The 206,361-nt window shown below is 32.8% G+C and overlaps 4 protein-coding genes across 8 annotated transcripts; 1 reads left to right on the top strand and 3 right to left on the bottom strand.

The window, feature by feature from the left end:
- Positions 1-38,655: 38,655 nt before the first annotated feature.
- Positions 38,656-87,314, bottom strand: RhoGAP100F (Rho GTPase activating protein at 100F). 4 transcript variants are annotated; one of them, XM_085196812.1, is made up of 23 exons: positions 87,142-87,314; positions 60,902-61,021; positions 59,943-60,026; positions 59,602-59,700; positions 58,436-58,594; positions 58,122-58,239; positions 52,093-52,222; positions 51,631-51,795; positions 51,197-51,337; positions 50,814-50,947; positions 49,909-50,365; positions 49,744-49,829; positions 48,576-48,703; positions 48,134-48,374; positions 47,697-47,950; positions 47,365-47,550; positions 47,033-47,255; positions 46,630-46,830; positions 46,187-46,468; positions 45,072-45,149; positions 44,008-44,120; positions 43,402-43,522; positions 38,656-43,267 (listed from the first exon to the last, which is right to left on the bottom strand). In XM_085196812.1, exons 1-23 carry the CDS (start codon positions 87,226-87,228, stop codon positions 42,792-42,794), a joined length of 4,083 nt encoding a protein of 1,360 aa, XP_085052938.1. In that variant the 5' UTR covers positions 87,229-87,314; the 3' UTR covers positions 38,656-42,791. The 4 variants fall into 4 exon arrangements, with proteins under 4 accessions (XP_085052938.1, XP_085052937.1, XP_085052939.1 ...); XM_085196811.1 differs by having other exon boundaries at positions 48,576-48,718; XM_085196814.1 differs by having other exon boundaries at positions 43,133-43,267; positions 45,072-45,153; positions 48,576-48,718.
- Positions 87,315-91,674: 4,360 nt separating this feature from the next.
- LOC146532478 (uncharacterized) lies at positions 91,675-92,351 on the bottom strand. Its single transcript, XM_085196578.1, has 2 exons — positions 92,029-92,351; positions 91,675-91,951 (listed from the first exon to the last, which is right to left on the bottom strand). Exons 1-2 carry the CDS (start codon positions 92,206-92,208, stop codon positions 91,844-91,846), a joined length of 288 nt encoding a protein of 95 aa, XP_085052704.1. The 5' UTR covers positions 92,209-92,351; the 3' UTR covers positions 91,675-91,843.
- A 615-nt stretch (positions 92,352-92,966) lies between these two features.
- Positions 92,967-142,614, top strand: spg (dedicator of cytokinesis spg). 2 transcript variants are annotated; one of them, XM_085196815.1, is made up of 36 exons: positions 92,967-93,171; positions 93,664-93,747; positions 94,745-94,938; positions 98,562-98,710; positions 118,539-118,653; positions 120,472-120,756; positions 121,555-121,758; positions 122,606-122,705; positions 122,914-123,149; positions 124,944-125,103; positions 125,660-125,783; positions 126,129-126,280; positions 126,443-126,611; positions 126,922-127,056; positions 127,579-127,825; positions 128,343-128,529; positions 128,776-129,023; positions 129,446-129,607; positions 129,856-129,984; positions 130,624-130,765; positions 131,143-131,371; positions 131,995-132,012; positions 132,211-132,367; positions 132,714-132,827; positions 133,028-133,156; positions 133,630-133,824; positions 133,934-134,075; positions 134,472-134,632; positions 134,995-135,102; positions 135,432-135,745; positions 135,833-135,922; positions 136,084-136,183; positions 136,296-136,477; positions 136,800-136,894; positions 137,016-137,144; positions 137,603-142,614. In XM_085196815.1, the coding sequence occupies exons 1-36, from the start codon at positions 93,135-93,137 to the stop codon at positions 137,767-137,769; spliced, it is 5,589 nt and encodes a 1,862-aa protein (XP_085052941.1). In that variant the 5' UTR covers positions 92,967-93,134; the 3' UTR covers positions 137,770-142,614. The 2 variants fall into 2 exon arrangements, with proteins under 2 accessions (XP_085052941.1, XP_085052942.1); XM_085196816.1 differs by lacking the exon at positions 131,995-132,012.
- On the bottom strand, positions 100,210-113,365 carry Inx3 (innexin 3). The gene is made up of 9 exons (XM_085196817.1): positions 113,098-113,365; positions 108,123-108,305; positions 104,062-104,258; positions 103,764-103,886; positions 102,985-103,080; positions 102,791-102,901; positions 102,435-102,571; positions 102,061-102,208; positions 100,210-101,921 (listed from the first exon to the last, which is right to left on the bottom strand). The coding sequence occupies exons 2-9, from the start codon at positions 108,283-108,285 to the stop codon at positions 101,736-101,738; spliced, it is 1,161 nt and encodes a 386-aa protein (XP_085052943.1). The 5' UTR covers positions 108,286-108,305; positions 113,098-113,365; the 3' UTR covers positions 100,210-101,735.
- Positions 142,615-206,361: the final 63,747 nt, after the last annotated feature.

Genomic DNA, 206,361 nt, shown 5'->3' on the forward strand with positions numbered 1-206,361 from the left:
CACCGCACTTTGCCTTGAATATATCATAAAACAACAATATTTGGTGTTTAATATTCTAGTGACATGTCAATACAAATGCTATATAAGTATATATACGTGATTAGATTTATGAAATTAAAATTTGTTTTGGTAAAATGAGTTTGTGTTTATTTATGTGTGATTAATGTATAGACATTCATCATTGTCAATATGAAATACGGTTCTATTCTTTTGTTATCTATTGTTAGAATTTCCAATCACAGCCGCAAAATATGTTTTTTATTCACATAAAGGCTTTATTGTCATTTTTCCGGCATAATAACAATTTATATGGTGAAGTAAACGAGATGAAAATCTGTGTACGGAAGGAAGAATTCAAATTTTGATTATAGCTTGAGGCTTTATGAAGTAAGTATTTTCTAAAGATTAATTTATACATTTATAAAAGAAAATAATTACTCAATTATTTTATAGTTTATTGTAAAATTAACAAAATTCCTTTATAAAATAACTAAATGTAATATTCTGTATCTATTAAAAATAATATAAATATTAGAGATATTATTCCAATTTCTTAATAAATCTTTAAAATTCATAATGCCAACCAAGACGTATTTTTCAAACAATTTTCTACGTCGCGTATCAAATCGCTTAAAGCGGCGCGGCGTGACTACCGAAGCAAATATGAAACGATAAGAATACTTCAGGGCCGCACAAACACATTCGTGTACTATCGCACCAACAATACTTTACCAACGGCAAAGGGATAAACAGGTTATAAATACTTAAGTCAATTGTCCTTGTTTATCATAAAAAAATCTGTCAAGTGCGAGTCGGATACCGTCCGAGGGTTTGTACTGTACAAATTTCAGGATTGTATAATGAAAATTATAACTAATAAAAATTGTCGAACTTAAGTATGCACTCAGTTTTTGATTATGCGGCTAATTTCATATACGACTTTCAGCAAAAACCTGACCTGACCTGGATATTTGATACTAATTTCAGCTTGATATCTTCAAGTAATCTCGATATAAATGGTCTTGATAAACGGATGACAAAATAGAAATTTTCTTTAAAGTATGAAACCCTAAAAAAGATAATTTCGACCTGTGTGTTAAGAACAGGAGACAAGGAAATATGTTTAATAAAGATAGTTGATAGAATGTTACGTAATTACGTTTAATATGATATTTGTATCATAATTCACTAGTAATTACTAAATAAAAGATGAATTAGTTTCAATCTCACCTGTAAAGAATGATTATAACTTAAATAATTTAATTTCCCCGCTAAGCTAGACGAAACGCAGCCTTATCAGTATTCACTTTAAATGAAGCGCACAGACGTAAATATGAACAACATATTAATGTGACAACCGTAGTATAATTTGTAAGAGCTATGCATAATTCATTTTAAATATTTTGAATAACAATATGTGATACTTCTAGTTTAAATCTTTCAACATTCAACACACATTGACTCTAGAATTCAGAGGTAAGTGGAGACGTCTTTACACTAGGTTCACAGGTACCCTCTGCCTATACTGCTATAGTGAGGGTACAGCGTGATCTTAAAAATTACCTTATAGTTCCGTAATAAACATAATTATGATATGTGACGTAAGTCATTATTATATTCAATGAAATACTATATATTAATAAGAGAAGTAAATATGCTATAAGCACTTATAAAAATAACTATCTAAATTTTACCTGAGCATAAATTCATAGTTTTTTAAAGCTAATAACTTCAAAGTCAAATTAAGAATAAAATCTATTCTAATCTACATTTTAGTAAGTATACTAGTAAATATTTAATAATAGAAAATCTTATAGCTATATATTTAACTCTGTGTGAACATTTAACACAATCAATAAGTAATAATAGTTTGACAGACAATGCCCGTAAAACAAACTCGTGGCTAGTTTATTATGTATATTAAAATACGCTAAGAATTATAATGCATGGTATATTAAAAATAAATCTAAACAATTTATATACACGTTTTCTTAATTGATTTCTACATATTTATAGACGCGGTCGTGTCGAAGTTGTTAAGCCTGCTTGTTAACTGACTATGGTCGTTGCAAATTGGAATTCTGATCGGGGAAATGTTTATTTGTAAATATGTTTTCCCTTTTGTAATCTTAAAGCAGATTAGGCTGAAGCAGTTCTCAACACCGACCAGGTAACAGAGAAAACAATGTGGAATTAGTATAACAACACTCTATAACCACCTCGAATACATATAAAAAGGCACTTCATTGACTTAACGGTTTTAAATTTTTACTTATAGGTAAAATACTGAAACAGAAATTTGCAATGTTTTTGTCGCTCTTTTAAACCCCTAATAAATATAGTTTTAATTTATTTTTTAAAATTTATGCGTTTTTGAGCGTATGTAATCGAGAACTATCCTTGTTAGTAGTTCAAAACAGCAATAAAAAGATTCTTATATTTTTCACTTTCGATTCTTTACCTAGGAACCGTCGACATAACCATAAAATGTTAAAGCTAAAAGCTCATCCAAAAACATTCCCTGGTTCATAGTAGATAGCTCTGTGATCAGCACTAGATGCTCTTCTTACTTACCTTACAAAAGCGTATCACACACACACACACAAACAGAAACACATACACACACACACACGCACACACACTCACACACGCACGCACAACACACATGCTATGTGCATGCAGAGCACACAAAACATTTACTAAGTACATTTTTTTTATTTCAGTTTGTTACTTTTCCCGTTTTTTTATACTTTTATTAATTAGTATTGTATTACTCTTACTAAACAACGCTCACCAAATATATGAATGAAACACGAATTTCCCTTTGCCTAAAGGAAAAAAATATAATGTTTAATATTCAAAACATTACTAAGGAAAAACGTCGCAGCGGTTATCATTTACATCATAATTCTTGTCTTTGAATGAAATTTCGGCTCATTTTTAATTAGACCCAAACTTAATTGAAGACTTGTCTTTGACCAGTTAACGGTTATTAGCAGGAAAATACAGAGAAGAAATCTTCTTTTTAATCTTAATCTAAGCTAATCTACGCTTTTGTTGGGCGACATTATTCCAGTCCCTAGACAGTCATTAATTGCATTTCATTATCATAAAAAACGCCTTCAAGTAGAAACTTTGGCTTTCCTTGGCACCTCTTGAATTATTTAACAGAATAAACCTTTTTAAGTTTGTCGCGAAAGAAGTGATCGTATTTGCGATTCAAATACGCCTACGCGTTGTTTCTCTATACGACTCTACAAAAATTAATTATTTTCGACTTTCGTTCTTATGTAAAATTAAAATTATAATTTTGCCCTAATCTACTCGTAATAAAGAATTAGATTATTAATTTAAAACAAGAATATTATGATTTTTTATACTTAACTCTAAGCCCTTAAGGCGCACGCGGACATCTTAGATTAGTGGGACGGTATCTAACTGCAAACGTAGTGGTTATGAATTCGATTCTCACTAAGGAGAATGAATTATTTTCATTTTCTAGCTCTGACATGACTCCAAGTGCGAGGTTGAGTTATGCCAACAACTCAAACTAATATCCTGAAGTGATGTGAATAGTGGAAAACGGAATGTCTTGACACTAAGTCTCCTCTGTTTCGACATAAACAAGCAGACCCTTATACGAGTATAAGCATTTTCTAAACAAGATTAACTTTAAGTGATAGATGTTTTTTTTTTTCATATTATTTATATGTTAGCTAACTTTTTTTACATCTACGTATCTTTCACATAAATAATTCAATGGTAACTGATCTTATTAAACGTGTTCCCGATTTTTGGCGAATTCTGGAGGCACTGGTTGAGTGGCGGAACTCAACGCCGCGCTTGCGTTCGACACCAGAGCTAAGAAATATTAAATATTTGATTCGCCGCTCGAGGGGGAATCGAACCCACAACCGAGCCAGTGGAAGGATTATGCTTATTCCGTGATATTTTAATTTGGATTTGAATTTCGATGGCCCCTATCGCAAGGTTTATTTTGCCTTTTTGAACTAGGTACTAAGAATAATTTTAATGAGATTTTTTCAAAAGTTTACAAAAATCGTTGTTTGTGCGTATTTTAAACGCGTATGTAATTAAAACCACCCTTATTAGTAGTTCAAACCAATAAAATAACTTATTCCTTATAAGCCATTATTCCACTAGAGATCGTCGAATTGCTGCAAATGTCAGCAATACCTACATAGATTTAAGATGTAAATGAACAATTTTGAATGACATGTAAATTGATAAACAATTCGCCGTCAAATGAGCGACGAATCATCAAAATCTTATTTACGTAGCGCCTGTCATGAATATCAAGCGAGAAATTCACATTAGAGTTTCATAAAACTTTTCCTTTCCCGCTGTGGCATTAGTATACGGAGTTGACGAAAACTTCGTACTTTTGCTATTGTTTTATAACTCGTTTACTTTCCTTTAATACTTAATTACTCTGAAAAGTTAAATATTAACTGTATATTTGGTAGGAGAATCAGAAAATCTGATATACTTAGAAACTATATTATATGACAGCATAAATAAATATAATAATAACTATTTTTCTTAACATATTGAGAAGGAGTTTCATGGGAAACTTACAAAGTAGTAATAAGCGTTATATTCTCCATATTCTTCACGCAAAACATTCGGGAGATGTATTTTATTATTTCTATTACTAATAGTCCAGGTACAGCTAGTTCGTACATGCTACCAGTGGGTATTAGATGTGCATATTGCAAGCATTGGAACTGCTAGCGTTTGTGTAATTTATATTGTACCTTAACAAATATATTTATAATATATAATAATATAATATATAATACATATAATAATAAGCAAGATATAGCAATCGATTCTGTTCTGAAAACTTATGGCTATAAAACAGAAGTGACAAACCCTTCATCTTTCACGCATTCTGGTCGCTTCAAAAGTTGGTATAACTACTATATAAATTCTTTTGTTCCTTAAAACTGCCCGAAAGCCTTTGTGGTTAAGTATTTCCGTGAAACCTCACTCACTCTGACCATTTCCACTTGACTGAACACTTTCATCTTGTGTTGTTATATATGGATTCGCACTTTACGATCCCTAAGGGAGGTTTTTTTAAGCGTTAATATAAATAAAACTGCAATTAGGAAAGCAAGTTATATTATTACATATATTTCTTGTTAATTAGTTCTTTTAATTTGTCTTAAAGAATATTTTGATTTTTTTACTATTGCTTATCACCCGTCAGACCTTCATACTAAAAAAAAGGAAATGGTATGCCATTAGTAAAAAAGACATGGGTAAGTGGAAAAGTTACAAGATCGCTTAAAACTTCATCGTGTTGAAAAAGACTGGTGACTTGTGTCATTGCATATTCTTTTGCAATTTGCACTAAATTGACGTAAAGCTTATGAAAATATTGAATTTCCATTTTATTACAAGGAAAAATGGTGACGCGCCCGCTTTTGACGGCCAATCATGATAAACGATGTATTTACAAACAAATAATATGATTGACACTCGCTCATCGCAGCCTAGCCTGTAAAGTAGGGTTCATCTGAAACTAATTTCTTATAAGTGCTCCATTTAATAATTATTGTATTGAGACATATCGTAAATAATAAAACTAGAGAATATTGAAGTAAGTAATTTTATAAACAATGAATCTTTAGAAACAACGATTACATAATTTTACAATAAAAGAAAATTAAAAATAAAAGATACAAGTTTAAAATTACAAATACAGTTAATAATGCTTAAAATATTTGTCACATTAGTTGCTTTAAAGTAGAATATGATTTTTTTAACTTTATATTTGAAACGTTAGCAAAAAATTGTAAGTAAATATATTATAAATGTTCACTATTTCATAACATCTCTAAATAGTGGGTTCGTTTTGTTTATCCTTTATAAGTAAAAAAGCTGCTTCAGCATTCACTGGAATTTCATCAGTTTCACACTGTATCCCGCACACAGAAGGGTAGGCAAAGGGAACCTATTGTTAAGACATTTCGTTCCCCACTTTCTGTCGAATTCTGGAAGCATTGCGCGTTGGTAGGGGCAGGTTTATTTTACTCATATATTAAAGATTTACTTTGAAATTGTCTATATTTAACTAATTGGGGGAATGACTTAATGCTAGAATCTATTACCTACTCTACAAAATAAGAAATCAATTAATTCAATATTCTTTAAAATATTAAATATACGACGTATTTACGATATACGAGATAACAATTCTTTAAAACTTATTTTCATTTTCCCCACAATTCAACTTTCCTACAAAGAAAGATATCTGATCAAAGTGAATCGAGGTCTATAGACATATGTTTCTTATGACATCTCTATATTTCATCTTCCAATTCATTACTTTCCACTGAACCGACTAACGTTCTTTGACACGGAATCTATAAAACTTTGTAGCAAATGACCCGATTCAGGATATCGAATTATTTTTATGAAAATGTGTTTATTTATAAAAGTTTATATAAATATTATCAAATATATAGAAGTTAGACAGAATGTAGGAAAAAGACTTTGTCTGCCTACTTTGCTATGTGCAGGAAATAGATATCAAGGTGAAAAAAAAATATTTCGATTTTTTTCCTTTATTTGTACTGTAAGTTCGTACTTCTTGCCAAATTTCATAACTCTAGGTCCATGGAAAATACCCTATAGGTTTTGATTACGCTGTGAATTTCTGGAAACTTTTGCCTCGTTACCACAGCGAGGAAATGGAACCTATAACCTGTCACGTTTACAGTAGTACGCGTGTCCCCCTAATACTTCCCGTTATGTCACACCGTTCTATCTGTCTAATTTCTGTGTTGAGTAAAATTACCAAAATTATGTTTTTATTAGATAACTTTTTACGTATAGTGACAGTCGTTGTCACATTTGAATTTAATATTAAAATTATACTTAAAAGTGGTTAGCAAGACTTACGAGCACTTTAAGTTTCAGGTTTTAGAAGCAGAAACAAATTTCCCAGGGGCATTTTCGGCACCACAAAGCAACTTAAACGGCGAAGCTTGCTTTGTGCACTGAAATTTTGTAAAATAATTGTGTTAACCTACTAGTAAAGAACTATGTCGCATTTTTTAAATAAAAGTTGTGTACGAGTGGAAATGTTATCTTTGTTTTTATATCTGTAGATGTAGGATAAAATATGTTTTTCTTTTTAAGAAACATTTCTAGATGATGACATTTCTAGACATTTCTAGATGATTATAGATAGATGTGTTAAGTTTTAAAAGTATAATAAAAAATAATTATATGTATAATAATAATAATACTCTTTATTGTACACCCATAAGGAAAATAACAATAAAATAGACAACAACAAAAAAAAAAAAAAAGACGGAAATGTACAAGAGGCGACCTTATCGCTAAAACAGCGATCTCTTCCAGGCAACCTTAAGGCATAGGATAAAAAAAGGGAGGAAAAGGGTTGAGGTGTAAACAATAATTATAATAAATTTATAAAGCAAACAGCATACATATATTAAATATATACAAATATAAATACCTAATTAAACGTACACATTACACATATATACTTACATACATAAATATATACATACTTACATACATACAAACATACATACATACATACCTACATACACTTTCATATTTTATAAGTATAGGTGGCAATACAAAAAGGCAGTTTAGAGGGCATGGTAGTGTAGTTTTAGGAGTCGCTTAAATGTTTTTAAAGATTTTGCCCGTCTGATATTCAGAGGTAAGGCATTCCAAAGTCGGGAGGATGTGACAGTAAAAGAATTGCTGAGGAAGGAAGAGGAGTGTGAAGGTATTTTTAGAATTAAATTTTGTTCAGAGCGAAGATGTCGGGAATGAGAGTGCCCCAAAAACTCGAAACGCTCTTTAAGATATGGTGGTGTTAGTGGATCAAATAGTACACAGTAAAGAAGACGGAGAATATGAGTATTCCTGCGAAGACGGATTGGGAGCCACTTGAGCTTTTTGCGGAAGTCAGAGACATGGTCGTACTTTTTTAATCCAAAAATAAACCGAATAGCAAGATTTTGTAATCGCTCAAGCTTGTTTAACTGCTCCTCTTTCAAATCAAGATAACAAGAGTCAGCATAATCAAGAATTGGTAAAAGTAGAGACTGTGCTAACACAATTTTTGTCGGAATAGGAAGGAAATTACGTAGCCTGAAAAGATATCCTACTGATGCAAACATCTTTCTGCTCACCTCACTCACCTGCGGATTCCAGGACATATTGTGATCGATGATGATACCAAGATTTTTAACTGATTTACTATACGGTATAATTTGGCCATTTAAAATTATATCAGGTAAGGCGGGTATGCTAATTTTAGATATAAGCTTTGGACTACCAACAACAATGGCTTGAGACTTGCTAGGATTCAATTGTACTCCAAAGCACCTACTCCATGCGGATATTTTCGTTAAATTATTGTTTATCGTATTGATAGCCGCTGGTAGCTCAGAGGTTTTAGACTTACAATAAATTTGGAGATCATCTGCGTATAGGTGGTAGAGAGAAGTGATATGTTGGGAAATATTATTAATAAAAAGTGAAAACAGCAGAGGAGACAACACGCCACCCTGCGGGACGCCAGCATTGACTGAGGACCAGTCCGAATAAGAATCAAAAATTCGTATACGTTGACGGCGTCCATGCAGGTAATTATGAAACCAGTCGATTACATTAGGAGATATGTTAAGAGAACCTAAAGTGGCAAGCATTATGTCAAAATCTACGGTGCCAAAAGCATTACTAAAATCCAGCAACACTAATACCGTGACCTCTTGACTGTCCATACCCATTCGGATATCATCGGTTATTTTGACAAGTGCTGTTATCGTGCTATGACCAGGGCGGAAACCGGATTGCAAAGGATTTAGAAGGTTATTTTTAGAAAGGAAATAAGTGAGTTGGCTTTGCACCATGCGTTCTAGGACTTTGGATAAGAAAGGAAGTATGGAAATTGGACGGTAATCGTTATCACAAGTGGGATTGTTCTTTTTAGGTAAGGGAATGATTTGTGCTTCCTTCCATGCTGAAGGGAAATCACAGGAATCAATGGAAAAATTAAGCATGGAAGTTAGGATGGGACAAATGATATCAAGTATGGGGATGATCATTTTACGGCTGACGCAGTCAGCACCAACAGCATCGGAGCTAATAGCCATAATATTTTTCTTAACATCACTTTCCGTAAATCGACTAAAGAAAAAATTTGGAATATTAGGAGAGGCGAAAGTGGCGATTTGATTAAGTGTATTCTGTTTGGTAGTATCATTAATGTTACTCGAAGAAGAGAAATGCTTATTTAGCTTGTTTAGATTTATATTCTGAGGATTAAGGTTTTGACGTGCTTTACCTACTCCTATGGATTCAAGAAATTTCCATACTCTAGAAGAATCATCTTCATCAAGTATAGATTTATGGATATGGCGTCGTTGATGATCTCTACACACTCTATTGCAATGATTCCGAGCTTTGTTGTATTTAAGTTTATTTTTGTCACTAGGCTTTAAAATATAACGTACTTTTGCCATATTTTTCTTTCTTTGCAGCATTTTTATATCCTCAGTTAGCCAGGGAGCAGGAAGATGTCTCACCCGAATAGGACGCAATGGAGCGTGATGATCATAAAGTTGCAATATTAAGGAGTTGAAGGCAGCAACTTGCTCGTTAATTGTTGCATAATTTGAAATTTCGTGCCAGTTTGTTGCAGCTGCGTCTTCCCGCAGTTGATTCCAGTCTATTCCACCAAAATTGCGTCGCAGAAGAATTCTTGATTTAGCTTTTGGGGGTTTAATTTTATACGATAAGTAAATAAGGTCATGATAAGAAAAGGCCAGAGCAGGGTATTGACCGTGTTTTTCAACGTGATCAACAGAAGAGACAAGAGCTAAGTCCAGAAGTGAGGGTAAACAATTTGGAAAGTTATGCGTTGCAGTGAGAGGAAGAACATGCAAATTAGCACCAGTAACCAAGGACCTCAGGCGAGAGGCACGATGGTCATCTTTTAACAGACATGTGTTAAAATCACCCATTAAAATTGTATGAGGGTATAAAGGCTTCAGTCGCTCCAACAGGGTTTCAAAAGATGAAAAGTAGTCGATCGTAAGGTTCGGACTGTAATAAACTCCCAGTAAGACCCTTGTATGTGAAAGAACTACTTCAATAAACAGGTGTTCGGGGCCACCATCTGTTTGGTACTGCGATTGGTCCACTATACTAAAAGCAATATGCGAACGTAGATATATAGCAACACCACCCCCAGAGCGGCCAATACGATCATTACGAATCAGATGAAACCCTGGAAGCGAGTAAGAAGTCGATGGCAGACATGGCTTTAGCCAAGTTTCTGACACCAATATTGCATGAATATTTTTACTATCGAAGGAAGCAAGAAGATCTGAATAATGTGCAGGAACACTTTGCGCGTTGATATGAATAACATTGAAATTTTTCAGAGTGTCTGAGAAGTTGACGTCAATGATTTCGCCTAATGTGGGAATACTGAGAGAACTGTCTGTACTACTTGCCCCATTAGAAAAGGAAGAGAAGGACAGGAATGAATCATAGTCATCATTACTATTTGCCATAATGAATAAATACTATTTATGTTTTATAAATAAATATATAAATATAAAATATATAAAATAATATATATAAAATAAATATGTGTAGAAATAAATAAATAATAATAATAAATTAAATAAATTAAATTACTTAAATAACTTAGTACCCGCCAGTTGCAAGGAGAGATTATACATATGTACACTGAAGAGAAATACAAAAAGAAAAACCAAATGAATTAATTAATGTATAAAATCTGGCTTAAAACTACAAATAATAATAATAATAGATAATAATATAAAGACAAGCAAAGCAAAACATCAAAAGAGAAAAAAAAAATAATGAATATATACATATAGAAGCATAGCAATAAAAGTGAATATTACAATGATTCTGTCAAACCAAAAAAGAGAAAAAAAAAAAATCTTATAGTTACTTATTTACATAAGAATAATAATTATAAAATTACAGAATATATGAAAAACAAAAAAAAAAAAAAAAGAAATTACACAGTCATTAATATAAATAAGTAACTGCTTGATAATAATGAAGCGAAAATTTTAATCACATCACAATTATAATATGTGTAGTGATATGAAAAATTAAATTTCTAAAAAAAATAATAAAATAATCAAAATAAAAAAATAAACAAAAACAAGTGAAAAGTTTAACACATGACTAAATACAGAGACTGATCTAATAAAATAAATAACTTTTATTGTAATGTAATAATAATAATAAAAAATGTAATAAAACAATTCAAAAGGCTAACCACCTAACTAATGCAATGAAAGCTATACAAAAAAATATGTGTCAACGCTTCATTAAGTGTTGGAGAACATAATAGGATTATTTTTGACAGTTCATAAAGTAAAACAAAATAAAGATAATATTCACAAAAACAAAGCATAAAAAAAAAACAGATATACAATTAGAAACATACTGATTGTACAGAGATAAAAAAAAAAAAATGCATATACAAAATATATATATATCTAATAAAGTTGTTTTTATTTACAAAAAGTTAATCAGAAGAAGAAATTTATAAATATTAACAAGTTATTTTTTAGTTATCCGCTTGCATCTCTGAATAACTACCTTATCATTGTTTACGGAGTTCTTAGGAGCAGCTACAGTCTCATGCACCACCGGCGGTGATTTAGTTGGAGCAACGGGCACACCCTGAAGATCTGACATACACTGCACTCGGTAACGCAAGCCGTTTGGAGCAATTATGTTAATGGAGCCGTCCCGTGTCCAGCACTTCCCCACACCAAAACGCTGCCTAGCGGCCATGAATACATCATGACGGGTTTTTGTCAAAAATTCAGACAATGTAACACCCGAACCTTTTAGTTTCGATTTGGAAACCCATATATTGTGACGCACCTGAGGAGTTGTAAACTTTACGACGATTGGCCGCGGCTTCTCTTCATGCAAACGACCAAGTCGATAAACCGAAGTGATACATGAGCTCGAAAAATTTGTAAGGCCAAGGTCATCGGTCACAATACTTGTTACCAGTGCACCAATATCTTCCGACTTGTTCTCACGTACACCATGAAATAGCAGGATTTTACGTCTTTTAGACATCTCCATTCGGTCGACTTCCAGTGTCAGCAGTTCGACTTGTTTTTGCAACGAACTTAGTGCAACGTGAATAAAATTTTTAAATAATTTAAAATCAGTAGCTAATGTTGTCACTGTAGTCGACGGTGATGTTTTGTTCAAGTCTTCTTGAAATTCATTCATCCTGGTGTTGAACATGTCCGCCATTGCAGTGATGGACTCCTTGATAGTATCCATGGTTGAATATATTGTTAAATATATTATTAATTGTAGGAATTCAATAAAGGAAAACACTAGCGGTAGGTACTTAATATCACAAGCACATATGTATCTTTAAAACACTAATAAATAAAATTAAATATCAAATAAAATAAAGAGCGTTTCAAAACAGCTGTTCACTTATTGACGCCTACCCTCGTTTTTATATATTTTATATTTATAGATTTAACCTGAGGTAAAAGGCTATAAACTATTAGAAATTATGACCATTGTGAAGTAAAATCAGGAACCATATACCAATTTGCTATACTAACACTGTAGAAGCCACAAAAAACAATTAGCTTTGTCCCCCTACTTTATATTGAGGCTAAGGAATATAAATTTCCATCGTCTTTGTGGTCAAACCACTTATTACTGCGTCAGTACAATAGAGTAGAGCTTAAGGAACAAAGGCTCCAGTACAATAGATGGATGGCATCAGTTATTAGTGATTACATGTTTCATGGCCCTTGACTTAGAAGACTTGGCTTGAAATCAGTTTTAAGTTTAGAAACATTGCTTTTTTTTTTGCTTCACGCTGTATCCCGCATGTACAGGAGTAGGCGGAGGGAGCCTAGTTAAGACATCCCGCTTCCTACTTTTCGAGGAATTCTGGACGCATTGCGTATTGAGTACTGGATCTCAACGCCGCGCTTTACCTCGACACCAGAGCGACGAAATGAAAATATTATAATTAATATTAATTACTTCAAGTGAGAATCGAACCTTGAACTTGTCACCACGCACCTGCACCACGACTGACCTGAAGATTTTAATTCGTTAAGCAAAATAAAATAAAACACTATTAAGAATTTGCAATAGATAAATGGAAAGTTGGAATATTAAAAACATTAGTAAAAAAATATATGGCCATATTGCTTAGTATATGTATGTACTTGTATATAAATAATAACCATTATTAAGCTAAAAAAAATTGTAATCATTGTCGTATTGTCTATTAATCTAACTGAATAATTAATGAACCCTGTTGAGTGTAAAATGAAAATCATTTTCGACGCTATGAATATCTTGAAATGAGTGTATTACGCCGCCGGCGTGTTGATATACTCGTATTGCTATACTTTATATAGAACGTGACAGGAGAAAAGTTCTGACGTGCCAAAATAACATCCGGTATCCAGACGACTGGTATTTTTCTTCTAGTACAATAAATCAAATTACTATTATATTTTTTTAACTGTGTCCCGCACATAACAGGGTACGCTGAGTTAACCTGGGAACCTAGTGTTAAGACACTCCATTCTCATTAAGACACTTCCGCCCCCCACGTTCCACAGAATTCTGGATGCATTGCTTGTTAAGTGGTGGAATCGTCAGGTTTTGCAGCGCCGCGATAATATTCAATTATTTAATATTTCATTTCTCCGAGTGGGAATCGAACCCATAATCTGTCATGCTTACAATCGCATGCTTGTTAAAAATGTTAATGGTATTTACCATGAATACAAAGAGCGTTAAATACATATATTCTCGTGATATACATAAAGGTATAAGAATATTTCATTATAAGTTTCAGTTAGGTAAGTCTCGTTCTTGGGGAGTCGGCTCAACGCGAGTTCCCGAGCGCGCCGTAAATATAATTTTATGATGCTTATAAACGTACTAGTATATATGAAGTATTTACGTTATTTGTAGTCCATATACTCGTGTGAAGATATCATAGAGAAATAAAATATATATAACGAATTAGATTGATTTGAGAAGTCATATATTTTTTTAATCCGCATATAGATAGGTAAGCAGAGGGATCTGGTAATATCGTGTTTTCTTTCTGAAAAATTCTTGAGGCGTTGCGTGTTGATTTGCGGAACTCAACGCCGCCATTTGCCCCTTTACCTGAGCGAGGACTTGAAAATATTCATTATTTTATTCCCCCGTGTAGGTACCGAATCCACAATGGTCGCGTTAACAGTCGCACGTTTGTGCCCCTGTACCATATTCGATCAGCCTATTTCGATCTTCGTTCTGAAGAATATTTATTTAAAAACAATATTGACAGACAATATACGGGGCAAATTGTCCAATTGAAATAATAAACTAAAAAATATTTTCTAAACTTCTAAAACTTCTACCCTATATTATATTAACTTTATACCTTATTCTTCATATATTAATGTAACAACAACAAATCCTGAAACAATAAATAAATACCACGGAAAAAATTGTCTCAATAAATTATGACAAGATTAATACATAACATTTTTACGTAATTTCTCTCCTCGCTCGACGTACCGTAATCCGAAGCTAGCCCAGTGTAAATAACGAATAAGGCAGCTATCATCGTAAGTGGAGAATGCCAATCGTAAACTCGGAGCTAGGGCTGATATCCGAGGCATTTCAATTTCGTGTTATTGAGCTTCTCCACGGCTTCTTTATATTTTCCTTTGTTTTGTCTCGTAAAACTCTCGAAAAGCTCATATAAGGTTCTAATATATTAGCCTACTGAAACTCCTATTGTAGGAAAGGATAACAGATAACTCGTGAAATACGAGTATATGAATGTTAAAACATTTTTTTGTTATTTTTACGGATATCGTTATTTAACAAAGTGATTACAGTATGTTATTCATCAAAAATAACTGCGGGCACTTACGCTACGCAATATATAAGTTACATACCTTCTGAATCTTCTCCATTTTTATGATATTTTTCACTATTATTTCATTCCTATCGGTCGTAGAGTAGTAGCCTATTATAGCCTTTCCTAAAATAAATCTGCTATCCTATTTATATATTTTTTCTTTTTTAATTTGTATCAGTAGTTCCTGAGATAAGAGCATTCAACCAAACAAACAATTCAGCTGTATATAATATATTCTGTGCTTAGAACATACGTATAATGAAAAAAAATATATTACTTATTTTTATAAAATAAAACTCTACAAATAAACACAGTACAAAAAATATACCTCCTCCTTACCCTAACCTTAAAAAGATCTGAAAGGAGGCAAAATTACACGCGAGGTGAACTTATCGCTCGCGTGTCAAAATGTTATTTCACCCTTTACAGGAGACAATTTAATTTCGAAAAAAGCGCCTGACAATTTATTGAAAAATAAAAACCGGTTAAGAGCGAGTTGGATTCGCCCAGCGAGGGCGTCCGTACCAATTTCAGGATTTTAGATCAACAGGAAGTACCTACAATTTATAAAAGTTGATAGGTTTAACAGTTGCAAACAGTTTGCATGTGCATATATTTTGTATGAAATAAACATACATTTGTAATATTGTTTTTATGATAATAATACCATAAAATTTTCCTGTTTCGGATATTTTTCCTTATTTTCGGGTTCACGGGAAGTACTTTGAAGTAAGAATAGCGTTTAATTACGCGTCAATTTTCGTAAAGAATGCAGCAAAATCGATGCATAAATGTATCTTATCTTTTGATAAGATTGACTTGATTGACTTTTCCTCTTATATACAGGATATATATGTTGTATATAGGACCATAAACTTAAATGTGTTATATTAATTTCAACTTGATACCTTTACGCGATCTTGAGATAAATGGGTCGGACGGATACACGGATAACAGTGTTTTAGTGGTTCCGTTTTTACTTTTGAGGTATGGAACCCTAAAAACGATGTAACACGTTTAATTTTAAATAGATTTTGATACTATTTATTTATTTTTACTTATAGATACCTCACGTTTTTGGATAACATAGTAATAGATAAAAAAATGTAAAGGACCATATTACTAACGCTTTACAAGTTACCTAATAATTAAAGTATAAAAAATATAAAAATGCTCCAATAACATTTATTTCTTTGGTAAAGACTGAAACAAGTAAACTTCAATTAAAATGACGTTGAAAATAACAAAAGAAGTAGCGTCTTTCAAGATTTCTTCTTAACTCATAAAAATCGATTCAGCGGTTTAGTCGTAAAAGAACAATGGATAATTAATTAGAGCTATTTGATTATGTTTTATTATACTATAAAATCAGTATGGAATTTAAGAAGTATTTTTATGGATAGGCAGAAGGAATCTAGTGTTAACACACTCCATTCTCCCTTTGCGCCAATTTCTGGAGGCATTACGTGTTGAGTGGCGGAACTCAACGTCGCGCTTTGCCTGGACCCATAGCGAAGAAATCAAAATATTAAGCCACAGTTTCTGCTTAATTTTAATTTATTTTATTTATAATATCCATAAACTTTTAGTCCCTACTAGAAATCAAAATAAAATTTCATGCTCTTCCTTATGGATCTAATTTGACTTGCAGGAAAGAAATCATATCTACGTGAACGTATAAAAAAGCAATAGACTTCTATTTAATTTGACGTATTACGTTACTGCTTCACGCTCGCGAAGTTGAATTACCACGAGCAGGGGTGTATCGTAAAATATTATGCTTATGAATGTTTATTATATATAATTTAAATGTACAATTGAGCAGAGGCAAGTCGTCGGCGCAGGGTCACAAGTGTGCGACTATAAACGCGACGGGATGTGGGTTCGATTCCCAGTAGAGGAAATGAAATATTTAATATTTTCATTTTCTTGTTCTGGTACCTAATGAGGCAAAGCACGGTGTTGGTTTCCTCCACACACACTTCAGCAAAGACCAATCTTAATGTGTTAATCAAAACAAAAATCTGGGGTTTAGTGATCTAATTATTTTTTTTAGTGTACGCCAGTGGTATTATTTAATTTTTATCTTTAGATTTTTATACCTCTAATGGAAAAATGGAATCCTCATGAGAGCACTTTATTGTCCATCTGTATGTCTGCCAAGACCATTAATCTCAAGTTCGCGTGGAAGTATTAAGTTGAAATTAATATCAAATATCACTTGGAGCACAGAAAAAATAATGTATATGCATTGTCTGTCCATTTTGTTTGAGGTCCGGTGCGTAATCAAATCTGTTATGAAAATTGGCAAGAAAAAATAAATTATAATACAAATAAATAAAGGAAAGATTCGGAAAATGGAAATTTATAGTTATTTTACAAAAAAAAAGTATTACAAACTTATACTTGTAGTTTTACGAACTTTTATAAGTTGCAATTGTCGTTGAACTATAATCTTGAAACTGATACGGAGCCCTCAATGTGACTTAATATCATGTACTTACTGCCTAGCCTATGTAAGCAATATACATTATATACAAGGCAAAGTTAAAATAGGAAATATATAAATATATGTTATATTATAATATATATGGACCTTTTACGGCGCATGTCCTATAAAAAACATACAAATAAGGTTCTGTTTTAGCACTTAGCTAAACCTTTTTGCCAGCACGTTCTATCTAAATTATATGTATTCATCACAGCCCGCCCGCCCGGTCTACTTCACCCATTTCCACACGCTTTGTGAAAAAGATTTCGTACAAACCTCAATGTGCTATTTTATTCTTGACCCTCAAACAGTTGGGAACAAAAGGCTGGAATTTTAAATTATACATTCATTATATTGAATTAATAATGACAGACATTTCTTTGAATTATTTTTAATTATTTATTTATCATTTTGTTATTATTATGATAGAATATTAATTAGAGTAAATAATGTTTGTAATAAGAGTCAATGTTAATTTTGTTAACACTGTTAAAACTAAATTTAAAATATTTTCATTAGCTATTCTTAAAGCATAATAAAAAAGGTAGTCTTCACTTGACTTAAAAAAATTTGCTTGACCACAACTGAGCGATAGATTTTCTTATTAGTCCACCACGATCAATATTTTTTTTTTTATTTTATCATCCGTGGTCTCCAGTATCTTCAAAATATTCTCAAAATCAACCAAAATCTCTAAAGCCCAAGGTGCCTTTCTTACCAATACCTACTAAACAAGGATTTGTATTGGCAACACAAAAACAATTAATAAACATTCGTTAGTTTAATAATAAACATTAATTTATTTTGTTAAAATTTTATTTTGTTATTAAACCACAGTACAAATGCATGCATGGAATTTAAGCAGAAACCTCTGTTTTTAAAAGTTGTTTGACATTCACAAACCCATATTATTGGATATCGCCGCAATATTTTATGTTGAAAAACTGAACCGATAAACTGACTGGATTTTGCTATATTGTCACGGAATGTTGTAATTTGCTGTTTTTATATTGTGCAATTCCTTTAAACTCCATAGAATGTTTTTGTTTTTAAAATAAAACAATTTTCATGTTTTATTTATAGATAGACTAGTGGGCCCGGACGCGGCTACGCCCGCGAAAATATAAGCCTAAATCATTAAAATAAGTTAAAAAATAATAATAAGTGGAGATTTATTATTAGAAAAAATATCTGAGTAACCGAAATGAACAAACCAAAGAAGTAAAAGTAACTAAAGGAAATTCTTAATATTAGAAAAAAAAACCTAAAGTTTGCTGTGCGCGAGTACTAAACATTTTTCTATATTAAATAATTATTAATTTTTGCGAACAATATTAAATAAAATCTCAAATGATTAAAATTACGATATTTTAAGTGTATAACATCGGTATAGATAACCAAACTGAGATAAATTAATTATAAGCAGCAAATAATTACATAAAAAATAATAGTAATTCGAAAATCTATAAAAATTTACAAAACCATCAAAGTCATCTGCCCGTTCGCGTCGGTCATACTCATACTATGCCGCCCGAAGGCTAGGTCATTTGGAATCAGTCACATCTTAATTATTTATTAGAATGTTATACAGTAAACTATAATTTCCATCTAGATGAAATGCTAAAAGTGACTATTATATTTATTTTCACAAGGATGAATATCAAATTATAGAAATCATCTAATTTTTGTTAATGATTTGTATAAAGAGATTTGTATAAATCTATATCGGCGCGCGCCATGTATGCATTAAGCAAACTCACTTTGGGTGACGTTTTCTTAAAACAGCAAACTTTGCAAGCCGTTGCTTAGCAACGCGTAGCGACGATTGTTATTAACATGGCGGAATAAATTCCTTGTCAAATTAATTATTTTAATATATTGGTATATAACGAAAATATTACAAATATGAGAAAAAAAAGTATCCTATGTTCATCCCGGGACCCTCAAGTATCTCTACATGAGTATTTTATCACAATTAAATTAGCGGTTTGGCCCTGATTGCGGAAAAGACAGACAGACAGACAGACAGACAGACAGACAGACAGACAGACAGACAGACAGACAGACAGACAGACAGACAGACAGACAGACAGACAGAGTTACTTTCGAATTTATAATATAGGTATGGATAGCGGTAGCCTATTGATAAGACAATCCGCTCCCCACTAAGTACAGTCATGGCACAGGGGTACGGGTGTGTGACTGTGAGCGCGACAGGTATGTAGTTCGATTCTCACTCAAATTTAATATTTTCATTTCTTCGCTCTGATGTAAATAAACATTCAGAATAGTCGAAGATTCGAGCGAAGAAATGAATCGAAATTAGATCGGTTATTAAATAATGAATATCAATGAGTAGCCCTCAGTAGCGTCACCCTCATTTATTTGATCGAATACATATTCGGGTGAACGCAGACAAGCGATTTTTAAAAGTAGGTATATACAAGTTATATTTATGGTACATAGAAAAAATTTTTTGGTTAAGTTTAGAAATTCCAAATAAACATTTTTTTTCATTCTATTTCAAAGCTCAACTTCCACGCAATTTATCTACCTACCTCCAAGACATATAGCGTCTCCTGTAGAAATAGATGAAAATTAAGATATCCCATCGAAATGAAAAATAGACTGGTCCATAAATATCACATTTATGGACCAGCCCAGCCAACAACATCTAGATGAAAAAGCTGTATAAAGAAAAAATATTCGGATTTTCTTTTATCAAAGTTCCACCTAACTCGTTAAGTTACACTGTGTGTCACTTAAGCTTTTTGCTTAACGCTTTTAGGAGACCCGTTAGAGTGGTTTTTTGTTAATATGTTTGGGTAGCTCTAGGATTAGGAACCTTCACAACGTATATTATCGCATTTGTAACGTAATTGGTAGCTGTTTACAATCCGTTCGTAAGTTCCTAGGTTCCCTCTACCTATCCTGCTAAGTGCGGGATACAATGTAATGGTATGAAAAAAAGAACTAATTTATAAAAATTATGATTACTTAGAAAAAAATAATGTATATGGCTTGTTTATATATACATAGATTGTGTGCTGAATTTACTTTGTCATTACAATTTTAAGCAGCATTTACCCAGTCACTGGACCTCGGAACAAATCTCTCCCGAGGGACTTCTTGTGAGGGACATCAATCAGAGGGTTGTGGCCCTCCTTTGTTTCAGGGGAAAGTACCACTTCAATGCTAAGGACAAAGGGAATTAAGTAAAATAAATTAATTTGAATAATAATGAACCATCAAGTACTGTGTACATTGTGTTATACAAACGTTACTGTTAATGTTAAATGGCGAAACCTAATGCCTCGCCTTTTTGGTTCAAAACGAGGACACCATAATAGTTCAATTATTAATTTTCCCTAAAATTAATTTCGAACTCACTACCTTGTTAAGTGTACAATCAGAGGATTCTAAACTGGACCATAAAAGCGTCCATCTTGTGATAGACTCTATCAATTATATAAATTTTAATTAATATAAACAACACGAATGCATTCCTCACTTATTGGAACTTTATTATGCAAATATTATTCTGTTTATATAATAGCTTCTAAGACTATATTGAATGAAATGAAAAGACGTTATTTTCTCATCTTCTTGTCAACAGTCGACTGGGCCTTGGGCAGTGTTTAGTATGCGTCTTATATAGCTACCCCGTGTGTGATGATATCCTCCAATAGATTAAACACGGATGTAAAAATATTTTTCTATGTTAGATTTCGGTTAAATGAATAAAGGCGTATAGTATAGGCGTATTTTTGATTGACTAAAATATACTTGTTGTGACAAAGATAACAGTTACAAATACTAATAGTCACCGCCGCGCTTTGCCTCGACACTAGAGAGATTTTTTTCCTTTTTTTCCTTGAATAGGAATCGAACCCACAACCAGCCCCCTTAACACTAACACGCTTGTGCCCCAGCACCACGAATGCTCTCTTAATATTGATAAATGTACAAAGAAATCACACACTATCATTTTTAATAAAGTTATTTGTCTTATCCAGTATTTCCACGTTGGTGTAGGGTCTCCTTGACTTTCCGATTAACTCGTTCTCGAAAGCAGTTCATGATTTTCGAAAGGTCGGGGACTAAGAATGACGGTTGAATGCAAATCTTTTCGTATTGCGGTTTCGATGTGGAGTTTGACCTTTTTACAACACATTGGTACGTAAATAGTTACGTTTATAGGGAACTAGCGGCCCGCTCGCGGTTTCACCCGCGTGAACTATGTTATTATTAATTTCTGTCTCCATGGCTACGTCCTAGTGACGTCTGTGCAAAATTTGAGACTCCTAGCATTTAGTAACGAATGACAAAGACAAATGTCATTAGTAACGAAGTTTCATACAAACTTTCAACCCCAAAAATAACCCCTTAGAAGTCGAATATTACAAATTCCCGTCTTAGCGAGCACCTACGTCCTATAAGTAACTCCTATGCAAAATTTGAGATTCCTAGCACATGTAGTTTCTGAGATTTCGTGATGAGTGAGTGACCTTTCGATTTTATATATATAGATAAGTTCTATATATGCGACACAATTTAATGATAAAATCTTATTAATTTATTTAATTCAATATATTAATAAACGAGGCTGTCCTTAATCCGCAGGATAACAGTCGTGTAATTGTAACCCTAGCTCTGGTACCAAGGCAAAGTGAGGCGTTGAGTTACGCGAGTCAATGCGCAATTCCTCAAAAAATCAGAGGAAGTGGAGAATTCAGTGTTGTAACATTAGGTTCCCACTGTCTGTTCTGCTATATGCGGGTTACAGTGCGAATCTAAAAAAAATTGAAAAAATAATTTTAAATATATAATCTGAATAATCAATTTCTTCTATCATCCGAAGCAATTTTATTGCTACGTAAGTAATTCATGATGAAATTTGCACCGTATCTTTTATTGCTTCTTGTACTTACGTGCTACTACGAGTGCCTGTACTGTATCTATCAAAAGTAAATGATCGATGAGAACTGATATATCACAACGAGAGTGGAAATGGTTCGGAATATATCGGCAAGTAAGACTATATATGTGTATAGCGCTCGATATAACAGCAACGATCAATCGGTTTGTGGGTGAGCGACACTTTTAAAAGCAATCAATCAACGCAATCTTCAAATTAATCGAGGTAACTTGCTTTATATTCTATACTAGCGAATTTCTCGCGGCGTCGCTCGCTTGAACTACACAATTATTTATTTATTTATCGGAAATCTATAATTAATAAGTACAGCTAAAAACATAATGTATAGTAAAAATGTATAGCAAAATAATATACTGCAGCGTTGAAACCCGCTTCGCTTGGTAATAGGATTCTTTTGTATTGGCAAAGTATAAAACGATTAAGGCCGGAGGAAATAAATACTACCTATATTATATGGAATATAGAGTACGTTAAACATCCGCTCTAAGAATTATCTATCTTTACGGGTAAGTGACACTATAGTGGTGCACTTGTATGCACTCATTTTGTATAAAATGAATTATAAATATAAGTTTATAATTATTATTTTCTATGTAATTCCTATAACGAAACGATGCATAAACCTTCTTATCTTTTGATTGCGTTGACTTAAAAGTTTATTTTTTTTACACTCTAAGGGTAACTATATCCCTGAATATTTGATATATATTAAATAATTTCAGGTTGCTACCTCCGAGCAATCTCGAGATTACTGGTCTTGACAGGCGGACAACAAACTTATCCTCTAAGGGTTCTTTTAGAAAAACGGAAGCCTAAAAATAGACAGAGAATGAAGTATCTTAACTTCCTTATAATTTGATATTAATAACACAATTGTTGCTGATTGTTTATCTATCTAAGGAAACCATTTCAAAGATCGAGAAAATCTACATTCTACTATATTTTTGTATTATTTTCCAAATTTCCTGCCAATAAAACTGTGAGGTAAAAAAATTAACAAGACATGTAAATTTGGACGATTGGGTTTTTATACAGCAATTTTGCGAGCTTTTTAAGCTTCACTTGACATATTTTCCTTTAAGCCATTAACTCATTCATTGAACCGATCATCGACGTTAGTAGACACGAATATGCGAATATCATAAAATTATAGAGAGTTTAATATCTTTATATAAAGTTTTTCTTTAAGAAAACATATCTTTTGTTTTTTTACCTCCACGCTGTATCTTGCATCTGTAGAGCGAATATATGAACCTATTGTTAAGATAATCCATTCCCCATTAGGACAACTTCCTTTCCCCAAATTCCACCTTTTTGTGGCATTGTGTGTTGAGTGGTGGAACTCAACACCGCGCTTTGCCAGAGCAAGGAAAGAAAATATTAAACACATCATTCCTCTGAGTGGGAATCGAACGACGGCCTCAGCTTTATTATGTTTTACTATATTACCTAAAAGCCATCTAGGCATACTAACATGTAGCATAAAAATATAATACTCCAAGTATTATCATCCACAGTTCATAATACGTAGTAGGTACGGTAGTCGTTATATATAATGAAGTGTCGCTGTTAGCATCTGATTTCCCTCGAAGGCGCAGGTTAATGAGGGTACGCTCCCGTCCTACTTTCCATGCCATGATTTCTTTTTACTGAGCCAAGCACAAAGACCGAGAGACCTACTGTTGATATGTTTGTATAGACAGAGAGAGTTCTATCATTGCCGTATAAACGATGTTGCTGATTATAAATATATATATATATATATATATATCAGTGGTTTTTTGTATGTATTTATATATAGGATCAAGTAAATAAAGGTTATTCGTCACAGTCTGGGGAAAAAAATATCTCAACTTTGGAAGCTAGTCTAGTTTCACTTCAACTTAGTTTAGTTGTTTAGTCAAAATGAAAATGAACATAAACGATAAACAATTTTCTATATAATATAATTATTCCCTATTAATAAAGATAATTAATATATTAATGAACTTAATTAATTGTACGGCGCGGCGGAAAGAACAAGCAATAATTGCTTCGCTCCCTGTTTTATTATTAAAAGTAGAAATACCTACTCGCTTAAAACAATTAATATATAGTTATATAAAAATTATATCTGAACTTAGGATCAGTGATAGCTAAGTGTGCGTTACATTTATGTTTTTTTCATTGAATTGTTTTTGTCTAATACAAAATATTTTAATATCAAGAGGAAAATTGTGACCATAGGGGCAGGTTAGGGTATTAGTACAAAATTTGACTATTTAGACAATGGTAGTAGATTCAGTTCTCTAGAAGTAAAAAATTATGTTCATTTAACTGCTCTGATAAGTCAAAGCGCGACGTTGCGTTGTCTAACACTTATTGTCTAGAAATTCAGGCGAAAAGTGGAAAATGGAGAGCTTTTACATAATGTTTTCTCCGCCTATCCAGTTATCTATACTTATAATAAATCTGTAGAAAAGTCATTTCTGTACATTGAAAATATTTAAAAATAAAATAGCTAGGGTGTTAAAGGACAATTAACAGAATCCATTTCCAGCATTTTTGGAATTTTTGTCTGTTTGTCTGTTGGTCTGTTTGTCTGTTTGTCTGTTTATGTGAACACGTATCACGTAAAAAGTACACAACAAATTTAAGCAACGTTTACATATAAAAATTACAAATAAATCAGAGTAGGTTTTAGTTTTTATTTCATTGTAATCGCTTCAGTCTATCAAAAGATATAAGTATTTAACGTTTTCAAGAAGTTAATATTGGAGATCTATTGACAACAAATAGTAAGTATTAACGAATCTTGATAACGAATAAAACATCTCAACAAGTTATTATTTGTTAAGCATTAATTACTTCGGGAGAAATATTATTAATTTTGAAACTTTAGCAAAATATACTTTTTGATTATTTATACTGAGAAAACGGTATGTTTTAACTATGATCGAACGATTACAGTTTAACTATTAGCACAATAGATGGCGCTCTGGCATGATTCTCTGGAAGAAAAGAATTTGAAAACGTTTTAATTACATGACTGTGGATAAAAATATAAATAAAATTAAATAGTCTGTAAAGTGTAGTAAAATATGTTTTTTGATTACTTATACTGAGAAAACGGTATGTTTTAACTATGATCGAACGGTGACAGTTTAACTATTAGCACAATAGATAGCGCTCTGGCAAGATTCTCTGGAAAAAAAAGAATTAGGGAATGTTGTGTTTTTATCAGTGTATGTATGTTTATAAGATAACTTATTTATATCTATTAATATCATATTTATTATTACTATTTACACCTTTCTGCTATCTTCTTTTCTTTCAAACGGTTGCATGTAAGAAAGCGCTTTTAGTGATAAGGCCCCCCATTGCACTTTTTTATTGTCTTTTTGTAAATATTGTTACTGTATTGTTTCTTTGTTTTTAGTGCAATAAAAATAAAAGCCGACCTGCTGTCCCGAATAGCAGAATAAGTATTAAAAACACAAAATAAAGAATGACTGTTAGGCGGTACGAAGTTCGCCAGGTCAGCTAGTACGAAATAAAGCATTACAAAGACGAAACAAAAGGTAAAACAACGTTAATTGAACAGCTATTACAAAATTAAATCATAATTACCTTTAATTTGACGATATTTTGTAATTGAAATTAAGATTTTTCGATTAATAGGAGAAATTAGAAAAATCCACCTGAGAACTTAATGGCTATGCTAAAAGCTTTCCCCTGTACACCGTCACTAATAATGCTTCTCGGACGCTCCGCTACGTCCATTATTAGAACACCCTATTTAGCGTTTCTTTGAAATATTATACATTTTGTTAGTATTAAATGTCTTTTAATGTTCATTAACTTTAAGTGTATAACTTGGAGGATGATATTGTAATAACTTTCTTAGATATTTTAAGTTTATATTTCTTTTCTTTTAATAGTACAGCTAGTAACAGTCTTAAATAGATTATAATAAAATAAATGTACGCATTTATTATTTGTTTATTATTATTTATTATATTGATTACGTTTTTTTAAAGAAGAATATATTACCATAAGATCCTAAATTATTTTAAATATTTTTTCATTTATTATTTCTGTATTAACAATGCCATAATTAAGATACTATAAATAAATATTTCTGAGAGGACATTATTGTTTTTGTACTGTTACAAGCAGTTAAAAATTTGTATGTACTACATTGTATTACTTTTAATATACATTTATACCTAGTCCACAGACAATTACAGTAAGTAATATAGTATATCACGTTTATATAGGAAAGTAGTAATATATAGAGATCAAAAGATATTTTAAAACTTAGTAACATTAAAAATATCCTATTCGAAGCTAATAAACTGTGGGAAATGGAAAAATGAAACGCAATCAAGAACAGAATTGTGTACGCGCGGATGCGGAAAAGCAACGGAAATCCTCGATTTTTCACAAAATAAAGATATATTATATTCCACTTCTTTTGTTAGCGGCGCTGTTATTGTACGAGCACCTTATAAATCTCAAGATTTCCGGACAAGATTACCTAGCAACTCTAGAAGACTTGCTTTTGTAGTGTATCATATTTTTTTATGCAGTTATATATTAGTAATCTTTTATTAGGTTTAAGCATTTAATTACTTAGAGGCGCAAAGGCATAAGCGACTGACTAAACGCGATAGGTTGTAGGTTCGATTCCCTAATTTTCGATTCCTAAATGAAATTACTTACTTTCATTTCTTCGCTCTGGTTTCGAGGCAGCTCAGCTACCTAAGCTGTTATCATCCTTCACTCAGGAACCAAACCTACTACCTAACGAGAAATAAAGGTCATAACATTTTTGTCACTAATTTAAAAAATCGTATAATTAATTTGCGGCTGTGAAAGTAATATCGTTTATCAGCATATTTTAGAAACATGAAGCAATATTTCATGATAGCAACGATCGTAAATCACGACAGTGACAAACCAGACCATTATTTTTTTAATATACCTACGAAATCCCTGACAGCATAAATTGCTAAGTGATCTCCTTCCGCGTTTTCTACTTTAAATTTTCTCTTTTAAATTAATTTATTTTTGAAAATATTTTTCAGGTTCACGCTGTATCCCCCACACAGCAGGGTAGACAGAGGGAACCAAGTTTAAAACACTCCGTTCTCCACTTTCCACCGAATTCTGGAGGCATCTCCACACGATAAATGGCCAGAGACATCTCTAGATAAATGGCCAGAGACATCTCTAGATAAATAGCCAGAGACAAATAGATGGATAATAAAGTGATCCGTTCCTTCCTCTTAAAGTACGGAACCCTACGACTTAAAGATGCAGCAGAATAACTCACAATTTTTAGAATACGTCCAAGTATTTTAGCCAACTCACCTATACGCGTTAAGAGTAAATTATAAAGCAACATCGACGCATTTATATACACTAAATACAACTATTATTAGGAATTATTGTTACAAAACATAGTAGGTAGAAAAATTGTGATATTGAAAATCAAATAAAATATGAAAAAGTGGTTCACTTTAATTATTGCATGTATATGTTCGCTTAACTCTATAATTTGCTTAAATTCGATATGAAATAAATCCAAAAATACTAAGGTAATTGCGCTTAACATCGGTCTTTATACCATCCTCACGATTTAAACACGAACGGAAGGTAAATTATACCAGCTACGAAAGGTAAGGTTTATTAAAATAAAGAAAATGAACAACGAAAGCAACAAATTCAACAGAGAAGACTTTGAATTGTTCCTTCGTGCAATATTAACATAATATAAAATCAAAGCTTGCGTTATCGCTATCGTTATCGTTGATTATTTCAAATATTTATATAATTCAGTTTCATCGTTTTATTAAATTTAACAGATGGAAATTAATTTTATGACATTATAACAAAGTTGCTTTTTTAAATAATAAAGGAAGCTTATAGCTAGAAGTAAATAAATTATCATGGTATCTTATTTTTTTTGAGGCCGCCGTAGCTCAGTGGTGCGCACATGCTTATGACTGTAAACGTGACGTTTGTGGGTTTGTTGAAAACATTTTACGCAATTTTTATTGTTCATAAAAACAAACATTAAATTTCAATTTGACAGACTGACAGAAAATTACTTTTTACAGTCATTTTAAAATATGAATAAATTATTTATCCAATAAAAACTTATGATCCTATAAAATATCACTTATTATAGACGAAGGAAGTGGTATTTCATTTTACTTCTTTAACCTTATATCATTCTAGAGAGTCTTATCATATAAATTACTTTAGAAAACTGCGACGTACCTAATTTAAAATTTCTCTGTGGAATAACTGGACTTTGAAATTTTCTGAACATATTTTAATAATATTTCCATTACTGTAGGTTCGATTAAGACAATACGAGGTTTTGTCGATAAAGTTAGATAACTAAAAAAATTGATAAATAAATAGTAAAAGTTAAACATTTTTTTATTTTTACATGCTAAAATCTGAATTAGGTAGGTACATAATTTTTATAGTTTAAAAAAATACATTCATATCAAATTTCGAACTTATTTTCTTTCTTATTTTCTTTGATTTGCATATTACATTGACAAAGGCCAGAAAAAAGCGTTATGGAAGTTCAGTGGCCTAATGAAGAAAATTTTAATTATTGAATATCTTAAATTATAAATTGTATTTTCTACAAATTTTTTGATTTGAACCCACAATCATCGCGGCCAATTTTCTAAGTGTTATAAACAATTCACAAGGCAAATATTAAAAGCCTCGCCCCGCAGCAGACGCGAGCCTAAACACGTAAATAATTAAAAAATGAGGAGCGCGTTTTAAATTTCAGTCTGAATGTTTAAAAGGTACTGTATTAAATATTCTCTTTTCCTGCTATTTAAATATTGTAATATTTTTTGGTAAAAATTCTTTCCTGAAAGAATTAAATAGACTCAACCGTTTTTCCTGTTATACTAACCAAAACTAGTACTATGTCGTAAAACATATTATATTTCACGATGTACTATAAGCTTGTATTATGATAAAATATTTCTAATAACACTGCCAGTTAAATAACTATACCTACATATTCGAAATACATTATATAAATATCTGTTTTTGACCCCTAAATATGGTTGACCCCTAATATATATACCCCCCTAACCCTTAATATATATTCTTTATAGAATTTAGAATGACAAATGTGTGCCGAACGTTGTTGGCGGCGAATTTTGCTCATGTTTACCAAACACTGGCTAGTGCGCTTTGTGATGAGTTCAAATTCAACTTCGGGTAATATTTGACTGAAAACACAAATGTACCCCTGGGTCTAATTTGAACTAAACTATAGTGTTAAACTCCACTAACTACTACTATCTTACAGTTTGTAGATGTTTGTGAAATCTAATGTAATCGAGGTCATCGTGGTGCAAGATCACAATCATGCGACTATAAAAGCGACGATTGTGGGTTCAATTGTCATTTGGGGGAATGAAATATTTTTTCTCTTCGCTCTGGTATAAATGTAAAGCGCAGCGCTGAGTTCCGCCACTCAACTTGCAATACCTCGAGAATCTACGGAAAGCGGAGAACGAAAGCGTCTTAATGGGAACGGAGTGTCTTTACATTAGGTTTCCATGTTCTATCTGCCTACTCTGCTTTGAGCAGGATACAGCGTGAAAAAAAAATCAAAAGAACGAAATCATTTCGCACTCACACAGGAATGTCTCATTTCTTATAGATAAAGTTTAAATAATTTCTGTTTTCTGATTTGATCATTCTAAATACAGGTTTTCAGTATATTAAGCCCATTTTACATCCCTCAAAAAACTCTTAATACAAAACTATTCATATCATATTTTTTGACTTCAATATCCAAAGGTAAGTCAAAAGCATATGTAAAATAAAAGCTAGACGTATGATAGTAAATTAATTTCCCACCTAAGAGCCGTCCAGAGACGACAGGTTAAAAGCTTTCCTTTGTTCTGCCTAGATAATGTAGAATCTCGGACACGGTTCCCATTAATATTCATGAAAGATTTAAAATAACTGCATAACACTTTTTATCATACTAGGTTTATAATTTATGTTAAAATAGTTACTAAAAAAATGTCTGTGCCTGTCGCTTTTTACAGACGTGTACTCACGACTGGCCTCAATTTTTTTATACCTATTATATATATTAAAACAATAAGTTGATAAATAAAACCCCATTTCTTATAGTACAAGTTCACATGTCTATTCATACGATTGGACTCAGTCGTTTTCTACTATCTTATTAAAATTTCTACTATCTTATTAAAAATATGAGATCTACACCGTAGCGATACCTACAACATTTTGTACTACTATTATGAAAAACTGTAGTCATTTTCTAAATCTCAGTGTGTCATTCATCTCACCCGTACTCTTTTTTTTTTTTTATGGAAAAAGGACAAGGCAATCGAGCGTTCGGGTCATCTGATGATGATCACCGCCGCCCACGACCCCGTGCAGCACCAGAGGAGCTACAGGTGCGTTGCCGGCCTTTGAGGTGGAGATAGACGCGCTTTTTGAAGGTACCCATATCGTACCGACCTGGAAACACTGCCGCGGGTAGGCTATTCCACAGTTCGGTGGCGCGTGGAAGGAAATAGCACTTTAAGGAAACTCGTATAGCACTTTATTACAGATATGTTCTTTATTAAGTGTTTTGCAATGAACATATTACAATACATCCAAAATTTACTATATTTTTCCTATATCGCTTATTTAATGCATATTTGCACTTTTTTAAAAAAATCAGAAGATAAAGTATATTAGTACTCTTTAATTAATTTATTTATTGACATATTTTACTTGTTTCTAAGTATGTCATTACGTCATTGTAGCCTCAAGTCGACGATATCCATAACAAAGTTTTCAGAAAAGAAACAATATAAAAAGTGTTCTCGTGTAGCTTATATTATTATTATTTTTTTAATATTTTAATTATAATCATGAAATATCACAAATTTAATTTATTTTTCTTTACAAAAATATATTTCCTGCATTATTTTCAGCATCACGTCTAATATAAATTATGAAGATTTAATAAAGCGAGCTCAGAAACGTTTAAGTTTAAATAAAGGGAGCATCTCGTATTTTTGTAATTTATGACTGGTTTCGCAAAAGTCAAGGAAAGTTTGACTTTCATTTATGATGGTAAGCTTAAGTCTTTTCATATTATTTTACTTGTATTTTTTTTTCTTCTGCTTCACGCTGTATCCCGCATACAACAGGTTAGGCAGAGTTAAGACACTCCGTACTCCACTTCACCGAACTCTGGAGGCATAGCGGGTTTACGATATCCACACAGAGTAATATTTATATTTAAATTATAACTAATATCTTCGTTCTGATAAAACAGGGTGCGGCGACTCATTTTTAAGTTGATTAGCAAATGGAGAAAAGAGTGACTGATTTCTTCATTTTTCTATCTAGCCCACAACAACGGGAGACAATAAAATCACATAACTAATTCAATTGAAGTTTATTTTTATATTTCATTCAAAACGATTAATAATAATTAATATGATTTCAAATAAATAAATTAGTTTTTATAAAGCTCGATGTAAAGCTTGAATTCAAATAAAATTATAGAAACTCGCCTGTAAAGTGCTTGCATAAAGTAATTAGATCAATAATTTAGTAGCACTAATTGAATTTACCATTGAAATGAAAATACAGAATGGAGTACACACTCTCTTACAAATTTTATGAATTATTTATCAACTATGAGTAAGGCCTGAGCAAATTACATTTTGTTTGTTTTTTAAACTCTTACGTTTTTCATACCAACATTGTGGCTCAGCTAAAAATTATGTGACGTCATCTGTGCTTGTGAGTTCGATCCCCACGGGAGGAAATTTTTATTAAATTATATAAAGGACAGTAATAAAATGAATACTTCTCTTAAAGACTTCTCTTTTTTAGACAAATATACAATTAAATTTATTATTTACAATAAACAAAATAATAGTTTTTTTAACATTGGTGAAACCTCAAAGTATATCGCGGCTGATGCAATGCAATTATTGGAGAGCTTTCATGACATTCGCTTTTAATCTACAACTCAATGTAAATATATGAAAATTAAGTATTGATGAATGAAGATTTCTCTTCATTTCCAATATTCATTAATTAATTATATAATAATATAGAGTATGCTATTATTGATAAATTATATAGTAACTTAAATATAATAAAGCTGTTATATGACTTCATTTTACTATGGTAGATGCTGAATAAAAATTCAACGTTAAGACGTGTTTTTTTTCAACTACAGCTGTATCCCGCATGAAGCAGGATAGGAAACCGTGGCAAATGTTAAAACCCTCGGCTTCCCACTTTCCGCCGAATTCTGGAGGCATTATATGTTGAATGGCGGAACACAAGGCCGCGTTTCGTCTCGACACCAGAGCAAAGAAATGAAAATAATAAACATCTCATTTCTTTGGAAGGAAATCGAACCCACAACCTGTCGCGTTTACATACCCTTGTGCCTCTACACCTGGTCTCATTGTGTTTTCTTACATTTTTTTCACATTCATAAATATAATCCATATACATACATATATATTGCATATATAAAGCGTCTTGGCATAAATACAGTCATCTACATAAATTTGCATATTCCTGGCTGAGTGCGTCAAACGCAGTACAGCTCGTGACCCGTATACATCGCGGGTCGAGTGTACTTCGTTAGCGGGGGATGACAATGGGAACTCTCTCAGTCGACTCTCGCAAATACTACCTGCACTATATGATATTGATTTATTTTTTATGTTCTGTAATTTAATAATATATAGGTCGCCATATAGAATATTTCACAAAATATTTGACCTTATATAATCTTACGCTTTGAGGCGTTAAGCTCCGCCACTCAACACACAATGCCTTTGCAAGACATACGTTATAATTATTTAATATGGGAGAGATATTAGAAAATAATAAATATATTGAATGATAGAATAAGATAAACATCAGTTCATTACATACGAACGAAAACTAAAACTATTAAGAAGTCCAAACTACACAACCTAGACTTATCTACTACAGTACTTGAAGTGCTTCAATATTTCACAAAACTATAGCAACAGCAGTAATTTATAGGCTTTATTTCTGTAGCAATAGAAACCATATTGGGTTGTACAGCATTTGATTCATTACAGACATTTGTAAGGACTTTGAAACTCAGCTCTTACGAGATGTTCCTCGTTGGATTTGAATATTGGAGTACTCTTGACCACTTGAATTTAGAACTTCGACTTTGATGGTGGTATTTTCATAATTTAGAAGGTTCAGGCACTTAGGTTAATTAATATTAATTATTACATTAAGGGATACAAAGTGAATTAATTTAACTAATTTTGTTGAAGAATTACGTATACAGCTTCACGCTGTATCACGCGGGAGCCTAGTGATAAGACACAATGCTCGCTAAAAGTTGGAGATATTGCGTGTTTAGTAACGGAACTCAACGCCGCGCTTTGCCTCGGCACCAGAGCGAAGAAATTAAAATATAAAACATTTAATTTCTTCTTAAGCCCTCTGCGCCATGACTGGCCTCCGTCTTCTAGAAGAATTAATTATTATATAAATAATTAAATATTAATAGATAACTTTAAAATAACTGCATTTTACGTAGTAAAGAACTACTGACATATTATGCATATAAATTTATGCAATATTTCTTATAAAATAATTTAGAGAATGTTCTAGCCTGGAACTTGAGGCATTTATCAATTCTACCGCTATTCCGCTCGTATTGACTTTATAAAATGTTATTTTAATACAAAAGCCTTGATGTTATGGAATAAGAATTTATGCTGATATGAACTTTGTATTCACTTTAATGGTATCTATTAACTGCAAGAAGACGATGTTTGTTATTTAATTTCTTTAGATTTTCTAAAGCCCAAATGAGTGTTACCGTGTCGGCTAGAATAATCTAAGTTCACAAAAATTTAGTTTCCCTGAATAGTCCGCTCCATATTGCTAGGAGATTTATTATAAAAATTATTTAACCTCCAATTTAACTTAAAAAAAAAAAACAATTATAATTATCCAACTTTAATTTCAACGTCTTTCAGCTTATTTACTTACGAGTCGTACATTTCGGTATATAATATATTTTTAATGAAACCCTGACCATTTTACATTTGTTCATAATTGTAAATACCTATATGTACGTCGTAAGGTTCAGAATGTACCATCAAATTTCAATTTCCAATTACCTATTGAGATTGAAGACCACTTTAAGCCTTACCCAAATACAGTATAGCGAAAATTGCACGTGCCATGGATATATACTCGTAGATATATGAACGACGACATAGGTGAAGAGCACTCAGTGAGCGAGCGACGGGCGCCTGGGGACCGCCATTGTAGCCCCTAATTTTAATTAACAAGATTATTTCGAAAATTCGAAATGACTACGCAAAATACAATGTGAATTGAAAATTTCAGTTAAGTTGGTAAATTATTAAATTTTCTGGAATTTGGTTGTGAATTCATTTTCGTTTCGTTGATAACGAAGGGAATTTAAATAAATATATATTTGGTCTCGCTTTTTCCCTTTTTAAAAAATACAATAATTTGTATTGTTTCAATAACAACGCATAAATATTCTTCCCAGTTGCGTAATGTCTAATTTTAAATGTATGTGGATTTGATTCCCAACCGAGGTAATATTTTGTAGATATTTAAAGATATTTTTATTTTTTCGGTCTTGATTACGGTGTACAATTCAGCCATAGGATAAAAAAAGTTCACTTATGTACACAGTGAGTGTGTTTTATCTTAAAAATGATACTTAAAGAGAACGAGGCGATATGGTCACAAAAGAACTCTTTGGATCCATCCATCACCATACACTCCTTTATAAAGTTCTTATATATATTAACCTAATGACAAAACTAAAACCTCGGGGACACTAGCCATCTACGTATCCCCGAGAGGTCCTCACGTTTTTTACGCGATCTTAGTAAAAATTTCATCCATATTTTGTTTTTGTAGGTCAACAAAGGTTTGACATTTGTTCTTTTATCCCCTACTACAATATAATGGCATCATTCTTATTTTACCTACTTTTAGCAGTCATTCGTTTGAGATTAGACTTGATTAGACCACTGTGGCATAAGGGCACAAGCATGTGACTAAACGCGACGGTTGTAGGTTCGATTCTCATTTGGGAAATTTAATATTTTCATTTCTTCGCTCATTGTTATTGATTCGATAGTCGATACTGAAAGTAAAATTAGCGAGACTATCTAAAGAGATGGGCGATACTGCACAGAGATAGATCTAAGAGAGATGTTTGTTGTTTTCTTAGGTGTTTACATACTTCTATTGAAAATAAAACACGTCGTTCAAAGAAATACAAAAACAAAGAAATGATGTAAATAAAATTGATTTCTAACGACAAATTCAAAGAAATCTTCCAAAGGTAAAAGTTAACATTGACAGTACCCTGTAACTAACATAAAATGTCACTCAATATACCATGAAAAGAATAAACATGAAAATAAAATTAGTGTAATGTTGAAATATTGTCACTGCTTGAAGCTTCACTCCGTCAAGTTTGAGATGCACATTGTATAGAAATCCTATTTTCCACTAACATGTCTTGAATGGAACTCAATTTAAAAGTTGAGCTCGTATGCCTTGAAAATATGTAGCCGTCACGAGGGAATCGTGCTACTTTTATTATATACTTGTGGTTGTTAGAATAGATACACTATTATGTCACCTTATGTATAGTAAACATAATCGAGGTATCGTTATGTGATTGTGAATTTGAATCCTACTCAGGTCATATGTAACTCGGTATATATTTTTTTCAACTTTAGGCTATATATAGCGAAATAGGCTGAGGTAACCTAGTGTTAGGACACTCCGTCTCAATTCTGGAGGCTTTGTGTGTTGAGTGGTGGAACTCTAATATTAAATATTTCATTTCCTCGAGTGGGAATTGAACCCATAACCCGTCGCATCTACAGTCACACACTTATGCCCCAGCGCAACGATTGTACGCAAATATGTATTTATTTTTTAAAAATTTATAATTTAATTAAAGCAGCAAGTAGAACTTAATATGAAAAGTACGAAACAGTTTGGGTGAAATAGGAAATGAAATTACGTTTTAGCACATTCAAGTTAGCAAATTTAACTATATATTATAATTTTTTTAAATAAATACATTTTTATTATTATTGGTACTATTAAATTGACTTTAGTATCGCGTTAAATTTGTTGAAAGTTGCAAATGAAATTGTCACAAAGTTCCTTTATCAAAAAACGTCAACACTAAAATTGATATAGAAATAAAGGTATTATTATTTTATTATGAATACAAGGAATTATTGTAATTATTTATTGTATTTCTAAGACATTTTATAAATAAATAAATGAATTCTAAATAAAGTATTTGAAGTATGAACGAATACCAGCCGCGTGAGAACTTGAAGCATTTCTTAATACATATGCTTACTTCGTTTTCCATTTGAGTCAAGGTAATAAAATTATATTTTATGTTATAATATTATATTTTATTCTATTACTTTTGTATTTTAAATATACAGCTACCCGGCGTATTTCACATATAGCTGGATAGTCAGAGGTAGAAAGAACCTCGAGTAGAACTCTAGATCTAGAACCTAGTGTTAAGAAACAATGTGTTTAATAAATAATTAATTAGGTCGAAGATAAGGTCTAGCAAAAGTTTTATTATCTAAATTTTTTAATCGAACCAGCTGACAGGATGGGGAAAATTGTTGTATAACGGCTATTATCAAACAAAATTCTTCTAATAACAATTTGTGGTATTCCAAAGTAATTCGAACGGAAGACGAGAACTTTGAATCAGATTATGATAAACTTTTTGGGGTAAGCCTAAATATGCTAAATATTTAAATTTTAAATTATAAACGTAGGGTTGTGGTAAGTTTGGAAAGTTTTAGTCAAGTCACAGATTTAAATATTGATGATATACATAAATCAATTCTTTACCCTAACTTAGTTAATAGTTTAATACTTTTGTACTTTAGTTAATAGTTTAAAACAATATTTAGTTTAATATATTTTAACCAAGTTTTATCAGGACGTACATAAATGTGTATTTGAATAAACCGAATACGAAATGAAGGATTTATTTAGGAGTTAGGAAATTTCATTTAGCAGTTATTTTAGGGTATCCCATGAAATGCTCATAAACTCATAATCGGGACTTTCAATGAATGCACTGCTCATGCTTGGGTGGTCCATTATGACATTACATTTTCAATATTTTTTATAGCACGTTAATATTCGGGATCCCTAATTTTGAGACACCTCGTGTTGATAATTATGATTATTTATTAATATTTTACAATGTTATTTACGCTCTTAATATGGAACTGTTCGAATGTTTATAAAAAATACCTAAATCTGTATCCACATAAACTGGCCATATTAGTTCGATGTCCTAGGGTTTTACGGGGCTTTAGAAAGTAATCATTTTGTTATAAAAACAAAGTTGACATTTTTCATTTTACTATATTTATAGATTGAAACAAAAATTAAATTAGTATCGTAGCATTTCTTTGACGGTTCTTTCGATTAAATTTTATTTTCTCGACTCGACCCATCAAAAACAACAGGTTAATAAATACTGCATATTTTATAGAGCTTTCCTCAAAGAAAGGCTTCAAGCACTCAATATCAAATTGCCTTTGAAGCTTCCTGTATTGCTATCTCAACATAAATATTTAATTTATTTTTACGTCACTATGTCAATTTATTTTTAAACAATTTTCATCACATTTAACGATATAGCAATAAAAGCCTTACACACAATAGTTCTTTTCTACTTCGTGGTCATTTAATTAGTTTTTTTATAAATTATATAAAACTGTATATAGTATACAGCCTATTCTTTTCTTCAAATACTTATTTGTCTCACTCGTGATTTAGTGTTTCAACCGTACCCATCAAAAATGTTTCATCTGTCCCTAAGCCCGTTTTAGGCTTAAAAACGTTTATAATAAAAAACACACTGGAATCTCAAAAATATTCATTTATCACATTGTCCTACTTTTCATTCCTCTTTTGAACCCACTATCATCTGCCACGGTTATTGAGATATTTGCTTTGTTTCAACAGTCCAACTTTTCAACCGTACCCCGTCTACTCATAGTGCTTTTCATATTCTAACAAAATAATAGTTAATCTGTAGAATCTGTAGAAGGTATAAAAAAATAATAAAAGCCATAATCAACGTTGTATTATTTATTTTCGTCTGTGTTCCAGCCGCTCGTACAGCGAGCGGCGTTTACTCGTTACGTTAAGTACACGTAGTAACGCTACTTTACCAAATTTTTGAAATACTGATATTATTTGTGGGACGACGTCCCGCAACATAAACAGACCGCGAGGGCGACATCAAGAGACCTAAATGTGAACTATATTATACTGAACATTGATTACCATACAAACATACAAGACAAATTATAAAACCAACTATATGTATATATATACACTATGCGACAAGACATATAAGTACATTATACATTGGTTATTGCTATTGAAGTCCGAATTAATTATTCGATATCAAACATTCGTATAAAGCGATGTGAAGTTAATTTACCTAAATGAACACTGAAGGTAAAGGAAGGAATGCTTTGGCACCATCTGTCAATACTATTGTGTTGGATGATGAGCGTAGAAGTGAGGAGTTAGGAGGAGAAGAATTCCTTAGCTGATCATTTAATTTTTATGGTTTTTCTTTTATTTTAATTTTTATTAATTATTTTGATTCAATTCTGTTTATATTTCAATACATTTTTGCTAGGATTTTTAATATTTCAGCAATTTTATTCCAATGAACTAAAGTTGTCTATACTAGTCAATTTAACATATAAGGATATTTGCCCTTGACATTTATATGAATTTTCGAAATATAATAGTAGCAGTTTGTTCTCCACTCTCCACTTCTACACTCCACGGTCTAAGATTTCATAGGAATCTAATTAGTTCATTCAATTTAGTGCTACCCTAAACCCATATAACCTAAATATTCGCTAGATCCGGAATGCTTTAATGAAATCGCCTTTTATTATATTAAAAATTTATATTTAATATACATTTATTAGGCTGATACGTATATAAGTACGCATAATAACCAATCTTACATTAAATATATTTCCAAAGAAATATAATTTTCAATTAGAAATAATTAAGCTAACTCGCATAATATTACCTCTAGACACGCTCCGTTCCTTATAATATAACAGCGTACAATATTAGAACTATGTTCTAACATAAAATATGAAACGAATATGTTTAACAACTAATATATAATTATATAATATATAATAATAATACAAACTCCATTAAAGCATCCGGATGTATTTACATAGCCACAACATATAATTATCTACAAATACAATACAAGTGGTCTCTCAGTGCCGCGGCCGCGGGAAGCCAACGGAAGCCGTGCGCCGTAGTCACTACACACTACTGCCGCTACGCCGGCATCTGTCGAGCGACACTTCAAGTCATATTTACAATGCACGGATCGTACTATTGAATATATTAATACTAGTTACCAGAGCCCGTAATGGATTTATTGTATTAAATATTTACGATTATGAAACAAGGTGATGAACTAATCTTTTCAAAATATATTTGGAAAAGGTAGAGTATGAAGTTGAAGGTGATTTATCAATAAATGGAGTAAATATTGTGTTTTAAATTAATAAATGTATTTTTAATATTAATTACTTAACAATATTCTTTCGTTAATCATAATTATAATTTATTTATTTCTTCATTGATGGAGAAATCTCTTAGTGATGTCATCAATTAATAGACCGTTAATGCTTTAATATCGTTTCCAATATACTTGTTAAAATAAAATTATTCTTAAGTATACAATAAATACACTACCGACTCCATATATAATTTCATGACTTGAGGAATAGCGTAATATTCTTATTGGAATTAAACTATAAAATTTCAGATTAATTAAAATCAGTATATTACTTTCTGCATAATGACATGACTGAGTCATTAATTATAATTATAGTTTATAATAAGTTAAAGTCAACTTCATATATAGCTTAAGTATTCATATAATTTATAGCCGAACCTATTTAATAAGTTCCAATCAAATGAAATGTAAAGCGATGAAGATATCTATATAAACTTTTAATATTCTTCTGAAATATCGAGTAATAACTTTGCATAGTAAAATGCTATTTTAACGTCATTTAAATATAAAAATCGTTGTGGCAGCCATATGCTTCAGTTTCATCGTACGTTGGTTTTCCAATAATACGACCCGAAAGTTCCATTCGTGGCGAATAAAACTAGCGTACCGAGTGGTATCGGCGTTGAATGATGAGCGAATGACATTTAGTATCTACTTTATGAGGACGACATCGGATGTGGATGACTTCGAGGCGATACGCTCGCTCCATTCGCGGACGTCCGAGCGATTTGAAGACGACATCGTTCTAAAATGCATTAGATTTTATAAATTCATTTCTAAAATCATATTGTCATCGATTTTCAACCTTCAGAAAAGATTTATCGTTAAGAAATATCCGTGCATGAATTCTCTACCACAATCTACTCAAGTCCGCATACAATTGCGATCTAACTAACTACGAATAAATTCTCTTTTTTCCATATAATTATTATTATGTTTAATTAATTTCATATCAATATATAAGCACAATAACATGTCAATACAGTAAAGTCCAACTTTAATTATTTAGAGAGTACGTTAAGAATAGTATTTATAAGCACGCGGGCGCGCCGTGCGCAGTAGGCTAGTAGGGTAGAACAAGAATTCATGATCGAACATTTAGTTTATATAAAAGGCGAGGTTCCAAACACAAGTCCTAGAATTATCACAAACGAGAAACAGGTAAAACGGTAAAGTATCAAAAATGTTGTGTCCCATATCAGTCGTGTTCTTTGTGCAATGCTATCATAATAAACATTTATAACAAAACTTCTCTTGAAGTGTTGCTCAAAAGCCGTTTTATAATTAAACAGCCCCCGACAGACATATAAACAAGGGTAACTATTATACTCGTAGTACGCAATACGCTATGCAAAATGGACCAATCATGGCAGTGAGGTGTTCATCAGTGCTGTCATTGGTCGATTTCTACCATTCTTATATGTCTAGCAGACGCTCGTTATAAGAACCGGGGTATTATTTGCGAATTTCAATGTACGAATGAAGGAACAGCTTAGAAGATCAGCTTTTATTTAAAATGTCCTGTTAGTTAATTATATTAATATAATATATTTACTTATCACATGCCACTCCATCAGTGATATTTAAAGATATTTTTGCAATACAATTTTATAATGAATTATATTGAATACACGTACGGTACGCCTAAGTTTTGTGGTAAACGAAAGTTATATTATAAGACAGTTCTCCGGCTATGTTTCAGAAGTTGAAATTCGAAAATAATAGCTCTGATCTTGAGAATGCGACCGACTTTCAAAAAAAAACCATTCCCTCATAGAATTAGCGATACGTAGCTTCACTAAAATCTAATTGTTAATATAAGTACCAATTTATTTATAATTAAGTAAACAAACAGATATTGTTCAGAATTAAATTAAAAAATATTGAAATATTAACGTAATCGCTCGTTCTACGACGGATGTCCATCGATTTGCGAGCTGATATGGCCTCAGTCTCAAGAACGTCCGTCTGTTCAACGATACTCCCTAATCGACCTACTGACTTGTGTCCACCGTCGACACTGACTGATGACAGTCAGGAGTCATGCTCGATGACTTAAAGAAGCAGGACGGTATTTTGGGATGAAGCTCTTAGGGGATAATTGAAATTTGCCTATTTACGGCTCCAAATATCAAAAAGTCAAAAAGACTTGACTGGAATAGCCTCGTTATAATAAATTCACAAATAGACCTGTATTAATATTCTAATAAGTTCCACGATCCCCTAACAACCCTACCTCAAGTAGCGACCCTGTATAGTAGTGATGATCAAGAATGGAATGTTTCGCATTGTACGTCTAACACCGTGTCGAACGTGCACGCAAGCCTCTGATATGTGGGGTGATGTGTGTAGCGCCTCGGGCCGCCGCCGGGCCCCGCCGGGGTGCCCTGGCGTACTCAACTATATACAATGTACGACGCGATACGTCAGCTGCGGCCACGGGCGGAGCGCCGGCGCGGGGCGGTCATTAAACATTCTCACAATATACATCAACGCTCTATATATAACAAAGGTCGCGAGCGCGCACCACGCTCGCCGAACAACATAATATACAGCGGTATCGTAGCACTCTTTCGATTCGATACAATACAATACAATACAAAAAAATTGACTAGAAAATCTCAATTCGCTATGAGCACTATGTGTGCGCGGTAGATGAGAATATGTCGGAGGTGCGCCACGCCTCGGCCTCCTCCTCCGCGTCGTACTGCTGCAGGAACGGGTTGGTACTCGTGTAGCGCGGGCTGAGCGCGCCGCTGGCTCCTCCGGGGCCCGTGTTCAGCGTGACGGCCAGCCCAGCCGACGTGCCGGGGATGGCGGAGCCAGGCGTGCCGCGTGGGGAATCCCGCGAGCCCGGCGTGCCACGAGGCGTGACGTCACGCGGGGACGCGCGTGGGGAGTCCCGCGAGCCCGGCGTTATGTCACGCGGAGACGCGCGGGAGAAGTCCCTCGAGCCGGGGATAACGTCACGCGGGGAGCCACGCGGGGAGTCCCGTGGCGAGGCGCGGGGGGAAGCCCGCGGTGACATGCGCGGCGAGCTCGCGCGCTCCGGCTGCCTTATGATGGACGATGCCGACCCGCAAGGCTTTATTGTTTCCGCAGGACTGTGGCTCTCTGTAAAATATGAAAATTATAAAATTGTAATTATCTTGAACACTTAAATAATGCTTGTGATGTTGCTACATATACAATGTTCAATATTCAATACAATAAATAATAGTTAATTAATGAGCGATGTTTACAGGTACCTGAGCTGCTAGTGGGTGAACCGGGAGACGACACTGTCACCTGCCGGGAGCGAGGAGGAGCGGGCAGCGGGCCGCGCGGCGACTGCGGACGATATTGGCCGCCCCTGACTGATGAGAGAACCTGTAATATGAACATTAATAAGTATGGGAAAGAATATAAAGGAAAATTTAATGAAAGCCTATTTAATACACTGTTCATTAATGTCTATTGAAACTCTTGCAGGATAGCATTCAATTTGCGTTCAATTAATAACAATTTAAATTAAACATTGACATGGAAAAGAGCAACTGTTGAGTTTCTTGCCGGCTTTTAGTAGAACTGTCTTCCGAGCCGGTAGTAGCGATAAGTACATTCAACGATACAAAAGTACTAGAAAAAGTCTTTTTAAATATAGATTTTTTAATTTGGATATTTACACGAATAAAAAGCTCAAACACACATTATTTACTTATTACAGTGGTGGTCGTTCTGAAGTTAGGCTTTATGAACTTTTGCGCATTGTTTTCTCGGAAAGAAAATAACCAAAAGTAAGAAAAATCTAATTTGCGCAGTCATTTACAGCTAACTTCAGGGTGGCCGCGACTCGTCAACAGCACTGTACGTACATGTGCGGGCGGCGAGCGGTCGGCCCCGGCCCGAGCCGAGAGAGCTGGCGGCGGAGATGCTGCTGATGCTGCCGCTTGATGCCGATATGGACTGACTGAGGGCGGAACTCGGCCTGTCACAGGTAGTAAATATACAATGCATTATTAGAAAAGTAATCACTTATAAAAATAAGCGCATATTAAAATAAAATTATATTTTGTTAACTCTACGCTGTATAGAACAGTGTTTCCAGAGCGAGGAAATTAATTCCCCCGAGAAGGAATCGAACACATGACCATTGCGCTTACAGTGAAACTAATATAAAATCACAAGTAACTAATCGTTTAAAAGAAACAATTAACTTAATTGGACTTGTTGAAATTAATTAAATAATTTAATTTAAATAAAATATATAATTCAATCAAAATTCAATTATAAAGACATATATGGATTATTTTAATTTTCATATTTTTTGCTATTAGCTATATTTTTTTATAAATGATAATAGCAGGAAATAAAGAAAAAACATTGTCAGTGTCGTGGTGTACATTTGTGAATGCTGCGATGATAGATATTTAAAAAGCTTTTTCACAAATAACTGCATCTAAACGACAACATTCGTTTTAATCTAAACCAAAAAAAGAAATAATAAAAAATATTTTAGAAAAAGCGAGGAAATTTTCAACAGTTCGACACGGCATACACTACATGACGTACTCTCTACGTACATATCATGAGAGATTTGATGAATAAACAAATATTTCAGGTAATTCGTTTTCTTCGGGAGTTAGTGAGACAAAATTATAAAATTATAGTATGAGAGTTCCAACTTTACTAATCTTAAATTTTTGTAACAACTATCTTAATCATATTTTGAGCCACACCTGTACAGCAACGATTTAATTAACGCCTAAATCAATCAACAACAAAAACTAAAAAAAAACAACACTAACTCCCGCTGCATCGATCCTAACTTCGAAAGAATACAGCACAACAGCATAATTTGGACTTAATTTCCTCCACCAACCAATAATAACAAAACAACAAAAAAAACAACACTAACTCCCGCTACAACAATCCTAACCTTGGAGCGTGGCTGAGGCCACTGGCGACGCACTGACTCTGTTTCCACGCGGCCCGGTTGCTGGCTCGCCGCGCCGAACTGTCTACAAACATACATGCGTTAAGGTTCCGCTTAGTTTAATCACAACAACAACAACAACAATCATGCAACATGGTTTTGTTGTACGAGTGATAATATTTATGTGCGTGCTTCATATATTTATAATATATGATGAATGGTATTATGAATTATAAAATTACAGCAACAATATAAATCAACAGAGAATATATAAGAAAGTGGGATAAGTATTACAAATAAAATAATTTATTTATTCTTTTTCGTTCATTTTTTTCACTTGTAATAAAGTAAATTTGCACATAAGAAGTTTATCAAACGTAACTAAAAAAGCAGAGCTAGAAGAAATGTAAGATATGAGTAGTTAGTGATAAATGTAGATATAAAAATATGTATTTTCTCTACAATAGTTTTAAAATATAATTACTAATTAAATGTAATTTTTATGTAATATTTAATTATCTTTTACTATAGATAGAATAAGCATATGTCATTTATCCTTGTTAATTAAGTATTAAATTCATTGTAAATTCATGTGTGGTAATTTTAGTGTAAAAAGTTAAATTAACGAGTAGTAAATAAAAACCGTAATACATATTTGTAAAAAATGCTATTTAATGTATTTTTTTAGTTTAAATCGTTAAATTGGAAAATACCATTGTAGAGATTTTTTTGAGTATATAGTATAGTGAGACACTGAAAACAAATATTATGACTAAGAAATGACAGATTGTAAATAAGTGGAATATGGACTTGATTTTCCATATTATATATTAAATACAATAAATGTTAAAAAAACCAAGCAGCGTCGTTATCGAAACACTGTGTTTGAATATGATGATAAACTTAAAATTTCAATAAGATTGTGAATAGTTTTAATTGTAAAAGTATTAGTCAAAGCATGTTTCCAATTCTAGAATAATAAAGGCGAAGTGAATCCCACATTTAAAGCTGATAAATAGCTTAAGATTGAAAATTGAAAACCTTAAATAATATAGATTGTGAAATTCGCCTCTACAATTCTACAAAAACATCAAAAGCGACACAGACGACGACATTACCTGAACGCTTGGGCGGCGGCCATATTTGAAGAAGACATTGTAACACATGAATCGGCCGATGATAATCCAAGTCTGTTGGTGGCTGAGAGTGGAGCATTAATGGAGGTGCCATAGCCACTGCTAAATGTTGTGGCGACATTTTATTTCTGTCTTGAGCTGCCACGACTAAAGCTAAATGGTCGAGAAGGAAAACCAAAGTAGACCGTGCTGCTCGAGGTAAGCATTCTACTATGGAGGCCATTAGACGAGCGTTCCCTTCTTTGTCATCCGGCAGACATACACCTGTAAAAAATATTAGTGTTATACTTATTTACAGTTTAGACAGCGGTTCTGGTAGAGGACTTACAATAAAATGAAGTGATAATTCGACTACAGTCAAAAGCAAAAGATTCGTAGGAATATACTTTAGGAATTATGAACGGTATTGATTGGATCCAACTTACCTAAAGCATCCAAAGTCATCTGGAATAAGCAGCGGCTGAACAATGGCTGAGGTAATTCTGTCAAATAATCCTTTAACACTCCAGTAATAACGTTTATATCAGGAACCGAATCTGGAGTGAGTTCAACGCCACGCGCGTTTCGTTCAAACGCCTCTCGCAATATACGTTTCTTGTTTGCCGATCCACATAAACGGTAGAGACCTTAAATTAAAGTATTTTAGTTCAGAAAAGGAAATTAAATTTAAAAAACATAATAATAGTATTTATTTTACTGTTACAATTAAACCAAAAAGTTAACCAAAGTGTATTTTATTTAAAAAATGGAAAAGCAATATATGTATGTTTTTCTCAATATCAATACTTAATACATACCACATTATTTACAAAAAACAAACAAGTATACCTATAATATCCAAGCCTCGTCTTTCAATTTCCTCTACACATCGTCTAACAACCAGTGGAACAGGTGGTGCATGTGGGGGTCTCAGCTCTCTTGCCACTACTGCTTCTAATTCTGCACCAAATAGAGGCGGTGGCGCCAATCGTGGGGCTGTTGTCCGACGACGGAAGAGCTCATGGGGCTCTGTGTGTCGAACTCGCATGTAGAGTGTTCCACGTGGTTCCATCTGAATGAAAATATTGTATAAATTATTCTTTGCTTCTAAGAGATCTAAATAAGATATATAATTATAATTTTATGTAAGATATATAATTATAAGTATATTTTTACGTTACCTTTATAGCAAGTTGATGGGAAGGCGAGCGTGTAAGCAGATCAGGTAATGTAACTACGCCTCGGAAGCACAACTTGTGTCTGTGCTGAGGATCCCAAGAGTAGACGAGAACGTCAAGCTGGCGGTTGTCCACAAGTTCTAATTCGAAGGATTCGTCCCAATCGAACTGAAGCTCCCCTGTACGTACCTGTACGGGATAGGAACGGATACTTGTTTTAAGATTAAGTAAGTCATAGAATAATAATACATATGCCTTATGCTTACATAAAACATAATAAAATAGAAAAACTATACAAAATTAAGAAATGTTAGCAAATAGTAATATTATCTTACCACAGTCCTAGCTTTATGAACACGATCACATTCCAACACACAGTACAAATCTCTCGGTGCAACTGAAGGCTGTGTCAATGTCCCTGATGGTGGAGATCCAGGGGAAGATCCACTTTGAGCTGGACGCAACCCTCGACCGGCGAGGAGATGGACCCATAGCATCCCAGATACACCACCAGATATGCGAGATAAACCAGTCATTGATGAAGATAAGCCTCCTGTGCCTGGTTTCTCTACTTTATATTTTAGGAACTCTGAAAACAATAAATAAATTTGATGTTATAATCTTTCTTCATACGTTGTCCATGCAGTACTTTATTTACAACTAATATATAATTTTTAATTTTCTTAGATATGAGAAAATTTATTAAAAAAATTTCATTACAATATAATTTGGATCTAAAACAAAATCTAACGATATATAAATATAAACTTACCATTAGGATTAATATCAAGATGACGCTGATGTCTAGACCCAGGAGTGGGTACGGGGCTAGGATTAGGACAAGTAAACTTTGATCCTAGTTCCAGTAACTGTCGGACTCGTCTTGCTGATGGAGAACCACTAGGTCCTAACTGCTGTGATGACAGAGATCTTGCTGGAAGATGACGAGGCCGTTCCAAACGACTTCTGCTGGCCAAGCCTAAAGATGAGCCGAAGCGACTGCCACTTTCCATCTACAAATTATTTAATATTTTATGTATTGTGCACGATGAAATTTACATTCAATGAGATATTATTAGGAAGGAAGGAATAAATGAAAAAAATAATTATGGTAACTAAATTTAGTATAGATAATATGAAACTAATAAGAAATTACTTTAGTTCACATTATAGTACATGCAGTATTATTTAAAAAAAATAACTTGAAAACTCACATTCTTCAAAGCATCGTGTATATTTTCAGCGGAGTAATGCGTGGGCAGGCGCGGGCGGAGAGTCTCGTACAAGGCGCTGGTTGAAGGCGCGCGGGAGAGCCACGCGCGGTACTCGTCCGACGTGAACACTGACGGGGAGGGCCCTGTAGTTAGTGCTCGTTTACCAAGTTGGTAAATATAAACTTATTTTGAAAAAATCAACAAATCAAATTTTATAATGCCTAAATGAGCTCAAATAACAACTTGTTTTCTTTTTTGTGTTGAATTAAAATGAATATACTATTCTAATTATCAGGGACGATAAAATAATCAAATATATCAAGAATATAACATAACAACTATTATTTATCTTATAATGAAAAATTTTGTGAGGTTATTCATTTCACAAAATATATAGAATATTGTTTAATGGTTTATTTATTTTAAAGGCAAGGAATAACCAACTCGTACAACTTAAACACTGGTGCCCTAACGAGAAGGGAACCCTTCGATTAGTTGTGCAAAACTATGGTATGTAAAAACGAAAAAAAAAAAATTATAAAAATAAAAACATTCCTAAAAAAAATCTTAAAGTTATCTTTTTATTTTTTAACTATTCAAAATGTTTCAGCCGACTCCAATAACCTAGAAAGTACACCTTTACGAATTATAATACACGAGTATAACCATCGCGTTAATTAAAAATTTAACCGCTCGGCCTTTATTTATACATATATACATACATTTATCTCCAAACATTGTACAATGTCTGTAAAATCAGATATTTTGAATGTCACCCCAAAGTTGAGTGATTGCTTATATGGTCGTAAATCAAAATGATTGATATCTGAGCTCGTGAAGGGGAGTTCTGATGAAAATTATCACTTCATGCAATATAGTACATTCAGATAATACTCGATATATATCGTTTTATATAATTGAAATTGCAATTGAAATTTTAAAAATTTAATTATAAACAAATATACACATATATATACACACACATAGATATACAAATCTGTATATATATATATATATATATATATATATATATATATATATATATATATATATATACAGATTTTTACCAGCTTATTCGATCCTAGTCAATAATACACACATAAGAATTATTATTTTATGTTTTCAAATAGCTATTTGTTATAGTATAAGACTTATGCAATATACATACCTCTGGAAGAACGTAGATCCAATCTCGAAGACAAAGGTTCAGGCTCATCTTGTAATACACTTCCAGCACGCCGAGACAATCCCAGTCTAAACAAACGTACATATGTAACGTAAATTTGTCAAGTGAATTAATTAATAATGGTTTAAAATATGCTTGTTATCTCACCTTTGACCAGTACCTCTCACATCTCTTGGTAAAGAATTAAATTTTGATCCGATATCTCTCCCGAGGGTACTACTTCTGTAACCACTAAGTCCAGAATAGTACGGGGTCCTTGTAGGAGCAGTTGCTTCAGTGTCTGACGAATAGTCTAGGCTTCGATTTCGTCTCGTAGTGGTACCAAATTTACTGTAAGACGGTAACCCTAGGCCTGTAGTTCCATATCCAGCACCAAGTGTGGAGCTAAGACCAGTTCCAGTCAGGCCACTTCCAATTCCAGAACTTAGTCCAGAACCAACCAAGCTGGAACCAGTTAGTCCACTTAGGCCAGTAGATGATAGCCCTGATGGAAGACCTCCAAGACCACTGCCTAGACCTGTTCCTGTAAGAGTGCTACTGGGAAGACCAGATCCAGGCATACCTACTCCTCCATATCTTTGTCCATATCTTGTTAGGCTGGAGGCTGTAGAGAAGAAAAACAATGTGAAGAAATAAGATAATAAGTGTTAAATTATAAAACGACTGCTTTATTTTAAATTCATACCAAAACTCACATATCAAATAATAAATAATTTCACTAATATATTAAATATACAATTACTTACTCTGGCCATAAATACTGTTACAATTTTAAAAAGACGATATTACTTTTGAATTTGAGATCTGTCATTATTATACAATTATTTTATACAGCGTATAAAAGACTTATTGAAGCTAATGGAGATCACTTTGAATAAGCGTTATATATTTGATTGGTTTTATAATAATCTAGTAAACTAACATACTGTAACAGTAATAAATGTTATGTACAATAAAAAAAAACAATTTCTTTGTAACAAAATTTATGAAAAGACTAAGTACATATTCAAAATATTATTCACATATTTAAAACGCATAAATACTATACGTACCACCACCAGGACCAGCGGCAGAAGCTTTCAAACTGGACCGTAATAAGGAATGACGTCCAAAGTCAGAATGGGTTTCAGCTCGTGGAAGTTGCTGTTCAGAGCCAGAACGGGGTACTCTTCCACTAAATCGCATACTGAAATGATATCTTATATTACATTATACTAGCGGGCCCTCGCGACTAATGTCAAGACTCTCCGTTCTCCCCTGTTCCGCCGAAACCAACTCAATACAAAATTCTACGTCGCACTTTATCTTACCAGATACCTTAAATAAAAATTATTCGTTCCCTTACGGAATTCGAACACACAACACTTACACTTACTACTAGCCACTGTACCATAATGTTCTCTAATAATAAAAATACATATTTTGTGTTACTCACCTCCCACTTTCAGAGGGATAGAAAGAATGCACTTTCTCTGCAAGACTTTCAAGGGTATTAGGGTACGAACGTTCGTATGGCACGAAGTGAGTCGCTGTGGACTTCGGCTGTTCTGTTATTACCGGAGGTGGTGGTCGGTAGCTAGGATAGAAAATAAATTGTTTTGTATTTTCATATAATACTAGCTTTTACATGCGGCTTCGCCTTCATGGTTGAATGTAAACTAGGAGTTGTGTATGACTCATGTAAGGCCCGAGAGACTGACTTAACTCTTCAGAAACTCTAGGAACATAGTATAAATTTACTAATCTACTTATAGGAATATTCTTTTAATAATCTTAAGTATTGTTTCTCTTTTTTTGATTGAAATGACTTTATTATTCAAACACTTTCAAAATTGCTAAAAGCTTAAAAGCTCTTAATTTTAAACTAACCTCCAAGTAGAATGATCAGAAGGAGGTCTCGAATTGTAATACAGGTCTAATGGCGTTGTGTCCGGTGACAAAGCCCCTAGCTGCATACGACTCCTTTCTTCTCTTCCGTCGCCTACTGGCCGCACCGTGCCACCGGGGCCACCCGCAGAACGGAGGGTTCCGTGTCTAGAAGAGTTGGGAAATTTATTTGAAGTCATAAAAAATGTTCGCCTAGTGCCCACACCGTACCAACTGGTCCACCTATGGAACAGAAACTACCAAGTCTAAAAGAGTTCGGAAATATATTTAAAATCAGAGAAGATAATGGAAATCATCACGTTGTCATGAAGTTTATGTTATTTGTGTTGATAATTAGGCAAAATGTAACCTTTAAGATGTAGGTTCGAGTTTTGCATACATTAATATTTAAACATACCATATTTTTCAAAAAACTATTCAATTAAAGTAATCCTAGTCACTCACTGTGAATATAACCCATCCACCCGGTCGCGGTCGCGGTCGTCGTCGTCCCGACAGTCGCGCTTCAGGACGACGACGGGCGGCGGCTTGTGTTCCGCGCGAGGTATTGACGGCGAGCCGGGGCCTGATTTACCTGATTGTAAAAAAGTATAATCAATTAAAGAATTTCATGTTTTTTCCCGTATATAACAGAGACAGAGGGAACCTAGTGCTAAGATACACCATTCCCCAATGGCAGAACTCAACGCCTTAATGGTGGGGTGGGAAAGTGGGAATGGAACCCACAACCGTTGCGTTTACAATCAAACGTTATCCCACTTCGCTACAATGGTCTCGATTTCATAACGTATAATCTATATATATTAAAGGACTTGTCCTCACTGACTGAGGTAAGACGCACGCACAGCCGTAACCGCTGTACGTAGAAACGTGAAATTTGGACAGATGTTTACTTTCGTAATCTGGACATCCACTAAGAAGGGATTTCTCCTCTCGCTTGTGGATATTCACGGAGATCGGACGTGTGTTTTGTTAAATACAAATATATTTTTATAAATAACTTTAATAAATGAGCCGACCAGACTACCAGGCGCCCATATCAAGCAGAAGATTGTCTATACAAGGCGTGAGTAGTACATAAACTATTTAGAAAGGAACAAACATATGTACGCTTATTGCTGCTGTGCTTCTAAACCAATCACTGATTAAGACGCAGCAAACAGCTGCGTTGATGCACCAGCTGACCTTTGGTCACAGCGATCTTATAACGGACTGTCGCTTTGCATATTTTGCTTTGTAATAGTTTTAAATCGGCATTAAATATTATTCGAAATCATTAAATATTATTTATCTAAATTGAAAATGGCTTTACAACGTACTCCACCGAATTCAAACATTTCAAAAAGCAATCCACAGCTACACGAATCAACAATGAGTGAGTTGGAGAATCTGGAAAGTAATATTAACATTAGCAAAAGATATAAACGCTCCTTTGAAGACTTAATAGACAGTTCAGCCTCCTTTAACTCAGATATAAAGTCGATGATACATGACTTTATAACCAAACAGGATAAGAAACTAGAAGGTATCACTCAAACGCTGAACTCCATTAAAGATCAGAATTGTGAAATTCAGAAGTCATTAGATTTCATGTCAGAAAAATATGATGAGGTAATTACTCAAGTAGCATTTTTGGAGTCTGAAAATCACAGTTCCAAAACTCGAATAAAAGAACTTGAGGGTAAATTAGAGGCTCAGGAAAGACTATCTCGATCTACAACGCTTGAGATAAGAAACATCCCAAAACTAGAAAGAGAGAGTAAGGATAGTTTAATTGAAATTATAAGTAAGGTGGGTTCCGTAGTGAAGCAACCCGCGTTTCATGAAAAACTCGAAATAAGAGACATTTACCGTACCAAATCGAAAAATGACTTTATTATAGTTGACTTCACAACCACGGCAAGAAAATCATCATTTATTAAACATGTAATTGCCTACAATAAATCTCAAAAAATACAAAAAAAACCAGCTCTTAATACATCTAACCTCAACATTCGAGGCCCTCCCAAATCTATCTTTATATCGGATTACTTAACTAGCAAAGCTCGTCGGCTATATTTTTTAGCCAGACAGCAAGCACGAGAGCAGAGTTATTACAAATGTTGGACGTCTTTTGGCAGAGTGTTACTTCAAAAATTAGAGGGATCTCCTATATTACGTATCGAAGAGCAAGAAGACCTGAAAAAGTTGCTGTGATCTTTCAGTATATTTTTAAAACACACGTGGTTTTTGGCTTTTTAATTTTATTATGCTTATTCTTTTGTTTAGAAAACACTATCTTTATTAAAAATATGTTTAAATTAGGATTAGTTCATAATAAATATTATAATCATCACATTATACACAAAACACAAAACATAATTTATTACACTAATACAATAATCTTTAATATATACGAGTACACAACTAAAACACTTTTTTTATTTTATTTGCTTTATTACACTATCGTCAAGGGTTCTATTCTGAATAAAAAGAGCACCTATATAAACCAAGTACTACTTTATAGTAAGGAGTGTCGACTGTATTTTACATATTTTTCCCCTAGCATGTGGCCCCCTTCCTCAAATAAAATTCGATAACTGCAAAGATGACCTGGAAGTAATCAATAGAAACCTAGACGAATTATCAATAGCATACTCCTCTCTCTGCGACATTGAAAATTTTATAACATTACTTCCTACTGCTCACAAATGTCTTAAGGTTCTAACCCAAAATATTCGTAGTATAAATTGTAATATGTCTAACTTTTCCACTCTGCTTACTAGAAGTCGGGTCCAGTGGGATATCATTATTTTAACTGAATGCTGGCTGCGGTCTACATCCCATATCCCATCTCTTGAAGGCTATAGTTTCGCTTCTACTACTCGTAACTTCACTCAAAATGAAGGCGTTGTTGTTTATTATCTTGACAATATTACCATAGATATTGAAGAAGCTGACCTAACCAACGCCAATTCTGTAGTACTAACCATAAATAAAGATATAATTATTTTATGTATTTATCGGCCACCTGGGCACAAGGACATCACTGGTTTTTTAGAAAGTATAGATAAGCTCTTACGGAAATATTCAAAAACTAAAAATTTAATAGTTACGGGTGACATTAATATTGATATTGTAGAAAAGACGTCTGATCCGAGAAGTTCTAGTTATTTAGATATTTTAGCCGGGCATGGCTTATTAGCAGGACATACTCTTCCCACACACGGACGTACTTGTTTAGATCACGTGATGATTAAGACCAAATTAAATGCATACTGTTATGTCGCCCAAACATCAATCACTGATCATGAAAGTGTCTTCTTCTTTTTAGCCTTAGATAAAACCAACAGCAACATTAATATTAAGCGAACCTACGAGCGTATTAATTTTGAAAACTTAGATTCAGACCTGAAAAATGTTGATTTTGCGGAAATTTATAGCTATAGTAAAGTAGATAAAGCTACGGATTATTTGATTTCAGTCCTAAGTAAAGCTATACTAAGAAATACCCGAATAATTCATATACCAAGCAGAAAATAACAAAAAAACCATGGATTACCACAGGGATTCTTAGATGCATGCGCAACAGAGATAAAATGCACCTGAAACTGAAACAAAACCCAGACGATGATATTCTGAAAGTAACTTATAAAAGATATAGAAACTTTTGCAATGGACTAGTAAAGAAACTGAAAAGAGAGTATGAGAAAAATGACATCAAAAAAGCCGGTACTAACAAAAAGAAATTATGGGATTCTCTGAAAAAAACGACCTTTCCAGTTAAAAAACAAGTGCCAGCTACAAGTTTACTTTCTGAAATAGAGCCCTAAAATAGTGTTAATGTAGTAAATTATTATTTTGCTCACGTTGGAAAAAATCTAGCAGAAAGAATTATGCCTTACTCGTGTCCAAATGCTGCTTCCAACAAGACTGTCTCTGGATCCTTTATGCTCTTTCCTACTGACGAACTAGAATTGAATAAAATCATACTTAACCTAAAAACAGATTGTTCAATGGGCATAGACAAAATACCAAACAAAGTAATTAAAAGGTATAAGAACATACTAATTCCTCCTATAAAGTATATATGTAATCTTGCTTTTTCTTCAGGAGTGTTTCCCGCAGCTTTTAAGACAGCCTTGATTATACCGATTTACAAGAGCGGAAAAAAGGACTGCGTCGAAAACTATAGACCCATATCTATCTTACCCTCACTGTCGAAGCTGCTCGAAAAGCTAATAAATATACGTTTGGTTAACTTTCTGGAATCGGCAAAGCTACTATCATCTAATCAATTCGGTTTTCGATCAAAGAGATCAACTTCAGATGCAGTACATTCCCTAACTGATTATGTAGCAACAGGCCTAGATGACAAGAAAAAATGTATCGGTGTCTTCCTAGATTTAGCGAAGGCTTTTGACACTGTCTCTATTCCGACACTTTTAACCAAATTAGAATGCTTGGGAGTCAGAGGGCTGGCGCTGGAGCTTTTTAAATCTTATTTAAGTGAACGTTCACAGAGGGTCAAAATTGGAGAGTGGATAAGTAAACCGCTTTCTATGGTATACGGAGTTCCTCAAGGCAGTATAATCGGTCCAACCCTATTTATAATCTATATAAATGATTTGTGTCAGCTCCCTATGGTCAATGGTAAAATCGTTACGTTTGCTGATGATACAGCACTTATCTTCAAGGCTAACTCATGGGCTGAAGTCTTTTATCATGCTCAAGAGGGTATCAATAAGGTCAAAAAGTGGCTTTGCGATCATCTCCTAACACTAAACTTTGAAAAAACTAAATATCTTACCTTCTCCATTCATAAGTCACCGATTCCATCAAATCTTCATCTATTAGCACATACCTGTAACATCCCGATAAATTCTCTTTGTTCTTGTAGCCCACTCCAGCGGGCTGAGGTGGTCAAATATTTGGGAGTAGATATTGACAACAATTTAAGTTTTGAAACGCATACCAATAACCTCTCAACTAATTTACGCAAGCTTATTGTAATTTTCAAGAACTTGCGCCACATTGCTGACCGTGATATAATTAGAACTGTATATTTCGCTATTTGTCAATCCGTTATTGCTTATTGTATTACTTCATGGGGTGGATCATACAAGTCCCAAATGATAAAAGTAGAAAGAGCTCAAAGAGCCATTTTAAAAGTGAGTGCATTTCTCCCGAGTCTATATCCAACAAAAAATCTTTATAATTTATGGGAGGTGCTAACTGTGAGGCAAATTTTTATCTTGCATACAATATTAAAAAAGCATAGCGAATTGACATATAGTCCGAGTCTAGTTGCAACAAAACGTAGAAAAGGTACAGTGTGCCCTATACCTACCTATAGAACCCAATTTGCTCGTAAATTCTTTTGTTATCTCGGTAATTTCCTATATAATAAATTAAACACTAAATTATTATTTTACGGCCTCACTAAATCGAAAATAAAAAAAGTACTCTTCAAATGGCTTCAAGCTATGTCGTATAGTTCCACAGAAAAAATATTAAATCCTTGAGAATTATAATATATATAAATATATAATAAATAAAGCTCAATTTAAATTCTTCTCCTAGTCTATGTCGTACAATAAATGTCAGCACACACACACGAACACACTCGCACACACACACAAACACACACACCCACACACACGCGCAACATAGCACACACTTATTCTCCACACCTTCCTCAATATTCGCTAGCAATAACTTTTTAGTAATTTTTAGCAAATAGTTATTGTACCTCCAAATTGTCATGTATTTTCTATATGTATCTATTTTCTCCTATGAATACAGTTGCTATCCTGTAATCCTCCTTGAACTATGGGTATACATCAATTTTTTAATCCCCTACCACAAGTGAGAACCTGGCGACTAGTAACACAGGCCTAGCTTAGTACAAGCGTCAGTCTCACATAATTGTAAGTTGTATTATATGTACCTACAGATAAATGTAACTTTTTGTAAATTTGTATTGTGTGAGAAATAAAGATATTATTATTATTATTATTATATTATTATTTTCAAAAATTTTAACCCTAAAGGGGTGAAATCGGGGTTCAAAGTTTGTATGGAAAAAAAAATTAAACCGGCACCGATTTTTATAAAAGTATTTAATTGAACACGTGTTTCATCGTTTTCTAGAATTCTCCCCCTAAGGGTGCAAATAAGGGGTTGAAAGTTTGTATGGAAAAATTCTTTAATCGACACCGATTTTTTTAAAATTTGAAATTTAGACTCTTAAAAATATTTAATTGAACATGTGTTTCATGATTTTCTAGAATTCATCCCCTAAGGATGCAAATAAGGGGTTGAAAGTTTGTAGGGAAAAATCTTTAAATCGCCACCGATTTTTATAACATTTTAAATATAGACTCTTAAAAATATTTCATTGAACACATGTTTCGTGGTTTGTTAGAATTCACCCCTAAATAAGCAAGCGAAGCTGCGCGCGTCCGCTAGTTTAATAATATTAATATAATTACCTTTTCTTTGTCTAGTACACAGCAACAACCGGCGTGGTATTGACATAATTATAACGACGTCGTCCAGTGACATGCGCCTGACATCCACCAGGTTCACGGCCAAAATCTCATCTCCCACCTAAACCATGAAATGTTAGTACATTTTAAGGCTTAACATATGAAATTGTTATTTATATAAAAATATATTTTATATAAAAACGCAGCAGCTGAATTTTTAGAGGGGAGGAATATATATAAAGGCACTTATTAAAAATTATTAATTCATAACTGTCAATAAATGTGAATTATTATGTTTTTTTCAAATATTTTTTTACCTTCAAGCATCCACTATTATAAACTGCAGATTCCAGTGCTATCCGTGATATGAATACTCCATCTGTCCTCGCACCACCGTCCCCCTCCCTTATGTATAGGCCCAAAGTTTGTCCGGGACGTTTGACAATCTCCACTAGTTGTACTATGTGGCGTGCGTCCTAGTAAAATTAAAAATACATATTAGTATTTTTTATTACATTATCCGAGAATGAAACGTTGCCATTATTCCTCAATATTTTCTTAATTTTAAAAGTCAAATAATTTACTTGTGGAATGTTTTATTATTTATTGATATTTTTAAAAGTAAGTACATAATGTTCATAGTTGAATATAATTTTTCTCAAAATTTATAAAAACAATCCCTCAATATCCCTGGGTGCGGCTTCAAGAAGGATTTAATTTTGTGAGTATTGAAGCTTTATTAACTAGCAAAGCAAGTTATATACTCGTATTGAAGAAAATAGCCTGAAAATCTTTTATCATATTAATTAGTTTTTTTGTAGAATATTTAATTTTAAGCGGTTAAAACACAGTCGATTAAGTTAATTTCGCTTAAATTCGCTTAAACGCTTAAATTCTAGGGTCTTTAGAAAATTTATGACAGAGGTACTCCTATGTATGTACCTATAGTCAAATATGAATACGAATGCAGCAGTTCGCTACTTTGTACAAAAAAAATAATGTCAAAAGTAACTCAAGAACAAAAGATGCTATCGGATAAACTGTCACCACGGTCCACAACGTGAACGCGAACCGCAAATATACGCAATACTTGAATTAACCGCAGAATGCGACAGGACGGGAACTGAGAGTGCACATCCCAACAATAGTCTAGATTGTGCTCGCATTCCCCACGATCTAGGCCGGGAACAATGGCTGTCTGGAGTGAGCTTTCAGCACTGCGGGTTACGTAACGGGGTCAACGGGACGGCAGAAATTACCTGTTTTAAAACTAAATTAAATGCTAATCGTTAATACGAAAGCATATCGATGAGCTCGTACAGTCGAGGACTACGTGTGAGCTATTTCCCTGCATTTTTTTTCCCTATAAAACTTTTGACGAATGTTAAATATTCAACGGCGTAATAAAAAAGCGTCCTGCTGTAGGGTCTAAACGCGAACATTGAAGAGGAATTGATTTTTAGTAGCTACTTTAAACACATACCTGAAGTGAAAAAAACTTCTTGGCAGCTTCCACGTTATTCCTTCCGACTTGTCTCAGTTCAAGAATTCGTACTATCATCTCACCACGTCTCTCAACCGCCTATAAAATAATTAAGAACTGGTAAGTTGAAAAAAAATACTCAGCTTAAATAATGTAAGAAACAGTAAGAGAAGTCAATACAAGAACAAGAGTATTTTTTTTTAGCTTCACGCTAGCAAGGTAGGCAGAGGGAACCTGGGAAATACAATCCGTTACCATTAAGACACTTCTGTTCTCCACTTTCCGCTCAATTCTAATGGTAAGATAATTCAAGCCCCGTTTGAATAACGATGGGTACTTACCTCGAGCGCTGCGGCGGTGGTGGCGTCGTGGTCATTTTCCACCATTTCAATTTGCCTGAATATTTCATTGCTGACACCCGATACCTGAAAAAATTATTGCTTAATAATCTGTTTTTCTTAAATCGTTTATTCTTTTAATTTTATTAACACTAAATAATCACCATTAACGATTAAATATATGTATAAGATATAGTTAAATTTATTTCATTAGTTTCTTGCCTTAAATTCTAGATAACATTTTTTAAATTGACAAGAAGATATTATGCTGATATGCCGTAATACTATAACACTGCCTACACTTTTCATATTCACAGACATAAGTGCATTTTTTATTGTTTCAGTCTTCATACGCCGATGAAAACGACAGGTCGGCGTGATGGAAAACTCGTCGACAGATTGGTTTTGCATGGGGGCGTGTAAAACGAATTTGACACTGTTATTTTCCGAATACGATTTTAAAAGAATTTTATAATACTGTATATAAGAAGAGAACTGCACTCTAAAGGTTTTATATACTTGCTTCAACTATATTTTACTTTAGAAATCAATACTTTTGAATAATAACTATTAAATATTCTAGTTATGTAAATTAGTTAAAAAAGTAACCACGTTAAGTCTAGCCTTTCAGTTGAGGTTATTTCTAAATATACTTTTTTTTCCATATTTCCTCTGTCTTCCAAATGGCAGAGTAGGCAGAAAAAATCTAATATAAAAACAGTTCATTCTCCGCCATCCACTTGATTTGATTTGAGGCATTGCATATTGAGAAATATAACTCAACATAAATTTGGGGAAATGAAAATTATTTAAATTATAATCTTTTCACTAATTTCCATTTAGATTAAGGCACCACGTTTACCGTTAGACCTCATTGTGCCCTGAATGTCTCATTATAATATTATAAGCTAGATATAAACGCAGGTAATTTTCAATTAATCTTAATCAATATTGACGTTCACCTTCCTAAAATCCGGCTGCAAGACGCAGGGCGGCGCATGGTTTGCGCGAGGAGGCTGGGGCAGGCCGGGCGGCGCGCGCCCCGGCGAGGCCGTCAGGTCCGGCGCCGCGCGGCCATTTTCCTACACAAAAGGAAAATAATAAGTTTTCATTTGATACCATTAATATTGAAAAATAATATTTAATTATGTTTTCTTTTACAAGATTACCAGAACAATAAAGCTTTATGTTTAAGCGACAATGCTATACAAGAATGATAGCAAACGTCTTAAGTTCCTCTTATACAAAGGCATGAGTAATAAGAAAAATTCCTTCATTTACATATATATCAAAAGTGCTCGTATATGGTGATATTTATGAAGATAGGGGTACAGTAATAGAATTGAGCTCACTTATTAGTCAAAGTCAAAAATGATGTAATTTAATTTAAATATTAGAGTGGTATATTAACCCTACCCACTGTATTATTTTTCAAATGATAAATGTAAAATATAATGTTGTTTGAAATATATATGAATAATAAAGTAGTAGAAAATGGCGTAATTTTTTTATTGTATTTTTTTTTTATTTTAATGTATAGACAACATTTTTTCAAATTCGTGGTGTATCCGCTCACTTCGCCGAATTCTGGAGGGATTACGTGTTGAGTGCCGGAACTAACTGCCGTGCTTTCCCTCGACACCACGGCGAGAAAATGAAAATACTTAATTTCCTCGAGTAGGAATCGAATCAATAACCTACCGCGTTTACACTCACTCGCATATACCCTTGCGTTAATTTAAATTAAAATTAGTTTTGACATATAACCACTGGACACGAATGGCTTATTCATATAAAATATGAAAATATTCCAAAAGGAACAATAAAAAAAACAGGACAACTAGACAAAACAAACAGTCTGGTAAAAACAACTGGCCAAACAAAAAAAATAACAGCGCTACAGCCATATGGGAACCGTTTGTGATTTTTATTTTTTTCCCTTTGTACAGTTTGTATGCAAAATTAGAAACACTACATAAAAAGAATAATATTTAGTAAACCTTTTTTATTGCAATGAAATCTTGTTGAAGTAAACATCCTGACATACTCGTATATTTTCATCATAGTTTTTATAAAGTTAACAGAATTAGAGATAATCCTTTGAAATAAATATAAATTTACTATAAAAATTCATCTACATCTATCTCACTTTACTACAGTCTCTGCATCTGAAAGAAAATACATAAAACGATCGTTTTCCTTACTCGTAACCAGAAACTAGGTTAAAGTTCAGAGATAAATGTCCGTGTGTAGTCTACTATCCGAAACCCCTATTCATTAGAGATCTCCAAATAATTACAAAGACCGATTGCTATCTAAAAAAGCAATTCCATAGATTAAAAGGGAATAAAATAATTAAAATTTTATTAAGTACCATCTATTATTTAACTGTAAAATTGGTTTACTTTTATAGCTACTTGAATAAAGGAGAAATTTGTAAGAACCCTGTGAAAAGTCGCTGCCATTTCTGTAATCCGGTCATTTAAAAATATTGTTCTGGTCTGTATAAAGGCATCGAATGCCGAATATATAATTTCCTAATAAGAAATCTGACCTAACAATTTTCGTAATAAGGCTTATATAAATATGTGTAGGGTAAAACCGGGATAGATGCCCTACTTTTTGAAATGTCCACCTAATTAGATAAAATATATTTTTTATAGGAATCATTTTTATTTATTTAGCTAGCTCAATCCTTTGTGATGAATTACTTATATTTTTTTTTAACAAATCAAATATAGATTTTGCAAAAAATAGCTTTTCGTGAAACACTAATTTTGAGGATAGATGCCCACCTATATGGATAGTTGCCCCACTATGAAAATGCTGGGGAGGATAGATGCCTGCAGAGTAAGGTAGGTGCACTTTATACCGATTAAATGAAAAAACCAAACCAATTGTTAAATAATTCTAATTTTAAAACAGCAATTTTGTTTCCAACAAACATAATCATAATAATGAAAAGTTATATAGTGTTTTTTAAAATCTTATTAAAATTTTAAAACATTTGTGTAACTAAAATATTAATTCTTTCAACATCCATTATCATATTTTTTAAGTTAAATTTTACAACAAAATTACAATTCTTAATATTTTTTCTTGTAAACACTAATATTATAAATTAAAATATTATAATATCACAAATACTAACATCCACATTGCACAATTATACATTTTTATATTAAAAAAAACAAAATATAATTTTTAGTTATCTATTCTAATCATCTATTCTAATTCTCTAATTATCTCAAATAATAATTATTCGTTATTCCAATTTAATTAAAATTTAGCCAGATAGCGTTTTTATTTTTCCACATCTTGCGCAATAATTTCTGAAAAGTGTACAGGTTTCATGTAGCCAGTTCTGGCACATTATACATTGAATCCAGTCGGATTGCGACTTCGTATTTTTATAGTTTTCAAAACATTCTAAACATTCTAATGAAACAGTCTAACTTAGTTTTCAATTGCTTTTGCTTTCTCTTAGCTATATCTTTCTTGTGTTTAAAAAATGCTAATTTAATAAATACTTTAAAAAATATTTTAAAAATATATACCTAACTCCATATACTGAGTAGAAAGGGATAGATGCCCCTAAGGGCACCTATACCTCGAAAAATCAGGGCAACTATCCTTTTTGATAGGGATAGATGCCAAGGAATTTTTTTAGTAAATTATAAACAAAATAGAATCTATAAGCACCTAGATACAGTCTTAATGAACCAGTACATCGACGTAATAAAAAATATAGCGTAATTGATTACAAATTACAAAGTTATACAACGCAAAATATTAACCTTTAAATCTTTGACGCGTTCGCGACTTTCGACGCGGAGATATTTACTAAAATGTGCTAAACGCGTCCTCATTGCACGAATGTCCGTGAATAACTTTGGTGCGGGAAGACTGTGGCTCCTGCTTGTACAATTATTTTTTTGTCGCGAGTTCGGGAAGTTAGGTATTTTGAAAATGGGGCATCTATCCCACTGCGGCATCTATCCCGGTTTTACCCTATATATAGTAAATTATTATATCACAGGCCAGTCGAAGCCCAGGGGCACAAATGTGTGATTATAAATGCTACAAGTTGTGAGTTCGAATCCCACTCGTGAATATAAAATATTTAATATTTTGCTCTGGTATAGAAATCAATTGAGTTTCGTCACAACACGCAAAGCCTCTAGAATTTTGCGGAAAGTGGAGAGCGGAGTGTTTTAACACTAGGCTTCTACTGCGTACGCTGTCACATGCGGTAAACAATGAGAAGCTAAAAAAGCAGCAAAAACAAAATGTCTTAAAAAAAATTAAATTATACATGAAAAAATTTAAATATAAGCATAAATCAAAATTTTTCCACAATCCCATACAACCCGTTAAGATCGTATACACATATATACGTACATACATACACAAGTACTCGTATCTGGTACGGTCGATTGAGGGAGGGCGGTCCCTGACCTACTTGCCGTACGCACGGGTCACTGTACTGCAGCTGCAAGATCCCGAATGCCGCAGAGAGCTGGACGAGACTCGTCTATTTTAATAATCGATTTAGTGTAAGCTATTTTTAATATTTTTTCTTGTTTTTTAAAGTTAATGTGGAGTTTTGTAAATGATTTTACATTGAAAATTAATGGTAAATTATATATTTTTTATAATCTTTCTTAAAATATGATTAATTATACGATTTCGAAATACAATAGTAATTCGGCAGTTTTGTTCCATAGAGATGTATTTTACATATAAATATTGCACCAAAGTGGAATATGAACCCCCAACCATCTTATCTTGTAATATACTAAATATAAAAAAAATCTGTTGTTACTTAAAATACTATCTGATATTTTATACTATAGTATAGAACAGAAACTTGAAATTTATTCCGATTGTTCAATTTCCCGTAGCGCTGCGATACCGAATTTATCTAATATTCGCTTCCGGAATCCCAAATAAGGCAATATTTTACAAACACCCTTTTAAATCACTTCCGGATTATTTTACGCAGTAACAATAAACTTCGTGTTAATTCCGTGCGACATTTCAGTGTCGGATATTTATATTTTAGGTCATTTTACAACTAAATATAGGAATTGGGTCAGACCACTAAATGTACATCCAAAAATATTACAGCTTCAATGGCGTTATGATAAAAGTCTACTATATTTAAAAATTTTAAGTCAGTGAATGCTCTTTTGGCAGAACGGTAAAATATTTCACAGAACCCATTTTTTACGTATTTAACTCTTTTCAAGAACATGTCAGACATTTTTAAATAATGATATTTTAAATAACATTAATTCTATTTAGCAGAAAGGAAATGATACAATAAAATCGTTTTAAAATAAAACAAACAAAAATACAAAAGTAAACCAAACAGGTCATGATTCATACAAATACTGTTGATTCATCCAGCTCACCCTAAGGCGCGAAGTAAAAAATGCGATTACACTGTGCCCCATCAGACGTGACTTTTCACCCATTTACCTAACAATCATATGCACGAAAGAACCCTACGTTCTACACTTAATGCATTTCCAATACTTTTTTAGTAACTGTAGAACGCGTACTAGAAAACAGGTTGGATTTCTTAATACAATAGCAGAGATTTATATATATGTAGATTTAGGTATTTACATGATTTGTTGCTTACTACTGTGTAATACTACACTGTAGGTGGATTATTACATTTTAAGTGAAATACCATATTTTTTTCTGTTGTAATCAATAATCTTTGGTAAAAAGACAAAAGCATATAATAAATTAAAAGATATTCTTAAAATAGAGCATTGAAATTATATGAGAACAAAAACAAAAGATATATAATTATTTTTAATGAAAGTTGTACTATAATTATCCATAATATTTTATCTCGGAAGCACGCGATTCCAGTTCATAAAGCTAAACACATATAAATCAAATTCCAAATTACCTGCGAGTCAACACGGCGATATCATTTGTCAGCATAATTTATGCACAGTAAAACAAAGCCGTGCTATTTGCAGAGTTTCAAAGAAATCTATGTCATTATATGCTGACATAATTCATATTTGTTGGTCGATTTAGTCAGTTTAGTTATAGTTTAGTTTATTTTATTTAGTTTTATTCGTTCTGACAATTCCGATAGAATTTATTCAAATCAGTATATAGTAGCATGTCATAATACGTTTCAAGGTAAAATTAGAACTACATTTGAAGAAGTAGTTACTTTTAAAAGAATTTTCATAGTATACTATTACAAAATACCTCAAAAAATGACTATTACAAAAGTTTAGATTAAAATAAACGAAAAGAAATAAAAAAATACAATTAAATCGTAGTCGAGGCAGTTAAAAAGACGCTCAACCGAGAACGTTGGGCGTCGTACGCCTAATCGATAGCGTACTACATCCCTGAATGGGGTGCGCGCGCCGCCTTACGTAACGCGCAGGCACCTGTTGCACTACTATAACCCAGCTATACTAAAAAACCCCGCCCATCCACTATCGCGTTTGTTTAACGCTTACTCCGAATTTAGGCGGGTAACCAGTGTCAATGCACCGCGGCAACCTTCGGCGCTGCACTCAAGGGTGCATAGTAGTGGCTAGAAGCATGATAATGATCTTCGTTACCGGTATTGGAAGGTATAATCATTTATTTTTATGTTTTATTATAATACAATACATGTAATTTATGCTTATTTTATATGAAACATATGTACGAGTATATGATATTTTGTAGTATACATTTTTTAATTAACCCTTGCAGTTGTTGCTAATGCTATAGAAAATTAAACCTTACAGGTTGTTTTTAAACATTATTATACATAGCAACATTTCGACGAATATAAGTGAAAATTTATACTTTTACCGTAAATTGAAATAATACAAAAGCGAAACTCTGAGAGACATAACCTCAATTGACTTAGAGATGATCTCCACTCCAATACCAATTTTCTTTTTTCATACTTCAAGAAAAACGCTACGAGCTCATAAATTGTTTAAGCCTCATACAGCCATTTTCAAATTTGAGTATGTAATTACAAAACATGTTTTTTTTTTTATTGAAAAAAGGACAAGGCAAACGAGCGTTCGGGTCACCTGGTGGTGATCACCGCTGCCCACGACCCCGTGCAGCACCAGAGGAGTTACAGGTGCATTGCCGGCCGTTCTATTTATTATGTATTGAGAGACGGAAATCTACACCAGGCTTTGCCTCGACACTAGAGCGAAGAAATGAAAATATTAAATCTTGAATTTTCTAGATTGATCGAACCTACAACCACTGCGCCACGACTGGCCTGGCATTCAAAAAGAAAGTAAAAACTCTCTCAAGATATTTTATTCCATTCAAACCGCTACCCTAGTCTATACAGCTTACAGAACCGTAGTTGTATAGTGTGTATGAAATTATACGGTGGGAGACGAAGCCTCGTCAAGGCTACGCTGTCTAGACGTGTGGCTGGTTCAAGTCATTATTACTAGATCTGCCTTCTCATACATTCCATATTGGTTGACAAATTGAAAACCGCAAAGATAAATAAGCCGTAGAGTATTTGATAGAAAGAGAGAGAGAGAGAGAGATTACTCAAAAGTTATTTTGTCGCTATCAAAGGAATTCTAAATGTTGACTAACGTATGAAGTCTTTTGATCTACAATTACGGAGATGTGTGTTCATATGTTACGGGTGGTATATGTTGGTTTTAGCTTTGGTAAATTGATTTTCTTAACAGTTTATTTATATAGCATTTAAATATGTCGATTAAATATAATTTGTTATTTATTGCTTTATAAGTATTTTTACAAAAATATGATACAGACGTAACAAGCATAGTGTTTGTCCTAGTTCCAGATATAACTATATTATTGATTGAAATATTTTTAAACCAATAAAAATATACGAACTAAATAATATTATAATTTATTATTTTCTGAACCCTCCTAAAAATCAAAATTTCATATTATATTGATACGTCCTGTTTTTTTACTCGAAAACACCCAATCAGCCACTTAGCCATTTTAGTAAAAAATATGGAAATTAATATGTTAAAGACGTACCTAACATGAATATTAAAAATCTAAGCATTATGTTATATTTATCTCACTTGACCTATGCCACGATGAAGAAGGCTCAACGTATACTACACTACGGTGCGGCCATTGACCGTATTCAGCTTACGGCGGAGAGTCAACCACTAGCGATTACACCATCATTATTATTGCAATAACTCTGAAATACCGAAGTAAGGAGGAATTTAATAAACTTGATCTATTAATAAAATAGCTTGAAATAGCTGGACTAGACAAGCTATTTTATTAAAGCATTTTAATTAAACTATAATTATGAAATTGGAACCTTATATGATTAATGGGGTTCTGTGAGAACAGATGGTTTGTGCTGGTACATGTAATGGTTATAAATTAAAAATCCCCCCCAGGGAAGTAGTCAAAAAATTCAATATGGTTTTTTTTTGTTTGTAAGTGACAAGATCGCAATTATCATAACTAAATATGGCTTATATAGTCCCCTTTATAATCTCTAAACCATATTAAGTTATTATTTTCATAATATATAAATAACAATATAATGAATGAAAGTTCCCTGACATAATATAAAAGATTTTAGTCGTCTAGACAGGCGCCGGCACCGACCATTAGGTGGCATCTGACGCGCTGACGTAATACGAGATCGTCCTTCAATAAACTGTAGAGACTAGTTCTTTGGGCGACCTTTTCAACTGTGACACACTTACTATGTATTTTATGAGCTTCACGCTGTTTCCCGCACACAGCAGGGTGGACGGAGGGAACACAGTGCTAAAACACTCAGTTCCCCACTTTAACCATTATTCTATGAATGTTATTAATTCGATTGCCACTCAGATGATGAATTATTTTTATTTTCTCTCTCGTTAGCGTGGCGTTGAGTTTCGCCATTCAACTTGCAATGTATAAGATTGGTGGAAAATATAGAACAGAGTGTTTTCTCTGCCCGCTGCATGAAAAAGTGTAAAGATCTTTCTTAGTAAATAACTAAATATGGGCATTTTTGTTTTTTATTGTTTGATTAAAGAATAACAAACTCAAGCTCATACTTTCAAAAATCACCAAAACATAAAAAATAAATTTAACTCTATTTATACATAGAAATAAATAGCACTTTTTTTTGTTTAACCTTCACTCTGTATTCCCGTATATAGCAAGGTGGACAAAGGGAACCTAGTGCTAAACTTGCCACCAGAGCAAATAAATGAACCCATAACCATCACGCCTGAACGCTTGTGCCACTTCACCACGACGACCTCACTACAATTTAAAATTAAATCACTTTTTTTCTGTACGTAGGACTAAATTTACATTTTATTTACTTCTACGAATATATGCGAAAATTGATACTTTTATCGTATTAAAATTAAATATTATTAAAATTAAATATTACTATTATTAAAATTAAAGTTAGTATCAAAATATTAACCACCAACCCGCCGTACTTGTGAAACATGTAACAGAAACAAGCGGAACGCGTTATGGCTAGAACAATTTCACAAATATGTAACTGTTGTGCTACGAGTATAGTGTAATTTTTATGGGCCATTATCAAGGTTAAATTGTTAAGCTGAGATTTAAAATAATTTCTGGGGAAAGAGCTTTTGTACTACTATGTGTTATTATTATAACCAAATGCTTACATTTAGCAGTAAGCTGAAAATGTAGATATATCATAGTTTCGATTCTTTAGTATAGTTTTTTAAAATAATATATCTTTATAATCAATATCGTTTTAAATTTTTTAGTATAATATAGGTATTTGTCATAATTTTTAACACTTTTTTTAAAAGTTTTATTCCACATTTATTAAAGAAAAATATTTATTTCGAAAATATACAAAAATTAACGTAGCGGGATATGAACCCGCGATTTAACTGCAATTATCCCAACAATCACTTGTCCTCCTTTATTAACTATGAAAAATATTTGATTAATTGTTTTAGGTCAATTTTACAGCTGACATTAAATTTATTACGTAAATCTAGCTCAGACACCATAAACTATATGTAACTAGAGACTGTTTTTTTAAAGTGGAGAAGGTAATGTAGGTTACATTAGACCCGAGATAAGCTTTTGCTTTACTACTCATTAGAGAGAATGCTTTGCAACGCAATGAGAACTTTTTGTTAGTTCGTTTTGAATTTAAAAAAAAATAATGAGTATATAAGTTAGTTGACAAGTAAGACTATTCATGGATTCCACTCAGCCATGTAGATATATATGGAAATACCATAATTAATTTTAAATAATAATACAACTATAAAAGAAACGGGTCAAGTACGAGTTTAACTCTTGAAAAGGAATGTTTATTAAGGTTTTTATTTAACTTGCTTTTATTGTTTCTACGCTCGGTACAAAGGCCGCATATTCATTTTAAATCCGCTATATGGGAAGTATGCATTCAGTATTGCAATAGAACAAGAGTTGCAAATACTTCGTTATTTGACATACGATTCATATGTATTGGGATATATGTAGATTTATATTTAAAATGCATTTTTTATATGACTATTGTATAACTACTATATTTGGTATCTCATAAATAGATTTCTATATTTAGCCGTACTTTCCTACTTTTTCTTTTTTGAAAGTGTAAAATTACACTAGATAAATTCTACTAACATAATATAAAAAGATATAATATAGAGCTATTAATATTTATATTTTTAATAAAACATAACTATAGTGAAATGCTAAAAATAAGCTGCTATGTAAAATGCATTTCTTTTAGTGAATTAGTCACTAAAAGAAATTTATGTCTAACCGAACAAAATAAAATTTTATACTGGAAATACCACATATTCATACTAAATGAGTCACCCGCACTGCAATCGTTTTGACTATACTTTTATTTCCAAAGATGACTCATGTGCTCACTTGTAAATCTTCATAATATAGATACATTCTTATTGACCTAAAATAATACTTTCTTATATCATATCATTGAGGCCCTCGTGGCGCCGTTTGTCAACGTGACAGTTTTGGGTTTGATTCTCAGTCGGAGGAATAAATTATTCCCAGTTTCTCACTCTGGGAACAAGATAAGGTGCGCCATTGTCGCCACTTAACAAATATTGTTACGAAAAACTATTTCCTCTGCTTACTCTGCCTAAATGCGGGATTAAGCGAGAAGCTTATCATATCAATGGACAACTCTCTTGTTATAGAGAGATATCACTTCTTTATTTGTCTTACGATTATTACACCCTAATGAAATGAGAAATGCAACGAAAACAAGTAAGTTGACTACATTGTTTAAATTATTAGATTTATAATATTGATATAGTACTCGATTGCACTATTGCAGAGTGTAAAAATTATCTTTCATCATAAAAAAGTCACAACATATAAAAATAAAACATGAATGGGCTATTTATATATGGTATAAGACCTATACTTGTATGTAGCGTGGACAGTCTTTTACAGATGAGTAGGTTCATTAACTAAAATTTAACTTAACTTAACTTCACGCTGTATCCCTAGCGGGGTAGTCAGGAAGAACGGAGTCTACTGTCTTCAACCCCTTCATACATCCCCTTTTGCGGGTTGTGTGTTCGTCATGCTTTTTACGTGACCTTCCTCCAGTATCTTCGACACCGTGATTTCGAAGGTCAACCGAGGTCTCTCCTTACTTCTCTTACCGCTCTTACTACAAGATTATTAAAAGTTTAATAAATATCTTTTAAAGACAGACATATGTGTGACAAATGCAATATTTATGGGTCTAACTCTAAAGTTGAGAACATACTATCTTAATACTATGTTCTTTATGCCTATTATGCCTTATCTATATATATAAAATCGAAAGGTCACTCACTCATCACGAAATCTCAGGAACTACATGTGCTAGGAATCTCAAATTTTGCATAGGAGTTACTTATAGGACGTAGGTGCTCGCTAAGACGGGAATTTGCAATATTCGACTTCTAAGGGGTTGTTTTTGGGATTGAAAGTTTGTATGAAACTTCGTTACTACAAATGCTAGGAGTCTCAAATTTTGCATGAACGTCACAGAAATTAATAATAACGTAATTCACGCAGGTGAAGCCGCGGGCGGGCCGCTAGTATAATAATATGGATATAGAGGATACAGTATAAAGCTATAAAAAAACAAATTTTTCAAGCCACTGTTCGCCGTAAAAGAGCAGAAAGTGAATAAAGATACAAAAAAATATATATTTTAGCATCTTATTTAAGGAAAGAGTTATCAAATAAAAAATGATAAATTGTAAGCGTAGATCAGTTACCCTGATTTCAAGAAATAGCTCCAACGCTAAATGTTGGTACTGAGTGGTACGTTACACCGGACCGATTTATGAGGCAGTTACAACAGAATACTCTTTTTATTTAAAATTCATTTATCTAAATCTAAATCTCCTTTATTTTAATTGAAGTTTCTATCACAGTAATGTTACAGGGGATGCAAGGGGGTCATAATACCTAAGTGCCCTCAAACAGTCAACCTCACCTGCCCGTGGTGCATCCTGCTGATCTACGAACGAGGCTCTGACGACCGAACGGTGGCGGTATAACCATCCAATCAGCCAGGCTTCAAATTAGGCTGGTGACGGGCAGCAGCGTCACCAGTGCAAGGGGGCCCGACCCTGCGCTCGCCAACACGCCCTTGCCTAGCGTGGCGAGTATGGGCAACACTTCCCATGTCAGCACACCGAAAGAAACGGCCCTCAGTTCCCGGTAGCCCTGCTATTCCCGACCATCGTGGTGACGGTCGTGGTCACGGCGGGGCAGAGGGTGCGAAGAATCTCCGGGTAGGATCCGGTCACCACACATACCACCAACTACATTTGGCTACATATAATGTTCGTTCGTTGAAGGAAGATGTCTATCTAGCTGAGCTCGAGTCGGAGTTAGGACACATAAACTGGCACATTCTAGGGCTGTCAGAAGTCCGAAGACAGGGAGAGGACACGATAACCCTGAAATCGGGCCACCTACTCTACCATCGAGAGGGCGATAAGACGTCACAAGGCGGAGTTGGCATATTGGTTAACAAAGTTCTCTCTGGCAATGTGATGGAAGTCAGCAGTGTGTCCACTCGGGTAGCATACCTCATACTCAAATTAACTAGGAGGTATTCTCTGAAAGTGATTCAGGTTTATGCTCCCACGTCGACACACTCTGACGACGAGGTCGAGGCCGTCTATGACGACATAACAAGGGCCTTACACGACACCACCAAGACCCACTTCACTGTTGTTATGGGGGACTTCAATGCCAAAGTAGGAGCACAAGAACGCGGTGAATCGGTTATTGGATCGCACGGTATTGGTAGCAGAAACCGTAGGGGCCAAATGCTAGTTAACTTTCTCGAATCCCAGAGGCTCTCTCTGATGAATTCTTTCTTCCAGAAAAAGCCTCAGAGGAAGTGGACATGGCGAAGCCCAGATAATGTGACTAAAAATGAGATCGACTTTATCATGACGAATAGGAGGTATATATTCAAAGACGTCTCAGTGATCAACAGGTTTAATACCGGAAGTGATCACCGACTTGTACGAGGGACTTTGAATATAAACTTCCGACTCGAAAGAAATCGTCTGATAAAGTCTACGCTCCGACCGTCACAACGCCATATCGTTGCTAAATCCGATGAGTTCCAGCTGGAACTCCAAAACCGATTCCAATTGCTGGAAACTACGGAGGATGTTGACCAATGTGCCAATCAGTTTGCGAAGGTCATCCGAGAAGTGGGAGAGGCCAACAAAGTCAGAGGAGTAAATCATCTAAGTTCTCGGCCGAAACAGTGGATCTGATGAGACAGAGACGGGAGACGTCTACGGATTCGCCAAATTTCCGCCTTCTCAATAAGCGTGTAAAAAATCATATACGATTCGACCTCCGCCAAAGCAATCTAAGAGCAATCGAAGATGCTATAGAACGAAATAGAGGCTCGAAAGTATTCGCTAAACAATTGGGAAGGAGTCATTTTGCGAAGCTGACGACATCTGATGGTCGAGTCATTACATCCAAACCAGATCTACTCCTAGAAGCCGAAACTTTTTATGGAGGACTGTACTCCTCTCATGCACCTAAACCCACCATTGAAAACGCGAATGACAAACGTGCCAAGCTGACCCGTCACTTCACGGACGAGCTACCGGACATAGAGATTGCCGAAATTGGGATGGCTCTTGAGCAGCTCAAAAACAACAAGGCACCTGGGGAAGACGGTATTACCACGGAACTCTTAAGAGCTGGTGGGCGTATTGTCTTGGAGGAGCTCCGAAAGATATTTAATACCGTCTTAAACAAGGGCACAACGCCAGAAGCATGGTCTAGAAGTGTGGTCATATTGTTCTTCAAAAAAGGAGATAAAACGCGCCTCAAGAACTACAGACCGATAGCACTTCTAAGCCATGTCTATAAGCTTTTCTCAAGAGTCATATCAAACCGGCTTGCCCGAAGATTTGACGATTTCCAACCTCCTGAACAGGCCGGGTTTCGAAAAGGCTACAGTACCGTAGACCACATCCACACACTAAGACAGGTTATACAAAAGACCGAGGAATATAATCGCCCTCTGTGTCTCGCATTTGTGGACTACGAAAAAGCCTTCGACTCCATCGAAACCTGGGCTGTTCTCGATTCTCTGCAGCGATGTCAAGTCGATTGGCGGTATATCGAGGTGCTGAAATGTATATATACATCCGCTTCGATGACTGTCCAAATTCAGGATGTCCAGACAAGACCAATCCCTCTGAAGCGCGGAGTAAGACAGGGAGATGTAATATCTCCGAAACTGTTTACTAACGCTTTAGAGGATGTCTTCAAAACACTGGACTGGAGTGGGCAGGGTATTAATATCAACGGAGAATACATTTCACACCTTCGATTTGCTGACGACATAGTTGTAATGGCCGAATCGCTGCATGAGTTAACGGAGATGCTGCAAAGCCTGAGTGTTTCTTGCAGACGGGTGGGTCTGGGAATGAACTTGGATAAGACTAAGGTCATGTTCAATTCATTTGCAGATCCAAGGCCAGTTATCGTCGATAATGTTAGCATCGAAGTTGTCCAGGAATACGTCTACCTAGGCCAAACTATACAACTTGGTAGGAACAACTTCGACAAAGAGGCTGACAGAAGAATACGTTTGGGCTGGGCAGCGTACGGAAAACTTCGCCAAATCTTCGACTCGCCACTACCTCAATGCCTGAAATCTCGGGCATTCGACCAGTGCATTCTTCCGGTCATGACGTACGGGGCGGAGACATGGACTCTAACGAAAGGCCTCGTCCACAAATTTCAAGTCGCTCAGCGCGCCATGGAGCGGGCTATGCTCGGTGTATCTCTTAAAGATAGAATCCGAAACGAGGAAATCCGGAGGAGAACCAGGGTTACCGACATAGCCCAAAGAATTGGTAAGCTGAAGTGGCAATGGGCGGGGCATATCTGTCGTAGAGCCGACGGCCGCTGGGGCAGACGTGTCGTAGAGTGGAGACCCCGTACAAAACGACCGGTGGGACGACCCCCTGCCAGATGGGCTGACGATATGAAGAGATTGGCGGGAAGCGGATGGGTCCGAAAAGCTGAAGATCGAGTGTGGTGGCGAGAATTGGGGAAGGCCTATGTCCAACAGTGGACAATAGATGGCTGTTGATGATGATGAATGTTACAGTACCAGTTGCCACAGAGAGTAGAAGTTGCAGGTTCAATACATATATTACTTGTAGTAATACAACTTGCTGGTAGATCGCGAGAATAGAGAGAGAATAGAGCGAGAATAGATCTTGCATATACCATACTATTTATATAAATAATGGCAATAAATAATAATATAAATAGCAAGCGTAGAAGAATTTCTACGTAGCTGGATGAGATATGGCTTAGTGGTACGAGAGCTTGGACTGTTTCTATGAGGGGCGAGTTCATCCAGCTACGTTCAATATATTATATTCTAAAGTTATTATTTATTATTTTTTAAACAAGAGAATTTAATCAAATACATAACGCCATACATTGTTATAAAGAAAGTATACATGTATTACAAGTTCGGAACTAAAGTCATCCCGCACTTAACGTGGTCGAGAGCTACTTTGGGCGTAACGTGACTGCCATTACCAACTTCATACATTAATATTGGACTTAAGGTATTTCCGACAAACGTGAAGGTTGCCTTCTTAAAAGGGTTAATTATAACATGATCGATGGAGAAGCTATATGAAATATATTACTTGTTTTATTTAAATATTAATATTTTATCAGAAATACAGCCTTTATATAGAAAACTTTACCATCGCATGTTATGCTACGTAGAGCTTTATTTAACAAGATTCCAAAACAATTTCGAACCTACGACTACCGTTTATAGTAAGTTAACAATATGCCCACTGCCCACACCCTCATTAAAATGGTTCGTTAGTACAAATTCAAAAATTGTAAAATTAGAAGTAATAATTAAAAGCTCTTGCCTATAATTATGGCTTGAATATGCAAATAGGTATACAATATATTTGTTTTAATGTATGTACATACTTTGAAATATACTCCAAAATGTTGAGTGCTTTTTAAAAGGCCGTATTTTAAAGGATAATAGCGTGAAATGCATCCTTGCAAAATACTATTAGCATAGTAACAGCTGTGTTCCACATATTTCAAATGTACTTGCATTTTTATGACAAGTTGGGTTTGTTTGGATTTGGCTTTAAAAATAAATTATAAATCTTTTTTTTAAATTTCACGCTGTATCCGGGAGTTTAGCGTTAAGACGCTCCATTCTCCACTTTCCGACAAACTCTGGAGGCCATACGGGTTGAGTGGGGGAACTCTGTGCCCCGCTGGGCCTCGATACAAGAGCTAAAAAAATAAAACTACTAAATACTTATTACATTTTCTTATATGTATTGTACTATTTATTAAAAGATCCATTTGAACAAATTAAACATTAAAACATCCTCACAGTCAAACAAAATATATATTTGAATCTAAAATGAAATTTTTCTAACTTCGATCTTCTAATAACTTCCTGTCAATCTCTGACGTCCTCTCAGAAAATGGTTGTTGAATTAGATTTACATAACGAAACCAGCTTAACAGCATTGCAAATAAGGTTCTATTTTCGTTGATACGTCCTTAGCTCATTAGAGACGCCTACAGCGTCGGCTCGAGACATCAGCCACGCCTCCTTAAAGTTTCCTCGCTTTAATGAAAATCGCTGGTCCACGTCCAACACACTTTTAATCGATTTTAAATTGACAGCGACGAAAATATTCTCTTATTACCTAAGAGATGTCTGCTCCATCATAAAACTTTGCTAGATTACAGCAAGTCTGGCCCGACGTCAATTGTGTAGTATTTTTAGCTTTTAAGCTAAAACATCAAATTCATCAATTTTAAAATATTGCATTAGTATTATATTTTTTTTATTAAAATGCCATCGCTGAGCAAGTATTTGATCAGACGGCGGAGGGCGGAGGAATCGGAGCGCAAGATATTTTGAAAAATACATATATACTCGTAGCTTAACGTTCTTCTTGCTAATCTATAATTCAATGTCTTCGAACACGTTTTATAATTGACATAATTATTATTATTAATCATATAAACGTGAGGAGACTATAAAATTACGTTATAACTATGGGATAAGTGAATTTCTGACGCTTTTCCTATAATTTTTTATAACAACGAGTAAATCTGTGAACTTAATTTTATAATTTTTTATAGAAAATTTAAATTTAGATCAAATTTATTCCCAAAGCTTATATAAACTAACCTTAAAGACAAAGACAATCGGCTGTTTAAAATGTAGATTTAATTTGTTTGAAGCTGACAAACAGCCTTGTAGCATATTTTTACTATCTTATGCAACTCAGAATAATTAATATTGTCTAGACATATTTAGATCAGAGGCAAAGGTTGCTTTAATCTAACCCGGCTTGATGACAGGCTAACCACAAAGCCTTGGAAAAGTTAATTAGTTCTAGCGTATACAAACAACTATTTATCCTGTATTCATATATTATGCTAATACAATGTTACTAGGTATATGTATCTGTAAATACTTCTTATTTAATAATAATTTTTAAGGCCTTTCGTATATTATCTGCTATATTTTAAAAATAAAAATTGCTCTAAAATACTCTGTCTTCTTAAATAAAGAGAGTCTTAGAGTCATTAGATATTCTTCTTAGTCTTAGCTGGCCATCATGCATAAATATTTTTAGCTAGAATAGTTTTCTTATTGTCTTTTAATACAATATAGAGTGATTTGCTATGGTTACATTCCAAAATGAATTCATGTACAATTTTTTTTACTAGTGGAATATTATATCTTAATCAATGAGAGATGAAAGATATGGTGAATATTATTCAACAGCTATACAAAGGTAATATAGTGTACTTATTGGATGAAACCACCTATATTATTATACCATTTTTTAAAACCCTATATAGAGATTTAATATGAAATTAGAAAATTTTATTAATTTAAAGATAATTGTAAGTTCGATTTTTTTTTCAGTTATTTTTCATTTTGTTGTTGTTGGGTTCGATTTCCACTCGAGAAAATGAAATATATTTATTTTCATTCACATGAGATCCACCACTCAACATAATGCTACCAGAACTCGACAAGTGGGGAGCGGAGTGTATTTATACTCCCTCTGTCTACCCTGCTACATGCGGTATATTGTGTGAAACTGAAATAAAAAATATAATTTTACAAGATATGCAGAATTTCATGAGTGTAAAGTGGAGATAAATTCTAGCGAAAACTTACAAAAGGATCGAATTGTTTTGAATAGTTTATGTAATGTAAGTTACGGTGGCTTTGTGACAAGTACTCGTGTACTCCGGTACTAATGAGTTAAAACTTCGAAGTTCATCAAATAGTTTTCCTTATATGGGATATGAGATAAAATCCACCACTTTAGATAATTTTTTTATATAGACTAACCCCCTACATTACGGCCTGTATATCCTTTTAGGTTAGTATACTGTATAGTTGTTCTAAATTATGCAAAACTTCTACTATATTATTTACAGAGTTACATTGTATAATAAAAAATAATTCAAAGATTTGAAAAAGATAAGCAACATTTTCTTCATAAAATTTTTACTTACTGAAGCGAAATATTAAGAGAAATTTCCGACTTAAATATTTATTTTTTGTTTAGGATGAGCGGGAAACGATAGACATCTTTTTGAATTTTTAAATACCAAAGCTTCTATTCCGAGTTCCCATTACTCGGATTGAGGCGAAAATGCATTAGTAAAGACTCAAAAATAACATTAAATATTTTCAGTTTTTGTTGTCACAAATATTTTAATATAGTATAAATTTTTGGTTCGAAAGCTACCTTTACTTACTTCACTAAAAGACACACCCAGCCTCTTAACGGATACCTACGTATAAAGATGAGACAATACGCTCCTTTTAGTACAATAGTCTTATCCCCCTCACCCTTCGCGCCTCACTCCCCCGATCTCCACCTTTTTCGTCTTCTACGAAATGCCTAATGAGAAGCATGAACCTAAAATTCGGCGCCAACTCGAACTCTAAAGAGCACTAGAGAGAAGAGCAAACGATTCAAATCTGGAACACCAAAACCTTCAGAACGAAACTCTATCATCGAAACGATAAAGCTGACATAAATGTATGCACATACATTTCATACAGCTTAAAGCTCTGGACGACGAATCGATTTAAGGACACCATTTTTTAAAACAAATTTTCTTTATCGGCAATTCCCTTTATAACCTTTATCGTTACATTTTTGTTAGAGCTAAATCAAAAATGTTTTTAAGGTAATTTTAAACCTTATTAATCTTTCGCCTCATATAGGATCAGTTGGAAGTTAGACAATTATTGTATAACAATTTTATGATACTAGAATATAAATAATTTTAAATAAGATTAACCACCGTAATATAGTAAATTAAAATCGTTTCAGCCGTAATCTAAAAATCGATTTATTCGTTTTTAAATATGAACACACATTCAAATTCCGTGCAATTATTAATCCATTAGTTTTTCTTGTAATAGGTGAGTCGAAGTGGTCGTTTGAATGAGTTCTCATGAATTTTTTATTGAGGTCGATGAGGATGAGGATGATGAGGATTTTGTGTAATTTACTACTGGTGAATTTAAAAAATCTCATCGATCTTTTGAAATTAAATTAAAATATATTTTTAGAACCATTTCTAATAAAAACAATTTAAACTGGTGTGTGTGTTACTAGGTTTCCTATTTTAAGACACTCCGTTACCCTCTTTTCGCCGAGAAAGCATTGCGTGTTAAGTGGCGGAACTGAACGCCGCAAATGAAATCGATAATAAATATAAAATTCATTTCTCAAAACATTATATATGATACAATAACTGTCTTATTATTTTAACACAATTTATATTTGTTATTGTGTAAGTAATTTTTATATGTTAATAACATTTATTTAAATTAAGATATAACAAGTAGTTTCCATTTTAATTATACTATTACACAGCTCGCAATCAGTACCCGTAGCCGAGCTGCTACGCTACGCTACGAGATTCTCGTAGCTGTCAACGGAGATTGCTACAATCCAATAACAATGAAGTTTGCTGCAATTAAAATAATTGCATTATTCTTTACATTTAATAAAAATATCATATTGATTGTTTTAAGAATTTTGTAATATACAAAGTAATTAAAGAATGTAAGAAAAAACTAGCTGTCAAGCGGTGACCACCACTTGTTTTTTTTGTTATAAATATTAAGGTCTTCCTTATTAAGATCCATTCAATTTAATGATTTTTTTTATTTTTTTTTTTAAATATATTACAATACTACAGTTTTAGTAGTTATGATACTCAAAAATATATTATATTTTAATGTAACAGACTTAATATTCACTTTCTTCATCTATACTAATATAATAAAGTGGAAGAGTTTGTTTGTTTGTTTGTTTGTTTGTTTGTTTGTTTGAACGCTAAGATCTTTGGATCTACTGGTCCGATTTACTATGTTTTTGATTTGTATGAAAGCTGCATTCTTCAGAAGTGCTATAGGCTATATAATATTACATTACACATATGTACTAATAAATTAAAATACTTTCTAATTTGACATGCAATTTATTCTGCCATGTTAATAACAACCGTCGTTGCTAAGCACCGGTTTGCAAAGTTTCTTTGTTGTTCTAAGAAAACGTCACCCAAAATGAACTTATATTTTGATATTCATCCTTATAAAAATAAATTTATTAAAATAATATTTCATAAATATTCTTATAGTTCAAGCAGGCGTAGCCGCGTCCGGGTCCGCTAGTCCCACATATATATACATAGCATGGCACATGGTTTCCTATTTTCTGCCGGTACAGGCATTGCGTGCTAAGTTGCTGCGCTTTGCCTTATTACCATAGATAATTTAATTAAATATTGCACTGCCCCAAGTGGGAATCGAACCCAGTGCCGTTATATCTATAATCACACGCTTGTACTTAAGTAGAACTTAAGTAAAATAGAAATTTGCCTTCAAAAAGGAATTAAGATGTGTTTACATAAACTGTGCACACAAGAACATACAAACTTATAATGAGAATAGAAGTACGTCTCAGCGGTTACGCGACATGTCTATAAACTTAGCTGCGTAGTTTTCATCAAGTAAGGCTAACCACTAAACAAGTAATAAACTTTTATTACGAGATCTTCGTTGACTAGTTCATGTGAAGGGTGTGGGGTTCAAATCTCACAGATATTTTAGGATATTTTTACGAATATATTATTACTTTTTTTATAAGTAATAATATTCGTAAAATAAAGACGTATTAGTTGAAATTTATATACATTAGTTTTTCTCATCAATAATTATAATAATAGTTATTATTCTCCCTGAAAGAGGACTGGTCTCGTTGATATATAACTGTATAATTAAAAAAAGAAATTGTAATTTCTTAACCTTAAAATTCTAAGGTAAGCACCTTTAACCATTAGGTTAATAGATATTACCATAGATATTAATCTATTCAATGATATTCCGTTCAAGATTTTTCTGTAAAAGATTTTTTTATATATATTTTTTTCAACAAACCCAGCCCTTAGCCGAATATTGTTGGACAAGTCCCTTTTATCTTTTGTAAAGAACAAACAACTTTACCTCCTTTGTTGTTTTAGTTGTAAGGCATATGAAACGAAGAATAATGAATACATTTTTAAATAACGTTCTATAATAAATAATTACAATAAAACATTGTTATTTTAATTCGATTAAAATTCGAATACTTAGAAAAGAAGAAAGAAAAGCTTGAGCCCAATTATGGCGTAGGGGCACAAGCGTTGGACTATAAACGCTACAGGTTATGGGTTCGATTCCCACTTGAGGAAATGAATGAATATTTACTATTTTCATTTTCTCGTTTTGTTAACGAGGCAAAAGCGCAGCGTTGAGTTCGACCACTCAACATACAATGCCTGCAAAACGTAGCAGAAAATGGAGAACGGAAATGTCTTAATGGGAACGGCGTGTTACTTTGTTCCCAGGTTCCCTGATATATATGGGATACGGCGTAAAGCTACAAAAAAAAACAAAAAAAGCGGAAGACAAATTAAAATTATGACATTGACAACAAAGGTACTTGGTATTGATAATATAAATTCTACTAATAAATATGTATGTATGTTATTTTAATAGTAGGTTACGGGTTCAAGCAATACACAAAAAATTATGTAAATTGCTTAGAATATTTCATTAATGTCAATGCAACAATTTTATAACAATTTTTAAATAAATAATTTAAAAATCACATAATATAGAGTAAAAGTATAAATGGTCGAGCTCAGGTTGTCGGAGTCAGCGGAACGTTGCGCACCACTTAGAATTTTAAGCGTCTCACTAGCCTCCCTACATGTTCCAACATGTAAATTGTCACTTAGGACACAATTTAGGGCAAACTGGCACTAATAATGTGTTATACGATAAATAACAATATAATGCATAAAATATAATCATTTAACCAGCTTCGTGCTGTATTCCGCACTCAGCAGGGTAAGCAGAGGGAACCTAGTGCTAAGATACTCTGTTCTCCATTTTCCACCGAATCCTGGAGGCATTGCATGTGGAGTGGTGAAACTCAACGCTTAGCCTCGATCCCAGAGCGAAAAAATGAAAATATATATTTAAATAAATATTTCATTTCCTGAAATGGGGATAGAACCCTCAACTAGTCGCCTTTACAATCACACACTTGTGCCCTGCGCCACTGACTTCCAGTCGTAAAAAAAAGTTTTTAAAGTAATTTTGTAAATCAAAATGAGGAAGACGTTTTATTATCCTATGTATGTATGCAAAATATCTTAATGAAAAAATATGTGGATATTATAGTCGACTTGTCTACCCCGTAAGATATAAACATAAGTTATTATAATACAACCCTCACGTGCTCTACCCTTACATTGTAAACATATTGAGCTCTTACACCCTTCACTCTAGATATATTCTATAGTGGTAAGTCAAAATGTGAATATATAATTTATGTATGCTAAAAGCTGTTGACTTCTATACAAAACTAAATATATTATATCTAAAGGCAATTATATAAAGTATTAACTGAAATAAACTGCTGAAGACCACTTAAGAATAACCCAAGCTATTCTGACAATAGTCTTTTCGTGCAGTTTATCACATTTCAAAGTGTCTATATCTGAGAATAGTATATAACGGTTGTTAAAGAGGCTATACAGTGACGTCACACGTAGGCGGACGCTCGAAACCTTTTAATGGCGTGTGGAGTACGGACGATATATGATTTATTTCTAAGACAAGTTCGACAGTAAAAGATACATAAATAATTTAAGAAGCATATAAGAAATAAGTAATGATAGCTATCAATTTTTTTATATATATATTTGGGAATCACCTAAAAAATAGTTACGTAAATTTCAAAAATATTTTATCGATGTAACAAAATCGATACTTGAATTATTTATTCGTTTTAGATACGCATAAGTTCAAACTAATCAAAGCAATTTTAAAATTACACTAAAAAGCACATTTGGCAACACTATCCAACGTAAGCGTATTACACAATTACTGTAATAAGTGCTTTCTTCCAGTAAACAGTGAAGCCGTAGAGCCTAATCGCGAGTTAATCAGCTTACTGAGACAAACTTACTCAGGTTTGTGTTAAACCCTTTGAATTTTTAAGTATATATCACGTGAAATACTATATTTCACTCATTATTTGCTTAGTTTACATGGAATATATAAATCAAAGAAGATTTTGCTTACAGTAGGACAAGAGATTATATTCTTAGTTCTATTATAAATATTCTTTTTTAAGTATGTACTATCATTTATCATTGAAATAAGGCAACAATAAAGTAGGCAGAGGAGTACTTTTTTTTATATTAAGTCTTTACTACTCCTGACTATATATAATAAAGAAGTTCAAACGATTTACTAAATTGACAAGCTACAATATGGTGTAATTGAAATGATATACAATGAAAGTAAAAAAATAAAAATCTAAAAAACAATTGAACATGTCTTTGTGAAAAAATAAACTAACGAGTGAAAACAATTTTTTACACTGTCCGTTCAAAGTCAAAAACACGTTCAAAATTTCCTGTAACAACCACACAAACAACCAAGCTAACCCTTCCTTAGCAGTCGGGAAAAAGCGTGTTAAAAAGATTAGCAGTAAGTTTAAGTGATAGGTGTACGAATAAAATTATTATCAATTTAAAATACACAAGAAGATAAAACATTGATTACGATAAAGCTAAGTAAACCAAGCAAACATTTTAAATAAGCTTTTGCGTTCTAATATTTATCTAACAGTAACTACATTTAAAGAAAAGCGATTAAAATTTTGGAACGTTTACGATTGGCCCAAAGTTTTCTAATTTCATGGGGACGTAAGACGTCTATGCCATCGACAGTTATTTATCTTTGCTAGCTATTTCTTGAGAAACTGAAATAATTTATTTATCTATTTTGTGTATATTCTACTGAATGAATAAAAATCTAATTAAATCTAATTGTGTACTTAATGTTTTCCAAATATATTGCTACTTTTATACTAAAAAATAAAGGTACACTAAAAATGTTTCGATTAGGTTCTCACACACAAAAGGTGTTCAACATTTTGATACCGTACAAAAGCAAAAGTTTTATTCATTCTTTTCATAAGAGTTGAATCGATTCAGTTTTTTCATCTTTTGTTGATAGAAGAGAAATGAGGGCATATAATAGTCATTTAACCATGACCTACTTAAGTATTAAATGTAAAATTCAAATGTTTTTCCAATATACGTACATTTGTTTAAGTTTTTTATTCTACAGTCCAGAGATAAATTAATAAAATTGCTGAGTTTTCATTTTATATTAAACTGTTGCCAGAGAAAGAACAAAAAATAACTGGCATTGTGAAATTTGTTATCTTAATAGACTTGAATGACAACGATATTATGTGTAATCTTTTTCCCTATATTTACATATAGATGTAAATATAGGGAAGGAGGGAAGGTAATATGTGGTCAACAATTCATAATAAAACAACCAAATTGCCCAAATATCAACTAGCCAAGAAAACTTTTAATAAATATCATAAAAAAAAATATATATTTTTTTATATAATTATATATGAATACCGATACATTAAAACATATTAAAGTTTACTCGTTCAAAAATGAGTAACAAATGAGGCATACGAGATACAAAGACAATAATTTTAATTTTAATGCTCTTTTAATAAAGAAAATGAAAACTCGTTGTGCATTAACGTAATGCAACGACATTATTATACAACAAAAGTATTATTTAAAGTAGCGGGCAGACTGGTTTGTACGTAAATAGGTAAATGTTACGATTCCCCCCCTTATACGATACGATTGACCTACATCAGTGCGGTGAACTTATTAAAAATGAAATACTTCCAACTTAACCCCAAAATGTTAGTCAAATCTTGTATTCGTAGTACGTTGTGATTTGTTACAGTTGTAAAATATCTTCACATAATTTTTTCTATGAAAGAATTTATTATATATTATTAAAATGTAAATTATTAATTGATATGTTATTTAAAATTTAATAATAATGACTAAGCTAATTACTATCTACTATAAAAATATTTATGTTATATATTATGTTATATTCTACATACTGTATTAACATATAAAGTAAAAAATGTGAACCAATATGCATATGACAATTTATTATCTGCATTATTCGACGTTCGACGCCCCCACACGAAAAGATAAAACGAATTACTCTGTACGCTATTATGTTACAAAATTATATTATCATGGCAATACCACGTTGGAGATATGGTAACACACGGCTGAGCGAATATGGACCGTGTCGGGACATAAATAGGCTTCTAATGCGATTCCCTCCTTATACATTGTAGGTGAAATCAAATTTTCCACACTTTAAGAGCCGTTTCCTTGGCGCATGATAAAACATCGACAAGATGGCGAGAGATAGGGACTTTTTGATAACTAACCTCCTTTAATGATAAGTATTGAAATCGCTTTTATTAAGCTTAAGCACTAAATTGTAATTAGTATACTAAATTGTCATTGATTACAAGACCAAATACATAAGTTAACGTTTAGAGTAATTTATTTAATGGCATGTAGCTGTTAAAATAAAAAAAAACACCTTTTATATAGTAGGTTTTCGCAATCGCTTAGGGTGTTAAGCTCGTAAGGAAATTTAACACGCTTGGAAATTTATACCATGAAGATTGGAAGAATTCCTAGGTTTTCCGACTTTGGTAGTCGGAAAACCTTGAGATTAAAACTAGGATACCTTATCGAATCACAAATGGAATATAGTTTACTGCTCCCTAGATGTAATTAAGACAATAAAATTCAAGTTCCAAAATTGGCGCCTCTGGCAGAGCATAGAATTTGATAACATAAAATTATCACAATAACTGATAAGAAGTGATAGTGGAATAATACACATATTTTTTAACACAATTATACACATTCCGTGTTCAATTGTTGAGAAAATGGAACACATAGAGTAATAACGGTAAAATTAAATACATAACTGAATATACGATAGTGATATGCACTATACTCGTACATTAAAAACGGGATATTGAGGAGTGGAATCCAGAAAAATTGACAGGGTATATCGCGAGGCCCTAGCAAGCGGGGTCGTCGAACGGCGTCGGCGTCCGGGCCGGGAGGGGCGCCGGTTTCGGCGCGGTATCGATCGGGGGCATACCTTCCTGCGGCCGCAGCAGAGCATCCTCCGAGCGCGCGACTGTCCGCCCGGCGAAGACTTCAACCTGGCCAGCTTGCGCCACTGCATGAGGACCGGCTACGGCACGGGCTGGGGCGGCCGCGGCGCCGCCTGCTCGCGCATGCTGCTGCTCGGACGCGGCCGGAGCGCGCGAGCCTTCCTCGCCGAGTGCCGCCGCCCGCCCCGCGCCTGCGCCCTGCGCCCACGCCCACACCCCACACCCCCACACCCCCACGCGATTAATAATTCCGGCTACGCTGCCAGTGCGTATGTGGGTTAGTTTTTTGGCGATCGATGCGATTATTCGGTGCGAGTTTCCTAGACCGATGCAACCAGACGACCTATTAATCGGTTTTCTGGATGCACATGGGGAAAGGTCAATGAAACGTCTGCTAACGATATTTGGATTTTACTTGTTGGTATATGAGATGAAATGGGATTGTTTTAACGAAATCTGGTATATGGATATTAACCGATTAAGAAACTTATTTGAGGCCAGTCGTGACGTAGAGTCACAACTGTATGACTGTTAACGTATGTAAACAATAAGTTGTAGGTTCGATTCCCACACAAGAAAGTGCAATATTTAATATTTTTATTACGTCGCTCTGGTGAGTTCTCGACGTTAAGTTACACCTAGTGGAGCAATTACACGTAATGCCTCCAGAATTCGACTAATTTTATTAACAATAAAAAACTTATCCAAATACAGATTAACAAAATTTCTTAAATATAACCAACAATACTATATTAAACACATACAAATTTTAATACGAACATATGTAATTTAAAGGGCCACAAGTTAAATACTTTGTTAGGATAATAATAAGCCATAGCGATGTAGATATAACTTCCGGCTGCCATAGAAAGAGCCGACAAAACCACATGAGGCCCGAAACTACCTACTTGCCGCCCGTTTCCCGGTTTCCTAAATTAATGGAATTTCAACGACCCTTCTGGACGTACTTGCACGCGTCAAAATTGACACATCAGGCAATTACGTCAATTAAAGGGGGAATACATAATGCAAGTGGAGTGGACGTAGGACAATTATTGTGATTACCGCCAGCTACCCACACCGGAGCTCAGGAAACAAGATAATGAGAATCTAATTATCATATAATTGAAATTTTATTTTTTGTTATACTGGGTATTGGTTTAATTAATTAAATCCAAGTAGAGGCCAGCAGAGAGTTCGACTTAAGCTTAAGGAAAAGAATATTTATTATTTTCATTACTTCATTGTGGTGTCGAGGCATACCTCAGCGTTGAGTTCCGCCACTCAACACACAATGCATAACAACAGAATGCAATGCTTAACACTAGATTTTCTCTGCTTACCTGGCTGTGTATATGGGATACAGCGCGAAGCCAAAATAAATCCTGTTATAGGATGACCCGTGTAAATCTTCTCTTATTTCTTAAGTTCCTACTCACTTGTATAATATCTGTGAAGTAAGAACCACCCATATAAAATATCTTTAATTTTTCAGAAGGCCTTTTATATGTAAATTTCCAGGCGGAAAGTTCTTAATTTCGAAATAGCGTGGTGTCCCCTACCAGAATTGATTAAGGCAATTTGGTAAATTATTTTTATTTTAGTTCCTTTGGCAGTGAAGACTAGCTGAAAGCCTTTTGTGATACCATACTTAATGCTTAATTTTACACTTGGGTTTAAGAATCATACTTAAATCTAAAAATAACAAATATATATTATGTTTAATTACTATCACTAGACAGTTTTTTTATGTAGTAAGAAATTATGCTGTTTTACAACATATTTAATCGCGAATCTAAGAAACGTCGTACAGTTATCGTTTTGCAGTAACTAGACGGACAGAAACATATCTATACAACTTACATTTTAAACTTACGAGATGTGTCTAATATATATCTTAAAAATATTTTATAGTAAATACGTAATATAAGTATTTACAGTACATTTTGAAGAGGATAATAGCGACTCTGAGCATCGCTGATTATAACATTTAAAAAAGAAAATTTAATCGTTGATTTTCCAATTGAAAAATAAAATTAAAGTGATCAGAAATATAAATCAAACTGTACAAAACATGTTTGTCACTAAATTACATTTACTTAATACTGTGTATTCACATAAAAAAATAATCATTAACTAAGGAGTGCCTTTAAACACAATCTGTTCACGACATCTAGCCTGCGTTATGATTTCCCCGTTAATGTAAGCTCAGGCAACCCGTCAAATTGGAGGGATGAAGTTTGAAAGGGGATAAAAAACGCGCGATTACGTGAATGATCAAAAGAACCTACTTGTGATTTACAACGTTTCGGCTAAGTTAACTTTTTCCAATAAAGGCAGAAATGATTTTTAACGTTCGATGAAATAAAGTAGCGTCTTATTTTATATAAATATTAGTGAGCCCTGCGCGGCTTCGCCCGTTTATTTTTAATTTAATGTTAGTTAGGTGTGTGTAAAAAATGGCTGGTTTTTTAATATGGTCATCTCTAGTGTTGTAATACTCTTAATAAATCATAATTTTAATCTTTTTTTTGGTTCTATGTCTAGTGTGTAAAAAATAGATATAATTTTGTGAATTGAGTTCAAATTGACTTGAGATATAAATTCGGGAAAACAAAATAAATTCCCCGGATCTGGATCGAACCCACAATCAAAGCGTGTACAGTCTGACACTATTTTATTGAGTTCTGATGGCTTATTTAAATTATATTAAATTCAAGATCTAGTAAAATACGGTCTAAACGTATAATATATTAATAAAAAGAAATCATTGACCGAGTATAATCCGTAGTAGGCTTATCTTTAACTTAAATAACTCTTGCACATAAAGTGATGTCCTTATAAATTCGGTCACTGGAACGTATCCAAGTCTTTACTGAAGAAAAGAAATCCTTGAAAATGTCTTTTGACGGGTGATAGCATCGAATAACGGAAGTAGTATTTTTAGTGCACCTGTAAAATTAAAATTAAAAGCTTACATATTTACATTTTTGGGAGTAACCAGAGAGATATAGAAACAGGTAAGTAAATTAAATTATCCTCCATTTAAAGCCAAATTTAAAATCGTCGTATTGTACCTAACTCCTTATTAACATTAAAAGAAAGAAAATCAGGCAGTACAACCGAAAACTGCAATTTATATATTAAAATGCATGCATCGGTTAAAAATGTATAATTATTAATAATTATTAAAAAAATAATATTACCGGTATTAGGGAAATCCACAAGCAACGTGAATATTACAAGTGTGCTGCGATCCTATAGTGGTTTAAGTTTGTTCCATTAATAATATAATGTAAATCAATGAAATAAATGTGTCTAATACTTTACCCACTGTTTTTCTAAATAAATAATCATCTTTGGTAAAGAATATATATAGAATATAATTTAAAAAATATTTACCATTGATTTTTTGTCGTTTCGCTCTTGACAAGGTAGTCGTGGTCGTCATTTTAAAGGTTGGTGGACCTACGTCGTTTAATGCCGAATTCTCGGAGGATGGATTCGTTGGTTCTGAATTCAATCCAAGACACTCCAAGCAACCTTCTCCAACATAATATCTCGAGAGCTCTATCTTCTCAATTTTCCGACGATCAACAATCATTACTTTCGTCCTACTACAGTCAATCTTGAGTACCATTGGGGTCATTTGATTTACTTAATGCAGAAATATGCTGTCTATCTTTGATTGTGTTGTCTGTCGCTTAATTACTAAGTACTGAATCTTTAAATTCAATTAAAAATGCAAGTAATTAAAACACAGCTGGTCACAAAACTTATTTATTGTAATTAAAAAGAAATATATACAATTATGACTAGTAAAATAAAAAAAAGCAATATGGTAAACAACTAAAGTCCAGGTAAAGTATACCTGGACTTCTTTAGTATTGTAAAATTTTTTTCATTGAAGCAATATGCTGTCAATTTTGTTAAAAATGGGAGAAATTTAAACTAAGACTCACAAATTCACATAAGGATTTTTTTAAATGTATGTATATACACAATAAATTTGTTATTAATTTTTAAAATTCATACATGGAAAATGTAAACTTTTAAACAATAAAAAAATCATATCAGCTTCATGGTGTATCACACACAACAAGGTAGGCAGACGGAACCGCCTCCGGTCTCCCACTCAACTGAGGCAGAGTGACTTAACTTTTAAAAATATGAATAAAAATTACAATTCTTAACAAAAAAATACCAACTTCCACAAGAGCTTATAATCAAAGCCTAACAAAACTTATATCAAACAACCTTGAAGTATATTTTTTCCAATATCAAGACCAAGAATCATCAAAATTGATTTGTGTGATTGAGTTATTCGTCCATTTGTCCCACATACCTAATGTGAATTTACAACTTATGCAAGTTTCTAATGGATAACATTGTCAGATATGGGCCAGATTAACATGGGACCACATGGAAAGCACTACCTTTCAAATAAAAAGTCATCAAAATTGGTTCATCCAGTCAAAAGTCAGAGGTAACAAAAAAAATACATTCACATTGATGACTTTCTTCTTATGGAAGTTAGTTTATTAAAATTTACACACTTCATTAAATATTAATATATACTAAAGCAATAGAAAGTTCATTAGATATTGAATATAAATGTAATTACTAGAATATATTTGTCATGTTTTTAGTTCAAAATATAGACCGTCTAAATATTTTATAAAAAGTTTATTGTTTTTCCTTCCTTAAATGTGCCCATGGATCTTTTAACATAGAAGGATGAAGATAAGCATCAATGTTTGTGTTTTCACGGCCATAACTGCTATTGTAGTCACTCTGGAATATAAAAAAACATGCTATTAAATATTCTTTGCAACAGAATATTAATATTTAGGTAAATTAGCTTTACTAACTCCGAAGCTATTGCTGTGTTGAGAATTATTGTGCCAATTGTTTTGATAATGCCCACGCCGCTGTTGATTTTTTTTAGGCCAATTGTTTCTGTAAGAGTTGTGTTGATTTCCATTTGTCCTGTTTTGCCATTTACCTTGCACTGGAGTACTCTGGTTTAAAGGAATAAAATCGTCAGACATAATTTTGGCTGAGTATACCCCCAATACTGTTTAAAAAATTACAGAATAACTGTTTTAAGAAAACAGAAAATAGCAAAAGGCCAATAACCAGATAATAAACAAATTGAAATAACTTAAAACTGTAAACGTCAAGCTATTAATATGACATAAGTAATGTCACTGGATACAGATACACAATGTGACAAAGTTAAAATTAAAATTTGCTGTGACACTTATATATTTCAAGTGTCGATTTCAAAAAATCGATATTACGTATTAAAGTGTAAAGTGGTATTTGGTTATACTATGAAGTATAACCAAATACCGTAGACACAATAAATCTTTTAATTTATTCCAATTAGGACGTTTACGTTACGACAATTATTTAACAATATATAAAAATAATTTAAACATTGAAGTATAATAAAAGTCAAATAAGCATAATTATTAATTTATGTTTATTCACACTGCGATTTCTATACGGGGTGTATAGAGTTTAGTGGCAATTAAAAATAGTGATATAACTTTAAATTTGAAGTTCATACGCACAATAAAATTAAATCGATTAAATCGTTAACATTTCTTAATAACGAAAAATATAGTTTTAGATGAAAATATATAGATTTTTGACATAAAATCATTATGTAAAGGCCTCGTAAAAATTTACTCAGATATTTAATCATGTAAAAAAAATAGGATACATATAAAAATAACTCGTGATAATATTAAAGAATGTATTTCTATTTCTAAGTTATCTATATTACTTACCTATCCTTTGGCCAATGAGCGCGATTCTAGCGCAGTGTAATTTTTTATGTAGGCAAAAAAACAAGATATTTGGGCCCAGATTCATACTTCAGTGTTTTATTTTTTGTAAATCTGAAACAATGGTTTAGTGACTTACTTTACAATCGTCAATACATTATTTGGAAGCTGGATATTGTAAAATGTGGATTCCGTCGAAATCTCCAAAATTAGCCGTCGGTAAGATTGACGTTTGGATTCAATCAGCAATACATCCTGCACAATTACAGGAAGCGTAAATACATGTTATGAATTTTTAATTAATTATTTCCGACATTATTTTTTCTATAAATAGAAGTTTTATTACAATTATAACATTTGCTTAATTAATTTTTCTCTATTGTGAGAATATAATTTAAATTATATGTAACTAACATGCAAACTTAATTACATTGTTTATATTTGTATAATTTTATATATTTTTAATAACAACTACATTTATTTAAATTACTGGATAAACTTATTAAACATTTTTATTAAAATTTGCTTTGATGTAATAAAATAATAATTGATAATTGTATTTTCAATAAAAAAAAATAAACTCTCATATATAATTTTCTTGTTAAGAGAAATATTCTATTTATAATTCATTAAATATAATTGTACTTATTTGTTAGTTTGCTTTATTAAGAGTTAAATTTATTTATTTTTAAATAGAAAACTTTGTTTAAGCTGTGTATAACTGGAAGGGAGATGTTCGATCAGGATTACCACTTGAAATTGGAGAAACAGTACAAATTCTTGAGGAAAATGGAGGTAATATTTTTATAATATATTATATTGTAGTTTAAGCAATATTTTTTATACAGAAATAGTTCCATAAATCTGTATGTCTCGGACTCATATAAGATTTTTTTATTTATATTTAATATATTCAATGTATCTAAATTATTTTATCTTTTAAATACACTAAGAACATAATTATTGTCGTGGTTTTCTATCTATAAATATTTTGTTTTTCATTTTCTATACATGTAATTTGTTTATAAATAAATAATTTAAAACATAGTTTTGACTATAGATTTCATTATTATATATTGTACCAATTGTACATATTAATTAAAAGTAATAATGTAATTATGTTTTGCTTATCAATTCAGCGGAAGATACATATAAACATATGTATAGAACATTGGTACTTCATGTCTATTTATATTAAGTGGTAATGATTGTAATTACCAAAATGATTATCTTTTCCTAACATTTGTTTTAAGCAGAGTAGGCAAAACGAAGTAAGCTTAGGGCACTGTCTCTATTTTCCACTCTTATAAGTGATATTGCCTGTTGAATGGTAGAATTTAACACCTAACTATATTTTACCAAGCAAATTATATTTTTTTCAGGTTTACACATTGACAGATAACGTACAGATTTTCTTGTTTGAAATAACTATAAATTTATTCTTTTAAGTGGAGTTTAAACTTCACAGCCATTGTCTATGTAATCAGATACTTCATATTTGATTCAAGCGTTTGTTTAGATTTACACTATTTTACATATAGCATGGCAGATAGAGGAAATCTAGAGTTAAAACACTGTTATTCATTAAATTTTTGAGACATTTCCACATATAGCATGGCAGATAGAGGGAATCTAGAGTTAAAACACTGTTATTCATTAAATTTTTGAGACATTTCCACCATGTTGAATGGTGGAAGTCAATGCAGTGTTTTGTTTTGCTACTAGAACAATAAACAAAAATTGGTAAAAGTGCTTTAAGCAAAATACAAAAAACTGTCCAAATTAATTTCAGGTTGGTTTCGTGGATTCAGTACAAAGAACAGATCAGCATGGGGTATATTTCCAGCTTGTGTGGTATCTATCAGGCCATGTACCGTGAAAGGTACAGGGGCCTCGGCTATCGCGGAGCTAAAGGATGACCCGTTGGTACGCGAAATTGCATGTGTTTTAAGAGAATGGGCCAGATTGTGGAAGAAACTTTATGTGGTAAGTTTTACTTAAATGGACTATCCAACACAAAAATATTTTTTCAATACATTATCATCATCTCTTCTGAGATAAACATATTCAACCAAACAAACCAAATCTAGGCCTACATTTGGTTACAGTCACAGCCCCTGTGCTACGAGTGGCCTCATCACTCAACTTCGAAAAATATATTTTATAAAAAAAAATTAGTCATGTTATAGTGCTAAGTTATGATTAACTATGTGAAGTGGATTATGGTGGCAATTACGTAAATTTATAAGAATTTAACATTTATTACACTTTTCTATATTTTTCTAGTTATATTACTAAGCTAAGCTAATATAAAATAACAATACATCTAACCTATAGATGTATTGTTATTTTATTAAGAGTTCAGTTATCTGTAAATTATATGTATTTTGCAATTATATTTACGAATCTGGCTTAGACAAGATGTGACTACAGGTTTTGCTATACAATATTTTTTTATTATGTAGTTTGTTTAGTGGATCCATTACCGAATGGAAGATAAAATTTTCTTGTTTTTTGACCACTCTACATAATTTATAAGAAATCCATCTTTTGCAAGTAAATGTACTAATTTTATAATGTACAGTAGTGAAAACTGCATTTTAATCAGTAAAGCCGTTTCTGAGGTTAGCTAGCACAAACGTAAAGACAAACTGACAAAAATGAAAACATAATTGATTTGAGTTTTACTACATTGATAAATGCCCCAATAATAGTTTTTCTTATATATCTTTTTTAATTTTATAAACAGCATTCAGGTACAATAATTGTTGATAAGATGTAGCTAAAGATTCATTTATTTACTTACTTACATGGCCAAATCCGAAGATATACTACGAAGAAGTAACTATTTATTTAAGTAGTCATCATGTTTTTAAGAAGATCATTAAAACTAAAAAAAAAATACATTATTAGAAATCAAAGAAAATGGTTAGTTTCTTTGTTTTAATACATTCTGAATCATACATCGTTAAGCTACTAATGGATGTAGATATATCATATACCTATTTGTTCTTACGGACTTCGTCGTTTACGCTATCTCAGCTCGGTGTATAATGTGAACGAGGAAGAAACCATTGAATATTTCCGTCTGAGAAGGTCAAGTGGGGGCTAACCGCAGAAGGGCTAGAATACATCGATTTGCACCGATTATACCATGTCTATTATGGTGGTGTTTTATTTGATAGTATATAAATAACCATACTGTTGATGAGATGTGCCCAATACAGATAGAATTTTCGATGATTATAGGGTTATGTTATTTTTTATTTATTGAAGTCTGTTTAAATACAGTATCAGTATATAAGTCCTAGTATTATCTTCTACAATATTTTGTGCTTGCTGAATTGCTAATAAATAATCTTTAATTTACCATTTACGGCTTAAATTTGTCTTCGAAGCCATTCGTGGCGCCAGGAGCACGAGCTCCTTGCACCACGACGTTAACGGAATAGGTTGTGGATTCAATCTCCACTCGAGGAATTGAAATATTTATTTAAATTTATATTTTCATATCATCGCTCTGGTATCTGGTGTAAAAGTAGACCAACGGTGAGGTTTATCAAGACGTAAAATGTATCTTTTCTTCGAATCCGAAAAAATAATTGCAAAAATGTTTACTTGACTTGCAAAATAAATATATTTTTATACTAATTACCATGAAATATACACGGCTTTTAATTCCCTAAGTGGTGATTAGTCTCGTCTGCGATTAATCGCGACAGCTTTAAACAATACTATAAATACTTTTCTAAGTCTTTCCCCAGTTCAAATTTCAATGTATTTGAAACATAATAGCTAGCAAATCTATATAAAATTAAATAAATCAGTCTTTACGCCGTTTTTTTTCGAGGCATTGCGTGTTCATTGGCGGAACTCAACGCCGGGATTTTGCCTTGATGCCAGAGCGAAGAAATAAAAATTTTAAGAAATAATAATTGAAATAACATTGTTAAAAATATTTGAATTTTCCCCAAATTCTAGTAGGTAGTTTTACAGCTCTAACAAATGTACATACATTAAAATGAGGTCATATCTGCTTAGCATAAATTAAAACATCTTTACACAAACCTGTCTAACAGGAAATTATAGAGTGTTGTAAATTTCTCTGTAACATATTTAGCACTAAGTAAATCAGGTAAACATTTTTATCTCAGAAATAATGTTATATTTATTTCGTCTATAATCTTTTTAAGAAAATTAGTACAAATTATTGTTAGAATTTCTGCAAAAAAAATTACGTCGCAGTATTTAACATTAAAGAAACAACATTAAATTATTGAATTTTGGATATTTATATATTACTAGCGGCCCGCTCGCAGTTTTACCTGCGTGAACTATGTTATTATTAATTTCTGTCTCTATGGCTACGTCCTAGTGACGTCTATGTAAAATTTGAGACTCCTGGCATTTGTAGTAACGAAGTTTCATACAAAATTTCGACCCCAAAAACAACCCCTTAGAAGTCGACTATTACAAATTCCCGTCTTAGCGAGCACCTACGTCCTATAAATAACTCCTATGCAAAATTTCAGATTTCTAGCACATGTAGTTTCTGAGATTTCGTGATGAGTGAGTGAGTGACCTTTCGATTTTATATATATAGATTTTCGTACATATGTAAATATTTCAATAACAATGTTACCAGAGCAAGGAAATAAAAATATTAATAAACAATAATTTTCCCCTGAGTAGGACTCGAACCCACAACCGTAGAGTTTACATCCATACGCGTGTGCCATTGCGCCATAACGGTCTCTATTTTATGATACAATTAATAGAAATAATAAAATATTTGACCCTTTGTGCTCTGATACTCACCTACTTGTAAGACAGTTAGTTGACTTTATATCAAGGCTTAATATCTCAATTACGTATAATTGTCTTGAAACCTGAGTAGGCACTCTTGTAGTTAGTAATTCCTGTTCTTCATTTACAATAGTTATTTTCTAATAATTATTACAAATAATCTAAAGAGGTTTTGTTTTATATGAACTATATTGATGCATTATGTGCCTAACATAAAACGATATCTCTCTTTTTTATTGTAAATAAATGTATGTTTATATGTGGATATAAGAACTTGGTCATTTTTTTTATAATACTAAAATAAGGTAACAAAATTACCTTTAAACTTTCAATTTTTTCAATCAAGTTTCATCTGTATAAAACTTTTTTGTCTAGGAACATCTCTAAAGAGTGAGAGTGAAAGACGTAGTGATTTTAGATTTATAAAATGCAACGACATGCGAGTCAATCAATCTATTGTTGGTTTATTTAGAAACTAACTAGAGTAAAAATATTTCTACGAATAAAAATTGATCCCAAAAGACAAATATCCATGAAGCCCTACTCACTACTGGAGGTACTATTACCTCAGTCCTATCTTTAAAGGGAAATTAAAGAAAATTATACCTGAAAACTATCAAGACAAAGTGCGGGCTTGAGTTCCTACTTCCGCCACTCAACACGTACTATTAAGATATTTGTAATAAAATAAGTTTCTTTTGCAAAATACATATAAGTGACATGTTGAATACATTGTCTCTTATTTTGAATTGAAGAAATTTTAATTAAAATTATGTTTGTAATATTTTTTTTTCCTATTTTAGGAACATGAAGAGTACAGATTCGGTGCAGTAGCGAAGGTTATGCGTGAACTTCTTAGCGGTCGACGCGCCCTTCTAACTGGAACGTTAACTCAGGATCAGACGAGAGCCCTACGTTTGAAACTTGTTGCGAAATTGGATTGGGGTAACAGGTATGTCATTTTCATTTTATTTATTCGTTATGTATATAATTAAAATAATAAGTAGATAATGAGGCCAGTCGTGGCGCAGGGGCACAAGAGTGAAAACACGACAGATTGCGGGTGGGTTCGATTTCTACTCCAGGAAATTAAATATTTAAAATTACCATTTCCTCGCTCTGGTAAGGTAAAGCGCGGCGTTGAGTTCCCCTACTCAATATGCAGTGCTTTCAGAATTCAGCGGAAAGTAGGGAACGGAGAGTTTGGTACTAGGACTCCTCTTCTTCCATGCTGTGTCCGAAATACAGCATGACGGTAAATATATAGAAGTAGATATTAATGGTTTCCATGAATAGAAAACGTTTGAGAATGGAGTCTTTGATATGCCCTCATATAGTAGGTGTTTTTACTATTGGTGATAAAAATAAAGGAAAAGGAAATATTGAAAAAAGACTTTATTATCACTACACTGACCTTCACTGTTCTAAAGTACAATAAATGTAAATTTCAGTTAATTAAAACAGGAGGAAATCATTTATTAACACAATTAAATCTATAAATAAATTATATTTTTTTATATTTTGCGTAATAATATAATATTATAAAATGAAAATTTTAAAGACACTGCGTAATACACTGGATTTTCAGAAACTTTGCAAGTTAAATTGCCAATTTTATGATTTACTCGAGATAAGTAATAAAAAAATTGGCTACAACATTTCTTTGTTCTAATAGCTACTTGTTTTTGAATAAAAATTGTCCTTGTAATAATGTGAAGATCCACATAAAAGAGAAATAGAGTAACTTTATGTTATGTAAGTTATTTAATTTTATTTAAACATTTTTTAATTAATTGGACGACTAAAGTGTGACTCCAGTGGTGACGCAAGTGCACAAGTGTGTCCGAGGAGATGAAATATTTATTTAAATTTTTATTTTTTATTCGTTGCTCTGGTGTCGAATCCAACCGCAGCGTTGAGTTCTGGCACTCAACACGCAATGCCTCCAGAACTCGGGGAGTAAATAAATTACTCATATTAATCATATTACATAATACTTACTTAAATTGTACCTATATCATGGTAATTGATGGTCCCAATATAAATACAACTATTACCTATAGTGTAAATCTATAATATGACAAAAACGTATAGAAAATATCAAGATTAAAACTTGCTCACTTAAAACTGTAGCTATTGTAATTCTGATAAATACAGTCAAATCTTTACGATAGCCTCACGCAATTTCTGAATTTAGTGAGCTTTAAAAATCTCATGGTTTGTTGCCTTCAGATCATATTCGACAGATTTCTTAACAACTAGTCTTATTAATTATACATAAATAATCGTATGTCTTTTGTGCCACTGAAATGACAGAATGACATACTCTTAATACTCCTTAAATTAAATATGCATTAAGTTATTTTTCACAATATTACTTACTACCTTGAGCATTGTTATGTTAGTTGAAAAAAAAAACATTAGTTCAAAAAATTGTTTATAAATAAAACATTTATTTTTATTTTTCATTCGTTTAATTTGAAGATAAAATAACCAAAATTACAATGAAGAAAATATTTGTAAAAGATGATGTACTTTAGTGTCACTTAACAGAGACCGTTCTCTAACCGTTCATTTTCCTTAAATTATAAACGAACGAACCAACCAACCTACAATGTTAAAAGTATATATAAAATTAATTATTACATTCGGGCAATACATTTTACGATGTACATATATCGTCATGCAAAATAGAAACTATCGTCCTATAATTATAATACTTAAAAATTATCAGTTATATATCCATCGTACTGGGGCTTATTATGCTTATGGAAGATGATCGAGATTCATGGAAGTCCAGTAATATTTAAAATCTTAACTATCTTAAGGAATATGGCTAAAATTGACTCAAATAACCACTCTATACATCTAAACACATATATCTAAAACGTTAATTTGACATTCGCAAATTATAATAATCAATGTGAATAATTTTGCCACAAATGCAATTCTGGCGAGGAAAAACCGAAATACCTGTTAAATGGCACAACAATTTGAGTAAATTACATGAGTATAAAAATATTTTCTACAGAATAAACAGCTTGTCTTTTGCACCAAATTTCTTAACCTAACATACTAAAAACTATTATAGAGCAAACCGGAACTAGTCTTTTACGAGAAAATCGTTTTTGTACTTTTTCTCCTCTCCCCATCGTCCTTACTATAATAGGAGTATAATATCATAATTGTAAACGTATTATGTTTCAATAAACAAGCATTGAAAGTACATGATTTTTTAGCAGTATACCATTTGCCTGTGGGTATTCCTCGTACAAAGAATAAAACCATTCAAGACAAAATGATAGTCAATGGATGATATGTATGCGATTCTTTTTATATTGAAAAAATATCATTTTATTCTTATCACAATATGTAACTTATACATTATAATATATGTAAAATGTTGGTCATAATATAGTATACATAGAATTTTCATATATCTACACTATACAGTAGAATTTGTGAGACCCTAGTTTCAACCAATTATAACTACCCAAGCAGTCTTAAACGTTTAGAACAACAGTAAATCCCGTTTAAACCTATCAAATTATTCACCTTATAAAACAAATTATTTTTAACTAAATTTCGATCATTCACATTGTCTTAAAATTAGGTAAAGGCTTTATTGTCAAAGGCCTCATAGAGTAAACAGATGAGTTTATTGTGTAGGTAAAACTTCATCTCCTATCTAAAAAAAGGAATGTCATGAACTTGAAATTCGCATACTGGAACCTAACTAACATACTCTGCCACGCTATATTTAAACTAATAATATTGAATAACTTCTAATTCAGAGCACATATTTTTTAAAAATTAAAACAATATTAGGTCAAACACAAATTTTAAGAAACAGCCATGAATGAAAGTTTTAACTAGTGTAAAAATTCTTAAAAAATGTGTTTGAGCTATTTTGAAATTTATTAAAGAGTTAATGCGTATGCACTAGCGCTGCTTATATACTGCTTATATTTTTCAATTTACGTCTCAGTTTCCTTGGAGAACTTGTCGATGTCGGGGTAAATAGGTGCCATTTCTAGAGTAGACGGTGCTGATGGTGGGTTAGAACCAAGGTGAAGGCGACGTCCTAGCTCATCCAATACTTCGCCGAACACACGAAGGGAAATGTTTTGGCCAAGCAAGTGCAAAAGAAGGAAATCCCCAACCTGTAAATGATATTAGGATTTTATAATTAAACATTTGTTATTAAAAATGGTGAAATGTTCGTACATAAGTATAGATTAAAATATTATTTTAGCATAAAATGCTACTTGGTGAGTTAAAATATAATAAAAAATATCAAACCTGAGTTTTTCTAACGAGAGCTTCAACTCCATTGGGAGATCCAAAGCGGAATCGCCTTTTAAGTATAGTCTCGCGAGTGCTCGGCAAGAGTATGACGGCAGCCGAGTACACGATAGCCAGGCCAGAAACAACAGATAGGATGATGAACCTAAAAAAATGTTAATAAAATCTATGAGAATTGCGATTTCAATAATCTTTTGATTACAATGAAATAAGAATTTTGTTTAACGAAGTTCATTCACCGAATCAAGGCTGTATATAATTACGATTAGGCGAAATAAGCGTGTTAAATAAAATCTTTAAAATTTATACGAAGGTTAAAGAATTACTAAAAACAGATAATAAATATTTTTTGTTATAATTTGTTCACTCACCAGAACCAGAGGAAGATGAAAATCTTCTCGTTAAGAATATTCAAAGCAAGAACACATAGGGCGTCGTGTTTCTGGATCGTACCAGAAGCTCCGAATTTGTGGAATGTACACTTGGTCATTCGAGGGAATACCTCAATCTATAAAAATTTCCTCAACTTTAAAAAAGTAATACATGTAAATAATAACCGTTTTAATAATTTATTCCATTTATGTGAATAAATAAATCAACTTCACGCTGTATCCCGCACACAGCAGGGTGGACAGAGGGAACCTCGTGTTAAGACACTCCGTTCTCCACTTTCCATTTATGTAATATCGAATAATGTCTAAAAGCTTTATTATAGTATTATATTTACCATGGGATCAGTACGTTGCTCTTGATTCATGTTTGAGAACCTAACCACATCCGTTCCATAGGTCAGGAACGCACCTCCGAGGAACGTGTCCAAAAAGAATATGTTGCCGACCTGGACAGAACAGCATGAATAGAATTTCGTATTTTTAATTTATAACAAAATTAAATATTCATTTTAAACCTTACGATACTCACCACATTAATAAAATTGAGAACTTCGCAGAAGAAATATCCAAAGGAATAGGTGTTGTGCATATGGAGTGTATCAAGCAGATATTGAACCAAGCGATTCTGTAACGATATATTATATTTTTAAAAATCAGAAGTGAAATGTATTTAAAAAAACGTTACTAAGGTAGTAAACACTTGAGGTGGGGCATGGAGCAGTGGCTGGGGCAAGTCCCAGAGAACACAGATGTACATCTGTGTTCTTAAGCCTACCCTTTAGAGTACCCTTTCCGATATATCAACACTCGCCTTGACTGCTCCAGCCCAGTGTAATTATAAATAGGCGTTAACTACATTTATAATTTAAATAACAAATTAATTAATCAAATAAATAACTGTCCAAATAATCGAGTCCGCCGACAATATTAATAACGTAAGCATTTAATAAAATCTTGAGGAATGCAAAGAAGCGTTCGATTTCATTCTGCAACGAGCTGAGGTCAATTATTAGGGACATCAGGTTTTATTAGTACGCCTTATCTTAATTGCACCAATTGATGGTAGGCACTGGCCAGTATGCTTATGATGGAAGAATGTATTAACACGAAAAAATATTTTTGCGTTTATAATGATATTGTAAACCTTCAATAATTTATAATGCTAAGGAATTAATACTTAAACTTCGTGACGCTCACCTGTTATTCGTGGAATTGTAAGACAATATTAGCAACAATATTGAAATGTGTAAGGTTTTTGTTAATATTATTTTTAAAATCATTATAAAGTTTAAAATGTTTATGGTTTACCTGACGGTTAGTTTTGTCATCGGCAATTATGGCTGTAGTTCCACGCATACCGTCGGAGATCATGCGAACCTTGCCTTCTTCCCAATTCTTCCAGATCCAGTGAGGGACGTAGAAGAGTACGCCCTGGAAAATAATATCGATATTATATGATACACAGTTTTATCTCGAAAAGTATTATTGTCCTTAATATTTCGAAGATTATGCAAACAAAAAATGATAAAAAATAAACTAGTTAATTGTAAAACAAATGACATGATAAGGGCTAGCAATGATATTTGCGTACAATAGTGGTATTCACCTGAAAGAACAACATGAAAGGCACCCATTGATAGTATGAATGAATGCGTTTCTCTTCTTCGTAATCGTTGCCGAGACCCGGGTGGGCGATGCCTTTGGCTCCGCTGTAGGGGAGCGTGAAGGTGTACGTGATCCAGCAATATGTGTTCAATATATGTGCAGGTACAGCTCCATCGCTGATGCATGAGATCGGGTCACCTGTAAAAATAATTTTAGATGAAAATAAAAACGTATTTTCTATATAATATACGTCTGTAAAGATTTAGAATACATAATTTAAAGATATTTCATAATATTTATGGTACCAAATCTTTATATGGAGTCTACAATTAAATGATGTATCAGTTATTACTTCTCTCACGCGTCCTCGACATTGTATCATGTATTGCGGATGGCACTGTTGAGTTTAATAGTGCAGTCGCCCCACCTGCCGTAATTGTATCGACCGTGACTTAAACACCTTGCTAGTTTTGACTGTAGATTTCTATACATATTTAGAATTTTTTTAATTAATTTAAAATTACTAACATAGCGATTTTATTTCTTCGAAATGTAATAATGAAATCACGTACACGCAAATTCTTAGTAATAATGCAATAATAATGCTAAATTTCAAGTAAATTGATATTCAAGAATACTGGGATTTTAATATTATAGATGAGTTTGCATAAAATACTATATACCATATACATATATATTATAAATTTCGTCATTGTCAACTAACCTACCAATCCTATCTTACTTATTGTTGGTAAATGACATTGAACCAAATGTGTTTTGTCATCGGATACACTACCCGTATACATACGATAAATATACGAGTCTAGTATTATCTCGTCTTCTGGTCGGATATTCTAATTTGGAAAGCAATTACTACAAAATATCTCTAAGGTTAAACGCTTCAAAATATATCAAGAAATTTCTAAATATTTAAGTCTACGTAAAATGTCAGAAGTGAAATTTAGCAAGATGTAAGAAATATTTGTGAGAATTAAATGCATACTCCGAAGATTAGCACCAATTGAAACCGTCGTCGTCGCCCTGTTGCTAATTGCCCTATAACGAGCACTTAGAACAGTTAGAGCATTTATCATCATATTATTATGAACATGACCCGGCAGCTTGAAAGCAAAAGGTATATATTACTTGAAGATTTCATTATTAATAAAATATAATAATTTAAAAGGCCGTTGTGTGCAGCGGCACAAGGGTGTGACTATAACGCGACGGTTGTGGGTTCGATTCCCACTCGAGGAAGTGTAATATTTGTTTACATTTATATTTCCATTTCGTCGCTCTGGTGACGCGGCAAAGCGCGGCGTTGAGTTCTGCAACTCGACACGCATTACCTCCAGAATTCGGTAGAAAGTGGGGAACGGAGTGTCTTAACACTAGGTTACCTCTGCTTACTCTGCTGTGTGCGGGATACAATGTCAAGCTGATTATTTATTAATAATACAAAAGTTTTTTATTCAAATGTATTTGACATACAGAAGATATGTTAATTTCGATGATAATTTATGTTTGTGGATACTACGAATACGGGCGATTTGTAGTGAATTGACAATCTTTGCTTATTGCGAAAAAGTAAATAATTTAATAAATGACAAATAGGTTTCAATTTCTATGTATATTTATTTGTATTTAGCAGTTGGTTTATAGTTATTAATTCTAGGTCACGGCAAACATCGATCGGCTTACGATTTTATAAGCGACACCTGTTGCTCCCTAACGTTAATGTATATAAAATAACATACCATAAAAGCGATTTGTTTCACATACAACATGGACAGATGTGAGTTTTCAAATATCATACTAATAAATATATAATAATATATTTTTTTGTACCAAATAACTAAATAATATTTATATGTTTTATAATCTGTGCTGAAGTTGTCATTCTTGTTATTTTATTTCTCTTTAAATTCTAATCGTGCTGTTATATAAAACAGCATCGAAAGTTATCGCAAACGTATGCATTTATGATTGCGCACACCTGCTGGCCTGCAGATGTGGATATAGGTATAGCGTCAGGCTTAACGATTTGCTATGTTACGTCGATAGTAAACTGATGATTATATAAACATGGGACATATTGATGTTAACATCGATTTTAATTATACCTCCTATATGTTTCAGTTATGGAAAAATGTCTGTCCTTACGGGACACAGACATATGTTAATCGATGCTAGATTTTTATATAAATCTTCATAAAATGATTAAAAACAAGATTGTAATAGATGAAGTTGTTGTGTAATAATACTTAGAAATTTAGTTTAAAAGCTATTTTCCTTAATGACTAAGCTCTCTAAATAATATATATACACTAATATGTAAAGAAGAAATTCAATGAAGTTTTTAGTATAAAATGATTAGCACATTTCAAACAGGTGTGACCACAAAATACTGAATACAGTTATCTTACTTAGTCAACTTTAGTAACGCGTCAGGTTTGTAGTAAATATTCAAACATTATTTCTATAACGATGACGTTATTATGTAAATATATTTTATATCACTACACATTTGAAAAGACTCTCTGTGCTCTCTGTCCGTTTTAGAGAATGAATATTCCCCTGGTTGTATTCCTATTATTGCATCATGATTGATTCAATCATATCTTGCTGGCTACTTTGTGTATTTTAAAACCCACACTATGTGCTCTATGCCTTTTACAGTACTAAATCTCGCCATAATGTTTATGATTAGAAACGTGACCTAGTAGGTATAACCTGCTTAAGCATTTTATGTTATGCAGGTAACTAACAAAATATAGATAAGGTAGTTTCAATTGTTTAATTTTAAATAAAACATTAAGCAAAACACTACTTAGTAAGAAGTAAGCTTAAATTTTGATTCTTCTTAGTAAAGAACGATGTATAAAAAAGAAATTTTAAAAAATATAATGGTATATCTTTTGAAATACCTACCCGAATATAATGAAATATTTTTTTGTACTTTTTAACAACAAACAGCTTTCACTTAGAAATTATTTCTGAAGTGTGTAAAATAAGTATATTTATTTGTTACGTTTTAATTCATAACAGTAACCTAAGTAACCTGTAGTTAATTGTTTCTTAAATTGACAGTTTGTATAGAATTCACGCGATAATACGATCTTTTATAGAGTCTAATGTTCGTGATTATTGCTATTGTTACTTAACACTGCATCTACTTTGTGTAGATAAAAAATATCAATAGTCGTCATTATCATCTCCAGTTTCATTAATCGAATATTAAAAATATTAACTTAAATAGCATCTTTACTAGCACTATTGTTATCTTTATTGCGTAGTTAAATCATTAATTGTTCATAAAAATGCATCTATATAATGATTCATATTTTCCGTTTTGCAAATTGCAAGTAATGCATTAGCTAGCAGTTTCAATGCATATATGCTTATTCTTAGTTTAATATTTATACATATATTTATACTAAATGAATATTATCCGATGACATATTTAGCATTTACATAATTATGTTCTTTCGTTAGTGGAGAATGTCAATTTTTTTACACTTATATCAAATAGTTCATTGGCCCAATTCGTTGCAATGATTTTAACCTTATCACGTTCGCACACGCCTCTCAGCAATTTGCTAGTGACGTCTCAATTTAGGTAACTGTTACAATACCTACATATGTCTCATTCAACAACACATTGAAAATGAATCATTTTTAACCGCTTTTGTCTGTATCTGCTAGACTTACTGTTATTTTCACATATCTACGTCACTAGGTCTTCGGAGCTTTGGGTCGAAACATGGTTAATTAACACTAATAATGTTATTAAATAGTAATGTTATGGTACACCGATTAGAGATTTACTTTCTCTTGGCGGTCTATTATTCTTAAACTTTCACAGTGGTTCTTAACCACTCAAACACCCAATTTAAATGAGTGCAGTATTTGTTATTATTCATTATGTTAAATTATGTTAATTTATTTAAGTTATTTTTGAGCAGATGATTCATGATATATTAACGATCCGTAACGTAATTCAAAATAAATTAAAGTAGGTATAATATAATATTACAATAAAAATATAATGTTAAAACTTACCAATTAGGTTGTTAGCAGTAACGAGGATGCAGCACAGGAACATAATGGCAGCAGTAATTCTGTAGTGCATCCTAAAAACCATGTTGTCGATGACAGCTTTGTCGATCAGGTAGCGGACTTTGACGAAGCCCGCCACCGCGGAGGCCATTCCGAACACCGCCATTTTTAATTAGTTTTTCTCTTCTGAAACAAAAAAATATTTTTTAGTCATTATGAATATTAGAATTTAGTCTTTTATAGTAACTTCCATAAATACTTTTACTACGCTACCATAAGGGTATGCTATAAATAAAATATTTACAGACGCTACGCGTTGTCCATGTAGGATATGCTTATTAGCCTCAGTATTATGGTAAAATTTACTATTATTCCACATTTACAAATATATTTTTTTGGTGCATACGACTGTATCTATATATACTATATGTTAGTACAATTATATTAATTATAATTATAATCATTTCGTGTAATCAACTTAGTTACAATATATTTCTAAGTACTTAGTTAAAATATGTTTTCAATGACAATGACCTCTCGATTCCTCGAAAAACCTTAAGCCCACGCCTTCAAACCACATGTTGGTATGTATATTCAGTTTTTGACCCACTTGTCGTACTCAATAATTTCGGCATGTGAAAGACTTGGATATATTCTACGGCCTACCTCATAAATGGTTACCAACTCTCATAAGTGGCAATTCATCACAAATGGATCCAACCTTGACGACTTCTTGATCTCGTTCCTACGCGGCGTCGTATGTCTAAGATAAATTATTTAAGGCGTTGTGGGGGACAGAATTAATAACTATTAAAGTGTCTTCTTCAATTGTTATGTAAATGGTGTATTTTGTTATATCTAAATATTATCGGTTTGTTTACTTTTAACTTTAATGTTATTTACATTGGGAATTTCATTTGTACTTCTACACTATTTGGTAATGTTTTTCTAATAACAAGGTCATAGCTTGTTGGATTGGTTCTGGTTTAACCGAAGACGATTGGTACGCTGGCACAGGGTCTGTGGCGGGTCGTCGACCGCTGTTCGCCTCCTGCGTTTTTAACCTCCCCCTCCTCTCCTCTCCTCTAACTGCTTTACTTGCCTCGGTCCAGACTGATGCATCGCGTGGCAACGCAAATTTTACGCGGAAACCAGTTTTCCAGTCCGGGTAGCGACAACCTTTGGCCGTTTCTCACGTCGTTTCCATATCGCCGTTGCAGCTACACTTATCTTGATGATTTTTATATACATGTAATATGTAGATATCTGTATTTCTTTGTCTTTATATTATATCTAGAAATTTCTCAGCGTGACTTTCCACATTTAAATTAATTCTATTATGCGAAACAGTTATACAGTAGAAATATATGTCATTAGATATTCCTTAAGTTATTAGAGAGAGTTAGTCAAAGGATATTTATTCCACGCTTCATGACAAGCGCTGGCGCATAGACGGTTGGTCACGTCTATGAATAAACTTAGTAAATTTGAACAAAAGAATACCCTGTTTTTACAGTATAAACACAAAAATAGACAACAAAGTAGTATATCACCGCGATCGCTTTGTGTTGTTGACAAGGGAAAGCTAATAATAAATATGTAATTTTTATTTTCTAAAATTGAAATTACTTTTGAAGTTATTCTACTTTATAATAATTAGTTATCATAGTCGATTGTTGTTGTATATAGTTTCATTCATTTTATTCTATTGTGTTTTCATACTTTACTAAAAATATATTTTGTTAAATTTGTTTAAAAATTATCATATTCCTTAATTAAAGCAAGCGGTATAAGTTAAGTGGTGTCGATGGCACGCGACAAGTCGACAACTATTATAGTTATAATAATGACGGCAGACGGACGCGGTCGCCTGTACGAGCATCTCTCATAATGAAGCCAATCAATTCGTGGGAAAAAATCGCTGCTAGTACATTCTCGGTCGTCATAGGTATATAAAAATTTAATATAAATGTTCGGTTATGTTATAAAATTTCATTTATATTAGTAGCTTATGTTGTTTCGATTTATTTTATGCGTTTCTATTAAATTTTATATATTTTTTTATAATGGTTACATATAAAAAAATTAAGTTTTATATTATGAAATAGATATGCAAGTAATAGTTGGTTTGTCTGGTGTAGTCTTCGTAACGCCACGCGGCCAGTTTGCCGGACGATGACGTCTCCAGTATAATTAACTCCATTGACTATAGCGTTCCACGTTGTTTACCTCGTACAAATTATGGGAAAAGCACGTGATTAGTGACAGCTACTCTATTAGTCCCATCACTAAACGTTGATTCTAAAGATTTTTGATACTGGTAATAATTTTATAGTACCTACTTATTTATTGGTATGGCAATAATTATGTATCTAAATTGGAAAAGCGATTTAAATAGATATGGTGTTATTTAACTAATCTTAAATACGCATTTGTATGTATATAAATATTTGTTATGAATGATATAAAGATAACCCTCGATAGTAACTAAAGCCCTGATCCCATAGGTTTATCAAAGATTTTAAAATAGATATCACAACAAGGAAATGCGCTTTAAACCTACATTGTGGTTTAACTGTCAGGGTTAAATTTCATGAGGTGATAAATTAACATTAAACGTGTCCTCGTATATACGTTACTTTATAACGAGATATCAATTCATATTGCGGTTTTCATATTAACCGTTATAAGATACTTAAGTTTTAAAAAAAGTAAATAAAATGCAGAGGGAACCTAGTGTTAACGTTAAGATACTCAGTTCCACATTTTTCGCCGAATACTGGAGGCACTGCGTGTTGAGTGGCGGAACTAAACGTCGCGATTTGAATCTACCCCAGAGCGAAGATATTTAAATATAAATTTAAATCAATATTTCAAAAGTCTTCAGATTCATATCTTGTCGATTAAGAAATTAACGCATCGCCTAATTTAATACACGTAATGGATCGAGATGTTATAAAAATAAATGAATTATCGTCCAGATGTGTCGTTTTACTTGCAAAGGTCAAAGTTGCACGATCAAGACACAAGGCGCGTATTGAAGAACTTGTCAGGCTAATTGTTATCGCCTGTGCGGAATACGTAATACAATAGTCTTTTTTTTAAACGATGTAAGCATTAATGTGTCATTAAAATTTACAGTTAATAATAAATTATTCAAGTAAATTAATCTTCCTTAACCATTTAGTTAGTTTTCACGTCACATTGTAAGAAAATGAAGCTTAAAAGCAGCCATTTGATGTACACGTGTTGTTTTTTCTCTCTGGTGTCGAGACAAGCGCGGCGTTTAGTTCCGCCACATAACATGTAATGCCTCCAAAATTCGTCGAAAAGTGCAGAACTCTTGGTTCCCGCTGTCTACACTGTTGTGTGCGGGATACAGCGTGAAGCTGATTTAATTTAATTTTATTGATTCGACGTTATAATTTTGTATCAGAAATAATGCATATATAAATAATATCTAATATAATTATGTTAAAATTAAATAGATCCGCTTATAATGTATGGAGGTTATCGTGTATTCCAGATCACTATGCAGGTGGCGGGCACGGTCCGTGACAAGAATCCCTTGTTTGTGACCTGCTAAAGATATGCCCATCGACCCGTGCGATGAACTGAACTTACATTTCATATTTATATGAAGTTAAACGTTGTTAAAGTATGTTATTGCTGCAGATACATAAAAATATTACAAGTATAGAAAAGATAACGATGAATTCTTATCAATCCTTCCCTATTTGAATGCAAATAAAAGATAAGTTTAAAAGCATTACGTTGTAACTCTCAACTGTATGTTTTTTTGTATATTACAATTCTTTATCTGTTTCTGCGTAAAAGCTTGTCGTATTTAGACTTAAAAAGTCCACATAACATTGGGTACTATTAGCATGGGAAAGGGTTTCCAAACAACCGCATTATTCCTCTGGTCGCGTCTTGCGCATTGTAATTCATTATTTAAATATGTTTTGGGAATTCGTCTTTTATACTTGAACGGAATTTGAATACGATCTCTAACCGGACTGGTGGTGTGACAGCTTTGCCTAATATGTTTTTTTTTTAACTTATATTTTTACAAGTATAAGAATATGGCGTTCTTTAATGAATTAATAAACAAAATATAGATGATATTTTAATTCAATTTAATTTACCACACACTGCTTCATTCTTTATCTTAATATATCGATATTTATAAATTAAGGTTAAGAAAACATCGATGTACCCAATATTTACGTCGTCATTGTAGACTTCTATACACAAAACTAAAGGTCTTAATCATATTGTACAAATAAAAGAATTCAGTATATCCGGGTCGACTATTTTTTTTCATAGTAAATTAAACTAGCACTGGCCTTTGTTAGTTAATGATCTTGTAACTCGTTTAATTTAAATTTTCTATGATTGTAAATTTCGTAATGCATTTTCTTTGTAACTATTTATATGAATAATATTTAATAGCTTATTAATTAACCTAATTACAGAACTGTTGACGTGTTTTTTTTTATTTTTTCTTCAAAAGTTAAGTTAGGTAATCTGAAATTTAAATAATAATAATAATAATTACCTGCATCGATAAACACTGATTGTTATTAAAGGCAATAAACAAACTTTTCATAAAATAGAATTTGGCTTGTACCTCGTTCCGTTCATTCTATTCATAAAATTCTCGGTAAAGGGCATAGCGTCCCTTCCCCTACATCTCCAGGTAAATGAGAGCACAGTCGCTACCTGAGGGTGGCTTGACACTTGTAACTGGTTTGATTCATAACCAGCACACTGTACGTCATCTTTATCTGTCATATTTAACCAACCGCCCTGGTCGTGAGAGCGTAACAAATAGAAAAAAAAAAGGAAACCTCGACGGCTATGCACGAGGCTTTTGTTCCTGCACATGCTCGCATGCCGTCAAACTGCATTCCTGGCTCGTCGATAGCCGCCAAGCGTGTCTCAATACGTCGTGAGCTTTTGTAACATAGCTTACCTTTTCAAAAGTAACTGTAATTTCTTTCACCCGCTTCGAGATTTCGTAAATCGCGCACGTCTATCAGTCCACAACACAAACACAGCCGCGCGTTCTCCAGCTCCTGGTCACGTAAGTTTTACGTCATATTATTCGGGATACGTAAGTTAGTGATGTTTAATTGTTTGGAGTAAAACGAGTGGCATCAGCAGCGACAGTCGGCCGCACTGCACACCAGCTGCGCGCGCGTCGGGAACACGGACTGGAAAGCGCACTCGATCTCGATCCGCTCGAGCGTCGGCCTGCGCGTACAACTACCGAACGGCAGCGTGTGCGCACGAGCCGCCGTCTCCCTCTAACTACAATCTGTGCCCGTTCTGTGTCTCTCTCGCCCCCCAGCCCAGAGTGAATGCACAGTAGTCGCTAGTCAGCCTCTAGAGTCAAATGGAGAACGGGTTCTGTCCATCTCGACTTCTTGCGTTTTCTCAATCGCGCATGCTTGGAAGTTTAGTACGCTGATTTATAGTTGTTAAGACCGTGATTGCTGATTGCATCGGGTGGATTGTTCACGGCTTTTTTTAATTATGGCGACATCTATTTATTTGTAATATTATCTTATGTTATTATTATTTTGAAATTATATTAAACTAGCGGCCCGCTCGCGGTTTCACCCGCGTGAACTATGTTATTATTAATTTCTGTCTCCATGGCTACGTCCTAGTGACGTCTATGCAAAATTTGTGACTTCTAGCATTTGTAGTAACGAAGTTTCATACAAACTTTCGACCCCAAAAACAACCCCTTATAAATTGAATATTGCAAATTCCCGTCTTAGCGAGCACCTACGTCCTATAAGTGACTCCTATGCAAAATTTGAGATTCCTAGCACTTGTAGTTTGTGAGATTTCGTGATGAGTGAGTGACCTTTCGATTTTATAGATATAGATTGTTTTGAATTTTTATGTTTAAAACAATTAATATACGGCAGACTACTTTTTTTAATAAATTATATTTTAATGTATAAGTTCACTTATTAATTCATATTTTTTTATTACTCAGAACGTCCTCTTGGTATATACATTACGTTTTTTTATGCCACATCACATCCAAGTATAATTAAGTAAAAACTTAATATACATTTATAACGACTTTACATAAAGTCGTTGTAAATGTATATTAACCTTTAAGTATGGACGTCGGGTCTCACAGACCCATATAGGTCTACGAATTCTACAAATCGGCCACTTCTCGGTGACCTCCGCCACTGAGTCGCTCAGTACCTTTCGTATTAATGACAAAATGAATGTAGATAGCAATGGTTGTGTCTCTGGGTTCAAAACACGTGAGTATTTAACTTTCTAAACGGGACCTGGGTCTGTCAGACCCGACGTCCATGTTTTCCATACATAATGATTTCAAAATCCCATATATTTTTATAATATTACAAAATATACTTTAATATTTTAATTGTATTATTTGTATTCAAATGTTTTTATTGTTATATATCATATATTATTTTGCATTATTTGTTATATATTTTAGTAATATAAATATTATTTACCTAAAAAAGATTCAATTTTTTTAGTTTTTATGATAAAATAGAAAAAAATGATCGACCAAGCACGTCAGGGACAAATATATCGGTACTTTATAATCAACATCAAACAAAAGAATTGGACGACGACATTTTATAAAGAAAATAGCACTTTATCAAATAAAAAGACGCGTTTCGTATACTAAACTACTCTAAGAATTGAGAATGACTTTAACTCGCGTTTCGCGATCTGATCTATCATTTATTGAACATGAAGCTGAAAAAATAGTTTTGGGCTCTTGAAAAACATGTATACTTTGCCCCCATAAGATATATAGAAAGACAACACATACTTATGTTGACTGCAATCGTCCTGTTAGCCAACAATGTTGAAAGCCATTGTGTATCGATGTTCAATAATACCTTATCTTGAGGTGTTGTCAAAATTTTTATTTTATACCATAAGATGTTACTTCTTTATTTTTTTTAATTGTTAGACTTTATATTTTGTTAAAACAATATTTATTTTATTATCTGTCTTTTTTTTATAGTATTATTTTCTTAAGAGTCATCCCATGTGGCCAAAGACTGAAATTGTGACTTTAAGTTACTTAAATCGTTGTGATGCGTAAAGTTTAATAAAAAGCGATTTTATTTATATTGATTTTGTTTGATTAGAGGCTATTCATGTAAACTAAAACATAAAATTCTCTTCTTCCTTTAAAAAACAGACGGAATATGACCAATAAATACACTGGTCTGACAGACCCGACGTCCATATTTGTGTTATAAAAAAACCACGTCCATAGTTAAAGGTTAAGGTTAAGTGGTTTTAAGTAGAATCAACTTTACGCTGTATTCCGCACTCAACAGGGTAGACAGAGGGAAGGGTAGAAAGAATTCTGCAGGTATTGCAATCGCCTTGCCTTGGCACCAGAGCGAAGAAATAAAAATATTAATTTAAACAAATGTTTCATTTCCTCGAGTAAGGATCGAACCCACAACCAGTAGCTTTTACAGTCACGCTCGGAGCCTCTGCGTCATAGCTGGCCTCAAGTTTTTAAGTAAAATCATGGAACTTAATAAATATAAAGAGCCACTTGGCACCAATGTGAGCGGGCCATCACAATTAATAATAATCTATCGTTCAAAGTCTTGTCTGGAGCTGAGGTCAGCCGCCCCGTCATTGGCTAGGCATTTCGACCGCTCTACCTGTGCTTCCATTTTTTTTTTCGCTTTTTAAATAAAATCGCGTAGGTCGTGATTCAGAATTAATCGCTTTATTTTATGCGTATATTACGAAATAATTATGCTTTGCTATGTAATATATAAATATTAATTATTTTATATATTAGTATTCAATTTTTTTCTATAAAATTGTAATTTTGTGTGGACTATATTTAGTACAGATATCCTGTATTTATTTTTAAATGTGTACTTAGACATTTTTAGTTTAGTTTTATAGTTTAGATCTTTTCAAGTAATTGTTTGTACCAATTTAAAAATATTGCATAAGTTTCGTATAATGAAAATTACGTATGTCGAAGTCGTGATTGTCAATAGGTTTAATCATCTAAAGTTCAATGATCTAAAAGACCACCAAAACTTGAAATACCAGTTTTGCGACACGACTCCAAGTGAGATCTAGACATCTTTAAATTATTATATTCGAATATTATATAAGGATTGATCTATTAACTGAACTTAATCTCTATAGATCTTTATGTACTTATAAGGCTATGTCTAGTTTTATGTTGTACGATTCAGGTCAAAAGACTGATTAAATAACATATTCGTTACTTTTACAAATTTAAACAAGTTTTTTTATAATGGCGAATGCTCAAATTGTACACGTTTCATTGCATTGGCGATTATTATAATATTGCATAACCAAGCGTCGCTCAGAGCTGTATAAAAATAAAAAAACCAAGTAATTTAATAAGTAAATTGATGCATAATTTTTTATTTAAATATAAACATCTATTGATGTACCATTTCAAAAATCGTTGATTTGGATTACACGGTTCTTACGTCTTTTTTAATCCCTTCTAACTTGCGAGTCATCAATCTCAACAGGGCTTTGACTGTTTGATTTTTAAAAACTCGTATAAGATCGATATCGACCGTTTAAATTAGATTATATTTTTAAACCTTATTTTTTAACTTAAGTTTATATTTTAATTTTAGAATTGAAACAGTAGCAGCAGTCTTGTCAATTTGAAATAATAATAACTATTTAAATTGAATTGTACCTAAATCGTATTTTTTAAAAATATTTAATCTACATTAATTTTCATGTCATGTACCTACTAATTGAGAAACCCCGGGATTACTAGTACGGTATCACTCAGTCTCTCGAATAACTGGTTTGGCGACCTTTCTGCGGCATGTGAAACGAAATTTGTCAGTTAAAGCTTTTGACTTTAAAATTTTTAAGCTTTCGAAATTTATAGATAAAATATTACTTAAGAATTTTCCTGCATATTACTGAGGTAAAAATCACAGATTATATATTAAAGATCTCACGCTTGAATAATGTGTAAAATATTACAGCTCGTATTGATAATTGCTACGAATTAAAAATCTACTAACATGATTTTTCCGTCATTTAACACAATTTCTCTTTGTAAAAAGGTGGGAAATACTATGGTTTGAAATAACTTATTCCTATATTGTATTCTTGTTTCCTATAGTCTACAGTGCGAGTAAATTTCATTAAATATTATATTAATCAACAGGAAATGACTAATATATCTGAAATAGTGTATGAAAACAATTTCACCGCATTTTTTCTTGAATGGGAATTTCATATCCTCTCTTCTTCGCCACGACTGGCCTCTACTCGCTATATATTTATTGTATATAATAAATATATCTATAAGCCTTAAAATTGTACATCAATCCCTTAAAAGGAAATTCAACAAAATGAATCGCTATATCATTATTGCAACAGATAACTTGGCTTGCGAAAAGAACTTAGCTCGCCTTTTACGTTTTGCCTTATAGAGGAGATTTATAATAATTGATTAAAGTTTCAAATAAAAATGTGTCATTTGAACATATGTTATAAGTACCTTTTTGGGTTGCATTTATTAAAAATGCGTAAATTTGCTTCACGTCGTGATTGAAGCCTGATTAGTAGCTTTTAAAGTTGTATCTGTGGACTTGAGTTGAGTTAAGTTTTATTCCTTAGTATGTATTCCGACACCGTGACGTATTTGGACGGGTTTTCATCAATCAATCAATCAATCAAATCAGCCTTTTCGGGTCCACTGCTGGACATAGGCCTCTCCCAGGGTGCGCCAAAGCTCCCGATCCCCCGCTTTTCGCACCCAGTCAAAGCCAGCAACCTTCTTCAGGTCATCGGTCCATCGAGCTGGAGGGCGCCCTACGCTACGGGTTTTCATATATCTATTTATTTATAATCTTGGATCCCAGAACCGTCTATTCGTCGGACCATGAAAGGCTGCTGATGAAGTAGTGCCAGTCCAACGATATTATGGTATCACCTGAAAAAGCATATTATTTTCTTTAAATATTTTTTTGCCGAAATTGATTGTTTATCATATATAATGTTTCACAGTATATTAGGTATGTACCTACATAATAAATTCTTAGTATTTGCTGATTCACATTATACATTCACCGTTGCAGGACACTGTTTTTACTGGGAATCGTGTATAGGCAAAACCTTTATGCGAAATATACGAAACCTGTTTATTTTAGGTATATGTGCATAATGACGTTGCAAATGTTATTCGGTTTTCCTTAATTTTATTTATATTTTTTGAATACGTGTATTGTAACACATATCACAAAACTTAAATTTCTTTTAACACAATAATTAACACATATAAAACTTATAATTTTCATCTAGTTATATTACTAGAGTATTTAAACTGTAATAACATATAATTTCTTGTTGCAGAAAGCTCGGCTTGGAATTGGTGCCTCGCAGAGGCGCTGAAGCCGTTGACCCGGAGGACATAAGTCTAGTCGACTTGTATAGAGTACACGCGGAAAGTGCGGAACGTGCTGCAGCAGTATGTATCTTATGTCTTTGGTAACTTTTTTGTATAGATAGATAGATAGATAGGTAGGTAGGTAGGTAGGTAGGTAGGGACCTGTGTAACGTAGGAGGATATCGTTTACCTTTTCAAATGTATAGGTAGCGTATATTCACTTGGCAACCGAATAGAAACAAGTTGTGAGATTAATTTACTAACAAAGCTTAATTTTTTTTTGGCTTTATTATGTAAATTATTAAAATTTAGGAATATTAACTTACCCATTTTTATCATCATTGTATTTGTGTTGCATTTTGGAGTAGTTTTGACGATACTTATTATGTACATAATTGTGTCCCTATAGTTGCAAATCAGAAAAACACCCACGACTTGTACATCTTTGTTATTTTCTGTTATCGCTACTTCGAAATAAGAACAAATCAAAGTCTAGATAATCGTCAACCATCTCTAGAATATCAGTTTTACTATGCAAAATCTCATCAAGGTCGATTACAAAAATGTTTTATAATTTAGTTGGTAACAATAAATTTATTTCATTTTGGATTTCAAATAATAATTAGAAGGATTTTAATATACAATTCTATACGTATAATATATATCTACTTATATTATAAAAAATATTCTATACCTACGTTAATTTATATTTTAAAGTTTTGTATTATATCATAGACAAAACAATACCTAGATAGATAACAGAATGTCATATTTTACGTAATTTGATTTTGTAACGTTTTAGAACTAATTTGTATGACCAATTAGTAATTAGTCATACAAATTACGTTACAGCATTTTATTTACATTTTGTTTACGAACATAAGAAGCCATTTTAAATATTCCCTATTTATATTTAACTATTTTAAATTAATCAAAATCTCATTATAAGCAACAACTCCGTCGACCCTCCCCCAAACCGAATATAGTGAGCAGATGTTTCTTTGAATGAGAAATATAAGCCACATGAATTAAATAAAGAGTGTGGGTAAATCTTAAATAAAATATGTTTAACTTGGCGACTCGAATCGACGTTAAATGACGGAATTTCATCTTGTAATTATGTACGCTGTATATTTTTTGCTGATATCGATAGTTTTATATGCCTTAGCTACTAAACTCAGTGCTGAGTCACTCAGTGATAGGTTAATCGCAAGTGAACTCTACACTTTATGCTTTTGTGCCAGCACGATTGACCATATCCTCTTACATTGACGGCGCATATCTTGCGCACGCGCAGCATTGCGCCTTTTATACATATTTTATGTCGCTCATGAGATCCGATAGGTCATATTTCTCATATCACATTAAGTATGTCATCCGCTATTGTATGATATTGTTGTCTTTTATATGCCCCAGTTTATTTTCTTATATGACGTTAGTATAATATCACATATATAAAAATATTTAATTAATTAATTTGTATATAGACATATCTAAAAAAATTTTGCTGTATGGAAATTCCCTCAACGTTCCAAGAATGACAAACAAAGTTTAGTAAAACCGGGGAAGAATTTCGCACTGTAATCATGTTGAAGTAGGTATATACGAACTTAAATTGAATAAGCATTATTGGTTGGCATTAAAATTTTAAATCATGGCTGCCATTACAATTTCTAAGTATAATTTTTTGATGACATCGTAGTGTACCTGACTGTACGTATCGGTTGCGAATCCAATCCTCAATCGTTGTAATTATAATTACTATAACTGTTGCAATTAAATTAAAATCTCCAAAATTACTATTACGAAGTAGCTTGATAAATATGGAAATGCGTGAAGCTAAATAATAATCAAATCCAGTGCTCCCTCAAATAGAAAGACAATTTTTCCAATTTTCAGTGGCGTGGTACACTACGCCGCGCTGGCGGCTCCGGGAGCAGCTTCAATTCTGGCACGCTAACGAACAGTTCCACTGCTACCACCACTACCACTGTGCAGTCACATCTGATGTGCAGTATGCGGGACTTTGGCCACACTGCGGGAGGAGACGAGGCTGAACTTTTACTATGGCTCCATGATGCGAGACGCGCTCAGCCGTTATCCGAAAGATTTAGAGTTCGAATAGCGAGAGATGGGTTTTCCAACTATGTGGATAGATTGCACGCTAATAGTACACTTTTTGCTGTAAGTATTTGATGTCTTGATTTTATTGTATTATAAATTTTAATGAGCGCTAACTGGTAAAAGGAGTCTCTTGAGACTAGTCTCTGTTTACCCCAAAAAAGGGGAATGAGTGAATCATAAAACTTACATAATATAAATGTGTATTCCTTTATACGATAGTAGCTTGAAGAACAATATAAATAGGTAAATTTTTACTCTGGCTCACGGTCTACGTGTCTGATGGCGTTAAGTATGCTATTCGTGATATTTCGTGGTTCAATGCTAATAACATTTTGCGGTGAGCTATAATGATGCAACATAATTGCAATTTTACACAAATGTAAGGACATAAGTACATAATTGTCTTATAAGTGTATTTTTATTATTTTAACAAAAAAAAAACATTTAAAACGTTGTCATTTTCGAGATTTTTTAAAGAATTTGTACTCTAAATTCAATTAAAATAGGACAGATAGCGTTCTTATTTATTATTTATTTTTCATCATACGGGAAAACTTATTAAAAACAGTTACAGATTCATTAAATCTTAGTAGGGAGATTGTTTAATCAACATCATCTACTGCAACAAATAATTCCAACACGAACAAATGTTTTTGTTTATGTTTAAACATATCAGAGTAATCAATGCATTTATTATATAAATAATTACTTAAATGTCATGTTCGTATATTTCGAAGTCTTTATTATTTATTTTTATGATTTCTGCGGCTATAAACTCCTTTATCAATACGTAATGTTTAAAATATGATTCGAAAATTGAAAACTCATAACAAGTGAGAATATACACATTTCCCCCAGGACCTCTCCAGCACGGACCTGTCGCGCGAGCTGTGGCTGGTGGCGTGGGTGGTGCGCGTGGGGCGCTGGTCGGGCGGCGGCGGTGGCACGGCGGAGCGCCGAGGGCCTGTGGCGCGCCGCCCGCTCGGCGCCGGCGTGCTGCCGCTGGCTGAGTTCCTGAGGCAGGCTGAGCCGCAGAGCGTTGAGAAGGAGTATACTTTTAAGGTATGAGTACACCTTGATTTTACAAACTTTTTATATGTTGTCGTCATTGATCGTTAGATCTCTGAGATTTGGGACAAAGCTTTTGAAGTTGTCAATAATTTATGTAGTACAAAAGACCAATATATAGCATTAGCCTGATATAATCAATACGCCGGCGTGCTGCCGCTGGCTGAGTTCCTGAGGTGCCTTGTGTGTAGTCCCTGGGTTTTGTGTATGTATATATGTATGTTTAATCTCATAGACAAATGCCAATTTAGTCTACTTGTGACTATTGATTGTAAAGTGCCCTGTGTGTCAAGGAGAAATATGCATAACTCAATTATCAAAGTATTACTTAATAAATATATTTTTCGTTTAAGATTTATAAAAATAATGACACCGAAAAATTTTGTACATATTTATTTCTATCAAGTAAAAAAAATGTTTACAACACAAATTTTATTTACTTTATTCATTTGAGTCACTGCATGAATGGCGATTGCTTAAACCGCAACGGGGCTTAAACGTGTGTGATTAATAAAAACATTTACCTTTACATATGGCATCGTATTACAAAAATATGCCTATACAACAAAATTATATTATAAAAGATTTTTATGAAATTTATAATAGCTAGTTCTAAAAACTATAGTCATGATTCCAATTACCACCTGGAGGTATTGGGACGAATGATGACTTTGAATTCCGCTTCCCAACGATGCGTGGAGAACAAAGTGTCTAAATGCTAGGCTTCCTTCTGTCAACCATGTTATATGCAGCGTAAAGTTAGAAAAACCTATTTCAGATTATTTGGTTATTTTTAATATAACTCACAAATACTTGTTGATTTATTGTTATATATTTTCAGGTTTATCAATGCGAAGAAAAAGACTTTCACCAACTTCATGACATGCTTATTCGTAAGCAAACGAACAAGTGCAATATTCTACCTGGTCAACCGAATTATGGTAACTATTTTTTTTTTTACTGTATTGGCTCAGTCGTAACATGGAAAACTATAAATTCAAATTTCTTTTAGAGAACTTTTATTTGTTATCTATTTTTTATTTATTTTCAATGTAATTAGCAGTTTCTGATATTAGTGCATTCAACAAATAAACTTGAACTTCAGCTTTATAATATTAAAAAACATATTAATTTATTTTTTCTTTTTAGGTATCGTAGTAGCACTGAGACTGTTAACTAACTCTGGTAGTATCTCGGAAGCGGTGGCGTCCGGTGCTACGGTGACAGCTAAAAGGGGTTTCCCCGACGTCATAATGCCGGGTGATGTTAGGAATGATCTCTATTTAACATTAGAGAGGGCCGAATTCGAAAGAGGTGGTAAAAGTACCGCTAAGAATGTTCTGGCAACTGTCAGCGTGCATGATAGTTCAGGACAAGTTATTAACGTAAGTGTATTCTTTTCTTTTTTATTGACATTTGTATGAAAATGGATAAATACTTTTTAAATATTTGTCATTTTAAATGTAAGCGGAGAACGTAGTGTTTTATCACTAGGCTTACTCTACCTACCTTGCTATACGCAAGATACAGCGTGATTTTAATTTAATTTTATTTTCTATAAAATAATATACACATAAAAAATACCAATGTCACGCTCAACGCACGATGATCTTTCAACCTCACAATACCGTTGTGATAATACCCGCTTTATATACATTTGACCCGTATTAAAGACGTCATTAGCATTTAGCATTATTGATTTATTTTTACTCGTGTTTCTTAATTAAGAACAAAGTAATTATCAATAAGAGGAAAAGAACAAGAATTTTCTAGTGAATCTATTATTATTTATTAATTTTGTTTGCAGTATGGCGACTGATAGTAATACTATATTTGTCTTTTTGGTTGTTTTTAACAAGGTTATCGCATAAATTGGTTCGAATGAATATATAAATAATAAACTTATTTAAATTATAATTTGTAAATATGAGACAATATTTATAGTGGGTCATTATAAAATGGTTTGTTGGTTCGATCTCTCGGGGGAAATGATTATATTTATGTTCTTTTCTTTTGTTTTTGGCAAGACAAAACACAGCGTGAGTTCCGCCACTCAATACTTGGCACTATGTTATCAGTTTACAGAGTGAAAAACGCGCGGAGTTAAAAAACAAATAAAAAATAAATATACGATAGATACATCTTCTTCTATGTGAAAGACATTAATATGCTACCGCTAAACTGTATAATCGACTTATTTATGTATAAATTACACGTTGTAATTGTTGTTTTAATAAATATTACTTATTAACGCCATCCTTATACTCTTTTTGGATTTTCCCTTATTTTAATTTAGATAGCTTATATCACATATATTATTAATGACTAGGCATTTGTAATGTGAGAGTTATATACTGTAAAGTGACCATTAAAATATTTTGGTAAAACCTTTATGATTAATTGTTTAATATAGGAGTCATAACATATTTCATACATATTTCTATTTTATTATGAGTAATTACGTAAATTACGATATTGCCTTTCAGGTATAATAATATCAATAGTGATATAATACCTTCCTTTCTCTTCAATAACTTTCTAGTATATCGATGTTGCAATGTTGCGTAGGTTTTAGATTCCAATCCAAGACACTAGAAGTTTTGACTATTCTACTTATCTATGATATTTTTTTATGTTATAATCAATTTTCTCCCATCAATCTTAAATATAACTTATGAAGTACTAAAATCTCGTACAGAATAACTTAACTACATTTTTCACCTGCTAATTTACTCTAAATAATAGGTATTTCTAAAAAAATACCATATATATATATATATATATATATATATATATATATATATATATGTATATGTATATATAGAAATTTATTATAAAGATTTCGAACATAAAAAAAGTTGAGTAATTTAAATCGTAATTTTTAGTAATCTAAAATTATAAGTGCATAATAGAAAGCTACTATTACAATGATTCACCTATATTTTAATACTGTTGAATTATGATTCAAGTTTGTAGTCTTTGGTATTTCCGGTAACATATTGTATACCTGTTATTTATATAACATACCTTCTAGTCCTGTAGTATTAAACAAATGGTGTATTTTATAATTAGTGTCCTAGTTTAACTTTAGTATAGTGTCGATATCAATCAATGTTTTTGGAGATACCTTGTCTCTAAATTATAATATAATTCATCTCGTAAATCTTTTTTTTTTTCAGGAATGTGTATGGGGTGCTAGCGGTATAGGTTCGACCTCATATGAGTCATTAGTGTTATATCATAACAACAGTCCGGCGTGGGGAGAACAATTACGTTTGACGGTGCCCCTAGAAACGTTTACACATGCACACGTCAGGATTGAGTTTAGACATTGTTCAAGTAAGTATTATAAGTATTATTGGGGATTTGAATGCAGGCTAGGACTGTAGGTTCGACCTCATCAATCGCTAGTATTATATAAACAATGACATTGTGTGTGTGGACACAGTGGACTGTTATTGTTGTGTTATTACGGCCACAACATTTGACCTTGTCCCTTCCTGAAACCTTCACTCATGTTCACTTTTGACTCAGATTGAGTGTAGACATGTTTCCAGAAAGTATTATAAGTATCTATGGGAACTTCTATGAGGGCTAGTGGTTTATATTCGATCTCATGTGAGTCGCTAGTATTATATCACGATAACAGTCTGGGGAGACCAAATCTTTATCGAGTTAGAATTTAAGAAAAACACGTAAGAAAAAGTATAAAAATTCCGACGTAGCTTGATGAGAACATAATAGCTTAGAGGTCAGAGCGCTTAGATAGCTTTCAAAAGGCGTGTGTTCAAATTCACTACCAATTTTTTATATGATTCTAAAAAAGTATTTTTCTTTCATAAGTATGGAATAACACTAAAAATGTAACATTTTTGGTCATTGAAATTTTTTTTAGCTCGAGATAAAAATGAGAGGAAGTTATTTGGATTTTCGTTTGCCCGTCTTATGGAAGCGAGTGGTGCGACGTTACGTGACGGCGCGCACGACCTATACGTGTACAAGTGTGACGATCCTTCTAAGTTAGTATGGGGCTTTGAATTATTTTTCCAAATAATTAATATTAAATCGAACCATGATGGATGTATTTTAGCATATCATTGGCTTGAGTATATAAATGCATTATAGAATAAAGCACTAAATAATTTCGGCGTTAAGCTCTGCAATTTAAAACGTAATGCGTCAGTAAATGAGTGGTGCATGTGTGCACTCGTCAACCTACACTCGCACAACGTCTAACCTAGTGGTAATAACTCTGTTCATCAAGCATTTTATAGAACTTAAACAAACTTTTATAAGTGAAAAAAGAATTTTCGCAGATATATTTTCTAAAAAGTTACGTATTATTTAATATTTACGATTTGCAGACTCATATCAGCCAGCTATCTCTCTCTACCATCTTGTGCAAACGACACAGGACGTACACTCACAAATGGAGTACTCGCGACCTTCCAAAGAAGTACTAAAGAAAATTGTGTTATAAGCACACTGCTGTGTTCTACTAAATTGACGCAAAATGGTAAGTGTTTATATAATATTCTTTTTTATCTTCACGCTTAATCCTACCTATAACAGAACCCACAACAGTTGCGTATGTAATTAAACGATGTACCGCTGCGCAATGATGGCCACAAAAAGAAATCAATTAAACAAGAAAAACATATATATATTTTATTTACAGAGGATCTATTGGCACTTTTGCAATGGCGCGCTCGACCTGAGAAGGTACAAGAGACGCTATTACGAGTATTGCGTTTGGGAGACGGCTTGAGTTGCGAAGAACTGATCAAGTTTCTGAGAGATGTTTTAGATGCTTTGTTCGCTTTGTTTTCCACTGAAGATGGTAATAGGTAAATTTTTTTTTGTAATAATTAATTTGTATATTAATAATTTTCAATATTTATATGATAAAACCAAAAAGAAAAATAGATTTTTAATATAATATTGTTTGATCAATCATTGCTGAGCCCACCAAGAATCAGTAACTCAGTTAGTCAACCGATTAGTTCAGTCTTTGGCAAAAAAAGTCGCAAGACTTATTCACGCTTGCTGTTTTATAATGCAAAATAATGACTTAATCATAATATAATATTTTTCAGAAGTCAATACTTAAATTTATATCTTAATACATAACTAAAAATAATTAAATTTATTTTTCAGTACACCACACTCCGGTACAGTTTTTCTGGTGCTAGTCTCGATTTGCAGTTTACTAGACGAAACTAGATTTCAACATTTTCGACCGGTTCTTGATGTTTATATTGAAGAACATTTCTCTGCTGCTCTTGTGTACAAGTAAGTTTTGATGTACAATAATGTTTTTGCATTAAATGTGTTAATTTATGTAAAATTTCTTTATCTTTTACATATTACGGTGAAACAGGTATAAACAAATTAACATAATACTATATTGTTTTTTTCTTTGTTTTCTTCGACTCCTGTTTGTGCAGCGAATCATCTTTATTTTCTAGCCCTGCGTTGACTCAAAACGCAGTCTTGAAAATCGATTTGAAAGTTGGGAACAGATTGTGTTAGTACTAGGCCAGTCCACTCGTCTATCCAAAGGCGAAAAGAGTAAAGCCAACCATTGCATATGTACATTTACATTTATAGACCCTTGTTTGTATAACGATATAATTAGTGCAATGGACAGTACCAATGCTGCCAGACGCTTCACATTCCAATAATTAATAGAAGGACTGTAATATCAACGTTTCGATTAATTTCCGTTACAAATAATTATTCTTCTATATAGGCGTATCATCAGTACATTAATTATATGACTAATTTCCATAAAATTTAATTATTGTCCCATAGAGGTCTCCTATCATCGGTACAACACTGCGCCGAATGGGCAGCCGGAGCAGAAGGCCAGGAGCCGATCCGCAAGTGCCTGCGGTCGCTGGGCGCAGTGTTCCGGCTGGCGGTGCGCTCGCGCTGCCTGTTCGCGCGCGCTACCGGCGGACAGTATGAAGACAGCTTCAGGCGCGACGTGCGCGCAGCGCTGCACGCGCTTAAAGCGCTCGCGCAGTATCCGCATAGGGAACACTTGGCGCCCGCTCAGGTGGAGACATCTGTTGGTTTTTTATTTAGATTTTAAATTCGTTTTATTTTGCTTTAGTTTTGTTTTCTCCTTGATACTCTTATTACCATCAAAATATACCTATAGTCTCGCATGTGCATGCTAAAGGTTTTATATACTACATTTATGAACGTGAAAAATATTTTTAATTTACTTTTTTTTGCATTTTATTTTTATTGTTTTATTTCCTTTATGTATGCATCTAAGTTGTTTATATATCTATTTACAGTACGGTTGACGAATCGTGGCCGCTCGTAAATTAGACCTTTGCGTATTTTAGTACGAAAAAATCTGATTACAAATCTGCGTAGCCATCTACGGCTAATATAAGTGTGGTCTCGACTCGTTGACCGTTCTATAATCTATAATATAATATCTATTTATCTTTAAAATTTATTGATCGGAAACTTAGTATAATTACCAAATTTTTACAATGTTATTTTTAGATGAACTAAAACAAATCTATACAATGTCAAATTAAAATAAAATAATTTTCTAGGTAGCCCTAATGACGTCGTGGGCGAGCGTGGCCAGGGAAGTAGCGTCGGCATTGGGCCCAGTGGAAGCCGGGCGCATCACCGCGGCCATGTTGGACGCGCCCGCCGCAAACGCACCCCCCACGCTGGCCAAGGCCAGGCTGGCGGCCGCGCAGGAAGTGTTGCAAGGACCCCTTGGACAGGACCCTGGTACTTATATAAATTAGGAATATTTTAATTTAATAAATAAATATTGAATGAATGTTAGATTTTAAGGAAATAACGTAATGCGAAACAGAAACGAAGCTAAATAAAAAAATATTGTATATAAACCTCTAATGCATGCAAAATGGGTCACTCTAAATTGTTCCTTAATCTATATATCCCATAAAAAAAATAAAGGGTAAAAAGCTTAAAGAAATGTAACACTATACCAACAATAATCGAAAATTCCAGAAGCCCGCAACATAGTACTAACAACAGCATGCCATCATCTACGTGTACATCTAGCTAGACGAGATGAGCTGTCCCAATGTGCGGACATACTAGGAGAATTAGTTACATTACTGTGGAAGAAGGAAGACCCTGACCAGATCGTGGATGATGATGAACTGGATCCTGATGTGGATGTATTATGTTTGAATACATTGGACGTGTTAGTGGAGACAGTCTTACATTTGATTGGTGGGAAGTCGCCTGTGTTGGTAAGTATGATTTTGATGTTTATTGGCCTTTTCTTTCCTTTTACGCAACTCACAGGCTACCTAAGAGTTTGTTTACATTGAGCGGACCTGTCATGTCTCGCATTTTATATGGATTTTTCAATATATTTAACATTACAAAATTTATTTTAATATTTAAATCATAGACCGTAGTGACGTAGCGTCTTAAGTGTAAACGCTACAGTTGTAGGTTCACTCACTCGGAGAAATATTTCATTTCCTTGCTCTGGTAACATAACGCTTTGAAACAAGTGTCTTAGCACGAGGTTCAAGTGGGGGTTGACGCGCAATGCATCCAGAATTGGGCTCAAAATGGCGAACTGAGTGTGCTTACACTAGGTTCCCTCTGCTTACCCTGCTGTGTGTGACATACAGTGTGAATTAATTTCATTATTTATTTCTAGGGTCCAATGGTGGCGGGTCTGTTAGGGGTTATGGAGTTACTAAGGCCAGCGCATTACCAACGTCTATGGAGTCACCTCGCACCGCACCCAAACGATCGCAAGCCTTTGAAGGATTTCTTAATGAGAGCATTTTTGGTGTTTCGTCATTTGATTGAGCAGGATGTGTGTATTTAATTTTTTGTTGTATAAAAAAAGTAAAAAAAGTACCGCCATTTTAAGCTTTATTAGACAATATTTGGCTAAATATATAAATAAAACAAAAAGTCTATAATATGCTAAATAAATTAATATATTAATAAATTTCTAACTTGATTGACCTCATTACATAATATATATGTGCAAAAAATGCACATCTTCATAAAATCGAATTGAAATGTTATATGTATATATTACAAACATCGTATTTCCAGGTGTTTCCACCAGACTGGATGGTGCTCAGAGTTCAAAGCTGTAAAGTATTATTGTCAGCATTACAAGACCTAGCGAAACCTTTATTGGAAAGGTTCTTGGGTGATGAACCACCACAGTTTGACTCTCAGGTAACTTTTGATATTTGATTGATATAGATTTAAAATATAACTTAAACAAGATTAAAGTTTTAAATTTACAAGAAAATATTTTCATGTATCATTACAGATGTTCTTCTGATCTAGTCGAACAAAATACAAATAAGTTCTTACTTATTTGTACTTACTGCAAAATTTTAGAAATGATTAATAAAAGTAGAGAAATGACTGACTTGGCATATAGGTATCATATGATACATACAATTTATTTATTTTATCTCGTTAAATACCCGAGAAAAATTGAAAGTAATAATATTTACACCTATAATCCGGCTAGAATTAAGTGTGGCATTTGTCATAGCGAATGTGCTCCTAGCTGTAAAATGGGTGCGGGTGCTTAACTAACCTTATCTAAACTAATATTGAATAACTAAAAAGGTGTTAGTTTGAACGGAGTAATTTCAGGAACTACTGGTTAGATTTGAATAATATTTTTTGTGTTGCATAGTCCAGCTATCCAAGAAGACTAAAAAGGAATACAATATTAATTGTTCCGACGTAACGCACTAAAATTACGGTCAAAACTATCTGGAACACTTGTGTATATGTGACAAATGTGTAAATAAGTATTTTTAAAATACCTAAAAACTAAAATAATAATATTTCCCACAGCTATGGTCCGGTTACCTAGAACTGGGCGTTGCATTAGTGACAGCGAATGCGCTTCAAGCTGAACAATGGGCTCGAGGACCACAGCGCGCTGCGATGAGGGCGGCCGCTGCGCTACATTTACTTGCCGTTTGGACTAGATTGGGTATGAATTTATTATTTGATGTTATTATACTGAGGCCGTCATGGTGCATTGAAACAGCCACTGTCTATGAATGTGATGATTGTGGATTCGATCCCCACTCATATAAATTATTTTTATCACCGTCTGTGGTAGACATATCGCGGCACTAAGTTACGCCACTCCATTTGCAATTCGTAAGCAAAATACAATGGAGTGTTTTACAACGTGTTGTACAACGTCCTGTTTACCCTGCTATATGGTAAAAACTAAAACTTGACTAATGTACGAATATATGATTAGTTAATTTATGATTAAATAAATAGTTAATTTAAAATAGAAATATATTTGCTTTCAATTTCTTGATTCTGTACTTATCACAGAAAAAAATTACTACCCAGGTGTTGCCCAGCTCCAACTAATAGGGCCAGCCGTGGGCGCCCTTCTAGAAGTTACTTTAGTACCAGAATTACGCCGAGCAGCTTTAGGAGCGCTCGTAACTTTAATGGCGGCTGAACGAGCTGCTACGGGATCTGCGAGAAAAACTGAAGCTGCTTTAGTAGATAAATTGGATTCCCTAGTTGCGGATAATAAAGCGGATGATCATTATAGACGGTTGTTTGATACTGTGTAAGTTGTGTTTAGTTTTGTAGTCTTTGTTATATTACTTATATTGATTGTATAAGTGGTCGAAGAGTCGTTGCCGTCCTAAAGTTAGTTGTAGATGACTGTGCAATTTTAAGATTTTTTCTTACATTTCATTTTGTTCTTCAAGATAGAAAATCTAACTTCACGGCGACCTCAAATCGTCGACCGTACAAGTTCTGAACGACTTTATCACATAACCTGGAGTTGTCAGTTACTCATCATGAAGCAGATGAGAGCAGCACTCATAATATAGCTGTTTATACGACTGTTTGATAGTCTAGGTTTTTATTTAAGTCAATGACTACTTAAAAGTTGCTCAAAATATAGTGCAAGTAAGCTGTAAGTTTACCAAAGTCTATTACTAGTTTATCTAATATGGTGAATAAGTGAGATAAAAAGAATGAGCTAAATAAATAATTTCCGTGAAATTAAACTGACGAATTAAAAAATTACTTTAGTTCTATGAAATTTCCAAAGCGTAATACATTTATTCATAAAAATATGTCAAATCATTTTAATCAAGTAACAAAAATTACATTCACCTTCTGTATATTGTTATCTTCCATTAAATTTTTAATTATTATGTTAACGCTAACTTACTTCAGGGAGCATTTGAGTTCAGTGTAAGTATAATTATTAATTTTAGTACCTTATTGCACTATGTATAATAATAAAATTTAGTAAATATATTTTTTGATCACTAAAATTTATTAAAAAAATAATAATAATTCGACAATTAAAACATGATGATTCATCATAATGACATATTTTATTTAGGAAATGTAATAAAATAATAATTAACATAATAATACATTTTCCAGTCTAATGGAACGAGTTTCAACCGAGGGCTGGCGTGAAGCGGGAACCGCGTTCGTGGGATGTGTGACTCGTCTCTTAGAAAGGTTATTGGACTACCGAGCGGTGATGCAAGGCGCCGAACACAGGGATAAACGGATGGCGGCCACTGTTAATTTACTTGTTAGTTTTGTTTTTTTTTAGTTGTGTGTAAAAGGACAAGTATGAACCGAAAAATGGTATTAAAAGGAACTGTTACGTACTCTTTATCCCGCATACATCAGTCCCTCACACACTTCCTCCGATTGGGTTCGAAACCCCAATTATAGCCTTTTTTAGTGGAATGCCATTCTTCGCTCTGGTATCGATGCAAAGCGCGGCGCGGAGTTCCGCCACTCAACACACAATGTCTCGGCAGAATGTGGGGAACGGACTGTCTTAGCACCAGGTTCCCTCTGTCTACCCTGCCGTGTGCGGAATACAGCGTGAAGCTGATTTTTTTAATTTTAATTATTTTTTTTTTTTTCAGAACTTCTACAAAAATGAAATCGACCGTAAAGAGATGTACTTGCGCTACGTTTACAAGTTGCACGACTTACATATCGCATCTGACAACTGGATAGAAGCTGGATGTACACTTTTGGTGAGATATAGTATACTTATTTATATAAAAGGACCATATTTATATATATTTATAACTAACATAATAAAAAATAGTAGTTTTTATGTAACAGAAATATTTCAGATTGCTATTTTTTTATATACACAAAAACAGATAAAAATTGATACTATATGGGTTACTTTAATTCTTTTGATAAAAAAAATATATATTTTTATTTAAAGCTCTACGCTGAAACATTGAGTTGGGACAGTGATCAAATAGGCGTGGACCCAGAACATCCTGAAACACCAGAATGGAAACGTAAAGAGGCTCTCTATAACCAAGTGTTGCAGTACTTTGACCGTGGGAAGGTACATATTTTTTATTATTTGTACTTAGAATCATATACAATAATCAACTTAAATAGTTTTGTTTTCTTTCTTGTTTTTGTATAAAAAAAAATTGTATTGAAAGTAAAAATCAACAGCTTTTCTTTTGAATTAATAAAGTCGGATTGTTTCATATAAGTTCTACTTCCTTACTTGTTGTTAGGAAGTAGTGTAGTATTGAAAAGGAAAATAGACTTAATGTACTTAAATATTATTTAATTCATATTAATTTCCTCATTGTAATTTTTTTTCCTTGTACTATTTTGATTCACCTACAAATAGAAAAAAAAAATTTAACATTACATTCTCTATTATCCGCCTAATAAGTAAGACATTAAATATTGAATGGTAGAACTCAACGATTAGGACGCTGTCTCTTTACGTCAAAACGGCGTCAAAGAGGGTTAACAGCTTACTTCCTACTTGATTTATTCTACAATATTTTTCCATTCCAGTGCTGGGAGAAAGGTCTACCATTGCTACGCGAATTGGCAACCCTGTACGAAGTGAAGCTATGTGACTACGCGCGCCTCGCGCACTGTCTACGCACTCACGCGACCTTCCTGGACTCAGTACTGGAGCAACTGAGACCCGAGCCCGAGTATTTTAGGGTTGGCTTCTATGGGAAAGGATGTCCGCTGTTTGTTAGGGTAGGTGCTCCTAATAAGAAATGTTTATGTAGACCCTAGCTGCGGGCCATAAATAACATGCCTTACATTTTGATAGTAAGTTTAATATTCCTATTTTTTATTTTCACAGAATAAACAATTCGTATACCGTGGCCAAGACTACGAACGTATCGGCGCTTTCACGCAACGCCTGCAATCGGAATATGTATCTGCACATATTTTAATGAGAAACACACCGCCAGATGATTCTATAATTGCTGCTGATGGACAATGTGAGCTTAATTGTTTTAGTATATCTTAAAATGTGTAATAATTTATTATTATTAGCAGAAGAGTTTGTCTATGGTAATTAAAAGAAATTTCATTGCAATATTAATAGTATAACGTAATTATTATTTTTTTAGCTTCACTCTATATTCCCCATATAGCAATGTGGGCAGAGGGTGCTTAATGTTAAAACACTCTGTTCCCCACTTTCGGCCGTGAGTTGTGAAACTAAACACGAATTACAAGAACACTAGAAACGAAGAAATGAAAATAATTCATTCTCACGACTGGGAATCGAACCCAAAACTCTTGCGTGTGATATTTTGACACTGTGTCTATATATATGTGTGTATATATATGTGTGTATATATGTGTGTATATATATATAATTCCTATCATAGATATACAAATATGCAACGTGAAGCCGGTGGCGTCGCGCCGCTCGTGGCCCAACGGCGCGCCGGACCCTGTTAAACGCTTCTACGCCTGCAACGACGTTGACACCTTTTTGTGTGACAGACCGTTACACAAACCACCTATCGATAAGGAGAATGAGTTTAAGGTATTAACAATACCTTTATATGTATGTATAATGAAATGGATTTAGTGTCGTTATTACTACTTTTAAAGAATTATTTAAGTTTATGTATAGTTAGTTGTTTCGATAATGTACAAGATTTATAAAGCTTTTCATGAGACCATATAAACATTCAGTCTTTAGAGGTTACTCTCGAAAGTGCTTCGATTGCAGCGGAACTCTCCCTGTATTTAAAATCTCTGATATCTTTTAAAGTATTGCTTAATTTATATTAGCTTCACGCTGTATTCAGCAGGGTATTTCCGTTGCCAATTTTATTATAATTTGCACTATTTTGAAAAATACAATGGCTGAATTAGATTAATTTTTAAAACTATTTTTTACAGAGTTTGTGGATTGAGCGGACGACGCTTGTGACGGAAACGACGCTGCCAGGCATATTGAGATGGTCTGAAGTCATATCGAGATCTGTAGAAGAAATACCGCCGGTGGAAGTAAGTTTTATTATTATTAAGTATATATGTTTATAACTATATATTAAGTATTTCTATTATTAAATAATAGAAATTTAATATAGTAATGATTCGGTATGTAGAAGAAGCATCTGTTGCATTTCATGAAAGTTCCATTTTTTTATGATAACCTTCTAATAAATCATTTCTTTATTATTATAGATTAAAATATTTTAAGACTTTTATTGTTCTTTTTTAAAGTCAAAGTATAAATTTACCAAGGTGAGGAAATGTAATTATTACCCTGAGTGGGCATCGGACCCATAAAAATTGCACGTATAATACATTTACAAACAAAAAATTAATTCTAGTTCGCCTGCGAAACAATGGAGGCCACAGAACGTGAGCTTCGTAGTCTCATATCCCAATACACGGCGGACCCCACACAGAATATAAACCCATTTTCAATGAGATTGCAAGGCACAATAGACGCTAACGTGCAAGGAGGTATAACTAAATACGAACAAGCCTTCTTAACAGCGGAATTCAGTAGAAATGCAACCCCCAGAGAGGCGGCCGCCGCGGCCAAATTGAGAAGGCTCATTGCGTCTCAGTTGGCTGTAGTGGAGGCGGGACTTACTCTACATGGTCGTTTAGCACCTGAGGAGGTTAAGCCGTTGCATAGGTAAGGAGTTTATTGTTTATTTATTGTAGCTTTTTTTGTTAAGTTAACTTAAGTTTTAAAACTACTACTATTTGTTATAATTTACAGGCGTCTAGTGGAACGTTTCAGTCAACTGAGACAAAATCTAGGACCAGGCTTAGCTCGCGCAAGACGTCAATTGTCAGAAAGCATCGTTAAGTAAGTAAATTAATACTTTTTAACTATATTAGTGCTATAAAATTTATGTTATGTTTATACCTATGCCTATTTGTAACCTAAAGTAAATAAAAAATATTATATTTGTTGCAATTTTGTAAGAACATGAGATTCGTTATTTTATTTTTGATATATTTTTGCAGTACACCATTACCACCAGTGCCAGCCTTGGATAAGAGATCGCACAGCATCCAACAAAGCGATACGTATTATGAAGATGGACATCTCTATAATAAACCCATAGTAAGCTTAATACATATAAAGTTTTACATTAAAAATTAAGTAAAGAAAAAATTATTATGAAAAGAACAATAAACATTGGTATAGTTAATTATACATTTTTCATTAATTCCAGTACTCTCTAGAAGATTCTTTGGACCAACAAAGCGGTATAATGAGTAACAGTCTTCCCGTGACAGACAATAGAGACTGTGAGGATAATTGTAATTCCATGATAAAATCAGCGCCGCCGTTACCAACACGGCCGAAGTCAGGTGACCCGCGCAGTCCCACTAGACCAGCCTTGGAGAAGTACAAGTGAGATATATTAATTATTTATTTTTTATTTTAGACAACGTATAATATGAATATAACGGCACTCGAAACTTGAAATGCTCTGATCATTAAGGCTCTTATTTATAAATTGCTCGGTCTTTTCTATTTCCATTTATGGATATACAATTTATGAATGAGAACGACATCTCAAAATCGGCTTTAAAAACAGTTTATATATACGGACCTAAGTCATATGAGTCTTTATCGAGCTACATCGAAACTTATAGGTTTATTCCAAGTTATTTCCGCTACCCAATAACTATCATTTGTCTAGACATTATTTTTTTTTCTCCTAACGTTATAGAGACGCTGTAGAAGAAGAAGTTGAAACGCGTCGTCACAGCCGCGCGTCGTGGAGCGAGCCCGGGGATGCCCCGCCCTTACCGCCGAGAGTATCGGGTATGCTATAATTATTTTTATCCTATTTACTATAGAATACAAATTATAAATTTTGACTATTGATAGAATACTTACAAAAACATATGCATTATAATATTAATGTTTCTACCTTCATGTGTAGGTGATAAACGCACATGGGGCGATGCACCCGCAGTACCGCGACGTGCCCGAGGAACCTGTGAGGAACGTGATTCAGGTGTAAGCGTTGATGCCCACCACTATACTAATGCGCCTGATCGACATAATCATGGTAAATTATGATTTATTTATAAAAAAAAACTTCATGCTTAAGACTTCGAATAGGGTAAGCATAGGAAACCTAGTGCTAAGCCACACTTTTCCATTTTCCGCATTTTTTTAGACATTTAAAGACATGTAGAGTGACGAACCTGAACGACGCGTTCTGTCTATCTAGGCGGGGTTAATAGAAACCCCCCCGAGTAGAGACTGAACCCGTGAAAACAATTTTTAACGCGATGCAATGGTTCAAGATTTGAAACGATAGAAAGAAAGGAATACCTGGTGTCACTGAATTCTCTCTGCTTACCCTGCGATATGAGTGAAGTTAAAAAATTAAATAAAATTGTATATGTATGTTTTTATGCCATTACACAATACTAAGAAGTGAAAATAAGTGACCCCTTTTGTTGGCGCCGTTGAATACATTTAATATCATATATTAACTATAATTTATACAATTATTAACAGATATCGACATCATAGAATCACTCCGCTATGAAGAAATTATATCGATGATGTCTGAACCGCTCCACGTTGACGAAGGGGAAACCCCGCCCCCCATACCCCCTAAAGGATTAGGCCATTTAAGCAGCTTCGACTCGGGTCACCATGAAAATGGGGAATCCCATTGCTAACGTTTAACACGTAAGTATGGAAGTAATATGATGGCGTACTTCGTTTTGGATTTGTAATAAAACGAGCAAAATATATATAGCATATTGTAAAAGTTATGATTAAGTACATTTAGGTTGTTATTCTATTTTTTTTATGTCAAAATTATTTATGCTATGTCAAAAACATTTATGTTGTGATATCTAAACTTGACACATATTATACTTCTTTTATCATAATTCCACACAATAAAATACAACTTCGCATTCTTAAATTGAAAATAATTAATCACAATAATAATATTTTTTTTTATTTTCAAAATCGAAAAGGAATTAAATACCCTGTTATAAATAAAAATAAGAAATCTCTTTTATTCTGAGGCTTCGAATTGTATGAAATGTAACTAAAATAATATCACGAATATTTTTACGAATTAAAGATTAATTAATTCCATTAGTTACAATTATAACTAAATAATATTTTACGATACTGTTTTATTTATTAAAGTTGTGCCAATACCGTCTAAACAGGACAATATCTGCAATTGAATCAAAAATAAAATTACAAAATTAAACAATCTGGAAGAAACAGTAATAAAAAAATAATTTAAAATTGATAAAGAACTAAATATTCTAAATGTAGATCTCTAGTTGTCTGTTCTTATTGGCTTCATATTATTGAACGTGGTCGTAAGTGTAAAAATTGTCCAAGTAATGGAATAAACAATAGTCTTTGTTGGTACTTCAAGGGGTGGGGTAGGCAAAGGCTATTGCTAAAACTCCATACGTAGTTGGGCTATTTTCACACGGACAGCGTGGACAGCATTTCTGCTGGTTAGAATAAAATATTTAGAATAAGCAGAAATAAATGTCGTAATTTTGGAAATTCTTACGTGTACGAGTATTGTAAGGCTTTGTGGAATTAAAATATGACCAATTACAATAATCCATGTATATTTTAGACATTACTTTTCTGTAAAAACTTGTATTTCTTTATATGTTGATGAGCAAAGTACTGTCACGGTATAGATGATTTATTTTATTCTATAATTTATTGAAACTTTAATCTGAAACTATTAGTGTTGCCTGTTCATTCAAAACAATCTTAAAATTCTTTGACATTTTTTTTTATTTTCTTTACGTTGCTTATCTGAATACAACTATAGCAACATAATTTAAAGCAAAAATAAAAATTTTGCACCTGCACATGACGAACGAAGTGAGTGAGTGAAGTTAATTTAGTAAAAATAAGTAAATTAAAGAAAAGTCTTATAATTACAAATAAATTGAACAGGCAATACAACATTGAAATATTTTTCTTTCATACCTTAATTAATAAGTACAATGAAGGACGAGATTAATATCGATAAATATATTATATTTTTATAGTTGTAGATATTTTACGTTGTAAACAAGTTGTTCTTAAAATTTCATATGTTTAGAAATGCTTTATGTGATCAAGTGAATAGCATTGTATATGAAGTTCTAACTTTTTACGTATAAACTAACTTTCAAGAACGTAATATGCTTTTTAAAATTTCTAAAAAGTAGTGCAGTTTAAATGTCATAATTGTAACATAACATAGGAAAAAAATAATGCAATGCTACTAAATATATAAATTGTATTTATATAGTCTTATTGTTAGAACTTCAATGCTTATTATTAAACTAATAAGGAGTGATTCACGAATGTTTGAGAAAAGAGGTTCACGAATGTTTGTAAAGATGGCGCTGCTAGCGGTGATTTAAATTTTAATTATAATGCAAGATTCGTTTCACTATTTATTTGTATTTATAACTTTTTAGTAAAGTTATGTAATTATGCATCACTCTTGTAGCGCTTTTTAAAACAAAAAAATATATATGAAAATACTTAGAATTTCTCAACGCCTAAAGAAGTATTTTAGCAACAAATTTAAAAGATTATGCTATTAATATTCTTAAAGGTGTTTTTTTATTCTGATTCTTTTCTGTATTGATGTGCATATCATTTGTAGGTATTAATTATATTGTTAAGCTTATTAATGATGTTAATTTTGTAGTTTTCTCGCATTTCGTTAAACATCGGGGCCATAAACAGGTGGTAAATGAAAAAATTGACAACTCGATGAATATTGTGGCATATGATCCGATCTTCCATTTTGAGTTTGTATCTAATATCGAATATTTGAATATTTTAACAATATTTACGTTTAATAACCATTTAGCTTTAGGTTCATTTATTTTTTTACCAAATACATTAATTTAAGTTTCATTTATTATAATTATATGTAACGTGATATTTGTGTGTCAAACCGAAAAGTATATTTATTTTTGTATTAATATTTTAGTGCGCGGCATATTTTATGATTTATATTCTTCTTCTTAAATTAAGAGTTTATTTTACATGTATTTGTATATTGATTTTCATATGAATTTCCGTAAAAGTATTAGGTACAATATATTTTTATATTTTACACGATTTTTTTAAAACACAAGCTTTTTGGCAAGTGTTCGTTCTCGGTATGATTCCTAATACGTTGCTCAAAACTGAAAATTTAAACAATAATCTTTGACAGCTTTTTACATCAAATTATTAAGAATTTATTTCTTATGAACTTTTCATTTGTGACGCGAGTGTATTCTATGATTTAGTATAATAAGAAATCAACTTTAATACTAATATTTATTGAATCATTTTATCTGTAACGAACAAAGACTGTAAAACTATCAAAATGCGTTAACTTGTTGAATGCACAATAATTTTCAAGTATCATTTTAGTATAATTAAAACCAGGGATGTTGCGGATGTAATACTTCGGAAGGATGCTATTACTGTCACGGTTTGGGTGCTAGATATAACATTATTTCAGACTATCCATGAGTTGAAGATTTTCCGAAACTGTCAAAAATTTTATATCGGATTTAAGTTATCACAAAATGAAAGGCCCGTTTTGACATTCATCTTCGTGACGTCACTAGTGATATAACCATACGACTCGGTACTCGATACTCACGATAAATCGATTCAAGTTTGCACGAGTATTTGGTCAATTTGAATTTGTATTGTAAACCCACCAATAAAAAATGTAATTCTTATAGAATATTTCATTTCGTAAAAAATTAAGAATTTTATGGGTGTGAACTGTTAAAAGGGGTCTTTTATGTTGTTTAGGTAGGCTACGGTTACAGATAGTTTTATATTTCAAGTATCAGATTGTTTCGGTTACAGTAATGGAGCTCCATACCATCCCTGATTAAAACAGTGCAATTTTGAGAGATTTTTTAATCGTTTACTCTCTTTATTATAATAACTTTTTATATAATCATATCTAGTTTATCTATTATTATTGATTGCAACAAGTATTATGTACATTCTTGTCGGGCTTTAATTGTATGATCTCTTGGTTCTTAAATAATTAATATATGACATTTTTGAAAATTCTATTGAATAACACTTTAAGAGTTTATTCCAATTTTATAACATTCTATAGTATTAAATCATGTGGATAATTTTAATACTTACTGAGGTAAATTAACTTAAAGTTATCCGGCAGCGGTCAAATAGCGCTTGCATAAACATTCAATAAACTATTTTTGTCTTTCACACGTCTTTCCAATAACCAAGTGATATTTTGAAATTTTACATAAACTTTTTAATAATAGAATAAGTGATGGGTGATTATTTCACATCTCCAACGAACAATTTATATAATGTTCTAATGTATTACATTTAATATGTTTAATCTTATTAATCTATTAGCATTTTCATTAACATTTGTATTTTAATCGTGTAGTTAAGAGTTGACATGTTGCTAAACTTGGGCATTGTTTTGAAAGAGAATATCCGCTAAATCCTATGTTATAAGATTTTTTTACTTTCATATTTTATATTCACAAGCAACCACATTACTGTTATTGTATAACATAATAATAAAAAAATGATGATACTAATTTATACGTATTTACAATTGAACGTATGACTTAGTGATCAGAACGCTTGGACGATTTCTAAGAGGCGTGGGTCATATTTTTATATGTTTTCTAAATATGTATTACTCTTTCCTAAGTGTACAATAACACTTTTAAAATATTAAAGATTCTTATTTATCTTATTGATATTTAAAGTATACAAATTCAAATTACATACCAGGAATTTACAAGGCGAAAGTATTCCCTATCAAAACAACGCCACAGTTACGACAATATTGAGTTACCTAAGCATATATGATTGTGACTGATATTAATCTGTAGTTAATTAGTGAATTTATTATCATTATCATTATAATGCGTTATGTTACGTGAAACATCTCTCTGTAGGAGTAGTATCGTTTTATACAATACAATTACATACCATATAATCTAATCTTACCAAAAAATTTTTCGGCTATTTTTGTATCGTAAATCGTAAAATGTAATATGGAATTGCATCGTTGTTTATTTATTTCGTCGTGTTACGGAGATTTCGTGGCTCGGTTTGATTTTGCTGTTTGTGAATATTGAGTGTTTTGTCGAGTGTTGCCAGTTGTTGTATACTGTAAATCTTATTGGTTTTATTAGTTTTTTTTTATAATTTATTGCCTAAAGCACAGTTTTATTTAAGAGTCTCTGATCTTGGGAGTTGTAATTTAAAAATAATAATTGCTATTAATCCTATATATTTAAAGTGAAATTCCAAAAACACGGTTTCTTTTATTTAGAACATTTATGCCTAGGCTGTTCTAAATTTACTTTAAAGATCCACATTTGATTCACTGGCAACACTTGAATGTTTGAGACCGGATAAGAAATCGTTAAGTACAAATGTAGAGGTTAGAGCCTGCGAATTACCGTAAGCAATTTTATTCGAATATTTGTGCAAATGGGCGAAATAAATATTTAGATGGAAAATCATTTGTTTTATTCATTTCATAACTTTAAAGTTTTAACCATATTTCTTTTTTTTAGGTTTACTAAAATTTAAACCTCATTACACAAACAATATTAAAAAGAATCAGAATACATGTAATTCACACAGAATTACAAATATAGATAGTCTCGACGGAACTCAAATTTGTACCTAGTATATATCGTTGGTAATTTCTGAGAAATTAGAAATAATCAACTGATATATCAATTAACACAACACTAGCTTAGTGCTATGACTAATAGCATTACACATCGAAACTCCTAAAATATTTAAAGACATCTATATATGGTAAGTATAATTATTTACGTTTTTTTATCTATAACTAATTACATAGTAAAAGAAAGTGTTGCTCAAACCCCGCCTACATGCGCACGCGCAGTGTAAAGTGCCGTCGGCGCGTCGTCGTGTCTTGCCGATTATTGTATTTATCGAGTGCATTTCGAAATAATAACCACTCTTACATAGTAATTGATCGTCTTAGATTGGACAGACACACCTATGAATATAAATCGTACCGTAACCTCATGCTAATGTACGATTTCCTAGTTAAATCCGACCGAAAATTAAAGTAGTATTCTTATATACTTTTAATTAATTTAAATGTGTATAGAAATAGTTAATTATTTACTTAATTTTTTTGTAATAGCTGGAACCTAATCTATTATACTTAGTTGTAGCTATATACGAATAGGTATCTTAAAAATCTAAATAGATAAACGTTTGAAATTAAAAAATATAAAATCTTCTGATAAGTATCGTGTGTGTACAAGATTATCGCCGTCGCTCGCCGATAGCTCCGCCTATTTGGTGCCCTTAATGGACGCAAAGAATGTTTGACAAAGTTTGACACCTTAATGAGTGAGCGGGCTCGTTATAATGCCGCTTAGATTGCGTCGTGGTCATTAATGTTGGCAATTTAATTTTTGTTAAGATATTCATTAAACAATGCCAGAATGAAATTTCTAGTCCATTCATGGCTTATATTTTACTATTGTCTTAAATTTTATTTTTAGCTTCGCGCTGCATCTCGCACTTATAGCAGTGTAGGTAGAGGAAACGTAGTGCTAAGACACTCACATATTAAAATATCCGTTCTCCACTTTCTGTCGAATTCTCGAGGTATTGCATTATTTATACATAAAGATCTTTACGAGTAAGAGTTAGACTGGCGTAAATCCTTCCTGTAAGCCACAGTAGAATGACAGCGGATATTTTTTTGGAAGACACTGCAAAGATCTGCCGGTAATTTATTGCTTGCGAACAGGAGAACGTCACTTACAGTGTAGTTCTACTTGTTAGCGTATTGTGAATGTGTTTTTTACCTATTGTGAGGGTATATAGCTTAATAATAGATATCTATTTTATGTCATTACCTTACTTAAACGTATAACTATTATTTAAGTATGTCATTAATAATTAGCAAATAATAAATTGACTTTCGAACTGGACATTTTCCAATGCCGCCATTAACATCTCAATTAAGAAATCCGCAAACACCCGTAACACGACTCCCGCATTCCTCCTCAAAATTCTCTATCATCGGAAACTAATTAAAAATTCGCCTCGCCTCCGTAGCCCTGTGCCTCTGTTCAATTGGGGGCGATATAACTTCATTTATAAACGAGCAATCTTGTCGAAGATAAGCCGGTGAGAAAACAACGAAGACCACAGCTCGCCACACGCGTCTACCACAGCCAGTGCTACAAAAAGTAAAATCCAACAAAGTACCTCAAACTGTCGAATGGAACGCGAGCGGGACCCCGCGTTAACTACGCCGATACTGGGAAGGACGCGACACCGGTAAGGCACGTCACCTAATAAATGACGTCGAACACGAAATAAATATACAATATTGTATTTGTGTAAATAAACAAAATAATGTTAGGGCAACCCGAAATGCTTTAAATATTCAAATGAAGCGAGCCGAGGTGAAATACGAAGGTGCGCTCGCTCGACTTGGGCCCAATTAAATCGGTGCCACTGAGGTAGAAATTAAAAACAAAAGGAGAATGACTCGAGTCGGGCGCATTTTTCTCATGAGTATTATTAGCGAGATGTCAACCCACAAAAAATGGACTTAGGACGTCGTCGAACCCGCGATCCTTGTCGATAGCGTCCACCGTTTTGTATTGTTTTGATAAGTGTGATGCTGTTTCATTTGGTTATGGTGACGTTTTACACTCACACTAAATGTAAGATCGATAAGGATATGAATTAGTGGAGAAATGCCTTTTCTGGTCTATTATATATATACGGAGAGGCAAGTCGTTGGTTTGATTCCCACTCGATGAAATTTAATATTTCATATTTTCATTTGTTCGCTCTAGAATAGAGGCAAAGCGCGGCGTTTAGTTCCGCCACGCAACACGTAAAGCCTCCAGAATTTGGCGAAAAGGAAATTGCGGAACGTCTTAACTAGGCTCCCTCTGCCTACCCTGCTAAATGCGGGATACAAGTGAAGTGAAGTGAAGATCGTTTATATTTATATGAAGCTTCAAGTTCATTATAAAACACGAAACACGCTGTCAATCAAAGCTCGAAGTGTGGGTAACAGAACCTTGACACCCAGCATTGGGCACGGCCATCACTCACGGCGCGGCCGGGGCCTGGTGAGAACAGATTTAATATTTGCCTATAAATCAATTACGAACGTGGCGAGTCCGCTCAGCGCTCTATCTTTGTGCCTTTCTTTGAGATAATGATAAATTATCGACAAAGGTCCACACTGTGCTGTGCTGGCACAATACGTGCTTACATTCACTTACAATTCATAAACGATTTCTACACTCAAGGTTTTCTGATTGTTTCTACAACCGAAAGAACCCACTTCGTTCTTACGAATCTTAGATTATTATAATGTTGTTTATTCTCGTATTTATATCTAACAAGGATTTATTTGGCTTAGCTTTTATTTCTTTTGAAATAAGTATTTAATATTTTTATTTCATCGCTCTGGTAGCGAGGCAGAGTACCGTGTAGAGTTCCGCCACTCAACATACCTACAATGCCTCTAAAATTCACCGGAAATTAGAAAATAAATCGTAAGTGTCTTAGCACTATATTCTCAGGCTTCCTCTGTATTCCCTCATATGTGTGGCTAAAGAAACTTTTATTTCCTACAAAACCTTACATGCTATTTAAAATTTCAACGTTAAAACAATTTTTAAGTCAACTTATAGTTAAGTTTATATTGCAATATTCTATACATAAGCCTACCTGCCTTAAAGTCTCTATACTTTAAACCAACTTCGTAAAAGCACATATATCATATATTATTACTATACGATTCATTAACACCCGTCGCGACCTCCGCCGAGCTGCTCGATATGTTCAAACAAAATAAATTCATTTTAGACAATGAGGATCTAAGTGCTTATTGGAACATGTCTCGTACCACTCGATATAAATCGATTCAAACCCCAAATAGCTGTACATTGCTTACTCAACCTTACATATTTAAAACTATAATAAAGAAACAGGTAATGTATATGAAATATATCGTTTTATAATAAGGCTTAAGCGGTTTTAAATGCTGTACTCGATAGAGGGTTATGAGGGGCTCCGCAGGGGTCCCGCGGAGGCCTACCGACGCTCATCGCTATTCAATAAGTTCCATTTATTGAAATTACATAATTTGTGTGAATAATGACGATTGTGATGGATCTCCGTGGGCGATGCGAGCGACTTATACCCGATTAACTTTTGACCGCCGGACGATATTAATAAGCTGTCTATTCAACACTGTATTGCTTGCACTTACGTTTAATATATTCCACTTGCGCCTTTGTAGAGTGTATGTTCGTAATTTATGATATTTCTCCTAAATTTTTAATATTTTATAAAAACATTTTTAGAAAGTGATAGTTACATATATTTTTGGATATTATTTCTATTGTACACAACTCGATTTTATTACGCTTAGTTTAAACTAAAATAATAAAAAAATATATATTTTATAACGATTCTTTTCATTATTAACAAAAAACTTTAGATAAGCTTAATGTTCTTACAACTCTACACATAAAATAATGTGTGAGAAATTAAAAAATTAAAAAGAGAGCGGACCCAATTAGAATGCACCCATCTAATGATATGGAAATAGAGTGGCGTTTAACCGCACTCGTAGAACAAGCTCTGTTGATTTATATCGTCACGGGGTTACTTTTTGTATTCTTATGTAGGTAGGCAAAATAATTGTCTTTTGTCGATTTGTCATTGTTAAGCTAATTTATGTAAAATTAAAATATAATGGGAAAAATAATGTAAAGAAATAAATAAAAGAAGTAGTGACTTAACTTACTAAAAGAATAATAATCTTAGAATAGTGTCTTGACTGTCAGTTGTCAACAAACTTAGAAGTTTACTTAGATTTTCAATAATTAAATTTAGTTTGCGCTCAGATAATTTATATACTGTAATGAAACAATGCCAATTCTACTTAAAACTTATATACATTTTGTATTTTATATAAGTACAATAGAATAAATAATGCATATAACTTCTATCTGTTATCTAATTATAATATTTTGATATTAAACTATAGTGATATAATCAAAGAAATGAAGCATTTGAACAGCGGCACCGAGTTTAAACACCAAAAGTAAAAAACTTAACTTAACTAACTCCTTAACTTAACTAAAATTAAAATGAAACTGATTTTAAAGCTTATATTTATTTCTAGAATCTATTTAAACCAGCCATTAGACTAACGAGGCAGTCAATATTTGTCAGTTAGTCTATCAGATTATTATCAAAATTGAAAACCACTAGAGGGGGATTAGTATGAAATGTTATATAATAACGTATTAATGGTCCCATAAACCTAAATATTAATTAGAAGCATGTACATAAGAGCATAATAGAGCCACCTGTTTATGTTGATGTAGAGACGTATCTATACGGTCAATAAATTAGAGATTACCGTCCGTTGTATATCGGTAAGTACCGTTTTTAACCCACGAAGCAAAAAGGGGGTTGTAAGTTTGACGTGTCTGTCTGTCTTTGTGTCTGTTTGTGCCATCGTAGCTCTTGAATTAATAAACTGATTTTAGAATGGTTTTTTTTAATTCGAAAGTCTTGTTCACCGTGTTGGTTCTTAACTACGTTTTTAGTATTATGAACATCGGATTAGTAGTTTTAGAGCTTTGCCTCGAGGTGGTGATTTGGTCGGGGTGTTTGTCAATGTTAAATTTTGCTAGTATGTATATATATTTATAATTTAAACAAATTCTTGTTGAAAGAGGTTGTGTCGTAATAAATTAGTGATATTTATGATTAATTGTTCATGCTAAATGCAGCTAACATTGTAATAGGTGATTGTACAACGAATGTACTTGAATATGTTGAATGAATATGCGTATTTATTGTGTACTTTTTGTTTGAAATTTTATTGTTAAAAGATAAACCGTTATTATAATCTACATATGATTTTATATTATAGGCATCAAATAAACAACTGAGCAAACAAAAATATTTTTTTTGGAAAACACTGAAAAAATATTTCGAATAAGAAAATATTATTAAAAATATAACACAATGGAACCCTGTTCAAAATTAACTAAAATAATCAAGCCAATTCTCTGAATAAACTTATCGAGTGGGCGTCTTTATGTAGAAAGTAGTAGTAAGGTACGAGTATATGAACAGCGTCTCGACCACGAGATTTTACGAGTTCCGAGAACACATATAAGACGACCAACGGTGGAACGGTAGATCGTCTAAATTAAATTAGGTGGGCCTCGGAGGCTGGACCGCTCGTGACCTGACTCCTAACTTAATGTCGTCTGAAGGAAATATTTCTCGTCGTAGGAAGTCATAAAACCAACCAGATGGACATTCCGTAGAGCTTAATCACTAAATCGTGAGATATCTCCACTATTTTTACATAATTTTGAATGCAAATAAAGCGTTTAGTTTTTTCAAGTTGGCCGCTTGTTTCTGTGTTTGGATTATTGTAATTAAGTTGTAATTATCATTATTGATGTAGTTACTTCAATGTTTTATAGAGTGGATTATATTAGAAATTAATAGTTTTCAAATTATTAGCGCATTACTTACAAGTATAGTTCTACAATCATAAATAAAAATTAAATCAATGTATCTTTTATCTTTACTCTGTCTCCTGTGTTGAGGGGCGGAACTCAACACCGCTGTTTTTGCCAGAGTGAAAACTGAAAATAATAAGATATAATAATTAATTCCTACCTCGAGTGGGGATCGAACCCACAACCGTCGCGTCAGTCAGTTACAGTCACACCCTTGTGGTATTCTACAATCATAAAAGAAGCAATTGTGCGCTAAATCCAAAAAACGGCCACCATATATAATTGTTTATACGTAATTGGTACATCAAAATGCATGATATAACAAATATAATGCATTTTAATTTTGATGGCGATTATCAAGAACCTCCTTTCCGTTCCTTAACGTTGTTATTTAGAATGCTACATCGTACATAGTAGTACATAGTTGAAAATTCTAATATCAATAATTATAAATATTAATTGTATTTCAAATTTCTTATATAGTTTTGAATTACTAGCAGATACTGCGGTATGTTTTAAATATTTATTTCTATAAAAAGGTATATTTATTTACAAACATAAAATTAAGATAGGTATGTTGGTACCTACTACATCTACATTTCCGACCACCTATAGATATTTCCAAAAACTTGTAAAATTAAGATAAATTAATGTAAACAGCATTTTTGAAATAAAAATTAAATCATAATTAAGGGTTGAATACGGCAGCGGCCGCCCGTCGCGCGCCATCTCCCACGGTGTCTCGAGACTTCTTAAACAGAATTTTACGAGGCCCATTAGTCCCGTGATAACAATAAACTTGTCCATCGACAAATAAACACTCCTCAATTAAAGAGATGTATTATGACCGCTACTTGAAACCGCAGCTTTTTGGCATTTAGTTCGCGTTATGTGGGCCACTTAGTTCAGAACAGCAATATCGGTAATATTATGGCGTCAAGTCTTCCAAAACCAGTTTTCGAATGCCAAGTTAAATATATTAAAATGAAATATTCCGACGATATCAATATCGGCGTTCTGTTACGTAATTCTGTCATTTGTTGACATAACCACTATAAAGGTTGGAATTATGAACAGAGAATAAAACTTTCATCTGATCGGATCGTACGTTGATATTTGAGTATCTATTGCTCCATAGAAATTTGGATAGATGGCTGTGGCCGAGATTCGTAGAATCTGTGCTGTGTCCAGTTAATTATTGGTGTGTTTGGTGGGAGTGGGGAGTGGGGGGGTGGGGAGTGGGTAGATTAATGAGCGGCTACCGCTGGCTTATCGCGACATCTGGGCCATGACTGATCATCTGTCGTGCGCCTGCGCCTGTGTCTGCAACGCTAGTGACGTGCCGTTGACGTTGGTTACAACGACAAACAATGTATTTATAGGAAGTGCAATTTTAGAGAAATATATATTCTATGTTAGTTAGAAAATCATATTTCACTTTATTAAATTATGAGATTAATGCAGAATTAACCTAATGAAAATGAATTTTAAAAAAGTGTGAATTAAGGAGTAAAATACAAGTGTAGCTAATTTTAATTTTATACATTATTTTGAATAAAAAAATACTATTAAATGGCTATTCATTAGTAAAGTAAGATTAATGTTCATATAACTGCAAGGAATTTACATTTATTTATCTAAAAGATATATTCCAATAAATATAAAACAAATAAAAAATATATTAACGAAAAAACATCGACAATCTCGTCGCGTCCATCACTACCCGTCGTGATATGACATTGGAGGGCGCAGCTTCCCAGAAGTCATACTCATCGAATACCTTACGAGCACCGAGCACCATTCCACCTTTTTTTCTCCTCCCCATCGTTTTATTGGATGCATTGAAATATTTTTGTTTAGATTAAACGACGTTTAGCCAGGGCATGGCTACATTAGGATTAATGTCGGTCACTCGCAGTGTCTCCATATTCCTCCTCCATTGTCAGACACTGACGGCGAACTGTCATGGGAATTGAAGATTTAATGGCATACTCAAAATATTGAATGACTCAAAAGATATCGATAAAATCTTGCAGCTACTGATTAATAACTTAAACCTTTTTGTGCTGGCTACCAATGGGTTTGCATTCATATTAAAAGGTAAAATATATTTTATATGCAAGTGTGTTGATACTATACATTGTCTATTTTTTTATATCTACTTACACTTCGGCTTTACGCTCTATCTCATAAATAACAGGGCAAACAGTTTAGACAGAGAGATCTTAGTGTTAAGACACTCCTTTTCTCACTTTATCATACTTTCGTACACATTTTTATAATATTGTTGTAAAAACAAAACAATATATCACGTTATTACTGCACTTTCCGCCAATTTAGACATGTAGACATTCCGAGATGTAAAACCCGATAATTTTCTTGATTTGAACCTCTACCTGATCACAATGCATGAGCGAAGAATAACCATTCCACGTTTTTTACACAATATGTACAGCATTGTTCAATAATAATTTAGGTTAAATCATTTTAAGGTAATCATTAAATGTTCCTTTAAAAGTAATGACTAATTGAGTTTAAATCTAAAGGTGACCCATAATGGACCACTAGGTAATAAATAAAAGCAAGAGTTGCGATAGTGGTGTCGTCCATCATCCTCCATCGTCCTCTCATTACCGTACATTATCGGTGCGCCGACACAATCGCTCGATTCGGCCGAAGATCGATTGATTCGTATCGAAACTGATGTACGACGTTGATTGAAAATAACCTACATACTTGTGGGTTCTACGCTGTGGAAACTACAGATTGTGCTTGTTGGTAGCTTACTGGTCTCTGGCCTCAGGCTACTGTGCCAGTTCTATCAGTTTCTAATATGTTTATGAGTTATAATTTGGTTTATATAGTAATTTTAAATGCATAATAATTTCTATAATATTGTAATATTTGTACCTACAATATATTTTAACTTGTTATTCCAAATATGGAAATAAATAAGAAAAAAATAGTTATATATATTTTGGAAAATATTTGAAGTACATAAATCGCTTCAATCCAATGTACTCCACCAATCTAATCCAATTCGGTGAAATTTGCGTATTCGTAATGTTAGGATTATTTTTCCAAATTACCTAGATATATTAAATCTATTTTCACCAAGGTATGTTATAGAAAAATAAATGAAATATTAATTAACTTAAAAGAAATACGACCACATATAACAGCACCTCCCAATATCGACAACCACATAAGAAACTCAACATAATTACAATTGTTCATTTAAATACAAAGGCTAATTTAATAAGTGACCCGACTTCCAAATGTCAAAGCTTTCAAATAAAAAAAAATGTGTGTATGAGACACACAAAAAATGTAAAGAACGATGGCGCACGGACGAGCGAACGCCCAGGCCGATGTCATGGGAAATGAGACTCTTTATACTTCAAATAAATTGGGGGTCATTTTTTAAAGGGGAACCTTTTTATATTGTTTGGATATTGAACAGTACAATGGGTGGACAAGAATCGCTGTTAGGTAACATTTTTAACATCATTATAAATGAAGAACTGTGACTGATGATGTACCATGAGCTCGTTACTTCGGAAGGCTTATGGTTGCTTCCAAGAAAATCGTTTACGTAGGTGGCTATGTGCTTACTCGGACTAGTCTTTTTATAATAGCGCAATATTCGTAATGTATGCTCTCGTAAGCATACTAAGTGATTCTCGTTCGTTTAAATGTCATGTCAGAAGTAATGGTTTCTTTTATCTTGTTATATTGTAGAAAATAAATAAGAATATTTAGGTCGATTTTTAATGGCTAGTCTTGGCGGGGAGGCGTGCGATTGTCAACGCGACAGGTTGTGGGTTCGATTCCCATTCGTGGAAATGAAATAATTAATATTTTCATCCATTTATTATTTATTATCTATATTATTGTTTTAAAATTATTAAACTTCTAACCTATTGTGTCCTCAAACATTAAAAATATCTTCAGTAATATATTTATGATAAATGTGACAAAAACGATGAAACAAGCGTCCTCCATATTAAAATATTCTTTAATACTATAGAAATAAGAGATAGCTTTAACGACGTTTTGATTCCTTCTAGGGGGTCGGAAATAAGCTCACCGGTAGCCGGCGCTGCCCCCCGCTGGTCGACTGTCATTTGTACATTAATTTCTATTATAAATATCTATAATTACACACAAGCCTGTTTGGAAATGTAATCATAGTCTATTTATTTTAATACATCTCAAACTCTGTGTTAATGAACTTTATATTGAAAATCTTACTATTCAATTTTAATGGGCGCCGACAAAGATTACATAGATTTAATTCATAAATGACTATACCATATAGATTTGAGGCGAGATGCCAGTGTTGGAACAAGGGCACAAGCGTGCGACTGTAAACGTGACAGGTAGTGGGTTCGATTATTACTCAAGGAAATTAAATATTTATTATTTTCATTTCCTCGCTCTGGTAACAAGAGAAGGCGACGCGACGTTGAGTTAATACTCAATACTTAATGCCTCCAGAATTACGCGGAAAGTGGGGAACTGAAGTGTCTTAATGGGAACGGAGTATCTTAAGACTGGTTTCCCAAGTTCCCTCTGCTTATCCTTTAAAATACAGCGTAAAGCAAAACAAAATAACCATCAAAATATTACCACTTAGGTTAATATTATTGTAAAATAATCTAACAAAATAAACGTTTATATCATTTTATTAATTAAAAATCGTCCTAAAAAATAAACACCGCTCACTTTCCATTATAAAACGATAGTTTTTATATTAAAATACGTCTACACTATACAAATAAACATAATATTTATCTCCAAATGCATCATTTTGTATGGGAACACCGATATTACCGAAGGAAGCCTTCGAGAGATCTTTAACGATCGGTGTTTTATAGAATGTTCGAATTCTAAACTCCAGTTACGACTAGAGATAGAAGTTTGAGATGGAGATAATTTTTTTTAAGTCGAAACATAAAAACTCTAACTGGCCAGTATTTTTTAACATCGACAGATACAAGAAGGTTTTGGATGGACGAGATACGAGATAAGTGATGAGATAGCGGGTCTGCTACCGAATATCATATGCAACGGTAGCTCACGTTATGTGCGCTATCCATTGGATAACCGGCTGATAAATGGAATAAAGGAGAATAAATAGTAGGGGTTAAACAAAAGTATTTGTCATTTTAATATACAATATTAATAACTAGTGTCTTGGAGCTGTGGTTGATAAATTTATATGTATATTAATAACCCATTGAAGCAGTTTTCAATGTTTACCTACAGTTTTTTTTTATTAAAATATGTTCTAGTTTCGTTATAAAAACTAAAACAGTATACTAAATAACAAATTTCATATATCTTTATTATATAAATAGTTTTCAGGGAGTTTTTTTTATATGGCAGTGTAAAATCATAATATAAGGAAACCCTGTACCGTGTACTGTGAAAAAATATAATAAATTATAGACCAGGAACTGAAGCTCCAATATTTAAATAAATATTAGATTTTGTAGTTTGTATGTACCCTAAGCAAAAATATTAAAAAAAAAAACGAATTTCAAGCAAAGCACCCACTAGATTATGTCCCATTAAAGATTCACATCGTGCTAATTTAACGTAGGACGGACGCGTCACAACGACCGTCTGTCAGGCTAATCTAAAAGCTGTCAATACCGTTATCTAAAACGACCCCAGTAAACCAAGTATACGGCCCATAAATGAGTCTACGGAGCCACTTCTGAAGCCCTAATCGCCGCTAAGATGTTCACGAGGAATACTGCCAATATTTACAACGCGTAACAACAATAAAACTTAACTTAATTATACGATAAAGTACGGCAAAAGTTTATGCTAATTGTCGATAAAAATATAATAAACCTGTGGCCTGCTCGGGCGTCCCGCTGGTCACCCTGTTGCCCGCGAAGCCAGCTTAGCACCTACTCTCTTACTTACATCTATTTAATCTTCAACAATTTTCAAACTTGTTTCAAATTTAATTAACACTCGTAATATTTAATCCATAAACATTAAAGTTTTAATAAGTTTCCTGTTTCAATAGCATTCCGTTTTTATGGTTTATTTCTATCATTCTCTCTCCGATCGAAGCTCAAAACGAATTAATTCGTCCCATGCTTATGAAATTCAATGAATATTTATTAATAAATACCTAGTTAATTTTGAATTGGTAATATGGATTGATTTTATAGATAGTTCTATATACTGAAAGAAAAAAACATAATATATACTATACATAACATATAATAGGTATATCCATTTAAAGAGTTATAAATGATAAAAAACATAACGACTACGTGTGAAATGATATACTCGCAAAAACTAAAAATATCCAGGGTATTCTAGTTTCGTGCAATTTAAAATAGACTAGGTAGTAGGTAGGTTAGGTATTCTATTAGGTATTATTTCGTAGAACAGCGGCGGGCGCTCGCGGGCTGACCACGAACACAGGTAGCGTATCGCAGCATCTCGCGCGCGACACACTATCCATTCCGGTTATTAATGAACACGAACCATTTTCGAATTTCGCCGCCGCTCGGACAGCCCACTGACAGCTGTTTATTTATCAATGTCCACCGCACGTCCGAGAATCATCAGCAAATATTACAATTTACATAAGAAAGTCGTAAGGCCCGTACTTAACACGGGTATCGGTGCGTTCTTGCCTTATATTTTCAAGAACAATCCCATAAAAGGATATATACGCAATATTTACCCGTTAACTAAAAACTATAGTATTGATTATTGAATTAATTTCCTTTTTCAATGAGAATCGATCGTGTGTAATAATGTTTTCTCAAACGAGTATGCCCGCAAATAGTAAGTAATCACGTTTAATAACGTCTGACTGTCGGACTTGCTGTCATCAAAAAACATTTTCCTTAGAAAGCCTATTCAGGTGCATCGAAGGGTCTCTACGCCGCCGTATTACGATTAATTGATGCTAATTAATAAATTAATTAAACATGTTCATACGACGCACGAGCAATTCTAGTTTTTCTATGGCCGGGTGAGTTTTTGTTTGTGCTATATTTTAGTTGCAACGGCATTCCCGTTTTTACAGCGGCCAGCCAGCGAATGGCATCGGCCGCGCGGTTATATTTTGTAATTAATTTATTAAAATAATAACAAGTATCGCATCGCGACTGACTCCTAATTGGGCACATGTTATGTTGCCCATTCATATTATAATAATTAAAACGATGGTGTATTTAATTATAATAATTTATGTCATATTCTTCTTGTTTGCTCTCGCTGCTTCGTGAACTTGGAACGTTCATATCTTTGTCGGTGCAATTATTGAATGAATTACAGCAATCGCTTCTTGTGCGTCGGCCAATATAATGATTAATTAAAAATGATGCCACAGAATTATAGTATTAATAAGCAATAACTTACTCAATCCTCGAAACCTGATTTGTTTGATTGAAGTCGTCAATATGAGAGAATAATTTAATACAGCTATTCTGGAGATGTAGATTATGATTACATAATTAGTTCCACTAATTAGAAATTAGGATTTTGATTTAAATATTATATTTTGGTTCTGGTTAATATGGTTTCACAGTTATAGTCTAATATCCGGTACATTAGACTATAACTTATTGATTTGGTCAATTATTATAAATATTTATATGAATATGCAATGGCGCCTAAGAATTTAAACTCAGATAATCTACCTGGATCTCTGTAATGTGATAAGGGATAAATGCTTTAGTATTGCCAGAAAAGAAACAAGTATTAATAGATACTTACTAAAATAATTTTTAAATACTTACACAGTACTGTTATGGGTTTAAATTACACAAATAGCATTGATCGATTAAACGCCACCATGGCATATTTGGAAAGTATTTACCTGCGATGGTGTGAGCTAAAATTATTTTCATTTTCCTTACTGATTAAATAGATCTGGACTATGCCAAATACGTATCCTTATTAAAATAAGTGGTGAGAGGCAAAGGTAAGAGGAGAACTTCTCAGCACTTGGCTCTGAAGAACGACAGAATGAAGATAAAAACAGTGTTATTTCGATGTTAGTGAACTCAGCAAGGCCATGAATACAATTTTAATTACTGCAGTTATCTTCAATGAAAGTAAACATAAAAAAATATATCTTTGAAACGCTTCTCTAATCAGTAAACATAATATAGTGTATGAAATATTTGGTGAGATGCAATCGCGGAGACACTATGTCCACGTGGTGATTGAAGTCGCCGACAGCGGAGTGGTCACGTAGCCTCGGTACAGCGTGTTCTCGAAATAAACCCCGCTTTTGAGAATACTGCTCATTCATTTTTCAATCTAGATATAGGATTGCGGTACGTGTTACTGTTTGTTCTAATAAAAATATCTTGGTTATGGCAAGTTGAGATGAAATTGTCAAATTAAGTTAGTGTCTCACTTGTATGTGTTAGGTTGTGTTGTAAAGTTTATTTTCTCCTAGTTTAAAAAGGAGACAATAGAGATTTAGACATAAAATTTATATAAGTGACGCTAAGAAATGTAATTTCAATAGTCAATACATTCAATGTCAGACATATGGAAAATATACTAGTTACCTCCAACGTTTTTCTTAGCTTCACGCTGTATGCCACACATAGCATGATAGGTAGAGGAAATCATTCCCATCGAGACACTTCCGTTCCCACTTTTCCCGCTAAAATTCTGGAGACATTTACCTCGTTACCAAAGTAAAGAAATAAATATGTTAAATATTTAATTTCCTCGAGTGGGAATCAAACCCACAACCTATGCTAAATAAATATAAAAATCTACCAGATATTATTGACAAAAGCTAACATAACCTATCATACCATAAGTCACGCAACATCGAAAACAAATTTCCATCGACAAAAGAATTTACAAGGCGAAGGCGAGCAAGCGAACACGCGTCTGCCACAGATATAAAATAAATACACAAACGGACATTATATAGAGGAGGCCAATTTAACAGACTTATTGTCTCCGCGCATAATGCGAGACGCTGGTGATGCAAAAGGAAGAAGAGGTGAGGAGTCCCCGGCTCCGGCCGATACTAAACAATGGTATTTAATCAACGATGATAAATGCTGTATTCGAGCACGTTTTTTAACGATACTGCCGTATTGTTTTGGCGGGAGCTTACCGTGGAATACGGAGATAGGTCGCCGCTGAGAGTGGCTTAGCTGACAAATTGGAATAAAAGAAATATTTATTCGTGTTCGCGTCGTCGACTCTTTGCATTTGGATAGGTATTGTGAATATTCTCACATATTCGCTTGTGGCATATCTCAATATTTTGTCAGAACATAAAGTGAAATCGGAGATCTTGGAACTTGGTACATTCCTTAAGTTCATTTTTCACCAGAACAGTATATGAAAAATTACATTTTATTATGTACTCAGAAGTATACCCAAATATATTTTGGGTCATTATAGAAATATTTATTTGTAATACATTAAAACATGATCTTTTAACGAATTTACTATTTATATTAAATACAAATTTGCTTAGGCTATAGGATGCAGCAAATCTCTTATAAAGTACTTCTTATTTTACGGAATATTACAATTGCATTGACTCTACATATCCTAGTGTCGTTACCGTCCCTGCTCTTGACTTATTCTACGATTTATAGTGTAAGGTATAAGGTACAAGATGCGGCTTCCCAGTCTCTTACAGTTTAGTATAAATCACGATATTTTCAAATAACGCGAAGGACCTGATCAGCATCTCGCGGTGTACGGGCGATGCCGGGCCGGGGAAATGTTCGGAGGTGCTCGTAAATTTGTGCGGTAAAACAGCAGGACGCCGGGACGACTGAAGCGACGGATAGAGCAGCGGCTTGATTTATGGCGATGTGACTGACAATGCCTCATGTTTGCGTTCTGAGCGCGGACGGCTCGCGGGATCGCAGGAATTGTTGCCGCGGAGATCATGTACCAATTGTCCTCGGATGCTGTTGGGAGATGATGGCTTGTGTGGAAATATGAACAATACCCTTAATATCTTTTATGTTTCGTTAAATTTTGATATGGTAAAATTTAAATAGTAAAATTATTGATCATTTTTGTGCCTTTAATGGAAAAATTAACTAAATACACGAAAACCAAGTTTTAAATCAAACTCTGCCAAACTTAATAACTTTACTAACGAATAAGTTATAACAATATATGTTCAGCTTTTTTCGTAAAACAACTTAGTACCTAATATAAACAGATGTAAGTAAAAACTGGACTCGTTTACAGTATTTACTTTTTGAAAACGTACAAATATAGACAAATTACGTCGAGCTTACAAATGAATCGGCCGTGTGACCGTGGGATGAAGCTTGTAGCCACCATTTTGGGCACATTCATTCCCTCAATCACGTTAATATATACAGCGACGCTGATATATACTGCAAGTAAAAAGTAATAGATGCATTTTTTTGAAACAAATGGACCTGAGACCAGCAATGATCATTTGTCCGTCTCTCGGCAGTTATATACGTATATTGGAACAGCATACCAATAAACCACTGCTGGCATCTCTCACCTACCAGGCCTACTCCGTTTGGTGAGCATAAATCCTTTATTGGCGACTTCGCCTAAAAAGTGGAACACAGGAGTTGTGGCTGAATAAATCATTCGCTCTCAAAACTGGCACTAGCGGTGTGCGCCTCAGCCGATGAGATTCCCGGGTATCTGCAAAAACAATTATGTCGGTCCAGAATCTTGTATTTGTGTCGTGTTCGTTTTGCCTCTAGACGCCGGTTGGAGCGGTGGCATAATGCGTGCCGATAAATATTTATACAATTTATTCATATTCTTTCTGATGCCGCCGGCGAAGCTATCAAAATACTCGTACTGCTGCACATTTGGTATTTTCAAAATATTATTAATAGTTATTTATAGTCTCATACAATAACGTGAATTAACTGCTATTAGGTGGATTTTAGGAAGTTAGTAACATAACTGATGCATGTCTTTAATGTGAAATTTATTATATTCTCAAAAAATACTTTGGATTACAATACTTCTTTAAAGTTAAGTGTCTATGTTATACTGGATTTTTTTTAAACATGTTAATAATCAAAAAATATATTTAACTAAATATAATTGAGTATACAATTAAATATATAATTGTAATATGTTTATGATTGATAACTAATTATTCAGAATTACATACAAAAATTTCGAGAAATAAACCACAGACAGACTAAACACTAAGCAAAATGTATGAAGCTGAAATGATATTCTGACACAGGAATATCAATAGCATTAGGCAAAAACAAGCATATACAATGGTCTGGTATCGAAGTGCGGTGCATCGGATCTGGTATCTTGAGGGTATCTCCGAGTAATGCATCAGTGTTGCCAATAAATACGTCGGTTCTGGCAAAAAGGCGGGAATGCTCGCCACGCAGCGCGCCGGCGGTCGGTCCTGCTGGCGCTTTTTCGTGCGACCAAATTTTCATAATGATATTTTGATAGATATTTGATGTAGGCAATACTTTTTGCTTAGCAGCATCTATAATTGGATTTCGTAGCTACATTCCATGTCCGTGGTGGGTTTTTGCACCTTATAAATATGTCATATATATCCTACGTATTTACCAATATGTGGGTATGTATCTCCTCGTATATGTAACAATAACTTACATGCACATTTTTTAAGAAAATTATTCAAAATATTTAATACAGCTTAGTTATGACAAGTTCATTTTCTGCATTGCAACCATTTTGGAAGATTTAGAACAAATGAAGAATATATGATCAGAAAATTATTCTACAAATAACTAGAAACAATTCTATGAAAATCTTTTAGATCTAAGTAAATGTATGTGTAACACTTTATAGAGTAAAATCGATAGGATTTTTTTAGGATATTTTTTTTATTTTGCTGTATTATAATTTAGGGTTACTACATTTTACTTAAGTTTATTGAATAAATGATAACGAATAATCGAGCATCCATATAATTTAATTACAAAATTAAAATATAATATGTAAATTTATTATAATTAATGATATTCTCAATTGTTTGTTGATAGCGGCGTTTCTTTACACTACAAGTACTATTGGCGTAATCGAAACTTCAATGCCGCTATGCATTGGAAACTTCGATTGGTATTCACGGGCGGCGGTGCACGGTGTCGGTGCGCGCTGCAGGCGCCCGGTGCAGCTTTGATGGCTTATCACGCGCGATGGCGTGAAAGCATCTCGCTGTTTATTTCACATATTAATGAAACGAAACAAACCTTGCCATTTAATCTTGGTTTTCGCTAATCTTATAACCGTAATACTACATCGCATTAGATTTTAATGGGCACGGCGAGTCGTTTGCGTGTCGGTGCGCTTGCGCATGCCTCGTCCGCGGTATCAGATGCGCGCGCACGTGACGGCATCCCGCCCCGCCTCCCGCCTCTCGTGGAACACTGGGATTGTGTTGACTTTATCTCACATATATTTCAGGTACTGAATCAAGCCTGAAATTATTGATCTATTTTGCATTTTTAAAGACCGAATCATGCTGCTTTTCTAGAACATACTCTTCTACACTTTCCAGAGCTCCCTTATCATTTTCCCAAAAAGGAAATATTTAATAGTTATCCATAAGGTATTATAATAATACAGGAGAGTCTGCGATCATTACAGCGGCTGTATCAAGTATTTTCTATTTTCACAGAAAAGGCCATAACGAGGCCGTCACGTCAGGCGTGTTACAGGCCGCGACGTGCGTAGAGATGGGTTTATCTGGTGGATAGGTCGTTCCTCTCGCTGCCCTCTCCGTACTACGCTGTCTTTATATTTTTATTTGGTACGTGACCACTTGGGAGTTTTATGTTATATCTATATAAGAATTATAATTTGACATGCAAGTTATGGCATGAAAAATCATATTTCAGTAACTGAATTTAATTTAAATTTTTCTTAATACTTAAAACCATGGATTATATGAATATTTTTTATGTAGGTAATGGTATTCTACGAGTATGTACATATATTTTTAATAATAAATAAATGTGCGTGCACACAGTCCTTCTTAATATCTTAAAGCATCTATAAAACAACAAACAAAACAATGAATATCTCGTAATGACAGTCACGTATATATTTATTGTACGCACTTGCAAATAGTCATGGGAAATTGGTATGTCAAGTATTGTAGAGACGCGAAGGTTGGCTGTCCAGCCAGTGTTTGAATAATTCGCGGTGTTCGTTTGCGCCGCGGCGTTCGTTGTAGCAATTGTCGCGGACACCCTTGCCGATAGCATCGTGCCGCGTCGCCGGCGCCGTCATCTAGATCGCGGGACGCCGGAGCCCGGGTTCCCTTTCGAGGATAAAGACTTCACAATCCCTTTGAAGGTACCTCACCACCGCCGCGCCTTGCTGGCATCCTAGAGCGACTGGGAACCTTCGCTATCCTTTTTTTCATACCGCAAATTGTATTGCTATTCAGGCCTCATTCGATCTTTTTACGCGATTGATTTATTCTATCTCCTCGCCGCGCGATTCACATTACTTACATGTGTTCTCACATTGACATTCTCGAACTCAATCACCTATAAAAAGATCTCCGTCGCTGGTGAGCGGATGTTCAGCGCGCTGTCAAAAATCTACAACGAAGGCCAAGACAAGAAAATAAATAAGCCCAATTTACTTTATTGGAATGCTGTTAAAATTTTTTTAAGCGTAAGTTTTGGCACCGACGGGTGCTAATTTCACCACTCTTATAAGCGCCAATAATGAGGACTCACTGGTTCATGAATTCTGGAGTTTTTAGCACTTGCAATTCAATAAATATGAAATTATATTCTCATTAATATGTGTCGAAACGTACATAAGTCCATTGTAGCAAGCGAATGATGATTTATACAGCTGCTTGCTTAACCGTAATTAATTGACAAAACACAGTATAAGAATGTTATAATTAAACGACAACTATAATAAAATGTTTCTTATTGAATTAAAATGAAAAATTTAAAATTATAATATATTAGAATGAAATGAACAATGTAAGTTTACGTTCCAATACAACCATTTTAGTAATCAATAGGCACTTTCAATATTTATGTCGATTCTTTCGGTAATACAGAAGTGATAAATTGAAGCAGATACGTCGACATATGAAGGTTTAATTTTTTTTAATAATAATCATCTTTAATATAATATTATCATAAGATATCCAGAACGTATGGGCATGACATTCAGGCTTACTCTAAAACAAAATCGACAAGCGGACCCACAAAATTATAGTGTTTAAAACTTTTAATATTACGCTAAAATTGTAAGTAAAAATTATAAAATCGATGGGGGCTTTTAATATATGTAACACTGCCTTCTGGCAGCCATTACTTAAGCGCGGCTTGTTATTAAATTCGGCCTTATTTATTTATTTATGAGAGATACGAGGATCGCAAGCGCATGCTCTTAAAGAGAATTGTCGAACGTAAAGATCCGATACTGCCTTTACAATTAATATTTTGTATTACTTGATAAGTATAGCTTGGTAAATGGTAATACTTACTTATGTTTTGATGGTTAAACGTAATTAATTTACAGAATATTAGCTTTAGCTACCTCAAGGTCTAATTAAATGGGTAGATTGGTTATTATTATATTAAAAATATTAAAATGACAATACTATTCTATTCTCTATTATTCTCTTTTACTTTTAAAGTTTCATCAAATAAGTTAATTAATTAACTTAAATTTATCACAATTATAATACAACATTTACAAAAAGGAATAAAAATACAAATAAAATAATATCCACCGCGTGTCGATCACCACGCCTAGGCGTGAACATTCGGTCCTAAGGCCTGGTGATTAATTTTTGCTTAATTACAGAGGTGATCACATAAAATATCGATTTGGTATATTCAAATCGTACAGGTGGCTGGACCCGCCCCGGCCCCGGGCCCCAACACTTGCAGTGCTGGACAAGCAATGTTTAAAACTTATAAATTTATCGACATCACTATTATATTATTTGATTTTGTAGTTGAGGTTCAGGTTATTCAACTTTATTATTTTTATGGACGTTTTATCTAATAATAGAATGTGTGTTGATATTAATAAAAACTTGAGGCCATCAGTCTATAGTGGGACAAATTCTCTGACTGTAAATGCGACGGTTGTGAATTCAATTTTGATATTGAAATTGTTTTCATTTTACCCTTAATCGCATGGGGCGTTGCTTGGTCGTCGTCCTAATCAGGCAAAAATAGTGAACGGAGACTAAGTGTTCATGTAATAATAGAATTTTTTTAGAATCACATAGAAATTGCCTCTGTGGTCGTACAAGTCTAATTCTAAGTAATGTCGAAATAAAATTTTATAAATATAAACAAAGAAGCCAGCCGTGGAGCAAGGGCGCAGGCGTGCGGCTTTAAATGCGACAGATTATGGGTTCGATTCCTACTCGAGGAAATGTAATATTTTGATTTCCTTGGTCTGGTAACAAGGCAAAGCGCAGCATTGAATTCGACCACTCAACACGCAATGCAAAGGAAGCAATTTGGAAGTAGCAGTAGTGAAGCAATGTGTCACTGCATTAAGTTCTCAGGTTCCCCCTGCCTATCCTGCTATGTGCAGGATACAGAGTGAACCTCTGAAAAATTAACAAAAAGTTGTGTTCATGTAGGCAATCAAAAACTGGTCAAACATTGTATAGAACGGATTCTCTAAAAATAATTTGACTTCTTTGTGATGTAAAAAGCTTTTGAAAGAGTTTTATATTATCTATATATATAAAATCGAAAGGTCACTCACTCATCACGAAATCTCAGAAACTACATGAGCTAGGAATCTCAAATTTTGCATAGGAGTTATTTATAGGACGTAGGTGCTCGCTAAGACGGGAATTTGCAATATTCGACTTCTAAGGGGTTGTTTTTGGGGTCGAAAGTATGTATGAAACTTCGTTACTACAAATGCTAGGAGTCTCAAATTTTGCATGGGCGTCACTTATAGGACGTAGATACTCATGGAGACAGAAATTATTAATAATGTAGTTCACGCGGGTGAAACCGCGAGCGGGCCGCTAGTAAAATATATTTCTATTATACGTTACAGTTTTTTGCTTTTTCTTTAATTGTGGGTAGTTTTAAAATGTCAATAAGTATCGAATGTTTTTGATCGCTTAATTTTCGCAATAAATTTAATTTAATAAATAAACGCTACTATTTTTAAATATAATATCTATATACTCGTATGTTATATGCATATGATTACGTAAAGGTGTATTGTTTTCTGTTAAATGTATATTTTTTATGAAAATTGTTTGATACCCACTTTGGATACCCTAATTAAAATTAGAGAAATCTGGTAAAAAAATATTAGTGAAAGTTATTTTTGTATCTTTGCATATACGAGTATAATTATACTGTAATTTCAAGTCTAATTCAAAATATTATTATTTCAAATATACAATTGTACTTTTGAATCGTTTCATAATAATTACCTAAGTAAAACTTGGTATTTCGTAATATAAAAACAAAACACTATTATATTATAATTCTTTATTTTCCGTCGGGATGAGGTTGTTTAATTAAAAAATTCAAATGCAAACTATTCGAGATGGCAAAACTTTCCAGCGTAATGCGTCGAGCTCGCTAACTTGTTATCTAAGATTAATCTTAAAACTTACAGCCTGCATTATCCTTGCAACTAACATTAGCAATTGCGTCTACGAATGCACCGATATAACTGTTATAATTTAATTATTTCTAAGGACTTGCTCTCCTATATATGCCTGCTGAAAAAAATAGAAATAGTGAAACTGTATTTTCATAATAATAATTAAATCGAATTTAAATTTCAGTCATTCCTTTACAATAAACCATTTACAATAAACAAAACATAGTAAAATAAGAAAATTTCGGAAATTGTAATATTCCGCGAGCTTTAACAACTATCTTGAGATAAATCTTGAACCTACCTCTTCCTCGGATCGTTTCCAATATTAGCAGATGCATCGTGCACGAAGGGTTCCCCAATAATTTCATACCCCAAGAGTCCCGATCGAAAGTGGTATCGTACCATCTCGCCGACGGCCATGTACTCGCAGTGTAGACCTTATTAATGCAAAATATTGTTCCTTCATATACTCTTGTTAACGTTGTACTAATATTGTTTTATATCGCTTTCTTTGTTATTTTGTATTTTGTATGTAATGTAAAGTTTTGTTATTGCAATATGTAATTTTAGATATTACTAAATTTGGTTTTTAATATAAATAAATTCTTTATATTTTTTATTTTAATTCATCATTAGATTGCTTTTAAGTTTGTACTGTAGATATTTTTTAACAATAAGAATATAAGTAATTTATCTACAATGATCAGAAATGCAATTACGCAAAGAAAGTCAGGACAATAATGTATCCTTTCTTGTTTATTATGTAAGAAACAAACGCAAACACAGAAAAAAAATCGTTAGACATTAAAAAAAGGCTGTTTGAGGCCATCGTCTATTAGTAAGAAATTATTTAATTGTCACAGTGATTATGTCTAGAATAATCTAAAATTGAATACAGTGTCCTATCACTAGGTTTCACTACTTTTTACTACCCCAAACAAATAATAACTATAAAATTGATCCAACTTGAATCTCTGTCTGTAATATAACATAGAAACATGTATAGTATAACGCAAAACATAATTCACATCTCAAGCTCGCGTACTCGTATTCGCAAACACGGTATAATATTCCCACTTCATAACTCAAAATGCAATAAGATCGAGCAAAAACCTCGCCGCGCCGCCCTTACTTGCCCACGGTGGGCGGAGTTGATAATATTCCAGATTTCCTCGGATACTGCCTTTGATGAATCATGTAATATTTCAAGACATCTATTCTGTCTGTCTTAACGTTCATATCGATTATCAATCGACAGCTAATTCGCTTTCTCCGATTCGATACGTTTTATTAATATAATAGGTGTTTCTAGCATTTCTATTCAAATAAATAAGAGTAAACCGCCTGGGCAATATAAATATCAGTTTTTGTTTGTTTTAGTTGTAGCTGTTTTGCACTTATTTTATTTAATTAATTAAATGAGAAACATGTTTTTCGAATATGAAGGACAAATATTGACCTTTTTAAACGATACATAAAATTTTATTTAGATACTTTTTAGTTCATTACGTTAACAACTATCTGTTATTTGTAAATTATGCAAAATTACAATACAATAATTTACCATGTAAAGTTTATTCCAATTTATTGATAAAATTGAATATAAACATTGGACTAATTCTTTAATCAAATATTTAATAAAAACAAACATAATCTGTTGGTTTAGTATTACAAAAAATAAAGACATTTAAATAAGTATATCCTTTCTGTTTTTATTAAAATAAGGTTAGTTTATCTTAGCGTAGAAACATTATAAATAATTGCAAATAATAATTAAAGTATTTTTAATGCAAATCTGCTGGTGTTTTTTTGCTAATCTAAAGTTTTGCTTTTTTGCTATTTTTTATTGTGGATGAAAGTGTATTGAAAAAGTCACTGTAAATTTTGGCTTTTCAAACCAACAAACTTTTCATAGTAGTGTTAATTAGTGAAAGTCTATACAATTTTATGGTTAATCAATTCTCTATTTTATAATTTCTACAAAAGTATGTATACAGAACTTAAAAAGAAAGAAAGATAACACGTATTTATATAAAAATACTATAAAACAATATGGCGAGTGACTAAATTCCACGTTTAAGCATTTAATTGAAAATCAAGAAGTTAGATTCTTAGAATACATATAAAAACGCCTTGCCTTGCCGTGATTTAACCAGATCGTTTAAATGTCACAACTTAATTAACAAACTGTACTTCACTTATTTACTATACAGCTAGTTACGATTTACATCTGTCACAGTGATTATGATGCACCTGCACCAGCGCTGGAGACCCTGGCCCCCATTTACATAAAACCAAATTGCCCCGGACGATACGCCACGGAATTCTGAATATCCAATATAGCTGCCAGCATACCGAGGGCCATACTTAAAAACAAAATTAAAGGGGATAGCCGTACGATAATATGAATTAAAAATAATAAAACAAAAAAATAGGAGTCACGGATCGCCTCGAGACTGTTTTTTTTTTCTTTTTTTTTCCGAGTTTTTTCCGAACGAAGCCCGCGAACAGACGCCGTATCTCCTGACAATATCTTTGACGAGTTTTTTATTCGACATTATTTTTAAACGCACAGATTATAAATGGTTGTTTGGCGATTTAACGCCCAATCTAATTAGGCAAATGATATGTGCTTTTGGACAAACAACGATTTATGATAGATGCATTTTTTTTTTAAATTGATTTCTTATTTACAAGAGTGATGTATGTTTATTTTATTTTCAAGTTTAGTTTAATTTAGAGAAGTATGCTGATTTTGTTATATTAAAATATAAAAATATTCAATAAATATATTCATAGAATCTTCTGTTTATTATGTAATTCATATATAAGAATATTTTAAGGATGTGTCATATTTTTTTTAAATTTTAATTGGTGATAGAAGAAGTAGGATTAATGGATTCACTATAGCTTTGTATTTTCATTTATTAATTACCACAATGCAAAAATTTTACAACCGATTTAAATGAAAAGGTTGTTTACGCGAAGATAATGTTAATAAGAAGTTTCCTAGAAAAAGTTACAATGTTTTATGGTCATTAATAGGTGTAAAAAATATCATTATACGATATTAACTTAATTAATGCAATTATACCTGCTATTTAATGAAAAGTGTTAAAAGCAGACTTTACACACATATTAAAATTTTTATGATATAAATTTTATTCATATTCTTATCAGTTATATTAAAATTTAGGTACTTATTATACCTACTTATGAAATAAAAATTTTGTTTTTTATTTTAAGCAATCACCAAAAATAAAAAAAATATTGATAGACAAAAAACGCCTATGTTCTAAATTAAAATAAAAATAAAAAATTAAATAAAAATACTTATATGAAAATTACAAAAATAAAACTACACAAAAATATCACAAAGTATCTTAAAATTTATAAAAAAAATAATATTGAATACACTATTTAAATAATATTATAATACACAAATAATTTCTTGACTTGATGAAATAAGTTAACTTTTTTTTTTATTTTGGCAATATAGGTTCTGGTCGAGTGTGAAAAATTATGAGTGCATTTAAGTTAAGACGAATCGATAAACGTGGGAATTGTCAAAATACACACAAACATAGACTGATAAACTCAGTATCCTCTGCGTCGAGTAGTGGGGTAAATAAAATTTGGTAAATTTAAAAGAAGGCCTTATGTTTTTTATAGTTTAAAAAATTTCGATAGTTCTGTTTATTTTAATCATATATATTTACCAGCTTATCAAATATTAGCAATGTAGATAGACAGACATTTAAAATACACTGTTCTTTATATTTCAAGTGTTCTTTATGTTCACATTCCATATATTTTAAGCATGTTATTTCTTGAGTGGGGGACTCTTTTGTCTTATTTTGCCTTATAAAGACTAGTGAAACGGAACAAAACATAAAATATCAATATTTCTTCGAGCCAGAATTAAACATAAAACCATTGCATTGTATTGTATAAAACCAAAAACATCAAATCAAAATAAAAACAAATCAGCTTCACGCTGTATCCCACACACAGCAGAATAGGCCTCTGCCTATTCTGCTGTGTGACAGAGTGTCGCAACACTAGGATCCCACTGGGTCCTAGTGTTGCGACACTCTCTGTTCCCCACTTTGCATCGAATTTTGGAAGCATTGCTCAACGCCACGTTTTTGCCTCGACACCAGAGCGAAGAAATGGAAATATTTCATATCCTCGAGTGGGGATTGAACCCACAACCTGTCGGTTTTACAGTCACACTTTGTGCACCTCTAAGACAAACATATTAGTGAAAACACATGACTCTATATTGAAAATTAAATTTGATTACTTACTTTTTAAATGTGTAGCAGTTGTTCATATTGTCTAACTAGAAAATTTATTCATAGAGTCTGTTACATATTTTAAAAAACAATTTTTTACACCTTTTTAACAATTACTTTACCTATTACAGGTATTCCTTTAAATTAAACTTAGTCCAAATTTTACCTACCTACAATAAAAACTTAAAACCATGTTTAGTATTCATAGAAATAAAAGTAGAAATAAAGACTTTAATTAGTAAAGAAATAATCAACTAGCTAGCTAGGTACGCGTCGTTTCAATGTCACGTCACTCGCATTTTAATTACCTACACTAATTTACAATTTCAAAAAGGGTTGGAATTTACTTATAAAACACTGACCCTAGTTATTTAACTTTAGTTAATATTTAATATAGTTAATTTTAACCGAATTAAAAGCTTGAACAATGCTTCACTTACTTTTTGTAATTAAATTATTTAATTGACGTCATTTTATTATAAATTTTGAATAAATATCTAATAATTAATTATTTATGTTTAGTGCTTGGTTATAAAAGCATAGTATGTTAAAATAATAATATGAGTTTTTATGAGTAATATTTATTCTAGTATTGAGTCAAATATACGTGGGGATTTTTGTTAGCGTTACACTCTATCTCTATCTAAAGCAGTGGTCTCTATCAAAGACCTCCGCCTTCTCTGTTTTCGACTCAAATTCTTCACATTGATTTCTGCATTTTATGTTACTAGAGCGGAGAAAAAGCAATTAATTCGCCGAGTACCTACAGAATGAAATTGGAATGGGAATCGTGAGATCGAACCCACAAATACCGCGTTTATGAACACACACTGTTCCTTTAGGTGGTGATCTTAAAAATACTTATATAAAATTATCTTATTAACTATTATTATCTTTGTCAAATAATAACCACTTCTTTGCCTTTCTGCTCTTTTTTCTTTGGAAAAAGTTATAAGACTTAGTGAGATTACACTATTCCCTACTTGTTTCTAGAATATTGGTTATTTACCGTTGAAATCAATTTCAAAAAGACATTTATGTACTACTAGTATAATATGTGTAGTCCGATACGTCCACACTATGTCTCAACAGTTTATTATCCATTATAACGTGAAAATATGCAACTAATTGAGTGTTAAGTAAGTAGAATTAAGTAGTTAAGTGCTAAGTTAAGTTAATTATTCGCAAGTGTTATCCATTATAAATGAATGCGTTGATTGCATTCAGTACGCAGCTGAAGGACGCAAATTATTGGTTGGCACTCGGCGGTGCGCGGCGTGTGCGCAGACTGGCGATGGCCGCTCGGGGATAACGTGGGAATGTACTGAGAATGTAGTCCATTGCTTAGAAATATCTTGGTTCCCTTTTCGTCCCGATTACATATCATGATAATACAAACTTTCGTTTCGACAAAGTATATTTGAAATTTTAATACATCCCGCGTCCGAACCTCGGCGTCAGTAAAAACTGCAAGTACTCCACCGCCAATCGACATCATAATTTAAACTATATAAAAACTGGTGTCTTAATAAATAAATCAATGATTTTTTTTCCCGTTCCGTCCATAACTTAAGTCGAGGCGGGAAATCGGATGGAAGTCGAGGGCGAAACTTTTAAAAAAGGAAACTGCTCTTGCGTCAGTGCCGCGCGCTGATTGGCCGGCGCGCCGGGGGCGGGGTACGGGCGGCGCGCCATTGGCCCGACGCAGACGCACCGCTCGCGCTCATCTCGAGAAACGAACAAATAGATTTTTTTTAAACAAAAGCAATTTTCCTATTATTCTTGTTGTGCGACGTTTCTATAGTTTGTTTTTGCCTCGGCCGCGTTTTGTATTGTTTATTATACGACAATCCACTCCCGGCTACTTCCCAGATATTAACGAACGCACATTGTTCATAGGGTCGCATGTAAAGTGGGTATATACACTAAAAACTAGAGATTGTTCTGCAAGCCGTGTGTCGTAACTGCTGGCGACGCAGGAAGCCACTGAATGCGAAATTATCTCCCTATTGTTAATTAACATTAGATATTTAACACAGAGCCGCTCGCTACCTTCATATTTTATACTAACAATAAGCAATTTAGACGTTTATTTTAATTTTAATTTATTCTTCGAGTTCTTAACTTAATATCTTTTTAACTATCACTTTACACTATTGTATTTAAATGTGATTACATTTTAATGGCCTCCTTATAACTAATAATGCAGTGAATATTGTGACAATTCACAATGTAAAGAATCTACTGCTTTAAGTTAATATATTGTTAGTTTTATTAATAAAATTTATTATTACTAATTTTCTAAAGAAATTGTTATCTCATAATATTACTTAATTATAACCTTACTCTAGTACTCTACATCTATAACAGCTTCTGTATACAGCTACCTAGAACTAGAACCACTAATACAAACAAGTCCAATGAGTCACCGCGCCATTCGGTTCCGGGGTTTCATTAAAGTCTAGTTCTGACATTTAATGTTTCGACATTCATCTTTTAAAATATTCATTAGGTGAAACGCGAGTCGTGCCGGCCGGGCACAGATAGCGACAGATCCCTATCCGCCTATCTGCGACAGACATAATATTTGACATTAAGAAAATGTTAAATATTATACATTTTATTATAAGAAAAAGTTTTGATGTCTATGAAATATTTTTAGTTTTAATTTTTGGTAAAATATTTTTTTGTTTTATGACAATAATTTGTGGAGGAATTTTTAACTATAACTTGAAATTTTTAATATAAAATAAACGATTAACATAGCTGTTTGTCATTCACCTATGTCAATCATTATGTTTAAAAAAAAACAGAATATAATTTAAGCGTAAAGTCAAATTGAGCTGAGTATTTAGAAGATCGACCGAAGAAGATATTTTAAATGTTTATACATCCTCACTTCTCCACACTTGTTCATAACTATTTAAACAAACATTAGTAAACATCCATACATTTCCTCCTACCGTAGAGCCTCAGCGACAGTCGAGCTGATTAGTACGCGCGGGAGCACCCTACAGGCGAGCGCGGCCGAGCCCGAGATGACTCGAGATTGCGCCCATTTTTCCTCCAAATTGCGCTCTTTTGTTATGCAAAGCGCGAGCGCCGTGTGCGGGCCACAATCCTCGTTTATACCCTGCGACACACCTTATCAGACAATCGGTAGAGCACTGACCGATTAGAATACGTCACTTGCCTACGATTTTAATTACCCTACTCTACCCTACCTTCCCTACGTGTGGTCTCGTTTCCTCTTAAACTTGCTGCTCATATAAATATATCCACGAATAGGCCAACTAATGAAATTACTAAACTAGTTAAGTTGTGAGTTGTGATGCAATGTCAGAACTTGTTTTGAAATGTCTATGTCATGTGGAGAAATTCTTTAATAAATGCCATTAATACTATATATTTAGGTATTCATTTTATTATAATGTATTAAAATATTTATATATTAAAATACCATGCCAATCTAAAATCTAATAAAAATTTGTTTTGAGTCTCCTATCTCGAAGCTATCAAATATCTATTATAAGTAAGTTATGGTTTAGTACAATAATTAAAATAGCTTTCTATAGCAAATCAAATAGGTGCATTAGTATTTTAGTGGTAATAGCGAATAGTTAGAAACCAACGCAACGATCCAAAAGATAAAACTGCAATCTAACGAATATATTCCCATTTACAGATTGATTCCCGCCTGTACGTATACAATACGTCCATTACCATTATTTTAAGCAAAATTTCCATCAGTATCTCAACACCAGAGGCGCGATCACTCATTTCATGAGTAGGCAGGTAATCCACCAAATGAGGTCTCATTGATTCTCCTGCACTAATAATTGCGATAAACGCCGACAAAGTTACGCCGTACACCGGCTATGGGTTGGTTCCGAATTTCACGCCTTTATTTCTACTTCCATAGGAGTTTGTTTGGTCGTTCGTGTATTGTAGAATGGTTGTACGTTTCACTTTTCGTATAGAGTCCGGGTATCGGCCATCGTCCAATGCATCATATTTGTCGCGTGTTTCGTCATGAGAGCGCAGAGATCGGGATCTCTCCGATAATGAATGGTGTGCATTAAAAGTACTACTGGCTCAGCTGTCCCCAACAGTAGGCTGTATGCTTAATGAGAATATTAACTACGGAATACCAGCTATAAATCATTAATTTTGTTCGTGGTCATCGATAATCTTATGTTATCGTAAATATATTTTTAAAAGTATTAAAATATTTTGCACTTTAATTATTTATTAAAAAATCTAAATCTTTATGTAAAAAAAGAATCATATTTTGATGTAATATTTAACAATTTCCGTAAATGTTATAGAAAAAAAATATCAGCTTCATGCTGTATCCCGCACATAGTAGGGTAGGCAGAGCGAAACAAGCGTTAAGACACTTTGTTTCCCACTTTCCTTCCAATTGTAATGCCTCCAGGCAGGCAGTGGGAATCGAACCCACTACCAGTCACGTTAACAGTCACACTTAGTGTCCATGCGCCACGACTGGCCCCAAACGTTATCAGTGAAAATAAAATAAAACTTATAATGTACACCATACTCGTATAATACACACATGATATGACCAGACCATGTTCTAGTGATGATTTAAAATGATACCAAATTCTTATATAGAAATTCAATTCACGTAGACTTATTTTTTTTATCAAAAATAAACAAAACAATATGGTTTTCTGCAAATTCATATATATTTTTCTTCATATAAATTCTAATATGACCATAAAAATGTAGAAGCTTATCACCAGATGTTTTAGAAGGAGGAACCAGAAGGTTTTTGTTGCAAAAGTCTTACATGTTCAAAAGTGCATTCCACGGGTATAAATTTAAATTTACTATTTTATCAAAATAGTCTTGCAGAATTTTATTTATTTCCTTTGAGAAATGTTAACGAGTGAAGTAGGTATGTGAATGGCTTAAATGCACATTTTAGTTTGCTATTTTTACTTTTTATTTCAATTCAATTGTAATTTAATATTGAAATTGAGTTATAAATAAATTGGATGACATTGTTTATGATAACAATTATCATTCGTTACAATTTTTATTACACAATTCTGAAATATTCTCAGAAAAAAATAAGTAAAACGTAATAACATGAACACAGTCAATGTCTTTTTTTATTATTAAATGTCAACAACTAAAATATGTACCTATATCAGAGATTTTCTTCGGCAAAAGAAACTTGGTAACCTTTCCCCATTAAGACATTTCCGTTCACACTATCCGCCGAATTATTGAGGCATTGTGAGTGGCAGAACTTAACGCCGCGCTTGAGTGACTTGACTTCAACATGTAATGCCTCCATAACCCGGTGGAAAGTGTGGAAGTGTCTTAACACTAGGTTCCCTCTGCCTACACTGCTGTTTGCGGGATACAGCGTGTAGCTGTATTATTATTATATTTTCATTTCTTTGCTCTAGTGTCGGGGCAAAGCGCGGCGTTTAGTTCCGCCTAAATTATGCGGAAAGTGGGGATGAAAGCTCACGACAACGAGCACTAGGTTCCCTCTGCCTTCTCTGCTGTGTGCGGGTTACAGCGTGAAACTGATTTGATTTCTATTAGACTCCATTGTATTAATACAGATATAACTATTTAATTCCATCACTAATAGCACAGCAGTTAGTAAATCTGCGGATACCATGTTCATAGCACTGCTACTAACAATGGCACATCTTCTGACGGTTTGTGATTTATTGTTGGGAACTTGCGTGCTAACTTCGACTACAATAAACTTTGCAACTACTCTACCAGAGTTGGTAGCGTTCTAGAATAGTACCTAAGGATATATATGACAGTCGAGAACTGGTAAAATGTTATATTAAAGAATCATTTTAATTATTTATTCTTTATAATCATAATTAATAATGTCTAAATATTTAATAAGGCATATATGAAAATGTTAAAATGGAAATCTTTGGTGATAGTGAAAATAATATTAACAAATTTTCTGTCTTTTCTATAGGAAATATATTGAAAATGAAAAAATAAATATCATTACTGTTATTTTATTAACATATTTTTTAAGCTTCACGCTGTATCCCGCAAACAGCAGTGTAAGGATACTTATATTAAGACACTTCATTTCCCATTTTCCGCCAAATTCTGGAGGCATAGCCTGTTGAGTGGTGGAACACAACGCCGCGTTTTGCCTCAACACCAATGCGAAGAATGAACATATTAAATATTTAATTTCCTCCACTGGGAATCGAACCCAAAACATTTAAAAAACTCTACGGCATTTTAATCGAAAATTGGCAGAATTAAAAGGCCATAACTAGTATCAATAATAGTCGAAACGCATAGTATTTCTTATTACAAACATAAAACCGCAGGAGTGTTGCCCCGTGCACGCAACGCCACCACCAATTTTGTGGTTTCGGACAATTTGAAGATCAACAACCTGGTCTTCATCACCACGTGTTGACTTTAAATGGCCCATTTATTTAATTTTAAACCCAATTTTTATTTATTTAAATAAAAAATGGGCTTTGAATAATATAATGCGTGACTGTCAATCTATTGCGATACAACTATACGTGTTATGTTTATATAACGGTATGCTAATATCGTGAAATGATTGTATTACTAACTGAATTATGCTGAAAAAAAGTATATTTTTTTTTTATAATATACTTTTTTTCAGCTTCTCGCTGTAAATCCCGCATCGGAGGCAGAGGGAAGAAAAAATAATATAATAATAACAATTATCGAATAAATATCAGACAAAAAAACTGTTGAATTAATAACCTCCTCCTCTTACAAAAGTCGGTTAAAAATTGAATTCTCTTCTCCTACCCAAAAAGAGTAGAGCTACGTTCTCGATAAGATTTTATTTATTTCCAACCCATCCTTTTATTATTAATTAACTTAATTAAGAAATAAACTATATAAAAATATATATTTAAAGAGTTTTAAAACATAATTTTAGATTTAAAGCTATTTTATAAGCATCTAGTAAAACTTAAATGTGTAATAAAAGTTGTACCTGCGTGCCATAAAACTTATTCAGCTGCCTGTCTTAAAACACTAATTGATATTATAATTTCATATGAAAATAGGCCAGTTACATGTTTGCTAACGCGTAATCATTAATAGAATACATAATTTTAAAATTATTTTAAAAAAAAGCAACACATTGTTAACTTACATAAATTAATGCTATATTATTTATAGGAAAAAAAAAGGGGTGACAACAGCTGTTTAGGTTAATGTAATAAGTACTAATAGTACTTATGTCTGCTATATATTATTATTTTATTATACATTTGTATAATCATTTCTTAATCTTAGTAAATAAAAAAAAACACATTTGTAGTCGTGACGATTGTGGGTTCCATTTAGGAAATATTTAATATTTTCATATCCTCGCTCTGGTAACGAGGCAAAGTTCGACGCCTTAAGATTTCGGCGGTAAGTGGGAAACAGGAGTGTCTTGATGGAAAACGTAGTGTCTTAACACTAGACCTACCCTGCTATGTTCGAGATACAGCTTAAAGCAAAAAAATATTGTATCTCGCAAATATCTCCTCACTAAGGCAATTAATATCTATTTAAAAGTAAATTAAAAACAGGAGTAGGAGGAAAAACGGAGTGTCTTAACACTAAGTCTACCGTGCTATGTGCGAGATGCAGCTTAAAGCAAAAAAAAATATTGTATCTCGTAAATATCTCCTCCTTAAGGCAATTAATATCTAATTAAAAGTAAATTACGTTTTCTTAAGTACCATTTTTTCTCCCCACAAAAGGCATAGAGAGCAGAGTGCATACTAGAAAAAAAAAATGTATTTGTTTCTTTAAAATAGCATTGAAACCACCATTGTAATTTTTTTATTGATTTTCATATTTCACATTTATTTTACTTTTATTGAAAGTAGATTCCTAGTTTACTTTGCAGCCGTTCATTCTTAATGGAAAATGAGAACTAATGATAGCTATTTATTAAGACATAGACGACACGAGAGAATGACAATGTATATACATTTAATTATATTTATTGTTTTTAATTAATCATGAACATAGCTACGTGTGCGCGTGATAGCATCGAAACCTGCCAACGTTTTTGTTTCATATGCGTACTGCTTGCAAAAAAAGTGCACATTATTTAAAATATAGTAAGAAGATATGTATAATATTCAAAAAATATGTATATATGTTCAATGAATGAACTGAAAAATTGTATATTTCTATTTCTTCACTCTGGTGTCGAGACAAAGCGCGTAGAGTTCCGTCACTCAATACTTTTTCGGTGGAAAGCGAGGAGCACAGTGTCTTAACTCTAGAGAGACTCTCCTCTAGAGAAAGAAAAAACAGAACAATTTGAAAAACAATACGTTTTTTAATTAATATTTATTTACTTCGAATTTCGCTCAAGAGGCAAAGATAACTTTATTATACTTTGATCTATAATATGGTTGCTATTGATTATTGATATTTAAATAAAGAAATATTACAAAAATTTCTTCTATTGCAATAGGCATAGTTTATTGCTTTATTGCGTTGCTTTATAATAGGCAGGTATACATTTATTAATATATCTGTAATATAAAACTCAAATATTTATATTACAGATATATTAATAAATGTATACCTGCCTATTATAAAACCAAACCCTTTAACCTCTAAAAATTTTACAAATAAAGATATTTGTAAAATATATCCATAAATAAATAAACTTCAAAGAAAATAGCAACTTTAAAACTAAAATAACACATAGATATGTCAACTGCTTTGAATAATCAATAAATTATTTGGTTGTCCATACATTTGAGCGATTGCATCGTCTGCCTCGCGCCCCAGCGACGTTCCTACACTCGTACGCTAATGAATTCGCATGTTACTCCCTTCCTTCATACTGCCTCCTAATTATGAGAAAATTATATACACAAAGCCCATACATAGCTCTGATATCGCTAATAGATAACTTTGACGGCATATTCTACACCCGTGACGGAGAAAAACAACCCTAGGTTATGTCAGACAGCATTTCTTAAGGCTTTATTGAATGAAGGTGTAACTTTTGAATAATTTATATAACATGTTTTTTTGCATTTTATCATTTCGCACTTAAAACGCCAATTTCCATTGTAAATGAGTATTGAGTGTTTGCTCTTACTGATCACAGATATCTATATTTTCTTTGCCAACTGAAGTTAATTTTAACTGTTTTAGTTCGTAAAACGAGGTCCCGTCCATCACAGACAGCGACGTATCGCGTGACCGAACCGCGTTCGCAAACCTCGCAAGTTTCTCGCCGCTCGTAGCCGTTGGTACCTAGCACTTATCAATCGCATCTCTATTCGCCCCTTTCCCCGATAGGCCCACGCACCGGGATGCAACGCTAGCTTTTTGCTACAATTTTAACTTAATTTATATTTATAATTACAAATATGAGACAATTAGTAGATCCAATCGCGAAACCGAATTTCGCGTAATTTTCATTATTTGCATCGAAATTATATTTTTTTATTGTGATGCAGACGAATGCGTGCACGCATGCTCGCGACGCATGTCTAATTGCCATTTTACGACTGCCTCACTGAAATATTTACTCGCATAAAAATTATAAAGTCCATTCTAAAAGCAAGTTAAACAACACGAAAGCCGTGACGGGCTCGTTAATAAGTCGATAAGCTCGTACAAAATATAATAATTATAATAATAATAACAACAAAAAGCTTCAGATTATATTATAACAATAACATCCACAAGTTCTAATTGACACGAATCGAAACGAGTCTCCATTGTGACTAAGTTAACAACAAACCCTCGCCTATTGTATTGATTAAACTATATTTCAAATAGGCAACGAGGCAATTAAGCAACAGCAATGGAATTTTATTCAGATTCATCAAACCAATTCGAAATCATAATTGATCTGCCATGTAAAAAATATAGAGGGCTGTTAGGTTGGACATAGGCGCCAAAATATAAAACTGGAGCGATGACTGGCCGAAACACTTGGAGCTTGGAGCCAAAAGTCAATTAACGGGCGGTCGGGCACGTGGGCCGGGGCTACCTTCAATGTGGTTCATGCTGAATATTCTCATATGGTTCTTCTTATTAGAGCATATTGTTTAAGAACTCAAATGTATTATTTTGAAGAAAATAAAAAAAATCTTTATAAAGCAGCATTTCGATACTTACGCTCGAAAGTAGCTATATCTATATACATGTACGATATCCTAAAGTGTATTTAATTTTTTTTTGCAGCTTCACGCTATATCCCGCATATAGCAGAGTAAGCAGAGGGCTACATAAGGAGGTAGAGGTTACGTGTTAATACATTTCTATTACCTATAGTTAAATTTCTTTACGAGTTCTGTTAATAAAAAAAAAACAATAATATCTATCGATAAAACGTCTAATCATATTAAGTAGGTATATGTATATTAAAGAGTACACAAAATAAAACAAAAAAGCTTAAAATACAGACAAAACTAAAAAATAAACATATTCCATTCGATTTACGGAAACATAAAGGGGATGCCGGGGGCGCCTCCCCACCACCGTAGCGTGGCCCTAGTAGGTAGGTATGGCTGAAAAATGCGAATTACGTTTGAAGATGGCCAGCCAGTCAGAAACTCATTGTTGTCCCTGATAACGGCACCCAGCGATGCGGACGCCATTGCTCGTGAAATTATTATAGAAGAGGAAAAGTGGGAAATTAATAAAGTCCTTTATGCTGTCTGTCGAACGTAGACTGAGGAGTTGAGGAGTGGGTGAGACTACGAAGGTTTTTAAGTGTGTTGTCGAACGGTGGCGATTGTTATCGCTTTGCTATGTCGATTGTCGGTATTTCAATATTGTAGATTTGATAGAATTTGTCTGTTTTTTTGTTTTGTTACGTTATTTTGTGTCTTTTTTTTATTTTTATTTAATTTTATCTCATAGTTCGAAGACTTAAATATATATAGCACACCTATTAATGTTGGTATTGGTATAAAAACTTAACTTTTTAATTATTTGTAGGTAACAAATTAATAACAACAAAGCTAGATTTTTATAGGTACTTATCAAATCCTCTATGATAAGTACTAATAAAAATTACAGCAATACACAAAAATATCTTTAAATGTACTCTTATCTGAATAAATGTGACCAATAAATATCTAAAAACCCATAGACACCCATTACATTATATATAATTGGAATTTAACATATAAATATCAAACGCAAATGTTTTGGGCATAGGAGTTTTACAAATTATAAGTTTGTAAAATTCCAGTCGATACGTAGGTACGTACGTATCCGTACTACTATTATAAAGCTGAAGAAGCAGAGAAGAAGAAGAAGCTGTTACTTTCTTGAACGCGAAAACTGTTTCTATTTAGATTTTTTTGCTAGAAACGTTATTTATTCAGAAAGAATCAATGGGTATGCTACGTATTATATTTTATGTGACATAATTATAAAACAAAATATATTTTTAATAAATATTTTAGTTTCCATTCAAATATACTGTGGCCCCACAAGGCTGCCAATAGCAATGCATGCATTTTCACTTGTCAAGTTATCACTTGTTTACACCGCGATGGATGTATTCAATTGAACAACCCTTATTGAATCGCTTCTGTTTTCTATGTACATGTCTACATATATTTTATTAAAATATTTTTTTTAAATGTATATGGTATATAAATTTTGAAACAATTTTATTGAAACATACATTTACAAGGAAGCGTTCTTGTTATTTGGTAAAAGTATTATGTATAATACCAAATAATTATTTAATACCAAATAATTATTTAATACCAAATTATTTTACTATTCCTACATATAGCAAGGTAGGTAGAGGGAATCTAGTGCTAAAGCACTCCGTTCACCACTTTTCAAGCTTGGTCGTGCTTAGGTATACATGTTGCCTAACAAGATGACGAGACTTAAAAAAAAGTTGTGAAATATTTACAGATTATTTATAATCACAACAAAAATTCATACAAAAACAATCCAAACCAAGTGATTTTACATAACAAAAAGCAACACGAACACACCATTAATTTCACTAAAAAGACCACGAATTCAACTTTATACCTACATAATATAAACGTATATAGCAACGTTATAAAATACCCCGAACTAACCTAGAGTTTCAGTGACAAAATATAGGAACCTATTTGCATTTTCCAACTTACTGTGGTTTTACCCCATTTAGACGCCTATATTTTTCCACTGTCTTGACATTTTGACGGGTAACTGGTGGCCTGTGGTGGCCGAGGTGGCCTGTGGTGGCAATACTGCAAGTTACATTGTATTTTAATTAATTGTTATGGCAAGGGTCAAGACGGCTTCAATGGCGTCTAGGCATGAATGCGTGGTGTCATAAAGTGGCATGTCTCTATATTAGTTGTACGGTTCTTATTATTTTGTAGTTATTTGAAAATGATTAAATTTTTCTATTATAATGTTTGTTTTTATTTATTGTAGCTGTTGCATTAAAGAAGCATTAATTTGATAAATTTTATTAGCGTGCATTAGAGCGCAATTTTGGTATAGAAATCAAATTAAAAAAATAAAATAAAAAACTTTAAAATTAATGCAAATATGAGAAAATTTGTGTTATATTAGAGTACCTTTTACTTATTGTTGGTACTTAAGTAATCAACTAGGTAGGTACTATAACAATTCTAACCTACCTAGTAAATAGTTTTATTTTTTTCTATTTCACGCTGTATCCCGTACATAGCAGGATAGGCAGAGGGAACGTAGTGTTAAAATACTCCGCTTTGAACAAAAATTAACACAAAAGAACTTTTAAATTCGAAATAGACAAACCAAAACAATAATTTGAACACACAATCACTCAAAATCTAAACAATACAAAAAATAACAATATAACGTAAAACGACTTAACGTAAAACGATAATATAACTCATTTAGATAAGGTTCCCTAAACCCTAAACATGGTTCAATATACGCAATAAAGCATGTTCGGTGCTACGAATACGAATTCCCTCATAGTAAACTTTGTGTGCAATTAAACGCCGCCGGCTGTACTATTACTATGTAAATACGCGTCCAACGTCCCTCTGGCACGACACTGGTTGCGGAGGTATTGTCCCGGCAGTTACATACATATAATTGTTTGACATGCTTGTTTAATATATAAATATGTACGTTTGTTATACTATAGATATATTATTACAAAATGGCTACGTTGTTAGGATTTTTTTTGGGTTTTTTTGGTGTTTTAACATATTAGATGAATGTACCAATGTAGTTTTATTAAGCGACTTGTTAATAATTAATAATTATTATATGGTAGTCAAAAAGAACCTAGGAAACAATACCAAAAGAAAAAAAATATTAGGTACAATTTGGAAATGAAAATACTTGAATGGAAATCGAACCCACGTACCGTGTTCTGTCAGATGCTGTGAGGTTTCGCCTCGATGATCTCGGGGCCTAAAAATATCGGTAGTACCTACTAATCTATGTTGAAAAATACTTATCTGAAAAAGTTATGTTTTACTTAAGTTTAATAGAACTGCAGATTTTTACCATAAAATATTTGCTATTGCCACAAAAAAAAAATAAGGCTCTATTAGTATGTCGAAAAGATGACTTTTAAAATAAGTAGTATTCACAATGATATTTTATTGCTTCACTCTATATTCGACACACTGCAGGAAGAGGTAACAAGACACTGTATTCCCCATTAAGACACTTCTATTCTCCACTTTCCACCGAATTCTCAAGACATTACATGTTGAGTAGCGGAACTCAACCTCGCTGAACAAAAATATCCACACCCATACAAAATCAAGTATGTAAATTACGATAGACGAAAAGCTTTAATAACGTCCGAAATAGCACATTTATCATAAGTTCACATATCATACATTACCAACTAATATGTAGTTGTGGTAATTACTCAATAACGACAGTACAGTGCATGTTGGCAATATTTTACACACTGACAGTCAAATATAAATGGCATAGAGGATTTATTGTTTAGATATATATATATATCTATATGGTGAGATACTGCATCTCCGCGCCTGTCGCATATCGGAGCTTAGTTACGTTTATTATGTTATTTTATTATCATTTGATAAATTGAGTTAGTCATTTAGTTAGTGATATATTTCTCTGTTCTACTTTCACTGTACAAAAGGTCCCCGAATTAGAACCAACGAGCTTAAATATCAGTCACTATAGAAAATATATAAACAATTTTTAATCGCGAATTAATTGAGCTACGCCATATAATATCAAAGAGTTACTAGGCCATAAGGTCAAAACATCCTAGGTGGTCAGACAGATATTCAGACATTAATGCTATCGAATATCTCTACATAGATATTTGCGAAATATCCATCAACACCGTGATATGTTGTTTCACAATGCTAAACAACACACGCTGATTGTCTAATGAAAAGTAATTAACCGGTGGGGGGAGAGGAGAGGAGACATGACAATGCCGGACAGAACAATCGTTGGAAAGAGTTAAAGAGAAGATGCTGACTCAGCATTATGCTTGTGGGACAAGACTTGAGGTACAATGAGCTACGAATGGTAGGTTGTGTTTCCTGGTTGATCGTTTATTATTATGTTATTATGAGATTCTTTGAGACCAGTTCGTCTGACTGTATATGGGACAGCTTAAGGGTTCGATTTCCGCTCGGGGTAACGTTTAATATATATTTTTTTTCTCTGGTGTTGTGGCAAAGCGCGGTGTTGAGTAGCGGAACTCAACACACAATGCCTCTAGAATTCAGTGGAAAGTGGGACGCGGAGTGTCTTAACACTAGGCTCCCTCTGCCTACCCTGCTGTGTGCGTCAAGCTGTTTTTTTTACGTTTGATTCTAGCGACGTTAATATGAATAAGCAGCGGTGAAGATTAATTAAAGACCTGATAAAATTAAAGTGATAATATTTTAATATATTTATCGTAAACTATTAATTTTGTAGATAAAATAAACATTTGTATAAAATACAGGTACAGTTTAAAAGTAAAATATTCTTATAGAAAAAAAAATAAATCGAATATTAATAGATTTTATTATTTTTTACGTTATAACTACTATTACGTTATAACTGATGAACTGTGCTCTACAAATAAATTGTATAATATCATTTTATAAAACTTCTTATACCTTGAAAACACTTATTTCAAATGAATTTATATTTAAATAAAAAATATATTTAAAATAATAATAAGATACATTTACTTACATATGTATGTTAACGGAAGAAAGTAAATAAACTACCTACCTAATTTATCTTTGCCTACCTATGACGAAAATAAAAAAAAACACTTAAAGTTTACAGAGTTATTATAGGAGGTATACACACACTTTTACAATCAGTATAGTTTATTATTTAACTATTATAATTGTTAGGTGAGCCTAGAGGCCACCTGCCTCCATGGCAAATTATTTTAAGGTACCTAATATTATGATAATGAAACAGCTGACAAACGACATAACCTTTGAATAACGACTTTTGATATTTTAAAAAGTAATTTATGTCCAGGTTCTTTTGCACAGCTTCGTAGGGTAGACAGAGTTCGAGCCTAGTGTTAGACCACTCCGCTCCCTTTTTTTCGCCGAATTTTAAAGGCACTGCGTGTTGAGTTGCGGTACTCTACGCCGCGCTTTGTCTTGACACCAGAGCGAAGAAATGAAAATGTTAAATATTTCATTTCTACGAGTAGGTATCGAACCCACAACTGCCGCGTTAACAGTCACCAGCTTGAGCCCCTGCGCCATAAGTGACCTCAATGTAATTGTATGAAATAATTGTAATTAGAATTATTGCTCCAATTCTAAAAAAAAAAACATCTGCCATTTTATTAACATGTACAAAACTCATAATTTGCAATTAACTAAAATAATTTCAAATGGTAAACGGTTTTTCGTAGAACGCTAGACGAATTTATAATTACTTCGTACGATTCCACGTACTGCTGACCATAAAAAATAGTTTTTTTTGTCAAATATAACAAAATAACATATATTTTATAATATATTAATGACTTTTTATTTCGAATATGTTTTAATGAAGGTTTTGACTAGGTTATAGCGCGTCCATTGGGTAGTAGCTCGAGGGTCGCCTCGGTTAGTTAAGTCCCAAAGAGGCCGACATAAGTTCATTGATTAAGCTTGCCTCGATCGACGCGTTTGCGTTTCCTATTCGTGAAATTGCTTAAGTGTTTCATGTCGATTGCGACGTATACAATTTTATGCTCGGTTACAAGGTTTATTAATATTTTATTCATCTAAAATCAAACGATTTTACGGTCAGTTTTGTCAATCCTTGTAAGTCGCTAACAATTTGTTTGATGATCATCATTATTTGTTTAGGATTTAAGTGTTTACAATTAAGATACAATAAGATAAGTTTACAGTTTAGAATAATTCAAGAGTTAGATAATTCAAACTTTTACGGCATATACCTACTATTTATTAATTTATTATACAAAAAAAACTGTTTTAGAATATACTATTCAAATTTCCATAAATACAATACCTACTCATTTTTTTATGCATCGTTATAATTATTTTTTTTTACTTTCACGACACGAAATTGAACATAAATTTCTAAGTACCACATAAACTTCAGAGCCACCTGTCTTAACACAGCCAGTATTCAACCACATTTTAGTTTACCCTAGATATTCTAATTCTATATAGAAAAAAATAAAAAGCATTATCTTTAATTCTGTATCAAGTTATTCGTTTGGACGCTAATCGTGGCAAGGGGTACAGTCGGCGACGCGTGAAGATGCCCCGATAGCCAACCGCTCGGCCACATGACGCCTGCGTATGCGCACCGATCATTTTGCTGATTGCAAATGGATTTTTTAACTGACTGTCCTTCCATTACTTCCAATAAGGCAATTAGTTGTTAAAGGGGGGGAATTTGAATGTTGGCTTTGAAGGAAGTTTGGTACTCTTCGTTAATTATATTAAAAATTTTACCCTTGTCGGGTTTTATCAATTTAATTGATTTTTTCTATTTTTAACTTAGTTTACTTAATAAAAATATCCTAAAAAACTTTAGTAACAAAATTAATATATTTCATATTCTGGAATACGGTTGTTATATTACTAGGTCTTCTTGTTGTACATAAAACAATACAATCATCCCTGATGAATTGGTTTTTTCTAAAAACTACATTTGGTCACATTATTTTTTCAAGCGTGATTTACTTGTAAGTAAGAGAGTAAGAGGCAATGACTTCTTATAATTAAGATAAATTTGAGGTGTTTTTGGGTATTTAAATTAGATAAACATATAAATTTTACAAAAAAGCAGCATGAGACAGTATTACAACACTTTCCAAATCTGACTCATCATCCATCCCCAAATCAAATCAAGCAACAGCAATCAACAGCATCAACAATTAAACAGCTGTGCGGTGATCTGATCGGCAGATACTTACGAAACTCCGTTACTAGACAAACTAAAAATTAAAATAACTAAACGGGCTTCCCCGCCACTAAGCAGGCCAATTGTGGAGCGCAGCGGGCGGCGCACCTTTCATTATTCTATAATAACTACGAGAGAGGGCGAGAAACCTCCGCGTCATGCTGCGGAATAACTAACTCTTACCAAATTAATTGCCACGTTCTGGGAGGTAACGTCACTCCGGCACTCCGCACCGGCGGTGGTTTCTGCAACCCCAATTCGTGATTTGAACGTAATTAATGAATTATTGTCATTGTATTGTAGGAGATTGGAGCTGGTCATCGCTTGGCTTGGTAGGCAGTCGGCAGTTTTTTTTTTAGCTTTCAAAATTGCATACAATATATAATGTGCGCTGGGATTTACTGATAATTTTGATTATAATAATATTGTTATTAGTGCGATAATTTGTGATAATTTTTAAACTGGCCTTAAAAAGAAGTCAATTAAATTGTTTTTATGTTACGTTACATTTTTTCTCAAATACAATTTTACATTTCGAGATATAAAAAACTAAAAGAAAAATATGAAATTTAAACTTTCTTGTCACCTTCTAAAAGCTTATTAGCTGGTGAGGTACACCATCACCTCCACCGGACCCTGCGTTGGAAGGAACATCTGTACAAATCGATATAGCACTCGATTCGAAATCGAGATTATGCTAAAGCGATGTTAGACGTGTCGAACTCACTATCTCAGATCGATATAAATCATCTTATTAACTATTGTTTCGGGAGGTGTGGTGTGAACGAGCCTGATGTTATCGGGCCTCTGATGTGTTTTAAATTAACATAATAGGTTTTGTGAATGGGTATGAACTCTCTGTTTGTTGTTTTTGATGGTAAGACAGCATGGGAATATTAGTGGTGGTGGTATGGACCAGGCTATCCAATTTTTGCAAGTAACTGCTGTGTCTTTTGTGTGGATAGCGGAGAAGGGTTAACTTTGGCACTAGAATTTTTTTGTCTAAATGTTTGTGGGATCTAACGTGTAGGTAATAATAATATTACTTTCCTGTAAACATAATTATTTCTTATCTATTATCTGATAAGTACAGCTTATCGTCATCACGTTTGTTGACTACAGTATATACATATATATATAAATAAAATCGAAGTGTCTGTCTGCGATTTAAATATAACCAAATAAACTTTTTTTTGCCTGATACACAAAATAACGTTGATTTTCTGTGTGTATCGGGCTAATCTTCGAAAGAGCTGAACCGATTTTTATAACACTAAAACTGAAATATTGATGTGGTTGTGGAGCAACATATAGCCTTTTTTCCCCTGGATTCTCTCGGGATTGAGACCTAAACTTTTTCTAATACAACAATTTGAAAAAAAAATGCTGGCAAAATGAATTAAAAACCCAAAAGATTTTAGAAATTATGATTTATTACGTGCATAACATCATAGATAACCGTATTAAAAAATAATGTTTTTTTCCCTATACTTAAAGAATATTAAATAGATATTTGTATAATTAAATCGGGCGAAACCACGCGCAGCCGCTAGTCTCTATATGTATATCTATGACAAGTGGAACATTTCCTTAATACTTATGATAAACGTGAAAATGTATTATTTATTTGTATGTTTCGTTTCCGAATGAGGTCAGTTTGGAATTCCTCCTAAATATAAAGTTTAATTTTTTTTGTATTCGTTTAATATTTTAAAAATACGTAAATGCAAATTTCAAATATTTGATGAGAAAGGGTTTGAAAATATTTCTTACAATATCTTATCAGCTTAGCTTAATCCTGTATACTTTACTTTTCTTTATTTATTTATAAAGGCGAAAATAAAACGTCTTGATCGCTCTTCTGATATCATCTCTTATTGATTTGCTTGAAAATTTGCATACATTTTAATATTTTTTTCATTATTTCGAACATAATTCATTATTGCGAATAGACAAACTAGAAAAAAATCTTTTAAACAATTATTTTAACTATTTTATAATTGTTTCTATATTAAAGTAGTTGTCATATCAACAAAACACTTTCTAGGGATCAAGCAACGATTACATACTTTTAAATGCAGTATAATACATCAGTCAATCAAGGCACTTATATATACTTATATTAATACCTAAAGAAAGATAAGAAATAATATTATTTCTACAGATCTACCTATATTTCCGAAACTGAATTGTTCGCTGTGATTTTTGATAAGAAACAAACAACTAAGCTGTGATAAGATAATTTGTAACGTTACATTTCAGATATTGATAAGGATTTCTTGTAAAAATATTTATTTTGATAAGAAATGAGCTATCATTAGTAATCGAATTAATGCAATGCTTATGTAACTAAGAGCGAAATTATATGTATAGCTAAAGCTGTAAATATGGAATGATAAAATTGCGCTATGCTTGTGATAATATATGTGATGGGTGTTACGGAGTGTTTAGACACTAGGTTCTTTCTGCCTACACTGTTATACGAGAAAAGTCGTGAAGCTGTTTTTTATAATTTTTTTTTTATTAAAATTCAATATAATGCTGATTTGGCGTACATATATACCTATGTACGTATGTGTTTCTATTAGATATTATTTTTTATCTAGACAGAATGAATACGAATACCTACCTATACCAAGAAGGAAGCCGATATCGTGAGAATGTAACATTGCTGACTCATCCATTCAGACACTGATCTTATTACAATAAAGATATTATAAATAACTATTATAATTTACTAAACAATATTTATATTTTACTATCGCATCGCCCTGTATTTGTCTGAATATATTTAAGAAACGGTTTTTTTTTATTTTAATGAAAATAATTAAACATTATAGGTACTAAGGTTTTAAATAATTAACCTTTTAATTTATATTTTAATATATTTAGTGCTGTTTTGAATTTATAATAATAAATTTTATTGAAACTCCAATACAAGCTAGAATTATAAAGTACTACTAAATATAAAATTATGAAAAAAAAATCAATTTTTTTATTTACAAAAATACAAAAAAATCGAATTATTTTGTCACCTTATTATTAGATAGATAGTGTACGTGCTGTGCACGAGCAAATATAGATAATTCCTTAATATAACTGTAAGATAAAGATTGCATCATATCTACATTTTATATCAAATTGCTAATCACCTCATTACATTTGTATAGATTTTAATTATAATAATCATTATACATTTATAGATTTTGTTATAAACAAATAATTCTACTGTATTAGAAAACAAAAAATTCAACAATAACAATAAGTGGGTTGGTACGTAATTTTTTTCTGCAATCAAAATTATAGATGTTTACATTTAGAATATGCGTAAAGCTTTTTGTCTTGATTGAGGGCGCCATAGCACATAAACGCGATGGTTGCGAGTTCGAATCCCACACGAGGCAATGAAATATTTAGTATTTTAAGTTGGTCGCTCTGGTAAGGAGGCAAAAGTCAACGGACTTCCTAATGATTGTCCGTTTTTGTTGTATTTCTAAAAAATAATTTGCGCATTTTCAAAACCTTACAATCTAAAAATCATTTATAAATACAATTTAATCTATGCAAAAAATTTAATATTAGAGATAGCGTCACCACGTCGATTGTACTAAGTATGAAGTATGAAAATATGAATAATCCTCTGGGATGAGGAACTGGCTCCGTTGATCGGATAACCACTCTCGTTAGCACTATCTGAGGTGGGCGTGCGCCTGCGCATGTGTTACGACCGGCCGAGCGGTGTTCAAACGCGTTTAAATATGAATATTTATGGCTTACAATTTTACTGTGTTGTTATTCTGATACACAATTAACACTTTTTACAATATCATTTAAAATTTTTGTATTAATTTTGTATTGTATTTCTTTTTCTAATTTAGTAGGTAGCTTTTATGTTTGCCGAATACTAGACAAAAATTGTTGCAAGTTATTTTAATACAAAATCTTATTTCAATTATTTATAATTATTTCAATGTAATCTACTTATACGTAAACATATAAGCCATATATAATAAACTCGTTTGTTTTTTTGTAAGTATACAACGAAAATTGTGGCTTAAAGTCTTGGGGTGGTACAATAAATAACATCTCATTACAATGGCGGCTCAACTGGAGATTGTCTACAATATTTCATGCTCCCTCAGATATAGGAATTGGGCGCGAACGCAGGGTCGAAGTCTGGAACCTAAATATTTTTTTGGTAACAACACAAAATATGATAAATAAATAAAAGTTCCCACGTATTTTTAATTTTAGTCATGTCATCATGAAATATTAAAATTAAATATTTTTTAAACATAAAGATAATTATTTTGTCTATATTCAAAAGATAAAATTATATATTTACAGGCATAATAGACATAATGAGACACTTCCGTTCCCCACTTTCCGCTAAAGACATGAAAATATTAATTACATCATTTGTTCGAGTAGAAAACGAACCCACAACCTTGTTCCCCTGCGCCACCACTGGTCTCATAAGTATATTTGCTTGCCTTTTTAATTATAATGCAGAAAAGTCGCGTAATAAATCGTCGCATCGCTTCAATTTATTGAATGCGATCTTTTACTTCATAAAAAGCGTAACAATCGCCATCAGTTCCTATTATAACGATTAGTCCAATTATATTTGAATTTAAAAATGAACAGGCATCTAAATAATTACCCAGTTAAAATATTTTACGTAAGTTTTTCCAAGTAGCAATACCAAAGGAAATTGTTTGACCAATTTTAAATCACCTCGAACTCGGTGTTCGTATCAGTGTAGATGTTATCAAACGCTTTGATAGTTTTTTGTGCGAATTTTATGATAATATCACATTATATTTGTTATATAAAGCACCTCAAAATTGATTTAGTGTCTCACCACTAAATTTTATTAAGATGTATAGACCATTTAACAGGTATATTTAGATAAGAATAATTTATATATTAGTATTAAGAATATATATTTATGGTTTTCAATTGTTTGGTTGGAATAAAAAAATAAGAATACATCATAATAATGGAAAATAAGTGGAAACCAGTAAAAACAGCTTAATATTTAGTTTTTTTTTCTTCATTGGATATTCTCAAATAGAATAAGAGAAAAAAAATCTCTTTCAAAAATTGTAGATAGCTAATTTATTTTTTAACAAAATACTTAACATAACAATCAAGAAATACCTAAGTCCGCACCCAGTAGGCGTGCTGGTCGTGCACGCCACGGGCGCGAGGCGGCGATATGCGCGCGCGCCGCCGGCACTGCTCCGCTTTGCACACCTCGCCCCAAGTTTCACGTGGATTCACGATATCTACAGATTTCAGTCAATATACTATAATTATATGAGTGCGAGTATTACAGCTTAGATAAGTTATGCTAAACTTCAATTATTGCAATCGAGAACGTAAATCGTTTTAAAGGTAAACTTACATCTAGATATGTAGCTGTATATGAAATATTGCGTGAGTGAATGTACATACTCCTAACATGATGATAAATAAAAGAATTTTAATTCTTTTTAAGAATTATAGCCGTTGTGGTACAATGGGCACGTGTAGGTTTCTCGATAATGAGTCTATCAGTTCCAATCTGATACGATAAAGGTTATTTTACTAATAGACTATAGATATTAATTTATGTTTGATGTTTTTAAAAGAAATCGACTAGCCTTACTATATGTTACTCTAAAATATTTGCTGCACAGTTATCATCATCGCTTCATTTTTTTTTCAACAAAAAATATTTAAATTTTTGACATAAAAAATGGACAATAATATGAATTTCAGTAAGGACACAACGTCAAATAAAACTTTAAGTTAAAAAGGTATTAAAAATCTTTATTAGTGGATCTTTACGGTATGAAATGATATTAAAGGCAAAATTATAAGCTTTTAGCTGTAAAGTATTTTTTTAACAATTAAACGTGGACTAATCCGAACCTCTCTCTGTAACTGGGGCAATGGTCAATAAAAGGCTTTTTTATTTTTATTTTATTATTTTATTGGGAACCTCTCAGTTAAGTGTCACAAAAGAATGTGATGCTAGTTCAAATTTTGCAAGTTATTATAGAGGCTATTTTGGCAGAGTATTTATAGTTCTCAGTTAAAAGATGAATATTGTACATTCTACATAGATATATCATTCAATAATAAGTTGATAATCAAATTCATAGATAATTTAATTCTAAATACTTACAAAACAATAGTAACTATGAAGCATTTAATTTTACTTCAAAGCAAGTAGGTGTGAATATTTCACCTATCGGTATCTGTAGGTGTATCTCATAAGATAGTGTGGGTACATTAATAAAAGAGATAATTAAATGTTGTATGAAATGTTTATACGAGAGGCCCGCCCCCGCCGGGCGCCTCTCCAGGACTAACGAGTTACACTTACAGGTCTTCCGCGATCCATTTTAATTTGAATAACTGCGTTTGAATTGCTATTGTATAATAATTTTATTTTAATTCTCTTTTGCTATTGGAGTTGTTCGATTAATTTAGTTTTGAAAAACTAATTTTATGTAGTAAATAGAAAAAATATTACATATATTTATTTCTGGTTAGGTACCTATGTTTATACATTTTTTACATTTTTACGTTGCATTCCCTATATAGCTATATAGCACTTTATCTACGGAGCAATGACTAACTCCTCAAAAGCGAATATTCTGAAGGTCAATGCAAGTGGTACTTACTGTGGGTTCCGTACCAATTTCATCACTGTAGGTCAATGGGAAGTTCAATTTATAAGCTTTTATTATAACAAAAAGTAATTTTCAGGTGATTGCTCTAATATTGTATGAAATAAACTAGAAACATAAGTTTGTAATGGTTATTTTCTGTGACATATTACATTAATTTTAAAATTTCCTAATTTTAATTTCACTTGCACTGTAAGTTCACATTTATTGTTAAATTTAACGATAACTCTCGTTTTTTGATTCTCTTGAGGTACAGAACCCTGAAAAATGAGCATAACAGTAATCATGGACTTAAAATATTCAAACATCTTAAAAAGCTATAGCTCAAGCATATTGCTAACAAATTACAAGTGAATGGGTCGTTTAGCCGCCATTTGTTGCCCCGTGGGTGGGTAATTGTGTTTACAATACACCTACCCCTGCCTCGTACCCCCTACCCCATCTTATACTTAGGGTAGGTACCTTCTACCTATCCGGTCGTTGCTCATGCCTGACAGGGTAACGTTTAACGATTTCACCTTGAATACGTAGGTACTTGTGTAAAGCTTAATGTAACATACGTTCTTGATTTTAGATTTATTTACCTAAATTATTTTTTCCACTTCCATTACATAGATTAACATTATCAAAACTTACAGTTTGTAAAAAATATTTCAACTTGGAAGACCAAATTGAGAGTTTGTATACAAAATTCAGAAAACTTGGCGGAAAGTGGGGAAAGGGGTATCTAAATACTAGGTTCTTTCTGAATAAACTAATTGATTTTGAATTATATTTGCAATACCTACTATTAGTGTTTTACTCTAAGAAAAAATATATATTGACATTTGTAATACGGTCTAGTAGCACTTTAAATTGGTTAATATTTATATTATTCTAAGAAATATCATCATTTAAGCTCAAAAACTAATAGGACCAACCATAAAACGCTACATATATCTATGTAATATAAAAAAACCGTTCATTACAAAAAGAAAATACATTTACTTAGCCGCATTAGATACAAGATATAACGATCTACATAAAGAAAAAGCTCCGAACGAGCGTACCGTGGCATCCTTAACGACCTCGCGCGCTCCCATGAAAACACCATAAAAAATAATAAACAATTTACGTTCGCTGACACGCGCGCGCGTCATTACGCTTTATATTAGCCATCAGATTTTTACACGAACGAGAAATCTCAAGTTACTGTAATGTTAGCTTTACAATGTGGCTGATTATCTTACAGAAACAAGAACAAAAGTCGGTCTCTGTCCAGGACCAGCGGGTCAACATTGTTAGAAATTAATAAAAATACCTATATCTTATTAAATATTGAAAAAATATGTTCAACATATTTTGTACAAACTCGCACATAGCAGGATAGACAGAGGGAACCTTGGATCCAAGTGTTAAACCTTGTGATCTTACAACAAATAAGTAAAAATATAAGATCCCAGGGGGCCCTAAAAAGTTGAAATTTTTAGTTGGTGCTACCTCTGAAAGGGCCCCACTTTCAAGTTAGTAAGTACGCATACCGTCTTAACTACGTATTAGACTAATAATCTTTAAAACATCAGCTATGCCACAATGACGTAGCTGTGGAGGCCCTGGGATCCTAATTTATAATTTTATTGATTAAATGAAGGAAACTAACATGTCCTGTCTGCCATTACCAGCAAAACTATTAAATCAATTATACAGACAAACTGTTTAATGTAACAGTTGTATTATTAATAGTATGGGAAAAAGAAATACTTGTACCTCTATGAAAAATATATTCACAAACTGTCATGTTAATGGAATTAAACATTCTAGTTGCAACTTCTATAAATTAATAAAAAATTTGCATGTTCATAGTAGTTATGTGTATTACTTATAACATGAAACAACTGGTCAAGTGCGAGTCGAATTCGCAGACCGATGGTTCCATACAAATTTCATGATTTCACTTTTAATACTTTTTATCTGTAGTATATCTACAAATATCTATTTTTCAGATTATTGCTTTATTTGTACTGCACGATGTAATTTATTGTCCAATTTCACAATTGTATTTCCACGAGAAATAGCCTGTAGGTTTTTAGGTAAATTTTCTAATATCAGAATTCTATTATCATATTATTTTTCATAACAACAAGGAATTCAGCTCAATAAACCATTAAAAAATTCGTTCCACAAACAAAAGGCGTACCTACCTCGTACACTAAGCATGGAAAACAAAACTGGCCGAAAGCAACAAGTGTACAATTCTTAGAATACCTAACAAATGTTCAGTTTTTTCCGTTGTCCATGCGACATGGCCCAATTAAGGGCCAACACGGCCCTACTCTCTCCTTATAATTTATTCGCTAAGGATTTCGTGTGTGCCTTCTTTTTATTTGATCGGAATCGGTTTCGTAAACACCTTGTTTAGTAGTCTGCGAGCTTTGTTCGATAACATTGATAAATACTGCACGATAATTATATGTGCCACGCCCTGATTATGATTAGGTATTATTATAATTAGGAACGCATATTTGTGCTCTATACAATTAAATAAAATAAATCAGCTTCACGCTGTATCCCGCACACAGCAGGGTAGGCAGAGGGAACCTAGTGTTAAGACACTCCGTTCCCCACTTTTTGCAGAATTCTGGAGGCATTGCGTGTTGAGTGACAGAACTCAACGCCGCGCTTTGCCTCGTCACCAGAGCAAAGAAATGGAAATATAAACGTAAAATAAATATTTCATTTTCAATATCCCGGTTGAAGGTTAAGGTCGAAGAATTTGAAAGAAGTTTCTTCAATTATTTATTCATTCATTATATTCAGATCAAATACAGGTGCATATTCTGCCTAAGACAGACATTTGTTCAAAAATTGTTTAAAGTTAACGGACAAAACCATCTTTCATCAAGAAGGGATTATTTCTGTCTTCAACCAACACAATAGAATATTTTATTGTATTTTTAACTGACTTTCAAAAAAAGTAGGTTCTCAATTCGTCGGTATATTTATTCAACACCAATCGCAATACTAATTACAAAATAGTAAATAATATATTTTCAGCTTAAGCCTGACAACTACAAGTGTTTACAACAGTTCCTATATGGCTTGTATAATATTCCTATTCGATTCTTAGTATCACATGTAACATAATAAGAAATATGACATTATCATCCACATTTAGTCAAGCGCATTCCAATATGCCGGTCGTAGTTGTTAACACCTCTAGTACACGATTAATCTAGCCTAACACGTTTGTTGCTAGTTCCTTATCGGTGGTGTTTAAAAAACTTCAACATTGCAAAGTTATACTTGTTGCGTTGGGGGGGAAAAATGTACTTAAACATACCATAAAGAATAAGCTAGGCCCGATTGCTACGAGCGTTCGCGCGATCTTATCAGAAGTCGTAAGTTTATACTGATTTTTCAATGACTATTTTGTCTTTTCTGATATTTCTAGGTATGTCTTTGTTAATAGATAAAAATTTTGTGTTAGGTAATAGTGAAATATATGGAACGAAAATATCTCAATACTATATAGAAACTCTTATTAAAAATATTAAAGAAATGTATCTGCCTGTTCAAGTTAGCAGGTATGCGTAAGTAAATCCTTCTATTATTTTTTTAGATAGTCCACCTTTCCACGTGGCCCGTAGCCCGCAAACTACGATATTTATCTCCTTTTAAAAGAATTTAGAGAAAATAAAACTAACCAGTTCTTTCAGTAGTAAGTGTGGTATAAGAGACCAAATGAACTTTGTCTTAAATCATTCTATATAATGATACAATTATGCTGATTTGTAGACCTCTTCAAGACGTTTTTACGATTTAATTTATTTACATACATTTATTTCATTTATTTATTTTCTTTTTGAAGTTCGAGTATTATTAGAAAAATCATAATTTTATGAATCATCCATTAAAATTTCTTCTTTAGGTACTGCTTACATTCAAACATAGGTACCATACCCTTTCCCAAACTTATTATACTATGCGCGGCGTTTAATTTCGCCTATTAACCTATTACACCAACCTACCTCGCTAGCGGCTACCTCGAGAAATCTAGGAGATGCCTGAATCTTACAAAAAAAGTATCCACATAACATTTGGTTATAATATATTAGTATAATTGCATTTTCAGTCATAGCCAATAATGTATGTTTTATATTCGTGCGGGGTCCGTGCCGGCCGGCGCGGGCGCAGCCTGGCTTCCCAGAACTCTTTAATTGCATCCACAGCGAATATCGAACGCTTAAAATCGATTTTTTATTCCATTTATCCCATGTGAGCTCGAGTTCGAAATCTTGTTTTTGTTTCTCGATAGTGAACGCACTGTTTATGCAAATTTTACACGCATCTACTGAAACTTCTCAATTAATTAAAGATGGTGACAGATGGCCGCGTTAAATGTAACGTTTTCAGATTTCATAAGGATGATAACAAGTTTATAGTTTGTTACTTCAGCCATTTCTATATTATTAAACTTTAATTCTAAATAAGACATTTGGTTGTGTAATACTATGCTGTCTTAATTGAAATCGAAAAATCGAAATGTCTTAAAATAGAATGAATATTCTAGTGCAATCACTAGAATTATAACTTCTAAGTTTAAATTCTTACCTATGAAGGCGTGGTTAATTTTAACAATTGTTAAAATTAAAGGCATACGCAAAAAAAATTAAAATTTTTATATTAATTTCAAAGAAATGTAATATAATTTATTTTGACAAAACCTAAATAACAGTTACAAAAGAATGTTATACTACTAACGTATTCACAAATGTTGAGAATAATTTTAATTGGAGACATAAAGGATAGTGGGCATTAGTCCAGTTCCAGTATTTCAATGAGCGAAATTGTCGCATTCACATCGGCCTGCCTGCGCGTGTCTTCACACCTTGGTGCTACTTCGAGATAAGACATTTTGTTCCTTAACAACCTAAATATTAGATACAATTTCATTTGCAACTAATATTTAAATCACCTCATTTAAATAACAATCAATTCCCAACTTTCCTGCGATATCCTTTAAGTATAAATTTGTAAATAAGTAACGACCAATGAAACGTTAACTATTAATCCACGTTAAAGATAATTCAGCTCTATGCGTTAGATGTTAAAGTCATATTTGCTTTGTTAACAAAATATTAATATATCAGTTGTACTTCTAAAGCTATTCGTGCAGGTAATGAGGTGAAACAACTCAAAATGCGGATTCTAATATGTAGAGTTTTTATCTTCTACCAGGAGCTACTAAATAGGTATCTAATCAGGATCTAGTTGGACTGATAGAGGCTTTGTTAGTTGATTGAAGTCATTAGACTGTAATCTTCTGTCAGGTAACGGGAACTTCCAATAAGCTTCGATTTACCTATTTCTGTAGCGCAGTTAACATAAAATAAAATTACAAATACTTATAAAATAAAGTTATTAATAAACATTTTTTATTTTATACATTTTCTTCAGCTTCAAGCTGTAACTCGCAAGTAACAGGGTAGACAGAATGAGCCTAGTGTTGAGACACTCCGTTCTCCATTTTCTGCTAAATTCTGAAGACGTGCTTTGCTTCAACACCATCACTATATGAAAATATTAAATATTTAATTACCTTAAATTGTAATCGAACCCATCGAACTGTCGCATTCACAGTTACACGCATGCACCTCTATGTCATGAGTGGCCTCAATATATTAAACATATAATGCAATAACTATAAACAATTTTGCAATTAATAAAGCAATTCAATATCAAAAGTACAAACCCCATTTACACCACTACCCCCATAAAATATATACCGATAATAAACTATAATATAATATAATAAAATCTATAATATAATATAATAAAATCTATCGGGAGCAGATAGCCCACAAAATAAAAGGATGACAGACAGGTGAGGCTCGCGCCGGCAAGGTGCACGTTCAGGTGTATTTGCTTAACAAGGTGCTCACTCAAGGACTGTGAAATAATATAATAAACCATTGTATTGCGCGAATTGTATTGTCTTATATAATTGATTGAAAATATTTGTGTTTTTTTTTTGTAATTTTGATGTAATTTAAGTCAGTGATCCCGTTTTGCCTTGTTATTAGAACGAGAACGTGAAAGTCTTGAACATTTCAAGCCCCCGATTGGGACTGGAACCCCCACTTGTCGTGTGTTCAGTGGCGCGATTGTGCTCTGCGCTATGAGACTAGACTTGGACTTTAATAATAAATTAAAATATATATATATATTTCTTATACACTTTTAAGCAAGTAGGAAAAGAATTAATTAGATAACAAGCAATAATACGTACTCATAGAGCTTGAGTAATACCTACATGGTAGAATTAAAAAAGACTCTTTTTATTCTCTTTATTAAGTTCTCAGTAAGCCCCCGGGGGCAGATATGCAAGGTGTTATTCCAAATTTCAAGTTTCTAGGTTCAAAAGTTTGAACTTTTACGCGGAAAGACGATAAGAGAAATTAAGATAAGTGATAAGATCGCATGATTTATCAATGTCGAAAAATGTAGCCACAGCTAACAGTGAAATTATTCTTATAGTCAGTCTCATTTAATTTTTCTTATAAGCAACGATTTATATATTAATATAAATATGTATTATTTATGTAGATATTTGTTATTATAAATAACATTATGAAAATGTTCTCAATATCTAATTTCTCCATTTTTTACTGACCAAAATAAATAGCTCTACCCTGTATCCTCCACATTGAGGAATAGGCAGGATAATAACCTAATCAATAGTGTCACTCGGAGAATTAACTATTTTTGTATCCAATTTTGGGTAAAATGACAGAGGACAGCGTTAACTTTAATTTGAAGGAAAGTTGAGAACGGAGTGTCTTAACGCTAGTTTCCCTCTGCTTTATGCGGGATTCAGCTCGAAACAAAAAAGTATGTTCTTTAAATAACCACATATCTATAGGTAAGCATAAATTTGCCAGCTCCTGTAGGTCACAAGCAATCAGTAATAGGAGGGTCACGTCATGATGAGTAGGTACTTTGATATAAAACAATGTGCTTTTGGTCACGATTTAACTACTAGTAAATTATTATATATAATGTAGGTACTTATATTTATTAAAGATTTTTCTTAATTTTGTAGAAGTATATAAGTCTATTCCATAATAAGTTCATTAATTGTAAGATTAAATAAAAAATGCTCTTGATAAATTATTTCGATTGTCGATTTATACTAAACAAAAGCAAAAGTTAATTTATTTATGATTTAACTGCTTAGTGAATATATAAATAACGTTAGAGTAATTTAATTTCAACACAAAATATTTTTTTCAATATCAACACAAAATATTTTTAATGAAATTAACCCTATTTAGGTACAGTAAGTTCCAATAACACAATGCTCCGTTTTAAGTTACACCTATATAAAGACTAGCCTCACTTAAATTTATAAAATGTAACAAATAGAGTGACTCAACACTAATTCATCTCTACCAAATATGAGATATAGTATATAGAGAAAAGCATGAAGTGAAAATAAATTATATTAAGCAATTCTTAAATACTTTTAAAAATCGGCCTGTATAAATTTGGTTAGGTGCAAAGGCGCGTGCGCAGCGCTTTGACAGTTAACCTTAGATGAACTGACAGACTCACCGTTCGTTTCTCGGAACCTTACAAATTCAGAGATAATATGTATATACAAACTTACATATAGTATGTAAGAATATTTATACTTTACTTCGCATAACAAGTTGAAATGTAAATTTTATACGGTCTTAAGTTATAATAAAAAAGTGAATTCAAAACAATACATTTTTATAGTTAAATGTTGTTTTTAATAACTATATTACTTAAATTAATGTTCATTGTATACACACTTAAATAAGCCAAATGGCCTGTTTAAATACAAATGTAGTTTAATCGATAGTAGCTTTCTTTCTTCACCAAGTAAAAGCGTAAAAAGTATTCTTTCTTTTTCACTAATATATAAATTAATATTTTTTCATGAAAACCTCTCAATTTTTCTATTGAGGCTTGTTACATCAGTAGAAGAAAGAGGGCACGAATAGACACTTCATAATTATTAAAATATCGCTTAGACCTCAGGTAAGTATAGAATAACATAAATAATATTAATATTTTGCCTATGAAATTTTATTGCAATAAAAATTACGATGAAATCTTATGGTTTGATCTTAAGACAATTAAAAGGGCTAACGAGATATTAGATATTATTTGTACTGTGACAAACATTAATTTCCCCGATTGGAGGTCGAACCTAAAACCATCGCATTTAGGTACTCTCACTCTGTCCCATTGCGCTATTATTATAAAATAAATAATATATATATTTATATGATATTTATATATGTAAATATTATATAGATGCTAAATTTAGTTTAAAACTTAGTTTTCTGTCTATGGCAACGCTAATTCAAGAACATTTAAACAAATCTATAAAAATACTCAAATGGCACTGTAATCTGTATAAGCTGCTAATATAATAAATATCTAAAAGCGATTTTAAGCTTTTGAAGTCAGGCAGGTGTCCGTGCAAGCTTGTCTCATATAACCGCAACTTGATTGATAGATTCTGTTAAGCCTGATAGTATCGATTGACAGTATAACGATTATTGTTGTATTTATTGAAATTTAGTAGACTTTATTTGTATATTTTTGCCGTTTCTTACGTTATTTAGGATATAAAAAACGTTTACTGATCAGTATATAAAGTCATTAATAACTATCGCACCTACAATGTAGGTATTTATGTATGTAGTTTATCTATAGTTAACAGCAATTAGCTTCAGCTACACGCTGTATCCCGCACACAGCAGGGTACGTAGAGGGAACCTCGTGTTAAGACACTCCGAAAATGAGGAACGGATTGCTTTAACATTAGATTTTCTCTGCTTATCTTGCTATGTGCGGGATAGAAGATGGAGCTTAAAAAAACAAAATTAAAGTATGGCTATTTACTGAGAACCAGGCAATGGTTTCGCTTATGAATTGTTATAATCGCTTATTATAATCATAAAATAGCTTCAAAACGTAAATAACCCTTCCTTAGCAGTCGGGAAAAAAGAAGCAAGGTTAAGATTTTTTTCTCTTTTGGTATTCTTGGAAAGGATGGTATAAAAATATAGTAATTTCATCTATTTCCATTTCATTCCATTTTCATATTTGACCCACTTTATAATAGGTCACAATAGTGTTTTTTTTAATGTAATTTTCTTACATTGATTGACAGATGGATAGATAGATAAAGTTGAAGCTATGATTTTAATTATACAAAAAAAAAACAAAAAACATCAATGTTAATGCAAACGTACATAAGGCAGCAATTAACGCATTATATACGTCCCGTCCTTGTAAAGTTGACACAATGGATCTTTTTGCATCTGGTTAGTTTTTGGAACAAGGTAGACAGCCTAATTTACTACATTTATATCTTCGTTATATACATTGCCTTAAACAATTTACATTTTTTAAAAGGGATTTTTTTTACATGTGTTTTTCTGTCATCCCTTTAATTTTGGCTGTTTTTGAAAATATTTTTCATTATTTCATTAGTATTTACTTCATGTTTAAATGTTTTTTTAATATGTTACTATGACTATAATCGCAAGTCGTTTTTCTTTAATAAAAACTTCAATTTCTGTTATACAAGTTAAATTTGTTTGTTCCCGCATAAAACTATTTACGCAGGGAGAACTAAATGTCAAGGCACTATTTTTTCCGCGCAAATTCATGAACTCAACGCAGCACTTTGTCTTGCCAAAGCGAGGCAACCGTATAGGTACCACTGCTCTACGATTGCCTTATTATTGATTAATCATATTATTTTTTTATATAAAAGACGTAAAAAAAGTAAAAAAAATGTCAACTCAAATCAATACGGGAAACAGGAATCGTAATTAGTGTGCCCGTTGTACAAGGTGTACGTCTAAACTTCCGTTCGGTTCAGCGGTTCTTCTGGAGCAGGTGCTATTGTTCTTTATAATCTTATAGTCGTAAAAAAATAGAATTTGAATTCGCAATTACTGGTTTGTATGATTAATATGAATTAATCTAAAACATATTCCTATTTATACAATTAGGTCTTAATTACTTATATATTATTTTTTCTTTTTGAAAAACTATTACAGCATTTTTTTGTATCCCGAATGTAGAAGGGTAGGTAGAAGGAGCCTAGTGTTAAGGCTTCGCTCCCCACTTTATCCTGAATTCTGAAGACATTGCGCGTTGAGTGGCAAACTTAATGCTGCGCTTTTGCCTCGTCATCTACGCAAAGAAATATTTTATATTTTCATTTCCTCGAGTGGGAATCGAATCCACAACCAGCCGCTGACGATTCCCTCTCGGCAGAATGAAATTAACATTTTCCTTTCCCCGCTTTGGCAGCAAGACAAAGCAAGTGTTCAGATGCGTGATAAACGACGTGTTTTATCACTAGGTTTTCTGTCTCCCTTGCTATATGAGGGATACAGCGTGACGCTAATAATATATATCTTTGTAAAATTAATAAAATAAATAATGGGTTAATAAGACAAAAAAACTACATTTTCGGTACAAACACATTTCAACATCCAAAAGTGTTATACGAATGACAATTAATTAATAACACTGTCGTGTTCCTGTATAAGAGAGACATTCCGAAGGTTTTTTATCAGGTCACCTGCTCAGACCGGACCTCCGAAAGTCCGTTACCTCCTCGCATAATTAGCATACTTTTACTTTAACAAAAAGATTATTTACCCCCAATATATGAGTTAAAATTCAATACATTTGCACCAAATTATAATTACAGGCGTTCGTCTACCGTATACGTTGAGGGTCGGTTTCTTCGTATACATTATAATATTAATGTGAGGTGAGGGAGAGCAGGTGCACTCCGGGCTATTAAGTTACAGATACTCTATACTGACACTGCCTCGTGGACTATATCATGTGGACGGGATTTTTGGCTTTTGATGGTTTATGTGTTATCCGTGTGTAAACGGAAATGTAATGACAATATATTACACCGTAAAGTAATAAAGACCTCGCTTAAAATTCAGTTTTATATTTTGTTTTATTTTTTTAATTATGATTTTTTTCATTGTATAGGAGTAAAAAGACATGTTTCTTTGCAGAAAGAGGACTATAAGGGAAGAGGACTAAGAGGAAATAAGATTTCGCCTTATTCATTTGCTCTACCATTTAAAATACGATGCATGTTTTATTTTAATAAGGCAAACACAAGTCCAATCAAAATCGGGACAAGAAGCTAATAAAATCTAAATACCTATACACAATATACATACAATATATATATTTAACATAGTACTTGTTACATTTAATGTAAATTCCAACTTTATGAGGCGATAATTTTTACAGCTGATATCGAATAACCCTTCAAAGATAACTGCGGTAATTAAAACCTATCACTGGTTTTACGTGTCAAGGGATTAAAGGCACATTACTGAATAATTATAAATTACGAATTAATATTAGATAAAATCAGTACTTATCAGTGTACGGCTAGTGGTTTATATAAAACTGTGGATTGATAATGGATATTTGACTTTTTTTTTTTTAGATTAATTTGCGGATTCTGTATTATAATAACTTGTTATAGTAATTGTAGGTATTTGTGTTTCTAGTGTTTATTTAATTTTTGTCTTCATGTATCTTTCATTACAATACAAAACGCGGCGTTAGGTTCCGGCACTCAACACGCAAATTCTCTGCCTTGTGCCAACCCTGTTACATACGGGGTTCAACGTGAAACTATAAAAAATTATCCACTCTAATTTTACTCCGATTTATTATAAACTTAGTTTACTAATAAAAACACTGCTTTTAAGAAGACAATGTTGTTAATATAATTTTTACAGTCTTCTAGGTACCTTTACACTTTTTTGTTTTTATTATAATTTTTTTGTTTTTTGTTTAGTTTTTTATTAGACTAGGGTTTAGGTTTCATGAAATAAAGAAGGCCGTTGTGGTGTAAATATAATAGTGACGATTGTGGGTTCAATTACGACACTGATGAGTGAAATATTTAGGTATCTAATATTTCTATTTCTTCGCTCTGGTATCGAGGCAAAGCGTGGCGTTGGGTACCGCCAATCAACACGCAATGCTTCTAGATTTTTCTCACTACATACCTTGTTATATGCGGGATTCAGCTAAAAATTGTAATAAAGTTATAGCACTTAAGTACTGATTACGGTAACAATTTATAGTAAAAAATAGTAAAAAAACAAACAAAAATGTCATGGCATTTTGAAATACGAGATGAAAGCCTAACTTCAAAATTTAGATTTTTTACACAAATAGAGTATAAGCTATAGATTTTGAAGGTAAAATACATCTAATTGAGATTGTATTCACTGTGTATATAAATTGTAACTAAAATTATAACACCTTGACCTTACAGACACCGAGCAAATCTAAATGCCACAGACTTATATAATACTGAGTATTAACTAAGCTTTAAGTGCCAACTTGTGTTCCAATAAATAACATAATATACATATATGTAAGACATATGTGCCTATGCTAATTTAGTATAAATCTAAGATTATAGTAAAATCTGTTATACAATAATTGACACTTGTTCTAATAAGGCATATTTCCGAAAATTCAAAATATTTAAGCTTTACGCTGTATCCCGCACACAGCAGGGTAGGCAGAGGGAACCTAGTGTTAAGACACTGCGTTCCCCATTTTCCGCCGAATTCTGGAGGCACTACGTGTTGAGTGGCGGAACT

The sequence above is a fragment of the Heliconius melpomene genome, chromosome 13 (assembly GCF_056956725.1).
Source record: "Heliconius melpomene rosina isolate 202511_hmr_F chromosome 13, ASM5695672v1, whole genome shotgun sequence".
Lineage (NCBI taxonomy): Eukaryota > Metazoa > Arthropoda > Insecta > Lepidoptera > Nymphalidae > Heliconius > Heliconius melpomene.

Bases quoted from the DNA above. Each gene is read 5' to 3' on its own strand.
- RhoGAP100F (XM_085196811.1), bottom strand. From the start codon at position 87,228: ATGCAGTGGCGCAAGCTGGCCAGGTTGAAGTCTTCGCCGGGCGGACAG. The intron at 47,551-47,696 runs GTAAGATAATAT...TATCCCGTACAG, and splicing joins TTCATAAAGCTAGGACTGTG to GTACGTACAGGGGAGCTTCA. The intron at 45,150-46,186 runs GTAATGTCGTCG...GTTTGTAGACAG, and splicing joins GCCGCCGCCCAAGCGTTCAG to TTCGGCGCGGCGAGCCAGCA.
- Inx3 (XM_085196817.1), bottom strand. From the start codon at position 108,285: ATGGCGGTGTTCGGAATGGCCTCCGCGGTGGCGGGCTTCGTCAAAGTC. The intron at 104,259-108,122 runs GTAAGTTTTAAC...TTATTTTTACAG, and splicing joins TACTGCTAACAACCTAATTG to GTGACCCGATCTCATGCATC. The intron at 102,902-102,984 runs GTGAGTATCGTA...TGTTCTGTCCAG, and splicing joins TTCTCAATTTTATTAATGTG to GTCGGCAACATATTCTTTTT.
- LOC146532478 (XM_085196578.1), bottom strand. From the start codon at position 92,208: ATGTCTGACGATTTTATTCCTTTAAACCAGAGTACTCCAGTGCAAGGT. The intron at 91,952-92,028 runs GTTAGTAAAGCT...TTTATATTCCAG, and splicing joins AACACAGCAATAGCTTCGGA to AGTGACTACAATAGCAGTTA.
- spg (XM_085196815.1), top strand. From the start codon at position 93,135: ATGTGGATTCCGTCGAAATCTCCAAAATTAGCCGTCG. The intron at 120,757-121,554 runs GTAAGTATTTGA...CATTTCCCCCAG, and splicing joins CTAATAGTACACTTTTTGCT to GACCTCTCCAGCACGGACCT. The intron at 125,784-126,128 runs GTTAGTATGGGG...TACGATTTGCAG, and splicing joins AAGTGTGACGATCCTTCTAA to ACTCATATCAGCCAGCTATC.